This window comes from Giraffa tippelskirchi, chromosome X (assembly GCF_054371585.1).
Source record: "Giraffa tippelskirchi isolate mGirTip1 chromosome X, T2T-mGirTip1v1.2.pri, whole genome shotgun sequence".
NCBI classification, from domain to species: Eukaryota; Metazoa; Chordata; class Mammalia; order Artiodactyla; family Giraffidae; genus Giraffa; species Giraffa tippelskirchi.
In genome coordinates, this window is record NC_137289.1 from 93393936 (window position 1) to 93619138 (window position 225203).

Consider the following 225203-nt stretch of genomic DNA (forward strand, 5'->3'; position numbering starts at 1 on the left):
TGAAGTCCAAGGGAATCTCAAGAGTCTTCTCCAACACCATAGTTCAAAAGCATCAATTCTTCGGCACTGAGCTTTCTTTATAGCCCAACTCTCACATCCATACGTGATTACTGGAAAAACCATAGCTTTAACTAGATGGACCTTTGTTGGTAAAGTAATGGGAGGGAATCCAGGGAAAGCAAAAAGGTTAGTACACAGAGATGGCCGGAAAGAGATGACCTTTGGCTTGATACCTTAGACTGAATCTGCGGTCCAGATAGAAAAGATGTTTCCTGAGTGACTGAGAGAGTTGAGGAAGAATCCCACTTGATGAAGGGATAGGAACCAAATAACTATCAAGTCAGTGGCACATCTTCTGTTGCTATTCCTGTGCATTACTCTGCCCTCCTTGGCATGTGTTCCTCCTGCAGTGGAAGCATGGAGTCTTACCCACTCGACCACCAGGGGAGCCCCTCCCACTTCTTGCTGTGTGTCAATTCCACTTATATTTCAGAAGAGTGCCTCTAAATCTTCTCATGAAGATCCATAGATAGTTGTTGTCTTTTATTTTTTAAAGTCACACTTCGTTCCCTGTAGCATTTTTCTCTTATAATCATTGCCTTGTTCTTTAAACTTTCTCCCACCTTGGTTCCTGTGATAATGATGCAGTTATCCACCATCCATGAATTCACTGAACACTGCTTCTTGGGCCAGGCACTATGCTAGATTCAATTTTTCCTACTTCTTTGAGACTTAGTTTCTTTGGATAGCTCCTCATTTCTTTTTTATTCTCTGACCTTCATTTTCCCTCTTCCATCTCAGCTGTCATCACAGTACAAGGGTCAGTCATGAATCCTCTGCTTTGATCACCGTGTCCTCTCCTTTGGCTCCATGAACCTTTCTCACAGCTTCAACCAGAACCACTAAGGACAGCTGTTTATCTGACTGCTATTGCTCAATCTTCAACTCTACCAAATATGTCCACTCCAGTAGTTAAATTTTAATTGTTCTCCTGGTCTCACCACATACTACACTGAACTCATCGCATTTCTCCTTCCTAGATGGTCTCCCTGTCCTGGCATCTTTGTTTTCATTGATGACACACAATTATCTCAGTTATACCATTGACATTTTGGGGCCATAGTAGAATGCTCTTCCCCCACCCAACCCACTCCTTGCTAGGCAGCTCTTAACTAGCTCTGATGTTGAAATGTTTCTGTTCTCTATCCTCTCCTTTTCATGCCCATACTCATCAACCTAATGTAGCTACATGGTTGTTATATCAGTCTTCTCACTAGAAATCTTATTTAAGATCTTTGCTCGCTTCCTCCCATGCATCCCATACACTGCAGGGTTTTGCCCTACATAGTAGTTAAGAACGTAGCCTTTGGGAGTAGTTTTCTAAATTAATTTTTATTGGAGTACCATTGCTTTACAATGTGTTAGTTTTTGCTGTGCAGCAAAGTGAATCAGCCATCAGTTCAGTTCAGTCGCTCAGTCGTGTCCGACTCTTTGCGACCCCATGAAATGCAGCACGCCAGGCCTCTCTGTCCATCACCAACTCCCGGAGTCTACCCAAACCCATGTCCATCGAGTCGGTGATGCCATCCAACCATCTCATCCTCTGTCGTCCCCTTCTCCTCCTGCCCCCAATCCTACCCAGCATTAGGGTCTTTTCCAATGAGTCAACCCTTCGCATGAGGTGCCCAAAGTATTGGAGTTTCAGCTTCAACATCAGACCTTCCAATGAACACCCATGATTGATCTCTTTTAGGATGGATTGATTGGATCTCTTTGCAGTCCAAGGGACTCTCAAGAGTCTTCTCCAACACCACAGTTCAAAAGCATCAATTCTTTGGCGCTCAGCTTTCTTCACCGTCCAACTCTCACATCCATACATGACCACTGGAAAAACCATAGCCTTGATTAGATGGACTTTTGTTGGCAAAGTAATGTCTCTGCTTTTAAATATGCTATCTAGGTATACGTATACATATATCCACTCTTTTAGATTTCCTTCCCATTTTGGTCACCATAGAGCAATGAGTAGAGTTTCCTGTGCTATACAGTAGTTTCTCATTAGTGTGTATATATCAACCTCAATCTCCCATTGGAGGTGGTTTTGTTACCATTAATCTCACAGCATCTTGTGACACTTCCTATTGTGGAACTCTTAAATAATTTCATTTTCTCCCAAGCTAGATCGTCAACTTTTGGAGTAATCCAAATGATGAACATTTTCATTTTCAAGTCTAGGACCACTTTCTTAAAGAACAAAAAAACAACATCAAAAACCAAGTGGAGGGAAGTAGTGGAGGGATGGATTGGGAGTTTGGGATTAGCAGATGTTAACTATTATCTGTAGAATGGATAAACAACTACTATGGATGAAGGTCCTACTGTATAGCACAGGGAACTATATTCAATAACCTGTAATAAACCATAATGGAGAAGAATATGAAAAAGAATATATATATATATATATGTGTGTGTGTGTGTGTGTGTGTGTGTGTGTATAACTGAATCACTTTGCTATACAAGAGAAATTAACACATTATAAATCAACTATAATTCAATAAAATAAATTTTTAAAAAACTGAGCAACAACTACATGCCAGGTACTTCCACAAAATTAACTTTGGTATAGCCCACAGCAGCTATCACAGGATGCTGACAAAAGTGAACAGTTACTTATTTGTTTAAAGAGCTCAGTCCTCCACTTTAGCCGTTTGATCTCCTGACTGTCGAATAGTCATGATCAATGAAAACTGATTTTTGCTTACGTTCCTCTCCATGCCTGGAAACTTTGATCATTCTTACTCCCCCCCACCTTACCCCAAAGCTTCAAATTCTGCCCTTCTTTCAAGACTGGCCTGATTTCTATCTCCTCCAGTAGGCAACTGGCCTCTGACCATTTGAACAAGTCAGGTCAGGGTTGCAAAGAACAAGTATGGATTTGAGAACCATCAGATCTGGATTTGACTTAAATTCTGCTATATATATTGCCTGTGTAGATCTCCATAAGCCGTATATGTCTTTAGTTTTATCCTCTGTAAAATGAGAATTATGCCTGCTTTTCAGTTATTTTGAGTACTCAGTGAAATAAAGTAAAATTTCTAGACTAGTGTTAACTCTTCTTAATCATGCAGAACCCTGAAGTGTTACTTTTCTTGTGTCTTATTTTTCTAAAATGGCACAAAATTCACTGCGGACAGACACCAAGACTTCTGCACCTGCTCCCTGTTAGCCTCAGGCAGCCAAATACTGCCTGATTGTAGATTTGAATACAACTGATTGTAGACTTAAACCATATCTACAAAACTCCTTCACATCTCCATCTTGATTAGTGTTTGAACGAATAGCTGGGAAGTATAACCTAGCCCTGTAACACTAATGGTGTTGGTTGGTGTTTCATTTTGTTTTTAAATTCCATCAGAACACTTTGTTCTTTGTGAAAATAAATCACAAGCCTGGACAAGCTTCCAAGAATAGAGAATACTGGTTGGATGGTTACAACTATTAATATGTATAGGGGGCTCTAGTACTCTAATGCCATATGAGCTGAGATGATGTAACAAAGTTTTAAGCTAGGCAGCTAGGCAACCCAACAACTCCAAAATGTCTTTAAGATCCTAGGCTGTATCTTCCTGCTCTGCCATCCTAAACATGTTAACTTTTTCATTATGCCAGTAACATGGCTTTCATACCTCTAAGTATGGTGACTGCTTTCTAGGTAGAAATAACGCAGAAGGGGAATGCCAAAAGGCCAGCTAAGTCTGTACTTTATCATTGGGAAAATAGTAACTTTCCCAGAAGTCTCACTCAATGGACTTCTACTTATATCTCATTTGCCAGAGCTCAATCAAATGGCCATCCTACCTTCTAGGAAGTATGCCCTATTCTTACTGGGCATATTGTCTCCCTGAAAAATTGAGGTTCTGACAGTAAGATCAAAAGATCAAAATAATGGCTATTCGGTAAGCAACTATCAGTATTTGCCACATCAAACTCATAATCTGTATAATTTAGAATATACCATAAACAAATGGGAGGGGGAAAGTTTAACAACATTTCCCCAAATAGCCCAAAAGTTTTTTCAGAGGGATAAAGAATGGAATGAGATCATTTGGGTAAAATCTCCCAGAGGAGTAAAAAAATTCCCAAGAAATTTCTGAAGAACTTCAGGAACAAAATTATTGCAGTTGTGATTCAAAGAAACAAACAAAAACATTAGAGATGTATCCCATCAGAGATGCATAATTTATGGATGGCCTTGACTAGAGCACAGAAGGCCTGGAACAGTTTTCATGGCCTTCTGTCTATCCCATAAGATCCTAGTGCTTATGTCTTCAGAAAGTCGGATACAGAGACTTCTGAGAACTCACTTAGATGGTGGTTTCCAAGAGGAACCACTCTTTCCTAAGCCACACATGGTGCAGTTTACTTCTAATATGGAAAATGATGGTTAGCCTCTAAAGTTGAGCATCCTCTGTAATCAGACAGATCATCCCTTTTGAAATTTCCAATCTAGAAAAATCCTATCTAAGGAGAGAAGACAAAGTTTGGGGGAAATTAATTTTTGTCTTAAATCCATATAGATTCTGGATTTATACATAAAAGTAAAGACAGTGATTGTACCATTCAAGATTCCACCAGAGAAACAGAATCAAGGAATTAGCTTAGGTGATTGGGGGCTGGCTAGGTAAGTCCAAAATCTGAAGTCTGTAGAGGGGGTTATCAGGATGGGCAAGCTGAAGCTCTGAGGCACAAGCTGATGCTGCTGTTTATGGGTAGGATTTCTTCACGGAAGCCCTAGCTCCTAAGGCCTTCAACTGCTTGAATTAGGTCCACCCAGATTATCTAGGATAATCTTCCTTACTGTAGACTTGAATCATATCTACAAATTGCCTTCACACCCCTATCTTGAATAGTGTTGAATGAATAGTTAGGAACTATAGCCTAGCCCTGTAACACTAATGGTGTTGGTTGGTGTTTATTTTGTGTTCAGATTCCATCAGAACACTTTGTTCTTTGTGATAATAAATCACAAACCTGGATGAGCTTCCAAGGAAAGAGAGAGCCAATATTATCAATCTGTGGCATCAGCATTAATACATATTTGGTCTATAAAGGTCATTAGCCATCAGGTAAAAGGAAACTTCATTGATTATAACTCACCCATTGGGTGTATGCTATTGCTTGACTCCACTAAATTGTTTTCAGCTTATTGGGCTTCCCTGATAGCTCAGTTGATAAAGAATCTGCCTGCAATGCAGGAGACCTGGGTTTGATCCCTGGGTTAGAAAGATCCCCTGGAGAAGGGAAGGCTACCCACTCCAGTATGTTGGCCTTGAGAATTCCATGGACTATCCATGAGGTCTCAAACAGTCGGACACGACTGAGCGACTTTCACTTTCTATTGGTAAGAAAACTAGTTCTCCAATTCAATTGCAGTTAACACCTAAAAAGGAAGAAAGTATTTCAAGGAATAGGTGTGTATTTCTTCATCTGTAAGTCATGCATCTATTTATTTGGCTGTGTTGCACAGCTTTTAGGATCTTAGTTTCCTGATCAGGGATTGAACCCAGGTCCCAGTAGTGAAAGCGCTGAGTCATAACCACTGCTGCTGCTGCTGCTAAGTCGCTTCAGTCGTGTCCGACTTTGTGCAACCCCATAGACAGCAGCCCACCAGGCTCCGCTGTTCCAGGCATTCTCCAGGCAAGAACACTGGAGTGGGTTGCCAGTTTCTTCTCCAATGCATGAAAGTGAAAAGTTAAAGTGAAGTCACTCAGTCGTGTCCGACTCTTCGAAACTCCATGGACTGCAGCCTACCAGGCTCCTCCGTCCATGGGATTTTCCAGGCAAGAGTACTGGAGTAGGTTGCCATTGCCTTCTCCTGCACTGCCAGGGAATTCCCATCATGCAACAAATGTTTAATGAATATTGGGCTAGATTAATTGACAATTTATACTCTCCCTTGAAATAAAAATGGTGGATGTTTTAAATAATGAAACCTATACGAAAGTAAAAAGCATTTTGTTTGAAGCGTATCTACTCTCTGTCAATAGTGTGGGAAAAGTTATTTTCTCTCTCAATCTCAGTCTGTGCACCTGTGAAGTGGGAATAATGATTGCTATCCAGAGGGTTCGGGGAAGGATTAGATGAGAAAATGTAAGTTGAAACACTTGAAACACAGTAGATTCTCCATACGTTGACTTTCTGTCTCCTTCCATGATAGCCTTCACAAGTGAAATCTTGTGAATTAAAAGTTCTCTCCAATGTTCTTTGCAGATTGTTTCTATTTGATAGCATTATTTTGGATATCAATATATAGCAAAGAATCAACCGAGGTTACCAGTGCTTGTGAATTTATCACACTGACTATACTCTTTCACTGTAGTTTCTTTTGTATTTACTTATGTGCATGTTTACATGTTATTGTTTCAACCACGAGTGCAGATAAAATTCTCCATGTGTTTATAATTGCTTTTTTGTTTGAAAAATCAACAATTTTTCAAATTTTATCTGAAAATGTTCCTGTGAGTCATAGTTGCGAAGTTCTGAACAAAGGTTAGGTGTCATCAGATTTCACAAGTCTGAAATAATTTTTGGCTGAGGAAAGGGAGCATATCTTAAATTCTTTTCCTTATCAGTCTTTCTCATGTGGCCTGGCAGATGCACAGGTTGTTTTGTCTTATTATCAATTGTTAATTGTGGCTCAGCTGGTAAAGAATCCACCTGCAATGCAGGAGACCTGGGTTCGACTCCCGGGGTTGGGAAGATCCCCGGGGGAAGGGAAAGGCTACCCACTCTAATATTCTGACCTGGAGAATTCTATGGACTATACAGTCCATGGGGTCACAAAGGGTCAGATACGACTGGGGGACTTTCACTTTCACACAAATAATACCATTTTTTTTTTCCCTGAGAAAAATGGAAATAAATCTAAAATCCTCTTTGATTCCTACTCCCCATTGATAACTACCATCATCAATTTGGTCTGTATTCTTCTAGACCATTTGTCTATGGATTTACACATATATTACAGTACACAGACAGATGAAATTATATGGAAAGCAGCTGTTTTACTTGTCTAAGGAAAATGGGGCCTATTATTGATTTTTATCATATAAAATTGGTGTGATGGGTAAGAGAGACTGGAAAGAAAAGAGGAGGATAGAAGGTCTTGCCAAGAGTGATAATTTAGTTCGCTGTATTTCTTTGGCCTTTTCACTTTCAGTCCCCCGAGCCCATTTCTGGCAAGCTACACACCATCATAATGTCTACACGATAGCATAGGCAGTATAAAGATCTTGCATCCAGTTTCATCAAGGAGTGGCTCAACAAAGACAGATACACAGTCCCCTAGGCCTTCTGAAAGTCTCTCTCCACTGAAGTCCAAGCATTAGTACTTCTAATTTACAAATTTAAAAAAAAAAAGAAAGAAAAAGAAAAATAGTGCAAGCTGAAGTCATCATGATGGCAAATTCTTTCTGTTTTCCAAGTGAAACAAAAATCTCTTTTTTAACCATTTCATTAATTTCTTTTAAATGATGAGGTAACTTCATGTTCCAGACAAGATGGCATAGGCTCATTTCTCCTCACTCCTCCCTGCTAAGTACAACTAAAATCCCTCAAAATAATATAAAAGTCCATCATAAAGAGAATCTGGTGCTGGAAAGAGGAATGTGGGCTGGCTAGATACCACAGGACTTGAGGAAACATAGAGGTGAGGTCCCTGGTTTTTCAATAGTCCAGATTGGGTGCCTGCAACCTAGAATCTCCAATCAGAGCAGACCGAAGCAAAGAAAAACAAAGAAAGTCAAAGAAAAATCTGTTCTTTCTGGCCAAAGTACCTGGAAAGGAGAGAAACCCAGTCCAGCAGGAGAGAAACCTTTTTGACAGCAACTGAGGACCGGCACTAGACTTCGGTCCTCCATTCTGTAGCTGTAGTCAGCTAGGGAAAACACTTTCCTATGCTTTCTTCTTCCTCAAAGAGCACAAACCGTGTGAGTGGGAGTCCCAGTAGCACCAAATAGTCTGGGACGCCCTCCCTACCCCCACTCCACCCCTCATGGAGAGCAAGCTGGAGCCACAGTGGCACGGGTGGGAGTAGGCGGGAGGGGAAGGTGGGGGTGGGGATGGTTCTGTGCTCTGCCAGCAAGAAATCCACACCACTGTGGCCCACCCTGCAACACCAGGTAGCCAGGGTTATCACTTTCAGCCCCAGCAAGCCTGGCATCTCCCAACCCCCTCCCCTAAACCTGGTGACTTGGGACAGCCAGGGAGGCACAGGATCTCCTGACCCCCATCAAGTGGCAGGTGGTGGGGAGTCACTTTCCTCTCCCACCAAGGTGTTGGCTGAGAGCACACAGGGGAGTTTGGATCTCTGTCACTCCTCTCCCACAAAGCATAAAGAGAGGATCCAGAGAGCCCCTCCTCCTGCCTGCTGTGTCAGTGGAGACCAAGTGAGAGGTCTAGACTTTTACCCTTGTCTGCCAGTGGCAACTATTGCCCTCATTCTCTCAATAAGAAAGTGAAGAGAGGATCTCAAAGAGGAGGGAGCTGGGGAGGGATTCTTTAAATCTGTATAGGAAGTCCTGGAAAGACACCTGACTGACCACAAGGAAAAACCAACTAAATCAACATGTCTGAAGGTCTGAGAACTGAACTACAGTGTGGAATACCTCTTCACTTGTCAAGGTGGTTTCAAATAGTACACAAAGCAGACAGGGATAGCACTGCAAAGGTTCTGAAAACAAAATTGTCATTGGAACCACAGCCCACAAAAGAAGGCTAGCACCTGTGCACTAAACCTAAATAGGATTACTGCCTGCTAAAATAGAAGATTTAAGTAGTATCCAGAGTCTCCTAATGTGCAAAATGTCCAAGAGACAATGGAAAAACACTCATCATACCAGGGTCTAGTAAAATCACACCTTGACTGGGAAAAAAGAATTAACGATACACCATTGAGATGAATCAGAGGTTATATTTATCTTGAATGAACTTTAGAGCAGCTGTCATAAAAAATGCTTCAGTGAGCAATTACAAATTCTCTTGAAATAAATGGAGAGGGAATTCCCTGGCAGTCCAGTGGTTAGGACTCCCTGCTCCCACTACCAAGGGCCTGGTTTCAATCCCTGGTCAGGGAACTAAGATTCCCACAAGCCATGTGGTGCAGCCAAAAAAAGACAAAGAAAAGAGACAAATGGAGAAATACATAAAATTTCACCAAAGAGATAGAAGTTTCAAAAAGAGAACCAAACAAAGTATAGAAGGAAAAAATACAATAATCAAAATAAAAACTCATTGGAGGGGCTCAATAGTAGCATGAAGATGACAGAATAGAATCAGTGATTCAGGACAGAACAATAATATTTCTCCAATCTGAATAAAAGAGAGAAAAGATGAGGGGTAAAACCTCCCCTGTTGTTGGACAGTAACAACAAAAGTGCTAATATTCATAAAACTGAGGTCATTGAAAGAGAGGTGAAAATGAATTCAAAGAAATAATGGCTGAAAATGTCCCAAATTTGGTGAAAGACATAAATTTACAAATTCAAGAAGCTCAGTGAAACCCAGATAGGAAAACTAAAAAATATCCACACTAAGACACATCATAAATAACTTCTGAAAACTAAAGATAAAGAAAAAAAATCTTGAAAGAAGCTAAAGAGAAAAAAAAATGCACTCTCTGCAGAATAACACTGATTTAGATGATGGCGAATTTCTCATCAAAAATTACGAAGGCTAGAAGGAAGTGACACATTTTTTAAATGATGGGAGAAAAGAATAGTCATATGTGGGAATTCTCTGGTAGTTCGGTGGTTAAGACTCCATGCTTTAACTGTTGAGGGAATGGGTTCAATTCCTTGTTGGGGAACTAAGATTCACAAGCCATACAGTACAGCAGAAAAAAAAAAAAAAATCAAACCTGAATTCCACGATCAGCAAAATATCCTTCAGGAATAAAGGGGAAATAAAGACATTCCTAGATAAGAGAAAACTTTTAACATTTTTTATTAACAGACTTACTATTAATGAATGGTAAAGGGAAACTCTCCAAACAGGATGGAAATGATAACAGAAGGAAGCTCAGAACTTTAGAAAGGAAGGGAAACAAGAAACCATCACAATATTGTAAAGTAATTATCCTCCAATTAAAAAAAATAAAAAAAATAAATGAAGGGTAACAATTAAATGTGTCAAATAAGGATAAATATAGTAGATTATCCTTCTCCTCATGAATTTTTTCAATCATGATGGATTGTTGAAACAAAATTATAACACCATCTGATGTTGGGTTTCGTGTATATAGAGAAATAGATAAGAAAACTGTATTTAAAAAGTGGGAGGGTAAAGGGACATAAATGAAAATAAGATTTCTACACTTTACTAGGATTGGTAAAATTATGGTCATAGAACACTATGATATTACATATATATTTTTTAATACCTAGAGCAAACATTAAGAAAACTATACAAGGAATTCCCTGGTGGTCCAGTGGTTAGGCCTCTGTGCTTCCACAGCTGGGGGCCTGGGTTCAATCCCTAGTCCAGGAACTAAGATCCTTCATGCCATAAAGCAGGGCAAAAAACAACTATATAAAAGGATATACTCAAAAAAACAATGTAAGTCAAAATGGAATTCTAAAAAATATTCAAGTAACCAACATTTAGGCAAGAAAAGGAAAACAGAGGAATGAGAAATTGAGGGTAAAACAGAAAGCAAATAAAAAAACATTAGACTTTAGCCCTAAGGTATCAATGACTATGTTAAAGGTAAATAGTATAAATACATGAATTAAAATATCTCTGTATTTTAATGGCATTTAACAGAATGGCTTTTAAAAATACCCTACTATATGTTGTCTACAAGAAACTCACTTCAAATATAATATGGGTAAGTAGAAAGTAAAATGATAGAAAAGGATATACTATTCAAACATTAATTTATAAAACTAGGAGGGGCTATATTAATATAAGATAAAGTAGACTGCAGAGCAAACAAAATTACAGGGACAAAGAGGTATATTACATAGTGATAAAAGAGTCAATTCACCAGGAAGACATAGCAATCCTAAATGTGTATGCACCAAACAACAGGGCTTCAAAACACATGAAGTAAACTCTAATAGAACTGGAAGGAGAAACAGACAAATCTATAACTATAGGTGGAAACTTCAATACCCATTCTCAGCAATAGAACTACTAGACATAAAATCAGCAAGATTATACAGCTCAACAACATCATAAAACAACAGGACCTAATTTATAGGACACTCCACCCAAAAACATCATAATTCACATTCTTTTCAAATACCATTCACCAAGATAGCTCATATTCTGAGTCATAAAACAAACTTCAACAAAATGTAAAAGAACTGATATCATACAGAGTATGTTCTCAGGCCATAATGGAATCAAATTAGAAATCAATAACAAACTCAACAGGAAAATCCCCAAAAACTAGGAAACTAAATAACACATTTTTCATTAATCCATAGGTCGAAAGGAAATCTCGAGGGAAATTTTAAAAAAATATACTGAACTGAATAAAACTGAAAATACAACACATCAAAATTTGTGGAATGTAGCTAAAATAGTGCTGGCATGGGAATTTAGAACTAAATGCTTACATTAGAAAAGAGGAAAGGTCTCAAATCAATCATGTAAGCTCCCATTGCAGACTAGAAAAAGAAGGACAAAAGAAAATGAACCCAAAGTGAGCAAGCAGAAGGAAGGAAATAACAAAGATAAGAACAGAAATCAATAAAATTTGAAAACAGGAAAACAATAGAGAAAATCAATTAAACAAAAATCTGTTTCTCTGAAAAGGTCAATAAAATTTATAAACCTATAGAATGGATTGACTAGGATAAAAAGAGAGAAGACATAAATCACTAATATCACAAATGAGCCAGAGAAATCTTTCCACAGATCCTGCAGCCAATTGAAAGGAAAATGAAGTTCTCAACCCAGTACCCAAAGTCTTTGGAAGAAAGATGCTATGGAAATGTTTGCCTGTAGCAAACATATAGTCAATCCGTGACCAAAATATTCATTTAAAAATGTCACTATTTGCTTTTTTCGCTCTCTCTTTTTTTTTTTTTTGGCCACATTGTGTGGTTTGTGAGATCTCAGTTCCCCAACCAGGGATTGAACCCAGGCCACAGCAGTGAAAGCCCAGAATCCTAACCACTAGGCCACCAGAGAACACTCCCAAAATGTCACTATTTGGAAAAGAAACTTGCAAATTATTGTATTTCTTTGACATTAGGAACATCCCCCCCCCAAAAAAAAAAGAGCTACCATATAATCCAGCAATTCCACTTCTGGGAATATATCCAAAGGAATGGAAATCAGGATCTTGTGAGATATCTGCACTCCCATGTTCAAGGCAGCAATATTCACAAGAGCCAAAGTATGGAGGCAACCTAAGTGTGTGTCAACAGATCAAGTAATGGATCAAGTAAATATGACATATATATATATATATATATATATATATATATATATATATACACAACATATATTCAAGGATGTCATTCAGTCTTAAAAAAAGAGAAAGAAATCCTACTATTTGTGACAACATTGATTAATCTGGAGGGCATTATGTTAAGTGAAATAAGTCAGAGAAAGACAAATACTGAATGGTATCACTTACATGTGAAATTAAAAAAAAAAGTTAAACTGATAGAAACAGAGAATAGAATAGTGGTTGCCAGGGACTGATGGGGTAGGAAAAACCGAGATGTTGGTTTAATGGTACAAACTTCCAGGGAATTCTTGGGTGGTCCAGTGGTTAAGACTCCGTGGTTCCACAACAGGGGGCACAGGTTTGATCCTTGGTCTGGGAACTAAGATCCCACATGCCACGTGGGCAAAAAAAAAAAAAAAAAAATACAGACTTTCAGCTATAAAATGAAGAAGGTCTGAGAATCTAATGTATAATATTGTGAGTATAATTGATAATACTATATTGTATAATTGAAATTGCTAAGAAAGTAGAACTTAAATGTTCTCACCAAAGAAAAAGAAAGGGAGAGCAAATATGTGAAATGATGAATGTGTTTTCTTTTTTTAACAAAAGGAATACTATGGGGAATTCCCTGGTATTCCAGTAACTAGGACTCTGAACTTCGACTGCAGGGTGACATGGGTTCAATCCCTGGTCAGGAAACTAAGATCCTGAATACCATGTGGTGTAAAAACAAATAAATATTTTTTTTAAAAAAGGAATACTATGAAAAACCCTATGTGTATAAATTCAAAAACTTAGATAAAATGGACTGATTCCTTGAAAAATACAAACTATCACAACTCAGAAAATATGAAATTTATAATCTGAATGGTCCAATAACTATTAAAGAAATTAGATTTGTAATTTAAAAGGTCTTGGGAAGAAAAGTTCCAGGTCCACATGGTTTCACTGGAAAATTCTACCAAACATTTAAAGAATTAACACCAATTTTCCACAGTCTTTTCCAGAATATCAAAGAGAAGGGAGCATTTCTGTGTAAGTGGTTTCCAAGACCATCCCTGTGCTCATGCGCAATGATTCACTAGGACCTCAGCATACAATCAGACTCAAGGCTATTATTTATTACAGTGAAAGAGAACAGAGCAGAATCTTCAAAGGAAAAAGGCACATGGGCAAAATCCAGAGAAAACCAGGTACAAGGTTCTAAGAGTCCTCTCCCAGTGGAGTCACACAGGATGTACTTACGTCCTCCAGCAGAGTTGTGACAGCACATATGAAATGCTGTCTATCAGGGAAGCTCATTAGAAACTTAGTTCCTAGGGCATTTATTGAGAGTTGATCATATAGGCACTTGCTGCTTAGCACTTACCAAAATTCCATACTCCCAGAAGGAAAGCAGATGATCAACATAAACCATATTGTTTGTACAGTTTAGGCAGAGTGGGATACTCTTATCAGTCCTTGGAATGGGAGGAACTCACCCTAAATCCAAGTTTCCAGATGCCATCAAAGGACCAACCTTGCAAACAAGCCTTTCAAAGGGTAACACTCAGCCTGCTATATTAACTCTTCCGCACAGCCTGGAAATCAGGAGACTTGAATTTTAGTCCCAGCATAAATCACATTTGTACAAACAGTTTAGGCATAGTGAGTCAATCTTATCAGTTCTGGGGATGGTGGAAATCCTCCTGAAATCCCAGTTCCCAGAGGCCCACCAAGGGCCTGCTATGTTAACTCTTTTCTGCACAACTTCTCAACTTATATTATGAGGCCAGTATTCACCTAATACAAAAACCAGACAAACACACTATGAAAAAATTCTCAAAACTTCTTTTAGGGACTTTGACACAGAAATCTGCAACAAATTATTAGTGATATAGAATCCAGAAAGGTATAAAAACAATTATACCATCATCAAGTAGGGTTTATTCCAGTTACGCAAGATCAGTTCAAAAATCAATATTCAATCAATGTAAACTACAATATCCACAGGCTATAGAAGAAAAATCATATGTTCATATCAAGTAATGTAGAAAAAGCATCTGACAAAATTCACCATTCATCCATGATAAAAACTCTCAGCAAATTAGGAATAGAAGAGTACCTGCTCAACTTGACAAAAAAAAAAATCTACAAAAACAAACACACTGCAACTAACAGTTTTCTTAATGGTGAAAGATGGAATGTTTCCCCCTAATATAGGGAACAAGGAAAGGATGTCTGCTCAGGCCACTCTGAAAGTTCTCATCTGCACAATAAGGCAAGAAAAGGAAATAAAAGGCATACTGATTGGAAAAGAAGAAATAAAACTGTCCATACTCATGGACAACATGATTGTGTATGGAGAAAATCCCAAAGAATCTACCCAAAAAACTGCTAAGACTAATAACTGGATTCAACAAAGTCAAAGGCTTTCCTCAGCTGCCGCTAAGGTACATGGTCCTTCCAAGGAAGCTAAAGCCCGTTGGGGTGAGACCCTCACTTCATTCGGGCGACTAGCAGCGTGCCCGGCAGCCCCCCCCCCCCGGCACCCGCCTGCACCATAGGCACCTTCTCGGAGCTGGCCTGCATCTACTCGGCCCTCATCCTGCAGGACATAGAGTGTAAGATCAATGCCCTCATTAAAGCAGCCAGTGTAAATGTTGAACCTTTCTGACCAGGCTTGTTTGCAAAGGCTTGGCCAAGGTCAACATCAGGAGCCTCATCTGCAACGTGAGGGCTGGAGGACCTGCCCCAGCAGCTGGTGCTGATTCCGCAGGAGGTCCTGTCCCCTCCACCAGTGCTGCCTCAGCTAAGAAGAAGAAAGTAAAAGCAAGGAAAGAAGTATCTGAAGAGTCTAATGATGACATGGGCTTTGGTCTTTTTGACTAAACCTTTTAAGTAACACATCGAATAAAAAGCTGAGCTCTTTGCTGCAAAAAAAAAAGTCAAAGAATACAAGACCAACACCCCAAATTAACTGCATTTCTATATATTAATAATGAATAAAGAAGCTGAAATGCTAAACACAATATTATTTACAGTCACTCCTAAGAAAAGGAAATACAGTATACACTTAACAAAACATGTACATGATCTGCATGCTGAAAATTCCGCAATGCGATGAAAGAAATCAAAGAATATCTAAATAAATGAAGAGATATATATTGAGTTTATGGGTTAGAAGACTCGGTATAGTATAGATTTCAATTTGCTCCAAATTGATCTATAATTTCAACACAATTCCTATCAAAATCCCAACAAGGTTCTTGTAGATAGAGACAGGCTCATTCCAAAATTTATATAAAAAGGCAAAAACCTTGAATGGTTAAAACAATTTTGAAGAAGAATAAAGAAATACATACCTACAGTAATCAAGACTGTTTGGTGTTGTACAGCAGAAACCAATTCAACATTGTAAAGCGATTATCTTCCAATTAAAAATAAATTTGAAGAAAGACTGGTAGTCACAGAGGGATAGACAGGTATAACAGTAAAACAGAATGGCGAACCTAGAAATAGCCCCCAAACAGCCCAATACAATATGCCCAACTGATTTTGACACAGGTGCAAAAGCAATTCAGTGGAGGAAAAAATAGTTGTTTTAACAAATTGTGTATCAGCCATCAGACATTCATAAGCACAAATATGAACCTCGACCTCAAGTTCACGTTTTATACAAAAATTAATTCAAATGAATCATGGCCTTATATGTATAATATAAAACTATAATACTTTTACAAGGAAATACAAGAAAAAATTTTGTGGGACCTAGGGCTAGGTGAAATTTTTCTCAGACATGACACCAATTCATGATACATAAATGCAAACATTGATAAGTTGGACTTCATCAAAATTAAAATTTTTTGACCTTCAAAATCTCTTAAGAGGATGAAAAGACCAGTTACAGACTGGGAAAAATATTTGCAGATCACTTATCTGATAGAGAACTTGTATATAGAATATATAAAGAATTCTCAAAATGTAATGGGCAGGGCTTCCCTGATAGCTCAGTAGTGAAGAATTCGCTTGCCAATGCAGGAAACATGGGTTTGATCTCTGGTCCAGGAAGATCCCACATGCCAGGGAGCAACTAAGCCCCTGTGCCACAACTATTGAGCCTGTGCTCTAGAGCCTAGGAGCCACAACTATTGAGCCCACGTGCCACAACTCCTGAAGTCTGCGTGCCCTGGAGCCCGTGTTCCACAACAAGAGAAGTCACCGCAGTGAGAAGCCCCTGATTGCCACAACTAGAGAAAAGACTGCATAGCAACAAAGACCCAGCAGAGCCAAAAATTAAAAAAAAAAAAAATTAATGTTGTGGTCAAAATACACGAGCAGACATTTCACCAAAGAGGATATACAAATGGCAAATAAGCATATAAAAAGATGTTTAACAACATCAGCTATTGGGGAAATGCAATTTAAAACAAAGAGGTATCACGACACATCTATTATAATGATGAAAATAAAAACATAGTCACAATACCAATTGCAGGCAAAGATGTAGAGAAACTGAATCTCTACATTGCTGGTGGGAATGTAAAATGGTATAGACAGTCTGGAAATTTTTGGCAGTTTCTTATAACACTAAACATACACATACCATCCAACCCAGCAATTGCACTCCTGGGCATTTGTCACAGAGAAGTTAATGTTTACACAAGAACCTCTACATGAATATTCATCGAAGTTTTATTCTTATACACCAAAATTGAAAACAACCCTAATACCCATCCACGGGTGAATAGTTAAACTGTAGTACATCCATAGCAATACTACCACTCAGCAATAAAAAGGAATGATCTGTTGATATGTGCAACTACTTGGATGAATAACAAGGAAAAGATGCTGAGTGAAGAAAAGCCAGTTTCAAAATGTATGATTCCATTCACATGTGATAAAATTGCACAGTTCTATACACACAGACACAGAAATGAGTGCATTTAAAACTGGTGAAATCTGAATAAGGACAGTGGCTTGTACCAATGTCAATATCTTGGTTATGTAAGATATTACCGTTGGGGAAAATTGAGTGAAGAGTACTTGAGACTGTTCTGTAATACTTTTTTGTTTTTTACAGACCCTGTGAATCTATAATTATTTCAAAATAAGTTAAGTATAATATTGAGGTAGGGCTTCCTTGGTAGCTCAGCTGGTAAAGAATCTGCCAACAATGTAGGAGACCTGGGTCCGATCAGTGAGTTGGGAAGATTCCGGGAGGAGGGCATGGCAAACCACTCCAGTATTCTTGCCTGGAGAATCCCTATGGACAGAGGAGCTTGGTGTGCTACAGTTCATGGGGTCGCAAAAAGTCGGACACGACTGAGTGACTAAGCATAGCACAGTCCAGCAATATTGAGGTAAATAAAAGGAGGATAATAAATAAATGAGGTAAGTCTGAAGGACCAAGAATATTTTAGAATTCACATATTTGCACATTACGGAATAGAACTACATCTTTAATATTGAAAACAGACAAAATACAAAAAGAGCCCACATTTTTGTTTAGCCTAGAAATGTGAATGAAAATGACAATTATGAGTCCACGGTAAAGAGTTTGCTGCTTAAACATCTGTATGAGTCAGTTTTCCACCAGAGATAGACACACAAAGATGCACACACACTCACACTTTTATTCATTCATTGATTAGAAGACATTGGCTTACAAATGTGGGGCAGGCTAAGCAAATCCAAAATCTATAGGGCACGCAATCAGAAAGGAATGACCAGGCCCATCAGATTATCCAGGATAATCTCCCTCACTTTATGTCAACTGATCAGGAGCTTTAATTACACAAAAATACCTTCACAGCAACACCTTGGTTAGTGTTTGACTGAATAACTGGGGGCTGTACCCTAACCAAGTTGACTCATCAAAAAGCCACACCTCATAAACCACTTGTGCCTGCAACTGAATAAATTTATTCTGTGAATAGCCACTTCGGCTTGAATATTATTATAGGTGTAAGTCAAGCGCAAATGGCTTAAATCAATAGTGACCGACGAGTTGCATACAGGAGGGTCCACTTATAGAACTTCAGAGTTGAAAGGGGCCATGAAAAGGTTAGGTAGTATTTCCACACAACCCAGGCACCTCCCCGTCGTCGGCGTCTCCGGCCCTCAGAAGTGCTGAGGCGCCTCCAGGCTGCAGCGCACCCAGCAGGAGCTGAGAGGAACCCACCTGGAGCCCCGCGCGGCGCGTGCGGGAGCCCTAAGTGGGCGGAGCCTCGAGGCGCGCGGCGGTGGCAAACTGTGCCCGGCCCGCCAGAAGAGCGCGCGGCGGTCGAGGCGGTCGGACATCACGGAGCCAGAGACGGGTAAGGCGAGCGCGGCCGGCGGTTGGCTGCGGGTGGGGGGGGGCGGTTGGAGTGGAACGCGGAGGTTGGGGAGACGGTGGAGAAGGAAGGAAGGGGAAGAGGCGGAGCGTGGGAGCGCACAGTGTCAGGAATACAATAGTGTTCCGCGCCGCTTCAGCCGCTGCCGCCGCCGCCTCCTTCGCTGCCGCCGCCGCCCAACCGCCTGCCCAGCGCTGAGGCCTGACGGGCCGGGCGGGCGGGCGAGGGCCGAGGGCGGGAGCTGAGGCGCGGGGGCCGGCCCCGGCGGATCCGGCGGCGGGGCGGAGGGCGGGGGGTAAGGGAGGAGATTAGGGGGCAGGTGCGAGGGAGGGGAGAGAAGAAAGCGAGCGGTTCAGGGGGCGGTTACCACCTCTACCGGACTCGCCCGGCACGTTGCCGGGCCCTAGTGTGGAGCCGGGAAGGAGCAGCGGTCGCGCTGCGCCAAGGTAGGCGCCGCTGACGCTGGACGCTGGGTGAGCGGGTTTGGGGGGCGTCGCGCCGGGTGGGTAGCGGGAGTGGCGGCCTCAGGGAGTGGAAACGGGCGCCACGGAGCGCAACGTCCCAGCCCAACCTCGCCGCGCTCCTGGTCGGTCCGTCTCCACACGGCGGTGGCCTCCAGCGTCCCCAGAGCCTTGGGGCCGAGAGCGTGTGTGGGCTGAGGTAAAGTGCCTGGTGGCTCCACGGCCGGCTCCGGGCAGCTCTGGGTGGCCGGCCCGTGGGCGTGGGTGGTGGGGGCGGCCGGCCGTGTTCGGCTGCGGCTACACTCGGGCAGAAATTGAGCGCCATAACTGTTGCGGCCGTTTCCTCCGGTGCCCCCTCCTGGCGCCCCCTCCCTCCCGGTTCACTGCCTGCTCTCGGGGCTCCCGGGGTCCGACCCGCGGCGGGAGGACCCGCTTAGCGGGCCGCCTGGGGCCGGATGCTCCGGGGAGCGGGGGCGTACCCTGACTGTTTCGCTGTTGAGGGGCGGGAAGAACCGAGTCCCAGAGACTGGGGGCCGGGCTGTGCGGGCGGCGGCGTGGTCCCGCCGTTGGTGAGCCCCGGCGTCCCGCGGGCTGACGAACTTTCCCTCCCTCTCGCGTTATTGTTCCAGAGCTGCGGGTCCCGGGCCGCCGCGACCGACGAGTGCCAGGCGGTCCGGGGGGCGGGGGTGGGAAAAAAAGAGAGGGCTTTCCGAATCTTATGGGAAAATTTTCCCACCGCTGGGCACGGCAAAGTTAACTTTTCTCCAGCGATTGAGTTGGTTTTATTCCCCACGCCGTGGGGATATCAATTAAAAAAAAAAAGCCTGCTTCCAATCTTTTCCTCACGCTTTTCGGAGCTACTGCTTTGGTGAAGTCCGGCTTTAAACTGCACGCGGTAACCAACCTGCGTTTATTATTTGTGAGGGGGGAAAGCGGGGGAGGGACCTCGAGTGTGGCACCATAATGGTGATATGTGAAGGCATGTTTAAAAGTTGGTATCATTGTGTAGCCCTGGGACATATGCAGCTCCTAAGCATTTGGCAAGAAACTTGTTTGGCCGCTCTTCTGACTTTCTGAGATGCAAGGAAATCCATGCTCTCAGATGTTTGTGGGGTTGTTTTTGATGTGAGATCCGTTGATCTGTGAAGCTGAGGATAAGATCCCCGTGTCCGCCCCCCCCCCCGCCGCCCGCCCCCCCCCCCCGCCGCGCGCGCCTGACTGTGTAAGAAATCAAAACCGTGTTGATGGTGATTCCAGTGGCCTGGAGGGGAAGGCGACCTCATTCTCTGATAAAGATAACTGTCTGCTTCTCTCTAAACTGGCAAAGTAATGGAAAATAATTTAGGTAAAGACTGGTTGCACAACATCTTGGCTTAGTTTAAGCAACCCAGAATCCACTTTCCCAGAGTAGTTCTCTTAAATACCTTCCCTGCAGCCATTTCTTGTCAGCCTTGGGGGTGAAGGAGTGAAAGGAGTCGGCCTGAACAAAGCATTGTATTTTTATTTAATACTTTCATAACATCTGTAAACAATGGGAATGTGGATCCTAGGCCTCCGTACCCCTTCAATAGTGTAGTTCTCATGCTTTTATAGCATCATGTGGATAAGTGAAAATAGATGTAGTTTTTTTTTTTTTTTTTCCCCTCTTCTGTTTAGCCTAGGAGTAAGGATTCCACCTGCTAAAGCAGGAGACTTGGGTTTGCTCCCTGCATCGGGAAGATCCCCTGGAGGAGGGCATGGCAACCCACTCCAGTATTCTTGCCTGGAGAATCCCATGGACAAGAGGAGCCTGGCGGTCTACAGTCCATAGGGTCGCAAAGAGTCTGACTTGACTTAGAAGGCAGGCATTCTGTCTACCTTTATAACATGTCATTTTCTTTTTCATCTAAAGTGAGCTCTAAATTTAAATACTTGAACTGTGAGAGGGTAAAAACTCTCTCCAAGGGTGAAAGAATTACATGAGATCTTCTCAATGTTAGCTACCATCACTGACACTTTTTCTTCAACTGTGCTCTTCTCTAGTTTTGTTTGCTAGAGAAGTGCTTGTAATCTAGTCTTGGTGCCTTGACAAAGTTTCTTGCATTCTTCGTCCAGTTATTTCTGAAATATTCAGGGGTTCTGGTCTGGTTCTAGAACCTACACTTTCGTTCTCCCACTTTTCTGAGTTGTGTTGCTGTGAGTTGATGAATCTTATTCACAGGTAGGGGAGAGTGAAGAAGGGCCTCCCGATCCTTCCTGAAGTGTTTGTGATCAGCTGGCCACCAGGAGTGACTTGGAAGCAGCCTGAGGGGCACCTGTGACCCACCTTCTGGCCTGTAGATAAGGTTCCCAGGAGCAGGACAGATGATGGTGCATGGCTCTCATAGTTGAGTTGTATGGGTTAGCGAAAGTTAAACTATTTAAGAACAAAGGATGTTGAAGGCTGTAGGTTGAATATGATCTCCTTTGGTAATGCTTGTCTTTTTCCTCCTTAGTGTTCCACCAACTCTAACAACCCATTTCTCCCCTAAGCTACACAAAGCCATTTCTTATTTCTGCATACTACTTTGAGGTATGGTTGGAACTAAGCAAGTATTTGGGGGGAGGCAAGAGGCAGAAGGCATTGGGTGTTTTTGAAGACATGGCATTACAGAGGGCTCTAATAAGCCTTGATCAGGGATACAGAGGATGAACATTGTGTAGGACATAATGCATCTACCTCCTCATACAGCTTACACAAAACAGGAACTGAGGAAGGTAGAGATCATATGCTGGTTTACATTAAGAAAATCTCATCAGGGGATGACTTACTATGACCTTTATTTATCTCACCTTATAGGTGAGGGTTGAGTGTTGGGTGACACCCATGTGTCTGAAATGGTTAATATGGGGATACTTGAATGTTTTACAAATTTCTACCTGTTGTCCCACTTACAGAGGCTAGGAAAGCTGAAGCATTCTGGTTTGGGGAGTGGGGAAAGTCTAGGACGAGTAGGTAGAAGTGATGAATGAATAAAAGGATGCTAGCAAGTGGTCATTACAGACCAAGTAACTTCTGCTTTGAGTTTTCTGTTTTCTGGAATCTTTGTGACTCCCCCAGGGTTATTTTTTCTTCCTCCCTGTAGGTCTCTCCATAGACAATAGCAGCAAAGCTCTTACCATCAGATCTGTCTCTGTGCTTCTCTTGTGTGGGTGGAACAGTGAGCAAGAAAGTGTCCTGAGGAGAATTTGCCTGGCCCCATAACTGAGCTTGGGGAAAGGAAAGTAAGGACTCAGAGGGTAGCTGACTGAAGAAAGTAGGGTTCCTGGTGTGGGGAATAGTACTGGAGCTTTGTCCAATAGGAGATACCTATGCGTTCATTAGTACTCTTCAAGCAATGAATAATCTCTGTCTCAACCCAGAAGTGGTGGCTGAGCCCTGTTGCCCATGGGGTTTTTTTGTCCTTTGATATTGGCTGTTAGGCAAGGAAACCCAACTCTGGAGTGTGTTTTTTGGAACAGGTGACAAGGTAATATGGTACCAGCATGGCCAGTACCTTGTGTGTTCAATCTCCTGGGAAAATCTTTTTTTTTAATTTCAAATTTTCAGAACTTTTTGTTTTGATATAATATTATAATTACAAAAAAGTTGCAAAAATAGTACAAAGAACTCCTGTATTCCCTTTACTCAAACTTACCATTTACTAACAGTTTGCTCCCATTTGCTTATCATTTGCTCTTTCTGTTTTCTTTTATGACGCATTTGAAAGTAACCATTGAGATATTTGTCAAAGGCATCCGCTCATGAGGGTGGCTCGAGTGCAGCTGCTGGGTATAGCAGAGTATTGGTGAGTGGTCTACCTAAAGTTGTAAAATACACATTTGTAAATAACATGGAATCTCTGGTGCTAGATATAGAAATCATTATCAATTGTAAAAGTGGTTAATATAAACTCCCTTTTTGTTGTCATTTTTGTCAAGTTTGTTTTTAGCTATGCCAAACTTTAATATTGTTATGAAAATTCATTCCACCCCTCCCCAACTTTGTATTATATATTCTCCAACATTTTAGTTTATTTAGCAAACCTGTTTGCTAGGGGTATAAGAAGTGAAAGATATTCATCCCCTTGAAAGCTCAACATCCAGTGGAAAGGTAAGGAAATCTACCATCTCAATAAAGGGGAAGAGTATTCTGCTGAAGGAATTTACACGGCTGATTGGAACATCAGGCTGGTTAAGGATTTGAAGAGTTAAATACCTGGGAGTTGTTTGGGAAGTATGTAAATGTGAAGATTCATTTTTTTCTGATACTTGCTGCTCTTAGTTGACAAGGTTCATGAGTTAGAGAAACCTTTGGTGTCATATACAGCACAGGCTGTAGGGTCATGCCAACTTGGATTTTAATCCATCACTTGATTTTGACTAGTTACTTAACTTCACTGTGCCTCAGTTTCTTCATCTGCCAAAACACACTTTTCAGGTAATAATTGCTCTATAAACATTCATCTTCCCTTCCAGAATTACATTATGGGGGGAATAGCATGAAAGGGATTAGGTATTAAGGTGAAATCCAAGGAGGTGTTTCTATTTTTCTACAAATAAATATCTAATTACTAATTGTACTAAATTGCAATGAAGATTACTATGAGATAATAGCAATAACAGCAGTGATGATTTGTTAACTATTTCTTGTATACTAAGCGTTGTGCTAAGTGGTTATCACAGGGTATCTTTCTGAGATATGAGGCTCAAAGAGGTGAAGCAAAGGTAACTTGCCTAAGGTCAAACAGCAAGTAAGAGGTAGAATGCTTTGGAGAGGGAGATGGAGACCAGCATGGTGCCTTGGATCCTGAAGGCTTAGCAGGAAAAAGCAGGGTAAAAGAGAGAAGGGATTGCCTGGCAGAGGGAACAGCAGGTGTTGTAAGGGCACTGAGGTGGGAGAGAGGTGGAAAGGATCCAAAGAGGTTTGGCTAGGACCTAGAGAAAGAGATGAGATAAGCAGGGGAAGATTGACAGGGTCTTAGGGGACCTCGTTAAGGAGCTTGTGTTTTACTCCAACGAGTGTTGGAGGCTGCTAGAAGGTGTTTCTGCGTGTGTGTGAATCCAGAAAGGCATCTCCTGAGGCCTAAACAAAAGTGGCTTAAGAGAGTCATTTCCCTTTTAGTGTCCCACTTAGTGTTCCAATAGAGGCAATGTTTCTGGCCCAAATGTGTAGATCTTAAAACAGTTTTTCCTGCCCATCATTAACAAGGCTAAAAAGAGTTGCTGTGATGCTGGAAGAAGCTGGTCCTGTGGAATGCTTCTAGAAGGAGGTTTAATTGGGTTCGTATTACCTGATGCTTTTTAGGCTGCATTGAGGGAGCTCTTTCAGCTTTCACCAAGCCCTGTCAAATGGGGAAACAAGTAGAATTGAAAGAAAAAGTAATTCCTGGAAACCTGAGTTTGTGTTAGAAATGGAACTGTTGACTATAAGACTTTGGTGTAAATATATCATGATAAAGATGCTTCAATGACTAAATGGAAATTTTTTGTATTGTGTGTGTGTGTGCACATGCGTTTTACTGTGTGCCATCTGTGATGGCAGACAGCGCATTTGTGAGAATCCAGGAGGACTCAGGAATTTTTTCGATACTTATATATTTATTCTCATCCAGGTACTGCAGGTTTTTCTGTTTGGAACTATTATGTGCAGAGTAAACTTCATGGGGGAAGATCAGTGTTTTGTTCCCCTTTCCATATGTATTGGACCACAGACATATTTACTTTGGAGTAGCCTATGTCAGTTAACTTTTTTTTTTTGGGGGGGTGGTTAGCTGGCAACTGCATGATCTAGGATGGCCTTGCTCATACATATGGTAGTTGCCAGGCTGGTTGGTCTAGGAGGCCCTAAGCTGGGATGGCTCATCGTCACTCCAAGTGGTCCCTCATCCAGCTGGCTAGTTTGGACTTGTTAACATCGTAGTCTCAAAGGCACAAAGAGTAGCAGATGAGAGCAAGCACCAAGGCAAAAGCACTTCTCAAGTGTCTGCTTGTGTCACATTTGATATTGTCCCATCAACCAAACCACAGAAGTTCCTTGGCCAAGCCCAGAGTCATTGTGGGAGGGGACCCTCCAAGGCGTGGACACAAGGAGATGTGAGAAAATTGGGGACCATTACTGCAGTAATGCATATTAATTATTAATGAATATAATCTCTTTTCCTTTGATAAATCATTTTAAACACTTACTTATAAATGTAGTGTATTCTTTTTTTTTTTTTTTTTTTGCCACACCAAACAGCACTGTGGGATCTTAGTTCCCCAACCAGGGATCAAACCTGTGCCCCTGGCATTAGAAGCACAGAGTCTTAACCACTGAACCACGAGAGAAGTCCCAAATGTAGTGTATTTTTGAGACTAAATAATATGATTGTGCCATCTCTCTTTTATCAAGTTTGAAGCTGAGTGATGGTTTTTCTGGAAAGAAGCCAAAGGGTGACAGTGTGGCTCAAGATATATTCTCATGAGTGGCTTGGTTGCTCACTGATCTTATATGGCTGTTATCAAAGGAGCCCCTGGGTCTTCTCAACCTCCAGTTCAAGCTTTAGCACAAAAACTGTAATGTGCTAGACTGCACTAGGTTTTGAGGTCAAGCAGAAAGATAGTTAATTGGGAATCCTTCACTACCTGAAAGATGAGAGAAACATTTGCAGCCTTTCTTCATAACCTTTATGTCAGTTACAGTTTTACTTAAGAGAAGAAATCCGTATTTGGGCATTATAATAAGGACAAAGAATTCTCTTAGGTATGTTTTATTTGGTCAAAATTTTAAAATCTCTGTGTGGTTGCAGTGAAGAATCCACCATTGTGCTATAGAGTTAGTGGCCAGTGATTAGTAATTTGGTGCATCAGCCTTTGGCCTTTGCTTGTGAAGATTTTAGAAGTAACACCTTTTACATACCTGAAATAGGTTTTGCAACCAGCTTGTGGCCTGAAATATATTACATGAAAATTCAACTGGATCCTAGTAAGCATGTGGGGAAAACTGAGTAGAAGGCTTATTTTGTACATCTTAGAGCTCCAGAAAATTGCCTGATGATAGAATCTCAGTTTCTTTTTTTCCTCTTAAGATAAAAATTAAAAATGAAAAATCCCTGATACTTTAAAAGCCAGTGACTTGGAAATAGCCATCAAAATTATAAATGCACATATCATTTGACCCAGCAAACACTTGCAGAAATGAATTCAACAAATGTTTGCATATTACTTGGAGTGTTGCTTATAATAGCAAAAGAGTGGTTATAGCCTAAGGATCAATCAAAGCTTGATTTATACAGTAGAATATTACATTGATATTGCATGATCTTCAAGATGTACAAAATGAAAAATAAAGCAAGAAATAGAGCACTGTATATTGTATACTACCATTTGTGTATAATAGTGGGGCAGTAATACATGCATTTTTGCTTATATAAGCATAAAATATTCCTAGAAGGATATTCAAGACACTAAGCTTTGGGGCACACATGGCCGGGGTAGAGGGAGGGAAGGAGACTTCATTGCATAAACTTTTATGTATACTTTTGGAATTTTAATCCATGTGAATATATTACCCAATTTTAAAAATTAAGGACATTTATCTAAAAAGAAATGGTGTATGGTTATGGTGATATGAACTTCCATTGACCTGGTCAGAACTATCCTTGTTAAAAAATATATCCAGCCAGTTTTGTTTCCTAGAAATGCCTCAGAATAGCATACTTCTGAATTTTTAACTATAGGCCTACCTTTTCCAGAATGTCATATAAGTGGAATAGATGCAATATGTAGCCTTTTTTGGTCTTCTTTTACTTGATTCACCTAATAATACTTGTTCTTTTTTATCATTGAATTGCATTCCATTGTATGGATGTACTACAATTTGTTCATTCACCTGTTTGAGGACACAGCTTGGTTGCTTCCAGGCAATTATGAATAAATCTGAATAAATATTTTGTGTGGACATAAGTTTTCAGTTCACTTGGGTAAATACCTAGGAGTGGGATTGCAGAGTTTTTATAAGAAACTGCCAAACTATCTTCCAAAATGTTTCTCTCATTTTGCATTCCCACCAGCCATGAAAATGAGTGTATGTCAAAGTTCATCTTCTTGTGTATGGATGTCCAGTAGTTCCAGAACCATTTGTTGGAAAGACTGTTTCTACATTGAATTGATTTTGTACTTCTGTCAAAAATATGCTTGTGTGGTCTATTTCTGAGATCTCTATTCTGATGAATTGATCTGTGTGTCTATCACTTTTCCATTACCACACTGTCTTGACTACACTAGCTTTATAGGATTCTTGAAATCAGGTAATATGAATACTGTTATTTTGTCTTCTTTATCAGAGTTGCAGTGGTGAGGGAGGACATCCTTAATTTGATCCAATCTTGGAAAGTATTCCATCTCTCACTAATAAGTATGATGTTAGCTGCAGGGTTTTTTTTAACCCTCTTGTGCTGAAAAGGGCTTTCCAGGTGGTACTAGTGGTAAAGAACCCACCTGCCAATGCAGAGATGGAAGAGATGTGAGTTCAGTCCCTAGGTCGGGAAGGTCCCCAGGAGGAGGGCATGGCAACCCACTCCAGTGTTGTCTGGAGAATCACATGGACAGAGGAGCCTGGCAGGCTACAGTCCTTGGGGTCACAAAGAGTTGGACATGACTGAAGAGACTTAGCATGCACACACACTGAAAAGATTTAATATAGCAGGCCTAAGGCTGCTATCTTTAGAAGGCCTGTTTGAAAGATTGACCCTTGGTTGTTATCTGGGAAATTGGCTTTTCAAACAGTTTTTTAAGTAATATTAAAAAAAATTTATTTGGTTGTACCAGGTCCTGGTTGTGGCATGCACAGTCTTTGATCTTTGTTGCAGTGTGTGAATTCTTCAGTTGCAGCATGTGGGATCTAGTTCCCTGACCAGGGATCAAACCCAGGCCCCCTGCATTGGCAGTGTGGAGTCTGAGCCACTGGACCACTAGGGAAGTCCCTCATTTTTGAAACATTTTGAAAAGAAGATATTATATTCTACATTCATTTATTCCTTTCCCAGTGCTTTTCATTTCTTTATGCTAATCCAAGTACCTACCTTATTCATAATCTTCCTGCCTGAAGAATTTTCCTTTAACATTAACTTTTATGCCATATATACTGTCAGTAAATATTTTGTTTCTGTTTGAAAATGTCTTTTTTCCCCTCACTTTTGAAGGACATTTTCATGGAATGTGGAATTTTCATGGAATGTTGACACTTTTTTCCTCTCTCCACTGTTGCCTTGCTTGCATGGTTTCTGATAAGTCTGCTGTAATTGTTATCTTGTTCCTCCATAGTTAATTTGTCCTTTTGCCTCTGGTTCCCGTCAATCACTTTGTATTTGCTTAGGTGTGGCTTTCTTTTTTTTCATATTTATGCTGCTTGGTATTCTCTGAGCTTCTTGTATCTGTGGTTTGTTGTCTGTCACTAATTTTGAAAGTTCTCAGCCATTATTTCTTCAAATAATTATTGTGCCCAGTTCTCTCTTTTTTCTTCCTTCTGGGGTTCCAATTACGTTATTCTGTTTGATATTGCCCCACAGTTCTTGAATGCCGTGTTCTATTTTTTTCTCTTTTGTCTCTTTTCATTTTTATTTTTATTGACCTGATCAGTAAACTTGATCTTTATGTTCACTTATTCTTTCTTTGTCTGTGTCAGTTCTGCTGTTGAGCATGGTGTGTTTTTACTGTTTTTTTATTGAGCATTTCCAGTTGATTCTTCATCACAGTTAACACCTCTTTGGTGAAATTATCCATCTGCTCTTGCATATTGTCTTAGAGTCTTTAGCATAGTAGAGTCTTTAGCATAGTAATCATAATTCTTTTAGATTTTATTTCTGATAGCCCCAACTTCTGTGTCATACTGAGTCTGGATCTGATGATTGTTTTGGCATTTGGAATATCTTCCTGCCTTTTATTATACCTCATAAATATGCTGAAAGCTGAACATGGGCAGGAGAACACAAGTTTCCTTCTGCTAGGCCTTTAGTGTGGGGATTTAAATTAATCTAGTCAGGAGTTGGCCTATGTTCCATGTTTGTTTTTGCTATGGGTACCAGAGATTTCTGACTCTTCTAGTGATACCTTATTTTTGACTCCTGCTTAGCTTTGGATTTTTCCTTTGTGCTGTTTCCCAAGAGCTATCTCTTATAGCCCTCCCAGTAGTATTCCACCATTGCTAACCCTGTAGCTGGTTTGCCAGGTGGTGGTTGGTGGGGGAGGGGGAGTTCTCTGATGATTTGATTAACTCTCAGGCAGGTGCTGGAACTGCCTTTAGTGTGTCTTGAGTGTGTCCTTCACAAGATTGCCTGTCTTCCAGGGGTGGAGCTTCTTTTTCTTTTACCTCTGTTCCTTCTCCAAGCTGCAATGAGTATCCGCCAGTATCCTCAAGCCAGAGATTATAAGTCCACCCCTCAAACCTCTGCAAATTAAGCTTTTTGTTCTGTGTGATAGATAAAGGAAAGGGGTCTGGGTGGATTTCACAGTGAGTGCTGTTTTCCTTAGCCAACCAGCACCTTGGTGGAAGCTTTAACATTTTCCCTAATCCTCCCTGTAGGAACCTTGTGGTATTCCTTTTGGTAAAACTTGAGGATGGGAAACCCCACGCCCACAATGTGGAGCCCAGAAACTTCATACTCTCATGATATTTACATACTCTTGTCTCTAGTAATTTGTCAGAATCTCTAGTTTAATCTTCCTACCGGCTTACACGTTCGGATCGTGTGTCTACCTGCAGGCACCAGTCTCTTCAGATAGTGGGATGGTGGTTTGCCCTGTGACTTCATTTCTCTGATAGGGCCATTGGACATACCAAGAAGAGTCATTGATTTTCAGTGGATCTAGCTTCTTTCTTGTTGCAAAGGTGGAAATGATGGCCTCCCAATACTTTACATGACTGAACTGACACTTAAGTCCTCAAAGTAAGTTTTACTCTACATAAATGTCTAGTGTGCAGCCCATAGAAACTTAGTGCAGGTTAGTTTTTTCCTCTTATTTTTATTTTTCTCATACCCTTGAATTTTATAGTTGTATGGTTAGGGAGCCAGGAATAATTGATTCTGGTTTGGCTTCTGCCTATTTTAGACTTTAAAAACCTCTATACCACTGGCAGTATGTTAAATGTTTGTCTCGCTCTCTTTCAAAATTCTGTGTATGCCTTTGTAATTATTGAGTATGTTGTTAGCACTCAATAATAATTTGCTTCATTCAAAATTAGAGCATGGTTTAGTCTTTCTAGATTATAGGGTTTGTTGGTGACCATGTGTTTGTCATTTTTATTCTCCACATTTCCAGGTGCAGTTCAATTCAGCTAATATTTGAGTGCCCACTGTGTTATGAGTGAGACACTAAGTGTTAAGTAGAATAGAAGCCTAACCTGGTAAATAGAGTAACCAAGGGGTGCCTGAAGGCAATGGAAGCCCCATGGATGGAAGTATATTGCAACTTGGGAATCATCTCCATTCTAATTGAAAAGGATTTTTAAAATTCTTTTTAAATCTTTGTTTTTAATTATACTAGTGATGCATGTATGCATTCTAGTAAAAACTGAAAAGTTGTAGAAAGAGCCGTGGTTATCCATGACATCCTCATGACACTCTCATTCCATCACGTTCTCCTTCCCAGAGTTAATTTTGGTTACATACTTTTGTTTTAGTCTGCAAATTGCTATATTCAATATATCATCTAATAAGTTTACTGAAATACTTTTAATATTTTTTGGCTGTGCCACATAGCATGTGGGATCTTAGTTCCTCAACCAGGGATCGAACCCATGCCCCCTGCAATGGAAGCACAGAGTCTTAACTTGGACTTCCTTCAGGGAAGTCCCATGAAATACTTTCATTTTTAAGGAAATAAGCACCCAAATTCATTTAACTTTTAAGGAATGTTTATTAGAGGTAACTGTCATCATTCCGATTGGATGTGTGGCCTAATCATGGTCCTTTGATTCACATTATAATTTAACTCTTCTAATTTTTAAACCTGAAAACTAGTGTTGGTGATAGGTTGAAGGCTGTAGAAGGCTATTGTGAGTAAATGAGAAATATAGAAATTAGTACTGACCAAAAAGATGATGACCTGTTGCCTTTTTCTTTATCATACGGTATATATGACTTTTTTGGGGATGTGTATAGTTGTGTGGATTTTGACACATATTTATAGATCAGTGTAACCACTGCCAAAATCAAGGTACAAAACAATTCCATCACTTCAGGAAATTCCTTTGTGCTACCTCTTTCAGTCACATTCTATTCCCACCCCAACTCCTGGCAGCTACTGATCTGTGCTCTGTCATACTCTAGTTTTGTCACTCTGATGACATATAAATGGAGTCAGACTATATGTAATCTTTTGAGTCTTATTTTTTTTTCACTCAGCATAATGCTTTTGAGATTCATCCAAGTTGTGTGTTTCAAATGGCTTGTTCATTTTTGTTATCAAGTAATCTATTATATGAATGTACTACATTTTGATTGTTTCCAGTTTTGGGTGATTATAAGTAGAGCTGCTATAAAAGTTCATATGCAAGTGTTTGTGTGCACATAAATTTGCATTTTTTTCTAGGGCAAATACCTGAGGGTGAGATTGCTAGAATTACACTGCCATTCGTGGTAAAGCTAGTTAGCTAAAGTTTGAATGCTAGAATGGATAGACTAGCAAAGAACCAAGTTGTTTAAATCTTGCTTTTGCCTTTTTCTAGCTATGCAACCTCGAGTGAGTTTAACCTCTTTGTGCCACAGTTTCTTTATTTGTATAGTTTTAATTGAGTTAATTTTTTTTTTCTGGCCACACCACATGGCTTGTGGGATCTTAGTTCCTTGACCAGGGATCGAACCCACTCTCTGCATTGGAAGGTGGAGTCTTAACAACTGGGCTGATGGGGAACTCCCCAGTTTCCTTGTTTGTAAAATGAAGTTAATATGGGCTTTCCAAGTGGCACTAGTGGTAAAGAACACACCTGCCAATGCAGGAGACACAAGAGACACTGGTTCGATCCATGGGTTAGGAAGATCCCCTGGAGGAGGACATGAAAACCCACTCCAGTATTCTTGCTGAGAGAATCCCATGGACAGAGGAACCTGACAGGCTACAGTCCATGGGGTCACAGAGTCGGACACAACTGAAGTGATTTAGCATGCACGGGATTATTGTGTGGAATTAATGGCATATTAATAAAATGCTGATCAATGTCTGGCAGACAAATACATTATTATCATCTCATGTTTAATAGAACCCTTACTTGTCAGAAACATTTACCTTTAGTCTGTTAAAATGGAGAAATTAAATAATACATAGGTGTGACGGGAGAAGGCAGTGGCACCCCACTCCAGTACTCTTGCCTGGAAAATCCCATAGACGGAGAAGCCTGGTAGGCTGCAGCCCATGGGGTCGCTAAGAGTCGGACACGACTGAGTGACTTCACTTTCACTTTTCCCTTTCTTGCATTGGAGAAGGAAATGGCAACCCACTGCAGTGTTCTTGCCTGGGGAATCCCAGGGACGGAGGAGCCTGGTGGGTTGCCGTCTATGGGGTCGTACAGAGTCAGACATGACTGAAGCGATTTAGCAGCAGCATAGGTGTGGCGTGTTTGGTAGGCAAGTCTTCAAAGCATGTTGTCTATGAGTGAAATCTTAAAAGTTGTCCTTAGTGGTGAAAAAGTTTAGGAACAGTGCTGCGATGAACATTGGGGTACACGCGTCTCTTTCAATTCTGGTTTCCTCGGTGTATATGCCCAGCAGTGGGATTGCTGGGTCATATGGCAGTTCTATTCCCAGTTTTTTAAGGAATCTCCACACTGTTCTCCATAGTGGCTGTACTAGTTTGCATTCCCACCAACAGTGTAAGAGGGTTCCCTTTTCTCCACACCCTCTCCAGCATTTATTGCTTGTAGACTTTTGGATAGCAGCCATTCTGACTGGTGTGAAATGATACCTCATTGTGGTTTTGATTTGCATTTCTCTAATAATGAGTGATGTTGAGCATCTTTTCATGTGTTTGTTAGCCATCTGTATGTCTTCTTTGGAGAAATGTCTGTTTAGTTCTTTGGCCCATTTTTTGATTGGGTCATTTATTTTTCGGGAATTCAGCTGCAGAAGTTGCTTGTATATTTTTGAGATTGAAAGAGACGCGTGTACCCCAATGTTCATCGCAGCACTGTTTACAATAGCCAGGACATGGAAGCAACCTAGATGTCCATCAGCAGATGAATGGATAAGGAAGCTGTGGTACATATACACAATGGAATATTACTCAGCCATTAAAAAAAATACATTTGAACCGGTTCTACTGAGATGGATGAAACTGGAGCCCATTATACAGAGTGAAGTAAGCCAGAAAGAAAAACAACAATACAGTATACTAATGCATATATATGGAATCTGAAAGATGGTAACGATAACCCTATATGCGGGACAGAATGAGAGACACAGATGCATGGAACAATTTTATGGACTCTGAGGGAGAAGGTGAGGGTGGGCCGTTCTGGGAGAATGGCATTGAGACATGTGTATTGTCATATGTGAAACAGAGCACCATTCCATGTTCGATGCATGTGACAAGGGCTCGGGGCCGGGGCAGTGGGATGATCCAGAGGGATGGGAGGGGGAGGGAGGTGGGTGGGGGGTTCGGGAAGGGGAACACATGTAAACCCATGGCTGATTCTTGTCAATGTATGGCAAAAACTATTACAATATTGTAAAGTAATTAGCCCCCAAGTAAAATAAATAAATTTATAAAAAAAAAAAAAAAAAAAAAGTTTAGGAACATATAGATGTATGGGAGTCCTATATAATATCTGAAGCTTGGACCCACTTTTGGACCACCCAGATGCCCACTTTTGATGGTTTTCCTTGTCCTCCAATGTTAAAGAATCAGTTCACATGTAAAGTTAAAAAATAGAAAATAAACTAATTAAAAGAAAAGAATCAGTTCACCAAAAATTTAGTATATTGCTATATTTTATAAAGAAGCTCCAAAAAGCTCAGAATCTGGTAGTTCAGAATCAACTAACACTCTTTGAGTGCTTGCTGTATACCAAGCCCACATCTAGACACTCCTCAAGTGTATAAACCTGAGTATCTTCCCCACACGGCTCCTGCCTTGGGTCGATCCTGAGCTAGGGGTTTCTCCAGATTGTTCGAGCTGACTTGGGATGGGGGAGGGGCGAGGGAATGAGACCTCACGCGTCCCGGGAGCCTGGGAGAAATGTTGGGAGAACGTCTCTCTGCCTGGCCCTCGATGGGCTCAGGCTTGTTGTCATTAGTTCCCCCCCAAACCCCCGGCCCCCAGAGAGGGAGACGCAGAGATGGGACTGGAGAAACCGTGGGGCCCCAGCAACCCCGGCCGGCTGAGACGACGGTTGTCCCCCCTTGTCGCGTGGGCTCTGAGCGTGACTTCCCTCTGGGAAGTCGATAATTAATGGATGGGACTGTGATTCTGTTCCATTCACTCTCAGAGTCCATGAAACGGGCTAGTGATTCAGACGGAAAGATTAGTTGGGGGACTACTTGCTGGATTTTTGCAATAAGGCGCTAAAAGCAGAGCCCACCTCGTTCCGTGGGGGATACTGGGGCACGGGAACTTGGGGCTGTATTTACACACACACAGTGTGCTCGGATGCCTGCTGCAAGAAGTCAAGCCTGTTCCTTGCAAATGCAACAAGTAATCCAAATTTGTACTAACCTACGTCAGAGAGCAAGTGTAGAACACTGCACGTGGCCTTTGCTTTTGCCCTGGACGCGATTGTGGAGGATACAGCATGTACTTTGCTATGCTCCGCTATCACGTCTGGGGCTGCTGGCCCTCTGCAAAAGTGCACGGGTTTCTCATGCTGGGCGCTGTGTGGACTGGGTTGCTGTTTAGTCGCTCAGTGGCGTCCGACTCTTTGTGACCCCATGGACTGTAGCACGCCAGGCTCCTCTGTCCATGGGATTCTCTAAGCAAGAATACTGTCGTGGGTGGCCATTCCCTTCTCCAGGGGATCTTCCCGACCCAGGGATGGAACCTGCGTCTCCTGTATTGGCAGTTGGATTCCTTACTGCTCAGCCACCTGGAAAGCCCCTGGACTTGGGTTAAATTCCTCTTTTTCTTCTTTGCCTCCTCTAATCCCCTCCTTGGCACCCACCTTTCCCCTTCTCACCCTGCTCTTTGCCCTCCTGTCTCTCCCTTTGTCTGGGACCATCTTCCAGAACTCTTTTTCTCCACCCTACTCACCTCACCTACAATGAACAGTTTGGGCTTGGGATTAGTTATAACCTGAGAAACCTCTAATGATTATGATCCTGGTGTTCCTTAGCCTAGCTAGGATATCCGTTACAATTCAGGTCGTGTGACAGCTTTTCGTAATGTGGAAGCAGCCCTCTAAATAGACTCACCTAGGTAAGATTTACGGAGAAGGCAATGGCACCCCACTCCAGTATTCTTTTGCCTGGAAAATCCCATGGACAGAGGGGCCTGGCAGGCTTCAGTCCATGGGGTCACTAAGAGTCAGACGCGACTGAGCGACTTCACTTTCACTTTTCCCTTTCGTGCACTGGAGAAGGAAATGGCAACCCACTCCAGTGTTCTTGCCTGGAGAATCCCAGGGATGGCGGAGCCTGGTGGGCTGCCATCTGTGGGGTCGCACAGAGTCAGACACGACTGAAGCAACTTAGCAGCAGCAGCAGCATCTTCCCCACAAAATAATTTGGGTAATCACTAAATGTTATTTTTATACTTTTTAAAAAATCTAACTGTTAAGGACACTGATAAGGCATGATTTCTTGGAACCTCCATGATATGAACCATTTATGATTTCTCAGATCCTGAAATAAAACACATCTTTTTAAAGGAAGTCTCCCCAGTTTTGAAGAGCACATTGAGGAGAGAATTGGCAAAAAACTCAGCATGCCCACTCAGATCTCTCCCTAGAATACTATGTCATTAGAAAATGCAGTGGAGGTCCCTTTCTTGCATAACTGCTGTATACTATGGTCTGGCTCAGTCTGAGCAAGCAGCAAAGGCAGAGGAGATATGTTTTCCCTTGAAGAACTTTTTCCTATCCTGTGATGTACTCACAAAGGGCCACCCATTCACCGACCACATAGTAGGTGAAGCCCTGTATATGCAAAAAGGAACCTAAATATCCTTTCTTTTCCTGTCTATTAGTTGAGTTGTTTGTAATGTTTTCACATGATACAATCCATCAACTGGGGACAGTTCTTCACCTGGAATTTCAGAGCAACTAGGTGGAACAGTCTGGGAAGTCATTTCTGAATTGTTTCCTCACTGCCTCCCCTCTACCAATACCATCAACACTCCAGCACTCCAGTTTACCTGGAGCCTTTCCTTACAACTGCATCATCCTGTCCTCTTGGCCCTGCCAGTCAATCCTGCCTGGGCCAACTCCAAATTCTTGGAAATTCTAGCTTATCAGAAGATTCCCCACTTGCCCAAAGCCCACTCATTTGGATGTAATCCTCTACACCATATTCTCTCATTTTAAGTCTTGTCTTTTATATTCACTTTGGCACCTAATGCCATTCTTCCTTACTCTGTGACTTATTTCATATACACATGACCTGAAGGTTTACAACTAGACTGCCACTCCCATGGTGCTAGGAAGCCTTCAAATTCTCTACATTTTCTCTCTCAGAAATACCTGAAACAGAATTGTTGCCTGCTGATTTTTTTTATTTTCTGTTGAAGTATAATTGATTTACAATGTTGTGTTAGTTTTAGGTGTACAGCAGAGTTATTCCGATACATATATGTGTGTGTATATAAGTGGCACTAATGGTAAAGAACCCGCCTGCCAATGCAGGAGACATAAGAGACATGCGTTCAGTCCCTGGTGGCTCAGACAGTAAAGAATCTGCCTGCAATGCGAGAGACCCAGGTTGGATCCCTGGGTTGGGAAGATCCCCTGGAGAAGGGAATGACAACCCACTGCAGTATTCTTGCCTGGAGAATTCCATGGACAGAGGAGCCTGATGGGCTACAGTCCATGGGATCACAAAGATTCGGACATGACTGAGTGACTAACAGACACACACACACACATATTCTTTTTCAGATTATTTTCCCTTATAAATTACTACAAAATATTTAGTATAGTTCTCTGTGCTATACAGTAGGTCCTTTTTGGTTATCTATTTTCTGCCTGCTGTTTAATTAACAAACCAAATATCACTTCTCATTTTGTGTTAAAAAAATTACACATAGCATATTTTAATGGCCACATAAGTCCTGTAGAAAGCAGTAATTTTGGGGAAAGAAATACACATTTTGCAGACTGTCAAAAGAAAACTGGTATTTGCCTATGCTGCCAATGTGAAAAGTGTAGCTATGCAGTCTGCCTGGGCAGAGCATGGCTTCACAGTGTGGATTATAGTCAAAACTGCAGGCAGCTTTCCCCTGGCTCCATCATGGTTTCCAGCCTTATCCAAGACCCCTTGCCTACTTATAATATTAAGGAGCACTAGGATTTTTTCTTTTCAAATACAGACAAAACTTTGACTGTAAACAGTTGTATCCTACTTGTCACACATGAAACTTGCATCTTACACAGAAGAGAGGGATATGTGTGTGTGTGATGAGTCTAAATTTAGCTCTCTCTAGGATAACCTTATGGAGAAGGCAGTGGCACCCCACTCCAGTACTCTTGCCTGGAAAATCCCATGGACGGAGGAGCCTGGTAGGCTACAGTCCATGGAGTCGCTAAGAGTTGGACACGACTGAGCGACTTCACTTTCACTTTTCCCTTTCATGCACTGGAGAAGGAAATGGCAACCCACTCCAGTATTCTTGCCTGGAGAATCCCGGGGACAGCGGAGCCTGGTAGGCTGCCGTCTATGGGGTCGCACAGGGTCGGACACGACTGAAGCGACTTAGCAGCAGTAGCAGCAGGATAACCTTATATGCAGAGTACATCATGAGAAACACTGGGCTGGATGAAGCACAAGTTGGAATCAGGATTGCCGGGAGAAATATCAATAACCTCAGATATCCAGATAACACCACCCTTATGGCAGAAAGCGGAAAAGAACTAAAGAGCCTCTTGATGAATGTGAAAGAGGAGAGTGAAAAAGTTGGCTTAAAAATCAACATACAGAAAACAAAATCATGGCATCTGGTCCCATCAATTCATGGCAAATAGATGGAGAAACAATGGAAACAGTGTCAGACTTTATTTTGGGCGGGCTCCAAAATCACTGCAGAAGATGAGTGCAACCATGAAATTAACAGGTGCTTACTCCTTGGAAGAAAAGTTATGACCAACCTAGACAGCATATTAAAAATCAGAGACATTACTTTGGCAACAAAGATCCATCCAGTGAAGACTACGGTTTTTCCAGTATGGATGTGAGAGTTGGACTGTAAAGAAAGCTGAGCACCGAAGAATTGATGCTTTTGAACTGTGTTGTTGGAGAAGACTCTTGCAAGTCCCTTGGACTGCAAGGAAATCCAACCAGTCCATCCTAAAGGAAATCAATCCTGAATATTCATTGGAAGGACTGATGTTGAAGCTGAAAGTCCAATACTTTGGCCACCTGATGTGAAGAGCTGACTCACTGGAAACAACCCTGATGCTGGGAAAGATTGGGGGCAGGAGGAGAAGGGGATGACAGAGGATGAGATGGTTGGGTGGCATCACCAACTCAATGGACATGGGTTTGAGTAAACTCCGGGAGTTGGTGATGGACCAGGAGGCCTGGCGTGCTGCAGTCCATGGGGTCATAAAGAGTCAGACACGACTGAGCGACTGAACTGACTAACTGAGGATAACCAGTTAAATCCAGAATAAACATTGCCTTATACTTGTAAATAAGCCTACCTGTAAAAACTCCAATTATGCCCTTTAACCCCTTGAGCAGAATCCATGTAAGCACTTGTCTTTAGGGAAACCATCTCTAGACTGATTTCTTGCCATGATCCCTATACCACTCCAGGTCCAACTCAACTTCCTTTCAAACAGCTGTTCATAAAGATGCAGGTTCTTAAAGCCTCTTCCATATACCACATACCCACTTCTGCCACTAGGCCACCATGCACCTCTCACTGCTCACTGCATAATAGGTATGTCTGTACTCCTGAGAGCCTAGCAGTTAAAGTCCCCCACAGCCAAGTATAACCTTTCCCATCATCCTTACCACTTATGTCTCAAATCCTCTCCTCTACCCATTGTACCCAAGTGTACATTCACTAGAGTCTAAACATACCATGAGTCATCCTGCCACTCTGTCTGTACTGACTCTGCCTGAAGTTCTGCACATTCCTCTGTGTTTGTTCTATCTGCATGTTTCTCAGGATCCACTCATAAGCTCATATTTTTTTCACCTCAATGGTTCGTACCATCTCTCAAGGCCCAAGATCTATGTGCTCAACACTTATATTCCCAAATGGGATAGTGTGATAGAGTGCTTAGTGCCCACCCAATCTTACATCTCTGTATATATACCACTTTACAGTGTGACTTTGCGGCTCCTCCCATCAGGATGTGGAATCTGTTTCTCTACTCCTTGAATCTGGGCTGTTCTTGTAACTTGCTTTGGCCAATATACGCAGCATGAGTAACTCTGGGTGACTTCTGAGCCTAGATCTCAAGAAGTCTTGTAGCTTTCATCTTCTCCCTGGGAACTCTGAAGCAACCATGTGAAGAAGCCCCAACTAGTCTGCTGGAGGAAGAGAGATGGTGTGGAGAGGCCAGTCAACAGCCAACCATCAGACATGTGGGTGAGGCCATCTTTATTCAGCCCTAGTCATATTGCCAGATGACTAACCTCATGAGGGACTCTAGGAAGGACTAGCAGAAGAACCACTCAGCTGATTCTAGCCCAGATTGCTGACCCAGAGAATTATGAGCAAATAAAATGGTTGTTATTTTAAGCCACTAAGTTTCAGGGTGAATTGTTTCACACAGCAATAAATAACTGAAAGGGCAGATTTTGTTCTGCTGTACTCCTGGCTTCTAGAGAGCATGTCCATGATATGTTTTCAGTAAGAGATTGTGGATCACTGTCATCATGGTGTCATTCCTCTCTTTACTTAGTAAGCAACCAAGCTTCCCAGTCCTCATTTCTCTCCCTGGCTCTCAAACAGTTCAAAGCTTGAGTTCAACACTGTTTTCCAGAATGACACCTTGTAGTTCTTTTTTGCTGCACTGGACCAACATCCATTCACTTGCTCCCTTCACACCCCTGTGACAGGTTGTATCTCTCAGATCTACCCTGCCTCCCTCACTACTTACCTCATTCAGTAACTCTGAGGGGCCAACCCATGGACTGCCTCGGTGCCATAAAGCTGTTCTCAACTTTCCAGCTTTCCATCATCACTCTGAACCCTCACTACCTGATTCACATGTGCTTATAGTTAGGAGAGACCCAAGAGATTGTCTAGGACAACCCCTTCTAGTTATGAATGAGGAAAGAAGGTCTCAGATAAGAAATAATAATAATAAATGGCTTATTCAAGGTCACATGGTGGCAGTCTCAATACCAGAACCCACATGTCATGTAGATTATCACCTAGTAGATTGCTTATTTATGCTTGGTTCCTGTGTGTGCACCTGTCCCCTGTGATTTAGACTGTGGAAGTCCTTTGGAGACAGACATAATATCTTTAACTTCTGCTTTTTTACACTGTCCTGCTATCCCCAAAGACTAACTAGTAACTACTGGACACATCAGTAGTCAATAAATACTTATTGATTAATTGGCATTTAAGAGAAAATTATGCTTGGAACTGTTTTGTATTTTGTTTCTGATGGTAATTACAACCATAGGTATTTGTCAAAATTTGAACTGTATATTAAAAAGGGTAAATTATACTGTGTATAAATTTTTCAATTAAGGTATAATTCAAAGCAATTATGCTGAAGAGATCTATTTATTTGATAAAAGTAGCTAAAGGTATAGGTAATGTATTACTATGAGAAAAAAAATTTGTACATAATAGGCACTCAGTAATGTCAGTTTCCTTCCTGTACACAAATGCTTCATGATTACCTGTCAAGACTGTGAAAGAAAGCATTCCTGTCCTAGGAGATGCCTGTATCTCAGATGACTTCTAAGATCTTGTGATTGATTTGAAAGGTAAATAAATTATTATTTTGGAATGCATGTGTAAAGTAAAATACAGAAGTGCTACCACACTATTCTAAAGGTGAGCCCCCTAGAACCTTAATTTTATTTCCAAAGATTTAGACTCACATATAAAACTATTAACCCTCTGTTAATAGAGATTATTCTAAAACTTAAAAAGTAATACAAAAGAATGATCAAATGTCCTTTCAGTGTCATCCTGGAGCATTGTCTGAGAGGCCCACCCAGAGATTATTTAGTTCTCTAGGGAGTTACATCTTTGCTTGGCTTATTACTAATGATTAGGATCTAGACCTTTTGAAGAGACATGTTAACTTACAGATTTTTGTCTGGTAGAGATGAAAAAAAATTCTGTTCAGTAGAAGAAATAATCCCAAAGACTGTGGATTAACTGCCCTATAGTGCATTAACCACCTTTCTATCTAATTTAGCTACCTTATTTTAGCATTTTTACTTTCAGTATCTATATATACTTAGTCTCTCAAACATTCTTTGAATCAGCCTTGCATAATTCTGGGTCCCTCACTAATAAATTAGTCTTTGACATGTTCGTTCTGTATTTGTATGTGAGTCATGTTTTTAATTTTGAAAAGTACATTTTGACACTCCAAACATCTTACAATGTTATATGTGGACCATGCCCCATCCTATACAAAGTCACTGAAATCTACTACTGATTGCTGGTTTTAATGCTGTATGAGCACCTTGAGATACATTTTTGATCATGCTGGTACCTAAAGAGGTCTTCTCAGGAAAAAAACTAAATACCTCTGCAAGTGCTCAAGAAAACTGCAGAAAGACTTTCTGGAACTACTCCCACAAAATTCGAAACTGATGTTCTTTCCTATCATGTTACTGTTCTCTATAAACCCAGAGGATGGCATTAAGAACCTTTGTTTTACAGATCCAAAGCAAACAGACTCACACTGGGCCCTTCTTTCCTGTCAAATACTAATCGTATAATCTGCTTTTGCTAGTAATGGCCATAAAATAACTATATCGGGGCACTAAAAATTGATAAACTAGCAGCTGCCTCAAAAATCTAATAGCTTTGGCAAAATATACTTCAGCTTGTTGTGATAGAGCCTTCTTTTCCCTAACAGGTTTTATTTTAACATTTTCTTTTTCACACCACTGAATAGCATAATCAAATTAACAAATTCAGCAAATGCTCAGTGAGTTCCAGGTACTAGGCACTACTCAGCGCTGACTGCCCTCACCCTCTTCCCTAAGCAGACTCAGCTAGTACTCAGTATCAATCATTGATTTTCAGTTGTCCAGGATGAAAATGGAGACTAGAACCCAAATGTAGGGTTACAGTCTGCCCTGTCATCACTCAAGAGATTTAAAATGGAGTCAAGCAAAAGAATGGATCTCTTTCACTTTAAAACAATTTAATGATCTACAATACCACTGAATATTAAATGCATACAGATTTGAAACATCCTGAGAAACAGGAAGGGTGGGTTAAAACATGGTTCACAAACAAACTGGTATTTATAAATATTCTGAAATCAGCTTAACAACTTTATTGAAAGAGGTATGAAACAGATATCTTCCAATAAATAAATAAACTCAGAAATAATACAAATTTGCCCTTTCTTACAAAGGCCAAAGTGCCAAGTTTCCATGCAGTGTAGGGAATCCTCTGCAAAAGAAGTCTGAATCAAAATTCTAAAACACCAGAGAGGAGGGGGTGAAGTGGGTTGAGGATATGGAACAGGAGTAGGAGAAATTTTTTCAACCTACTTTTTCTCTGGTGATTATTAAAACAAAATTCTGTAATAGTTCACAATAAAATGCTTTTGAAGAATAATCATTTTGGCCCAGCTTTTGCCTTGGGATGTAGGGAGCTGGAAGTAGTGTTGCTCTTACCCTTACAATTTAGCCAAACTAAATTAAAATTCATGACCTTTATTGAGTCCATCAGAGAGTAGTATTTTACACAAGTATTTGTTGAGAAGAATATTTGTTCAAGTATTTCTGCTCATTTTTAAATTTAGTAGTTTTCTTACTGTTGTGTTTTGAGAGTTTCAGGGGTTTTGTTGTTCCGTTTTGTTTTGTTTACCTGCACTGTGCAGCATGTGGGATCTTAGTTCCCTGACCAGGAATCAAACCCACACCCCCTGCATTGGAAGCGTAGAGTCTTAACCGTTGGATGCCAGGGAAGTCATGTTCATGTTTTGTTAGATTTACACCTGAATGTTTCATTTCTTTGAAGCTGTTGTAAATGATATATTTTTAAAGATTCAGTTTCTAGTTGTTTATTGCCACCATATACAAATATGATTGATTTCTGTATTGACCTTATATCCTGCTTCCTTGCTAAGCTGTTAGTTATAGGACTTAAAAAAGTAAATTCTCTGATATATTCTAAGAAAACAATCATGTTGTTTAGAGTAGGGATACTTTCATTTTCTTTCAATCTGTATACCTTTTATATATTTTTTGTCTCTTATTGCACAGGCCAAGACTTCTAGTATGAGCTTTAATAGGAGTGATGAAAGAGCACATCTTTTTCTTGTTTCACCTTTAAGTTCTTTATCAAGTTGAGGAAGTTCCCTTCTTTTGCTAGTATGCTAAGAGTTTCTATTACAAATGCATTTTGAATTGTCAAATGCTTTTGTCCTCATCAACTGATATGATCATTTGGGTTTTCTTTTTTAGACTCAATATGCTGATTACACTGATTAACTTTCAAATATTGAACCTGCCTTGCATTCCTGGGAGAAACCCCATTTGGTTGTATGTGTGTGTTCAGTCACTCAGTTGTGTCCAACTCTGTGACCCCATGGAGTATAGCCCACCAGGCTCCTCTGTCCATGGAACTTTTCAGGCAAGAATACTGTAGTGGGTTGCCATTTCTTCTTCCAGGGGATCTTCCCAACCCAGGAATCGACCTGCATCTCTTTGCATCTCCTGCATTGACAGGCAGATTCTTTAACACTAGTGCCACCTAGGAAGCAAGGTGTTAGTTGTTTTTGTTTTTTTGCTGTTAGATTTGGTAATATTTTGTTGAGGGTATTTTCTGTTATATTCCTGAGGTATATTGGTCTATAGTTTTCTTTTTCGTATTATGTTTTTCTGGGTTTAGTATCAGGACTTTATAAAGCGAGTTGGGAGAAATTCTATCCTCTCCTGTTTTCTAGAAGAGCTCTTACAAAATTGGTGTTATCTTTTCTTTAAATGTTAGTTCAAATTTGCCAGCAAAACTATCTGGGCCTGGGCATTTCTTTCTAAAAAGATTTTTAGCTATGAATTTAATTTCCTTAATAGATGGAACATTATTCAGGTTACCTATTTCATCTTCAGTGAGTTTTAGTAATTTGTGGTTTTTTGAGCAGTGTACTTCATTTAAGTTGTCTAACTTACATGCATAGAGGTATTCATCATAGTATCCCCCTATTATCTTTTTATGTCTGTGGGGTCTATAGTGATAATCTCTTTTGTTCTGCATATTGGGTAATTTGTTCTTTTTTTTTTCTTTCTCAGATAAAGTAGAGGTTTATCAATTTTATTGGCCTTTTGAAAGTACCAGCTTTTGTTTTCATTTATCTTTCTCTTGTTTTTCTGTTTTCAGCTTCATTGATTTCTGCTTTATCTTGTTTATTTCCTTTTTCTGCTTACTTTGAGTTTCTTTTGCTTTTTTTTAAGTTTCCTAAGGTGGAAGTATAGATTATAGTTGACCCTTGAACAACAGGGATTTGAACTGCATAGGCCCACTTATATGTGGATTTTTTTTCAGTAGTAAATACTACAGTACTACATGATTAGTTGAATCCACAGATGTGGAACTGCCAATACAGAGGAACCGACGTTATGGAAGAACCATGGATAGGGAGGGCTGACAATAAGTTAGATAAGGATTTTCAACTGTGCAGAGGTTTGCCACCCCTGGCCCCTGCGTTGTTCAAGGGTCAACTGTATTTATATGAGAACTTTTTTTTTTATCTAAATGATTATTTATTGCTGTGAGTTTCCAAGTCAACAAATTGAGTTATGTTGTATTTTCATTTTTCTTTAATTAAAATATTTTCTAATTTCCCTTAAAAGTTTATCTTTGATTAATGAATTATTTAGGTGCATGCTATCCAATAGTTAAGTGTTTGGAGCTTTTCCTCTTATCTCTCTGTTGTTGATTTCTATTTTATTTCCTTTATAGTCGGGGAACATATTCTTTATGATTTCAATTCTTTTATATTTGAGGTTTGTTTTGTGACCCAGGATGTAGTCTCTCTTGTTGAAAGAATATATATTCTGCTATTGTTGGATAGAGTGTTCTGTACCTATTGGCTAATTCCGCTTTGTTGATAATGGTGTTCAGTTCGTGCTGATTTTCTGTCTACTAGTTCTATATATTAATTAGAGAGGAATATTGAAACCTCCAACTATAATTGTGGATTTTTCTGCTTCTGATTTTAGATCTAAGAGTTTTGCTTCACCTATTTGAAGCACTGTTGTTAGGTGTTTACAAATTTAGGATTGTTAAGTCTTTGAGGTGAATTAAATAACCCTTTTAGCATTATGATACTCCCTTTATATCCCACTTTATCTTTTAGTTTAATATACATTTATTCTATTATTATATATAGTTGAACAACCACTACACACAAAATTGTATGGTTTGAGTTGTTTTTTTTTTTTTTTTGAGTGGGAAGGAATTTGGGTCTCAGAAGTTTTTGTGAGCCTGCTACATGTTTTCTGGCAGTCATTTAAGTGGGTTTTTTAAAAGCCCCATGAAGAAAATATGATAAAAGTTGGTTCAAGAAAACCAGCAATTGGATTTCAAAATTAAACTACCTGTTAAGATAGTAAACCAAGAATTGGAAAGAACTGGGGCAATTCCTCTTCCATGTTTCCTATATACCCAAATCCACCCTTGGAAACAGAAGCCTAGTCTAATGGGAAGACATGATGCAAGCAGAATGTGGTGGTATGCCCAACCACAACTGGTGGCCTGGCAAGTTTGTGGAATGATGAGGCTCTTGAGGGTGGTTTGAGCAGGGATGAGAAAGATAGCTGTAGGCAACACATAAAATTGGAAACCAACTGAAATTGTGTTGACACCAACTACATGACTTTTCTCAGTAGCCTTATGGGAATGGATAAAGTGACTTGACCCATAATAACACTGATTAGACTTTGCAATGTTATTTTTAAGTAAAACCAACCCTATTTACCCCCTAAGGTGGCTTAGAGATTTCATAATGGTCACCAAGTAATACTGCAGATAAAACATTTAAAGTTTTGGTCCAAGCTTTTTCTGTCCTCCTGCACTTGAAAGGTATTTGATGAACACCAATTTCCCAATCCTAGCGTCACTAGGGAGAAGGCAATGGCAACCCACTCCAGTATTCTTGCCTGGAGAATCCCAGGGACAGGGGACCTTGGTGGGCTGCCGTCTATGGGGTCGCACAGAGTCGGACATGACTGAAGCGACTTAGCAGCAGCAGCAGCACCACTAGTTTACAAATCTTAGGGCTAATTAACTCCCTTCTCATTTACCTAATGTGCAGTTTCCATCTGTTTCAGTAACCAGTGTAAATAGCATGATTATTTTGCATGAAGTTCAATATTCTATAGATCCCAGTTTTGTAATTGAACCAGGAACTTCCCACTTTTTATGTGAATTTCAGTGGTACAGTGGAGGCCAAAGCATTTTAATTTAGGTTAGCCAGGATGTTTCATTTGTAAAACCCTCTTGCAACAGGTTTATTCAATTCTCTTTAAAATGGTGGCATTCCTTTACTTTTCACCTTTCAGAAGCAGCAATTACATAAATTGAATATTAGATTAAGTCTAAAAATGTGGGCCCTGTCAACTTTCATTGTTTTTCTGTATATGATCATGGTAAAGGATTAAGACATCCTTCACATTGCCAAGGAAAATCCAATTTAAAAAGTTTGTCCTTGCCAAACTCCATAAAATAGCCACTTTAGAGTAAACCAGCAGAGCATTGCATCACCCCCAAAAAGCTGTAGGTTTCATCATATGCACCAATAAATCTGCATGGCTAGTTTCTGCACTCTTCTTTTACAGAATCTATTTTACACAGATTGTACCAAAGAGCATTTTAAACACAGACATATCAACTCTCTCATAAAGCAAAAACAAAGGCATTCCCCATATTAGAAACAAGATACACCATCACTTAGTCTTCAAACATTACTGCACTTTAATTTTCATAATTTGACAATGCATTCAGTGAAACAATCTGCAGAAAACTAGTTTTAACATAAAATTAAAAAAGCGCTTTTAAGCAGACATTTATTAGGTAAGAATTTTACAGACATTACTTACATTAATGGTAATGGTAGAACTGGAGAGTATTGTACCTTTATCCCTGTAATTTTCTTTGCTCTGAATTCTTTCTTTTGATTAGCATTTGTATCATATCTTTTTTCATCTTTTACCTCTCATCTACCCATATCATTATATTTAAAATTATTTTCTTATAGTCTGTATAGTGAGGTTGTGTTTTTTTAATTTGTTCCGACAGTCTCTGTCTTCTAATTGTATGTTTAGACTGTTACACTTAATGTTATTGATATGCTTAGTTTAAACCTACCATTTTATTATTTTTTGTGTTACCTCTGTTATTATTTCCTCTCTTTTCTACTTTCCTGCCTTTGGGGTTATTTGAACATTTTTAGTGCTCTATTTTAATTCATCTACTGTGGTTTTTGAGTGTATTGTTTGGCATATCTTTTGTGGTTGCTCTAGGGATCATAATATACAGCTTTGCACAGTCTACTTAGAATCTGTACTTTACCACTTCAAGAGGAATGCAGAAACCTTACACCCTGTAGGTTCCTTTATCCTCTCCCCTTTATATTATATTTGTCTTACGTATTGCATCTACACATTTGAAAATCCCTTCACACATTCTTATTATTTTTGCTATCAGCTGCCAAACACATTTTAAATAATTCAAGAGAAGAACAGCCTATCTACCCAAATTTTACTATTTATATTGCCATTTCTTCATTCCTAATGTGCTAAATTTCTTTCTGTTGTAATTTCCCAACTGACTGAAAAGCTTCCTATAAAAAATCTTTTAAAGTAGATTGCTGCTATAAATTCTCATTCCTGAAGGATATTTTTGCTAGATACAGAATTGTATGTTGACAGTTCTTTTTTCCCCACACTTCAAACATGTTGTGTCATTTCCTTCTGACTTACATGGTTTCTGGTAAAAGAAATCCACTGTAATTCGAATTTTTATACCCTGATGTGTTTTTCCTCTGGCTGCTTTCAAGATTTTTTTCTTTATATTGATGTTCAGCAGTGTGATTTGGATATGTCTGAAAACAGGTTTCTTTGGGTTTATTCTGTTTGCAGGCTGTGGCTCCAGAATAGATTGGAATAATAATGACAGAATAATGAAAGTATATTTGCTTCATAGGGACGTTCACACAGTAGAAAAGAAATTTTTCTGTATATCCCAGATAGAATTTAACATTAGTGAATTATAGTTGTAACTCCTGCTCCCTTTCAGTGATGTGGAAGATTATTGCAAATGGACTAGAATGGAGAGAATTGAGCTTCAGAGAGAGTTTTGTACTTTTACACACCTAGTAAGTTTGCAGGTCTCTAATTTAGTGTTCAAGTTCTGCTTACATTGCTATAATATGTTCTTATGCACTTACAGAATTTATCCCTCCTCCAAAGCTGAAATTTTAATATAAGTTTATGATGAGATGCTGGTTTGAAATGTCTACTTTTTTAAAAAGTCAGGGAAGGTCTGAAATTTTAAATTCCTTCAGGGAGACATCAAGTCTTGGTTTGAGCAAAGACTGATACACTCTAGTGTGCCAGCTAAATCTGACCCACTACCTGTTTTGTACAGCCCATAAGCTAAGAATGGGTTTTTCTGTTTTTCAGTGGTTAAAAAAAATTAAAAGAAGAATATTTGATGATGTGTGACAATTATATGAAATTCAGATTTCAATGTCTGTAAGTGAAGTTTTATTGGAACACAGCCATGTTCATTTATTTACATAAATGTCTGTGGTTTCTCTTATACTGTAATGGCAGAGTTGAATAGTTAAGACAGAGGCTGCTGCTGCTAAGTCGCTTCACTCGTGTCCGACTCTGTGCGACCCCATAGACGGCAGCCCACCAGGCTCCCCCGTCCCTGGGATTCTCCAGGCAAGAACACTGGAGTGGGTTGCCATTTCCTGCTCCAGTGCAGGAAAGTGAAAAGTGAGAGTGAAGTCGCTCAGTCGTGTCCGACTCTTCGCGACCCCATGGACTGCAGCCTACCAGGCTCCTCTGTCCATGGGATTCTCCAGGCAAGAGTATTGGAGTGGGTTGCTATTGCCTTCTCCAAGACAGGCTGAGTGGCCTGCAAAGCCAAAAATATATACTGTCAGGCCCTTCATAGAAAAAGCTTGCTTACTCCTTATTTAGAACAATGTCCAGTGAATTGAGTTAGGATGTCATTGATCTGAACTGTGTGAAAAGGGTAGCTGGAATTCAAACTTTGCTCTTTGAATAAGTGTCTTAGGTATAAGAAAAGTAGAAGATAAGAATTATTAACTGATTGCAGTACTAGTCTATTGACATGTATTAAATGTTTTCAGTTCTGCAATATTCTGTTCTTTTAAAAGTAGCCCTTCAGAAAATCCTACCATTTGCAGCACCATGAACAAACCTGGAAGGCATTATGCTCAGCGAAATAAGCCAGACAGAGAAAGACAAATACTGCATGGTATCACTTACATGTGGAATTAAAAAGGCAGGGGGTCAAACTCATAGAAACAGAGTAGAATGGTGGTTGCCAGGGGCTAAGAGGTGGGGGAGATGGGGAGAGGTTGGTAAAAGGGTACAAACTTTCAGTTATAAGATGAATAAGTTCTGGGGATGTAATGTACAGCATGGTCACTATAGTTATCGATACTCTATTTTATACTCGAAAGTTGTTAAGAGAGTGCTAGCTACCATGGTCTCAGTGGTAAAGAATTAGCCTGCAATTCAGGAGATGTAAAAGACACTGGTTCAGTCCCTGGGTTGGGACGATCCCCTGGAGGAGGAAATGGCAACCCACTCCAGTATTCTTGCCTGGGAAATCCCACTGACAGAGGAGCCTGGTGGGCTACAATCCATGGAGTTGTGAAAGAGTTGAAGGCCACTTAGTGACTAAACAAGAGAGTAGATCTTAAATGTTCTCACCACAAAAAGGTAAAAAGGTAACTGTGAAGTGTTAACTTGATGGTGGGAATCCTTTCACAGTGTATAGGTATATCAAATCAAATCATCACATCATACACTTTAAATATATTATAATTGTATTTGTTGGTTATACCTCAGTAAAACTGAGGGAGAAATTAAATAAATAAAGGGCAAAAAAGTAAAATTAGCCTTTTAGATCAGGAGAAATTGATTAGAAGAAAAGCCAGAACTGTTTCTACCTGGTTGAAGATGATTGTCAGTTGGAGGTATTTGAGGCCCAAGTGTGGGGGACTTTGGGAGGTTTCGTTGGCTGGAAGAGATAAAAGTCATTATTTAAGTTTTGTTTTCCTGCTTCTCTGTTGGGCTTTTGTGAGTCTTTTTCTTTAGGACTAATGAGAGGAAGTGGCTGATCACTTTTAAATGAAGAGGAAAACCCAACTCAGACCAGGAATCATTGCCACTCAACCCAACTCCTATAGGTGGGCCTTTCCTCTGGGCTTACTGACCTGCCTTGCCAGCTGGCACCAGAAATCCATTGAGATGTCCATGGCCTCTTTCTCCTATAACCTCTTCCCTCCATCTCAAGGACCAAATGAACCACATCTGAATTATGCACGCATTTAAGGACTTTTTTAAGTCTAAGTGAACTTCTGTTGCCCATTAAAATTTAAACTTCTCAAGTGGGTGGCCTATCATAGAGTTCCTAGCAACAACCAATTTTAAATGCACAATGCACATTAATTTTTAGGGTAAGAATATTATCTTGATTTGGAAGCTTACCTTTTAGGTGACAGGAAAACAAATCTCTCTGGACTATGCATGCATATGTATTTTCTGTGTATATGTGTTCTATAATTATATATCCACTCTTGGATGTATTACTATCATGAAATATAGCTGTTCTGAATGTCCTTGGCCACACCATTCTGGAGGTGAAAGCAGGGTTTGAATAACAGTCCCTTAGACTTTTGCTATCTCTGTTATAGTTCTGCAGCTTCCAGGGAAGTCTTCAAACATACCCAGTTTACCTTGGAGGTATCTGGTATTTTCCTGAATAGGTATTCTAGAGCTCCAAGTGTCATCTCCCTCCTCTCCTCTTTCCTCTTAGCACCTTTGGTGACCTCTGGGGCAGAGTCCTTGATGGGCTTTTAGTGTTTTCAGCCGCTATAGGTTCTCCTGTGTTTGTACAGCCTCCAGTGCTGGAAACACCACTGACATGCCTGACTCTGTCCATGTGGGTGACCCATACAGTACCCAGTTAAGGGTACTGGTGTCTGTGCTATGACTCTTGACTCTCTCATCCTCCTGCTGCAACTGGAGTTTCTGGGGCTGTGCGGGCTGCATGTCAGCTTCTTTAGATTTCTGTGGTAAGTCCATCTCTTACTGGATTCTGAACCAAGTCCTTGAAAGCTAAGCTTTTACATAAACCTGAATAACACACTTCCCTTCCGTTTTCTGAGTCATTCCTCTCTCATACCTTGGGATATTGCCTCTAGATCCAGTTGATGAGCTACCATCTTCCTTGGGAACCCCTTCTTTACTAGGGGATTCTTGGTCCCTCAAGAAACTAGATTCTTAGTAAGATAGACTGCACACCTGACAGGTCAGAATCCACTGGTGTGTTAATCACCTTCTGCTCAAGTTAGGCCCCTCTGTAAGTCTATGTGTAGGTACTGATAATATATGCCCTGTGGTACATATCCTTGAAGAGATTTTAAAAGTGGACAGCTGCTAGTAGGAAGCCCAGAGCTTAATTTCTACTTTTACCTAAACTAGGCCATCTCTTGCATTCATCTGAGATGTTAGCATTAGTTTGGCCTTCTCCCTGCCCAAACATTCTGCCATGTACCACCTGCTGCCCATTTCAGGCGTGAGTCGTTGACCTACCTATCCAGTGTTGCTGTTTCGTAGAAGTTGACTGTCATTCTTCCCAAATCTTCATCTACTTTTGTATCCTATTCCAAGAATTGTTATCGTCTTTTTTTCTAGTTTCTTGAGGCAAGTGCTTTGATTATTGACTTGAGACTCTTCTTTCCTAATGTATTTAGTACTACAAATTTCCCTCTTAACACCACTTTAGCTGTGCCCCACAAATTTTGATATGTTCTATTTTTATTTTTATTTAGTTAAGTGTATTTTAAAAATTTCCCTTGAGATTTCCTCCTTGACCCATGGCTTATTTAGAAGTATGTTATTTACTGAGGTTTTCCTGATGTCTTTCTGCTATTGATTTCTGATTTGATTCCATTGTAGTCAAAAATGCACTCCACATGATATCAATCCTATTAAATTTGTTTAAGCTTGTTTAATGGCCCAAGATATGATCTATCTTGGTATATTAACTATGGGTGCTTGAAAAGAATGTAATCTGCTGTTTTGGATGCAATGTTCTACAGATGTGAGTTAAATCCTGTTGGTTGACAGTGTTTGTTGAGTTCTTCTATCAGTATATCCTTGCTGATTTTCTGTCTACTGGTTCCGTCAATTGTTGAGAGAAAAATGTTGAAATCTCCACCTATGACTGGATTTATCTGTCTCTCCTTCCAAGTCAATCAGTTTTTGTTTCACATATTTTGCAGTTCGGTTTTTTTAGAGCATACACATTTAGGATTGCTATGTCTTAGTAGATTGACCCTTCAATCATTATTTAATGTTCTTCTCCATCTGTGGTGATTTTCTTTTTATTGATATTAATATAGCCATGCCTGCTTTCTTTTGTGTAATATTTATATTTTATGTCCTCCATTTTTTTCACTTTCAACCTATTTATATCCTTATATCTGAAGTGAGTTGTGACAGACAACATATAGATAGATATATTTTTTAACCCACTCTGCCAGTCTCTCTCTGTCTTCTAATAGGCTTCTTTGGACCATTTATATTTGCTGGTCATTCAGAGACCAATGAAATGTCTTATCTATAGAATGTATTTTCTAGATTTGTGGCTAACTTCTTCATGAGTTACTCTTAAATATATATTATAATGAAAAGCTCACTAGATGAGGAGCCAAATGTCTTGGGACATGGGCCTTCCTTTGCCATACAGCAATTCTGTGACCTTAGACAAATGATATTAAGCAGATCCATCTAAAAATGCTCACCGAGTTTCTGTTGGATGCTAAGTACTGGGTTATGTACTAGAAACATAAAGATGAGATGGGGAGGGAAGTGGGAGGGAACACATGTAAACCCATGGCTGATTCATGTCAATGTATGGCAAAAACTACTACAATATTGTAAAGTAATTAACCCCCAACTAAAATAAATAAATTTATTAAAAAAAAAAAAACATAAAGATAAGACTTGACACACTCCACCTTCCTGGAATTTATAATAGAGTCCTCGGGGAGGCATGTACAAATGATCAAATGATCACAGGGAATGAATATTATGGTAAAGTTTAGTATGGGCGTTTTAAAGCTTGGTAGTGGGAGGGGAGATTAGGTAAGGCTTCCAGCAGAGATGATGACTGTGCTCAATTGACTGGTAGAGACTGACAAGGTAAAATGGAGCAGAGGAAGAAAATTTAGAACATTTCTGAGTTTTTGTTTTCTTGTGTTCAAGGAGATTGGCAGTCCAATCAAAAAAAAAATTCAGCTCCTCACCCCCTGAAAACACATTTAATATTGTATAATCTTGATATCCTCAGGCCTTGGTGTTCTGTGGCTCTGTTTGTACCCAAATTGCATGGTTCTTGGTTCTGCTGGCTCCTGCTGGACTTTCAGGCTCCAGCAAAGTGTTTGTGGGATATCTTACATGTCTTCATAAGTCAATATCAATTAAAGTCATTCTTCTTCTATGCAAAATATTTGTACAGTAGATGCTTAGGATAGATGGCAGGGAAAGGGGCGAAACATAGTCTTTAAAAAACTATTAATTTATATTTGATATTTTTCACATTTCTCATTCCTATATTCACCCTAATGGTGTCTTTGTATAAAAGTAAGTTTTATAGTATTTGTTTCCCTCTTCCTACATGATGTTTGTATTCGTTCAGTTCAGTTCAGTCGCTCAGTCGTGTCCGACTCTTTGCGACCCCGTGAATCGCAGCACGCCAGGCCTCTCTGTCCATCACCAACTCCCGGAGTCCACCCAAACCCATGTCCATCGAGTCGGTGATGCCATCCAACCATCTCATCCTCCGTCGTCCCCTCCTCCTCCGGCCCCCAGTCCTACCCAGCATTAGGGTCTTTTCCAATGAGTCAACCCTTCACATGAGGTGGCCAAAGTATTGGAGTTTCAGCTTCAACATCAGTCCTTCCAATGAACACCCAGGATTGATTTACTTTAGGATGGATTGATTGGATCTCCTTGCAGTCCAAGGGACTCTCAAGAGTCTTCTCCAACACCACAGTTCAAAAGCATCAATTCTTCGGTGCTCAGCTTTCTTCATGGTCCAACTCTCACATCCATACATGACCACTGGAAAAACCATAGCCTTGACTAGACGGACTTTTGTTGGCAAAGTAATGTCTCTGCTTTTCAATATGCTCTCTAGGTTGGCCATAACCTTCCTTCCAAGGAGTAAGCGTCTTTTAATTTCATGGCTGCAGTCACCATCAGCAGTGATTCTGGAGCCCCCAAAAATAAAGTCTGACACTGTTTCCCCTGTTTCCCCATTTATTTCCCATGGAGTGATGGGACCAGATGCCATGATCTTAGTTTTCTGAACGTTGAGCTTTAAGCCAACTTTTTCACTCTCCTCTTTCACTTTCATCAAGAGGCTCTTTAGTTCTTCACTTTCTGCCATAAGGGTTGTGTCATCTGCATATCTGAGGTTATTGATATTTCTCCCGGCAATCTTGATTCCAGCTTGTGTTTCTTCCAGCCCAGCGTTTCTCATGATGTACTCTGCATATAAGTTAAATAAGCAGGGTGACAATCTACAGCCTTGACGTACTCCTTTTCCTATTTGGAACCAGTCTGTTGTTCCATGTCCGGTTCTAACTGTTGCTTCCTGACCTGCATACAGGTTTCTCAAGAGACAGGTCAGATGGTCTGGTATTCCCATCTCTTTCAGAATTTTCCACAGTTTATTGTGATCCACACAGTCAAAGGCTTTGGCATAGTCAATAAAGCAGAAATAGATGTTTTTCTGGAACTCTCTTGCTTTTTTGATGATCCAGCGGATATTGGCAATTTGATCTCTGGTTCCTCTGCCTTTTCTAAAACCAGCTTGAACATCTGGAAGTTCACGGTTCACGTATTGCTGAAGCCTGGCTTGCAGAATTTTGAGCATTACTTTACTAGCATGTGAGATGAGTGCAATTGTGCGGTAGTTTGAGCATTCTTTGGCATTGCCTTTCTTTGGGATTGGAGCGAAAACTGACCTTTTCCAGTCCTGTGGCCACTGCTGAGTTTTCCAAATTTGCTGGCATATTGAGTGCAGCACTTTCACAGCATCACCTTTGAGGATTTGAAATAGCTCAACTGGAATTCCATCACCTCCACTAGCTTTGTTCGTAGTGATGCTTTCTAAGGCCCACTTGACTTCACATTCCAGGATGTCTGGCTCTAGGTGAGTGATCGCACCATCGTGATTATCTGGGTCGTGAAGATCTTTTTTGTACAGTTCTTCTGTGTATTCTTGCCACCTCTTCTTAATATCTTCTGCTTCTGTTAGGTCCATACCGTTTCTGTCCTTTATCGAGCCTATCTTTGCATGAAATGTTCCTTTGGTATCTCTAATTTTCTTGAAGAGATCTCTAGTCTTTCCCAATCTGTTGTTTTTCTCTATTTCTTTGCATTGATCGCTGAGGAAGGCTTTCTTATCTCTCCTTGCTATTCTTTGGAACTCTGCATTCAGATGGGAATATCTTTCCTTTTCTCCTTTGCTTTTCACTTCTCTTCTTTTCCCAGCTATTTGTAAGGCCTCCTCAGACAGCCATTTTGCTTTTTTGCATTTCTTTTCCATGGGGATTTTCTTGATCCCTGTCTCCTGTACAATGTCACGAACCTCTGTCCATAGTTCATCAGGCACTCTGTCTATCAGGTCTAGTCCCTTAAATCTGTTTGTCACTTCCACTGTATACTCATAAGGGATTTGATCTAGGTCATACCTGAATGGTCTAGTGGTTTTCCCTACTTTCTTCAATTTAAGTCTGAATTTGACAATAAGTAGTTTATGATCTGAGCCACAGTCTGCTCCTGGTCTTGTTTTTGCTGACTGTATAGAGCTTCTCCATCTTTGGCTGCAAAGAATATAATCAATCTGATTTCGGTGTTGACCATCTGGTGATGTCCACGTGTAGAGTCTTCTCTTGTGTTGTTGGAATAGGGTGTTTGCTATTACCAGTGCGTTCTCGTGGCAAAACTCTATTAGCCTTTGCCCTGCTTCATTCTGTACTCCAAGGCCAAACTTGCCTGTTATGCCAGGTGTTTCTTGACTTCCTACTTTTGCATTCTAGTCCCCTATAATGAAAAGGACATCCTTTTTGGGTGTTAGTTCTAGAAGATCATGTAGGTTGTATTTGTTAGTAAGAATTAAATAAATTTTTTTACAAGTTCTTTAACTAGCTTAATCATTCTTAACTCCCTTCTTGAGAATTTCCATAGTTTTTCTAATAATTGATGAATATATGGTAATACAAAATACAGGAACTACGGGGTAACCTCCTTATGATGTTCATCAGTGGTCATGCCTTTTAGAAGAGTATCTGGCTTGGGAAAACATGGAGAATAATAGAGTTGGAAAGCAAGACTTTAGAGTAGCTGGTAAAGCATTATGATTATTGATTCTGCAAAAGAGAAGATTGAGGGTACTCCTTCAGTACTTGGGGACAATTTAAACAAAATTTGGTAGTGGCCAATTATAATATGAGTACTAAAAATAATATAAGAACTTTATTGCTATGATGGGTTTAAGAAAAGAAGGAAGTATTTCTAACAACTGTTGAGATGGATTCCAAAAGTATATAGTAGAATTTCCTAGCTGGGCCTGAGAGAAAAATTTCAGTCTCCCTTTTAGGAGTTCAGGTAAATGTAGAGAACTTAAGAGGCAGTGGGGCAGGATTAGAAAGGGGCATTCTTACATCATCATCCAGCCTTCCCATAGAAGTAGCATGAACTAATGCAGAGATATGGTTTTGGAAATCAGTCTATGGGTAAAAACCTCAGGTCCCTAATCCCTCACTGAGGCTCTTTTGTATAAATGGATAATATCACGTGACAGGTATGATTAAATGAATTAAAGTATATGAAGTATTTACCACAGCAAAGGGTACCCCCATAAGTATGATACCCAAACCTCCCTCTTTATATTCTGTCCCTAGCTTGGCTCCCCAAATTCACTGCTCATCCATTTCTTATACCACTCCATAATCTACATAGTAAATATTCTAGTCTATGCAGAATTACTTATTTCTTTGTCTGTTAGCTTGTTAATTTTATTTTGTTTTCAGCATCATGTGCCTTTCCATGCTATCATGTGTGTTATGCTCTTCACCTTGGAGAATTCACCTTGGTCCGGGGCTGGCCTTCCACTTGGTGGACTCCAAACTCCAATAAGGATGGACCCCTACTTAGGGATTGACTTAACGTCACTTAGCTCTTGAGATCTGATCTTTATAAGCCAAGATGGCAATTTATTGGTATACAGTGGAAATTTAACCGATTGCATGTTGGTATGGTAGTCACCTCACACAAGATTGCAAGAGCCAGTTGTGCACATCACTTTCAAACTCCATGATGAGTGACATCATCTTCATAGCTTGAAATTGACCATGGTGAGAGTATCTACATTTTAGAAATCAGTAAACTACAAATCAGAGCTTTCCCCCACCCCCCTGGAGAGCCTGTTAAACATTTATCAGCATACCACTGATACTATCTGTCTCTTTGGGCAGGTTTTATGGAAAGCCAAACCATCTTCACAAGATTTTTATGCATAAGTGTGGACTTGGACCAGGGACTTTAGTGATTCTCATATTTGATGTTATCAGCATGAGAGCTTTTCTCAGTCCTTTTCTGAAATTGTGGTGTTCCAGTTCTTCAGCCCAGAGGGGTGGGTACTTGGACATGAGCCCTGTCTTCTCTGAGCCATGCTTAGATGGGAACTTCTAACTGTGTGACTTTCCTGTTTGCAATCCTGATCTACTTTTTATTCTGTCTTTTTCCATCCTAAGTAGAGCATAAAATGTAAATTTTTTTTTGCCCCTAGCTGTAGTCAGTAATATTTCAATCCTGCTTCCCTGAAATGAAGTCAAACTCTTTTTTTTGCATCCAGGCCACTCTCTAATTTGTTGGGAATTTTAGGTGTTGAGCTTTTTGGTCACCTGTATAGGCAGTATGAGGGTTTGCCCCCATAGGTGTTCAGTCACATCCAAATGTGGGTTTTCTCAGAGTAAACACCTGCATTTTGCAATTACAGGTTCTTGAGATGTCTCATGCTGAGAGATCCCATGCTGTTTGGTTGGTCCACATCCTGATAATGGATCACTTCCAACATGGAATCTCCATGCTGTCTCTGGATAGATTTAGTCACTATCCTTGCATGCTCCTAGGAAATTCGGAGCTTTCCCTTCTTTTTCTGTTAGAAACCCTGTCACCCTGGTAATTTGTTTTCCTCTCCTTATCACTCCACCAGAGCCCTGAGCTCCTTGAAATTACAGGCATTGCAGTTTTATCTGTCCCTGTATCTGCAGTATTGAGCACGGTGTCAGGCCTGTGGGATCTTGTATGTAAATTTAGATTGTGGATAAATTAACAAATAACATTCTTTGAAATTAGAGGGAATGTGGAAGTTAAGTTAGCCTGTGGGAGTTTTTTAAATTAAGATTCTTTAAGTCCAAATTTTACATTGTGGGTTAAAAATCAATTCCAGACAGCCTTTTTGCCTCCTTTATAATATTTTTCAACTCTGATAATTGCTAAAGTATGTGAAATTGCCTTTGGGAAAATTCCCTATACAGGAAGGAACATGTAAAAGAATGTCACTCTTGGGTCTCCAGCTTTGTCCTACAATTATGTGGGCAAATAAACTAATCCTACTACTTAAAGGATAGTTTCCTCTCTGTGGATAGACAAGGGCTGACTTCTTTGATGCTGATTCATGAAATTCTGCCTGTTTAAAAGGATGCTTGTGTTCTCCCTGCATTTATTTTGTGGGCTCGCTTTACTCACTGCAATTTTGACTTTACGTGTTCCTAGTCACTGCCAATGAAGATTCAGGTTAAGTACCAAGTGTTATTGATAGGCAGACAAGAATTCAAAGGAAGGGAAGTTTACATGCTAAAGAAGGATAAAGGGGGCAAACGGAGTCATGGTGGTGGTAGTGAGCAAAGAGAGAAAGCCTTAATTATACGTACATATAGCATAAGCAACAGTCTAAAATATAAGTGAAAGTAGAATGTACCTGAAGAGAAAGTGAATAGGTCATAGGTGCACAACTCTATTCATAATCTCAAAGTGAACACATCCATTTAACCAGTGCCCAGGTCAAGAAACAGAACATCACCAGCACCTCAGAGGGCCCTTCCTGACAGTGACTTACCCCTTCCCTCTACCCTGAAGGTTACCAAGTTAGCGCTATCTTGAATTCCATCAATATGAATTAATGCCGTCTTTTCACTTTGTGTAGATGGAAAATATATATGTAATATATCATACAGTTTTTAAGAATCTGTACTGTGATGAACACGTCTCATCTGAACATTCTCACATGTCTTTTGAGGAACAAATGTGTGCATTTCTGTCGGATATATAACTAAGAGTTGAAGTCATAGGGTATGCTTATGATAAGCTGTAGTAGAAATTGTCAGACAGCTTTCCAAAGCATTTATACTAATTTCCATTCTTGCCAGCAGCATACAAAAGGCATCATTTGTTCACATCTTCACTTGTGTTATTAATTTTTTGAATTGTAGCCATTCTAATGGACAGTAGCGGTATCTCATTGTGGCTTTATTACTTTTTTTTTAATATACTTCAAAGGAATCCATTTTTTATTTTATTTTTAAACTTTTTATTTTGTATTGGGGTATAGCTGAATAACAATATTGTGATAGTTTCAGATGAACAGCAGAGAGACTCAGCCATACATATACTATTTCTTTTTTAATTGAGATATAATTTACATACAATAAACTGCAAAGATTTTAAGTGTATAGTTTGATTCTTAACAAGTATATATACTCATGTAACTCACACCCCAGTCAAGGTATAGATGATTTTCTGTCACCCAGAAAGAACCTTTTCATTTGACCCTCTCCAACCAGCAGCCATGATGCCAATTTTTGTCACCATAGATTAGTTTTGCCTATTATTGAACTTTATGTAAATAAAATCATACGGTGTGTAAGCTCACATTTGGCTTATTAATATTTTGTTCAACATAATGTTTTTGAGATTTCATCCATGATGTTGTACGTATCAGTCATATGTCCTGTTTTCATTGTATGAATGTACCAAAATTTGTTTATCTGTTCTATTAATGGACATTTTGGGGTTTTTTTAAGTCTTTTGTTGCTGTTTGTTCAGTTGCTAAGTTGTATTCAACTCTGTGACTCTGTGGACTTCAGCACACCAGGCTTTCCCAATCCTTCACAGTCTCCTGGAGTTTGGTCAGACTCATGTCCATTGAGTTGGTGATGCTATCTAACTAACTCATCCTCTGCCACCCGCTTCTCCTTTTGCCTTCAATCTTTCCCATCATCAGGGTCTTTTCCATTGAGTCGACTCTTGGCATCAGGTTGCCAAAGAATTGGAACTTCAGTCTTTCCAATGAATATTAAGGGTTGATTTCCTTTAGAATTGACTAGTTTGACCTTCTTGCAGTCCAAGGGACTCTCAAGAGTTTTCTTCAGCACCACAATTCAAAATAATCAATTCTTTGGCACTCAGCCATCTTTTTTAAGGTCTTACTATGGTTTTAATTTGTATTTCCCTGATGCCTAATACTGTTGAAAATCTTTTCATAATTTATTGCCATTTGATAGTCTCTTGTGAAGAGCCTATTCAAGACTGTTGTCATTTTTCTTTTGAGTTGTTTGTCTTCTTATTAGTTTATTGGAGTTCATTATGTAGCCTGGATATGAGTCTATTCTATTCTGAGAGAGTCTTTTCACACTCTTGAGAGAATTGATGCTTTTGAACAGTGGTGTTGGAGAAGACTCTTGAGAGTCCCTTGGACTGAAAGGAGGTCAAACCAGCCAATCCTAAAGGAAATAGTCCTGAATATTCATTGGAAGGATTGATGCTGAAGCGGAAGCTCCAATACTTTGGCCACATGATGCGGAGAACTGACTCATTGGAAAAGACCCTGATGCTGGGAAAGATTGAAGGGAGGAGGGGAAGGGGACGACAGAGGATGAGATGGTTGGATGGCATCACCTACTGGATGGATGTAAATTTGAGCAAGCTCCGGGAGTTGGTGATGGACAGGGAAGCCTGGCTTGCTGCAGTCCATGGAGTCGCAGAGTTGGACAAGACTGAGTGACTGAACTGATTGATTTATACATTTATACAGGAATGTTCATAACAGCTTTATTTGCAGTAACCAAAAACTGAAAACAATCCAAATGTCCTTCAGTAGATGAATAGTTAAACTGGTATATCCAGGTAATGGAATAAAAAGAATGAACTGTTGATACATGGAACAGCTTGGATGGATCTCAGGAGCATTATGCTGAATGGAAAAAGTCAATTTCAAAAGTTTATATACTGAATAATTTCTTTTATATAACAGTCTTTAAATGACTATATTGAGGTATAATTTTCATACAACACAATTCACATATTTTAAACATGCAATTTAATACTTTTTAATAAATTTACCAAGTCATGTAACCATCTACATAATTCAATTTTAGAATATTTCCATCACTGCAATAAAATTCTTTGTGCCCATTTACCCATCACTCAGTTTCCCTCCCCTGAGCCCTTGTTGTTCTTGTTTAGTTGCTACGTCATGTCCAACTCTTTTGAAATCCCATGGACTGAAACCCACCAGGCCCCTCTGTCCATAGGATTTTCCAGGCAGGAATACTGAAGTGGGTTGCCATTTCCTTCTCTAGGAAATCTTCCCAACCAGAAATTGAACCTGCATCTCCTGCATTGGCAGGTGGGTTCTTTACCCCTGGGCCACCAGGGAAAGCCCTAGGCAACCACTAATCTACTTTCTGTCTCTACAGGTTTGCCTTTTGTGGGCATTTTGTATAAATAGGTTCATACACTATATGCTCTTTTGTGTCTGGCTTCTTTCATGTGTCTCAATGCTTTTGAGATTCATCCATGAATATTCCATGTATCAGTAATTCATTCCTTTTTATTGTTGGATGGTATTATATTATATGGATATACCACATTATGATTATTCTCTGTGCATGGACATTTTGGGTGTTTCCAGTTTGGGATTCTCATGAGTAATGCTCCTATGAACATCTATGTACATGTCCTCATGTGGGTATATGTTTTCATTTCTATTGAGCAGATTCCTAGAAGTAGAATTGCTGGTTTGTGTGGTAAATTTATGCTTAACTTCTTAAAGAAACTGCCAAACTGTTTTCCAAGGTGGCTGAACCAAGTTATAGACCCACCAATTCCTGGAGAATGTTCCATATTCACTTGAAAAGCATGTTATTTTGTAAATGGGAGGTGTGTTTTGTAAATGCCAACTAGGTCAATTTTGTGGTAATGTTGTGTAAGTTTTCTATATTCTTGCTTGATTTTCTTTCTAGTTCTGTTGCCTTATCTAGTTGTTCTGTTAGCAAAAGTGGGATGTTGAACTCTCTGTTAGTGTGAATTCTCTGTTTCTTCAGTTCTTTGTCTTTAGTTTTCAGCAGTTTGATTATGATGTGTCTGAGTGTAGATTTCTTTGTATTTATTATGTTTGATATTCTCTCAGCTTGTTGGCAGTTTTCAGCCATTTTTTTCTTCAGATATTTTTCTACAACACACTCTTTTTCTTCTCTGTATTGGATTCCAGTTACACAAATGTTAGATCATTTATTGCTATACTACAGGTCTCTGACACTTTGATTCCCCCCCATCCTCGCCACGCAGTCTTTTTTCTTTCTGTTATTTAAATTGACTAGTTAGTCTGTTTTCAGTTTCACTGCCTCTTGCATTCTGCTATTGCATTCTTCCAGTCAGTTTTTTATTTCAGTTATTTTATTTTCCATTTCTAAAGTTTTAATTTGGTTATCCTTTATATCTTCTCTGTACTTTGCCAGTAACTTTCTGTTTACCTTTATTTCAAGAGTGTTTAAGTCTGGTGATTGCTCATGTGAGCATTTTTATAATAGCTGCTTTTACCTACTTGTTAGATAATTTCAACATTTGGGTCATCTTACTTTTGGCATCTGTTGATTGTCTTTTCACATGTTAGTTGGCATTTTTGTTTCTTGCATTTTATCCTGGACATTCTGAATATTATTAGACTCTGGATCTTGTTTCAGTCTAATGGAGAATGTTGATTATTTGTTCAGCCGTCAATTGACCTGGTTAGGTTCAGACTGCAAGTTTCAGCTCACTTTCTGTAATGGGCTGTAGTTCCAGTATGAGTTCAGTATTCAGTGCCTTTGCAGTGCTATTTAGATCTGTCCCATGTGTGATGCTCAGTGGTAAGTCTGAGACCTGAGTGTCTCTTAGCTCAGTTCTCAAAGTCTTTGACACGCTAATTAGGATCAAATCCACACATACACAGATGGGGTGGTGATCACAGTTGTTCATAAGCAGGTTTATGGGTTAGCTTTCCTGAGGTCTTCCCTATGCATTATTACCTTACCATGGTACTTTCTGGTTTTCTAGAGGTTTCCTTTTCAGTCCTCTATAGTCAGGAACCACCCACTTTCACAATGTACTGCCTCCAGGGCATAAGGGACAGGCAGACAGAAAGAAAGTAAGAAAAAACAGTGGGACTTGGTTTTGCCCTTTTGGAGCTAAGCTATAAGCTCCACCAAATGGAATGGAACGTTCTTTTCCTCAAGAGTTTTAACTCTTACAGTCTCACTATGCCAGTCAATTTTGTTGCTATTGGCACAACCTCCACCATGAGATTTTCTGGACACGAGAGAAAAGAGGAAAAGGAGAGAAAACCCCAGGGGATTTCCCCCCAGTATCTCTGAGTTTTAAAAGTTCCCTTTTCCAAAAACAGCTCCTTGAGCCAGAATATGTGTTCTAAACATAGTGCTCACTTTCAGGTTTTGGTATGTTTTCAGGCCAGGGAATACTGGAGGGAAAAAAGGAGTGAAGTTCAGTTGTACTGGGCACTCTGATACTCTTTCCTGATTCACCTGCTGATAATATACTTTAAGGAATTCTGTAACAGCTGCCCAAGCATTCTGTGCAGATTTTATATTTGCTTTCAGTGGACAGAAAGGTGAATATGGTGATTCCATCTTACTTGCAACCAGAAGTCTTAACTGATATTTTAAATGATGTTTTCAGTTGGCTTCCTCAACTCCCCAAAGTATTTATATCTCTGAAATAATAGTTTCAAACATGCAGTGTTCGGTGTAGTTAAGTGGACAAAAGTTTCTAAGTGTAAGCAGAGAAGCTGCACTATTGGAAGAATCATCACCTCCTGAAAAAGCCACTTTTCTGCAAGGCATATATGGTAATCTCATCCGGAAGCACAGTTCTTTGTCCTCATGCAGCATATCATTGACCTCCATGTTTTCCTTGGCCTTGCCTCTTTGTCACATTCTCTTACTTCTGACTTGCTGTTTTTCAGTAACCTTTGCCCCTCAGGACTTCATTCATCAACTCCTTTCTCCTCCTACTCCCTCCCACATTTGTCTCTAGTTTTCCCACACTCTCTAATTCCGAACATTTCATTTTATCACCAGAACCTGTCTTCCAAGGATAAATACACTGCTCTTGGGATGTAAGTGCCTGCACTTGAAGGGTGAAGAAGCTAGGCTGGGGAGATGGAAGATGAGTAAGCAGCTTTTGCTTATAGATTAGGGCCAGACCTGAGTCCCTGTAAGGCATTGTGATGGTCTAGCCAGCTGCTCTTTCAGCATATTAAGGCTTTTCCTCTCATATAGTATTTCTGATGAGAGTGGGTCTAGGTCAGGTGGAGCTCCAGCACAGCCAGAAATATTGGTCCAAAAAGAAGGTATTGCTCAAGCCACACTAACCTCATTAACTTGGGAATAAATCAGAGCCTTCTGAACTATTTTGTTTTGCTGTTAATTGTGAGATTTAATAGGAAGAAACTATTAAATAAGTTACTTTCATGCAAGCATTTCCTATTGTTTGTTATGGTAGTACAGAATTACTGCAGGAAGGAAATCCTAAAAGGGCAAAAACACACGGGCAAAGCACAAGTTTTTACATTGCAGCACACTTTCAATATTTTTATGGTGGAAACATAACATTCCTTAAAAACCACAGTGGGATAAATGACCCAATCAAAAAATGGGCCAAAGAACTAAACAGACAGTTCTCCAAAGAAGACATACAGATGGCTAACAAACACATGAAAAGATGCTCAACATCACTCATTATCAGAGAAATCCAAATCAAAACCACAATGAGGTACCATCTCACACCAGTCAGAATGGCTGCTATCCAAAAATCTACAAACAATAAATGCTGGAGAGGGTATGGAGAAAAGGGAACCCTCTTACACTGTTGGTGGGAATGCAAACTAGTACAGCCACTATGGAAAACAGTGTGGAGATTCCTTAAAAAACTGGGAATAGAACTGCCATATGACCCAGCAATCCCACTGCTGGGCATACACACCAAGGAAACCAGAATTGAAAGAGACACATGTACCCCAATGTTCATCACAGCACTGTTTGTAATAGCCAGGACATGGAAGCAACCTAGATGTCCATCAACAGACAAATGGATAAGAAATCTGTGGTACATATACACAAAGGAATATTACTCAGCCATTAAAAAGAGTACATTTGACTCATTTCTAATGAGGTGGATGAAATTGGAGCCTATTATACAGAGGGAAATAAGCCAGAAAGAAAAACACCAATAAAGTATATATGGAATTTAGAAAGATGGTAATGATAACCCTATATGCGAGACAGCAAAAGAGACACAGATGTATAGAACAGTCTTTTGGACTCTGTGGGAGAAGGCGAGGGTGGGATGATCTGAGAGAATAGCATTGAAACATGTATATTATCATATGTGAAATAGATCGCCAGTCCAGGTTCAATGCATGAGACAGGGTGCTCAGGGCTGGTGCACTGGGATGACCCAGAGGGATGGGATGGGGAGGGAGGTGGGAGGGGGGTTCAGGTTGGGGAACACATGTAAACCCATGGCTGATTCATGTCAATGTATGGCAAAAACCACTACAATATTGTAAAGTAATAAGCCTCCAATTAAAATAAATAAATTTAAAAAATAAATAAAACTAAAAAAAAAAAGACCCAAAGAAATGGCAAAACCTACATACTTTATATCAGGTTGAACATAAAGAGGCAAACGTGGAAGAGTACTAAAATTTACGGAGAGGCTAAAAGAAGATAATAAGTAGTTTAGCATGATCTGTTCATACAGAATTCTCACAGCTTTGACTAGGTAGAAGAATGTTTATTTCTGCTCTTCAAGGAGCGCATCTTTCACAGAGGAGTTTTTATCTCCTGCTTTCTGGAATAAAAGGGGAGATTGGAATGCCAAAAGAAAAAAAAGAAACCCACAGTGGGCTTCCCAGATGTCTCTTCAGATCCATCAGGTTCCAGGCATGCAAAGACTGCTCAACTCATAACCTTCTAGGCCTGTATTAACTATATATATTAACTATATGTAGATAAAACTTGTAGGTACACAAAAGATATGGTACCTTTTGGAAAGAAAATCAGCAGGTATAGCATGTTGTCTCATTTACTCCCACTGAAATTCATTATCTTCTTGTCTGAGAACAGGGCAGCAGCAGGGAGCTGCCTGAGTTCTAACCCACTGTTTTTATGCCAGACTGGCCCTCCTTACACAAGGACAGGTCAATGATACTCTTTTCCACTGATTAAATTTTTATTTTTTCAGGTCAATGATAACTGTTTTTCACTGCTAAGATTTTTATTATTTTTCTTTTGGTAGTAGCCAAAGCAACTAGTTAAAAAGAAAACACACTCATTATTCTAACTCTTTCATTTTACACAGTAATGCTCATTTCAGTGGCATGTTTCTGTGGAGATCTCTTTCACTGTTGGAGCAATTTGACTTTGGTACTAGAAAAATAGTAAGTCACAGAAACAGTGATTAAATAGGCAATAGTTAATTATCTACATAAAGTCAACCAAGGCATGAGAATTAAAGTGAGCTTTATTTAAGGCCAGTATAGTTCCTGAACATCCCCTGCCTCCCCCAGACCTGTAATAATTTTCAGGCCCAATTAAGTGAATTATTCCTCATTGATTGTGAAATATTCCCAGGTAAAACCATTAAAAGCTATATTAATTTTGGATTGTTGCATTATTTTTTAAAGCTTGTCTTAGGATAACTGTTGAATTTTCCAGAGTCTGTGAGCTCTAAACTGAGATTTTTACTTAACCTTGATGGAACCTGAGAACTAGAAGGACTTTGGGGATCATCAAATCCAGGTACCTTCCCAGTGCAAGAATCCTCTCCACAATATTCTGTCAGACAGTTGTTTGACTCTTTACCACTTTTCTCCCCAAAGAATATATATATATTTTCCTCCATACATTTTTGATGCTATTGACTTATCTTTCCACGATAGGTCATTTTTTTAAATTCCCAAGCCGAGATCTGTCTTCTAGGGTCTCTAACCATTATGCCTAGCTTCTCCATTACCGCACAAAGCAAATCTCCTTCACCCAACATAGTTAAATCCATCTATTTTCCTACTTTCCCTTTCTCCCATCTGTGATCCCAGGCTAAAAAAAGTTAGTGGTTCTTTCAACAGCTTATGTCAAGGGTTTTTGACGCAATGGAAAATTTAAAGAATAATATAATGAACCAACCAAAATTATCAACAATTAAGATTTTATCAGGCTTCCCCGATAGCTCAGCTGGTAAAGAACCTGCCTGCAATGCAGGAGACCCCAGTTCGATTCCTGTGTAGGGAAGATCCACTGGAGAAGGGATAGGCTACCCACTCCAGTATTCTTGGGTTTCCCTGGTGATTCAGCTGGTAAAGAATCCGCCTGCAATGCGGGAGACCTGGGTTCAATCCCTGGGTTGGGAAGATCCCCTGGAGAAGGGAACGGCTACCTACTCCAGTATTCTGGCCTGGAAAATTCCATGGACTGTATAGTCCATGGGGTTGCAAAGAGTCGGAAACAACTGAGCAGCTTTCACTTCACTTCATGATTTTATATTTTTCTTAAGTAAAAGAATTAAAGCATTACAGAAATGGTTATTCCCCTTTTGATCACCTCTTCTAGTGTCTTCATCCTCCCTCTCAGTGTCATGCATACATAGATATATATAAACAACATATAGACTTGTTTTAATTTACACAAATGGTGTTATTATGGATGTGCCTGTATATTTTGTCCATACAGCAAATGTCTTAGATCTTTTCATATGTTTTGTATTAATCTTCCCATACTGTGTATTGTATTAGTCATTATATACATAAAACATAAAATATTTGACTGTCTGCCATCTGGGCATATGGTCGGTAGTCCTGCCTCTTTTGAAAGTAGATGATGTGGCTATGTGACTTTCTTTCATCAATGAAATGTCAGTAAAAGTAACGGGTGCATTTCCAAATGGAAGTTTTAAGAGCCAGTATGAGATTACCATATTTCATTCCCCTGGCAAATAGAGATGGGGTCTCCCTGTCAGCCTGGGTCTGAGAAAGTCTTGAACCTTCCTGCCAATTCACTTTTTAAACATGTAGTGTAAGGAATAAATAGACTTGCTTGTATTAAGCCACTGAGATTTTAGGTTCCTTTCATTAATTTGGCAAACTTATCCCATCTTGATTTATAATTATACCTACATCACTGTTTTTAGCAGCTGCAAAGGATACTTTGCAGTTTGAATAGACCTTATTCTATCTAGCCATTCCCCTATTGACAGAAGAAGCCTAAAGATTTACTGAATTTTGCTGTTATAAACAATTCTGTATTGGTAATTGTATAAATTTGTGAGAGTTTCTCCAGAATATATCATCTAGAAATAGAATTAGCTGGGTCACAGGGTATGGATATTTTCAGTTTTACAGGATTCTGTCTTTGCTATCTAAAGTGTCTATATCAATTTACATTCTCACCTTTTCAACTGTCATTTGTGTGACATGATTCCCAAACCTTTTTCCTAATCTTGGTTCCCTTCTCTGGATTCACTTTTGTTGGTTATTGTTTCTTTGTGATACTCAGACTGAAACTTGCTTGTCCTGTTGTTGTCCAACTGAGGTAGATGATATATTTTTGAATCCAGCCCAAGTTGAGTAGCTGCATCACCCTGGGGTATTTGCTGATATAGAAAACTGAACATCTATCATCCTGTATTTAGAATATATCCTGTATTTAAGAGTTTTATAACTTTCAGTGGCTTTACATATGTTCTAGTTCAATTTCATCCTGTTTTTGCTTATTATGTTAGCTTTTGACTTCCCCTTTCCTCTGATGTTACCCCTCCTATGACAGTAATCCTAGATTCATCTACATTACTGATCAAAGATTGGATCAACCAGGACCAAGGGCATAGCTCTGTGTCCCACCATGAGACACGTTTCAGGTTTGCCTGTCTGCAGGATTCTTCATCTTATTAACTGAAAAATCCTGATGGCCTTTGTCAGCTGTGCCACATATACTCTACCTAAAAAGAATTATCCCAATAAATGAATTGAGTAACTAGAACAGAAAGAAGTCTGGGGTAAGTTGGATGTGTCATGATTTTAGAGAGTCTGTGCTGGGTGTTAGTGATTATTTTTTTTCTTTTTCAAGTACTTATCCAACTAGTGCTTTATTAATCTGGTATAGAATTTAGTTTGGAGTGAGATTCAAGTTTTTTATTAGTAATAATTATACCCTTTGAAAATAAGGGAGATTTTTGCCTCTCTCCAGTCTGTTCAGAGGTCTGGTTTCTGTGAGTTTTCATAGATGAAAGGAAGTGATTCTGCTGTTGTAGTTGCAAATAGTTTTTTTATCCCTGGGGAGAGGAACAGGGAGGTTTTTAGGATTATGAGCAGCCGGAATGCCTGTGCTCTCTTCCCCAGCCAATGTCTTTTCTTCCAGCACCAGAACCAAACCTTTTCATGGTTTAGGAACTAAAAGGATTCCCTTGGCCAGTAGCTGACGTTAGGCTTGTTGGTGGTCTTTCTCTTGTTCTTTGGGACCAACTGCATGCCTAATTCTTGTTCCTATTTTTGTATTAGGTTTCTTAGTTACATGTGTCAGCATCCCAACTCAGATTAGCCCAACAAAGGAAAAGAAAGTTTACTGGTTTATGAATAACCCCATGGATGGATGGCTGCCTTTAGGAATGGCTGCATTCTCTCACTCATCACATCCCTGATCCTCCTCCTCTCACATTTGCTTTCCTCCTAGTTTCACTCACTCTCAGGCAGGCTGTCTGCAGCAGATGCGGTACTTCTTTTCCAATACTTCTGTCAAAACCCTTGAATGACTTGTTGATCTAGCCTGGTTCATGTGCCTTAGACCCAAGAGGTATGTATGTGTTGGGAAGCGAGGCAGAGGTTGCCCTTACCCAGACTGCATGAACTGAGAGTGAGCCCTCATTCATTCCTCTTTAATTTTCACACATTTGCTGAGTGCCCACTATGTGATAGATGTCATATTAGGCTAAGGGGTTATTATAGTGAAGAATATAGTCAAAGTCTCTGCCTTCATTTTTTCAAAAGATATTTTCTGATTTATTTGGTTGTGCTGGGTCTTAGTTGTGGCAGGCAGGATCTTTAGTTGTGGTGGGTGAACTTTTGTGGCATGTAGGATCTAATTCCCTAACCAGGGATCAAGCCACTGGGCCACCAGGGAAGCTCCATCTCTGCCTTCTTGAAGTGTATGTGTTTTTTTTTTTTAAATGGACTTTAATCTGCTCACAGTAATAAAGGACAATTTACTGGTGCTGGAAAGCAAATGACAGGGGTTCTGACCTACTCTGGTGCAGGTAAGGGAAGGCTACCCTGAGGAAGTGCTTCATGGATTGAAATCTGACATTAGTAGGAGTTAGCTGTGTGCAGTAGGTAGGAATATTGATGACAAGCAATTGGTGGATGAAGGTGGAATGTAAAGGGCCTTGGAGGTGGAAAAGAGCACATTCCAGGCACTGAAAGAAGGGCAGGATGTTTGGATCATAGAGACTGAGGGGCAAAGAGGCACATGTGGGGCTGGAGAAGTAGGTTGGTGCCACTTCTCACAAGGCCTCAGGGGTTGGAAAGAGGTTTGGAAACCATACAAATAGCTCTAGTCCATGTGGGTAACTCACTTCCTTCAGCTGAGTCTAGATAATTAACTAGCCAGGATTACCCACCTGGTTGGGATTTAAATCTAGGCACACCACAGTATCTGTCACATGTCTAGACCTGGCTCAGGCATTGCCTCTCCCGGGAAGCAGTCCTTCCTGCCAGTGGGAAAGGGTAGGTGTTCCTCCATTCATGCTGCTCAGAAGACTCTAATGGTTTTATACCCCATCCACACCTAGGCAGGACATGTTGGTGCTAACCCAGGCTAATGATTGGCACTTGTGTGAAAAAGTGTTGTCATAGCAGGCCTGATTTGGAAGTGTCCCTTTGCTGGCATCTGGAACTTGATTTTCAGGAGGATTCGCACCAGTACCATTCCCAGAACTGAGAAGGGTGGCCCAGTGTGCCTGAACTGTTTATACAAACAATGTGGTTTCTGCTGAACACCTGCTTTCCTTTTTGAGGTCTAGAATTTTTATATTTGCCAATCAGAGGGTACCTATGTGGTCAACCTCCAATCAAAATTATGGGCACTGCGTCCTTAATGAGCATCCTTAGTGGACAACATTTCATGTGTGTTGTCACAGCTTGTTACTAGGGAAATTAAATGTATCCTATGTGACACCACTGGGAGAGTACTCTCGAAAGTTTGTGCCTGGTCTCCCTGTATTTCAGTCCATGTGTCTTTTCCCTCCACTGATTTTGCTTTGTATCTCTTCACTGTAATAACTCATAGGTGATGGATGAGTGGTTATATACTGAGCTCTGTGAATCTTCCTAGTGCATCACAGAACTTGGAGTGGTCTTGGGAACCCCTGACACAGCACTCCTGCAAAACCATTGTTAAGCGTTTTTCAACACTTATTTTCGAAGGAGTGAATGAGTCTGATGAGGAGCTAGGGCAGAGAAAGAGGCTCTCTGGTGGTGGCACTGACTCTACTCTCCTTTTGTTGGTCCTAAACTTGTACTTTCCACTCTACTGAACTTTAGGCCTGTGGAGGCCTGCAAGGGAACCTGTGACTGGGGGTCAATGGAAAGGTTTTACACTAAGGAGTCATGATCAGATTTACATTTGGGGAAGAATAAATGCCCAAGAATTGTCAGAATTTGTAAGGAGAGTTTGCTTTACCAGAATAAAACTTATTACAAAGCCAGTGTCATAAAAGTAGTGTTATAATGGACTAAACATTTGATGTAACAGCCAGATTTCCTGAATTCCAGCCCAAGTTCCTTCATCAAATCTTTATTGAGTTCTTTGATGAACTCTGTAAGAGTGAACATGTGAAACTCGGTTCCTTCTCTGGTTTACTTCTGAGACAGATGATGCAAAAGCAAACATCATTTATACTGTCTGCAGTGGGACCCTCTGAACTTCTTTTTAGGTGGTTGGGATGCTGTCAACTGTCAAAGTAGGAATGTAGGGTTCTGAATTCAGAACGTGGGGGAAACAGTAAGTAAATAATGAACATTTACTCCCTCCTGTGAATTGCTGGTATTTCACATCACTGCATGCTAATAGCTTAGGAGTAATTTTGGCACTTTTGAGTTTTACAGTTTTTCAATTGGTAAAAAATATTCCTATTTTCACAATCTGCCACCATTGTTTTATCTTTCTTTGCATGTCAGGGCTGATGTTTCCTAAGGGGAAACTTAATTAGACAATGCGATAATCTTCTTGGGGAAATAGAGAAAGTTGGTTATTTAAAACACTAGATGAAAGATCTTATTTTCTTCAAAAACCTTTGAAAGAATAAAACATCCTGTACTGAGGGAACAGAGGTGGGATGATGGAGTTCTGCTGTCCCTGTTTTGCATTTCTGTCAGTAAACTTGAAAGCACAGGATCTTCTGACCATTGAAGCTGAAATTATGTATTCACTGTTTCTCATGAAATAACATTTACCATTAAAAAGAGATTGCATTTATATTTGTCTTGGGTAAATTTCTATGCAGAAAATTCAGAAGTTCAAGACCCACAATAGTTCACAAAAGCATCACATTGATTACATGTCCCATGTATTGGCTGATTCCTGAAATAGTGTCTCAGAAGGATTAAAATTGAGCCTCTGTTCTGAGCACGTGGTGTTGACTGTGGCTTGGGAATGTGCCAGTTAGTCGCAGCACCTGCGCCTCCTCACAGGGTCTTGCTGCTGCTGTCCAGGAAGATGGAGGAAAACTGCCTCAGCATTCCAGCCACAGATGCAAGGCTAGAAATCCTGTCTGTGAGGCTTCTTCTCCTGCTCTGACTGACAGGAGATCCAGAAACAATAGTCTAGCCAGCTGGCTGCAATGCTGGAGCAGGAAGAGCAGCAAAAATGAGAATAAAATCATCTCCCCCACCCCACCCCCAAGCCCACACTGATAATAATGATTAGACACCTTTTTGTTGACAACCTCATCTTACATTAAACAACATTTAGGAATCTTGGATGTGATGGCCTATTTGCAGTGTGTAAATAGAACATGGGAAGAGGATGCTCAGATCTGACCTAGAAATTTGAGATGTAGGTGGAGGGACCTAACACCCCACTGGGGACTCACAGGCCAATTACCTTGAGTCTGGTAATTGGAATACAACTCCTAAAGGAAACTAGGTGTTTTGAACTAAGAAATAATATATGTATGGGTAAGGCTTCTTGCATTCTTTGTTTATTATAAGTCCTCAAAAGTTCATAGAAATTAAGGTTTTTCAGAGTGTGTGAGGACTTTGGAGACAAAGGAAGAGAAGCAAAGGATAGAGGCTTTTCTTTTTCTGTTAGTGAGCAAAATCCTGCAGTATTAGATTGAACGATATGAAATTGCTGATACTCAAACATTTTTACCTTCAACAATGGCAATTTCATATGATTTAACTTGATATGTCTAAACTAATTTCACCACACAAATGCTTTGAAACTATTCTCGGCTTGTTTTATTGGGCATAACTTCATCAGAGAAGGAAGGAGCTCATAAATTCTTACAAAGTCATTTATAATAATTTATGACATAATCATCACTTATCAAATGTGTTTTTAGCAGTTCTACTGAAGTATAACTGATATATAAAAACCATACACTCCATTGTATACAATTTGATGAGTTTGGACTCTGCATATATCTGTGAAACCATCACTACAATCAAGGTAATAAACATATCCATCACCTTCAGAAGTTTCCTTATGCCTCTTTTTTGTGATAACACTTAACATGAGATTTACCCTAGTAGATCTCTGGAACTTAATTCATCTTGCAGTTTTGAAATGTTACACTGATTGAACAATAATTCTCCATTTTCCCTTTCTCACAGTCCTTGGCAGCCACCATTCTACTGTCTGATTCTGTGAGTTTGACTATTTTAGATACCTCATATAAATGAAATCATACAGTATTTTTCCTGGCTTATTTCACTTAGCATAATGTCCTCCAGGTTCATTCATGTTGTCATAAATGAAAGGATTCCCTTCTCTTTTTTTAAGGCCAAGTAATATTCCATTGTGTGTATATACCACATTTTCTTTATCCATTCATCTGTCAAATGGACATTTGGATTTTTTCTATATCTTGACTGCTGTGAATAATGCTGCAGTGAATATGGGAGAGCCAATATCTCTTTGAGATTCTAACTTCAGTTATTTTGGATATATGTGGCTAACAGGTATGTGTGTGTGTGTGTGTGTGTGTGTGTGTGTGTGTGTGTGTGTGTTTATATATATATAAAGGTGCTCAACATCACTAATCATCAGAGAAATGCAAATCAAAACCACAATATCACCTCACACCTATTAGGATGGCCATTATATATAAAATAGCTAAGTGTTGGTGAAGATGTAGAGCAACCCACTCCAGTGTTCTTGCCTGGAGAATCCTAGGGACGGCGGAGCCTGGTGAGCTGCCGTCTATGGGGTCACACAGAGTCGGACACGACTGAAGTGACTTAGCATAGCATAGCATAGCATACTCCCACACTATTGGTGGGAATGTAAAATGGTGCAGCCACTATGAAAAACAGTATGCAGATTCTTTAAAAATCAAGAATAACAGCTACCATGTGATCCAGAAATCTCACTTCTGAAAATAGTGTTTGTTTTTAACTTAGATATTCTTGAGAGAGAATCCCAAAGAAATCCAGAACCCCAAGGCCTGCTGTCTTAAATACAATGGCATTGTGATCAGTGGTCTAGATAGACTGGGGTAGCCTGGAATTTTTAGTTCATTTCTGGCTCAGTACCTGATTCGCTAGGCTTTCTTAGGCAGTCATTAGGCCTGACTATAAATCAGTTGTTATTCTGACATTTCACAACTTCATTCTCAAAATGCATATTGGAGACACTCCCTTGTTCATAATGTTTTTGAGGCTCTCCTTTTCGGAATTACCTTTGGAGCCATTTAGTAAACCACATGCAGAATTGATTATTCACTTCATTCATTCAATAAGTGTTTATTTGAGTTTTTTTCAAATTTATTTATTTTTATATTGAAGGATAATTGCTTTACAGAATTTTGTTTTCTGTCAAACCTCAACATGAATCAGCCATAGGTATACATACATATATCCCCTCCCTTTTGAACCTCCCTCCCATCTCCCTCCCCATCCCACTCCTCTAGGTTGATACAGATCCCCTGTTTGAGTTTCCTGAGCCATGCAGCAAATTCCCATTGGCTATCTATTTTACATATGGTGATGTAAGTTGCCATGTTATTCTTCCCATACATCTCACCCTCTCCTCCCCTCTCCCATTTACAAAGTTGGGCACTATATCAGATACAGAGGCAGATGACATGGACATAGAAGGTAGTCCAGGGAAGGAGTGTGAACAGATGCAATGTGTGCAGGAAAGCCCCAGGACATGTGAGTGGGGAGCAATGAGTGGCGCATCTTCCCTAGAGAACAGACTGTGCAAGGAAAATAACACTGACCAGTCCAGGTTCGATGCATGAGACAAGTGCTCAGGGCTGGTGCAATGGGATGTCCCAGAGGGATGGGATGGGGAGGGAGGTGGGAGGGGGGTTCAGGATGAGGAACACATGTAAACCCATGGCTTATTCATATCAATGTATGGCAAAAACCACTACAATATTGTAAAGTAATTAGCCTCCAACTAAAATAAATTAATTAATTAAAAAAAATAACACTGGAAAAGTGACCCACGGCCACATTGTGGAGTGCCTTGGATACTAAGCCTGGGAGTCTGAAATGTGTGCTGTGAGCGGTAGGGAGCCATTGAAGGTTTTGTGCTTTTTGAGTTTTTAACTGCCACTAATGACAGTAGAATTGGAATTGTAATTCAGTCTTGCAATTTACTCTTTTTTTTAAGGTTAATATTGCTTTTTTAAAATTTATTTATTTTAGTTGGGGGCTAATTACTTTACAATATTGTAGTGGTTTTTGCCATACATTGACATGAATCAGCTATGGGTTTACATGTGTTCCCCATCCTGAACCCCCCTCCCACCTCCCTCCCCATCCCATCCCTCTGGGTCATCCCATTGCCCCAGCCCTGAGCATTGTCTCATGCATCGAACCTGGAATGGTGTTCTGTTTCACATATGATAATATACATGTTTCAATGCCATTCTCTCAGAATGTCCCACCCTCACCTTCTCCCTCAGAGTCCATAAGACTGTTCTATGCATCTGTGTCTCTTATTCTGTCTCACATGTAGGGTTATCGTTACCATCTTTCAAATTCCATATATATGCATTAGTATACTGTATTGGTGTTTTTCTTTCTGGCTTACTTCACTCTGTATAATGGGCTCCAGTTTCATCCATCTCAATAGAACTGATTCAAATGTATTCTTTTTAATGGCTGAGTAATATTCCATTGTGTATATGTACCACAGCTTCCTTATCCTTTCGTCTGCTGATGGACATCTAGGTTGCTTCCATGTCCTGGCTATTATAAACAGTGCTGTGATGAACATTGGGGTACACGTGTCTCTTTCAATTCTGGTTTCCTCGGCGTGTATGCCCAGCAGTGGGATTGCTGGGTCATATGGCAGTTCTATTCCCAGTTTTTTAAGGAATCTCCATGCTGTTCAGTCTTGCAATTTATTTTCCCAGCTTGTTACTGACTTAAACTGGTTTTACATACCTCTGTCACATGCCCATTTGAATAGACTTTGAATAACATTTGATTGTTTCCAAAAGTGAAATTCACTCTCAAAGGAAGAAAAATTGCTTCCATTGACCTTATTCAAAGAAATATGATATGCCAAAGGGACAGAAAGCAAATTCAAATAAAAAATGTCCTAAGTGTTTTGAAGAATTGTGTTTGCTTCAGAGGGTCTCTTGTAAGTCAGCCTATAATTGAATGTGTGAATTCTGGTATATTTGGGTTTTTTTTAAAATTACTTCATAGTTACATATGCTATGCTATGCTATGCTAAGTCGCTTCAGTCGTGTCCGACTCTGTGCGACCCCATAGACGGCAGCTCACCAGGCTCCGCCGTCCCTAGGATTCTCCAGGCAAGAATACTGGAGTGGGTTGCCATTTCCTTCTCCAGTGCATGAAAGGGAAAAGTGAAAGTGAAAGTGAAGTCGTGTCCGACTCTTAGCGACGCCATGGACTGTAGCCTACCAGGCTCCTCTGTCCATGGGATTTTCCAGGCAAGAGTACTGGAGTGGGGTGCCATTGCCTTCTCCGTCATAGTTACATACATCTGTGTAATTAACCTTTTGAGTTGGTATCTGCCCTGTCTTTACTGGAGTACACTGAAGGGTAACAGTGTGCACATAGAGGATAGGGATTATAAATAAATAAATAGGGGTTCTAATAGCAATGCTGAGTTCTCTTTAGGTGAGATATTAGGGGTGTTGGCCATGTTAACTACTTAAGTGCTTATTGTAGGTACCACTGCCTCTGGTCTGAAGAGGTACCTGCCTTGGCATCAGGTAGGATAAGAGACTTACATATAGAGTGACATTTGCTATTTGTGTGGCCATTATTACAAATTTCTTCTTTGGGGTCAGATGGTTGACTCCCTCTGTGATCTTGGCATTAGCTAGAATACCCTTCTAGAGTACTCTTCTCTAGTGGAGCCCAGCAGTAGTGCCTGCTTTGGAGAAGTATTTACTGTCTAAAGTGTCAGTATAGTAGGGTTGTGGTATGTAATGAAATTTCCATTCTATATTTAATCATTAAAAACTGACTTCTAAATTCTATCAGTTAACTCTTGCTGTATACCTTGCCACTTCAAAAGTTAGTGGCTCAAAATAGTAATAATTATTTATTCTGTGAGTTGGCCATTTGAGCTGGGTTCAGCTGACCAGTTCTGTTCTTAGCTGGTCTCCTTTATACCTGTGGTCAACTATAGGTCAGCAGGGAGCTCTGATTCTCAGGTTGGCTGTGACTGTCAACTGGGACAATGGTAGAGGGTAAGAGTATTGGGCTATACATCTCTTAACCTACAGCAGTCTACCCAAGCTTGTTTTCATAATAGCTGGGCAGGTTTCTAAGACTGAATAGAAGCAGCAAGGCCTCTTGAGGCTTAGAATTGGGATAGCATCACCTCTGCTGCATTTTGTTGGCCTAGGAGAGTCACAAAGCCAGTCCAGATTCAAGGAATGGAAGGGAGCTTCAAAATCACCTTGAAAGAGCATAGATGAAGAAGGTGGAGAATTGAGACCATTTGTGCTATCAAACAAATGCAGATTACTCTTCTTAAAGGCTTCAGTTACTTCTGTAACATTTAAAAACGCATGTGTTCTGTATATGTGTATTCACAGGATTAAAGACTGATCAGAAACAAATAAGAAAGTATTAAATTTTTCACAAGTCAGGGCCGTGATGATAGTCCTTGTGTGAAGTTGGCTTTTGGGGGGTACTTGAATGCTCTGAATGTGCCTCACATTTTAAATCAAAGCTCCTCCATCCATGGGATTTTCCAGGCAAGAATACTGGAGTGGGTTGCCATTTCCTTCTCCATGGGATCTTCCCAACCCAGGGATTGAATCCAGGTCTCCCGCATTGCAGGCAGACTCTTTACCGTCTGAGCCACCAGGGAATTCCTTTAACTCTGGATCCTTGCTACTAAGTGATATGACGAGCATGAATGGGGATTTAAAAATGTAGCCACAGATTCTTTGACATTACTCTTATCAGGAGGTAGAGCCTATGTATCCTTCCAGTTAAATCTGGGTGGGCTTGTGAATGCTTCAACCAGTATGATAGAGTATGTGATTCTGAGGCTAAGTTATAAAAAGCATGTAGCTGCTGCTTTGTTCATTAGAACATTTATGCCGGGACTCCTGAGCTGCCATGTAAGAAGTCTGTTTATCCTGAGGCTACTATGCTGCAGAGGCCTTGTGTAGACACTTCAGAGGTAGCCTCTGCTAAGCCCAGTCATCTCTGTCAAAGGGGCTAGCTCAGTGAAGAATCCTCTAGATGATTGCAGCTGTTTTGAGTCTTTCCAGATGTGGTCCCAGACATCATAGAGTAGAAAAACAGCATCCCTGCTGTGTGTCACCTGAATTCCTGATTCACAGAGTTTGTAAGATGATAAAATGATGGTTCTTTATGCCACTGTGTTTTATAGTGGTTACATAGCAGTAGATAACTGGAACAGAGGAAGTGAATGGCCATGGCTGTATTCCAGTAAAACTTGTTTCATGAACACTGAAATAAGAATTTTTCATGTCATAAAATATTCTTTTTTTTTTCAACAATTAAAAAATGTAAGGGCCATTCTTACCTTATGGACTATACCAAAAATCAGCAGTAAGCTAGATACAGCCTACAGGCCAGAGTCTACTGACCCTTGCTCTAAAAGATTATGTTGTACTTGTAACATTTAAACCTAAGGGCTTTCGTCAAGATGGCTCTGCTTTCATGCTTCACACTCATTTCTCCTGTCTAAATAAAGTGATAATAGATAAAATAAAAAATTAGAAAGACACAATCTGTGATGAAGAAAAGATAAATCTCTGGACCAGAAACATGTCAAATAGTAAGTGAAGATTATTAGTCATGAGCTTCTAGTTACTGACCTACTAGACTTTAGATCCAGAAGAAGGTAGAGATGATTGGGAACTGTTTTTCTGTAGATAATGGAAATCAAAACACTCTGTGATTGGAGGAAATGATCCCTGGCTGTGCAAAGTCAAGGGTTGCTCATGTACAGAGACGGAAAAAGATGTTACTTCCCTTTGTAGTGGCAGACAGACAAGCAGAGAGAAACTGTTTGGTGTGTGTGTGTGTGTGTGTGTGTATGTGTGTGTGGGGTATGTGTGTGTGTGTGTGTGTGTGTGTGTGTGTGTAAAGTTTACTGTCTGAAGCTGTACGTGTGTGTGTGTGTGTGTGTGTAAAGTTTACTGTCTGAAGCTGTACTTTTATTCCTATTGTTGGGATGGGACTGAGAATGCTGGGAGGAAGCAACTCTCAATGGAGGTCAATGAAGAAAGAGGGAAATGAACTTTCTCCAAAGTTAGTTTACAAACTAAAACTTCAGAGTGAGAACAGTTGTCCAAATTAGCCACCGGCAAATACATTTACTCCCAATGAGGATCATTTTAGAGTGATTTTAAAGTTTATTTTAAAAGAGCTAAAGAAACTATAACTTCCATTATAAATTTCTTTAAAAATCTAGCCATACTTGGTAGGAACTCTTATTCTAGTTGGAGATTTTTAAACATGTATCAGTGACTACAAAATAGCTTATGTAAGTGATGGTGCTGTACACAGCCCACTCTGAGAGCATACTGCTTTGGCAGCAATTGTCAAGGGGGTGAGTCAGACAAGGAAGGCTTTTTAGAAGAGGTGACATGTTTGCTAAGCCTTATGAGAATGAGTTTATGTGTTTGCAAAGTGAGGAAGTTAGAAGAGAGCCTTCCAGGTAGAAGAGATAGTATGATTATATAAAGCAAAGGGGTGAGATGCAACGTGAGTGTGGAAACTACAGAGGTTCAGCATTCTTCGAGCATAAAACTGGAGCATAGTGTGTTGAGGGATAAAGCTGCAGAAGTAGGTGTAGCTCAACTTTGGAGGATCTTGTTGGCCTTGATGGGGACCTTAATAAAGATCTAGGAGCAAAGGGAAGCCATTAAAGTTTCAACAATGAGGGGGCATGGTCCAGTTTGTGTTTCAAGTAAGTCTCTGGCATTTGGGTAGAGGGTGAATTGAGGACAACAAGATCAGGAGCCCCAAGACAAGTTAGGAAGCTGCTGTTGCAGTTTTAGGAGATGGTTAAGTCCCAAGCTAGGAAAATGAAGGCTAAAATGGGATAGGAATATTAATTTAGAAGATTATTTCAGAGGTTAACTTGGGAGGGTTTGATGAGGATGTTCTAGGATGAGAGAAAAGAAGAGTTAAGGAATTTTTTCTAGATTTTGTAGCTACATGGAGGGTGCCAACTGAAACCACGAGAAAGGAGAAAACTAGTAGAGAAAAGATAATGGTGTTGGTGTTGATCATCTTTCAGGTTGATGTGTCTGGTTGGTGGTGTTTGGGGATATGTGTAGGAGGATGGTGGTGGTCGATTTTTTTTCTTTTTATATCTTTTCCTTTCCTTCCTCTGTCCTTCTATGCCTCTTTCTATTCTGGGAGCCATAACATGGGTTTAGTGTAGTAGGGCACTTTGGGGAGACACCACCACTTACAAGATGGTTAGAGGAAGAAAATGATATGAGGGGGTGATACAGGGAACCCAGAAAAAAGCCTTTGGAAACCAAGGAAGCTGTTTCAAGAGGGAGAGTGGGAGGGAGGGACTGAACGATCATATGTCAGATGCAATATACAGATACTTAAGAGATGAAGGTTGAAACTGCACAAACTGGTGACTTTTTCAAGAACTCTATAGAAGCCAATTGAGGAGTGACTGAGAGCCAAGAAGGGAAGACAGACCATAGACTACATTTTGAGAAGTTTCCAAAAGAAGGGAAAGAGATTAGGTATTAAATAGAGAAAAATGAGGGCGTCCTGGGTAAAGAATGCTGGTAAAGAATCCACCTGCAGTGCAGGAGACCCCGGTTCAATTCCTGGGTTGGGAAGTTCCCTTGGAGAAGGGATAGGCTACCCACTCCAGTATTCTTGGTCTTCCTTGGTGGCTCATACAGTAAAAAATCTGCCTGCAATGCAGGAGACTTGGGTTTAATCTTTTGGTTGGTAAGATCCCCAGGAGGAGGGCATGGCAACCCACTCCAGTATTCTTGCTTGGAGAATACCCACAGACAGAGGAGCCTGGCAGGCTACAGTCCATGGGGTAGCAAACAGTCAGATACAACTGAGCAACTAAGCACAGCACACAGAGAAAAATGATGTAAGGCAAGAGATAATTTGGGAATAAAGGTAGGGAGAGATTGGAATCTGTTAACAGAAACAAGTCTTAGTATAAAGACAAACTTTTTTTTCTATTTATAGAAAGTTATTCTTTGTTTAGAGCTGTCTAAAAATGAAAATGGATTGTCTTATTAGATAGTTGCTCCCTGTCACTGGTGTGGTCAAATAGAGGTTAGATTTAGATGTGTGGAAAGATATACTGGTGAGTGTCTTTGGGTGTTTTAGTCTCTGTTCAATTCTCGACACTTTGCCCAAAGTTGTTTTAAGCATTATAAACTGACGAGTTATTCTGTGGACTTGTGTTGCCTGGCAGCTCTCCATAGATTGATCAAATCAATGGACCAAGTTAACTTACATACCTTTGATCTTGAAGGATGAAATTAAACTGCAGATTCTCAGATAAGAAAATATTGAGGTTCAGTGTCCAGGAAAGTTCATCACTATGACAGTCAATCATGGTCTGAGTTCACAGGTATTTTTGACAAAGTAGTCACTTTCCACACACAACAGCAAACCTTTATTTCAGAGTTTTGAGAGTTTTATTTTTTATCTGTCCATCATTTTTGTAAAACATTGTTGCTTGTAATAATTAAAATTGCACTGAGATGGAGAGAGAAGAAAAACCTGTTTCCTTTTCTCTTTCTGTGATTCATATTCCTATATGAATGCTTTTAGTTTACATAGAGGTGTTTTTTTTTTAAAGGGCCAAGAGCAGATAGTTTCCATCTATGCTCTCTAGTCCTCATCTTAGATCTTTTTAGTGGTTCTTTTGGGTCGTGTTTAAAACAGTTCAGGGGTAAATTTTGCTGTTAGTCTCAAATGACTACTTATCTGTATCCAAATCTGGCTTCCTGGGGTACTGAAGCATGAACAGCATAAATTACTGAGCTCAACTAATTCTCAGAAAGCCACATTTTAGTCAGTACTTTCCAGCTTTCTCACTCACTTCTTTTACAGAACTAACAAGTGGTATAACTAATTACTTAGACTTTTATTCCTTCTCAAGTTGTACCTTTTAAATTCTGTTAACCTTTTGAAAATGTTAATATGTAGTAAAACAACAAATTAATACAGAGAAACTGGAAAATGCAAGTATTGGGGAAAAAACAACTCCCTGGACCCAAGAATAAGCACCAGGTGTGGTGGATATTTATCTTTTAAGGAAAAATAGATACATCCTTGTTACCAGCTGACTTTCCTTCTTATGGCCCTCAGATAGGGGATCAGCCTCCCAGTTACTTCTAGGCCTATAAGTTTTATCTGTTTCTTTGTTTCCTTGTTCTGAGAGAATGCAGTAAGTGAAAATCTCTCAGGTTGATTTTCCTTTCTTAATATTCTCCCATCATGTTAGGGACATGAATAAAATGCCCCTTTAATCATATACTTACGTTTTTAACAGTCACATTTTTTATTTTGAAATAAGAGATTTTGAGATAATATGTCTAAATTTAGAGAGGAATTGCAAAAATAATACAGAGAGCAAATTTCCTGTTCCAAACAAAATGGAGTAGACACATTTCACACTATTCGAACTAAATGCAACAATACAGGTAGTTTAAAAGTAAATGGGTGGAAAAAGACATACCATGCACATGCCAAACAAAAGAAAACTGGGTGGCTATACTAATATCAGATAAATTAGACATCAGAGCCAAAGAAAACTACTAAAGACAAAAGGAGCACCACATAATGATTCAGAGGGTCATTCCACCCAGAAGACAGGACAATCTTAAATGTGTATGCACCAAACAACAGAACTTCAAAGTACATGAAGCATAACTCAAGATAACTGAGAAATATTAATAGATATAAATCAACAGTTATAGTTAGGAACTTCAGTATCATTATATACTTACTTTTCAAGTGCACATGTAATATTCACCAAGATAAACTATATCCCAGGTCATGAAAACAACAAATATGAAGGAATTAAAATCATACAGAGTATATTATCTGACCATAATGGAATCACACTAGAAATGAAAAACAGACTATAGGAAAGTCTTCAAACACTTGGAAACTAAACAACACACGTATTAATCCATGGGTCGAGGAGGAAGTCTCCAAGGGAAATAGAATGCATTGACCTGAATGAAAATGAAAAGGCTGCATATCAAAACTTGTAGCTTGTAACAAAATCAATGCTGAGTCGGAAATTTATAGCACTAAGTGCTTATATGAGGAGTAGATGAAAAGTCACAAATGAATAAGCTTCCATCTTGAGAACATAGAAAAAAGAAGAGCAAAATAAACTGAGAGTAAGCTGGAGGAAGGAAATAATAAAGAATAGTTAATTGAAAACAAAAACAATAGAGAACAACAATGAATCCAAAAGTTGCCTCTTTGAAAAGAAATTCTGACTTAATTGGTAATGAGTGCAGTTTGGGCAGTGGAATTTTTACAGTCTCCCCAGATGATTTTTAATCCCAGAAAATGTTTAATAGGGATTGAGAATCTCTGCTGGGGAGGCCAGATAATTTTCTCAGGGTTTAACCTGTGTTGGCATCTATGGCCCAGCCACTTTTCATTTCTCCTGAGAAAAATTTGTAGCCATTTCATTTTCTCTCACTTTTTGTTGTCCTCAAAGTCAGTGCTGATCCATTCCCTTGTATGTCAACTTCCCTGTCTGACTACTCTTTGGCCTTTAGTATATCTCTGATCAGAGGTGAACGTTTAACTGTAACCCCCCTTCACTTCACACCCACACCACCTTGATTGATTTGGGATTAACCCCAAAAGCCCCTGTGATTGGTTTGTCATACATCATTGGTCACTAGCTTTAGGCTGTGATCACCCAAGCCATAGTAACAGTGTGTCTAGCGCACCTGGTCTTGTGACCTGTCTCTGAGGGAGCCAAAAGACTTGGTTTTTCCATTCTGGTGGCCAGTGCAGTGCCTGCTCTCTATTAATACAGTACTAACAGTTGATGTGCAGTGGATTTGCTCTTGCTCAGTAAGTTTGGGGTTGTTTGTTTGACCTTACATGTGAGACCTGTTATTCTTTCTAAAATCTGGGATAAAGGTATTTTTCCTCCTAATAAATTCTGAAGATCATTTTAAATCAGGTAGATGTTATTGTAAATGTATTAGGAGTACATGTGACTAAATTTAAATGTGGAAGCAACCCATAGCAGGAGGTAAGACATAATGGAAATCATTATTTTTTAAAGTTGTTTTGAGTTTCTATCTAGAGAAAGAATTATGTATTTCATAGTAAAAGCTGTTGTTGATTTATGTAATTCTTAAGAGGTCTTATTTGCAAATGGTATTTTATCTTAAAAGGGTTTATGCTTTGTACATATATCTCTATTCTTAAGATGCCAAACCTACTTATTTATCTGGGTAGTTGAAATTGTTGAACATATGTTATAAATTAAAAAGAAAATGTGGGGAACTCCCTGGTAGTCCAGTGGTTAGGACTCTGCACTGTCACTGCCATGACCCAGGTTCAGTTCCTGGTCGGGGAACTAAGATCCCGCAAGCCATGAGGTGAGGTAAAAAAAAAAAAAAATAGAAAAGAAGGAAAATGTACTACTAATTTTTAAAAAGTTATTTAGAAGTGAGGCCTTTTTGCTTAAAAGACACAAAACAGATTTTAATTTAGAAAGGGTCTAGGACCATGAGAATAGGCCACCCAATCTAAAAACTTTCCAGTGAGGTCTGTATTAGCCAGTGGTAGCCAGTGGGCTGAGAGATTGGGAAGGAGGGAGTGTTGTTAGGATAGTGATAATTCAGTTGTATGCTTCCAATTTTTAATATTCTGTCATTAAAAGAAAGGTTTCTTGTTGTTTAGATCAGAGGTTGATAAGGTGTGACCTGTGAGCCAAATCTAGCCTGCCACTTGTTTCTGTATGGCCTGCAAGCTAGAATGGCTTTTAACATTTTTAGTTATATGTTTAGTGAAATGTTCAGTGAATTTGAAAAATGAATAGTATTTCATTATATGTGAAAATTATATGAAATTTGAATTTTAGTATGATAAAGTTTTATTAGAACAGAGCCACGATCATTTGTTTATGTACTGTCTGTGGTTGCCTTCATACTACAATAGCAGATTTGAGTAATTGCCACAGAGACCATATGGCCTACAAAGCCAAACATATTTGCTATCTGGTTCTTTACAGAAAAAAGTTTGCTGGACCCTGGTTTAAACTCCCTTCCCAATGTGGCCTTCCCATGCAAGATGATTTCTACCCAGGAGGTTTGAAATTTGTTAACATGTCTGTTAACATTAAAGTGGGTAAGCCTGTTTCCTGGCAACAGGGATAACTGTGGTTGACATAGAAATACTTTACTGAGTGACAGGCACCTATCTAGGTAAATATGTATTTTCTTCTTTTTTCTTTAATGGTTTTTGAGAGCTCCAGACTACTCATCTGATCACAGGGGACTCATGAGTCACACGATGTGTCTTTTAATTTTTAAAAACAAGCTTTAAAATGACTGAGATGAAGGCAGGCTTATTTTTAGAAACTACAGAAAAGTTCACCTACTTCAACTTCTGGTATCTTTTTTAGAGACAAAGGAGAAGCAGTAAAATATGTAGGATATGTTCTTTTTCTTCTGATTATTTTTTGTTTACTCTGTTCAGTATTTATGGTTTTAGTTACTGGACTACTCAAGAAATACATTTATAATGTTTATGACTTCTGTTTAAGGGATAGTTTGGGAGGTTCTTTGCCCACATGGGCAGGAATTGATCCTTAAGGATGAAAGAAGTGTGCTACTCTGGTCTGACTAGTGGCCTAACTCAAACGTCTCTCTCCATTAATGGCTCCGAAGGGTATTCCTGAAAGTCTAAGGGAGCTGGACTTTCAGATGCTCTTTTACTTAAGGATTACTTACAAATACCATCATGGATTTATCTTCCCTGATTTTTATCTCAGTCCTTCTTGAACCTGTTTACATTTTCATTCTGTTCCACTTCTTGAGCTGATGAGTTCTCTAAGTTCCCTAAGCATTGCTCAAAGTCCTGCTTTCTTTTTGATAAAATTGCCTATAGGTTACAGGGAGTGCCCCTTTGTTACTTTAACTTTGTGATTGGGTGAATAAAGTCAACAATTTCCACACTCTTCTTCATTCTTATCGATCTGTTTCATTCTTGTAGAGCAAGATTTCTCAGCCTTGACAGTATTGACATTTTGGGCCAGATAAATATGTGCATTGCAGGATATGTAGCAGCCCCCTTGGTGTCTATCCCCTAGATGTCAGTAGCAACGCCCCTTGCCAGTTGCAACAACCAAAGATGTCTCCAGATAGTGCCACATTGTCCCAAGGGAACAAAATTGCCTTCAGTTGGAAACCACTGCTTTAGATATTTGTCTTTGTCTTTTCTAAACTGTAAGGTTTGGTGCTTTGGAGACTAATTTTATAAATACGGAGGCTTCTATATCCAATTGATTATATTGTGCTTTTCTGGATTTTTTCCAGCTCTGGTTGATGTCCATCTTGAACAACAATGACAATCACTTTCATAGTTTCAGTTTTTCAGGTCAGCTGCACCGTTTGTGAGTGACATGGGGAACAAATACCTTGAAATCTTAGAAGTTTTTTCTAATTATAAACGTCCTGTGTGTACTGTAAAAAATGTGGAGAATGGAAAAAATTGGAAAGAATGTTTGTCACTCAGAAAACTTCAGTGTTATTGATGCAACTAATGTCAGTAAATTGGTTTGTGGCCTTCTTATTTTCTATATATTTTATTTCATAGATGCAATCTTGCTATGAAACTAATTTTATACTGTTTTTTCCACTTAACATTTTAACATACACATTTTTTGTATATCATGTTTAAATAATTGAATGAAATACCATAATATTAATATACTTTATTCCCTTTTTGTTTGATAGCTAGATTTCATTTATTTTTATTAGGGAGCTTTAATGAACGTTTTGTTCATAAATCATTTTCTGTGTTTTGGATTATTTTTCAGACATGGATGTTGGAAGTAGAATTCCTGGATCAAAGGGTGTGGATATGTTTAGCCCCATAGATAGCACTCAATTGTGGCTCTTTGCACTGACCATGCATTTCTTAAGTATGTCTGGTGGGCATATAGAAGGAAAGGAAAGGGGTATGTTTGAGTTAATCACTTTTCCTGCCCCCTGCTCTTCTGTGGAACATTAATGGGGAGTCAAGTAGCCACCAAACCACAGACTTAGATTCTCAGCGCCAAGTAATCCTACCTGGGTTGACTTCTGACAGTGCTCCTTTAAGAAGGAGTTTCACCCAAGGAAGGCATTTACTTTATACAATTGTATTTTGCCTGGCTTACAGCACTTAAGATAAATCAGAATCCTGTTAATCATTTTGAGTGAGATTATAGTAGGAATAAGATCTGAAAACTGCCTTCAAATTACTGTTCTCAAGGGTCCAAGGTGAGGGCTGGTACATATTGCATTTCTGCCAAAACAAAGGAATACTCATTGTGGGAGGTAAGGAAGAAAATAATGCCTTTGTAAAGTCTGCACTGTGAATAGAAGACTAGAATATAAACAGCTGAATAACGTATCCAGATGTAAGACAATGAGGTGCTTTGCACAGTACTTATTTATGGATTTACTTAGCAAGAAATTTTATTCTAAAGTACTTTTTAAAGTGTGCCTCCAAGTGAAGTTTCACATGTTGTTTTAGGGATGGTCAGAAGCAGAATCTGAGACTGTATTTGAATGTACATGATTTGTTGAGGGAGTGCTCTCAGGAGAAACTAATGAGGGAGCAAGGACAAGAAGGTAGGGAAGAGGAAGGAGCTAAAGTGAAGATATGGTCTTAGGAAAGTCTAGCCTTAGCCAGTTATGGTTAGGGGCAGGTGTAGAGCAATTACTGGCTGCTGGCTGCCCCTGGGAGGGAAACAGAGTATAATTTCCCTGGCGGGACTCCAGCCCTTGGGTAAGGGGACAGCTGTGAGCCATTAGCAGCCAATAGGCAGTAGCTGGGAGATGGGTATGCTAGCTAGTAAAGGAGATCTGGGTGGGGCATCTTTTACTCTTTCTCATGTTTACATTGTGCAGTACACTGTGCTGAGACCTGGGGGTAAAAGATGAATTTGACATAGTTACTGCTTTGAAGATGGTTGTGGTCTTGTGGGAGGGCTGACCATGTAAAGAATATTTACAGTGCAAATGAAGAGCATTTTATGTGGACTGAAGTATGTATAGAGAGAACCTCACTGAGGAGATCCAACAAATGAGTCAGACCAGGTTGAGAGAAAATGGGATGGTCCAGGTAAATAGGCAGGGTACTATAGGCAGAGGGAAGAGCCCTGTCCAAAGGCTGGCAAGTATGAAACAGGATTATACATTCATGGAATCACATGGGGCATAGCATGTGCAGGAGGTAGGGGAGCAGCAGCTGATGAGATCTGACAAATTGAAGCTGGAATGCTGTGGACCTCGAAGGCCGTGCTCAGGAAGCTTGGGCTTAGAAGGGGCAGCATTCCTGCTGTTAACTCCCTAGCCTGCCTCAGGTCTCAGGGTCAACTTGGAGTGTGCATTCTCCATATACCTGCCAGCTGTGCTCTGCCCTCTGGTGGCCATGAAGCTCCAAGTATGTTATTTAAACATTTCTGGTGGCTCAGGCAGTAAAGAGTCTGCCTTCAATGCCAGAGACCAGGTTCAATCCCTGGCAGGAAGATCCCCTAGAGAAGGAAATGGCAACCCCTTCCAGTATTCTTGCCTGGGAAATTCCATGGACAGAGGAACCTGGTGGGCCTCAGTCCATGGGGTTGCAAAGAGTCAGACACGACTGAGTGACTAACACTTTGACTTTGAGCCCCAATTTCCTCATCTGTAAAATGGTGGTAATGATATTTATAGAACTGTTGTTGTTCTATAAAGTTGATTAAAAGTAATAAAGACAGATCTAAAGGTCCGTCATGGAATTATTATGCTGATATTTACTGTTCTTTGTCATTTTTCTGTAGTAATTAAAACAGCAGTGATCACTGAAATAGATCAGTGGACTTTAACAGCCCAGACCCCCAAATTTGCTTGCTTTGTTTTCTTTAAGTTATAAGCAACCCAGTTTCCAGGACTGGTGTTATTGGTGTTAATCTGTTTCCTAGGCTCTTTATTGATAATACAAGATTTTTTGGTTTCCATCTATAACAAAAAAGGATTGTTACTGTATTAATTTAGAAAGTACCATATTTGGGAATTCCCTGGTGGTCCAGGGGTTAGGACTTGGCACTTTCACTGCTAGGGTGTGAATTCAGTCCTCATGCATGTCTCATAATTTTTTGTTGAAAACTGGGTGTTTTAGATAATATAACAATTCAGTACCGGCACCCTGCTGCCTGCCCTCAGGGCTCTTTATTATTTGCTTATTTACTCTTTTAGTGACTGGCTGCATTATTTTACTGAAGTCTTTTTGCTCTCCCCATTTGCCTGAAAGTGTGTGTAGTCTCTCTCTGTCTCTCGCTCTCTCTCTCTCACACACACACACACAAGGATGCTTAAACCACTGGAAGTTTTATTTAAAGACGTTAGTTTTCCCAATATAGGAGCTTTCTGTAACATTCCTTGGCACTGAAATACTGGATTTCATTTGTCTGGGCTTCGCTGGTGGATCAGAAAGTAAAGAATCCACCTGCAATGCAGGAGACCTGGGTTTGATTCCTGGGTTGGGAAGATCCTCTGGAGAAGGAAATGGCAACCCACTCCAGTATTCTTGCCTGGAGAATCCCATGGACAGAGGAGCCTGGCAGGCTACTGTCCATGGGGTTACAAAGAGTTGAATACAACTGAGCAATTAACACTTTGACTTTTCTTAGCATTCCTTGCAATAGATGTAACTTTAAGTTAGGCTAGTTGTTTGTCAGTTGGGAACCAGGGAGAAAGCGCAAAAAGGGGGAAAAGGGCAGGCAGAAAAGCAAAGGGTTGTGCTTTCAACCGTTTTTCCTTTTTGTACTTCTTTTTCTTGGGGATAGTCTTGATCACTGCCTCCTGTACAGTGTCACGAACCTCCGTCCATAGTTCTTCAGGCACTCTTATCAGATCTAATTCCTTGAATCTATTTCTCACTTCCACTGTATAATCATAAGGGATTTGATTTAGGTCATACCTGAATGGTCTAGTGGTTTTCCCTATTTTCTTCAACTTAAGTCTGAATTTGGCAATAAGGAGTTCATGATCTGAGCCACAGTCAGCTCCCGGTCTTGTTTTTGCTGACTGTATAGAGCTTCTCCATCTTTGGCTGCAAAGATGATTATATTATCAATCTGATTTCAGTATTGACCATCTGGTGATGTCCATGTGTAGAGTCTTCTCTGTGTTGTTGGAAGAGGGTGTTTGCTATGACCAGTGCACTCTCTTGGCAAAACTCTATTAGCCTTTGCCCTGCTTCATTCTGTACTCCAGCGACAAACTTGCCTGTTACTCCGGGTATTTCTTGACTTCCTACTTTTGCATTCCAGTCCCCTATAATGAAAAGGACATCTTTTCTGGGTGTTAGTTCTAAAAGGTCTTGTAGGTCTTCATAGAACTGTTCAACCTCAGCTTCTTTAGCATTACTGGCTGGGGCATAGACTTGGATTACTGTGATATTGAATGGATTGCCTTGGAAACAAACAGAGATCATTCTGTCATTTTTGAGATTGCATCCAAGTACTGCATTTCGGACTCTTTTGTTGACTATGACAACTACTCCATTTCTTCTAAGGGAGTCTTGCCCACAGTAGTAGATATAATGGTCATCTGAGTTAAATTCACCCACTCCAGTCCATTTTAGTTTGCTGTTTCCTAAAATGTCGACATTCACTCTTTCCATTTCCTGTTTGACCACTTCCAATTTGCCTTGATTCACGGACCTAACGTTCCAGGTTCCTATGCAATATTGCTCTTTACAGCATCGGACCTTGCATCTATCACCAACCACATCCACAACTGGGTGTTGGTTTTGCTTTGGCTCCATCTCTTCATTCTTTCTGGAGTTATTTCTCCACTGATTTCCAGTAACATATTGGACACCTGCCGACCTGGGGAGTTCATCTTTCAGTGTCCTATCTTTTTGTGTTTTCATACTGTTCATGGGGTTCTCAAGGCAAGAATACTGAAGTGGTTTGCCATGCCCTTCTCCAGTGGACCACGTTTTGTCAGAACTCTCCACCATGACCCGTCCGTCTTGGGTGGCCCTACACAGCATGGCTCATAGTTTCATTGAGTTAGACAAGGCTGTGGTCCATGTGATCAGATTGGTTAGTTTTTTCTGATTGTGGATTTCAGTCTGTGTGCCCTCTGAAAGAGAAGGATAAGAGGCTTATGGAAGCTTCCTGATGGGAGAGACTGACTGAGGGGGAAACTAGGTCTTGTTCTGATGGGTGGGGCCATGCTCAGTAAATCTTTAATCCAATTTTCTGTTGATGGGCAGGGCTGTGTTCCCTCCCTGTTATTTCAAAATGGCAAAATGGTTGTCTGAGGAGGCCTTACAAATAGCTGAGAAAATAAGCAAAAGGCAAAGGAGAAAAGGAAAGATATACCCATTTGAATGCAGAGATCAAAAGAATAGCAGGGAGAGATAAGATAGCCTTCTTTGGTGATCAATGCAAAGAAATAGAAGAAAACAATAGAATGGGAAAGACCAGAGATCTCTTCAAGAAAATTAGAGATACCAAGGGAACATTTCATGGGAAGATGGGCACAATAAAGGACATAAATGGTATGGACCTAACACAAGCAGAAGATATTACGAAGAAGTGGCAAGAATACACAGAAGAACTGTACAAAAAAGATCTTCATAACCCGGATAATCACAATGGTGTGATCACTCACCTAGAGCCAGACATCCTGGAATGCGAAGTCAAGTGGGCCTTAGGAAGCACCACTACGAACAAAGCTAGTGGAGATGATGGAATTCCAGTTGAGCTATTTCATATCCTAAAAGATGACGCTGTGAAAGTAAGTAAGTGTTAGTCACTCAGTCGTGCCCGACTCTTTGCGACCCCATGGACTGCAGCCCACCAGGCTCCTCTGTCCCTGAGATCTTCCAGGCAAGGATACGGGAGTGGGTCGCCATTTCCTTCTCCAGGGGATCTTCCCAACCCAGAGATTGAACCCAGGTCTCCTGCACTACAGGCAGATTCTTTACTGACTGAGCTACAAGGGAAAAATGCCGCACTCAGTAAGCCAGCAAATTTGGAAAACTCAGCAGTGGCCACAGGACTGGAAAAGGCTAGTTTTCATTCCAATCCCAAAGCAAGGCAATGCCAAAGAATGCTCAAACTACTCCACAGTTGCACTCATTTCGCATGCTAGCAAAGTGATGCTCAAAATTCTCCAAGCCAGGCTTCAACAGTACGTGAACCGAAAACTTTCAGGTGTTCAAGCATTTAGAAAAGGCAGAGGAACCGGAGACGACATTGCCAGCATCCGTTGGATCATCAAAAAAGCAAGAGAGTTCCAGAAAAACATCTGCTTTATTGACTATGCCAAAGCTTTTGACTGTGTTGATCACAACAAACTCTGGAAAATTCTTAAAGGGAATACCAGACCACCTGACCTGCCTCCTGAGAAATCTCTGTGCAGGTCAGGAAGCAACAGTTGGAACTGGACATGGAACAACAGACTGGTTCTAAATCGGGAAAGGAGTACGTCAAGGCTGTCTATTGTCACCCTGCTTGTTTAATTTATATGCAGAATACATCGTGAGAAACACTGGGCTGCATGAAGCACAAGCTGGAATCAAGGTTGCCGGGAGAAATATCAGTAACTTCAGATATGTAGATGACACCACTCTTACGGCAGAAAGCAAAGAACTAAAGAGCCTCTTGATGAAAGTGAAAGAGGAGAGTGAAAAAGTTGGCTTAAAGCTCAACATTCAGAAAACTAAGATCATAGCATCTGGTTCCGTGACTTCATTGCAAATAGATGGGGAAACAATGGATACTATGACAGACTTTATTTTTCTTGGCTCCAAAATCACTGCAGATGGTGACTGCAGCCATGAAATTAAAAGACACTTGCTCCTTGGAAGAAAAGCTATGACCAGCCTAGACAGCATATTAAAAAGCAGAGGCAGTACTTTGCCAACAAAGGTCTGTCTAGTCAAAGCTATAGTTTTTCCAGTAGTCATGTATTGATGTGAGAGTTGGACTATAAAGAAAGCTGAGCACCAAAGAATTGATGCTTTTGAACTGTGGTGTTGGAGAAGACTCTTGAGAGTCCCTTGGACTGCAAGGAGATCCAACCAGTCCATCCTAAAGGAAATCAGTCCTAAATATTCATTGGAAGGACTGATGCTGAAGCTGAAGCTCCAATACTTTGACTATCTGATGCAAAGAACCAACTCATTTGAAAAGGCCCAAATGCTGGGAAAGATTGAAGGTGGGAGGAGAAGGAGACAACAGAGGATGAGATGGTTGGATGCCATCACCGACTCAATGGACATGAGTTTGCGTAAACTTTGAGAGTTGGTGATGGACAGGGAGGCCTGGCGTGCTGCAGTCCGTGGGGTTGCAAAGAGTCAAGCATGACTGAGCGACTGAACTGAACTGAACTGTGCTTTCAAAGATGGGACGTGCCTCACTTCTTTCTTCAGCCAGCCTTGTCTCATGCCTTTCAGCCTTGGCCTTTGATAGCTCTACCTTTGTAACTGCTTTTCCTTTCTTTCTCAGATATCTCTTATTGGGGATCCCTGACTGATAATGACCCTGTGGCTGCCCCTCTTTGGGTGGTTGAGGCTCTTGCCAGTCCTATACCATTCATCCTCTGCAGCTTAGATTTCCTCCTAAAGCTCGTATGTGGCCTCACCCAGTCTTTGACACACTGTGTATTGGGGAGAATTTGATAGAATTCTTCTCCCACCACTCTAGGTCATTTGAGAATATTCTTAACAAAAATAATTTGATTTGTGTAATTCACCTGCTGCTGCTTCTTGAGCAGTGTTGACTGCCCTATGGGATGGATGTGTGTGTTGAGTATTTATTCAGTGTTGCCTTCTCTTTCCCAGGATGCTCCAGGATGAAACGCCATAGAAGTATCAGCAGCAGTGACAGTTCAGAGGACAGTGAGTAGAACCAGCCAATAGCTGGTAACTCTGTATCTATAATCCTTGAGAGTTTCTTTGACTTGAGAACACGCTGTTTCATGCTTCTTTCAATGGGTTAAAAAATAATGTTTCTAAGAAGGAAAGCTTGGGGTACCATTTTTCTTACTTGTTTAAATTCCTTTGGACATAGGTAAGTTAGATGAGAGAAATTGGTTTTGTGTGGCATATAGCATTTTGTTTTGCACTTTTTATTTACCCAGGCAACAAAAGCCATATCTACAAATGGGACAGTGCTTTTCTAGAAAGAAAAGGGTGAGAGCATAAATTGTAGACCCTACAGTTTTATTTTAGCTGAGGTACTAAGTGTTTGGATGAGTCATCATTTGTAAAAGACAACAACTTTATTAACAGTAGCATTTGGGAAAATGCTGAAGGATAGGCAGATTACTTGCTCCACATTTTTCATTTTTTCAGTTCCTTTTGCAGATACTTCTTCTCCAGATGGAACATAAATTGTCTTGTTGTAAATTATAATGAAGTATGATTATACCAAATTGAATCTCCTCAGTATTAGCATTGTTGAAGCTTTTGCACCCTGGGATGTCACCTATAAATGTCATTAGACTCCTTTATGAGGCTTTTGTGGTTGCAATTTAACTATTTTCTTCAGTGATATGAGGTCACTGTGCTCTTCTCCATCATATATTTCACATATTGTTGGATGACATTTAGTTATAATATCAGGTAATAAGTCTCAGTATTTTTTCTAATTATCTTTTACAGATCCTTCCACTTCCTCTACTTTTGCCTCATTGTACAGGAGCAAGTCAAAAATGCCAAATGAACGCAAGAAGCCTGCCGAGGTGAGATCAGATATTAAATTTTTAGACTTAAAAAGTTAGACAGCTACCTTCTGCCTACATATCTACAATACCCAGATCTTAAAGATGTGAGGAGTAAACTATGTTCCAGTCGATAGGCTTGTATTTCTAATGAAAACAAGTCTATCTACTTCTTTTTTCAAGAAAGATTCCATTTTATTTTTCTTTAGGAAAACAGTAATCTACACTCTGCTTTCATTTTGGTAATGACACCTAAGTGCCTGGCTTTAGAATATAAATCCTCCCCTAGCCAAGAAGTCAGAGTAAGCCAGAGAATTGGGATGGAGAATTGGGATGCACCAAAAGTGCCAGTGATCTGGCCTATGATAGGAAAGAGCTAAGTTGGTAAGTGGAAGGCAATGCAGAAAGGGTAGACAAGGAAGTCATTGATAGAGAAGGAAAAGACTGGGTTGGAGATCTTTGGGGCTATGGTAAATGTTCACAGCCTTCAGGGCACTACCACCAAGCCAGGAAAAATGGCCCAGTCCTTGTGAGGCTGGTCATCTTCTTCCTCAAGGGCAGCAAAGTGCCAGAGTTGCGCTTGGATTTGGGAATAGTTGAGTGGATCTTACAGACTTTCCTCTGTGATAATTAAATGATGAGAAACTGATCTTGCCTATCTTCACTTCTATAAGTAGTCTTCCTAGGCTGCAAAGGAAAAGAGAATGTATTAGTTAACTATTGCAGCATTATATGTTATCACAAAGTTAGTGGCTTAAAGCAGCACACATTTATTATCAGTTTCTGTGGGTCAGGAGTCTGGCTGCAGCATGACTAGATTCTCTCTGTTCAAGGTCTTTCAAGGCTGCAGTCAGTATGCTGGCTGGGCTATGTTCTCATCTGGAAGTTTGACTAGGGAAGAATTTGTTTCCAAGTTCATTCAAGTTACTGGCAGAATTCATCTTCTGGCTAGAGTATTAAGAGGACCCTGTTTGTTGTCGTTGTTGGCTTTTGGTAGAGGACCACCCTCCACTCCTAGGTTGCTTGTAGTTCTTTGCCATGTGGCCTTCTCCATGGGTCCTCTCAAAACACAGTAGCTTACTTTGAAATCCAGTGAGGGAAGAGTCTTTTACTCCAGTCTGACTGAGCCTTATATAACATTATCATGAGAATGATGTCCCATCATGTTTGCCATTTTCTGTTGATTGGAAACAAAGCCAGGTTCCATTTGACCTCATGGAAGTGTGGTAGGGGGCAGGCATTGCTTTCGGGTGTCAGAGCATTTCTCCCTTTCTCAGAGGTCACTTTTCCATCTTTTGCCAAGGATCTTTCTGGGCACAGGAGACTGTCAGTGTGTATTTATATGTGTCTGTGTCATACAGAAAAACTTAGGAAAAAATACACATAAACAGGAGCAAAACAAATTTTCCATCTATCCAGAGGAGGCTTTGACTGCAGAATTGATGAGAAAGAAACCTTGCTACTTTCCCATTTAGGACAGCCAGTCCTAGAACGTAAAGTGACTCAAGAGCTTTGGGTCGCAAGGCCTGCTGCCTCCAAGTTAGAATATCATTCTTTTGCAAAAGATAGAAGACCTGGGCTACTGGAAGCAAATTTTTTTCATTTATATGCCCCATTCTGTTACAAAAGAAAGAACCTGATATTGTAGAGCAAAACCAGCCTTTGGCATTAGAAGAGATTGATTCCATGTTTCGCTGGTTTATTTCATCTCTCTGAGGTAATTTGTTTTGTTGTTATAACATGGACATTATCACATCTACCTCTTATAGGTTCCATTTATTGAAATTTTATGTGCTAGAGCTTTATATTAGATTGTCTGATTGTTTCCCGAAAGTAAGAAATTATAAAAATATTCTTAGATGCTTCCATCATTTAAAATTTTTATTTAATAACTTATTTATATCTGTATGAATTCATGTATATTTATTTTATACTTTGGGTTATAATCCAATACTACATAATATATCGTGTTGCCAAAATTAGTCTGTAATCAGTGAAATTATCTCTTAATTTTTCTCTTTTCAATTTCTATTGATTTCTGCTCTTATATTTATTATTTTCTTCCTTCTTGCTTTAGTTTTATTTTACACTTTTTTCTAGACTCTTGATGTTGATGCCTAGGCTTTGAAAGTTTTCCTTGTTTCTAATATAATAATTTTAGAGCTGTAAATTTCCCTTTAAATACTGCTTAGCTTCACCCTATTAATTTTGGTATGTTTATTTTTGTTTTCATCCATTTCAGTATTTTTATTTTCCTTGAGACTTCCTCTTTGATATGTGTGTGATTTAGAAAAGTGTTGCTTAGTTTTCAAGCATTTGGAGACTTTTCTTGCTATCTTTCTGTTACTGATTTCTAGTTTGAGTTCACTTTTGTCACAGAACATAATCTGTATGGTTTTAGTTCTTTTACAGGTGTGAAGGTTTGTTTTCTGGCACAAGATATGGTTTATCTTGATGAATATTTCATGGGCACTTGAAAACAATGTGTATTATGCTGCTGTTGGGTACTATTGGTTGATGGTACTCTTCTATATCCTGACTGATTTTCTGCCTAGTAGTATTATCAGTTGTTTAGAGAGGGCTGTAGCAGTCTCCAACTGTAATCAGGATTTGCCTCTTTCTCCTTTCATTTCTATCAGATTTACTTTGTGTATTTTTAAGTTCTATTGTTAACTACATACATATTTAGGATTACTGTACCTTCTTGGTGAATTTAGCATCATGTAATGTCCCTCTTTGTCTTTGGTAATTTTGTTTTTCCTGAAGTCTATACTATCTAATACCAATATTGTTTCTGGCTTTCTTTTGATTCATGTTTACATGGTATATGGTATATTTTTCCATCCTTTTGCTTTTAATTTATGCATATGATTTTTATTTGAAATGAGTTTCTTATATAGTTGGGTCATTTTTTTACTCTTTAAATCTCTGTCTCTTTATTGGCATATTTAAAACATTTATATTTAATGTAATTTTTATTATGATTTGGTTTAAGTCCACCATTTTACTGTTCTTCTATTTATTTTCTCTGGGTTTTTTTTCCTCTTTTATTTTCTGTCTTGTGGATTACTTGAATATTTTTTAGAATTCCATGTTGATTTTTTTTTCTTTTTTTTGGCTGTGGCATGCAGCTTACAGGATCTTAGTTCCCCAACCAGGGATTGAACCTGAGCCCTCAGCAGTGAAACCAAAGAGTCCCAACCACTGGACCACCAGGGAATTTCCCCCATATTGATTTTTCTGTAGTGGCTTTAGGATTTAAAGACAAATATATCTTTGTGTAGATTTTTAGTGGTTGCTCTTGAGAAGCAACCTTTTAAAGAGAGGACCATCTTCCAAAATGACTTATCAGTCTACTGTTCTCTACATTTTATACATACTATTTTGAGTGAAGTAAAGGAAGGCTACCACCACTTAGGTTTGTTTATCCACCCCCACTTTTATCATATAATTATTTAAATATTTTCTCCACATACATTGAGAACTACATTAGACAATGTTAGAATATTTGCCTCAACCATAAAATATTATTATAAAATTCAAGAGGAAAGGAGTAGTCTATTTTATTTGCCCATATTTTTATTCTCTTGTTCTTTCTTTATTGCTGATATTCCAACTTACTCCTTTTGTTTCCTTTCTCTATGAAGAACTCCATTTAGCTATTCTTTTAGGGGAAGTCTGCTAGTGATAAATTCTCTTAATTTTCATTCATTTGAGAATGTCTTGGTTTTGCCTGAAGGATATTTTTGCTTGATACAGAATTCTGGTTTGACAAAATATTTTTTTTCAGCACTTGAAAAATGTGCTAGTTCCTTCTTGCCTCCATGGTTTCTAATGAGAAGTCTGTTCTCATTCAAATGGTTGCTCTCCTGTAGGTAATCAGTCATTTCTTTTCCAGTTGCCTTCAAGATTTTTCTTCATCTTTACTTTTCCAAAGAAAACTTTACAACTCCATACTTGGGCATAGATTTCTTTGGATTTATCCTGTTTGAGATTTGATTCTAAGTTATATTTTATAATCTAAGTTTATATCTTCTGCCGAGTTTGTGAAATTTTCAACCATTATTTCTTCAGCTATTTTTCAGCTTCACCTTTTTTTCTCATCTTCTTTTGAGACTTCAGTTGCTTGAATGTTAGATCTTTCGTTATTTTCCCACAGATCCTTGAGACTCATTTTTCCAGTATATATTCTTTCTGTTGGTTAGATTAATTTCTTTTGTTCCCTGATTCTTTTTTTTGGTAGGTAAAAAAGTTTTATTTACTTACTTAAATTTCTCCTAAAATATAAAAACCTGAATGGTTTCCTGAATTGCAGCTTTAGGCAGTAAATAAAGGTCAATGCAAAGAACAGTAAGCCCCAACTTTCTGTAGCAGCTTTTTATTTTTCCCTGAAAAAGAGAGTCCATTTTCCTAAAGAGACGTTCATTCAGATGAGACATATACAAGGTTTTTTTGCTAAAGTGCTAAAAATCATATAATTCCTGTAACTCTAGGTGTCTAGGTGAGAATTACAACAGGAAGAAAGCATTAACTTAAATACCCAAGATCACTGCAAATCCTGCAAAGTCCCTGGTGTCTGTGATAGGAGAAGAATCTGACATGTACATACTTGAACTAAAATCTAGGCCACAGTACTCTGAAACTTCATTTACTGGTCTCTAATTCATTAATATACTGTAAGACTTACTCAAATCTAATTATGTGGTAACAAGACCTGAGAGTGTTTTGTAAAAGTTTGTTTTAGAAATCCCTAGATAAACTTAATTTGCTAATTTTCTATTCTGTTTTCTATATTTTTCTTTGTTTCATTGGTCTCCTTTGCTTTCCACAAATTCCCAAGGACAGTCCCTAAAAAAATTATTAGTCCTGTTATTTGGTTGGAGGTGAACTTTTCCCAACAGTCTTCAGGTCTGTGGATGTCCAGAGTATAAATCTGGTGAGCCACATGGGCTTCTATAGCAGCCAGGGCAGTATAGTAGGGTGCAGTCTGACCGCTCTTCACTCCCACCAGGCTCAGTGCCCCCAGCAGGCCACACTGAAACCACTGAGCCACTTCTTGGTGTCTTCACAGAACTTCAGTGCCGTGGACTAAAGCCCGATCAAAGCATCATCTCTCTTATTCTGATGGGCATAGATAGTATTGTATATTAGAGTCCACATAATTCCAGAAAAATAAAGAGGAAGGCAAACAGATGGATCACAGGAGCCCTTGATAGCAGACAACCCAAGTAATGCTCCCCAATTAAATGCCAATCCCAAGGCTAACTGAGGCAAGTATGTAATTCCTTTCTTTAGCGGGTAGGTGATGACAAGAAGTAGGGATGCTGCTCCAAGAGCTGTAGTAATTCAGACACAGAAGAATGCCCAGGGCCAAGGTCAGCTGTTCCCCAAGAAAAACAAAGAATCAAAAAGTTGAAATATCTCCAGCAGCTCTTGGGCGACTTGCTGTTCTTGTAACCTTTTTATCATAGTCCTGGTCCCACATGTCGTTAATAGTACAGCCTGCTTCACACATCAGAACAGCTCCACTGCCAAGGAGGGATAACATGTACCAGTCTGGGAGACAACCTGGGTCCACTGCCAGACCAGTGCTCCAAGTACATGGTAAATAGAGCAGCCAGGTTCCTAGGGCCTTGTCTAACCACATGAGGCACAGGTAGGTCTGCAGAGGACAGGGCACCGAGTTCATGATCATGGCTGCCAACAGGCTCAGTGGACGCCCGCTTGGCGCCTGACTAGCTGAGGGCTGCCAGTTCGCAGCGTGGAGCCTGTGGGCCATGCATACCAGGGCCAGGGAGCAGCTGCCCGAGCCCCACAGCCACACATGCGCCCTGGCCCTCAGGCCCCACGCCGCCTACTCCCAGCATGGTGCTCCCATCCCCTGATTCTTTATTCTTTTAATTCCATTATTCTATTGAGCCTATAGTATGTATTTATGTCAATTATTATGTTCAGTTCAGTCGCTCAGTTGTGTCTGACTCTCTGAGACCCCATGCACTGCAGCCACGCCAGGTTTCCCTGTCCATCACCAACTCCTGAAGCCTACTTAAACTCATGTCCATTGCATTGGTGATGCCATCTAGCCATCTCATCCTCTGCTGTCCCCTTCTCCTCCCGCCTTCAATATTTCGCAGTATCAGAGTCTTTTCCAATGAGTCGGTTCTTCACATTAGATGGCCAAAATAACTGGATTTTCAGCTTCATCATCAGTCCTTCCAGTGAATATTCAGGACTGATTTCCTTTAGGATGGACTGGTTGGATCTCCTTGCAGTCCATGGAACTCTCAAGAGTCATATCCAACACCACAGTTCAAAAGCATCAACTCTTCGGTGCTCAGCTTTCTTTATAGTCCAACTCTCACATTCATACAAGACTACTGGAAAAACCATAGCTTTGACTAGATGGACCTTTGTTGGCAAAGTACTGTCTCTGCTTTTTAATATGCTGTCTAGGTTGGCCATAGCTTTTCTTCCAAGGAGCAAGAGTCTTTTAATTTCATGGCTGCAGTCATCATCTGCAGTGATTTTGGAGCCCCCAAAAATAAAGTCTGACACTGTTTCCATTGTTTCCCCATCTATTTGCCATGGAGTGATGGGAGCGGATGCCGTGGTCTTAGTTTTCTGAATGTTGAGCTTTGAGGCAACTTTTTCACTCTCCTCTTTCACTTTCATCAAGAGGCTCTTTAGTTCTTTGCTTTCTGCCATAAGGGTGGTGTCATCTGCGTATCTGAGGTTATTGATATTTTTCCTGGCAATCTTGATTCCAGCTTGTGCTTCATCCAGCCTGGCATTTCTCATGATGTACTCTGCATATAAGTTAAATAAGCAGGGTGACAGTATACAGCCTTGACGTACTCCTTTCCCGATTCGGAACCAGTCTGTTGTTCATGTCCAGTTCTAACTGTTGCTTCTTGACCTGCATAGAGATTTCTCAGGAGGCAGGTCAGGTGGTCTGGTATTCCCTTTTCTTTAAGAATTTTCCAGTTTGTTGTGATCCACACAATCAAAGGCTTTGACATAGTCAATAAAGCAGAAATATATGTTTTTCTGGAACTCTCTTACTTTTTCGATGATCCAGCGGATGTCGGCAATTTGATCTCTGGTTCCTCTGCCTTTTCTAAATCCAGCTTGAACATCTGGAAGTTCACGGTTCACGTACTGTTGAAGCCTGGCTTGGAGAACTTTGAGCATTACTTTGCTAGCATGTGAGATGAGTGTAATTGTGCAGTACTTTGAACATTCTTTGGCATTGCCTGTCTTTGGGATTGGAATGAAAACTGACCTTTTCCAGGCCTGTGGCCACTGCTGAGTTTTCCAGATTTGCTGGCATAATGAGTGCAGCACTTTCACAGCATCATCTTCTAGGATTTGAAATAGCTGAACTGTAATTCCATCAACTCCACTAGCTTTGTTTGTATTGATGCTTCCTCAGGCCCACTTGACTTTGCATCCCAGGATGTCTGGCTCTAGGTGAGTGATCACACCATCGTGATTATCTGGGTCATTAAGATCTGTTTTGTATAGTTCTTCTGTGTATTCTTGCCACTTCTTAATCTCTTCTGCTTCTGTTAGGTCCATACCATTTCTGTCCTTTATTGAGCCCATCTTTGCATGAAATGTTCCCTCGGTATCTAATTTTCTTGAAGAGATCTCTAGTCTTTACCATTCTATTGTTTTCCTCTATTTCTTTGCATTGATCACTGAGGAAGGCTTTCTTGTCTCTCCGTGCTATTCTTTGGAACTCTGCATTCAAATGGGTATATCTTTCCTTTTCTCCTTTGCCTTTTGCTTCTCTTCTTTTCTCAGCTATTTGTAAGCCCTCCTCAGACAACCATTTTTCCTTTTTGCTTTTCTTTTTCTTAGGGATGGTCTTGATCACTGCCTCCTATACAATGTCACGAACCTCTGTCCGAAGTTCTTCAGGCTCTCTCTCTATCAGATCTAATCCCTTGAATCTATTTGTCACTTCCACTGTAAGGGATTTGATTTAGGACATACCTGAATGGTCTAATGGTTTTCCCTACTTTCTTCAATTTAAATCTGAATTTGGAAATAAGGAGTTCATGATTATTGTATTATTTCATTTCAAATTTTCCGTTTGGTTATTCTTTATATCCTCTTATTTCTTTGCTGAAACTTTCTTTTTTTTTCCCAAATATGTTTGTAATTTCTCATTGAAGCATTTTTGTGATGGCTGCTTGAAAATCGTTGTCAGATAATTTAAACATTTGTGTCATCTCGTTGTTGGTGTCTATTTATTAGTCTCTTCTCATTCCTGGTTATTAGTATTCTGAGAAATTTTCTGTTGCATCCTGGGCTAGGTTTTTGTGGGGCGGGGGTGGGGAGTTATTATGTTAACAGACACCAAGTCTTTTTTAAATTTTATTTTTTTGTTTATTTCATTTTTGTCCATGCTGGGTCTTCATTGTTGCACAGGCTTTTTTCTAGTTGTGGAGAGCAGGGGCTACTCTTTAGTTGCAGTGTGTGGGCTTCTCATTTCAGTGACTTCTCTTACTTCGGAACATGGGCTCTAGAGCAAGTGGGCTTCAGTAGTTGTGGCTCCTGGGCTCTAGAGCACAGGCTCGGTAGTTATGGTGCACTGGCTTAGTTGCTTTGAAGCATGTGGGATCCTCCCGGATCAAGGATGAAACCCGTGTCTCCGGCATTGGCAGTTTGTTTCTTTACCACTGAACCACCAAGGAAGCCCAGACACTAAGTCTTATTTAAATCTGTTTTGGCAGGCCTCCATAATAACCAGACCAGTGGGGAAGGGGCGTGCTGACTTTTTAACACCAGTTGCAGATTTCCCTACACTCTTCATCCTAGTTCTGTTATCTCTCTAGGCAGGTAGTTCTGTTCTCTCTCTGGGAATGGGGAAGGATAACTCATTACTACTTGGCAGGGGTGGAAATCCGCACTTTGTTGCCTCCAATTATAGCAGGGAGTGGTGTGGTAACAGGTACTGTATTACTGATTTACAGTGGCGACAGTGTAGGCTACCTACCCAGTCTCTACTCATATCACATTGAGGAGGAGGAGGAATGCCTTGTTATTGCTGGGTGAGAGTGGATGTCAAAGCCTTTCAGATGATGTCATTAGTACCATAGGGATTGTTCTTTTTAAAAAAACATTTTTATCATCTTTTTTGAAATAGTCTTAGCATATAACTCATCTACTTAAAGTGTATAATTCAGGGGGTTTTAGTATGTTCACAGAGTTGTGTGGGTAACCATTACCACAATCTAAATTTAGATCATTTTCATCACCCCAGAAAGAAATACCCTATCCATTAGCAGTTAACTCCCCAGACCCCACTCCCAGCCACTGGGAACCACTAATCTAATTTCTGTTTCTATGGTTTTGCCTATTCTGGACATTCCATATAAATGGAATCATATAATATATGGCCTTTTGTGACTGGCTTCTTTCACTTAACATAACATTTTCAAGATTCATCCATGTTGTAGCATGTATCAATACTTCATTTCCATTTTATGACCAGATGATATTCCATTATGTGCATATATCACATTTTAAAAATCCATTCTTTAGTTGATAGAAATTTGGGTTGTCTCCATTTTTGGAATATTATGAGTAATGATGCTGTGAGCATTCATATTATGTTTTTAGGTGGACATATGTTTTCAAAAACACCTAGATGTAGGATTGCTGAGTCCTTTGGTAACTCTCTTTAATAACCACTTGAGGGAATGCCAGACTGTCTTCCAAAGGGGCTTCATCAATTTATATTCCCACCAGCAGTGTATAGGTGTTTGAAATTACTTCTTATTATGGGTACCAGAGACTTGGAGTTCCTCTGGTGACCTTGTTTTTGTCTCCTCTCTTGACCTTTTCCTTTATGCTTGTCCTCAGAGATTTTGTCTTCTGCTGCTCTTCTAGTATAGCTACTGTTATCATTGGAGGCTTTAGTGTGGTAGTAAGGGTATTTAATATTTAACATTTAGGATATTTAAGAGGGATAGTGTTCTCTATTCTTCTGATTACGTCTCAGTCTTAGGAGTGTGTAGTAGTCCTGTGTTGGGGAGCAAGGTTGGGGAGTGGCCTTCAGGGATAGATCATTTTGCCCCTGCCCACTATTATCCTGTCTGCCAGTAGCAGGTATCCTCTGGTATTCTCAGTCTGTGTCCTTGAGATTCTCTCTCTTGAGATTAAGGCTTTTTTCTCCCTTGAGTAACACAGGGAAGCTGAAGCTGGGTACTTTTCCCTTCCCATAGCACTAGTCAAATTATTTCAGTGCCCTCACTTGAAATCCTTCCTCTGTAGATGAAGCCTTTTGTTCAGTACGAGAGCCAGAACACTGAACACCAGCAACCCAGACAGTACCCCTGGGTGAGCTTTTTCTCCAGGCTCTCTCCCTAACTTCCCTGTGAGAGCCCTCCTAGGTTTCTAGAGAAAAAGCTTACAAGAAGGTGGGAACTCCCTACGACTACAGCCCCCAGAAACTTCATATTCTCATAGTAGTCCCCACTTGGCCCCCAGAGAGTCATCAGAATTTCTAATTTAATGTTCCTACTGTGACCTCTGCCCCAAGTAAGTAAATGCTTCTGTCCTATGTCTCCCTGCAGGCATGCTTGTTTCTCTTTGAGTCTGACCATTTGTCCTGTGACTCATTTCTCTAATGGTTTCACAAAAAATCATTAATTTGCTGCCTCTCCTGCCTTTTTCTTCTTGTAAGAATGGGAATTTCTTTTTCCTGACTCTCTACAGGTCCAAGATGAAACCTCATGTGTTTTTTTTTTAAAACTGGGAGTTAATCATTGAAATGCAGTATAAATGATCTTTTTCTCTGAGGCTTAATTGGCTGCACAGATAGACAAATATTTTCTTTGATGTTTAGTGCTTTGCTGAGATTCCTGTGTGTGCCTCCCCCTGATTTATCCTCTAGAGAAGCATTTCCTAGGGGTGTGTGAATTCCACATATGTTCAGGGGCTTTGGTACCTTCTGAAAATTGTATGCAGACTTTTAAGGATATATTTTTATGTATTTTTTTTCTGAGCTAGTAGCCTTCTGATTCTCAAGTGGGCCCCTATTCTTCAAGAGGTTTTTATTTTTTTATTTTTTTTTGACGAGGTTTTTAAAAAGCTAATTGCTGAAGAAAAAGTTCATAGTACTAGGTGACCAATTTGAATATGTTAAAAAAGCTTTCATTCTTTCTCAAAGCCTGGATATTTTCACCTAATATTAGTCTAACTGGTCTATAAAACATATCAACCTATCTTAAAAGATTGACTGTGTGTCTCCTCTAGGCCTAGAGTCTCATTTGTTATATCTGAGACTTTCATAGCAGCAGGGTGAAAACTCAAATATTTCAGGTCAACAGAATACACTGCATACTCTCAAATAGAGCCTATTCATATCATTTTACCTGTATCTCTAACAAACTTGATTATTTGGTTTTATGACCCACAGCAGATAAAAAGTACTAAGCTTGCAAATGCACACTTATTGCACCAAAAGAGACATTGAGGAATGGGAGGAAAACCTTCAAAGCAAACTTCAGTTGTCATCTCTTATGCTAAAATTGCTCAGATCTTCATGTCAGACTCAGTTGCTCCCACTCCTCCATTACCAGGATATATCAATATCCTGGTAAATACCCCTGTGTGAGGGTAAGGAGAATTATCAAACCTACCTAAGCAGCCTAAAAGTACATTACTTTTTGGGAATCAGTGTTTCAGTTGATGTCAGCCCATAGCCATCAGAAATGTCCCATTTACTCTTTATAAGAAACCTAAGAATTATTTTAAACTATCTGAAAGATATGTCCATGATTTTTAAAGCTTTAAACTGAGAAATAAGTTTCGCTTCACTGGAAAAACCACTGTGGGACATAATATCTTGACTACATTGGCTATTTTTGTTTATAGAAATTCTTTGCTAGGCTTCTTCTGCTTTGAATGGTTTATTCTTTTTAGATAACCTGAAAAGTCTCTTTTTGCCTTAAGATTTATAATTCTAAAAAAATCACTTACAGTTTATTCCTTTTGATTAGATATAGTTACCGTGTTTGCAGGTGTTTTTGTTTTTTGTTTTTTTTTAAAGCTTTTGGGGTGACACATCTGTTTGTCATCAGTTATCTATAGTTTTAGATTTAGTGACTATGAATCAAAACTGATCAATCTCTCTGCTTCATTATACATGGACCAGACAGTGTTCCCCTTTGTGTCATATAGGAGGTAAATGTTTTGGCTTTTCCTCTAAAAAATGTCACAGAAATGTTCAGACTAACTGTGCTTTAAGAAACTGCCCACTGAGAGATGTTAATGAGAACAGTAAAAGCCAAAGCTGTCCATGAAGGGCATTTTCATTTTGTGGCTCTGGCAGGTTAAGCATTGATATTCTAATTGAATTCATAGTGAGGCCTCCTTTGTTTCTGCAAGCATCTGAGAGGCCAGGATGGGCATGCACTGTTGGACTTGGCATAGCTTCTGGGCTGTATGTTAGGCTGTGAATTCCCTCTTTGACCATAAATGAGCAGATATCTGGTAAGTACAAAGTCTTTTTGTTTCAGGAACTTTTGGGGAAACTACCAGTGCATATAAAATAGGCACACAATTAAGAACTTGTAAAACTTCTAAACTTCATTACCTAGGTCAGTGTCAACATCCAGATCCCTCATTCACAATCTTTAATTTAGCCGCAAATAGCCATGTTTCATTTTGTGAAGTTTCTGCATTACCTCGTGACCTAAAGAATGTTGGTTGAAGTTCTCGATGGGGCTCTTGCTTGGGAACACTGTCTTTGGTAGTCAGACCATGCATGTTTTAGTTGAACCATGAACTACCGTCTCCTTTTACCTATCAACAATTAATTTATGGACTGGAAAAGAGAACTTTCTGCTTTTAGAACTAAAGCTGAGACTATGTTGATGATAGTAAAATAACCGCAGCTGGAGTTTATTTAGCAATTACCATGAGCCCAATACCATGCTAAAGATCTTTACATAAATTCACCTATTTAATCCCTACAACTACCCCAGTGAGGTTAAGTGTTCTTATTCTTGTTTTACAGATAAGTAAACTGAGACATAGACAATTTAGACAATAGACATAGACAATTTCCCCAAACTAGTAAGTGGTAAAACTAGTAGACCAATCCCAGCAGTCTGTCCCTAGACCCATATTCCTTTCTTTATAAAGATTTTTAATTTATTTTTAACCATTTGAAACATTTGTTTGGTTCAAATATCAAACTATGAAACAAAATACATTCAGAGAGATCCAGCTTTTGTCTCTCTTGTCTCTATTTTCTCCCCTTTTCTCAGCGTTAAATGGTTTTCTTCGTAAGTTCTTGGCTTATCTTTTTATTGTTTCTTTATGAAAATATATACAAATATGAATGTATGTGTGTACTACTATATGTGTATAAAACTGATACCTCTACCAGGATACACTACAACTATTTTGTTTGCCCATGTTTTTTTTTTTAAAAACCTTGAAAAATACCTTTTCCTACCAGAAGCAAATTCATGAGACCAGTCTGGTAAATATATTTTGTATCACTTTGCAGATATCTTCCTGAGTACTGAACTTGCATTCCTATCCCCTCTTCAGCATTTTATGTTCTGCCTCATACTTGAAATGTTTGACTTCTACAGCAAGATAAGGCAGACTCTTGCACTCTGCCTTGAGTAAAAATGCTTCTCTGGAAACCTTGAATCTGGTGCTATTTAATCTGGCTAGCTTGTAAAATTGAAATCAAGCTTACCATGTAAGTCTTTTTTTCTAAACGTGGAAGAGAAAATTACAGTAGTCATTGGATTTAGCTTTCATTTGCTTAAGAAAAATAGGTATGAATTGATTGGTATTTCTTCAGTCCCAGGTTCCCCAGACTTCACAGAGTTCCTGTTCCCTGGAGGTTTGCTATTTCTGAAGCAATGGACAAGAGCCAAATTTCATTGGCCTCTGCTTTTTCTCTTTGTCTAGAGTCTTCAAGTTTCTCTTCTGTTTGGTAAATGTGTGTATTAGTTTCCTGGGGCTGCTGTAACAAATTACCACGAACTGGGTGGCTTAAAACAACAGGAATTTATTTTCTCAAAATTCTAAAGGCCAGAAGTCCAAAATCAACCAGATTGCACCCTCCAGAAACTTTAGGGAGATTCTGTTCTTTGCTCTTCCAGGTTCTGATAGCTGTCAGCACTTATTGACTTTCGGATTAATGAATCATTCCAGTCTCTACCTCCATGGTTATATTCCCTTCTCTTCTGTCTCAAATTTGCCTCTGCCTTTCTCTTATAAAGATATTTGTTACTGGATTTAAGGCCCACCTGGATTTTCCAGGATGATCCTTTCATCTCAGAATCCTTAAATTATTTTTATCTGCAAAGATCTCATTTCTAAAGTAAGGTAACATTGACAGATTCCAGAAATTAGGATATGGACATGTTTTTGGAGTTGGGGTGGACACCATTCAGCCCACTTCTTTGTCTCTAGGCTACTTAGAAAATGCTACAGAACAGATTTTCGTAAGCAGTTATATCAAGTATGAAGACATGGTATATGGTATGTGATTGTTACTAAGCCCAAAGCATGACTTTGCAGTCAGTTGATTTATTTTGAGAAATACATCATATGGAAAATAATGAAATATTTTAGGAGGTTGAAAAATACTTGGTTGTAGTAGTCTTTCCAGACCTAAGGTAGGATTTCCCATACAACCCTGTTTCTCAGAGGCAGTAGTTGAGCACAATTGTAAATTGCCACCACTTCTTAACCACTGTCTCATTAAAGGCACTCTGGTAATTTATAGAGATGGTTCAGAGTGTTCAGCAAAATGGTGATTCAGTTTCTCCCACTGGCCACCCAGAACACTGAGCTCTGTGCAAAATATGTTAATAGATATGTCTGTGATCCTCTCTTACTTCCTTATATAAAGCATTATGTAATAAACCTCCCATTTTTGTTTCCTATAGACTTAGCTTTCTCCCCACACAGTACCCAATTAATTGGCTGGGATTCTTCATAGGAAGGTCATTTTATTACCACTTCATCACCAGCATGTTCAACGTTGGTTTTCTGTTCAGGTCATATTATTAATTCTAAATTTTCCCTAAATGAAACCAATAGGCATTTGCAGAGTTGTCCCTGCAAAGTAGCAAAAGGAATGAGTCCTTATTCATTTAAATGACATTATTTGATTATATGATTGTTCAGTCCTGTACTTTGTGAAATGTCCGTTTAAACAGACTACACCAACTGAGAATTAATTGCTTTATTGTATCATACTCTATGCTTCAGCTTTCTTGGTAATGATGACCCTGTATGCAAGACAGCAAAAGAGACACAGATATAAAGAACAGGCTTTTGGACTCTGTGGGAGAAGGTGAGGGTGGGATGATTTGAGAGAATAGCATTGAAACATGTGTATTACCATATATGAAATCAATGACCAATCCCAGTTCAGTGTATGAAACAGGGCACTCAAAGCCGGTGCACTGGGACAACCCTGAGGGATGGGATGGGGAGGGAGGTGGGAGCGGGGTTCGGGATGGAGGACACATGCACACCCATGGCTGATTCATGTCAATGTATGGCACAAACCACCACAGTATTGCAGAGTAATTAGCCTCCAATTAAAATAAATAAATAAATTTTTTAAAATGTCTTGAACTTGAGAGGTCAGAGAAAGCAACCCAATAGTGTTAAATTCACAGAATGTTCTCCATTTATTGGATAAATCAAATAAAAAAAAAAAGAAAAAAAAGAATTCAGCAAGGTGGCAGGATATGAAGTTAACATGTAAAATCAATAGCTTTTATAATCAAGTGGAGGATGCCTAGGGCACATTGTAATGTAGGAAGTTTAAAAAGTACTCAAAAAAGAGTGGGATGTGTCAAAAGTGCATAGGTGCAAGCCAGCCTGAAAGAGCTCCCAGTGACCAAAGGTAGAACAATTTGAGCATCAAAATAATTAACAGTAATACTGAATTATAACCCAAAAAATAAAATAGATCCATAAGGGTCTGGGGGCTTCCCTCATAGCTCAGTTGGTAAAAGAATCTGCCTGCAATGCAGCAGACCTGGGTTTGGTCCCTGGGTTGGCAAGGTTCCCTGGAAGAGGGCATGGCAACCCACTCCATCTTGCCTGGAGACTCCCATGGACAGAGAAGCCTGGCAGGCTACAGTCCATGGGGTCGCAAGAGTCGGAGACGACTTAGCGACTAAAACAACAAATCACCACGTGAGGCTCTAATGATATAAATAAGTAATTGAATGAATGAACAAAAAAATAAATTAGGGAGAAGGGGCAGGTCTTTTTTTTTCTTTTACAGAGGAATTCCAATTCATAAATGTAGAGCTGGTAGAACTGAAGAAGATAACAAATCACCATTAGAATACTGTAGTAATAACTTTTGCAGGGAAGAAATCTATCTGTCAATGCTAAAATTAGTCCGTGACAGTTTGAGGAGAAACAAGGATGTTTTTTGTAATCTCAGAGTACTTCCTCTAAGATATTTATTAAGTAGAAAGGAAAATATAGTAACCTAACAGCTGAGAAAACCAGCAGGACACACTATCTTAACCAACTGATCAATAAAGTATGTGACCAGTACTCTTCAGAAGTGTCAAGGTCTGGAAAGAAAAGGAGAAACTATCACAAATTGGAGGATACTAAGGAGACATGACAACTACTGCAAAGTGTGATTCTGGATTGAATTCTGGAACAGAAAGACACTGGGGGAAAATTAGTTTTAGATGAATTATAGTATTGTAACAATGTTAATTTCCTGGTTTAGGTAATTGTACTCTGGTTATATGAGATGTTAACATTAGAGGGAAATATAAGAAGGATATATGAGATCTCTGTATTATTTTTGTAACTTCTTTATAATACTAAAATTATGTCTAAGTAAATAATCTTAAAATACGGTGATAGCTAAATGATTGTAAGTTATCATAGTATACTTGTTGATTAATTTGAGAGAGTTAAGGATTTTTGTTTTACATAGACGTTTTAAGAGTAACCTGAATGTTGATTTAAATTCAAGGAGCCCAAGAAAATTCAGGAAGAACCCCATTACTCTTTATTAAATCCAGAACAAGTTGACTTTCCTGTCAATTCTTCAGACCCTTTCCAAATAGAAGTTGACCTGACCATTTAGGAAGTTAGAGATGTCTCTCTTGTTGGAGTGCAGAGGGGGTGGGGATGGTCTTTTTAAAAGGAGAACATTAAGTGGTGTTAATTCCATAGTGATGGTCTTCTCAAGGTGTGTGCAATGTCTTACCAGGTATTCCGGAAGGACCTTATCAGTGCCATGAAGATTCCAGACTCTCACCATATTAACCCTGACAGCTATTACCTCTTCACGGATACATGGAAGGAAGAATGGGAAAAGGGAGTCCAAGTACCAGCCAATCCAGACACTCTTCCACAGCCTTCTGTCAGGTATTTTCACGGTTGTATCTTTGATTTATGGGATGAATGCTCTTACAGTTGTCTGTGACCTGCTTGAGGGGAGACTTGGAGTGGTTAACTATACATTTATAATGCTAAGTCACATACATGTTTAGCAATTCACTCAGACCAATGGCAGATTATACCAGACTAAGATAGGTCAGTAATCAGTCAGACTCTTTATTTAGGGATATAATATGTACCTATTCACAGGATAAAACTGTTTGAAGTCCAATCTGAAATTATGATAAGGTTTTGGAGACCAAGATTTCCCAGTCTGACTCAACAATCAGTAGCATTTATTAGCCTTTGAAGAGAAACAGAGCACTAATTACATAACTTCATAATAACCCTATTAATATATAACGCCATGAGAAGTTGCTTCATTTTAATAGGTGCCTCATAGTGATAGCATCTGTAAACAGAGGGCCAAAACATACAGAGTTTGTAAAAAGCATAAACCCAAATGAAAGGGGATAACTGGAATAATTGGGTTGACCATAAGCACACATCCTTCCTTTGCAAAAACTTGAGAAGAAGTTTAAGTAGGAGAATATTTTTTGCCAAGAGGACGTAGTAAGTTTAGCTCTTCAAGAGTGATGACTAGTTTTGGAAGCCATTTTTTCTTACTGGTCTTTGTGTTCCTTGTGTTTTGCATGAATACCAGCATGAAATAAAATGCTTGGTATAAGTTTAAATGAATGAGTGAGGGAAGGAAGGAAAAGGAAGGAATAGCATCAAATAAAGGGGCTGGTGGGACCTTCTGGTTACTATGAGAAATTGTATATCTCATTTTACAGCTATCTATTTCTAGTACATATTAGGTTCTTAAAGGTCAGAGACCACATTCTTGAATTTTTGGCCCTTAGCATCAGGTTCTTAGAGAAGGAAATGGCAACCCACTCCAGTATTCTTGCCTGGAGAATCCCGGGGACAGAGGAGCCTGGTGGGCTGCCGTCTATGGGGTCACACAGAGTCGGACATGACTGAAGCAATTTAGCAGCAGCAGCAGGTTCTTAGGTCTTAGTCATGTTTCAGAAATGCTTGTCAAATCACTTCTAAAACCCAGGCCCAGGCTGTCCCACCCACAGAGAGACTGTCTATTCTCTGTTAAGAAAAACTTCAGTCTTGCCCAACACACATACTTACCCTCACTAGCTCGTCATCATTGCCACTGTCCTCCTAGAAATCACAACAGTATCATGAATGAACATAAGAGTCAGACATTTTCATATCTTTACTGTCAGTATTTTTATATACTGTTGCAGTAACAGCGAGGAGCCTAGACTACCACCTTAAACCAGTAATAATCATGCATCCCTCTCCTTCCCATCTGTGGTAGTATCAGAGACTTTCACCACTCCTTAGAGGTGATGAGGACACCTTCTCCCCCTGCCACATGGTAACAGTGAAGACCATATAGGGAGCAGTAGTAAGGTTATCTTACCAATCCCAGCAAGAGAGATTATCAGTGGAGGCCTGGTGAGAAGCCAGAACTCTCAGGCTCCCCCAGTAGTAACAAAGAGTTACTGCCCCTGAATGTCAACATAGGCCAAATGGTGAACCAGGACTTTTATAATCACCTAACAGTGATGAGGTGATATCCTCCCCAACCAGATCTCCAGCCAGAGCAGTGTCAGAGGAAGCCAGTAAAAATAAAAGGTTTAAAGAAGATCCAGAGTCTTGTAGCATAATACCCAGTGTCCAGGTTCCGGTGGGAAAAAATCACTCATATCAAGAACTCAAAAGATCTCAACTTGATCAAAGATAATCAGTAGCTGCCAGTACCAACGTGACAGGGGTAGTAGAATTGTCTAACAAAGATTTAAAAGCAGCCATCATAAAAATGCTTCAGTGAGCAATTATGAACACACTTAAAGCAAAAGAAACAGTAGTATATCCTCCCTCTTTCATACCTGATATTGGCCATTTTTACCTCCTTTTTTACTTGCTATAGGTTGGTCATTTTTATTGACCGTTTCACAAAGACATCTTTTTATCATGAATTAATAAACATATTCATTGTCTTGAAACCAAACAGGCCCAAGTTGCTTTCTGTTCATCTGAGTCAGCTCTCTATAAACTCATTTCTCTCAAATTTGCTGTGTAATAAAAACCAAGATATTTCATTTCTTCTTTGCAATTAACAAGAGATGGCAAAGGGCTCAACCCTCTGAATCAAAGGGTTCTTAATTCAGAGTCAGAAAGTACTTCTTCTTGGGCAGAAGGTTCATAGGCTCTTGCGTTTTCAGTCAGTTCGATATCTAACTCATCATTACTGTCTATACTATAATCAATTTCTTCAAGGAATCGAGGTTCATCTTCATCCAAAACAGAAGTGGTGGGACTAGTTACTTTGCAGCTCCATTCAATCAAGCCATTTTCAAAGTCAAGCAGACTGGAAGGCAGATTATATTCCAATGGGGATATCAGTCTTTTCAAACGTGATAGGCCAACACAAAATTTTGCTCCCATCTCTTCCAATTCTCAGGTACCAATCTGTAAACCCTTATACGTTCCCTGATCACAGCCACACAAAGTACTCTCCACGGTATAGCTTCTTTGTGCTTCTATCTTTCTCCAAACTACAACACGTGCTGTAGATTCTTTAGATTTTTCTACTGCAAAGCTATATAGCTGCTCATGCAAAATGCTGGGCAGTATGGCTCAGAATCTTAGGTAATGTTCTGTATCCCACATCTTCCACAACATCACGTGAAGCTGCATTGTCATTCATATGCCACACTGTGTGTTTGGTGCTGCAGCCATACATAAATAACATTCTTCTTTCAGGAGTGGCCATGATAATCACAATAAACCAGTGGTAAACGCTTCACTGCAGCCAGGTATTATAGCAGACCCTTGACATAATAAATTGTAGGATGTAAATCTGAATTTGGACTCTGTTTCATTATCTTTTCTGTTTTTAACTTATTTCTGCTCTTATCTCTACTACTTCAATTATTTTACTTGCTTTGGATTTATTTTGCTCTTCTTCTAGTTTCTTGAACTGGGGAGCATAACTTATTGATTTGAGACATTTTCTCTTTGCAATATGAGCATTTAATGTTATAAATTTCCCTCACATCACTGCTTTAGCTATGTCACAAGAATTTTGATGTGTTATATTTTCATTTTCATTCACATTAGTGTATTTTTTCCTTTGAGACTTCTTTTTTTCACCTTTTTCCCCTTGAGACTTCTTTTATTTAAAAGTGTTGTTTTTACTTTATTTGAATATTTTCTTATCTTTCTATTACTGATTTCTAGTTTTGATTCCATTGTATTAGAGAACACTCTGTATAATACCAATTTGTTTAAATTTGTTGAGTTTTATTTTATGGCCCAGGATATGGTCTATCGTGGTATATGTTCCATGGGTGCTTGAAAATAATGCCTGTGCTGCTGCTGTTGGGTGAAGTATTCTATAAATGTCAGTTCAATCCTGTTAGTTGATAGTGTTGAGTTCTTCTGTCTCCTGGATGATTTTCTGTCTGTTCTATCACAGAGGTAGAAGTCTCCAGCCATAATCGGGAAGTTCTTTTTTCTCCTTTCATCTCAATCAGTTTTTGTTTCAAATATTTTGCAGCACTGTTGTTTGGTGCACATACATTTATGATTGCTATGATTTACTGGTGGATTTATCCTTTTTTAATATGTAATATTCCTCCCCATCTCTGGTAATTTTCTCTGCTGTGAAAGCTACTTAATCTGATATTAATGTTGTCACTCTTGCTTTCTTTTAAGTAATGTTTGTATTTATATCTTTCTCCTTTATTTTACTTTTGACTTATTTATATGCTTCTATCTTAAGTGTTTTTGATAGCATATATTTGAATCATGTTTTTTAATCCTTTTTGCCAACCTCTGACTTAATGTGTTTAGACCATTTACATTTAATGTAATTAATGATATGTTAGGGCTTAAGTCTGCCGTTTTATTTTATTGTGTGTGTATATGAGTGTTCTCTGTTTTTTATTTTTCTCTTTTGTTTTTCCTGCCTTCCTAGGGTTATCCAAACAAATTACCACAACTTACTCAATGTGAAATAATCAGTTGAATAGCCCCATAACTATTAATGAAATTGAATTTGTAATTAAAAACTCTCCATAAAAATACCTCCAGGCCCAGATGGTTTCACTGGGAAATTCTACCAAACATTTAAAGAAATAAAAACTGATAATACTGAAAGAGAAATTTGAATCAAACTCAATGTAGTTATAGAATAAATAGTTGAACATGGGAATGTGGATGCACTGTTGCAGTTTGAGAGGCTCTAGATATGCAGCTAGAGGAACTTAATGAAGTAAACATACAGACATGAAGAAAGTGATTGTGATGAAAAGAATGAAGATGTTTCAGATAAAATGATGCCGGAATAAAACTGCACATTAAAGGAACTCTTAAAAAATTTTACAGCAGTGAAAGCACAAGGAACAAAATGTTGGAAACTAATCCAAATTCATACAGTAGTGTGACAACTTGCCAGGACATAGAAGAGTTGCTTATTTTGTTTCATAAGTTTTGTAAATTAAGAGTTAAGCACTGTACTCTTGATAAGTTTTACAAAGAGATAAAAGAGTTTAAATTCTCAGTGTTTCAAATGACAGGGTATTAAATGCATATTGGCTTTAATATTTTTTATTTCCCTATGTAGTATAGCCAACAATAAGAGAGTAAAATGTTTTGACAAAATTTTTAAAGGTCAGTGAACAATCATAATTTCCCCAGTGATTATTAAGATTGCTTTTCACAGTTTCAGTTGGCACAGTCATTTTTACAGTACAATACCACTGTGCAAAGTGAGGACTACCTGCTTTAGTGACAGCAGATCATTGGGTTTTTTGGAAGTGGCCAGTGGAGCAAGAGGATACAAGAGAACTTCTAGAGGTGATGGTTATATTTATTATTTTGGCTGTAGTTCTGTTTGCACAAATTTATATGTGTGTCAGAACTTGTTAATTTGTACATTTTAAATATATGTAGCTTGATACGTCATTTATACCTCAATAATGTTAATAAAAGTATCATCCATATATATAATTATAAATAATATGCAATCATCACAAATAGAGGAGTGTGTAGATGGTAAGAAAATGTGGCAGTGGGCACAAGACAGCACAGCAGTATGTGATTAGAAAAGAAAAGGAAGAAAGACAACAAATGTGACTATAAGCTACTTAAGAGCAGAACCCTTACTGCCAGATAGTAGGTTTTCAGTATACATTTATCATTGTAAAGAGAATAGGATGAAGGAAGCAAAGAGGAAAGTGGGTGGGAAAGAAAATTAGTAAACAACCAAAAGATATTATAGTTGACCCTTGAACAACGTGAGCTTGAACTGTGCAGGTCCAGTTATATGTGGATTTTTTCAATAGTAAATACTATAGTAATAGACAGCCTGCAGTTGTTTGAATCCACAGATCCAGAACCACAGATATGGAGGGCCAACTGTAAATTATATGTGAATTTTTGACTGTATGAGGTGTCAGTGCCCCTTACCCCTGTCTTGTTCAAGGGTCAACTGTACATTCCTACCAGCATTTTGTGAGGATTCCATTTTCTCCACATCCTAACCAACACTTCTGTTTTTTTTAATTATAGCCATCCTAGTGGGTATGAAGTACATCTCATTGTGATTTTGCATTTGCTTGTTGGCTAATGATGTTGAGCATGTTTTCTTTGTTATTATTTATTTATTTGCTTATTTTTGGCTAATTTGGGTCTTAGTTGTGACACCTGGTCTCTCTAGTTCTGTGGTACAGGCTCAGTAGTTACCCCTGGGCATGTGGGATCTTAGTTCCCAGACCAGGGATTGAACCCACATCCCCTGCATTAGAAGGTGGATTCCTAATCACTGGACCACTAGAGAAGTCCTAACATCTTTTCTTTATGTGCTTATTAGCCGGTTGTATGTTCTTGGAAGAGAGCTTTTGTACTTTATTACAAAGAGAAGAAGCTTTTACGTGGTTAGCAAATACAATGGGTTTTTTTTTTCCTTTCCTGTGAAACATTACTGTTCAAACTGTAAAGTGAAACATCTCAGTTCACCTCTTTATTTTTTTGAGTAACTCAACTTTATTCCTTAAAAGTCACATCAATATTACAGTGAAAAAAATCAGAATATATCAAAAGATGCACACACCCCTACTATATTAAATGAATATTTGAGTCCTAGTGTATCTTTCTTGAAACTATTATTCCTGAACATAATGGCTGATTCAAATGATACTTCCTATGAATAACAAACAAAGAAAGATTTTTGCAAAATCACATTATTATCAGTTCATCTCTTTATGTTCTGTCACATTCACTTTGGAACGGCTGCCTTTGGCTGCTGAAAATCTAACCTTTTAGTGAAAAGGGTGACAAAGTCCCCTGACCAGCAGTTGTAGAATGTTCCATTTTTGCTTGGTGCATCCATGCATACCTCCTATGTATATGTCTTCTTTGGGGAAATTATTCACATCTTTTGCCCATTAGAAAAATGTGCTATTTGTCTTTTTATTGTTAAATTGTAAAAGTTCTTTACATAGTCTAGATACAGGTTTTTTACCAGATACATGATTTGCGAATAATTTCTCCTATTCTCTGGGTTGTCTTTTCACTTCATTGGTGGTGTCCTTTGAGGCACAGAAGTTTTTAATTTTGATGAAGTTCAGTGTATCTATTTTTTTCTTTTGGTGGGTTGTCCTTTTGGTGTCATATCTAAGAAATCATTACCTAAACCAAGATGCAGTTTTATACCTAGAATTCTTCTCAGAATTCCATAGTTTTATGAAAACTCTTATATTTGGGTCTTTGATCCATTTCAATTGATTTTTGTGTATGGTGTGAGGTATTAAAGGTCTGACTTCATCCTTTTGCATGTGGATATCCAAGTGTCCCGACACCACTTGTTGAGCAGCTTCCTTTTTGAAAGTGATGGACGCTGTATCCCAACCTCAACCATCTTGGTTCCACCAGGCTGCTAAGAAAGAAAGCATGGTTCTTGAATCACCAAGAAATCCAAGTTCCATTTTTTTAAATCCCCTTTCACAAATCTACCAAACTGATTTTTTTAGTTTTTCCTATTTTGAACTGAGATGCTAGTTTCTCTACTGTACACTTTACTCTGTCCAAAGATGCTACCATTTTCCACTATATAGGCAAATATCAGATATGTTCCTTTTTATTGCTTAGTTTTATAACTTTTTATGTTAGTGTTTCTTTTTGTATGTTTTTGTTGTTTTTTTCATAGATTACAAATTTCCTAACAGTTAAGGAGGTGCCTGTTAACAGTGTGGTTATTTACACTATTGAGAGAATACTTGGTTTTTGAGATTAAGAGATGTAGCTTTATTCTCAAAATAAATAGAAGTATTTTCTTCTGACACAACTGCCAAATCTAAACAAATGTAAATGTTTCATAACAAGCCCTTGCTATGATTGCTTTTAAATTTAAAACTAATATTTTTAACGATTATGTATTACTTTCGTATACAAAGAAATATTCACGGGATGGTTTATGCACATAAAACTCAAAACCTGCACCTCAGGAATCAGTGCTAGATTCATCTTTGGAATAGTGATTTTGAAAGTGAAGTTGCTCAGTCGTGTCCGACTCTTTGTGACCCATGGACTGTAGCCTACCAGGCTCCTCTGTCCATGGGATTTTCCAGGCAAGAATACTGGAGTGGGTTGCCATTTCTTTCTCCAGGAGATCTTCCCCGCCCGGGGATCAAACCTGGGTCTCCTGCATTGCAGACAGACGCTTTACCGTCTGAGCCACCAGGGAAGTAGTGATTTTAGTTTTGACCAAACATTATTACATTAAATTAATATTGTTACATTTAAACAAATAAAAAGTAATGTTCACTAATAGTTATTTAATTGTAAAAATTCTTCCTGCCTCCCAAACTTAAAAATTAATCTGTGTGCTTTAAAAGCATGAGAACATTTCTTGATTTTGTGCTAAATGTTTTTGATAAAGAATGTTGCAGCAGTTCACAATAACATAAAAAGTATCAGAATGTAAAAATAAAAATCTTTTAATATATTATTTTGAGTTGACTCCTCCATGTTAGTTTTAGTAAAATTTAAACCTCGTTGGTTGGTTATTTTCTACTGATGGATATCTCTGGAGAGAATATCCCAAAATATAAATCTGTTAGAGAAATTTAAGGATGAAACTAATGTAATGCAATAGTTACTTAAGTGGAAACAAACATGAAAATACTGGGAAATAATTTTTACCATTATGTATGTATTAGTCATGATATGCCAAATGCTATAACAAACATCTCCAAGAATCTCAACATCTTAACACAATGAAGGTTTTATTTTTTGCACATGTCTCCATCCAGTGTGGGTTTGGGATGTGAATCATCTCTGCCTCTCATAGCCATTCATAGACTCGGGCTCTTTTTTGGAGTGGCTCCTCTATCTGCTAGGTTTTTTCCCACTCTTTTCCACCCCCAAACTTCTAAATCCAGTTTGCAGGAAAAGAAAAGACAGCATGGAGGGTGATGCAGGTAGATTTGGAGGGGGTCTAGACGTTGAAGAGATACCAAAGGAACATTTCATGCAAAGATAGGCTCGATAAAGGACAGAAATGGTATGGACCTAACAGAAGCAGACGATATTAAGAAGAGGTGGCAAGAATACACAGAAGAACTGTACAAAAAAGATCTTCACAACCCAGATAATCACGATGGTGTGATCACTCACCTAGAGCCAGACATCCTGGAATGTGAAGTCAACTGGGCCTTAGAAAGCATCACTACGAAGAAAGCTAGTGGAGGTGATGGAATTCCAGTTGAGCTATTTCAAATCCTCAAAGGTGATGCTGTGAAAGTGCTGCACTCAATATGCCAGCAAATTTGGAAAACTCAGCAGTGGCCACAGGACTGGAAAAGGTCAGTTTTCGTTCCAATCCCAAAGAAAGGCAATGCCAAAGAATGCTCAAACTACCGCACAATTGCACTCATCTCACATGCTAGTAAAGTAATGCTCAAAATTCTCCAAGCCAGGCTTCAGCAATACATGAACCGTGAACTTCCAGATGTTCAAGCTGGTTTTAGAAAAGGCAGAGGAACCAGAGATCAAATTGCCAATATCCACTGGATCATCGAAAAAGCAAGAGAGTTCCAGAAAAACATCTATTTCTGCTTTATTGACTATGCCAAAGCCTTTGACTGTGTGGATCACAATAAACTGTGGAAAATTCTGAAAGAGATGGGAATACCAGACCATCTGACCTGCCTCCTGAGAAACCTGTATGCAGGTCAGGAAGCAACAATTAGAACTGGACATGGAACAACAGACTGGTTCCAAATAGGAAAAGGAGTACGTCAAGGCTGTATATCGTCACCCTGCTTATTTAACTTATATGCAGAGTACATCATGAGAAACGCTGGGCTGGAAGAAACACAAGCTGGAATCAAGATTGCCGGGAGAAATATCAATAACCTCAGATATGCGGATGACACCACTCTTATGGCAGAAAGTGAAGAAGAACTAAAGAGCCTCTTGATGAAGGTGAAGGAGGAGAGTGAAAAAGTTGGCTTAAAGTTCAACGTTCAGAAAACTAAGATCATGGCATCTGGTCCCATCACTCCATGGGAAATAGATGGGGAAACAGTGTCAGACTTTACGTTTTTGGGCTCCAGAATCACTGCTGATGGTGACTGCAGCCATGAAATTAGAAGACGCTTACTCCTTGGAAGGAAGGTTATGGCCAACCTAGATAGCATGTTTAAAAGCAGAGGCATTACTTTGCCAACAAAAGTCCGTGTAGTCAAGGCTATGGTTTTTCCAGTGGTCATGTATGGATGTGAGAGTTGGACGATGAAGAAAGCTGAGCGCCGCAGAACTGATGCTTTTGAACTGTGGTGTTGGAGAAGACTCTTGAGAGTCCCTTGGACTGCAAGGAGATCCAATCAATCCATCCTAAAAGAGATCAATCCTGGGTGTTCATTGGAAGGTCTGATGTTGAAGCTGAAACTCCAATACTTTGGCCACCTCATGTGAAGGGTTGACTCATTGGAAAAGACCCTAATGCTGGGTAGGATTGGGGGCGGGAGGAGAAGGGGACGACAGAGGATGAGATGGTTGGATGGCATCACCGACTCGATGAACATGGGTTTGTGTAGACTCCGGGAGTTGGTGATGGACAGAGAGGCCTGCCGTGCTGCAATTCATGGGGTCGCAGAGAGTCGGACACGACTGAGCGACTGAACTGAACTGAACTGAGACATTGAAGTAGATGATCCACACATATGCCATTACCCAGAATTCATTCATATGGCCCACCTAACTGCAAAGGGTACTGGGGAATTCAGCCTTGCTATGTGCCTAGATGGAAAAGGAAACAGGGTTTGGTGAACATATTAGCATTTCTCTCTTACATTTTGGTAGTGGCATTATGAACTCAAAGCTACATGAGCACAGGAACCTTACTGATTTTATTCACCACTGTGACCCTGTAGTTGATGCTATGATGTGTACTGCCCAGGTTCCCATTTAGTATTAGGACCTGTCCACTTGATCAGGATAGCCTGACTTCTTACATGGCAGCTCTGGGCTCCAAGAGTGAATATTCTTAGAGATAAGAAGTAGAAGGTGCCATTCTCAAGGCCTGGGCTCAGAAAATGGCACAGTATTACTTCTACCATATTTTATTAGAGCAGTCTCAGACTGAAGAGGAGGGAAATAGACCGTACCTCTTGACAGGACTATCAAAGGATTTGTGACTTCAATTTGGATCTTCAATCCATCACAATAGTAATGTTTGTAGTGTTTGTATTTGAGTTACTTGTCTTATTGCCTACAGCCAGATTAAGTCAATCAGCTAGAGAAACTTAAATACTAATAAAACTAAACACACTTGCTTTTTATTTATTACCTAAGTCACAAGATTGTCAAAATAATTCAGAATTGTGTTTTCTAATGGACTTACAGAAGAAATTTTGGATGTATATGAATTAATTGACATGTTTCTTGGGTCCTAGAATTACTCTTATTCATTACTGTAGTAACTGAAAAGGAATGGAAAAAGATACAGCAGAGTAGGTGGAGCAAATCCTTTTAGAATTTTTGTTCTGGCTTTCAGGTAAAATTTTCCTCTCTGTTCCATTGTTGTTTCTGCAGTTCTCTTGTCCTTTAGGGTAGTGTAGTATGTATATGTGGTGATTGAGGTAAGGGGTACAGAGAATTATGAAACAGAGCCATCTTGCACTGCAAGTTTCAGCTGTTTAGATAAGCCTGTTCATTATTACCACAGGAATTTTTTGTAGTTAAGTTCAACAAATAAAAATGATGGTAACACCATTACATGTTTTTTAGGTAGACTGGATGATTTTGATGCTCATCAGTGATAAGCTTCAGATAGTTTTTGTTTTGTTTTTCATTTGTTTATTTAAATCAGTTTCTTTCACAGTAAGAGTCCTATGGAAGGAAAACAATGCTTCATGTTTGTTTGAAAGGAAGCATGCATTATAAGTTATATTACACATAAATGGTTAATGTTGTATGTGTGTGCTTGTGTGCCCATGCTCACTCGCTCAGTCATGTCCGACTGTTTGTGGCCCCATGGCCTGTAGCCGCCAGGCTCCTCTGCCCTTGGAATTTTCCAGGCAAGAATACTGGCGTAGGATGCCATTTCCTCCTCCAGGGGATCTTCCTGACCCAAGGGTGGAACCCTCATCTCTTGTGGCTCCTTCATTGGCAGGCAGATTCTTCACCAATAGCACCACCTGGGAAGCCTTAGATGAATTATTAATTGACATACTGTAAAAACAAAAATCATCAGAACACAAATATTAACTGTATGTGTGTGCTTATACAACATGTACATATGTATGTACAAATAAATGGGAACATTCTGTAGCTTGCTTTTTTCACTTAACAAATATACTTCTGAGTCATTAGTGATGCTGAAAGAGAGGATGATTAGATATCCAGAGAGGCCCCTATTTCTCCTTGGAATGTAAATGTTTGATTAACTAGGTTACAGACAGCAGTACTTTCTTCACTAAACTCTAGACTCAAATAGGTAAACACCAGTGCAGCATTTCCACTTGGATGTCCAATAGACATCTCAGACTTAAAGTGTCCCAAACTGAATTACTGATGTTCTTCCCAGACTAGTTCCACCTGTAATTTTATACATTTAACTGATAGCAGATTCATTCCTCCTATTCAGTCTTTCAGACCAAAATTCATAGAATCATCTCTGATTCTTCATTGCCTCATACCCTTTATTCAATATCAAAGGAGATCCCCTTGGTTCTACTTTCAAGATATATCAGATTTCATATATATAAGTCAAAGGAAGAATGGCCCCTAGTGATAAATGGGAGCACAAGCCTGCCTCCCACTCCACTGTTGTATTTCACCACCATGCTTCTTTCACCTCCCCCTACTCTCCTTGACCCACTCTTCAGCTCTTTTTCCTTTCCGTTTTAGGCAGCAGCAGTCTACCATTTTGCTTTCAGTTATGAGAATCAATAAAGAGCACTTTTATATACACATCTATCATATTTAAAGTTTAAAACAGTCTTTTGGTGGTTTTTCCAGTTACTATTGCTGTATAAATTGTTTTTTCAGTTACTGTTGCTCCCCAGCTTGTTGTCAGGCAACCACGTTTTTATACTTATAGGTTCTGTGGGTCAGGAATTCAGACAGGGCACCGTTGGGATGGTTAGTCTCTGCTATATGATGTCTAGGGCCTCAATGAGGAAGACTGGAAGTTTGGGGCGACTCAGCGGCTGGGGGCTGGAATCATCTAAAGGTTTTTTTCACTAACATGTGTGCTCCCTGGGCTAGGATGATGTAAATATTGCACGTGGCCTCTCTGTTTGATTTGGTTTCCTCATAGCATGACAACCTCAGTGTAGGCAGACTCTTCACAGGCCTTAGGCACAGGGGTCCATATGCATGTGTTCCAGCAAACAGGGTGAAAGCTGTTTTCCCTTCTATGACCCAGCCTTGCAATTTGCATAGCATCACTTCTGCTGTATTCCATTGGTGGAAACAGTCACATCCCCTCCCTGATTCAAGAGGAGGGTAAATAGACTTCACCACTTGATGGGGGAGGGGCAGAGTCACATTGTAGAAGAGCATGTGGAATTTTTAAAATACCATCTGTCATAGAGGTTATAATTGTCCTTTGTTTCATAGAAGAGGCAGGGAGTCTTGCAGAGAAGCAAGAGTGGCAAGATTAACAAGGGGCATCTTGGGAAACTATTCCTAGGGATATTATTATAAGGGGCTTCTATTTAGTTAGCTTTTAAGACATTTACTCAAGCCTTTTAAAAGTCCATGATGTTATGGTATTTGTGCAATTTTTGTACTATTCACAAATGATTCTGATCCACTCGTTGGGAAATGAAGTCTCTTTAATAATAGTCTCTCCCTGTTAAATATTTAGATCAACTGAAGACTCACTGAGGACTCTGTGCATAAGACACTGGAAGAGGCTGTAGGTCGACTTAGAGTGGTTCCAGCTTCCTTTTAATGCCTCCTTAGTGTCACAGCAGTGTTCACATGGGCCAGAGGTTAGCTGACATACCCTGAGGAGCAGGTGGAGAGGCCTTATTTCTGTGAGGCTAAGCAGGTGTGGTTGTGGGTCCTTTCACCAAAATTGGTCATCCAGGAAGTTATTACACATTCATTTACATTCAAACATCCAAATTTAAAACTGCACTTACTACATCACAGTAACAAAATTGCTCATACCTCTAGGCTTGTGTGCTTTTGCTATTTTGTTCAGTGATCTGATGACCATTCAGAGAATGTCCCTCTACCTAGTGTATGGTGGCCAGAGAAGAAAATCACCAAGGAATGATCCTGGGATTTCCACCAGCTATAGCAATATAATGTGTACTCGAAGATCTTAAAGCTGCTTTTTACAAAACCCAAAGTAGTCTTTTTTCACTTATTGTCATAGACCTTCCCTCTATCATAAGAATTTCTCCTTGTGAGTATCCTTTGGCATTACTGTTTCAGCCTATAATTTTTTTTATTGTCATAGGCTTAGTCCTTAGATTCAGACATACTAAAAGATGAATGAGATAATATCATCATCATGTTACAAATTTTGCATTGAAATATACACACAGAAAGATAACTAATGCATAACTGTATAACTCAGTTTTCATGATACACTTGTTTAACCTCCACCCAGATCAAGAAATAGAGCATTATCAACACCCAAGAAGCCCTCCTTCTCCTCCCCACTGACTTCATTCACCATAGGTGACAGTTTTGCCAGTTTTTAACCTTCATACTGAGACTGGATTGTTTTGTTCATCATTATGGTTGTGAGATTCATCCATGCTGTTGCATGTAGCATTTCACTAGGTTTCATTTCTGTGTCATATTCCATTGTGTGAATATACCACACTTTATTTATCCATTCTGCTTTTGATAGATATTTGGGTGGCTCTCAGTTTTTAGCTATTATGAAAAATGCTAATATGGACATATTTGTTCATCTTTTAGTATATATATATATATATATATATATATATATATATATATGTGTGTATGTGTACTTTTTAAAGTATATTCCTAGGAGTGGGTTTGCTAGGTCATAGGGTATGCATATGTTCAGCCATAATATCTGCTGCCAGATAGTTTGCCAAAATGATTGTACCAGTTCACACTCCCAGCAGCAGTGGTCTGTTTGCTCCATTTCCTTACAGGCACTTAGTATCTTCAATTTTTGGTCAGTCTTTTCAAGTTTAGCCATTCTGGTAGGTAATGGTGATTATGATTTCAATCTGCATTTCTGTATTAACTGATGAAGTTGAGAACCTTTTGAGATTTTTGCCATCTGGACAGCCTTATTTGTGAAGTATCTATTCACATTTTTTGCCCAGTTTTTAATTGACTTATCTGTCATTTTCTAATTGATTTGTAAAAGTTTATTATACACTGTTGATAAACAGTATTTCCAATCTCTTCCTTTATGGCTAATGACTTTGTGTCTTACTTAAAATATCTTTGTCTGTCCCAAGGTCATAAAGATACTCCTTTTTATTTTCTTCCAGAAGCTTAATAAATATATTAGTTTAAATCAAGAACATCTATAGGTCTACCTTGTTCCACAGGGAATTTGAGGCAATTAAGATGAAAAGATAAGCAAAATATTCTTCCTTTTAGAAAAAGATGAATCTCGAAAAAAAATAAATATTCTATAATTACCTCATAAAACATGCACCAAAAAGCACAGCATATTTAATCTCATAGACTATGGAGAATTCATACGCATGTCTTGGCCTTTTCAGTTGGGTTCATTTCAGTGGGAAGCAGGCCTCTGATAGCATTTCCCAAATTTTTAGCTTCCATTAATTATTTTAGAGTTTTACTTTTTCCTCAATATTTTATTGCTTTTGGCTTTAAAAGCTCCATATGGTTTTTAAAAAATTAAAATATGCAAATGCATGTAGTTATTTTATTCAACATGCATTATTTGGAATCATAAGTTTCTAGAAGAATGCTTAGGAAATATTCACTCTATATTTACAGAGTGGACTGTGCCTCTGTATATTAGGTTGGTACAAAAGTAATTGCATTTTCAAACCGTGAATTTTAAGTCATTATAACTAGGTTCAAACACATCTTTATTAATCAAAATAGGAACCATTACAGTCAACACATTTTTGCTAACGAGAAATAAGTTTGTTTATTCCTGTAGTGCAAAACTCCATGCTTAAGGATTCGATGAACTCTTAGAAAGCGTTTTCTGCCTTCTGCTGGTTGTGGAAGTGTTTTCCCTGAGAAAAGTTGTCAAGATGCTTGAAGAAGTGGTAGTCGGTTGGTGAGAGGTCAGGAGAATATGGCAGATGAGGCAAAACTTGATAGCCCAATTTGTTCAACTTTTGAAGCATTGGTGGTGTGATGTGAAATTGGGCAGGCATTGTCGTGGAGAAGAATTGGGCCCTTTCTGTTGATCAATAACAGCTGCAGGTGTTGCAGTTTTCAGTGATCTCATCAATTTGCTAAGCATACTTTTCAGATGTGATAGTTTTGCTGGGATTCAGAAAGCTGCGATCAGACCAGCAGCAGACCACCAAGCAGTGACCATGACCTTTTTTTGGTGCAAGTTTGGCTTTGGGAAGTGCTTTGGAGCTTCTTCTCAGTCCAACCACTGAGCTGGTCATCACTGGTTGTCATAAAAAATCCACTTTTCATCACACATCACAATCTGATCAGGAAATAGTTTGTTGTTGTTGTGTAGAATAAGACAAGAAGACACTTCAAAACAACGATTTTTTTTTTTATTTTCACTCAGCTCATGAGGCACCCACTTAATGAGCTTTTTCACCTTTCCAATTTGCTTCAAATGTTGAACGACTGTAGAATGGTCAATACTGAGTTCTTCAGCAACTTCTCATATAGTTGTAAGAGGACCGATTTCAATGATGCTCTCAATTGGTTGTTGTTACTTCCAATGGCCAGCCACTACGCTCCTCATCTTCAAGGGTCTTGTCTCCTTTGCAAAACTTCTTGAACCACCACTGCACTGTATGTTCGTTAGCAGTTCCTGAGCCAAATGCATTACTGATGTTGTGAGTTGTCTCCCCTGCTTTACAATTCATTTTGAACTTGAATAAAAAAATTGTTCGAATTTACTTTTTGTCTAACATCATTTCTATAGTCTAAAATAAATATAAAATAAACAGCAAGTAATAAGTCGCTAACAAAAAACATAAACCAAGAAATGTGCATTAAAATGATATGTAGCATAGCCATGTTTATTTAAGGATATATTCTAATATCAAATGGCAAAATTCAACGATGCAAAAGCACAATTATCTTTGCACCAACCTAATATAGTTATGTGCATTCATATGAATACATTTATGTTTATGAATCGTTCTACATACATAGTAACTCTAAAGTAGGGAAACTGGCTCCAGAAGCCTTCCAGAGAAACAGTTTTCACTATTTTATATATGTATATATATTTCTTTCTTTTTTAGATGGCTTACCCTGTTCTTTAAAATTTCCAGGGAATAATTATTCAGATTCCCTCTTGTATATGTGTTCTGATACTTTATGTAGCATCTAAAACATTGATTATGGAGCCAGTCATTGGTGTGAGAATTTCTGTTTCTTCCCTTATTTGGTTTCCTTGCCTTAGGATCTTAAGTGTCAGGAGAGGTTAGGGGAAATATGGGTTGACTCAGGCCTGCTAGATAATTTGATGGAAGAATGGGAATCTTTCACCCCATTGTCTTATCCTGGCCCAGACTTACAGTCACTATCATTTATGGTTGAAAAATGCCTTAAGTTTGTATAAATCTATAGCTTCTTGGCTTTAACTCATCTGTATAAATAGTGAAAATAAGAGATATAAAAATAACAATGGGATTATTAATCATCCAGTTTTTACTGTACACTGTGCTAAGCACTTTATGTATTTTATTTCATATAATCAGAGAAGGCAATGGCACCCCACTCCAGTACTCTTGCCTGGAAAATCCCGTGGACAGAAGAGCCTGGTAGGCTGCAGTCCATGGGGTCTCGAAGAGTTGGACACGACTGAGCGACTTCACTTCACTTTCACTAATCATCATAATAACCCTATAAGTTTGATACTATTATAATTTATGATTATCATCCTTATATTAGCTAAGAAAACTGGACTTTATAGAAATTAAGTAATTGCCCAAGATCACCATGCGAGTGAGTGAAAGTAAAACACAGATTGTGTGAGTCTATAGCCTATACTCTTTACTACCATCCAGTATGGCCTCAATGATAGAAAATCATGAGTTTAGCTAAAACTTACCTTTGGTGTGGAATCTGACTGTGCCTTTGTACAGGTATCACTCCTGCTGTTTCCCCTTCTAAATAAACGTGGTGGCCATTGCACCAAGAATGCACAATGCAGCAACATTTTATTAGAATGAGTGGTAGTAGGGACTTAGGAGCCACAGGGTAAATGAAGCATTTCATTAAAAGTCAGAGTATTCACAGCAAATGACAAAACTGGATTTGTAGAACCATATGCCTTCTAGAAAGGGGTCTTATGCCTTTCAGTTAGCAGAGCAGGAGATTTCCCCAGGGTGGGGAGGGAGAACATTTAGCTCCACTATATGGCCTGAGTGCTGTTGAGCCATCCAGTCAGTGCATGAAATCTGTCATTCATAGATTGTTATCAGTGTTTTTTTTTTTTTTTTTTTTTTTTTTTGCTTTGCTAGAGTTATAGCTGACAGGAAAAAGGAGGTCCTATTTGTCCGGCCTCGGAAATATATCCAGTGCTCCAACCCAGAGACCACAGAGCCTGGCTACATCAACATCATGGAGCTGGCGGCATCTGTGTGCCGCTATGACCTAGACGACATGGACATCTTCTGGCTCCAGGAACTCAATGAAGACCTCACAGCAATGGGTAAGTTGTTTCCTCACATGTAACTTGTTCCTTGACTGGATTTGTTATTTTTTTTAAGTTGTCAGGACCATTTAACTTGCTTTCATTCTGTGGCTTCCTTTCTTTTCTGGGCTCTTCATTTATTTTCCACTTGAGTCTAAATGAGGCATTTCCTGAAGTGCATAAATATATTGAAGTAGAGCAGTGGTATTTAAATCTGACCTTTTCTTTCCTTGTTTATGGTAAATATCATGGATCAGGGATGGCATGTAGGTTTCATGAGGCTCTTTCCCAGTTCTGAGTATGAGAATGGTCCTGGCTGATTGGACTTCTGGTTGAGAAGGATTCTGAGACTGGTTCTTCACTCAGCCCTGGAAAGTACTGTGATCAGTGAGCAGGGCCAAGGGTAGTGGCGCCTCTAACATTGCCACCTAATGGCAAGAAGCTCTAACTTTAGCATTAGGCAGCACCACTGCAACTGACAGGTTGATATGACCAAGGATGCCTTAATGAAGGACTTAGAATTTTGCTGCCTGGAGGAAGAATGGCAGGCCTAAGGCAAAACATCCCCAAAGCAGTTCTTAGCTACCTCCAGTGAGTTCTAAAGTTGTCATGCAACTGTCAAAAAATAGAATAAAATGAAGCAAAAACAAGCAAACAAAAAATTTGGAAGTAAACATAGTAGTAATTTTAAAGTAAATGTATGCTGTACAGTACCATACCAGCAATGTTTGGAAATTCTGGGCTGAAAGGAAGCTCACCTTATACTTACACACAGTTCTTTTTGACCTGTCTTCCATCTAAACAATGTTTAGGTCCAAGCGGTCCTGTGAAACTGAGTGGTTCTTAACTCTCTGTATGAGATACAGTGAAGGATACATTTGCTTTTGTTTGAATCACATTTGTTCATTGTTAGTACGGGATCAGTGGTTTTCCTTTTCTTCCCTCTTTTTTCTTTCTTTTGAGGTTGGTATCTGAATGTATGTGAATAAAAAATTAAAATTATATTAAATTCAGCTTGACATGATAGTGATAGTTATTCTGCCAGTAACCAATACTTACTTCTTGCTTTTTAAAACTTTTTGTTTAGTGTCTTCTCTTGTTCTACCTTCTAAGAGGAAAGAGAGGAGTCAAAAAAAATTTAGGGTGGGAACCACAAAGAAAAGCAAATAAAAAACTGACAGGGAAAATGAGTGTATGAGGGTATAATCAAGTGAATTGATGGCTCAATGTGCAATTGTAATTATGAACCATATAGCATTCATATATACTGAAGGCATTATAGTGCTGCCTTCAACATGACACTGCCTTATAACAAAGTCCCTTTGGTATCTCACATTAGTTCTCTTTGGATGAGTTTTTTAAAAAAGATTTTTGAGTCTGAAGAAAAGCTGCAGATTTAATACAGTATACATACCCCTCATGCATTTTGTTTCCCCTCATGTTAGCATCTCACTTTACTATGGTACATTTGTCAGAGCTAAGAAACCAGCGCAGGTACAGTGCTATTACCTAAATTCTAGACTTCATTGGGTTTTCACCAGTTTTTTCACTAATGACCTTTTTCTGTTCCAGGATCCCATCCATGATACCACATTGCATTTAGGCTTGGATGAGTTTTTAAAAGAGGATAGCTTTATCTCAAGCCTTCCTTTAGAGTGATATTGTAGTAAGGTTTTAAGAACTTAAAGTTTTAAAAATAATATTAACTTCAGCATATTTTTTATTCAGATTAAGGAATTCTAAAAATTGAGAGCTTACTTCATACTATACTATACATACTATACATACTGTACTATACATTGCACTATACTAAGCAATGTATGAACATGATCTCATCTCTGCCTCATAAGAAATCAGAGTTTGGTATTATTGTCCTTGTTTTTATAGATAAGGAAGCTAAGTCCTAAAGAGGGCAAATAACTTGTCAAAGCTTCAGTTCAGTTCATCGCTCAGTCATGTCTGACTCTTTGCAACCCCATGGACTGCAAAGCTTATGTAACCAATATGAGGTCAAGTGGGAATTTGAATCCAAGTGTTTTTTTTAACCACTATAGTTCTTCACTTCATGGGAAAAGATGTGTAATTTGTCTTGGCTGGGAAAATTAAACATACTACCTGAGTAGTTTTTGGTTTCATAAGTAGCTACAGCATTGAAAAGGTAGTTTATGTGAAATTCTAAAGTTCCTTAGGGTCTTATATTACAAATTGAGTGAAATATTTGGGTAAATTTGTTTTGGATCATTTTGAGAATTATTCCCGAGTTTATAAGCTGTTAGGGTAAATACATGTGTGCTCTCACAAAATCATCAGTCCCCCTAAAAAGAAAAATGTTAGTTGTTACCAATAGCCATCATATGAATCTTTTAGTTGGGTTATTATGTATAGAAGACTGAGAAAAATTAAAAGTATAGAAGGAAAAGGAATCAAGAGGCAAAAAAAGGTAATTTCAGAATTTCCAATTAGATTTGTGAATGCTAATAAGTTTATTTTATATTATAGTTTGTCATTAGAAAATATTATTGGATTTTCTAAAAATCAGATTTGAAATACAAATATTTCATATGTATAGTCACATATACAGTACCTAGGATTTTCTTTTATGACTTAATACCTTTTTGTATGAAAATTTCCATTAAATGTGCTCATTGGAACTAGTTTGCTGAGAATGAATTGTTATTTATATCCAAATAGTTATATGATTCTAATTATTATACTATAAATTAAAGTCTTCAAAATTACAAAGTTCAGTGAAAGTCCTCCCTCAGTGGGATTAAGAGAAAACAGATTCAGGGGAGTTCCCTGGTGGCCTAGTGGTTAGGATTCCAGGCTTTTACTACCATTGCCCAGGTTCAGTCCCTGGTTGGGGAACTGAGATCCTGCAAGTTGTGTGGTGCAGCCAAAAAAAAGAGAGAGAGAGAAAACAAATTTAGGAGGAGACTGGCTAGGATTTGGACAGAAAATTGAAAGGGTCAGTGTATATAACTTACAAGGAATATGGTGAAATGTATTTCTCCTTTCATGTGTAAAACACTAATTTTAGAACAGCTCTAGTAAAAGATTCTTTAAAATCTGGTTTTAAAATCAGGGAAGAGATGATTTTATCCTTTAGAATCCCCACACCCTTGCACCGGGCTCACAGTAGGTGATTTGGGAATGACAGCTGACTGATGGGTTGATTGATTGTTTGTATTTCTGTGCAGGTTATGGGCCAGTTGATGAGAATCTTATGGAAAAGACAGTAGAAGTCCTGGAACGCCATTGCCATGAAAATATGAACCATGCTATTGAGACAGAGGAAGGGCTAGGCATAGAGTATGATGAAGATGTGATCTGTGATGTGTGCCGGTCTCCAGACAGTGAAGAAGGGAATGATATGGTGTTCTGTGATAAGTGTAACATCTGTGTGCATCAGGTTAGTGAGAGTGGAGACCGCCACCTCCCCACGGTCAGCCTTTCTGAAGCTCAGTAATGATCTCCAGCACCCATATCTGGGTAGCAACTTGCATTTAATGGTGAAAATAACAACTTGACCTGGCTGTTCTCCAGTAGTTCCTTTGGAAATAATACTTCTTATGATCCCTAAGTTGACTTATTAACTTTAATCCAGGAGGCTAACCCTGGTCTTTATTGTGTATCATCATGCCCAAGCCATTGAGATTGCCTTGTTCAATACTTTTACAGTCCCCTGGGGAGTCTCCTTGCTAACTGCCTAGGAGTCTCTCCTCTGCCTGGGAGTCCCTTTTATATCATCAGGTTACACCATGGTCAGTAACCTTGGTGAGTTTACACTTCCTGTATCTGGAAGTGCGGACTTCTCATCCTGGCACCCAAAGCTCTCCTCCATCTCCCAAATATACCACTCCCAGGAAACTTGGTCCACTCTACTTTTAAACATAGTAGAATTTTAGGATTGTAAAAAACTGACCCACTCCTTAATTTTAAAAATAATACCAAGAGAGATGAAGTGACTTTACCCCACCTCTTACAGCCTTCTCCCACTTCTGGCTAACAAAACTTTACGTATCTTTCAAGATCTAGTTCAAATACTTTCTTGAAGTCCCTTACCCCAAGTGATTTTTCACCCTTTTGAACATGTGTGTTTCATTCATTTCATTAATTTATCTAGCAAATAGGTATGCAACACCATCCACGTACCAGGACTCTGCTGCATGCTGAAGACACAGTGACGAAGAGGCAGACATGGTCTTTGCCCCCAGAGAAATCAGAGTCTGGTGTAGGCTCTACGAGGAAACTGCCCATTGAGCATAGTATGCCAAGCGTTTTTGTAGATAGAAGTCCATGCTGCTATAGAAGTGCATGGGAGGGATAGAGATTGGGGATAACGTCCAGGAGGTGGCACCCAAGCTGAATCTTAACAGCTAAAGGGAAATGCCAGAAACAACCAGTAGCATGTGTTCAGGCAGAGAGGAGAACATGTTCAGGTGGGGTAGTAAGAGTAGGCAAAGTATGTCAGAGGCAACTCTGAGCAGTTCAGAACTGTGGAGAGTGACGGGGTCAAGTAGGGAAGGCATGGAGAGTGAGACTAGAGAGGGATACATGGAACATGTGAAACCTAAGGAACTTTGGTTTTGTCCTGTCAACCCTGAAGGATATGATTTGTAATTCAGAAATGTCATTCTTGCTACAAAATTACTAAAATGATTTAAGTAATACAAGAGGTAGAAACCAGGATTTAAGACTTGAATTCTCTGGGCCACCTAATCTAACCCTTTGTATTAAAAGGTATTCAGAATTATTCTGTAATCAGTTGGATCTCTTTCTTCCTTTTACATTCATCCTTTTGGAGTGAATTTTGAAAATTTATCTTCACTCTACCAGTTATTAGCATTTATGTCCCACCCTTAGTGAGAGAGAAAATCTTTATCACTTAAGTATGGACTTAAATATATAAATATCTGACAACACAGGTCCACAGCCCTTCTTTGCATTTCCAGAATTTTAAAGCTGTGAAAACTATAAGTTTTTACATAAGTTTGACACCAAATGATTTGAGGGAAGATGCAGGACTTACCAGTGTGAGGCTCTTTGTAGTCTTTAGTCCATTTTGTGAAAAGACTCATATTTTGTTAGAGAACTATTAATGTATTGTATTTGATTATATGGTACTGCCCTGGTCCCATAGGGGGTTATAATATGCCATGTATATACTGTATTACTTTCCTGAGATATGCACAGTTCTAAATTTCCTGATGTTTCTTACCCTAGAGTTTTCAGATAAATGATTGTGGATCTTTAGTAGATTTGAAGGTAATAGTACCAAGATCATCTGTATACTTTTTCTATATTTTTCCTTCACAGTTAGGACAAAATATTAATGAATTATTTCCAGGTTCTTTGGCTAACAAAATGTAGCATAATAATTCTCCTTAAAGGTATTTTGCTTTGAAAACATACCCAGTAATGATTATAAATGGTCCCTTTCCTCACGTAGAAAGAAATGACAATAACACCTGACCAGGCCTTGCAGAATGTAAGCTGGTATGTATTAAAGCTGAATGTTGGTGCCACACCAAGTTTCATATAAGACAGTTCTTCTGAAGTGAGTATGTTCACTTGAATTCTAAAGAGATACTTAGGTTAGAGCTCCCTCTGTTGACTGAAAAGTGACTTTAAATGATTTGGAAGATTTGGTGTACTTAACACAATTGGGGACATGTTGACAATTGTTTTTATTAAACATAATTTTTCTTCTTTACTGCCACCATATTATATCAAATATTTGTTTCTTTGTGACTACAGTACACTTATGGTCAGTGCTTTAGAAGAGAATTTTATTTTACATCAGTAGATTTTGGATTTTAAAAAGAACTTAAATTTTTTTCATTAAAATGTGTGAAAATTGGGACCATTCCAAGTCCCTTAATGTGTTCCATTTTCTGCTTCTTAGCCCAAATATTTAACGCTCAAACTGAGGCCTAAATTAATTTACCTGAAGGTACACGCTCATAGTTTTTATACCTGTCATATATATAATGTTTGGCACTAAATTTATTAACCCCCTGAAGTTATATGTGAAACATATGTTCGTGCATGTGGGCAGTTTTTTTAAAATAAGAGTCCAGCCTTCATCATTTTGTGGTCTAGGAAAAGTTGAGAGCCACTACAGTGAATTATAAGCTTCTGTGATCTTATGACTAGGAATAAGTCTACATAAGAGCTCAGTAAATGATTTTCTACCCAATAAAATGGCCGTATAATAAAGGGTATTCCTAGAACCAGCTACTGGTTTTTCTTCTGCTGGTCTGAAAGAGGCTCTATTTTAGGGACGAAGCTTGCTTTCATTTCTTTGCAGACTTTCTGAATTTCAGAAAAGGAAAAAGCTTTGAAGGTTAGGGACCGTATAAAATGATGTCCTGCTTTTGTGAGAGCAGCCTAGTTAGAATCCAGCTTCAGTTCTTGAGTGAAATGTATTTGTTCTACCAAACCACCTAGCTCAGCATAGAGAGCCATCCAGATAAATAGATGATAAAGAACCTACCCCAGTGACCTTACAATATCACTGAGGAGATGAAACGTAACAGTTAAAGTAGAGAAGAATACATGATATTGACCAAGTACCTGATGGGGGAAAACACATGATATTGACCAAGTACCTGATGGGGGAAAACACGTTGAGTGGAGGTTTGGAGTCAGGAAGTGGAGAAGACACAGGGGTTATAGTGATCTGAGAATCGAGATGAAGAACAGTGCATTGAAGGGCCAGATAGTAAATACTTTAAAGACCACATATAGTCCCTGTTACATATTATCATTTTTTTAACATTCCTTTAAGAATATGGAAACCATTCTTACTTAGCTTGTTGGCCTTATGAAATGGGCCTTAAGTAGTTTGCCAACCCCTGGTTTTAGATGAGGTTGGGGGTGGGAGCAGAAGGAGATTTTAGAGGCTTTATTGCTGTGCATTGGTATGAAGATTATAGCAGCCAAATGGAAGAAGGATTGAAGGTATGAAGGAAAAAGAAGAGAATTTAGAAATAAATCAGTCCAGGCATGATATGAATAAGGACTTGGATGGAGTAGTTGTGGTGGAGATGGAGAAGAAGGTCAGAGTCTAGTGACCACTCTGAAGGGAGTATTAGCAAGCCCAGGGGACAATAGATGAAGGAAAGTGGGTAATAGGGATCAAGGAATTTGGATCTGGAAGCTGCAAAATATGGTGGTGATATGGATAGAGTTTGGAAAGAGGGCTAAGCTAGTTGGGGGCTAACATGTTAATGACTGTTGGAACTTGAATCTGAGCTGTGGGTGAACTCTCTGGGGCAGGCACAGACTTTGAATCTGCAATGGTGAATCAGTAATTGGTGAAGGTATGCTAGGCCACCTGGGGAGCCAAGTGGCCCTCAGCTATAGTCTCTAATGGTGAGGATAGAGCAGTAAGGGCGAAGGATGGGTGAGATTAGAGGTAGTGAAAAGGAAATCTAACATATTACCCAATCTAATCTCCCTCCCCCCATAGTAGTTTGTTTATTTACCCATCTTTATTCTGTAAGGAATTGAAGTGGCTTCAAGAACTCATTATGGAGTATTGTAATTAGTCTAATATTATGTTCAGTTTAGGATCCATTAAGTCCCTTTTTCTTCAACCAAAGCAAGTAATTGCTACAATTTGTTGAGAGTGTTTTTTTATGCACCAGGCACTATCAGGCTGTTTAACATTAGCTCATTTGCTCTTCAGAAGTGTCATTCTGCTTATTCCCTAACACTTTTTCCTTGATCACAACAGTGCATGACATACAGACATTGTTCAGTAAGTATATGACTGACTAATTATAATACATAAGCATTGAGAAAGCTTTAGAAAATGGAGGCAAAAAAGAAAAAAAAATATGTAATCACAAAACTCATAACAGTTGGGCTAACCTTTGTGTGTATATCCTTCTAGTCTTATTCTGGTGCCCTTAAAGTCAATTCTCATAGAGAGACATGCTGATCTTAGAACAGATGCTAGAAGTTGCTTTTCATTTTGAGTATTTTAAAATTACTAAATCCTGGATATGAGCTTGTTTGACCTTTTCTCCTAAAAGTGGAGGGTACTCTGTGACTGTGTACCAGAGCAGACATTGACCCAGTAAGTAGATGCTAACCATTCCCCGCTCTCCTTCCCGTGCCTCCAGGCCTGCTACGGCATCCTCAAGGTCCCAGAAGGCAGCTGGCTGTGTCGCTCCTGTGTCCTGGGCATTCATCCACAATGTCTGTTATGTCCAAAGAAAGGTGGAGCCATGAAGACCACCAAAACAGGGACTAAATGGGCTCATGTCAGCTGTGCCCTATGGATTCCAGAGGTAAGAATTCATCCAGGTCTGTGAGCCATTTGTTCTCCCACAATATTCAAACTGACTCAGGCTTCATAGAGATGCTTCATGCCTGCCCGTGTTTCTGAGTTGATAATGGTTCTCCTTGACCTCTGTCACATCCTTGGATGCATGTGAGCCCATGCTAATTAATTTATAGGTGGTACTACCAGTGGTATTGGATAAATTTGGATGAGAGAAGAGGGTATGAGCAGCAGAGTTTTTTTTAAAGGTAAAACCTACCTTAAATACCACCAGGGCTATTCCCTGGTGGCTCAGATGGTAAAGAATATGCCTGCAATGCAGAAGACCAGGGTTTGATTCCCTGGGTCAGAAAGATCCCGTGGAGAAAGAGAATAGCTACCCACTCCAGTATTCTTGCCTGGAGAATTTCATGAACATAGGAGCCTGGCAGGCTATAGTCCATGGGATCACCAAGAGTCAGACACAACTGAGTGACTAACACTTTCACATTTCACTTTTGCCAGTGGTATTGGATAAATTTGGATGAGAGAACAGGGGATAAGTAGCAGATGTTTTTAAGGTAAAACCTACCTTAAAAGTACCATATCTTGGATTTCCCTGGTGATCCAGTGATTAAGAGTCTGCCTGCCTTGGGTTCAATCAGAGGACATGGGTTCAATCCCTGGTCCAGGAAGATTCCACATGCATGGGCAACTAGGCCCATGTACCACAGCTACTGAACCCACATGCTCTAGAGCCTGCGAGCTGCAGCTTCTGGACTGAAAATCCTAGGTACATACTACAGTATTCTTATGGATATGTGTGTTGAGTCTGACTTTTTTCGACCCCATGGACTGTAGCCCGCCAGGCTCCTCTGTCCATGGGGTTTCCCAGGCAAGAATACTGGAACTGGTTGCCATTTCCTACTCCAGGGGATCTTCCTGACCTAGAGACCGAACCTGCATTGGCAGGCGGATTCTTTACCACTGCGCCACCTGGGAAGCCCTCTTATGGATACAGAAGTCAGTATTTTCTCTTTAATTTGAGTAGTGGTTTTGTTTTTCTTACTAAGAACATCCAGCTAATAGACATGTGAAATGAACTCTGAGGTTTCTGGCCAGAGAATCACTAATTTCCAGTAGCAAATTCCCTAGCTAATAAAGCAGATTCTTTCAAAATATTAAAAGTCTGAAAAAAATGTTAAAAGTCTGGACTATGACTCAGGAAGAGTTTTTTTTTAAAGAAGCTTTCTCACCATTGACCTTCTTTTATGGTTTCTAGTACCTGATTTCTAATACCTTTGGGCCTGTTCAAGATGTCCCTGATCTTTCTACTGTTGCTTTCTTGATGTTGGTGGACTTGTACTCGTTTAACTGTCCTTGTTCAATGGTCCTTCACTTTTTAAAGTTGTTTCTTAAAAACACATTATATACTTTTAAAGAAAAGGAAAAACACTTTTTATCAGCAGTTGCTTGACACCCCTTATTTTCACTCGCGCACATACACACACACACACACACACACACACACACACAAATTTCCATCTTTTTTTGAAAAGCATTTCTTTCAGCACTCTCTCAAAGACTCATTTCACTTTAAAGCTACTTTGGGTACATCGTTAGGACTCTGCTTCTACTGCAGCAGGCACAGTTCAATCCCTGATCAGGAAACTAAGATCCTATACACAGTTCAGTTCAGTCGCTCAGTCGTGTCCGACTCTTTGCGACCCCATGAACCGCAGCACGCCAGGCCTCCCTGTCCATCACCAACTCCCGGAGTCCACCCAAACCCATGTCCATCGAGTCGGTGATGCCATCCAGCCATCTCATCCTCTGTCGCCCCCTTCTCCTCCTGCCCTCAATGTTTCCCAGCATCAGGGTCTTTTCCAGTGAGTCAGCTCTTCGCATCAGGTGGCCAAAGTATTGGAGTTTCAGTTTCAACGTCAGTCCTTCCAATGAACACCCAGGACTGATCTCCTTTAGGATGGACTGGTTGGATCTCCTCACAGTCCAAGAGACTCTCAAGAGTCTTCTCCAGCACCACAGTTCAAAAGCATCAATTCTTCGGCGCTCAGGTTTCTTTATAGTCCAACTCTCACATCCATACATGACCACTAGAAAAACCATAGCCTTGACTAGACGGACCTTTGTTGGCAAAGTAATGTCTCTGCTTTTAAATATGCTATCTAGGTTGGTCATAACTTTCCTTCCAAGGAGTAAGTGTATTTTAATTTCATGGCTGCAGTCACCATCTGCAGTGATTTTGGAGCCCAGAAAAATAAAGTCAGCCACTGTTTCCACTGTTTCCCCATCTATCTACCATGAAGTGATGGGACCAGATGCCATGATCTTAGTTTTCTGAATGTTAAGCTTTAAGCTTTTTCACTCTCCTGTTTCACTTTCATCAAGAGGCTCTTTATTTCTTCTTCACTTTCTGCCATAAGGGTGGTGTCATTTGCATATCCCTGCACACATGGCATGGCCAAAAAAAAAAAAAAAGAAAAATAAATAAAGCATGCAAGCTACTTTGGCTGGGAGAATAGACTAAGCTGGTAATAGTTACGTGATTTTAAAGACTGGTTTCAAAATGTTAGCATCCTCATCTTTTCTACTTATGTGCTGCAGATTGCTACTACTTTCCAATAATATTATGTCACTGCCTCTGTTTTTCATCGTTCATTAGTTAAATGAAAAAAACAAGGCATGTGGCACCATCCGAAACATGTAAGAGGTGCTAGATTTTGTGAATCTTTATTCCTTTCCTCAGTAGCTTTCTTTGGTTCCTAAGTAAAGTGTAGATATCTTTGATTCATTAAGGTAACCATGCCTAGTCTCTACTTCTGCCCTCTCCTCCTATATATGAATTGTTTATATTACTGGAAATGATTGAAAGCCTGAGCAGTGGCTAGAGGCAGGTTTCATTTATTCTTAGTTCCATAATAACCTTAAGAGACATGGCTCACCTCATTGTTTTGATGTTCTGAGCTGCGAGTAATACCATTCATGGTTTGTGAAAGGTACTTCTGGAATGCCTTGGTGCCTTCTGCCTTATGGTGGTGTTTTATTTGTAGGTAAGCATTGCTTGTCCAGAGAGAATGGAACCAATCACAAAGATCTCCCATATTCCGCCCAGTCGGTGGGCCTTAGTCTGCAGCCTGTGCAAGTTGAAGACAGGTGCTTGTATTCAGGTAAGTCCAATGAGAAGTGGTGGAGTGGGTTAATACCAAATTAGCCAAACTTACCCTCTCAGTGAGAGCATCCTGCTAACTGAAAGGTTACTCAGGAAGCCACCTCCCACTCACTTCTGGAGCTCTGCTACTGTACAGACCATTTCTGGAACCGTTTTTTGGATGTTGCCTCTGGACCCTTCAGCTTATTCTTTTCAGTAGCCATAGTGGTGGTTAATTTCCATCTTTTGCTGTCAGATCTGATGAATTAGGTCAGTTCTGAAGCTAGATGATCCTGGGTGGAAACAAGCCATAACTTCTAACAACCAGGCCCGTGTTCTTGTGTGGCTCACCCATGGAGGATGGACGACTTGGGTTCCAGGGCAGTTTGACAGATTCTGTTGTTGGACTAAGTGCAACTCACTTGATAGGGAAAGATGCATCTAAATGGGTAAATTATGGTTTGATAGACTTGAAAGTCATTCTCAAAGGCACAGTTGTTGCATATTGTAGTGCAGGTAGAGTTTTCTGAGACATCTGAGGCATAGAAATTTAGCTGCTTGAAGTAGAAGTTGTAGCTGGAGCACCCAAAAGCAGCATTTTGGGGGGATGGGGAGAATGGGCTGGGAGAGGCCAGTCACACCCAGAAAAGGCAGAAATATTGATCCTTCATAATCTAGTTTTCCAGAATGTCATCTCACCTTTTATTCCAAATGTAATAAGGTGGCTTTCCTGGCAAGAAGGGAGGAAGGGCTGACCTTCCACTCCCCCAGACCTCTTGCATAGGAGCTACAGGCTGGTTGCAGTTAGGTTTCAAGTTCACCTTCTTCACAGAAAGGGAGCCATATGATGTCATAGCTTAGGGACAGTGTCTCTAGGTGTTTCATGAGGTTTCTTGCTATCTGACTCATCTTATAGATTTCTTGCTTTAAACCTGGACCCCAAAAGCCCTTTTAGTTTTTAAACTCATTTAAAAAGGACTGCATACTTTGTCTTGCTTTTTAAAAAAAAAAAAATTTTTCCGGCTGATTTTATTTTAACTATAGCACTTTAGCAAATATAAGGAGGAAATTGTTTAAGGAAAACTATTCCGATGGGGTCTATCTACTGCATTAACACATTGCCTTTTTATGCTTTTCTAAGTTCCCTCCTGATTGCTCCCCTCATGTGAGCTTCTTGAGGGCCAAGGTTATGCATCATTGTTTCCCTAGCACAAAGGAGAGTGCCTGCCCAGTGTCATCCCATTGAATAACTATAACTGCATTTAATTGTATCATAGATTAAATGTAATATGCATTCTCTCCAGTAAAAAAAAAATTCCATGTTTTCATAATTACCATATAGTCATTTTATAATAGCACATTGAATTTATATCCATTCATTTACTTACTGTCCTTATTGTTCTCCCTGCATTTTCCCCCATATTTGCTGCTTTAAAGGATGATTTTTTACAGCAGTTAGTAATTGGCAGCATGACTGTGATGAGAGAGAAAAACACACCATATTACCACATTCTGCCTTCTATTGTAGTTACTTACCTACAAGTCTTAGCTTCCCTAGGGGGCTGCAAGCTCAGACTGTTTCATCCTTAGATCCTCCAAACCCCTGACATGGCAGATTGACAATAAATATTAGATCGATAGGTGGATGATGGATGAATAGATGGATGGAAGAAACATTCTGGAGTGGGTTTTTCATTTGCACTGAAGTAGGTTTTGTTTTTCTTACTTAGAGTTTAGATTCTGCATTTTGTAAAAGTCTTTCCAAATTAAGACAATTTTTTTTACAGAGTAAATTAGAGATTTAATGACATTCCAATGAAGTTTTAGTTTTTCTCAATCTTAACAGATCTAACACCTTTTTATAATAGATAATTTGTAATGCATCTATACTACCTTTACTTTTGTAATATCTCTGCTTAGTATACTATGAGTTTACTAAATGAAAATAGTGGCTTAAAATATGGTTGTCAAAATACAGATATATAATAGCTAATTTTCAGCTTTCTTGTTGAGGTAATAAAAGAAAATACATTCATCATTTTACTTGTTTCAACATTCCCCATCCAGTTCCTCTGTTGCATGTAGTTTTATGAACCAGCATTAAGTTCTAAGCAAAGGATAATCTGGCTTCAAAATTCTGACTCTGATGTTTCCAGCAAGTAGTGTTAAGCAATGAGAAGATTCAATAACACTTTTCGTCACTCCAGGTCCTTTGTTCTGGTGGACTTCTCTGAATGGCCCAAACTAGAAATGGTTTTGTGTGTGTGTGACTGTCTCCATTTTCTACATAATGACCCTCCTTGGGAATTCAGCCATCATTATCTTATCATGCCTTGATCCCAGACTCCACACCCCATGTATTTCTTTCTGACTAATCTGTCTTATTTGGACCTTTGCTATACCACCTCAACTGTCTCCCAAATGCTGGTCAGCATCCAAAGCCACTGGAGAAATACCAGCTACGTAGGATGCATAGCTCAACTTTTCTTCTTCCTTGGTTTAAGATCCACTGAATGTATACTTTCAGTAATGTCCTTTGATTGTTAGGTAACTATCTGCCAGCCTCTCCATTACAGTTATCATGCATTCTTTTTTTTTTTAATAAATTTATTTATTTTAGTTGGGGGCTAATTACTTTACAATATTGTAGTGGTTTTTGCCATACATTGACATGAATCAGCCATGGGTTTACATGTGTTCCCCATCCTGAACCCCCCTCCCACCTCCCTCCCCATCCCATCCCTCTGGGTCATCCCATTGCCCCAGCCCTGAGCATTTGTCTCATGCATTGAACCTGGAATGGTGTTCTGTTTCACATATGATAATATACATGTTTCAATGCTATTGTCCCAGAACGTCCCACCCTCACCTTCTCCCTCAGAGTTCATAAGACTGTTCTATGCATCTGTGTCTCGCATATAGGGTTATCGTTACCATCTTTGAAATTCCATATATATGCATTAGTATACTGTATTGGTGCTTTTCTTTCTGGCTTACTTCACTCTGTATAATGGGCTCCAGTTTCATCCATCTCAATAGAACCTATTCAAATGTATTTTTTTGAATGGCTGAGTAATAATTCCATTGTGTATATGTACCACAGCTTCCTTATCCTTTCGTCTGCTGATGGACATCTAGGTTGCTTCCATGTCCTGGCTATTGTAAACAGTGCTGCGATGAACATTGGGGTACACGCGTCTCTTTCAATTTTGGTTTCCTCGCTGTGTATGCCCAGCAGTGGGATTGCTGGGTCATATGGCAGTTCTATTCCCAGTTTTTTAAGCAATCTCCACACTAGCTATACCAACAACTGGTGGCAGTAGCTTGGGTAAGAGATTTCAGCAACTCTTTGGTGTAAATAATGTTGACTTTCTTGTTACCTCGCTGTGGTCAGTATCAGGTGGAGAATTTCTTCTGTGAGGTACCTGCCATGCTTCAATTATCATTGTGTTAATACATGGATCAATGAGGTAGAGATGTATGCTGCTGTGGTGGTTATAAAAGTCTCTGAAAATTTTTATTATTAGGAATTTCACTTATTCAACAAATATTTGAGTGCCTAATTGTGTGTCAGGCATTGTTCTAGGCACTTTGGATTTATCAATGGACCAAAAAAGAATTTTGCACCAGGGAACTTATATTTTGATTTGAGAGAAATCAGTGATAACCAGTAGATACTAAATAGCACATTATAAGACAGTATGTGCTATGGAAAGGGAAAATGTGCCAAAATATGAAGTATAGAAAGAAGATGGGGATTGTCAGGCAGGGGGCATACACTGCAAGTTTAAATAAAGTGGTCAGAGTAAGACTCACCATAGTTGTGACATTTGAGCAAAGACTCAAAGGTGAGAGAAGACACTGCATATATTTGGGGTAAAAGTGTTCCCAGCAGAGGGACAGAAGTGTGTTTAGCCTGTCTGAGTGATAGGAAAGAGGCCAGTGAGACTGTAATGGAATGTGTGGGAAGAGAAGATCAGAGAGGTTACACAGGGACCTGATTGGTTAAGGCAAGGGTTGGCAACTTTTTTCTGTATAGGGCCAGATAGTAAATATTTAAGCTTTTCAGGCCATATACTCTGTGTCACAATTAGTCATCTCTGCCTTTATAGCACAAAGGCAGCCATAGACAGTACTTAAACAAATGAGCATGGCTATATACCAATAAAACTTTATTTATGGACTCTAAAATTTGAAAGTAATTTTATGTCATAAAATATTCTTTTTCTTTTGATTGTTTTCCACTATTTAAAAACATAAAAACCATCTTTAGTTCCTATTCTTATTTCTTGGGCCACATAACAACAGGCAGCTGGCTGCATTTGGTCTGTGGGCCATGTGTGCAAGCCCATGGTGAAGGGTTCCCAGGGCCCTTATAAGGTCTTTTATTTGAGAACTTTCCTGGCTGTCCAGTGGTTAAGACTCGGAGCTTCCAAGGCAAAGGGCATGGGTTTGGTCCCTTTTCGGAGGAACTAAGATGCCACATGCCACACAGTGCTGCCAAAAGATTAAAAAAAAAAAAAAAAAGATCTTTTGTTTTTGCTCAGCATTTAAAGGGGGAGCCTTGGCAGGTTTTGAGCAGATGAGTGACATAATTTGATTTATATTTTTAAGGGATCACTATGGAATGATGTCTAAGATTTGCTTCAGAACAGTCTGGAGGGCAGGGTACTACAGAGGTAAAAAATGAAACAAGATAGGTCATACATTAATTATCGAAGCTGGATAATGAGTATATAATGAGTGTTCTCTATGCTGTTATGTAGATTTTTCCATAGTAAAATGTTACAAACAAAAACAGGCACTCTGGCTGCTTATTTGGAGTAGACTGTGAGTAGGGAAGGTTAGGAACAAGAAAAGCAATTCGGAAGCTTTTACAGTAATCCTTGAGAGATGGCTGGGGTGGTTTTGTCTGGAGTGATAGCCCTGTGGAGGTGGTGAAAAGTGATTGGGTTCTGGATGAATGTTGAAAATAGAGCCAACAGGATTAGCTACAAATAGGATGCGAGGTGAGAGAGAAAGATAGGGGTTGGGGATGTTTCCAGATTTTGGCCCAAACAGGGAGAAGGGTAAAGTATCCATAAACTGAATGGAATAATCTCCAGTTAGAAGAGATGTGGAGGGAAGGATCAACATGAGTTCAGTTTTAGATATTTAAGTTTGAGATGTCTATCAGATATCGTAGTGGAAATATCAAACTGACGGTTGTCTGTGGGAGTTTGTGAGGAAGTTTTGGACTGAAGACATAAATTTGGGAGTCATTGTCATGTAGATATCTTTGGCCTGAACTGGGTAAGATCACTGAGTGAGTGTGTGTAGATAGAGAGGAGAACAGTACCAAGCACTAGGCATTGAAGCATTCCAGTGTTAAGTAGTCGGAGGAATAGGGAGAGAGAAGAGGAGACTGAGAAGTCATCAGGGAGACAGGAAGAAACCAAGAGAGTGTAGTAGCCTAGAAACCAAGGAAAGAAGGCATTTCAAGGAGAAGGAAATGATCAGTGATGTAAAAACACTGCTGAAGTAAGATGAGGACTACAAATTGATCCCTGAATTTAGCAATGTGATTATTAGTAATCTGGATGAGCAATTTAGGTGGAGTGGTGATGGCAAAAGCTACATTGCCAAAGGTCAGGGCAAAGATATAGAGTAGGAAGTCTAGAAAAGTGGGGAAAAGAAGTTCACTCTTTAAGATGGAAGAAATAACAAGTATGTACAGGCAGCCCTCTGTTTCCGCAGGTTCCACATCCACAGGTTCAACCAATGGCAAATTGAAAATATTCAGAAAAAATTCCAGGAAGTTCCAAAAAAGGAAATTTGAATTTGCCTTGTGCAGACAACTATTACATAGCATTTGCACTGTATTAGCTTTTATAATGATTGAAAGTATAGGAAGATGTGCATAGGTTACATGTAAATACTATGCCATTTTACCAATATATAAGGGATTAAGCATCCGTGGATTTTGGTACCCACAGGAAGTCTAGAACCAGTTCCCTGTGGATACTGAGAAACTACTGTATGTTTGCTTGTTAACATGTAGAACATAACGGTGTGCATGCAAAGAGAGTGACCCAGTGGAGAGGAAAAACTATTGGATAGAGGTTTTTCAATAGGTGAGAGAGGGGCGGCTTCAGGTAAGAGCACAGGTTGTTCTTCCCGGGTAACAGACTCAAAGGCAGAGTGTGTAGGCGCAGTGTTAAGTAGGTGTGCTGCTGGGAATCTGCATAGTGCTCTTTTGATTGTTGTAATTTCCTCAGTGAGGCAGGAAACAGAATCATCTGCTGAGAGTTAGGATGTGGGTGAAGCCTCCAGTCTGGGGAGAGAAGAGGTGTGAAACAGTGTTTTGGTTTGGGAAAGTGCAGTTTAAGTACCAGGCTGCATTAAAGATCTTCCCCCGAGGTGAGGGAGAGTGAACTTCAGGTGACCTTGTGAAGTGTGTTTGTGTTTTTCTCCACCTATGTTCTGCTTATACCAATATACTGTATTTGGTTACTGCTTTTGATCCCCATACAGGAAACAAGATTCTAAATTACTTACCAGTTTGGAATTAACTTAATGGTGGCTTAAAAGGGAAATGGGGTTTTGGTCTCTTCCCACAGTAAAACTAGATGTCAGCTATGGAAAACAAAACCCACTCTATTAGTATAAGCAGAAGATGGGTGGGGGTCAAGTTTTATTAGCATCATTGTTTTTCAGAGGTTTATTTAAGGGTATTTGTGATTAGTCACACATCTCAAGTACTTTGATTTATAAACTCTTTATGGGGATTTCTTAACTGTGAATTGTATTTATTCTTCCAATCTTCCAGCAGTGGGGAATACCTACATCTCTCCCATTCTTTGGATTTGGAAACATCCATTCAGCAAGGATAGAATCTTACACTGGTGGTTTTGGTGTCTAGACTAGCCACTATCTACAGCCTCCATATCTGGGAGCTAGAACCTTTCTTCTGAGGATGAAAGTTTCTGGTAATCCTGGAACAGATCCTAAAGACTGGGTTCAAAACATATGCCCCAGACAGCTCCGAATTTTGCCTAGACCGTGAACATACAGTCCAACTGCCACCTTTCCAGAATTCCTTTAGGGTCCTTATGTATCTTATCTTCAAGCCCCATTCAGCCTAAATGTAGATGTTTTAGGCCTTCCCTGAGGAAAAATCAAAGAAAGAACAGTGGTTAAAATATGAAATTTGAGGCCAGATTCCTGGGGTCCAAATCCTGGTTCCATCTCTTGTTTGTTACGTAGTCTTGAGGAAGTTACCTACCAGATCTGTTCCTCAGTTTCCACATCTATAAATGGAGATGATAAAATAGTACCTACTTAAGGAGGTGAAGAACTTAACACAGTGCCTAACAGATACTGAATACTCAGTAAATATTTGTGGTACTAGTAGTTGTACTTGTTATTATTGTTCATATTATTTCCTGGCATCAATCTGACTTTGTTGATGTGAAGTCCTGGCATTCATCCAGCCAAACTGAATAGAATCATTAAACATTTGGTGCTGGTGTAGGTGCCCCTTTTGACAGTAGAGGAATGTGGGCATGTCTGGAGTTAGCATGTGTGTATATTTAAGTCAGAATAAATTGGTGGGCAAGCAGGAGTTTACTGTTAGGCTTACAGTAAATAGCTGTTGACTATGAGGGAAGTGAACTTTTTTAAAACAAGTGAAAATCTTTGACAAGTGGGGAAATGAAAGTATGTCTACTCAGTGACTATTAAAGGTGGTACTAGTAGAAAAGGAAATTAAATATTAAGATTAAAGGGCGCCAAAAAATAAGAAGGAAAGCACCTTAATATTTTTTTCATATATTCCAAATTTTATTTGTGAGTACAAATTGTTCCTGTTCTAAGATATTTCTGGTCCTTGCCTTCAGGCATGTATAGTCTATTAAGGGAGACCAGATACAAACATGAGAAAAGTTAAATAACACTCAAGTGATATCACCCATCAGACCTTGCAGACCCTTAGGGATGAGAGATCAGAAGGACTGGTGGCCACTGTTGGTGCTAGAGTTTAAGTACATAACAGCTAAATAAGTTTTGTAGGCTCACTTTAAACCATTTATGACATGGTGTCAGGGACCAGACTTTGAGAAAATTGCTCTGATATCACCCATTTGTTCACAGATTATTGGGTATTAAGGGCAACCAAATAGACACTGCCCTGCAGCAGGATAAGAACTGCTGAGGACAAATGCACCAGGCCCATGGTGTTCAGCACAGATGTTATCTGCTTTTGAGGAGTACACACTGTTTTCTTTTAGGGCAGGTAATAAAATATTTCTTTAAAGAGACAAGAAACAATTTAATTCCTAAATCATTCTCTGGTGTTCTTTTTCAAAGATTTTTATTCTAACCACCCTATCTGATTAAACTGTCATCCCACAAGAAACTCCAACTCCCCTTATAAATGTGAACATGTAAGGATAGCATTTTCCCTCTAATGAAAGTATTTCAAAAACTCATTTCTCTTCTATTATTTCTGAAAAATAAGTAGAAAATTATCTCTTTTTAACCCCTTTAAAAGTAAACCACAGTGAGATATTACTTCATACTCATTAGGGTGGTAATAATCAAAAAAGCAGACAATAACAATTATTGTCAAGAAGGTGGAGAAATTAGAACTCTAATGTGTTGCTGGTGGGAATGTAAAATGCATAATTACTGTGGAAAACAGTTTGGCAATTCTTCTAAAAGTTTGACATAGAGTTACAGTATGTCTTGGTAATTCCACTTCTAAGTATATATCTACAAGTTAGAGGTCCCCAAGACCACCCTCAAACTCAATAATTCATTAGAAGGACTCGCAGAACTCAAGAAACAATTATACTCATGGTCATAGTTTGTTACAGTGAAAGAACACAGATTAAAATCAGCAAAAGTAAGAGGTACATAGGGCAGGGTCCAGAAGAGACCAGGCACAGAGCTTCCAGTTTCCTCTCTAAGTGGAATCTTGTGGACAATGCTTATTTTTCTCAGCATTGGTGTATGATAATACACACAGAGTATTGCCAACCAGCAAAACCACCCAAGCCTTAGTGTTCAGAGATTTTATTAGGAGTTGGTCACGTAGACATGACTGACCACCTGCATAGCTGGACTTAGTCTCTAGCCTCTCCAGTCCCTCCAAAGGTCAGGCTTCCACCATAAATCACATTGTTAGCAGAGACTATCTGACATGGCCCAAGGCCTCCAGGTAAATAAAGACACTCTTATCAGACAGGACATTCTGAAGGTGAAGAGGTTACCTCTCAGGAGCTAGAGGCAAAGGGCCAAAGTTTTCTTTGGCAAAGTTAATCCTTTATTGCACGTTACCAAAGAGAAATGAAAACATATGTCCACACAAAAACTGGTACACAAATCTTCATAGCAGCATTATTTCTTAATAGCTAAAAAGTAAAAATAGTCTAAATGTCCATCAACTGAAGAATGGATAAACAAATGTGGTATATCCAATATAATGGAATATTATTTGGCCATATTTTAAAAAGGATGAAATTCTAATACATGCTGCAACATGGATGAACCTTGAAAACATGCTAAGAAAGAAACCAGATATAAACTGCCACCTATGATTCCACTTACATGAAATGCCCAGACTAGGCATTTCTGTAGAGACACAAGGTAGATTGGTGGTTGCTCAGGGCTGGGATTGGGAACAGGGAGTGGCAAATAGAAATGAGATTTCTTTTGGGGGTGATGAAAATGTACTGGAATTACATAGTGGTGATGGTTGTACAACTCTGTAAATACACTAAAAACATTGAAATGTATACTTAAAATTGATGAGTTTTGTGGTATGTAAATTATATCTCAGTAAAGCTGTTCTTTTTAAATGGGTATTAAAACACCACCAGCCATCACCTTAAGTGATTACAGTAGAAATGAGATATATACAAAAGCATTTTGTTTAATAGAATGTGCCAAATACATATTTTTGGGAAAAAGTAAAAAGTTATTTGATTGGTTAGCATTTCTCCTTGATCACCAAGATATGTGGACTTCCAGCTTTGAGTATGACCTTAGAATGTCCTTTTTTGAAACTAGATGGATTTTATGGCAGTTTCCTAGGGACATTTCATTTTTCATCTAAGTACCCAATTCTTGTTCATGTTATTGTCTTTTATTTTGAGTAATTTATATTTATGTCTCTACATTTTATAAATTTGATCTAAGAGGGATGATCTGTTTTTACCTTCCCATTAGTAGTAGTTTTATGTCACACACTCATCTCCTTGAACAGAAAACATTCGTTTTGCTTTCCCTTCCCATATTTTTGTCTATTAAACAGCAGAAGAGCACTATGCCCAACATTTTTAACCTTTTCCTATGGAGTGCCTTTTGCTACTTGTTTTTTTAAATGACCAGCTAGTTTCTTAGCCAAGGGATAACAGAAGGTATCCAGATAAAAGTATAGTTTGGGCTTTTCATCATCCTCGTTTTCATGAGGCTTTTCAAGTCATAGAATTTTTAAGGATACAAATTTCAATATAACGGAACAAACTCTTCCAATTGAGCTAAGTTGGGGTAGGCTGTTTTAGGAATGCAGTAAGTGGCTAGAGTACCACTTAACTGAAAAGTAGAAGGAGTTGAGGGTAAGGGGCAGTTTAGGTAGAAAATCAGGTAGTTTACAGGAAGTGCAAGTAACAATGGGCTTCCCTGGTTGCTCAGACAATAAAGAATCCACCTGCAATGCAGGAGACGTGGGTTCAATCCCTGAGTCGGGAAGATCCCCTAGAGAAGAAAATGGCAACATACTCCAATATTCTTTCCTGGAGAATTCCATGGACAGAGGAGCCTGGTGGGCTACAGTCCATGGGGTCGCAAAGAGTCAGACATGACTAAGCAACTAACACTTTCACTACTTTCACAAGTAATAACACGTGTGAGGTTGGACAAGATGATCTTTGAATTGTTGTCCATCCATGGAATTCTTTATCCTGTGAAATTAGATTAAGTGGAATCCGCTCCCGTTAAAGCTTTGGTGGTTGCCAGTATTTTCTTTTTTTTTAATTGGAGGATAATTGCTTTACAATGTTGTGTTGGTTTCTGCTATACAACAACACGAATCAACCATAAGTGTGTGTATGTGTATACACACACACACACACATACACACACATATATATATCCCCTCACTCTTGAGCCTCCCTCCCAGCCCCCCATTGTACCCCTCTAGGTCGTCACAGAGTGCTGGGCTGGGCTCCCTGTGTTATAAAGCAGCTTCCCACTAGCTATCTATTTTACACATGGTAGTGTATATATGTCAGTGCTACTATCTCAATTCCTCACACCTTCTCCTTCCCTCACTGTGCCCACAAGACAGTCCTTCCCTGAAGATAGATTCATCAGTACCATTTTTCTAGATTCCATATATATGCATTAACACACGATATTTGTTTTTCTCTTTCTGACTGACTTCACTCTGTATAACAGGCTATAAGTTCATCCACCTCATTTCAACTGACTCAAATTCGTTCATTTTTATGGCTGATATTCCATTGTGTATATGTACCACAACTTCTTTATCCATTCATCTGTTGATAGTCATCTAGGTTGCTTCCATGTCCTAGCTGTTATAGAGTGCTGCAATGAATATTGGGGGTACATGTGTCTTGAATTACAGTTTTCTCTCAGGGTATATGCCCAGTAATGGGATTACTGAGTTATATGTTACTGAGTTATATGGTAGCTTTATTCCTAGTTTTTAAAGACATCTCCATACTGTCCTCCTTAGTGGTTTTTATCAATTTACATTCTCATCAGCAGTGCAAGAGAGTTCCCTTTTCTCTACATCCTCTCCAGCATTTATAGTTTGTAGATTTTTGTGATGATGGCCATTCTGACCAGCATGAGGTGATAACTCACTATTATTTTGGTTTGCATTTCTCTAATAACGAGTGATGTTGAATATCTTTTCATGTGTTGCCAGTATTCTCTTAAGTGTTGAATTTCTCAATCTTTAAGGAGACCTGCCAGGTTTTGCATTTTTTTAGTCTTTATTCGTATCCAAGGTCATTCTCTATGTTTTGTTATCAAAAACCCAACATACAGATAATTGAGCAGTCTGCCCTCCAGATGCATGCTTCCAAAAGATTTGAGACTTGGCTTTAATCATGGGAATTCCTACTATATCTTTTGAAACAAATCCTCCATTGCTTTTCTTCTTTTATTTGCATAAAAATATAAACACATGTGCATGTTAAATCTTTGGAAGGAAAACTGTAACATAGCCATAACAAATGGTAATTGAAACTAACTGAAGCACAAGAGTCTAGCAGTCATGGGCTAGGTTCTCTTGGCCTCCCTGTGAATCCTCAGTGCATGTCCCATAGTGATACCTAAGAAATGTGTTACATCTATGAATGGAAGAATATTGTAAACTTAATTCCAGATTGTCTGTAACCATACTGTCCAGTAGAACTTTCTATGATGTGATGGAAATTTGTGCTGTCCAGTATGGTTGAAATGTGGCTAGTGTGACTAAGGAATTGAATTTTGTTTGTATGTAATTTTAATTTTATTGTATATGTAATTTAAGATAGCCAGTTGGCTGCCTTAGCTACCATGTTGGACAGCATAGCTCTATAAGACCCAATTTCAAGAAGTTAGGTTACTTAAATATTGGAGTTCCTGTGACTTTTTTAGAACCAGTAGCTGTTTTGGCAGTAATATTGATTCTGTTTTTCTTTTGTTTGTTCAGAAGCATTTCTTGAGCACTTGCTAGTTCAATAGTTGATGACAATGCAAAGATGAATGACACACCTTCTGTCTTTAAGAGCCATGGCCAGGAATTTTACATTTATTATGCTCTAAGTATAGTTTAAAAGGACCATTATAGAAGCATATAATAAGATGATTTTGGGGTCACAGAAAAGATACAGCATGACTCTTTATAGGGGCCAAAGAAGAATTCTCAGAAAAACTTAATGCTTGAGCTAAAATTTAAAGAAGAGTTTGAAAAAAAAATGTTTTGCCTCTGTTTTTACTGTTTTGTGTAAGAGCAGATTTCCAGGCTTACTTGTAAGGTATCTGTCATAGTCAGTTTAAGACCAACTTTCCCCCTGTCTTTCCTTTGCTTCCTATGAGCTCTCAATTTAGGCCCAGGCACATAGAGCTTCTTCTTTCCCCACACAGCCCTGCTGCCTTAACACATTTTTTCTCCCCACAGTGCTCGGTGCGAAGTTGCATCACTGCCTTCCATGTCACCTGTGCCTTTGAGCACAGCCTAGAAATGAAGACCATCCTAGATAAGGGGGATGAAGTAAAGTTCAAGTCATACTGCCTCAAGCACAGCCAAAGCAGGCAAAGTCTCAGGGAGTCTGAGTACCCCCTACACAGGGCTTCAGAGCAGAGCCAGGCCAAGAGTGAGAAGACCAGCCTGCGGGCACAGAAGCTTCGGGAGCTGGAGGAGGAGTTCTATTCCATGGTCAATGTGGAAGATGTGGCCACAGAGCTGGGGCTGCCCATGCTAATTGTGGACTTCATCTATAACTACTGGAAGCTAAAGCGGAAGAGTAACTTCAATAAGCCATTATTTCCTCCAAAAGAGGAAGAAGAAAACGTCCTGGTACAGCCGAGAGAAGAGAGTATTCACACTCGCATGAGAATGTTTATGCACCTACGGCAAGACCTAGAGAGGGTAAGGTGACCAATTATGACCTAATGTATAGTCTTTGGTCTGCATAGGAATGGAGGCCACATTTCCAGATTTAAAAAAAAAAACACAACTCATTTACATTTGTAGTGTAGGCTTCTGTGCCCTTGCTTATCTTCTGATTTCATTGTGGCCCCAAATGTTGGGCTTAGTTGAAATTCTGCTAGAAACATCAGAGAATAGAAGAGTCTATCCTCACTTAGATGCTTTATGAACCTTAAATATGAAATAAATTTTTCATTTGGTTTACCTTTTTTTCACTGTTGAACCTATGTTGGCTCAGCTATATTTTACTGACACACTTATGAGACTGCAGGCTGAAGAAAGAATGAATTTTGCTTAGGAAAGCACCAGATCAGAGTTTCTTAAACTTGGCACTATTGACATTTGGGACTGGATGGTTCTTTGTTGTGGGGGACACTGTAAAATGTTTAGCAGCATCCCTGGCCTCTACCCACTAGATGGCTAGTAGCAAACCCCCCACATGCCCAGTTGTGATAACCAAAAATGTTCCCAAATTACCAGATGCCCTCTAGGGGTGAAAAATTACTCCTGGTTGAGAGCCTCTGTGCCAGATGATTCAGTGTAACTCATGAGATTCACACACACACACACACACACACACACACTCACACTAAATTAGGTACTGTAGGAATTTAAAGATAAGTTAGGTCCTGTGTTTACCCTCGAGAATCTTATAATCAAGTGTAATGGTGGCTTGTTTTTTTCTCTGCTACCAGAATTTGGAGAGGAACTAATAGATTTTTTGTTGTTCAGTCACTCAGTCATGTCCGACTCTTTGCGACCCCATGGACTGCAGAACGCCAGGCTTCCCAGTCCTTCACCATCTCCCAGAGTTTGCTCAAACTCATGTCCTTTGAGTCAATGATGCCATCCAAACATCTCATCCTCTGCTGCCCCTTCTACTCCTGCCTTCAATCTTTCCCAGCATCAGGGTCTTTTCCAGGAGTCCGCTCTTCACATCAGGTGGCCAGAGTATTGGAGCTTCAGCTTCAATACTGAATATGGTTGGGTTGATTTTACTCACTTTTAAAAATTTAACTCACACATATATAGCACTTACTATGTGGCACCGCTCTTCTAAGCATTTTGTAAATATTAACTCATAATCCTGACATGCATATGAAGAAGGTACAGACAGTTATCCCTATTTTCAGATGAACAAACTGGGACACAGAAAGTTTGAGTAACTTGTCCAGATGGGAGAGCATGAGAGAGTGAGGATTTCACCCTTGTGGCTACGGAAACTTGGCTGATCTGAAAGTGTGAGCAAAAAAAGCTACTTCCAGTCTTCCCAGCAGACTTTTATCCTGCTGGCCCAACACTCATTAGAATACTGGATCCAGCATTGCCACCATTTACTCAGGGATCTAAAGGGAAAGCTAAACTGTTAAGTCATCATTCAGTTCTCCCAGCCTGTCTGCACAGATAAATACCAAGCCCATGACACCAAAGGGAGAGTAGACTTGAGAAGGTAGCTTTGGAGCTTTTGCTTGTGCTGCTGATTGATATGGGAACCATGATCCCACCATTGATCATGCCATGTGAATACCTATGTAGTGGCTCTCTTTATGCAGTTTTTAGGTTCTGTCTTCTCTCCTCAGCCCCCCACCCCATGTGACTTAAAATTAAGTTGTCTTAATTTTAGCTAAACAATTTTCAGTTGTCAGGTTTGTGTAACATGACAAAACTCTTATTTGCTGGGGGTTGGGCTTACAGGTCCGAAACCTGTGCTACATGATAAGCAGACGAGAAAAGATGAAACTGTCACAGAACAAATTACAAGAACAGATCTTCGGTTTGCAAGTCAAGCTTGCCAATGAGGAAATTGCTGCAGGTAAGCTGTATAAATTTTATATCAATGGTTTCACTTAAAAATCTTTTAAATTCATTTGTTCTAGTCCAACCATGATGTAACATGGCCCATTTCACTGTTGACTCATGAGGCAAGATATCCCAGGGTAGGGTTGGTGGAGTTGCAGGTTTAGGACAGATAACTTACGTCCCAGACAGATATTAGAGGCTGTTAGTTGGAGCCATGAAATGATTCTAAAATCATTGGATTCATTTAGAAATCAGTAGGATACGATCTAATCCTAGTTTCCGGAAAACATTTAATTCCAGGGTTACTCGTCCTAACAATCTGTTATATTAATGACAAATCCTTAGCCAGAATTTAGTAGGAGATCTGGATTCTTATCTTTTTACTTATTCACTGATGTTTGTTGAGCACCTCCTATGAACTAGGAGATGAGGTAGAAGACAGAGCAGTCAGCAAGTCAGAATTCCTTCCTTCAGAGAACTCTGCCCACTTGGTGAGAGAAACACGTGAGCATAATTACAGTACTCTAAGCATAGGAGCTTGGCTGGAATGATGACAGTCATATTTAGAGATATTTGTAACCTCCCTGTGCCTCATTTAACACAGAGGTCAATGGCAGAGCCTGGGCAATTAGGGGTCACTGGGCAATGTGTGCAGAATCCAGCTTCTGCCAAGGGCCAGCTATAGAGCAAGAGAGACACCCAGAAATAAGTTGTCAGGTAGGTGTCAAAGTCTTATGGAAAGTTGTGAGGATCATAGGCCACGGCAGAATGGTGTAGCAGGAGACAGCAGGGCTGCTCAGCCATAAGAGTACCGTGATAGACAAGACAAGGAGAACCAAAGGACAGCAGGAAGAACCTCCATGGTGCCAAGGAAATTGGCCCCTAGACCATGTGGCTTCTGATTAGTGGGACCCCTCCCCATAACTGCTTGTGGCAGCAACAGATGGCAGGCCCTGGTAGAGGTGGCGACTGAGTGTTCAGTTTGGACCCTTAGGGAACAAATGTCCATTGAGGCACCTAATAGTTGTTTTCTCTGTATGTCATCTTTGTGAGGCTACAGTGAGATGGTAATGGGCAAAGGTCAAGTCCTTATACAAAAATAAATTGTTTGATACTAGTGCCCTTTTGATTTCAGAACACTCAGAATAATAGAGGAAGACTTGTCCTAAATATGATTATAGGGTTGATATAACCAGGTAATTGATTGCCAGTACTCCCAAGGCCAAGCCCATAACAGCAGAAACATCATGATTGGCAGAAGCATCATGATTCTTTTCTGGGGGCCTTGCCACTACAAAACCTGCCCCACACCTCCATGGTGGTCATTCATAGTGAAGAAATTATTTTAGGTTAAGGACATAAAATATATGGGAACCACCAAAACCTGTACTACATTCTTGTGAGTTTGTATTTGACTTGCTTTAGGAAGACTGGAGGGTGTGATCTGAAATGTCTATGTTCAAAGTGAAAGAAAGGGAAAGTGTTGGTCGCTCAGTCGTGTCTGACTCTTTGCGACCCAATGGACTATATGTAGCCTGCCAAGCTCCTCCATCCATGGGATTTCCCAGGCAATAGTACCAGAGTGGGTTGCCATTCCCTTCTCCAGGGGATCCTCCTGACCCAGGGATCGAACCTGGGTCTATCACATTGCAGGCAGATTCTTTATCACCTGAGCCACCAGGGAAGCCCAACTGTTTGAGGCAAGTTCTGAATGCTATGCGGTACCCACTCATGCACATGTACAGACATACAAATAGGAAGACCCTATTCTAAACCATTGCTAGTGACATTATTTTCAGAAATAGAAGGAGCAGAAAGGATGTATGAGGCATCACACTAGTCTTTGTGATTATTTTTACAGACTAGGAGAACAGAGGTGAAGAGGTTGGGAGTCACACAGCAAAAAGTGGCAGTGCTAAGTTTTCCACCTGTAGCAATCCCTACCCTAACCTCTAGTTCAGCTAACTTCAGCTACTATATACATATATCAAACACAGGTATTTGCTCAGTATTTGGAAGAGTGGGTGCGTGAACTCTGCTGTAAGAATGTACACCTTTATTTGTTTATTTTTTTATTGAAATATAGTTGCTTTACAAAATTATATTAGTTTCAGGTGTACAGCATAGTAATTCAGTATTTTTACAGATTGTACTCCATTAAAAGTTACTACAAGATAATGGCTATAATTCCCTGTGCTATACAATACATCCTTATTGTTTATTTTATACATACTAGTTTGTATCTCTCAATCCCATACCCTAATTTTTCCCTCCCCCTTTCCCTCTCTCCTTTGCTAACCACTAGTTTGTTTTCTATATCTGTGAGTCTGTTGGTTTTGCATATATAATCATTTGTATTCTTTTTTTATTATTTTTTTAGATTCCACATATAAGTGATGTCATAAAGTATTTGTCTTTTGCTGCTGACTTACTTCACTTAGCATATTCTCTAGGTTAATCCATGTTGCTGCACATGGCAGAATTTCATTCTTTTTATGGTTGAGTAATATTCCATTGTATATATATATGTATCACCTCTTCTTCATCCATTCTTCTGTTCATGAGCACTTCAGTTGCTTCCATATGTTGGCTATTGTAAATAGTGCTGCTGTGAAAATTAGGGTGCACATACCTTTTCGAAATAGTGTTTTTGTTTTCTTCCAGGTATATACCCAGGAGTGAAATTGCTGGGTCCTATGGTAGTTCTATTTTTAGCTTTTTGAGGAACCTCCCTACTGTTTTCCATAGTGGCTGCACAAATTTACACTCCCACCAACAGTGTACAAGTGTTCTTTTTTCTCCACATCCTCTCCAACATTTATTATTTGCAAACTTTTTGATGATAGCCATTTTGACAGGTGTGAGGTGATACCTCATTCTGGCTTTGATTTGCATTTCTCTAATAGTTAGCAATGTTGAGCATCTTTTCATGTGCCTGTTGGCCATCTATATGTCTTCCAAAAATGTTCAGGTCTTTTGCACATTTTTTAATTGGGTTGCTTATTTTTATAATATCAAGTTGTATAAACTGTTTTATGTATTTTGGATATTAACCCATCATTGGTTGTACCATTTGCAAAAATTTTCTCCCATTCTGTAGGTTGTCTTTTCATTTTGTCAGTGGTTTCCTTTGCATGCAAAAGCTTTTAGGTTTAATTGGGTCGCATTTGTTTATTTTTGATTTTATTTCTTTGGTCTTAGGAGACAGATCCAAAAAAAAAAAAATGCTGTGATTTATGTCAAAAAGTGTTCCGTTTTCTTCTAGGAATTTTATGGTTTCAGGTATAACATTTTAGGTCTTCAATCCATTTTGAGTTTATTTTCGTAAATGGTGTGAGGAAGTGTTCTAATCTCATTGTTTTACATGAAGCTGACCAGTTTTCCCAGCACCACTTGTTAAAGAGACTGTCTTTTCTCCATTGTATATTCTTGCCTCCTTTGTTGTAGATTAACTGGCCACAGGTGTGTGGGTTTATTTCTGAACTCTCTAGTCTGTTCCATCAATCTATATGTTTTTGCACGAGTACCATGCTGTTTCGATTACTGTAGCTTTATAGTATAATCTGAAGTCTGGGCACATGATACCTCCAGCTTTGTTCTTTTATTTCAAGGTTGCTTTGGCAGTTCAGGGTCTTTTGTGGTTCCATATGAATTTTAGGATTATTTATTGTAGTTCTGTAAAAAATGTAGTATTTTGATAGAGATTGCATCAAGTCTGTAGATTGCTTTGGTATTATGGCCATTTTAACAATGTTAATTCTTATAATCCAAGACTTGTTTTGTGGCTTCACATATGATATATCCTGGAAAACATCCCATGTGCACTTGAAAAGAATGTATATTCTGCTGTTTTGGGATGTAATATCCTATAGATATCTATTAAGTCCAACTTGTCTATTGTGTCATTTAAGATCACTGTTACCTGTTAATGCTCTGTCTGGGTGATCTGTCCATTAATGTCAGTGGGGTGTTGAAGTCTCCTACTATTACTGTATTATTGTCAATTTCTCTTTCATCTCTGTTAGTATTTGCTGTTTATATTTGTTGTTCCTTTATTTGGGTATATGTGCTAACAAGTGTAATACCTTCCTCTTGTATTCCTCCCTTTATCATTATTTAATGCCCTTCTTTGTCTTTGTTATAGACTTTGTTTTAAAATATACTTTGTCTAATTATGAGTATTGCTGACCCCACTTTCTTGTTATTTCCATTTGCATGAAAACATATGCTGTTATTTAAATTGGTTGTTAAAATGAATCTTTTTTTTTTTTTTTAATCTCAGGACTTCCTGTGACAAATGCACAAGAAAATTCAGTGTTTTACCCACCACCAAGAATTACCTTAAAGTTAAAAATGCCCAAATCAGCCACAGAAGATGGCAGTAACAGCTCTACAGAGCCTTATCATGGACCTCTCTCTCCTGATGACAGCTCCCCTGTTTGCAATATGAGGAGCATGCAGGTGTCTCAAGATTCACTGGAAATGAGAATGAAGTCATACCCAAAGCATCCACAAGAGAGCCAGACTGACTGTTTACTGACCAGTCTCAGCGATGACAGAAGTGAAGCAGAGGATCCTAGTCCTGCTTGCAAACCTCCATCTCCTGAGTTCTATCATGGGCAGTCTCTGGGAAAGCCTCTGGTCCTTCAGGCTGCCCTGCATGGACAGTCTTCCATTGGGAATGGGAAAAATCAGCCTAACCCCAAGTTTGCCAAATCCAATGGCCTAGAGGGCACCTGGTCTGGGGATGTCACCCAAAAAGACAGCTCAGGTGAGATGTTCTCTGACCAGGAGCCCATGCTCAGCTCCCACTTGGGTAGTCAGGGCAGCCTTAGAAAATCTGTGGAGCACTTCAGCAAGTCCTTTAAGGAGGCCAGTAAGTGGGTGAAGACCACAGAGAACCTCCAGTGCCATGTGAAGACCACCAAGAATACTAACCCCAAAGAGCAGCTCTGGGGCAGGCAGCTTGTCAGGCGGTCTGCAGGGAGAGCTCCATATCAGGAGAATGATGGGTATTGCCCAGATGTGGAGCTGAGTGATTCAGAAGCAGAAAGTGATGGAAATGAAGAAAAAGTCAGGGTAAAGAGAGAGAGCTCAGACAGGGAAACTCCTCCCCGTGATTCCAAACGGGATTGCCATGGTAAAAGCAAGACATATCCTCTTTCCCACAGTTCAATGCAGAGGTGATTACAAATTCCAAGAAAACCTCCATCTTTGCCTTTGCCTCATATATTGGGGAAAACTCATACACCAAAATGACTCTAGTATATGTTGGGAGGAATTGTAATAAAATGGATAAAATTTTTCCACCCTAAATTGGCTTGCAGTTTGATACCAGTTTGAACTCGTATCAAGTCTAGTTTTTACAAGCACATTATAGGGATTACATATTGTCCAAAAGTTTGGGTGGTTGTGTTTTTTTTGCCAGAGGCTAGTGAGAACAGCTGGGACCAGAGTAATTTGCTCAGTAAATACTTTGGGGCAGCATTCCAATTATATTAACACATTGATACACATACATATTAAGAGTCCATGCATTATTAATGGATGTGCAAGAGACCATGATTATCAGACACTAAAACTACTTATCTTTCAAAGCTACAGCATGTGACTCCCAGACCTGGTGTCTGTAGGAAGTTTCTAACTCCACTGGTACCTGGAAACACTCTTCAGGGAGAGACCAGGAACCAATATCTCAGATACTGTCAAACTCACTACCCTCTTCCTTTGCTCTGCACAAGGTTGAGTTCCTTTCACAGTATCTTAACTTACCAAGTCAATACACCTAATGCTTGTAAGTGTTCAGTGCCTGTTCCTAGATTTGCTTGTTGGGGACACACTCGTAACTGTTTCACCCAGCTAACAAGCATAAAAGGCTAACTTGTGGATAGTGTTTACAAAAGTACTACTTGCAAGGAAAATGCTCTGATTCTCTCAGTTTAGGCACTTGTGAAGGATCCCAGAGCCTTTCCCAAAGTGAGAACATTTCTGAGGGATTTGTATCAGGTCAGGGTTTTTGTGTTAACTGTTTTCAAATAAGTTTGACTTAAATAAGTTTGGCTGACAGTTTTTGTATACCTGCTTTAATGTTTATAAAAATTTTATTGAGGTATAATTAAAAGATAATAAAGTGCAGAGAAATTAGATATTCTTATCTGCTTTAATTTTGGAACAGATTTTTATTGTCAAACAGAATTTGAAAGCATGTGTTTAACACATGGATATAACTTAGCTTTGTACCAACTATGAAACCAAGGCAATTTCCAAAACGAAAAGGCTGGAGCTGTTTTTCAGAAGTTGCTCATACTCTGTTCCCAAACTATCAGCCTTGATTAATTCTGTGGAGGAAGAGAATAGTTACGTTTGTGGAGGATAAAACATACCTTCTTCCCGTTTAAAGAAGAGGAAAGAAAATGTTACAGTTTTTAAAATGTGAAGCCAACTATATATAATTCTCTGCTCACTTTTCTTAGCCTTAAATTAATGTTCTCTTTCTTCTATTTTGGGAACATGTAGTGAGACTTTTCAGACAATGAGGCCATTTTAGATTTTTAAAGTTGCTTCCTGGTGAAACATCCCAGCTGCAATAAAGGCAGGGGCCCTTCTTCTCTCCATATATATGGGAAACTCAGTAGTTTTCCTCTTGCCCACTTTTGTTTCTGTAGCATTCTTTGGTTTTATTTCTTCCGCCTTTTCTGAAAACTTCTTTATTTTGCCTCTCCTTTGGCTACACCTTCAAAATGTTTCCTTTGTGCCTGTGTACATGTGTGAACATGCCATAGCATGTGTGATCGGTGTCCTGTATTTTGTTTGAATACAAAGGAAAAGGCTGTGGATTATCCAGATGAGGAAGAGAATTTCTCCAATTTATGCACTAGGTTTCTGTACTTTTTCTTTGCATTTCCTGGGTTAGATAATAATTTGACACCTTCATGGTAATAACATTCTAGTGGAGCTATGTTCTAAACTCCTCTGTTAAAGGCCAGTACAGTAACCTGTGTCCTTTCATGCCTTTCAATTCTGAGTGAGTGGGAAGAAAAGCAAACATTGAAAAAAGTGCTTCAGCCAAATTCCATATATGTAATGCCATTGGGATAGTATTGACAAAAATAATTTCAGTCAGGGAAATATAGTTGTAATATTTTTACAGAATTTTCCTAAGTAAATGAAGGAGCCTTCAGCTGTATACATTTCAACTGCCCCAAAATGTATTTGCTACATTTTGCTGTTGTTTGAAGTATTACCTCTTAACCTTATTAAACCTTTTTCATTTTGTCTTATATAGTCCAGTTTTCAAAGACAAACTGTCTTTTTTCAAATGTCACCTTTTTACCAATACTTTTTCATTAAATTATGAAAACTGCTAACTGCTGTCAGTGTGGTAATTTTTTATTTGGGCATGTGGATTTTAGAAAAACTTACATATGTGCCAAAATCTTATTCATTAAACAAAACAGATGGTAAGGGGAAAGGAAGAAGAAGGAGCAATTGAATGTTTAGAAGCACAAATTCATGATTAGTGTCAATACCAGGGACCAAAGAGAACTCTGGGGAATTGGACTCTACCTGGAAATCACAATTTCATTGGGCTGATAAGACAGAACCATAGGATCAACAGAAATCACTAGGGAAATGGATCCTATCTAAAGTCACAAAGCTCAGAGGGCTTAGATCAAGCCTCACTTTTAAATATACATTCTTTACAATATTCATTCTATTTGGAGTCATGTGAGTATATTAATGTAATAAAGGTTATGTAGTGTCATGGGATTTTGAGGGCATTATAAACATTATGTTTGCAAAATGTATTTGGTAAAGGTCACTGGGTAAATCATTAGTGAAGATAGTTAAAAGATAACTATCTTTTATAGTTTCTCTCCCCCTTCTCATTTCCCCTCCTTCTCCCCCTCTTCCCCTGCATTTTCTCCAGCACCACATTCATAGATAACTCTTTTGATTCAGTAAATTTCTAGGTAAAATATTGTGGTACCAAAACTACGAATACCACTGTTTTAGCCAACAAAAGCTTTGGGTTTATGCTGATGTCTGTATTTCTAATAAGAGATGAACCTTTGTTTTTACGTTGAAGAAACTTTCAAATTCACAGAATAAACTAGAGGATATACCAGTCCTGGGGCTTTTCCCCTCCAGGACTTTACAGTCCTCAGTATGCTTGCTGACCCTTAAGAATGGAAGAAAAATACATGATAGGATTAAAACCTAATTCACCACTGAATAATTTTCATGTAATATTTTCAAAAATGTATCTTACTTATAACAAATATTCATTCGATTTTCACAACCTTAATTCACATTTTTTAAATTTTATTAAAAGCATCAATTACATATTGATTTTTTAAAATAACTTTTAATAAAGGCCTACCCTGAGACTGTCTCTGCTACACATGGAGCTCTGTAGTACTCAGTTCACCACTGTTGAGGGAGGCTTCTGTGAATTTAGTTAATTTTACTTCATGGATTGGAACGAATTGCATGACCTACCATGAGGATAGTTATCCTTGAAGTGAGCCAATATGAAGTGGGTGGTCACACCCGAGACCGGTGCCTTCTGCCTTGTCCAGTCACTGATGAGTTCTTTGACTTGACACTCCCTGTCCCTGAATACATTATCTTGATAAACAGAACACCCATCATTTTTCCTCTTGTTAAAGTGAGTTTGGGTGTGAGCATTCCAACTTCAAGTCCTGGACACCCCCAAGCATTAATTTCTATTCCCCTAACTATTCTTCCCACCCTACCTTCTCAGTTTCATTTTATTTTAACCAATTGTCAGGTTATAAACAAACTAAAAAGATGGAATTGGGCTGATTAAGCTGTACTTATTATAGCGAGTTTCTACTCAGCTTCTCCCTGAAGAAAGCAACCTGAGAGGGGGTTTCTCATGAATTCTGTACCACTTGATTCTTGCCATATGGACAGATGATTGGACTAGTCATCTAACACAAAGGCAAACAGTTCAGAGGCTCACATTCAAAGAACAAGATAATTAACACAAATCTGGACTCGACAGGCCTCGTGGCAGAGCTAGGACCTGGTGAACTTGACTTCTCCATAGGTAGTCTAACCTGTAATTGGCTAAATAGCGGCCCCCTAAGGATGTCCACCTTCTAATTCCTGGAATCTGTGAATGCGTTACCTTGCATGATAAAAAGTATTCTGCATGCATGCTAAGTCGCTTCAGTCGTGTCTGACTCTGCAACTCTATGGACTATAGTTCACCAGGCTCCTCTGTCCATGGGATTCTCTAGGCAAGAATACTGGAGTGGGTTGCCATGCCCTCCTCCAGGCGATCTTCCTGACCCAGGGATCGAACCCACATTTCTTACAAGTCTCCTGCTTTGGCAGGCAGGTTCTTTACTACTAGTGCTACCTGGGAAGCCGAAAAGGATTTTGCTGGTGTGATTAAGGTTAAGGACCTGAGATGTGGAAATTACCCTTGGTTGTCCAGGTGAACCCAACCAGTATAATCATAAGGGTACTTTTAAGAGGGAGGCAAGGGGATTAGCATTAGTAGAAGGAGGAGTCTGATAATGGAAGCAAGAGGTTGGAGTGATGCTAAGAAGGGCCATGAGCCAAGGAATGCAAGTGACCTATACAAACTGAAGAAGGAAAGGAAATGAATTCTCCCCTGAAGTCTCCAGAAGGCACCCAGCCCTGTCTACACCATGATTTTAGACTTCCAAAACTATAGGAGAATAAATTTGTGCTGTTTTAAGCTGTTAAATTTGTAGTAATTTATTAACAACAGAAATAGGAAACTAATACACTAGGCATAGAGCAAGTGCCTCTTATCCTTCAGGAGTGCATTCCTCCTCACCAAAGGGCCCGCCTGGGCTGCAGCTGACCACTCTAGGTTGGTCTTGTTTTTTCAATCTTAGCTGAAACACTTTCTGGAAATGTAAAAAATACATGTGTTTTTTTTTTTTCAGTCAATAAAATCCTTCCTATTAGAAATTAGTTTTCTATTTCCTTCTCCCCCACACTTACTTTTTCCAAGGTAGCCTTTGGTACTTCTTAGGTAGCCTTGGGTAATCATCCATGGGCCTGCTTGATCCAGTGTGGCTGGATCTGGCACTGCCTAAGGACTTGCCATAGGTTTGGATGTCCATGTTGTCTGAAAAACTGTCCTGGGGAAGTGGAAACAATTCACTGCTATTCCTGGGGGAGGGCTGGGCAGGTAGGTGTAGAAGGCAGGTGGGGCACATGAGGAACGATGCTCTAATTATCACAGCCTCCTATAAGGAGATGGGTAGCCTGGAGAATTAAGAGTTCTTGAAGGTCCCAGGGACCTGAGCAGAGTTTGAGGATTAAAGAATGCAACTCTATACTGCCCACAAGAAACACTTTTAAGTATAAAGACATGAATAAGTTAAAAGTAAGAAGATGGAAAAAGATGCCATGTTCACACTAACCAAAAGAAAGCTGGAATGGCTATATTAGTATCACATGAGGGCAAATTCATCAAGAGGACATAAAAACCTTAAATGTTTATGCAACTAATAACATAACTTCAGAATACATTAAGGAAAAGTGATTCGAACTTCAGGGAGAAATGGACAAACCTGCAATTACAGTTTATGTCTAATTAATAGAACAAGTACACAAAAACAGGATATAGAAGATTTGAACAAAACTATTAACTACCTAGGTTTAATTGATACCAGTCCACCCCACAGTAGGAAAATATACATTTTTTTTTCAAATGCAAGTGGAACATTCACCAAGATGGACCATATTCTGGGCCATTAAACAAGTCAATAAATTTAAAATGATTCAAAAACAAAGTATGTTTTCTCTGACCACAATGGAATAAAGTTAAAAATCAATAATGAAAACATCTCTGGAAAATCTAAGTATTGGAAACTAAACACACCTCTGAATAACACCTGAGTCAAAGAAGAACTGAAAAGGGAAATTAGAAAGTATTTTGAACTGAATGAAAAAGAAAACATACAATTTGTGGGATGGTTCTAAAGCAGTGTTTGGAGAAGTTCTATATATAGTACCAAATGCCTATATTAGAAAAGGAGGGTCTCAAATCAGTGACCTCACCTTCCATCTTAAGAAATCCTAAGAAGAGGAAATTAGATCCAAAGTAGAAGAAATAATAAAGATCAGAGCTGAAATCAGTGAAATAGGAAAGAAAATGAATAGAGAAAATTATTGAAATCAAAAGTTCAATCTTTGACAAGATAAAGTGATAAACCTGTAGTGAAACTGATGAGAAAAAAATAAAAGGCAAATTATCAATATTAGAATTGAGAAAAATGACATTGCTACAGATTCTACAGATATTAAAAGACTAATAAAGGAGTATAGAGAACCAGAGATCAAATTGCCAACATCCGCTGGATCATTGAAAAAGCAAGAGAGTACCAGAAAAACATCTATTTCTGCTTTATTGACTATCCCAAAGCCTTTGACTGTGTGGATCACAATAAACTATGGAAAATTCTTAAAGAGATGGGAATACCAGACCATCTGACCTGTCTCTTGAGAAACCTGTATGCAGGTCAGGAAGCAAAAGTTAGAACTGGACATGGAACAACAGGCTGGTTCCAAACAGGAAAAGGAGTATGTCAAGGCTGTATATTGTCACCCTGCTTATTTAACTTATATGCAGAGTACATCATGAGAAACGCTGGGCTGGAAGAAACACAAGCTGGAATCAAGATTTCCAGGAGAAATAGCAATAACCTCAGATATGCAGATGACACCACCCTTATGGCAGAAAGCGAAGAAGAACTAAAGAGCCTCTTGATGAAAGTAAAAGAGGAGAGTGAAAAAGTTGGCTTAAAGCTCAACATTCAGAAAACTAAGATCATGGCATCCGGTCCCATCACTTCATGGGAAATAGATGGGGAAACAGGGGAAACAGTGTCAGACTTTATTTTTGGGGGCTTCAAAATCACTGCTGATGGTGATTGCAGCCATGAAATTAAAAGACACTTACTCCTTGGAAGGAAGGTTATGACCAACCTAGATAGCATATTTAAAAGCAGAGACATTACTTTGCCAACAAAGGTCCATCTAGTCAAGGCTATGGTTTTTCCAGTGGTCATGTATGGATGTGAGAGTCGGACAGTGAAGAAAGCTGAGCACTGAAGAATTGATGCTTTTGAACTGTGGTGTTGGAGAAGACTCTTGAGAGTCCCTTGGACTGCAAGAAGATCCAACCAATCCATCCTAAAGGAGATCAGTCCTGGGTGTTCATTGGAAGGACTGATGTTGTAGCTGAAACTCCAATACTTTGGCCACCTCATGCGAAGAGTTGACTCATTGGAAAAGACCCTGATGCTAGGAAGGATTGGGGCAGGAGGAGAAGGGGACGACAGAGGATAAGATGGCTAGATGGCATCACTGACTCGATGGACACAGGTTTGGGCAGACTCCGGGAGTTGGTGATGGACAGAGAGGCCTGGCGTGCTGCGATTCATGGGGTCGCAAAGAGTCGGACACGACTGAGTGACTGAACTGAACTGATGAACAACCTGATGCCAGTAAACTCAGCAACGAAGACAAAAGACACAAACTACTAAAGCATATTCAAGAAGAAATACATAACCTAAAAAGCCCTTTATTATTAAGTAAATTGAATTTGCAGTTAAAAATTTGCTTCTGAGGAAAACTCCAGGCCCAAAAGACTTTGCTGGTAAATTCTAACAAATATTTTAGGAACAAATAATATCAATTCTACACAACTCTTCCAAAAAAAATTAATACAAGAGAATAGTTCTCAACTCATTCTATGAGCCATCATTAACCTAATACAGAAAACAAAGACATAAGAAAACTGCAGATCAGGAGTTCCCTGGCTGTCCAGTAGTTAGGATTCAGCACTCTTACTGCCATGGCCCCAGGTTCAATCATTGGCCAGGAAGCTAAGATCCCACAAATAGTGTGCCACGGCCAAAACAACATAAAACAAACAAAATAATGCAGGTCAACATCCTTTATTTAAAGTAGATGCAAAAAAGTTCTTAAAACATTAGCAAATTGAATTCCAACAATATGTTGAAAGGATAATATGTCATGACTATCTTGGTCCACTTGGGCTGCTATAACAAAAAAACCTATAGACTATAGACTGGGTGGATTAAACAGGAATTTATTTCTTACAATCTAGAAGCTAGAAAGTTTATGATCAAGTTGCCATCAGATTCATGTCTGGTGAGAGCCCATTTCCTGGCTTGTAGACAACTGCTTTCTCACTGTGTGCTCATATGGCCTTTCCTTGGCGCCTATTCATGGAGAAAGACATCTCTTTCTCTTATAAGGGCACTAATCCCATCATGAGGTTCCCACCCTTCTGACCTAATCTAAACCTAGTTTTTTCCCAAAGACTCCACCTCCAAATACTAAATCATTGTGGGCTAAGGCTTCGACAAATGAATTCGGGGATGCACAAACATTTCAGTCTACAATGGCGAAGTGAGATTTATTCCAGAAGTGCAAGATCGAGTTAACATTCAAAAAATAATGTAATTTGCTGTATCACAAAGATACATAAAAAGCATTTAACAAACTTCAATATTCACTGCTGATAATGCTTAGCAAACTAAGGATAGAAGGGAACTTTCTGAACCTAATAAAGCACATGTATGAAAAACCTACAGCTAACATCATATTTAATAGTGAAAGACTTCATGTTTAACCTCTACGGTCAGGAATAAGACAAGAGTATCTGTACTCACTACAGACAGTAAGAATTCAACACTATACTGGAATTTCTAGTCAGTGAATTAAGGCAAGAAAAAGAAATAAAAGGCATCATTATTAGAAAGGAAGAACTGTTACTTTATTCTCAGGTGACATGATTTTCTATGTAGAAAATCAGATGGAATTCACACACACACACAAAAAAAAACTACCAGAACTAGTAAGTGAGTCTAGCAAGGTTGCGGGATAAAAGGTCAATATACAAAAATCTATTATACATATATATTAACAAGGAACAATCAGAAGTTGAAATTTTAAAAATAATACCATTTATGAAAGAGAAAAACAAATATCATATATTAACACATATGTATGGATCTGGACTTCCCTGGTAGTTCAGCTGGTAAGGAATCCACCTGCAATGCAGGAAACCCTGGTTCGATTCCTGGGTTGGGAAGATCCTCTAGAGGAGGACATGGCAACCCACTCTAGTATTCTTGCCTGGAGAATCGCCATGGACAGAGGAGCCTGGCTACAGTTCATGGGGTCACAAAGAGTCGGACATGACTGAGAGATTAAGCACAGCACATGTATGGAATCTAGATGTGGGTTCGATCCCTGGGTCCGGAATATCCCCTGGAGGAGGAAATGGCAACCCACTCTAGTATTCTTACCTGGAAAATTCCATGGACAGAGGAGCCTGGTGGGTTCAGTACACGGGGTCGCAAAGAGTCAGACATGACTGAGCAACTGAGTGCACATACACATGGAAAAATGGTACCAATGAACATATTTGCAGGGCAGGAATAGAGGCACAGACATAGAGAACAGATTGTGGACACAGTGGGGGATGGAAAGGGGGATGAATTGATATATAAACACTACCATGTGTAAAATAGATAGCTAGTGGGAAGCTGCTGTATAGTACAGGGAGCTCAGCTTAGTGCTCTGTGATGACCTAGATGGGTGGCACGGGAGGGTGGGAAGGAGGCTCAAGAGGGAGGGGATATGTGTATACGTACAGCTGATTCACATTGTTGTACAGCAGAAACTAACATAACATTGTAAAGCAATTATATTCCAATTAAAAAACGAATGTAACATAAAATAATAAAAATAATACCATTTATGACAGCATCCAAAAATGTGAAATTCTTGTGTATAAATCTGACAAAAGATGTGAAAGACCTTTACAATCATTAAAACATTACTGAGGTGGGAAGTTGCTATACAACACAGGGAGCTCAGCCTGGTGCTCCCTAGAGGGGTAGGATGGAAGGGTGAGGGTGGTTCAAGATGGAGGGGATATATACATATAGATACATACATACATACATACACACATACATACACTTATGGCTGAATTGTATTCTATGGCAGAAACCAACACAACATTGTAAAACAATTATCCTCCAATTAAATTTTTTTTAAAACATTACTGAGAAAAATAGACCTAAATAAATGGAGAAAGACACCATGTTGATGGATCAGAAGGCTCAATACTATTATGATTTCATTCATCCCCAAGTTGATCTACAGATTCAATACAATTCCAATCAAAATCACACCAGGAAAGCAGGCATAGAAGGAACATACCTCAACATAATAAAAGCCATGTATGACGAACCCACAGCAAACATCATCCTCAATGGCGAAAAATTTAAACCATTTCCTCTAAAATCAGGAACAAGACAAGGGTGCCCACTCTCACCACTACTATTCAACATAGTTTTGGAAGTCCTAGCCACAACAATCAGAGAAGAAAAAAAAAATAAAAGGAATCCAGATTGGAAAAGAAGAAGTAAAACCCTCACTGTTTGCAGATGAAATGATACTCTACATAGAAAACCCTAAAGATACCACCATAAAATTACTAGAGCTAATCAATGAGTATAGTAAAGTTGCAGGATATAAAATTAATACACAGAAATCCCTTGCATTCCTATACACTAACAATGAGAAAACAGAAAGAGAAATTAAGGAAACAATCTCATTCACCATTGCAATGAAAAGAACAAAAATACTTAGGAATAAATTTACCTAAAGAAACAAAAGATCTATATATAGAAAACTATAAAATGCTGATGAAAGAAATCAAACATGACACAAATAGATGAATAAATATATCATGCTTGTGTACTGGAAGAATCAATATAGTGAAAATGAGTACAGTACCCAAAGCAACCTATAGATTCAATGTAATCCCTATCAAGCTACCAATGGTATTCTTCACAGAAATAGAACAAATAATTTCACAGTTTGTATGGAAACAAAAAAATCTAGAATAGCCAAAGCAATCTTAAGAAAGAAGAATGGAACAGGAGGAATCACCTGCCTGACTTCAGACTATACTACAAAGCTACAGTCATCAAGACAGTATGGTACTGGCACAAAGACAGAAATATAGATCAATGGAACAAAATAGAAAGCCCAGAGATAAATTCACACACCTATGGACATCTTATCTTTGACAAAGGAGGCAAGAATATACAATGGAGAAAAGACAATCTCTTTAACAAGTGGTGCTGGGAAAACTGGTCAACCACGTGTAAAAGAATGAAACTAGAACACTTTCTAACACCATACACAAAAATAAACTCAAAATGGATTAAAGATCTAAATGTAAGACCAGAAACTATAAAACTGTTAGAGGAAAATATAGGCAGAACACTCTATGACAAATAGCAGCAAGATCCTCATGACCCACCTCCTAGAGAAATGGAAATAAAAACAAAAATAAACAAATAGGACCTAATTAAACTTAAAATCTTTTGCACAACGAAGGAAACTATAAGCAAGGTGAAAAGACAGCCTTCAGAATGGGAGAAAATAACAGCAACTGAAACAACTGACAATTAATCTCAAAAATATACAAGCAGCTCATGCAGCTCAATACCAGAAAAATGAACAATCCAATCAAAAAGTGGGCCAAAGAACTAAACAGACATCTCTAAAGAAGACATACAGATGGCTAATAAACACATGCAAAAGATGCTCAAAATCACTCATTATTAGAGAAATGCAAATCAAAACCACAATGAGGTATCATCTCACACCAGTCAGAATGGCTATCATCAAAAAGTTCACAAACAATAAATGCTGGAGGGTGTGGAGAAAAGGGAACCCTCTTACACTGTTGGTGGGAATGCAAACTAGTACAAGCACTATGGAGAACAATATGGAGATTCCTTAAAAACTGGAAATAGAACTGCCATTATGACCCAGCAATCCCACTGCTGGGCATACACACCAAGGAAACCAGAACTGAAAGAGACATATGTACCCCAATGTTCATTTCAGCACTGTTTACAATAGCTAGGACATGGAAGCAACCTAGATATCCATCATCAGATGAATGGATAAGGAAGTTGTGGTTCATATACACAATGGAATATTACTCAGCTATAAAAATGAACACATTTGAGTCAGTTCTAATGAGGTGGATGAAACTGGAGCCTATTATACAGAGTGAAGTAAGTCAAAAAGAGAAACACCAATATAGTATATTAACACATATATATGGAATTTAGAAAGACAGTAACAACAATCATATATGCAATGCAGCAAAGGACACACAGATGTAAAGAACAGAATTTTAGACTATGTGGGAGAAGGCGAAGGTGGTATGATTTGAGAGAATGGCACTGAAACATGTATATTACCATATGTGAAATAGATAACCAGTGTAAGTTCAATGCATGAAGCAGGACACTCAAAGCTGGTGCTCTGGGACAACCCAGAGGGATAGGGTGAGGAGGGAGGTGGGAGGGGGTTCAGGATGGGGGACACATGTGCACCCATGGCTGATTCATGTCAATGTATGGCAAAAACCACTACAATATTGTAAAGTAATTATCCTCCATTTAAAATAAATAAATAAATTTTTAAAACTCACACCAGGATTTTGGAGAAAGGGGAGAATTGATAAACTTGTTTTATAATTTACATGAAATTGCAAATGACCTAGGATAGGCAAAACTACTTAGAACAAAAAGAATGAAGTTAGAGGACTGACACTACCTGATTTCAAGTCTTAATTATAAAGCTACAATATGGTGAATGACAGGGAAGCCTGGCATGCTTCCATGGGGTCACAGAACTGAACAACAAATCAAAACAATGTGGTTTTGGTGTAAAGATAGACATATAGCTCAGGGAAACAGAATAAATTTATAAGTAGACTCATATATGTGGGCAACTGATTTTCAACAAAGGTGTGGAGCAATTTAGTGAAAAGAGGAGTGTCTTCAACAATCCTCTTCCCCAGAAGTGTGCTAGACACTCTGGAGTCTGAGTGCCACAACTAGATAGTAGCCTTCACCACCACAATTGGAAAAATCCCGAGTGCAGCAATGAAGACTCCGTACAGCCACACACACAAAAAAAGTGTGCTGGAAAAATTAGATATCCATATGTAAAAAGTAAAACAGCTCCTATGAATACCTCACACCATACATAAAATTAATTTCAGAATGAGTCAAACAGCCAGATCTAAAACTATAAAACTTCTAGACAAAAATAGAGAAGAAAACCTTTAGGATCTTGGTTAGGTAAAAATGTCTTAGATATGACACCAAAAGTGCTTTCCTTAAAAGAACATACTTATATTACACTTCATTAAAATTAAAACTACTTTTTGAAAGACACTGTTATAAGGATGAAAAATGAAGTCAGACTGGGGAAAAAAAGGCTTGAAAATCATTTATCTGATAAAGGAGTGGTATCCAGAATGTGTCAAGAATCCTTACAACTTAATACCAGGAAAATAATCTAACTGTGGACTTCCCTGGTGGCGCAGTGGGTAAGAATCCTCCTGCCAATGCAGGGGACACAGGTTTGATCCCTTGTCTGAGAAGATTCCACATGCCACAGAACAACTACGCTCCTCTGATGCAACTACTGAGACCACATGCTACAACTGCTGAAGCCCAAGCTCCTAGAGCCTGTGCTCCACAAAAAGAGAAGCCACCACAATGAGAAGCCTGTGCACCGCAATGAAGAGTACCCACCACTCACCACAACTAGAGAATGCCCTCACAAAGCAACAAAGACCTGGAACAGCCAAAAAAGGAAAAGAAAATAACCTAATTAAAAAATGAGCAAGGAGACTTCCATGGCAGTTCTAGTGGTTAAGATTTTGCCTTTCCAGTGAAGGGTGTGCATGCTTGATCGCTGGTCAGAGAGCTGAACCCCACATGCCTTGTGGCCAAAAAACCAGAACATAGAAAACAACAGAAACAATACTGTAACAAATTCAATAAAGACTTACAAAAATTTAAAAAATGAACAGGAATTTGCTATATGATGTAGGGAACTCAAACCCAGTGCTCAGTGACAACCTAGAGGGGTGGGATACGGTGGGATGTGGGAGGAAGGTCCAAGAGGGAGGGGATATATATATATACCTATGGCTGATTCATGTTGATGTATGGCAGAAACTAACACAATATTGTAAAGCAATTATCCCTCAATTAAAAATAAATTTTAAAAAGTGAGCAAGCCACCTCAACAGGCACTTTAGTGAGGACAATAAATGGCAAATGCTCACATGATAAGATGCTCAACCCCATTAGTCATTAGGGAAATGAAAATTAAAACCACAATGAGATACCATTACACCTCTAATAGTGGCTAAAATTGAAAAGACTCACCATACCCCGTGAACCGAAACTCTCATACAATGGGAGAAGGGAATGTAAAATGGCACTGCCACTTTGGAAAACAGTTTGGAAGCTTGTTACAAAGTTAAATGTACACTTACCATAAGATTCAGACATTCTGCTCATAAATATTTACTGAAGAGAAATTGAAAGCAAATGTTCATATACAAATTAGTACACAAATGTTCATAGTAGCTTTGTTTATGATTGCCCAAACTAGAAACAACACAAATGTCCATCAACACTTAAATGGATAAACAATTGTAGTATTTACATACAGTGAAATATCTCTTAGTAACAAAATGAAATGAACTACACACACAGCAGGGTAGATATTTTGATTCTCAAAATAATTATACTGAGTAAAAGAAGCCAGACAAAACAGAAAACATACTGTATAATTCCATATATATATAAACCTAGAAAATGAAAACCAATCTAGAGTAACAGTGGATCAGTGGTCAGCTGGGAGTTAGGAGCACAGAGAGGCAGGACAGAGAGATAATAAAGGGGCAAGAAGAAACTCTGGAGAGTGATGAATATATTCATTATCTTGATGGTGGTAATCTCAATTATCTATATATCTGTTTATCACTTTCTCTTTCTTGTGTTTGTCAAAATGTGGTTTCTTTATCAATACATTCTTCCTTCTCCTTCAAAAAGCAACATAAATAGCCTTTAAAAATTAAAATTTCACATTTGTCTGTGCGTGCTGTCACTCAGTTGTATCCAACACTTTGCAACCCCAGGGGCTGTAGCCCACCAGGCTCCTCTGCCCATGGAATTTTCAGGGTAAGAATACTGGAGTGGGTTGCCATTTCCTACTGCAGAGGATCTTCCTGACCCAGGGATTGAACCTGAATCTCTTGCGTCTCCTGCATTGACAGGCAGATTCTTAACCACTGCACCACCCGGAAAGCCTTGTCTGAAGCTGGGTCCTCTTTAATTTTTTTTGTCCCCCTCTCTCTGTTTTACCTCTTTAAGAAACTTTTAAAGATTAACTGATCAAAAAACATTCAGTTGTTATGTGTACACTTTTCTAGTCCAAATTAAGCCATCAAAATGTCTAAAGACAAGAAAAGAAACAACCTAGATGTCCATTAGCAGACGAATGGATAAGGAAGCTGTGGTACATATACACAATGGAATATTACTCAGCCATTAAAAAAATACATTTGAATAGGTTCTATTGAGATGGATGAAACTGGAGCCCATTATACAGAGTGAAGTAAGCCAGAAAGAAAAACACCAATACAGTATACTAATGCATATATATGGAATTTGAAAGATGGTAACGATAACCCTATATGCAAGACAGAATAAGAGACACAGATGCATAGAACAGTCTTATGGACTCTGAGAGAGAAGGTGAGGGTGGGACGTTCTGGGAGAATAGCATTGAAACATGTATATTATCATATGTGAAACAGTTATTAATGATGGTTCTTTTTGTCGACACTGAAAAGTGTACTTACATAATAGCCTTTGTATTCTAATTATGAGAAAAGAACTTAATTCCAAGATGAAGGAGAGCTTTTGATACAACTGAGAGTCTTTATAAATTAGTTTACCATTTAAAAATAATGTCACCACAATATTTTGGTTTGTACAAAACCAGGGTTAAATTATTTAAACTTTCTAAATTTCTTACACTGGTTTTATGAGTTAAGTAAGTTACCATTGTCTCCATAATTTTATGAGAAAATATATATACAAACAATTAAACGACAATAACAAATGTCTTTTTAAAGAGTTTAATTTTATGAAATTCTCAAGTTGCTACAAATCACAAAAATTTAACATATTAGCTAAAATTGAAATTTCCACATCCTGACTACCTTTAAGGCCTTAGATAAAAGGTTAAGTTAATTAATAAATAATCTTTGGCTATCTGGACAGTTTCTGTGTAAGAAACAGATACAAAACACTGGTCATTGAACACAATTTTTTATTCTTATCTCCTGGAATGGCACTGTCATTATCTTCCATAAATTCAGGAAAAGTGAAGAGAACTAATGAGATTCCAAAACCAAAATATTTAAAGCTCTCAGAAACTCCTTGAATGGCCGTGGCCTAAAGTCTTGACATTATACATACATATATAGTATAATAGTTTGTGCCTCTTTATCCCCTACCCCTGTCCTTACCCCTTTCCCCTTCCCTCTCCCCACTGATAACCACTAGCTTGTTCTCTATATCTGACTCTGCTTCTTTTTGTTACTAGTTTGTTGTGTTTTTTAGATTCCATCTATAAGTGAGATCCCACAGTATCTGTCTTTCTCTGTCTGGCTTATTTCACTTCACATCAACTAAAGCCTCTCCTCTTCCCCAACCAAAAAAAAAAAAAGACGTTTTGCAAGAGTTGGCCTCCAGCCTGCCAACTCTTCTCCACTAGGAAAACTGAAGATTTGTTTAACCGCTTTGAACTTTCCTTTTGAACCTGTTTGTGTTTAATCAGACCCTCGACCCAATCTCTCATCGAGGCATTTCAGTAACTTTTTTCTGTTAAGTCAGAGATAACCTTCAGCTATCCGTCCAAACTCCAACGCTTGGGTTCACTGGGCCCCAAGCCTCTGCCCCACCTCCCTGCTCCGGGTGGCTCTGCCGGATTCTTGCAGCGGAAGAGTAGAGGACGGCGTGGAGGGAGCCGATCCCCACCCCCACCCGCAGCCCCGGCCAGGCGACTCTCCACCTGACCTCCAGCCGCCTGCTAGTCATGAGCCTGGTGAGTTCCCCGGGTTGGGCCGGCCTCCCAGTCCCTTCCCTGGAGCGGGGCCATCTGGCGACAGCAACCCCCACCCACAAACCCGCGCGGCCGGAAGAAGACCGATCGCCTCTGCCACCTCGGGGACCCGCGCCTCGTGCACGCCCCACGGGGCCGACGGGGGCTGGGAACTAGGCAGGCGCAACCTTCAGCGTTCCCGCGGTCACGTGAGGCCGCAGCCGCGCCGCCAGCGGGTGTCAGGCCCCCTCGCCCGCACAGATGGCCCTGCGCAGCGCGGCCATTCGTGACGTCGTGTCCCCGCCAGGCGGGCTACCCATTCACGGCCATGGCCTCCTCTCACGCCCTGCTCTCAGAAGCCCTAGCTGAAAGGGGTCATTGGCAGAACCATCACCCACCTTGCGCCACGGAGCGTGGGGTTGAAAGTTGTGATTGCAAAAGTCCCGCGTCTGATCTTGGGCCTTATCTCAAATTGATAGCAGGAAGGCCTTTGGAGCCTCTGCCAATTTTGAACAACCAGGGAGATGCTAAGGCGCTGGCAGGCCGTATGTGAGGACGATTTGAGCTGTATGTTTCTTAAAAAAAAAAACTTTATAGAAGGAAATATTAAACCGAAGATTACTTTTCTTTTTTTCCCCTGTCATTAATTTGCCCATCTGTGTGTGGAACCACTGACTTCAAATCAGATAGCTGTCAGGGAAGAGGATAAAGATGCAGGCAATTTTGATTATCATTAGGACAGAGTTTGGGAAAGAGAGAAGGCTCTGGAAAGTTGTCTGTCTTTCCTCTCCCACATGAGTTGCTTAAGTAAGGACTTTTTTCTTTTCTGATAATTTTTCTTTTTCTTCTACCAGTTCACCAGTCACAGCCTCTGGCCTAAAAGTCCCAGCATAGAATGTTCCTGCCTGCGGAGTTCAAGAATCCTTGCCAAACTGGCAGGGTGCCTTCCTAGGTAGCAAGGAATAGCTGAGGGCCTGTCATTTCCTACAAGGGTACTCCAGAGAGGTCCTTTCTCCCCCTTTTCTGGTGTCTGAATTTGAAAATGAATGTTATAGAGAAAAGACTGGTGGTTACCAAGGGGGACGGTTTGGGGGAGGGATGAAGTGGGACATTGGGGTTAGCAGATGTAAGTTTTTATATATAGAATGGATAGACAAGGTACAGCACAGAGAACTATATTCAATATCCTAAGATTAACCATAATGGAAAATAATATATTAAAAAAAGAATGTACATATATATGTATAACTGAATCACTTTTCTGTACAGCAGTAATTAACACAACGTTGTAAGTCAACTATATTTCCATTAAAAAAAGAAAATGGATGTTAGTTCTAATTTAGTATATTTAGTGCATTTCTAAAAATGCAGAGAAGGAAGATTGGCCTTTGGGCAGTGAGAGAAGGCAATCGACACCATGGGCGGATCTGAAAGGCAGCAGAAGAAGGTGACCTGCAGACACCCAATGAGGGAACTGTCTGCCCCCTGACCGGCCTTGGGGGCTTGGGTGCTGGTATAAAAGCAGCCTTGCCTTGTCAGACCAGCCAGCTCTCTCTGGGGATCAGCTAGCACCAAGGTGTGGATGTTGGAGTGTTGTTTTTGTTCTCTTTTTTACAGAAACCTTGAAAAAAAAAAAACACTGGTAAGTTGATTGCAGATGTCTTGTGTTATGGCTTCTTTCTTCTTTTTTATGCATCTCCTCCTGCCACATTGCATATTTTGTTCTGACCTGGAGAAAGTGTGTCCAGCCTTTCCAGTTCTGATTTTAAAAACAGCCTCTATCGGGATCTTAACAGAGTCTTAAGTCAAGTGTTTTGCTGAATTTACTCTATGCGATGACATATCTCTGTTGCCTTCAGTAGGTCTCCCCCATGACAATGTCTTCCATTAAGATTGAGTGTGTTTTGCGGGAGAACTGCCGCTGCGGTGAGTCTCCAGTGTGGGAGGAGGCGTCCAACTCTCTGCTCTTTGTAGATATTCCTGCCAAAAAGGTTTGCCGGTGGGATTCTCTCAGCAAGCAAGTGCAGCGAGTGACCTTGGGTAAGGATGAAGGATGGGCCTGGATCTGCCCAGACAGCCATTTCTTCCTTGGGGAGGGGCGGTCACCTAGTGTGTCTTTCCTCCTGGACTTGATTGTTAAAGCTTATGCTTGAAAACTATTGGATTGTCATCCTTTCAGGATCCCCCACTTTGACCCAAGAGTGAAATCTGGATAGTCAATACTTTTTTCTTCCCCTCTGGGTGCTGTGCCACATTCCCTATTTTGTTTGGGATGGTGAGTCACCAGTCCAAGAAAGTAGGATCTTTTCTTAATACCTTCAGACATCAGCATTAAAAGTTGGAGACCTGGTTTGTGGCACAGCAAATGTTATCTACCTTGGGTCAGTCCAAAGACTTAGTTTGCAAACAAATAAATAAACAACAGATATATCCTCTCTTTGAATGTGCAAAGAAGAGCTTTTGGACTTAGAAAGGATAAACCAGGACTTTCTGTTCGCTGTTCTAAATGGGATTCACAAGGGAGTTACAAGTGCCTGTTGATGACCCTGTGATTTCCCAAGGAGGGGTTTATCACCTTCTATGGCCCAAGGGTATGGGCTTCAGTAGTGATGAAGTTTCTTCTTTTCCTTATTGTGCTGCTGGGAAAGAGATACCAGGGTCCTGTGACCTTAGGACACTCTTTCAACTCAGAACTGGGGACTTTTTTTCTTTTTAATGAGAGGGAACAGTTTTTAATACACTCAGGGACATGACTGTAGCTAAAGGCAAAAATGACTATGACCTGCTATGATCAGAGTGGGAGGAGGGACCCCACGATCTTCTCTAGTCTCCCTTTCCTAGGGTGCACATGTTAGGAATATATGTGAACTGTGAAAGTCGCTCAGTCGTGTCCAACTCTTTGCAACCCCATAGACTATACAGTCCATGGAATTCTCCAGGCCAGGATATTGGAAGGGGTAGCCTTTCCCTTCTCCAGGGGATCTTCCCAACTCAGGGATCGAACCTAAGTCTCCCGCATTGCAGGTGGATTCTTTACCAGCTGAGCCACAAGGGAAGCCCAAAAATCATGGAGTGGGTAGCCTATCCCTTCTCCAGCAGATCTTCCCAATCCAGGAGTTGAAGGTCTCCTGCATTGCAGGCGGATTCTTTACTAACTGAGCTATCAGAGAAGCCCAGGGATATATTCCTACCCCGAAGCTGCAAAACAAAGACAAAAACCCAAACCCTCTGAAGGGCTTAAAAGCTAACTGGGTAGCTCAACTGGTAAAGAATCCTCCTGCAATGCCGGAAACCCGGGCTCGATTCCTGGGTTGGGACTGAGCGGACTGAGCGACTAAGCACAGAATACAGCACAGGCCACAGGTTGGGATCCCTGATGAGGATGTGACACTCCTAATAGTGTCCTGCACATTCCCTGGGAGTCTTCCCAGGTGGAATGTGTGTGCGAGTGCTCAGTCGTGCCTGACTCTTGGCCACCCCATGGTCTTGGCCACCCCATGGACTGTAGCCTGCCAGGTTCCTCTGTCCATGGGATTCTCCAGACAAGAACACTGGAGTGACTTCCGTTTCCTCTGCCAGGGGATCTTCCCAACATAGGGATCAAACCCGAGTCTGTTGCATCTCTTGCATTAGCAGGCAGATTATTTACCACTAGCGCCACCAGGTGGTAAAGAATCCGCTAGCACCACCAGATGGTAAAGAATCCTAGCGCCACCAGGTGGTAAAGAATCCGCTGCCAATGCAGAAGATGTAAGAGATGCAGGTTTGATCCCTGGGTTGGGAAGATCCCCCGGTGGAGGAAATGGCAAACCAGTCCAATATTCTTGCCTGGAGAATCCGGTGGACAGAAGAGCCTGGTAGGCTACAGTCCATGGGGTCGAAAAGAGTCGGACATCACTGAGCACGCGCACACTCATTCCCTGGGACAATCCACGGCTGGAATCCACTTCGCAGGGCTTTTAGCTTAGAGCCGCTCCCAAACACCCAGCTGCTCCCAAGCACTGTCTTGTACAGAATAGCTGCTTGCAAAATGTTTTCACCATAAATTCTGTCAATTTGTTTCCCTTGAGCAGTCACCACAGTAATCAATCTATACACACACAAAAAATGTTTCCGTGGAAAAATATTAAACCCAGGAAACCTAAAATTTAAATACACAAAATAGAATACTATAAGGACGATGTGATTTTTAAATCACTGCATCTACATTTCTTTTTTTATTCTACTATGCTTACTACCAAAAAGGATTTGAAAAGAAATTTTCAATTAAAAGTATACAAAATATGTCCCTTAAAAAAGATAAGTCCTAATTAAAAAGAAAAACAAGATAAGCCCTTTTTTGGAAAGAGAGATGACACAAAACCCTGTTGCTAGAACAAAACACAATTTTTGTCTCTGAATTTACTGAAGATCAGGCAAATTGAGTATCACTTCTTCTGTGTCAACTGTCCTGGTACACACACACACACACACACACACACACACACACACACACACACATCCTTAGGAACCTGGTACACACACACACACACACACACATCCTTAGGAACCTCTCCTCTGAACTTGCTTTGGTGCCTGCCCCAGTGTATGGTAACTGCTGTGGTTGGACTTCTCTGCTTCGCCCACTAGGCTGGGAGCTTCTTCAGGCATTGGGTTTCATCCATTTTTCCATCCCTGCTGCCCAGAAAAGCACACAGAGTTCATGCTCAACGAATATACTCGGTTATGTAGCCTTCACTGTTCAACAGAAAGGAGGGAGCACTCCTATTGTCAAAGAGCTGCACACTCCTAGAGTTTCAGGGTAGCGTGATGGCTGCAGTGTGACTGCTGGCTACCTTCTGACTGCTGCTTTTGCCTCTGCAGATGCCCCTGTCAGCTCTGTGGCCCTTCGCCAGTCAGGAGGCTATGTTGCCACAGTTGGAACAAAGTTCTGTGCTTTGAACTGGGAAGATCAGTCAGCAGTTGTCTTGGCCACAGTAGATAAAGAGAAGAAAAACAATCGATTCAATGACGGGAAGGTGGATCCCGCTGGGAGATACTTTGCCGGTATGGTTTATTTTTAGCACCTACTTACGGAGATTTGGAGCTTCCCAGGTGACTCAGTGGTAAAGAACCCCCCTGCCAAAGCAGGTGATGCAAGAGATGAGGGTTCGATCCCTGGGTTGGGAAGATCTCCTGGAGGAGAGCGTGGCAACCCACTCCAGTATTCTTGCCTGGGAAATCCCATGGACAAAAGAGACTGGTGGGTTACAGTCCAAGGGGTAGCAAAGAGTCAGACATGACTGAGTGACTTAAAAAAAAAAGAAAAATATGACTTATGAAAGTCTCACAGCTGCAATGGTAAAAGAAGTATCCATAATGGGTCTTGGGTTCTTCTTTTCTTATTACTTAAGTCACTTGTATAAAAAAAAAAAATCCCATGAGAAAAACTTCATAGATATTCCTTTCAATTGCTGTCTGAGGCAAACTAAAATGGTATTTTTGTAGCTTAAATAAGTTTTAAGACAAGGTTATATTGTGATTGCTGTTTAAATTGGAAATAATTTCAAACTTACAGGAACAAAAAGTAAGAACAGCACAAACAACACCCGTATAGCCTTTACCTAGACTCACCTATTATCAGCATTTTGTTCTGTCTGTTCTTAGTACATATAAACATTTTTCTCCAGGATCATTTGAAAGTAAGTAGTATATATCATGTACCTTTATTTCTAAAATACTTCCCTGTGAATTTCCCAAGAAAAAAATGACATATTCTTACATAACCATAGTACAGTAATCAATTCAAAGAAGTTTAACATTATACAACAATTTTATCTGATGTACTGCCTATATTCCAGTTCTGTCAATTCACCAAATTCATCAGCCTTTTTACATATATATTATTTATATATAATATAGTTTTATTATTAAATATATAATATATTATATAAAATGTGTACTATATTTATCATTAAATTTATATATTTTATATATTTAAATATATAATATAATGTTTATATAGTTTCTATAAACATTTTATATGAAAATATTTTAAATAGTAGTATTTTTCATTCTAGTACAGAATCCAGTCTAGGATTATGTACTGCATTTAGTTGTCATTTCTCTTTCATCTTTTTTCATCTAGAACAGAACATAGCCTTTCTTTGTTTTTTATGACATTGCCATTTTTGAAGACTACAGTCCTATCCAACTCGCCTCTTTTTTGATAGAACATTCCTCGTGTTGTTGCATTTGTCTAATGCTTCCTTGTGATTAGATTGATGCTGTATATACATTCATGGCTGGAATCACTGCATAGTTCTGTCCTTCTCAGGGTTCGCATCTGGGTACTGTCTGTCCCTCATCAGTGATGTTAGTTTTGATCCCCCAGTTGAGGTCTTAGATTTCTCTACTGCAAGTTACTATTTTTAATTGAGATTTATAAGCAGCTTGTGGGGTTTGTTAGTGATATATTACTGTGTAACAAATTACCCTGAAATTTAGTAATTAAAATAACAAACATCTATTATCTTCTGAAGGTCAAAAACCTGAGTCTGGCTTAGCTGGATGGTTCAAGGCTATGTCATGACATTGCAGTCACGTTGTTGTTTGAGGCTATAGCCTTGGAGGAAACTAGAGTCTCTGAAGGGGTCTGGAGGATCTGCTTTAAAGCTCACTCACATGGCAGTTGGCAAGAGGTTTCAGTCTCTTACTATGTGGGCCTCTCCATAGGATTGCCCAGGACCTGGCTTCCCTAGATCTGGTGATGAGAAGGAGGGAGAGTGAGAAAGAGAGAAAACACCCAATATGGAAGCTACAGTCCCATTATAAGCAATCTCAGAAATAACATAGCATCACTTCTGCCGGGTACTATTGGCCACATAATTATGGAGGGGACTAGACAAGGGTGTGAATACTGGGAGGCAGGGATCATTAAGGGCCATCCTAGAGACTGGCTACAACATGAGGAGACACTTTAAGTCCTCATCAAAATTTCTCCCTTAGATTTTACATTACTTGATGATTTGTACTTGATGATTTGAAGCCATCGTTAAGAGGATGGCTGCAGAGTGACTTATACACAGCTTAAAATGAATTTTAAGTCTATGTTGAAATTAATAATGCATTTCATATTTAGTTCTCATTTTCATCCCAGCATAACAACCGTATAGTTAGCCAAGTGTTAGGTGCTCAGTTGTGTCCAACTCCTTGCTAACCCATGAACTGTAGCCCACCAGGCTCCTCCGTCCATGGGATTCTCCAGGAAAGAATACTAGAGTGGGTAGCTATTTCCTCTTCCAGGAGATCTTCCCGACCCAGGGATTGAACCCAGGTTTCCTGCATTGCAGGCAGATTCTTTATGTCTAAGCTACTAGGGAAGCCCAATAATTAGCCAAAGTTGATTCTAAATGCCTGCTGTTTCCACTCCCCACTCAGCCCCTCACATCATCAGCCATGCCGTCCTGGCTCCATTCACTTTCAACATTGAAGGTAGGTAAGATCTGAGCAGGTAGTGTGAATAGTTTCCCATCTACCTGGACTTGATACAACGACAGATTTAGTCCAAGACAGGTTGAAAGATTAAAGCTGAGAATCCATTGGAAGCCCTTCTGCCAGTAATTTCTGTGGGATGAAGAAATATGATCAGATACCCTGCCTCTTGTTGAAATTGATTTTCTCTTTCCCTCTTGGCTAGAGTGTACAGCTCTGTGGCACCTAGTGAGACAAAATTATAATGTCCTCAGGGGCCTGATTTCTTAGCCCGGTGTCCCCAGTCTCTAGTTCTTAACCTTTGCCCTCTGGAGACCCCATAAAGTTGTAGGCATCAGTGTGAGTGTACACACTGATCATGTGCATCTGTCAGTAGCCTCTGAGAACCTTTTTCTACAGAGAGTTCATAGCTTTCGGCAGGTGTTGAGAACCGTCCCTGGCCCAGAAAAGGGTGAGATCGTCTGATAATCTGGATGGGGTCTCTTAGTGGTGGGTAGTACCCTGAAGGTGTCCCAACACCCATGTTCTCACCTGTCAGGGCTCACTACTAGACAGTGATGCATAAACTAGGGCTGTAGGCTGTTCTTTCCCATTAAAGAAGAGCCCTTTCCAAGCAGTGGGGGATTCGCTTTCATGTTCCAGACATCTCTTTCTGTGAGGCAGGTAGTGGGGGAAAGAGATGAGTTGGGGAGGGGGCACAGTGGAATAGTAACGAAACAAGCCCAACTGTCTTATAGCAAGAAAATAGAGAGGAAGGATTTACCCTGTCCAGCTTCCTATTCAGGCTTCCCAGTTTCAGTCCATTTTGCTCTAAGTCACTCTTCTTTCAGATGGAGTATGTCACAGTAAATGAGCTTTCCAATTTCTACATTATGTAAAATTCTACTCTGTCCCCCGAGATCACACTCAAATCTAAGTGAATTGTCCATGGGCACTTGAGTTAATGGAGTGTTCTCTATAAATGTCACTTAGGTCCAGTTGGATGATGGTGTTCAGTTCTTCTATTTCTTTGCTGATTTTCTATCTACATGGATCTATTATTGAGAAAGGGATGCTGACATCTCCAGCCAGATTTATGGATTTGTCTGTTTCTCCCTTCAGTTCTGGCTTTTCCTTTGCGTATTTTGAAGCTCTGTTGTTAAGCACATGAACATTTAGGATTATTATGTCAGCTTAGTAAAGTGACCATTTTCACAATATATAGTACTCCTATTTATCACTGATAACTTCCTTTGCTCTAAGTATATTTTATCTGATATTAACATAGGCTCTACAGTTTTTTTAATTAATATTTGCATCATATATATCTTAGGCTTCCCAAGTGGTGCTAGTGTTAAAGAATCCTCCTGCCGATGCTGGAGATGCAAGAGATGCAGGTTCGATCCCTGGGTGGGGAAATCCCCTGGAGTTGGAAATGGCAACCCACTCCAGTATTCTTGCCTGGAGAAGCCCATGGACAGAGGAGCCTGGCGGGCTAAGTCTATGGGGTCACAAAGAGTCAGACACAGCTGAGCGACTAAACACACAAGCACACGCTTTGACTTAGAGCTACCATTTTATTATTTTCTCTTCTTTCCCGCTGTATTTCTTTGTTATTCTGTTTCCCTTTTCCTGCCTTCTTTTGGGTAATTTGAGTATTTTATAGAATTCAATTTATTTATTGTGATTTTCATCATATCTTTCTGTGTAATTTTTAAGGGCTCCTGAAGGGGTTGCTGCTGCTGCTGCTAAGTCGCTTCAGTCGTGTTCGACTCTGTGCGACCCCATAGACGGCAGCCCACCAGGCTCTGCCGTCCCTGGGATTCTCCAGGCAAGAATACTGGAGTGGGTTGCCATTTCCTTCTCCAGTGCATGAAAGGGAAAAGTGAAAGTGAAGTTGCTCAGTTGTGTCCGACTCTTAGTGACCCCGTGGACTATAGCCTACCAGGCTCCTCCATCCATGGGATTTTCCAGGCAAGAACACTGGAGTGGGGTGCCATTGCCTTCTCCCCTGAAGGGGTTGCAAATATATAATTTTTCAGTCTATCTAGAAACAATATTTTACCACTTCAGTTGATAATCACCCATTTATGTTATAGTTGTCTTTATATACATAGATTAAAAATCCCATCAGAAAATGTAATTTTTGCTTTCTATTATATTTACTCATACATTTACTATTTCTATAGCTCTTTCTTCATTCCTGATGTTCCTTTTGGTGTTTTTTCTTTTGATATTTCCTTTCTACCTGAAAAACTTCCTTTAGCAATTCCTTTAGAGCAAGTCTGCTGGCTATGAATTCTCTTAGTTTTACTTCACAAGAGAATGTCTTTATTTCTTTTCTGTTCTTCAAGGGTATTTTCACTTAATATAGAATCCTACCTAGGTTGACAAATTAAATATACATCACTTCCTTCTGAACTCCAGTTTCTCATGAAAAATCAACAGTCATTGAAATCATTATTCTCCTATATGTAGTATGTCATTTTTCTTTTATTAATCTTAAGGATTTCTATTTAACCTAAGTTTTTGGAAATTTGATTACGATATGTCTAGGTATAGGTTTCTTTGGACTGATCCTGTTGAGGTTTACTCAGCTTCTCAAAGGGCTTCCCAGGCTGGTGCAAGTGGTAAAGAACCCTCCTGCCAATGCAAGAGACCTAAGAGACGTGGGTTCGATCCCTGGGTTTGGAAGATCCCTTGGAGGTAGTTCATAGTTCAGTCACTCAGTTGTGTCCAACTCTTTGCAACCCCATGGACTGCAGCACTCCAGGCTTCCCTGTCCTTCATCATCTCCCGGAGCTTGCTCAAACTCATGTCCATTGAGTCAGTCATGCCATCCAACCACCTTCTCCTCTGTCGTCCCCTTCTCCTCCCACCTTCAATCTTTCCCAGCATCAGGGTCTTTTCCAATGAGTCAGTCCTTGGCATCAGGTGGCCAAAATATTGGAGTTTCAGCTTCAGCATCAGTCCTTCCAATGAATATTCAGGACTGATTTCCTTTAGGATTGACTGGTTGGATCTCCTTGAAGTCCAAGGGACTCTCAAGAGTCTTCTCCAACACCATGGTTCAAAAGCATCAATTCCTTGGAGGAGGAAATCAATCAGACCCCTTGGAGGAGGGCATGGCAACCCACTCCAGTATTCTTGCCTGGAGAATCCCATGGACAGAGGAGCCTGGCGGGCTACAGTCCATAGGGTTGCAATGAGTCAGACAAAACTGAAGTGACTGAGCACACGTGCACCCACCAGTTCCAACCTGCTTTCTATCAGGTGGCATTAAGTGTGCCACTCAGTGGTCAGTCTGAGAATTAGAAAGGGTTCCATCCATTAGCTCCATTCTCCAAGTCTTTTAGTATGCTAATTAGAATCAGATCCATGCATGGACAAGCAGATCACAAACAACTTTATGAGATTGCATTCCTGAGCATCATCCCTCTTCACTAGCTTCTAGTACTTTCCAGTTTCCTGGAGCTCTCCTTTTCATTCCTCCAGCCAGAAACCACCCACTTCTATGATTATTCTGCCTCCAGGGCCAAGTGGTAGGCAGAGAGAGAGAGAGAACATGAAAGCAACAGCATCTGAGCTGCCCTTTTGTCCCTGAAGTTTCACTAAATGGAGAGGAATGGCACCTTTGATTCCTGTAGTTTCCCATTGCTAACGGCTCTCTGCCTTTGCTGCAAAATTGCCTGGGGGCTGGTGCATGAGAAAATGGAAAAAAGGGAGTGGAATATAAGCAGGGGATTTCTTCCACTCTCTCTCTCTCTGAGCCGCAGGAGTGTTTTCTGCTCCTTGTGCCAGATTTGGAGGTTTCTTTTGGACCTCATTCTGCCTGTACCACAGCACTCACTTCCATGTTTCAGGCTGGGTTGAGTTCAGGCTGGGACATGTGCTGTGCTGTGTTTAGTCACTCACTGGAGGATAAAATGGAGAACTTGAGAACTCGCCACTGGGTAGGTGATACTTCAAATTCTGTGTTCTTCTCTGAGCCAACTTACATCACAGAGTTCTCAAATAGCTACGCTGTGTGTTTTGTCCAGTTTGCTTAGGGCTTCCCTGGTGGCTCAGATGGTAAAGACTCTGTCAGCAATGCAGGAGACCCGGGTTCAACCCTGGGTCGGGAAGATCCCCCAGAGGAGGAAATGGCAACCCACTCCAATATTCTTGCCTGGAAAATCCCATGGATGGAGGAGCTTGGTGGGCTACAGTCCATGGGTTCGCAAAGACTCGGACATGACTGAGCAACTAACACTAGAGTTTGCTCAGTGGGAGAAAATGAGGTTGGTGCAGATGTCTGGAACTAGAACCTCTCCAGGTAGTTTTAATTAGCATGGCAAGCAAGGTAGTTGCCATTGGAAAAAACAAAGCATAGGACCCAGATTGGGACTGTATTATCATTTCCTTGATTTCATCATGGGGAAGGAGCCCTGGTGAGAGAAGATGACACCGTGCACAGGCAGGATGCTGTGTGGCTGAGCTCCATGCTCTTTGGGTTTTGTAGGTACCATGGCTGAGGAAACAGCTCCGGCAGTTTTGGAGCGCCGCCAAGGGTCCCTGTACTCCCTCTTTCCTGACCACCATGTGGAAAAGTACTTTGACCAGGTGGACATCTCCAATGGTTTGGATTGGTCTCTGGACCACAAAATCTTCTATTACATAGATAGCCTGTCCTACTCAGTGGATGCCTTTGACTATGACCTGCAGACGGCAAAGATCTGTATGTGCCTTTTCATTATTTTTCGTGGTATCTTTTTCATATGCATATGACTAGTCAGCTGCTGCTCCCTTAATCCATTTGAAAAGGTCCTTACTTTTCAGAGAACTGCCAAATGCTATAATTCCAATATTGTAATGATTACACAGACTTGACTATGCTGCCAGTCAAGCCATGGCTGTCAGCAGGAGATGTGGGTTCTATCCCTGGGTCTCAGCCGTGGCTCTCATGGCTTTAGCTCTCAACTCAGTATGGCCACAATTGGCATAAGATGGCTAGGTCCTCAATCTTTTTTCTTGCAACCATCACTAGAAAGAGGCTCACTGTAAAACGGATCCTGTTCTGCTGGCCAGTGTTTAAAGTCTAATATACAGCCGAATTGGACAAAAGAACAGAAAATTAGAGTTTGGGGTTGCTATTTCTTATTTGTACTTTAGTTAACTAAAGGCAAATACTCGAAGACAAATTAACAACCATTCAAAATTGGAAAAATAAAAAAGGCAGTTACAGATTGTTCAACTCTACCACTGGGCTCTAAATGAGCCATAGTTGGAAGCTTGGAGGGAAGGAATTATTGGGAGGAATCTAAAAGGGCGTGCTTGAAACTTTCATGAAAGGTGCCAGACCACAAGAGCAAAACCAACCATAAAAATGTCTTGAAAAATATCCTAAGAGTCTCATGCAGATTTAATCAGAAAATTTCCAGCACAGATGTTTTGCTTTCAAATAGGTAGTGCCCTATTTCATGACTGTTTTTACCCATTTTACTTACACACGGTTTCAACATTCCTTCCGTTATACCTCAATCTGATTACTGTAATGACTTGGATTGTATAGTGTAAAGTTCCTATGAATTTTGATATTTGTTTTATTTTGTATATTATGATTTTCTTTAAGGCCAGCCAGCTGGTTTCAAAATACCCCCTCTTTTCAGAAACAAGCCCTTCTAATATTTAGTTTCAATAAGGTGATTTTGGAGCATTTAATCGGGCAGAAACAGAGCCTATACATCTTGCCAGTTTTTGTGCATGAACTATTCACAAATCGGACCCAGGCCCTCGGCTGTGAGAGCAGGGAGTCCTAACCACTGGACTGCCAGGGAATTCCACAAAGCAGGCAATTTTGGAAGTAAAATGGCAAAGGTTTAACCACAGACTGAAGTGTATCTGAGGTGGGCAGGCAGGGCTTCAGTTCAGGTCAGCCTCAAAAAGGTCTTTTGGTATTTTATTAAGAATTCTGCTTTCCTTTTTCTCTTCTCATCTGAAAGCTTAAGAGAGCTGTGTCTGTTTATGCAGACTGAAGGGAGCAAATCCACCCCAAAACCTGCAGTAAAAAATCCTTTGTTGAGGCGTGCTCACTCGTGTTTCTAAACTTTTTTAGAGTTAGGAATCCTCCTGAATCATCCTGCCTGTGGCACCCACTTGTCAGACCCTGGATAAGCAGAAGTAATCAGTATTTATAATCAACTTGATTGCTCATTGTTTGATGCTCACTAGTGAGTGACCTGTGGGGTGCGTGTGTGTGTGAGTGTGGTTTGGTGCTGTTTTGGTTTGTTTTCTTTTTTACCATAGCCAACCGCAGAAGTGTTTACAAGCTGGAGAAGGAAGAACAAATCCCAGATGGAATGTGTATTGATGTTGAGGGGAAGCTCTGGGTGGCCTGTTATAATGGAGGAAGAGTGATCCGTTTGGATCCTGGGACAGGTAGGCCCACAGCAAAATGATAAATTCCTGCCATGTCTAGAAAACACCAGATACTAGGGGCCAGAGAAGCTTCCTTACTAATGAAGTTATAGAGAAATACATTCAAAGGTCTCAGTTGGATGATTTTGGAAATAAAGGCCAAAGATAAAGCCTAAAATGTTATGGTCAGAACTCCTTTACCTGTAGAGGTAAGTCTTTTTGCTCAGAAGAAATTGTCAAGGAAGGTAGCTGAAACTCCTGGGAGAATTGACCTTAAAATCTTCTTTGAACTTTCCTATTGTTCCACAAGGGGTCCCAAAAGGTTGTGTAGTTGGAGATTTGCTAGAGCTAGACTTTGAATGAAATATTTGGTGATCTAGGGAAAAGACTCCAAACTGTGAAGTTGCCTGTTGATAAAACAACCTCATGCTGCTTCGGAGGGAAGGATTACTCTGAAATGTACGTGACCTGTGCCCGGGATGGGTTGGACTCCAAAGGTCTTCTGCAGCAACCTGAGGCTGGTGGAATTTTCAAGGTGATCTGGCTATCTCTTTTATTTTGAGGGTGAGGTGGGAGATCTTCAGTTAAGTAACTCAGTGATTAGTGCTTTTTCATACTTTCCAAACACAATTCTACTTGGCATTTTAAGCTCATCATGCTAGACTTAAAAACATTTTATTTAGATTTTCTAGACCTTAAGTTAGGCTTTCCTGGTGGCTCACTGGTAAAGCATCTGCCTGAAATGCAAGAGACATGGGTTCAAGATGCTGGTTAGATCCCTGAGTCGGGAAGATCCCCTGGAGAAGGAAATGGCAACCTATTCCAGTATTCTTGCCTAGGAAATCCCATGGACAGAGGAGTCTGGCAGGCTACAGTCCATGGCGTTGACAGAATCGGATACAACTTAGAGACTAAACCACCACCACCACAGACCTTAAGTTATCTGAAGTCCAGGACAATGTGTTTAGCTTACTTTGGACAGTACTTTAAAATATTTTTTGCTTCAGTAGTGTTTGTCTAAATTCTATAAATCAGTAGAATAGGCTTGGAAAATCATTATTTAAAACACGCTGATAAGATTAGTTGATTGCTTTGATGTTACAAGAGTATTTTCAGGTTCTTAACTTTTTGACAGTGAAGTAAACACTGGTAAAAATTATAGACCTCTTGAGTTGAAAAGAAATGTAGAATTCCCTTGCTAAACAGATGGGAAGAAGATAGTAATAAATTCAGTTTTCAATCCTAGTTGTAAATGGTTGCTAGTTGAATTATTATCATGTGAATAATTGGTTGGACCATAAATACCTAATCAAATAATTATTTTTTTATTATAGGAAATAAAACAAGGATAATAGTTGGCTAAATATACTATTGTGAATCATAAAAATGCTTTTGGAGAATACTTGTGAATTACCTTGTATCAGAGCTTCTCTCTTTTCTTTTTTTAACAGATAACTGGCCTAGGAGTCAAAGGAATTCCTCCCTATCCTTACACAGGATGAGTGATATCCTCTTCCTAGTGGAGGAGACTTAGAAGACAATTAGAAAATTCTGGAGCTGAAATTTCCATCTAGTTACCAAATATATGAAGTAATGACATTAACAGGATTAAATTTTTATTTACAATTTTTAAAAGGTAGAGCATTTTTAACAAAGGGTGACAGATGGTCTTGATAACCTACTATAAGGCCTTCTGCAAAGGTACTATAGAAATATAGGGGTGTTTAATTATCAACGAAGCCTCTTGATTCTTTGCAAATTGCTGGTGGAGTTGGGGGAGAGGGAAGAGACTGTATCGGTTCTTTACTCTGCATTCCATACTTACTATACCTAAAGCTTCAAAACACTAATAAATAGTAGTCTGGCAATGACTTATTGTGATTATGTTCCTTTTTATTTTCATCATAATCATATAAAAATGCTGCAAAATTTTTTAAATGCTGCAAAGCCAGCCTATCTTCATATTACTCTTCCTATATGTTATTTTACAACCTAAAACATTGCTAGAGGATAAGAATCAAACATTTTGGCAAAATGCATGGTTCCAACTGCCACCTAGGTATAGATGTAAAAGTAATGTATCACTTTGGAAAGAACACTTTTTAAAAAAAATAGCTTTATTGAGTTATAATTGACCTATACATATTACATATTTAAAGTGTACAGTTTGATAAGTTCGACATATATGTGTGTGTGTGTGTGTGTGTGTATGTGTGTGTGTATATTCATGGAACCAACACCTCAAGTAAGATAATGAATCTATCCACTACCCCAAGACCTTCCCTGTGTCCCTTTGTGTCTTTCCTTTGGTCCTTCTGTATGCTTGCCCCCATCCCGAGGAAACCACTGATCTGATTTCTGTCACTATAAATTAGCCTTAAAATTGAATACTGTGATTTCTCAACTTCCTTTTTTTTTCAAAATTGCTTTAGCTCTTTTAGTTCCTTTGGCCTTTCATATAAATTTTAGAATCAGCTTGACTATATCTACAGAAAAATCCTGGAGCAATTTTAATTGAAATTGCTTTAAATCTGTAGAACAATTTGAAGAGAAATAGCATTTTTACTATTTTGATTCTTCCAATCCATGAACATGGCATGTCTTTCCAATTATTTAATCTTGTCTAACTTCTTTCATCAGCATTTTGTAGTTTACAGCATACAAATCTTATACCTATTTTGTTAGATTTATATCCAAGTATTTCATTTTCTGGAGCTATCATAAGTATCATTATTATTTAAATTTTTTGTTTCTAATTGTTCATTGCTCACTTATGGAATTATGATTGGTGTTTGTAAGTTGACCCTGCATCTGATGACTTTACTAAACTCACTTATTAGTTCTTTATTAGTTCCTTGAGTATCTCTATAGGTTTTCTGAGGCTCTTTGAATATATAATCATGTCTTCTGTGAGTAGGCAGTCTTATTTTGTCCTTTATAATATGTACATTTTAACTTCTTTTTCTTGCCTTATTGCACTGACTACAACTGCTGGTATTATTTTGAATAACAATAGTAAGAGTGGATATCATTGCCTTATTCCCAATCTTAGGAAAAAAGCATGCAATCTTTGTTCATTAAATATGATGTTAACTGTAGTAATTTTTGTAGATGCCCTTTCTCAGGTTGAGGAATTTCTGTTCTAGTTTAGTTTGCTGAGAGTTATTATTATTATTATTATGGATGGATTTTATCAATTTTTTCTGCATTTGTTGATATGATCATATGGCTTTTCGTTTTTAGACATTTCTGTGATAGATTTTTATTCCTGGGATAAACCCTGCCCTGGATGGTGGTGTATTATTCTTTTTATATATTACTGGATTTAACCTTCTAAAATTTTGTTGAGGATTTTTGCATCTGTGTTCATCAGGAATATTTGTCTAGTTTTCTTTATTTTTACTCTCTTTGTCTGGTGTTGATATCAAGATAATACTAGCCTTAGAAAATGAGTTAGAAAGTAGTCTCTCCTCTTCTATTCTCTGGAAAAGATGGTGTTTATCTATGGTTATTTATTCTATAAATACTTAGCAAAATGCACCAGTGAAGCCATTTGGACCTGGAGATTTCTTTTTCAGAAGGTTTTTCAAACTTTCCTACGTAATTATAAGGCTACTCAGGTTATCTATTTAATCTTGGTGAGGTTTGCTAGTTTCTGGCTTTCAAGGAACTGTTCATTTTCATATAAATTGTCAAATTTTTGTGTGTTGTTCATAGTGTTTCCATATATTTTAATAATGTCTATAAGGTTTGTAATAACATCCCCCTTTTCCTCTGATACTGATTATTTGTGTCTTCTCTTTATTCTTTGTCTTTCCAGAAGTTTATCCATGTATTGATCTTTTAAAAGAACCAATTTTTTATTTCACTGGTTTATCCTGTCTTCATTATTTTATTCCTTCTGCTTTATTTCTATTTATGTTTATTTGTATATATGTTTATTTCTTTTTCTAGCTTCTTAAATTAGAATCTTAGATTATGAACTTGAGACATTTCTTCTTTTCTAAAATAAGCATTTAATGCTATAATTTTTCCCTCAGCACTGCTTTATCTGCAGCCCACAAAGATTTATATGTTGTATTTCCATTTGTTAAGTTCAAAATACTTTCTAATTTCCTTGGAGACTTTCTTTAAGAGTGCTGCTTAATTTCTAAATGATTGGAGAGTTTTATTGTTACCTTTTGGCAGTGACGTCAGGTTTAATTTCATTACAGTCAGAAAACATACGTTCTATAATTTCAGGTCTTGAAATTCATTGAAGTTTGATTTGGGACCTAGATAAGTATTGCTATCTTGCTAAGACATCTTGCCAAGTATTATATGTGCATTGAGGAAAATGTATATTCTGCTGTTGTGAGTGGAGTGTTCTACAGATGTCAGTTAGATTCAGTTGATGGTGTTGTTCAGTTTTATATCCCTCCTGAGCTTCTATCTTCTAATTCTGTTAATGTGAAAGGAGTGTTGAAATCTCCAACTACAATTTTGGATTTGTTTCTCTATTCAGTTCTGACAGTTTTGGGCTTGTGTATTTTGGAACTCTGTTGTTAGGTGCATATATCTTTAGAATTGTATGTCTTCTTGGTGAATTGACTCTTCAATATGTAAGGTCTTTCTTTATCCCTGGTAATTTTCGGCTCCAAAGTCTACGTTGTCAGTTTCTCTTGGTTCATATTTGCATGGTATATCTTTTTCCAAACTTTTACTTTTCAAGTACCTATATCATATTTGAAATGAGTTTCTTCTAGATAGCATATAATTGAGTATTTTAAAAAATGAAGAATAATTGATTTATAAAATTGTGTTAGTTTCAGGTATAAGTTGAGTCATTTTTTTAAATCTTCTAATAATCTCATATTTTAATTGATGTGTTTAAACTATTTACACTTGGTATAGTTTCTGATATGTTTGGATTTAGTCTGTCATTTTATTATGTGCTTTCTCCCTCTCTCTTTTTTCCCATTTAACTTTCCTCTGTTTGCTCCTCCTGCCTTCTTTTGGGTTATCTGAACTTATTCTTGTGTCTATCATGATTTTGACGATATCTGTTTACATTAATTTTATGACTACTTTGGGGATTATAAAATACATAGTTAATTCTTCATAGTCTATTTAGAATCAATGTTTTGTCACTTTAATTGGAATGTATAAACTTTACCACCATAGACATCCCTTTACCCTTCTTCCTTCATGTTATAAGTGTATTGTATACTATATCTGTATACATACTATATCTACATACCATATTTATATCATCAGTGTTAAATTTTTTGCTTTCAACTATCAAGCATATTCTATTCTTTTTTTTTTTTTTTTTTGGCCATGCCATGTGGCTTGTGAGATCACAGTTCCCCAATCAAGAACTGAACTCAGGCCACGGTGATGAAAGCCCAGAATCCTAACCACTGGGTTACCAGGAAACTCTCAAGCATGTTTGAAAGACCTCAAGAGAAGAATGCTATATTTACCAAGATACTTACCATTTTTGTTGTTCTTTGTTTCTGATATTCCAAGTTTCCTCCCTATATTCTTTTTATTGTCTGAAGAACTTCCTTTAGCAATTCTTTTAGAGTAGATATGCTGGCTATGAATTCTCTTAATTTTTCTTTTTAGGAGAATGTCTTTATTTCACCTTCAATCCTGAAGGCTATTTGCACTGGATATGGACTTCATGGTTGATAGTTCTTTTCTTTCAGCCTTCTAGCAGTTGAAAAATGTGCCATCTCCTTCTGGTTTTCATGGTTTCTGATGAGAAATCTGCAGTTGTTGAAATCATTGTTCCACTACATGCAAAGAGTCATTTTTCCCTCACTGATTTCAAGATTATTCATTCTGTCTTTAGTTTTGAGCAATTTGATTATGTGTCTGAAGATGAATCCTTCGGGTTTATCCTGTTTGAGGTTTGCTCAGCATCCTAAATCTATAGGTTTATGTCTTTTACCTAACTTGAGAAGTTTGGGGGATCCATTGTTTCTTAAAATATTTTTTTCTGCCTCATATTCCTCTTTCTGGGATTTCAATTACCTGAATATTAGACTTTTTGTTGTTTTACCACAAGTTCCTGAAGTGCAGTGAATTTTTTTCAATATTTTTTCTTTCTTGTTCAGGTTGGATAATTTTTACTGATCTAGCTTCAAATTCACTAGCTTTTTTTCTCTGTTATCTCTATTCTGCTGTTGAGTCCATCCAGTGATATTTTTGTTCTTGCTGTTGCTTTATTTTTCAGTTCTAAAATATCCATTTGGTTAATTTTTAAAATTAACTTATTTACTTTAATTGGAGGCTAATTACTTTACAATATTGTGGTGGTTTGTGCCATACATTGACATGAATCAGCCATGGGTGTACATGTGTCCCCCATCCTGAACGCCCCTCCCACCTCTCTCCCCATCCCATCCCTCAGGGTTGTCCCAATGCACTGGCTTTTAGTGCCCTGTTTCATGCATCGAACTTGGACTGGTGATCTATTTCACATATGGTAATATACATGTTTCAATGCTATTCCCTCAAATCATCCCACCCTCACCTTCTCCCACAGAGTCCAAAAGTCTGTTCTTTATATCTGTGTCTCTTTTACTGTCTCACATATAGGGTCATCGTTACCATCTTTCTAAATTCCATATATATGTGTTAGTATACTGTATTGGTGTTTTTCCTTCTGGCTTACTTCACTCTGTATAATAGGCTCCAGTTTCATCCACCTCATTAGAACTGATTCAAATGCGTTCTTTCTAATAGTTGAGTAATATTCCATTGGGTAAATGAACCACAGCTTTCTTATCCATTCATCTGCTGAAGGACATCTAGGTTGCTTCCATGTCCTAGCTATTGTAAATAGTGCTGCGATGAACACTGGGATACACGTGTCTCTTTTAATTCTGGTTTCTTCAGTGTGCATGCCAAGCAGTGGGATGGCTGGGTCATATGGCAGTTCTATTTCCAGTTTTTTAAGGAATCTCCACACTGTTCTCCATAGTGACTGTACTAGTTTGCATTCCCACCAACAGTGTAAGAGGGTTCACTTTTCTCCACACCTTCTCCAGCATTTATTGTTGTAGACTTTTTGATAGCCATTCTGACGGGCATGAGATGGTACCTCACTGTGGTTTTGATTTGCATTTCTCTGATAACGAGTGATGTTGAGCATCTTTTCATGTGTTTGTTAGCCATCTGTATGTCTTCTTTGGAGAAATGTCTGTTTAGTTCTTTGGCCCATTTTTTATTGGGTCATTTATTTTTCTGGAATTGAGCTGCATGAGCTGCTTGTATGTTTTTGAGATTAATTCTTTGTCAGTTGCTTGGTTTGCTATTATTTTCTCCCATTCTGAAGGCTGTCTTTTCACCATGCTTACAGTTTCCTTCGTTGTGCAAAAGCTTTTAAGTTTAATTAGGTCCTATTTGTTTATTTTTGCTTTTATTTCCATTACTCTGGGAGGTGGGTCATAGAGGATCCTGCTGTGATTTATGTCAGAGAGTGTTTTGCCTATGTTTTCCTCTAGGAGTTTTATAGTTTCTGGTCTTATATTTAGATCTTTAATCCATTTTGAGTTTATTTTTGTGTATGGTGTTAGAAAGTGTTCTAGTTTCATTCTTTTACACGTGGTTGACCAGTTTTCCCAGCACCACTTGTTAAAGAGATTGTCTTTTCTCCATTTTATATTCTTGCCTCTTTTGTCAACGATAAGATGTCCCAAGGTGCGTGAATTTATCTCTGGGCTTTCTATTTTGTTCCATTGATCTATTTTTCTGTCTTTGTGCCAGTACCATACTGTCTTGATGACTGTGGCTTTGTAGTAGAGCCTGAGGTCAGGCAGGTTGATTCCTCCAGTTCCATTCTTCTTTCTCAAGATTGCTTTGGCTATTCGAGATTTTTTGTATTTCCATACAAATTGTGAAATTATTTGTTCTAGTTCTGTGAAAAATACCATTGGTAGCTTGATAGGGATTGCATTGAATCTATTTGTATCTATTGAATCTATTTGCAATCTATTTGGGTAGTATACTCATTTTCAGTATATTGATTCTTCTGAACCATGAACATGGTATATTTCTCCATCTATTTGTGTCATCTTTGATTTCTTTCATCAGTGTTTTATAGTTTTCTATATATAGTTTTTTTGTTTCTTTAGGTAGATTTATTCCTAAGTATTTTATTCTTTTTGTCACAATGGTGAAAGGAATTGTTTCCTTAATTTCTCTTTCTGTTTTCTCATTGTTAGTGTATAAGAATGCAAGGGATTTCTGTGTGTTAATTTTATATCCTGCAGCTTTACTATATTCATTGATTAGCTCTAGCAATTTTCTGGTGGTGTCTTTGGGGTTTTCTATGTAGAGGATCATGTCATCTGCAAACAGTGAGAGTTTTACTTCTTCTTTTCCAATCTGGATTCCTTTTATTTCTTTTTCTTCTGATTGCTGTGGCTAAAACTTCCAAAACTATGTTGAATAGTAGTGGCGAGAGTGGGCACCCTTGTCTTGTTCCTGACTTTAGGGGAAATGCTTTCAATTTTTCACCCTTGAGGATAACGTTTATTGTGGGTTTATCATATATAGCTTTTATTATGTTGAGGGTTCCTTCTATGCCTGCTTTCTGGAGGTTTTTTTTTTTTTTAATAGTTTTTGCCATACATTGACATGAATCAGCCATGGGTTTACATGTGTTCCCCTTCCTGGACCCCCCACCCACCTCCCTCCCCATCCCATCCCTCTGGGTCATCCCATTGCCCCGGCCCTGAGCATTTGTCTCATGCATTGAACATGGAATGGTGTTCTGTTTCACATATGATAATATACATGTTTCAATGGAGGTTTTTTTTTTAATCATAAATGCATGTTGAATTTTGTCAAAGGCTTTCTCTGCATCTATTGAGAGAATCATATGGTTTTTATCTTTCAATCTGTTAATGTGGTGTATCACATTGATTGATTTGAAAATATTGAAGAATCTTTGCATCCCTGGTATAAAGCCCACTTGGTCATGATGTATGATCTTTTTAATATGTTGTTGGATTCTGTTTGCTAGAATTTTGTTGATTTTTGCATCTATGTTCATCAGTGATATTGGCCTGTAGTTTTATTTTTTTGTGGCATCTTTGTTGGTTTTGGTATTAGCATGATGGTGGCCTCATAGAATGAGTTTGGAAGTTTACCTTCCTCTGCAATTTTCCGGAAGGGTTTGAGTAGGATAGGTGTTAGCTCTTCTCTAAATTCTTGGTAGAATTCAGCTATGAAGCCATCTGGTCCTGGGCTTTGTTTGTTGGAAGATTTCTGATTACAGTTTTGATTTCTGTGCTTGTGGTGGGTCTGTTAAGATTTTCTATTTCTTCCTGGTTCAGTTTTGGAAAGTTATACTTTTCTAAGAATTTGTCCATTTCTTCCAAGTTGTTCATTTTATTGGCATATAGTTGCTGATAGTAGTCTCTTATGATCCTTTGTATTTCTGTGTTGTCGTGATTTCTCCATTTTCGTTTCTAATTTTATTGATTTGATTCTTCCCCCTTTTTTTCTTGATGAGTCTGGATAATGGTTTGTCTATTTTATTTATCTTCTCAAAGAACCAGCTTTTAGTTTTGTTGATTTTTGCTATAGTCTCCTTTGTTTCTTTTTCATTTATTTCTGCCTTAATTTTTGTGATTTCTTTCCTTCTATTAACCCTGGGGTTCTTCTTCTTTTTCTAGTTGCTTTATGTATAAAGTTAGATTATTTATTTGATTTTTCTCTTGTTTCTTGAGGTAAGCTTGTATTGCTATGAACCTTCCCCTTAGCGTGCTTTTACTGAATTTCATAGGTACAAACATATGGAGGCTAAACAACATGCTTCTGAATAACCAATAAATAACAGGAGAAATAAAAAATTCATGGAGACAAATGAAAATGGTTAATTTTATGTCTTTTTTCTATTCCAATACTTTCCATTTTCATATTTGTTTTGAGAATTTTCACGATTGCTCATTCAATCATTTTTATAAAGTGCTTGGCAGATAATTCCAACATCTGCATTATCTCATTCTTGGGACCTGTTGATTGTCATTCCCCACCTGAATCAAATATTTCATTGTTCTTTATATGCTGAGTAATTTTGGATTGTATCCAGGACATTTTGAATATTACATTATGAGACTCTAGGTCTTGTTTAAATCCTATAAAGACTGTTAATTGCTGTTGTTGTTTTAGTCACTAAGTTGTGTCCAATGCTTTGTGACACCATGGACTGTAGCCCACCAGGCTCCTCTGTCATGGGATTTCTCAGGCAAGAAGACTGGAGTGGGTTGCCATTTCCTTCTCCAGAATATCTTCCCAACCCAGAAATCAAACCCGTGTCTCCTGCATTGGCAGGCAGATTTTTTACCATTGAGCCACCAGGGAAGCCAGAAGAATGTTTATACATTTGTTTTAACAGACAACCTGCATGGTTAAGCTCAGTCCACATTCCATCCTATCTTCTGCGAGTGTGGTTCCAGTGTCAGTACAGTTTTCACAAGCTTTTCAGTGTTATTCAGGTCTGCCTCATGTGTGTACTCCCCATTGGTGAGTCTGGGACCAGGGAGGAGGTACAGCATTAGCTCAGTTCTTGAAGTCTTTGGATATTTAATCAAGATTCAATCCATGCACATGCAGGTCAATTGCTGGGGAAAGCAACTCCATAAAGTTGTTTACGAATACCTGGGCTCAAGTTCTATCTGACTTTTCACTGGAGATCTCTCGCAAGCATGGTGAATCTGAAGCCTCAGCCAGCCTTCTGCCCCAGTCTTCACTGCAGTCCTCTAGTTGTCTGATCTCTGCTTGGTCCTGTCCTACCTCCATTTCTCAAGGGAGTTCAGAGAGCAATGAGGCTGGGGTGAGGAGACTCCCAGCACTCCAAGAATGGTATGGAAAGCCTTATTGTAGACCATCAGGAGACCAGGGATGATCTGAAGCACAAAATAGGGCACATTCTCCTTCCCCCAATTCAGCTGGCTCACCTCTTAACCCATTCACTTCCAAATAGTGACAGCAGTGAAATGGCTGAGGAGGCATGTCATTCACGGTAGGTCAGAGAGTGGTGAAATATCGGAGGAGCTCCAGGGACCAAGGTGGCTTGTCTAAGGACTCTGAGGAGCAAATCTAGAATTTCAGGTGATCCCAAGCCTCCAGAGTGACTCTCCTCTCTCCAAGACCGCTAGACCCAGAAACTCAACCTAGTGGGACCCAGGCTCTAGACACTTCCCCTGGTGGTGGAAGTCTTTCCCATGACAAACAACCCCCTTGCACTATCTGAGTCTTTTCTGGCTAGCTGCCCAGGTGGTCATCTAGTCAACCAAACTTCTAAACTAACATCTACCTGGCAGTGAATCAAGACATCTGTTTAACCCACAAATGCACAGTTCAGATCAACCCCTGAATCAAAACATCTTGTCAAACCCCAAAGCAGGTCATCTGGTCACCTTGACTTATCAAAGGGAAATCTTTTACCATCCCTGAGAGTACCTGCATATTTCTTGCTGGGCATGCCAAGAATGCAAGGCCCTAGTCGCTCTTAACACAGTTTATTTTTCAGAGTTGTGTTTGCAGCAAGCTCCCTTGAGAAATGAGTTAATATTTCCTTCCAGACAAAAAGAAGGCTTGTTGCTGCTTTTTGGAGCAATTAATACCCCATATTCAGTGTTCTTCTCCACTATGTGCACAGGCATGTATCTAGGCCCAGCTGGATTACCCGCTTGGAGAACCAGTTCAAACACTATGCTAGCTCTTTGGCTACTGCTTTTGCTGTGAATAGTAAAGTCCTTTATCTCTGACCCAGGAGTCTCATGTCTTCTGCCTGCATCCATGAAACAGGATAGCATGTTAGCTTGCAAGTAGGGTAAAATCTCAGTGTGAAAGTGTTAGTCGCTGTCAGTCATGTTCAACTCTATTGTGACCCCATGGACTGTAGCCTGCCAGGCTCCTCTGTCCATGGAATTCTCCAGGCAAGAATACTGGAGTGGGTTGCCAGTCCCTTCTCCAGGGGATCTTCCTGACCCAGGGATAGAACCCGGATCTCCCACATTGGAGGCAAATTCTTTACCATCTGAGCCACCCTTTACAGTTCTGGACATTGACTTGCACCCATCAGACACTGAGTCTGGGGTCCTCAGACCAGGCGGTAACACCAGCTCCTCATACCAGGCACTAGATCCTGTCTCCCTCCTGCCAGATACCAACTCCCAACCTCTGCTGCCAACTACTACCACCCCAATTCCCCCTCCAGAAGCTAATTCCACACAATAGTTCCAGAATCTACCTCCTACTTTATGCTTCAGAGACTAGATTCCAGTCTCTCCCTACAGAGACCAAGTTCTGACCTCTCCTGCCAGAAATCAAGTCAGGCTCTCTGCCTCCCATCCTGTGCCATGATCAATAAGTTCCCCAATTTCTCTTCCAGAGGCCAAATCTCCACTCCCCATCCAAATGCTAAGTCCCAATTTCAGCTCCAGGATCTAAGTCCTTGTTCTTAGTCATGAGATGAAGGCTCCAAGTTTCAGTGAAGAGGCTAAGTCCCAACTTTCACAAGTGATCACCGAAGCTGTCTAACCACCTGATCTTAACCAAGCATTTCATGGTACCATTTTTCAGGCAGAGGAGAAAGGAATGGGGAGAGACTAGCAAAGGTAGACCTTGGAGTCTTCCAGAGAAGGTGCAGAGTCCCTTCAGGACTGATCCTAGAAAAACCAGGAATAATAAGAGACTCTGAGCAGGCCCTTCCTACCTTATGTGGCTGGTTGGTCTGTTGATAATGACCCAGGCACCTAGAAGCCCCCTTTATTGGGTAGAGGAAGTTGGAGAGCAGTAGCACAACATCAGGGGCCAACACCAAGAGTACCGAGGCCTTTTAGGATGGACTCACTGGGAAAAAGGGATAAACCCAAATATAAGCACATGTTCTCCCAACGGAGTTGGCTAGACACACAACCTGCACCTGGACACTTAGTGGCCTCATTTCTTATGTAGGGGAGAAAAGAATTCATGAAAATATCACAAGTCAACTCTGGGGTTCTCCCTGGTGGGTGCAGTGAGTGGCTTTTCAGGAGGGGCAATGTAGGAACTGGATGGATCTGAGACCCCAAGCAGCCCCCCTCTCTGCATCCAGCTAGTCTTCCAATATCTACCAGTGATCTGTGCTCCAGTTTATCATGTGAAGGAGAAAAGGAATCCCATGCAATGACCCCAGGAGCCAATGTGAAGTATAAAGAAATCTTTCAGGGGAAACTTCTGTGGAACAGGGGCCATTTGAAACCTCATCTAAGCTGCACCCTCTCCAGCCTGCTCACCACCTAACACTGTCACTCTCTCATGCTGTAGTCTGGAAAGTTGACTGACTTGCTCAGCTCCCCTGGACCTCCACACAGGGTGCAGAGGCCTTTTAGGAGGTCCCCTCCAGATATCTAGCGCTAGGAAAAGCCTCAGATCGAGCTCCTCACACCTCAGGAGGCTTAACTCTTCCACATCAACCCTGTTGCTTCCCAGCCCCAGTTCTCAGAGGTGAGGTCAGAGAGTAGTAGGACAGGCTTCCTGGTCCTTTGATGGCTTCCACACAGGATAAGCTTGTGGGGCCCTGCGTTCCTACCTTTGCAATCAGTAGGACCAGTGCCAGGAGCCCTGGGGGCCTCTTCAGGAGAAGAAGAGGCCTTTTTGAAGAAAGCTCTGACATTCAGGGCTGGTCCCTACCTCCAGACCAAACTCCTCCTCAAACTGCAGCAAGTTAACCAGGTTACTGCAACCCAGTGACATCTTGGTTTTGGTTATCAGCTAGGAGAAGTCAGTTAGCATTTGAAAAGACTTGAGCCCTTGAGAGTCCCTGCAGTGAAGGAAGAAGCATATCAGGTGGAATTTCAGCAGACCTCAGGGCCATCTGAAACCCAACACTATGCTCCCTGACCTGTAAATAGCTAGCTGCCTAGCATAGTTCTGGTTGTCCTCTGACCTCCAATCTTAACCTGAGGAGGTCTAAGAGGAGCAGGACTAGTACCAGGAGGCCCCAAGAGCCTGTGCAAGGGTTGCAGAGACTGTGGGGGATGTCTGTGGGAAGTCCATGGAAGTCAAAACAGAGGACTCAGAGACCTTTTAGAAAAGGCCTACTGTGGAAGTGGGGGGATCCCAATCCCCAAGACGTGCTCCCCCAATCCCAGTTGTAGCAAGCTATCTAACCAACCTCAAGTAAGGAGCTTCTTGCCCCTCTTTCTCACTCATACCTAACCCTGACCCCAAAATCGAACAATTAAATATTGACCTCAACCTAAACTTACTCCCAAACACTAATTCAGACCATGAACTCAACTTTCACATTAATCACAACCCTAAAGTCAAAGCTATGGTTTTTCCAGTAGTCATGTATGGATGTGAGATTTGGACCATAAAGAAGGTTGAGCGCCAAAGAATTGATGCTTTTGAACTGTGGTGTTGGAGAAGACTCTTGAGCATCCCTTGGACTGCAAGGAGATCAAACCAGTCAATCCTAAAGAAATCAATCCTGACTAGTCATTGGAAGGACTGATGCCAAAGCTGAAGCTCCAATGCTCTGGTTACCTGATGCGAAGAGCTGACTCATTAGAAAAGGCCCTGATGCTGGGAAAGATTGAGGGCAGGAGAAGAGGACGAGAGAGGGCAAGATGGTTGGATGGCATCACTATCTCAATGGACATGAGTTTGAGCAAGCTTCAGGAGATGGTGAAGGACAGGGAAGCCTGGTGGGCTACAGTCCATGGGATCTCAAAGAGTCGGACACAACTGAGCAACTGAACAGCAACAAAACCTAGTTTTAAACTTGAGTATAAACCCTGACCCTAAAACTAACCATAAACTAGATCCTAAACATTACCTGATCATGACCCTGACTCTAACTAACCCTTAACCTAATCCTAAACTTGATTTTTACCCTAACCCTATCCCTAATCATGAACCTGATCCTGACTGAAACCTAACTAGAACACTAACCCTAACTGAGAACCTGACATAACTTTACATCTAACTCTAATCTTGACCCTGAAGTTAATACTAAACCCTAATTCTGACCCTGACAATGAGCTTGACTCATTCTGATAGTGATTCTGAAACTGACTCTCACTCTAACTCTGACCATGAACCTGACACTAATCATGAAATTAACTGTTTCCCTGATCCTGTACCTTACCCTGATCCTAAACCTAGCCATAACGTTGATACTAACTATCTCTAAACCTGATCCTACGCTTATTTTGTAAGAAAAGGTGTTATTCTGATCTTGTTTTTACATATACTGTTAATAATAAAAAGATTTTCTCTAATTAGTCATAAGAAGTTACTTTTAAGAAAAATGTGTTATTTTAATGCTGTTTTCACTGACCTTGTCCTCACAATTACTGCTAAGTTTCATCGAAGTTTACTCTAAATCACAGTAAGTAGCTACTTTGGAGAAGAATGTGTGATTCTGGGCACATTTTTACTTATACTACTTAGATTAATCTAAATTTGCTTTAACTTTCAAGAATTGGTTTTCTTGGCAAAGAATATGAGATTCTGAGCTTGTTTTAAAACATACTGCTTCTTTTCATCTAAGTTTGCCCTAATCTGCACTGGGGAGTTACTTCTAAGAAGAATGTGTGATTCTAAGCTTGTTTTCATTTATATTGCTTAATTCCATTTAAGTTGCACTAAATCACCACATGCATAATTTTTTAGAATTATGTGTGATTCTGTGCTTACTTAGAGCTTCACTAGTGGTTCAGACGGTAAAGTGTCTGCCTACAATGCGGGAGACCGGGGTTCAATCCCTGGGTCGGGAAGATCTCTTGGAGAAGGAAATGGCAACCCACTCCAGTATTCTTGCCAGGAAAATCCCATGGAAGGAGGAACCTGGTAGGCTACAGTCCATGGGGTCGCAAAGAGTCGGACACGACTGTGCTTACTTAAACAAATACAGCTTAGTTTCATCTTCATTTACTCTATCCATAAAAGTAGTACTTTTAAGAAAAATTTCTGACTCTGAATATGTTTTAAAATAAATCTCTTGGGAGTTCCCTGGAGGTCCAGTGGTTAGGACTCTGCACTTTCACTGCTGAGGGCCCAGGTTCAATCTCTGGTCGGGGAACTAGATCCGACAAGCCAGGTAGCATGGCCATAAGAAAATAATAAAATAAAATAAAGCTCTTAGTTTCACTTAGATTTACTTTAACTCACTGTAAAGAGTTTATTTACAGGAAATATGTGATTCTAAATTATTTACATATAAACTGCTAGTTTCATTAGATTTCATTCTAACTGATATTGAGAAGTTACTTTGAAGAAGAATGCAGATTCTGAGCTTGCTTTCTTTCTTTTCTTTTCTTTTTTTTTAGAGGCTGATCTTCTTTAAAAAAATATTTATTTATTTATTCATTTGGCTGTGTCAGGTCTTGGTCGGGGCACATAGGGTCTTTGCTGGGGGCTCTTGGTTGCGGCTCCCAGGCTTCTCTCTAGTTGTAACAAGTGGGCTCTAAAGCGCAGCCTCAGTGGCTGTGGCTCAAGGGCTTAGTTGCCCCACAGCATGTGGGATCTTAGTTCTCTAACCAGGGACTGAACTCGAGTCCTCTGCATTGGCAGGCAGATTCTTAACCACTGGACCACCAGGGAAGTCCCTGAGCTTGTTTTCATGTAAGTACTTACTTCCATTTAGGTTTATTGAAACCCAATTAAGACTCTTTTAAAGGGCCCAAGTTATTTGAAAGTAAATTATTTGGTTTTGTCTAGATTTCTTCTAAGTCACATAGAGCAGTTATATCGGAGAAGAATATATGATTCTGGTTCTGCTTCCATCAAATATAGACAGGGACCAGATTTTTACTCCCACACGAAACAATCAAAGGAACCTGACAGAATGAATGAAACAATAGGGGGCTTCTTTGACATGTTCAGTTCAGTTCAGTTCAGTCGCTCAGTCGTGTCCGACTCTTTGCGACCTATGAATTGCAGCACGCCAGGCCTCCCTGTCCATCACCAACTCCCGGAGTCTACCCAAACCCATGTCCATCGAGTCAGTGATGCCATCCAACCATTTCATACTCTGTCGTACCCTTCTCCTCCTGCCCCCAATCCTACCCAGCATTAGGGTCTTTTCCAATGAGTCAACTCTTCGCATGAGGTGGCCAAAGTATTGGAGTTTCAGCTTCAACACCAGTCCTTCCAATGAACACCCAGGATTGATCTCCTTTAGGATGGATTGGAGTCTTCTCCAACACCACAGTTCAAAAGCATCAATTCTTCGGCGCTCAGCTTTCTTCACCGTCCAACTCTCACATCCATACATGACCACTGAAAAAACCAGAGTCTTGACTAGATGGACTTTTGTTGACAAAGTAATGTCTCTGCTTTTCAATATGTTATCTAGGTTGGCCAAAAACTTCCTTCCAAGGGGTAAGCATCTTTTAATTTCATGGCCGCAATCACCATCAGCAGTGATTTTGGAGCCCCCAAAAATAAAGTCTGACACTGTTTCCACTGTTTCCCCATCTATTTCCCATGAAATAGTGATGGGACCAGATGCCATGATCTTAGTTTTCTGAATGTTGAGCTTTAAGCCAACTTTTTCACTCTCCTCTTTCACTTTCATCAAGAGGCTCTTTAGTTCTTCTTCACTTTCTGTCATAAGGGTGGTGTCATCTGCATATCTGACGTTATTGATATTTCTCCCTGCAATCTTGATTCCAGCTTGTGTTTCTTCCAGCCCAGTGTTTCTCATGATGTACTCTGTATATAAGTTAAATAAGCAGGGTGACAATATACAGCCTTGACGGACTCCTTTTCCTATTTGGAACCAGTCTGTTGTTCCATGTCCAGTTCTAACTGTTGCTTCCTGACCTGCGTACAGGTTTCTCAAGAGACAGGTCAGATGATCTGGCATTCCCATCTCTTTCAGAATTTTCCACATTTTACTGTGATCCACACAGTCAAAGGCTTTGACATAGTCAATAAAGCAGAAATAGATGTTTTTTCTGGAACTCTCTTGCTTTTTCGATGACCCAGCAGATATTGGCAATTTGATCTCTGGTTCCTCTGCCTTTTCTAAAACCAGCTTGAACATCTGGAAGTTCACGGTTCACGTATTGCTGAAGCCTGGCTTGGAGAATTTTGAGCATTATTTTACTTTGACATGTACACATTGCTATATTCATTGCTTATTTATTTATTTATTTTTGGCTATGCTGGGCCACAGGACTGCAAAAGGTCAGTTTTCATTCCAATCCCAAAAAAAGGCAATGCCAAAGAATGTTCAAACTACTGCACAATTGCATTCATCTCACACACTAGCCAAGTAATGCTCAAAATTCTCCAGGCCAGGACTCAACAGTACATGAACTGTGAATTTCCAGATGTTCAAGCTGGATTTAGAAAAGACAGAGGAACCAGAGATCAAATTGCCAACATCTGTTGGCTCATAGAAAAAGCAAGAGAATGCCAGAAAAACATCTACTTCTGATTTATTGATTACATCAAAGCCTTTGTGTGGATCACAACAAACTGGAAAATTCTTCAAGACATGAGAATCCCAGACCACCTGACCTGCCTCCTGAGAAATCTGTATGCAGGTCAAAAAGCAACAGTTAGAAAAAGACTGGGGAAAATGGACTGGTTCCAAATTGGGAAAGGAGTATGTTAAGGCTGTATGTTGTCACCCTGCTCATTTAACTTATATGCAGGGTACATCATGCAAAATGCCGGCCTGGATGAAGCACAAGCTGGAATCAAGGTTGCCAGGAGAAATATCAATAACCTCAGATATGCAGATAACCCCACCCTTATGACAGAAAGTGAGAAAGAACTAAAGAGCTTCTTGATGAAAGTGAGAGAGGATAGTGAAAAAGTTGGCTTAAAATTCAACAGTCAAAAAACTAAGATCATGGCATCTGGTCCCATCACTTCATGGGAAATAGATGGGGAAACAATGGAAACAGAGAGTTTATTTTTTGGGGGGGGGGCTGCAAAATCACTGCAGATGGTGACAGGAGCCATGAAATTAAAAGACACTTGCACCTTGGAAGAACAGCTATGACCAACCTAGACAGCATATTAAAAAGCAGAGACATTACTTTGTCAACAAAGGTCCGTCTAGTCAAGGCTATGGTTTTTCCAGTGGTCATGTATGGATGTCAGAGTTGGACTGTGAAGAAAGCTGAGCACCGAAGAATTGATGCTTTTGAACTGTGGTGTTGGGGAAGACTATTGAGAGTCCCTTGGACTGCAAGGAGATCCAACCAGTCCATCCTAAAGGAAATCAGTCCTGAATATTCATTGGAAGGACTGATGCTGAAGCTGAAACTCCAATATTTTGGCCACCTGATGCCAAGAACTGACTCATTGGAAAAGACCCTGATGCTGGGAAAGATTGAAGGCAGGAGGAGAAGGGGATGACAGAGGATGAGATGGTTGGATGGCATCACCAACTCGATGGACATGAGTTTGAGCAAACTCCAGGAGTTGGTGATGGACAGGGAAGTCTGGCATGCTGCAGTCCATGGGTTGCAAAGAGTCAGACATGACTGAGCAACTGAACTGAACTGAACTGGGTCTTCATTGTGGCATGCAGGTTTTCTCTAGTTGCAGAGAGATGGGGGGATATGCTTTAGTTGTGGTGCATGGGCTTCTCCATTGTGGTGGCTTCTTTCATTGCTGAGCACAGGCTCTACGCACACAGGCTTCAGGAGCTGCACACAGGGTCAGTAGTTGTGACTAGCTGGCTCTAGAGTGTGTGGACTTCAGTAATTGTGGCCCAGAGGCTCATGAGTTGTGGCTCTTGTGTCCTAGAGCACAGGCTCAACAGTTGTGGTGCATGGGCTTAGTCGCTCCACAGCATGTGGAATCTTCCCGGATCAGGGATCGAATTCATGTCCCCTGAATTGGCAGGTGGAGTCTTATCCACTGTGCCCCCAGGGAATTCCTGAAGCAGGAAGCAGCAGGTTTTAAGCACTGAACAGCAGGCAACCAAGGACTGAGAGATGGGAAACAAATGAAGTGAGTACTTAGGATTCCCCCAGACTGCCTTGAAAAAGTGTTCAGGCCATGGCACAGGGTGGAGGAAGTGAGGCGGAGCCCAACTGACTCCCTGAGTTGAGGATTTGGAGTCTCCTGGCCAATTGAAGCAACTAGACATGATAGAACAAAGTACCAAAGAGTGAAAAGAAATGTGCAGAGAATGTGACAGTTAATTTTTTATGTGTCCACTTGAGTAGATCACAGTATCCAGAGGTGTGATCAAACATTATTCTAGATTGTTTCCTATTGTTTTAGACTATTCCTGCTGGTTCTGTTTCTCTGGGTGAATGCTGACTAATACAGAGAACCCTGGAGAACTGAAAATAGTACCCCTGAGTATTCAGAAGAGTACTAATCAGTGCACGCATGTGAGAAGAACACCTGAGGCCACAGAAAGAACCATCTGAAATGATTAGAGGGAACAGTGCCTGGGACTCACACAGGAACAAGAGTAGGTCCTGCTCCCACCAGTCAGACTGGGAAAAACAGCTAATTCATCAAACACTGGGTAAAGTCCTGAGGAAGGTCTTGCCTCAGAATAACTGTCTCAGGAGAAAAATCAATCCTAGACTGAGCATTGGTCAGGACCCCATCTAACAAATCCTAGGGGCAAGAATTGAAAGGATAGAAATATTTCTAAGAAACTTAACTACATTCCAGAACAAAGTTCAAGAAGATTTATAGTAATACAAAAGTATCCAGCATCCAACAAGATGAAACTCACAGTATCTGACATCCAATCAAAGCTTACCAGAAAAGGCAGGAAAATATAAAAACAGTAATCAATCAAAACCAACCCAGATTTGGCACAGATATTAAAATTAGCAGAGAAAGACATTAAAAGTTACTGTAATGGTATTCTACAAACTCAAAAACTCAATGAGAGACATGGAAAATATAAAAATGACCCACTGGAGCTACATCTTTAAAGTAATGAATTGAAAAAAAAAAGATAGCCTAGAATTCTATACCTGGCAAAAAAAAATAGCTTCAAAATTGAGGGTTAAATCATCTAGTTTGAGAGCAAACAGGGCTCAGTATTTGTACGTCTCCCATGACCACAGAGGACAAAGAATTATTTTTAAATGGGTGCACAAATACTACTGATGGTTACTCCCCCTGGTTCAGCACAGAAAAAAAGGCAAAAATACCCAGATTGTAGTTCCTCCCTGAAAAGGGATAGACTGCAAATCTAATGACCTGACTTTCCCACCTGCTGCCCAAAGATCAGTTCAGTTCAGTTCAGTTCAGTCACTCTGTCGTGTCCAACTCTGCAACCTCATGGACTGCAGCACACTAGGCTTCCCTGTCCATCACCAACTCCTGGAGTTTGCTCAAACTCATGTCCATCGAGTCGGTGATGCCATCCAACCATCTCATCCTCTGTCATCCCCTTCTCCTCCTGCCTTCAATCTTTCCCAGCATCAGGGTCTTTTCCAATGAGTCAGTTCTTGGCATCAGGTGGCCAAAATATTGGAGTTTCAGCTTCAACATCAGTCCTTCCAATGGATATTCAGGACTGATTTCCTTTAGGATGGACTGGTTGGATCTCCTTGCAGTCCAAGGGACACTCAATAGTGTTCCCCAACACCACAGTTCAAAAGCATCAATTCTTCGGTCCTCAGCTTTCTTTATAGCCCAAGTCTCACATCCATACATGACCACTGGGAAAACCATAACTTTCACTAGACGGACCTTTGTTGGCAAAGTAATGTCTCTGCTTTTTAATATGCTGTCTAGGTTGGTCATAACTTTCCCCCCAAGGAGTAAGCGTCTTTTCATTTCATGGCTGCAGTCACCATCTGCAGTGATTTTGGAGCCCAGAAAAATAAAGTCAGCCACTGTTTCCACTGTTTACCCATCTATCTGCCATGAAGTGATGGGACTGGATGCCATGATCTTAGTTTTCTGAATGTTGAGCTTTAAGCCAACTTTTTCACTCTCCTCTTTCACTTTCATCAAGAGGCTCTCTAGTTCTTTCTCGCTTTCTGTCATAAGGGTGGGGTCATCTGCATATCTGAGGTTATTGATATTTCTCCTGGAAATCTTGATTTCAGCTTGTGCTTCATCCAGCCTGGCCTTTCGCATGATGAACTCTGCATATAAGTTAAATAAGCAGGGTGACAATATACAGCCTTGACATACTCCTTTCCCAATTTGGAACCAGTCCATTGTTCCATGTCCAATTCTAACTGTTGCTTTTTGACCTGCATACAGATTTCTCAGGAGGCAGGTAAGGTGGTCTGGGATTCTCATGTCTTGAAGAATTTTCCAGTTTGTTGTGATGTGCACAGTCAAAGGCTTTGGTGTAGTCAATAAATCAGAAGTAGATGTTTTTCTGGCATTCTCTTGCTTTTTCTATGAGCCAATGAATGTTGGCAATTTGATCTCTGGTTCCTCTGCCTTTTCTAAATCCAGCTTGAACATCTGGAAGTCTATGGTTCACAAACTGTTGAAGCCTGGTCTGGAGAATTTTGAGCATTACTTGGCTAGTGTGTAAGATGAGTGCAATTGTGTGGTAGTTTGAACATTCTTTGACATTACCCTTTTTTGGGATTGAAATGAAAACTGACCTTTTCCAGTCTTGTGGCCACCGCTGAGTTTTCCAGATTTGCTGGCATATCGAGTGCAGCACTTTCACAGCATCATCCTTTTGGATTTGAAATAGCTCAACTGCAATTTCATCATCTCCACTAGCTTTGTTCGTAGTGATGCTTCCTAAGGCCCACTTCACTTTGCATTCCAGGATTTCTGGCTCTAGGTGAGTGATCACACCATCATGGTTATCTGGGTCATTAAGATCTGTTTTGTATAGTTCTTCTGTGTACTCTTGCCACCTCTTCTTAATATCTTCTGCTTCTGTTAGGTCCATACTACTTCTGTCCTTTATTGTGCCCATCTTTGCATGAAATGTTCCCTTGATATCTCTAAGTTTCTTGACGAGATCTCTAGGTCTTTCCCATTCTATTGTTTTCCTCTATTTCTTTGCATTGATCACAGAGGAAGGCTTTCTTGTCTCTCTGTGCTATTCTTTGGAACTCTGCATTCAAATGGGTATATCTTTCCTTTTCTCCTTTGCCTTTCACTCCTCGTCTTTTTCCAGCTATTTGTAAGGCCTCCTCAGACAACGATTTTGCCTTTTTGCATTTCTTTTTCTTGGGGATGGTTTGATCACTGCCTCCTGTACAATGTCATGAACCTCCATCCATCGTTCTTCAGGCACTCTATCAGATCTAATCCCTTGAATCTATTTGTCACTTCCACTGTAAATCGTAATGGATTTCATTTAGGTCATACCTGAATGGTTTAGTGGCTTTCCCTACTTTCTTCAATTTAAGTCTTAATTTGCCAATAAGGAGTTCATGATCTGAGCCATAGTCAGCTCCCCGTCTTGTTTTTGCTGACTGTATAGATCTTCTCCATCTGTGACTGCAAAGAATATAATCAATCTGATTTCAGTATTGACCATCTGTTGATGTCCACGTATAGAGTCTTCTCTTGTGTTGTTGGAAGAGGGTGTTTGCTATGACCAGTGCATTCTCTTGACAAGTCTCTGTTAGCCTTTGCCCTGCTTCATTTTGTACTCCAAGGACAAACTTTCCTGTTACTCCAGGTATCTCTTGACTTCCTACTTTTGCATTTCAGTCCTCTATAATGGAAAGGACATCTGTTTTGGGTGTTAGTTCTAGAAGGTCTTGTAGGTCTTCATAGAACTGTTCAAATTCAGCTTCTTCAGCTTTACTGGTTGGGGCATAGACTTATATTGAATGGTTTGCCTTGGAAACAAACAGAGATCATTCTGTTATTTTTGAGATTGCATCCAAGTACTGCATTTCCGACTCTTTTGCTGACTATGAGGGTTACTCCATTTCTTCTAAGGGATTCTTGCCCATGGTAGTAGATATAATGTTAACCTTCAAATTAACCTGCTTGGACTTCCCTGATGGTCTAGTGGTTAAGAATCCACCTGCGATTGCAGGGGACAAAGGTTTGATTCCTGTGGGGTTGGGTAAAATTCCACATGCCATAGGGGAACTAAGCCTGTGTGCCACAATTACTGAGCCTGCACTCTAGAGCCCACTCACAGCAAACAAGACTCAGTGCAGCAAACAGACAAGAAATCAAACAAATTAGCTTGCCACTGGGAGCTGAAAGGGCAGGCAAGTAGTAGTCTTTCGGGAGACTGAACAGGCATGTGAGGATCTGCCTTGCTTCTGCAGCACTGAAAGGACTAGGTACACTCTAGTCTCCTGGGGCCTCACTAAGAACAAAGATGGTGGTTTGGACATGCACAAAGGCTTGAGAGGCACTCCGAATCTTTGGCTGGGTTGTTGGGTGAGGTTCATCTCTACACAAGTCAAGTCTGTTAAGACTGGGAGAAGCAGCTGCTTTATCTAATGCACAGAAGCCAACAGAGGGAGTCAAGGAAAATGAAGAAACAGAAATGTTTTTGTTCCAAACAAAAGAGGAAAATACATCTCCAGGAACTGCCCCCTAATGAAATGAAGATAAGTGACTCCCCTGGCAGGGAATTCAAAATAACAGTCATAAAGATTTCCACTGAGGTCAGGAGAGGAACGCATGAACCAAGTAGGAATTTCAAAAAAGAGAAAATATTTTTTAAAATACCAGACAGAAGTCATAGGGCTGAAGAATACAATAACTGAATTGAAAAATTCAGTAGAGGGACTCAACATCAGACTAAGAGGGAAGTTTATGGTGTAAATGCCTATATTAAAAACAAGATCTCAACTAAATGACCTAACTTTATATCTCAAGAAACTAGGGAAAAAAAACAAAAACTAAACTCAAAGTTATCAGAAGGAAGACAATAATAGAGATCAGAGTAGAAATAAATCAAATAGAGAATAGAAACACAGTAGAAAAATAAAAAAACTAAGTGCATTTGCGGGGATAGGGTATCAACAAACCCTTAACTAGACTGACTAAGGAAAAGAGAAGACTCAAATAAAGTCAGAAATGAAAGAGGAAGACTTCCCTGGTGGTCCAGTGGCTAAGACTCCAAGCTCCCAATGCAGGGGGCCTAGGTTCAATCCCTGGTCAGGGAACTAGGATCCCACATGCCTCTCGGCATGGAAAAACAAACAAACAAAAAACACCAGCAGTGTTTCTTTACACCAACAATGATCTATTTGAAAAAGATATCAAGGAAACAATCTCATCTATAATAGCAACAAAAAGAATAGAATACTTAGAAATAAATTTAACCAAGGAGGTAAAAGAGTTGTACACTGAAAAGTATAAAACATTGATGAAATAAACTAAAGAAGCCACAAATAAATGGAAAGCTATCCTGTGTTCATTGACTGGAAGAATCAATATTGTGCTATATGGATTCAGATTCAATACAATCCCTATCAAAATTCCAATGACATTTTTCACAGAAATAGAAAAAAACAATTCTAAAATTCGAATAGCCAAAAACAATCTTGAAAAAAGAAAAATACAGTGGTTAACAAGGGTCATGAGGTTGGGGAAATAGGAAGATGCTGGTCAAAGTGGAGAAAGTTGCAGTTTTGTAGGATAGGTTTTAGAGATCTAATGTACTGCATGATTATAGTTAATAATACAGTATTGTATACTAGAAATTTGCTATTAATAAAAGGGTAGATTTTAGGGACTCTCTCTCACACACACACACATATAAATAAATAAATAAATAAATAAATATATATATATATATACACACACACACACACACACACACACAATGGATAGTACTCAGCCATATAAAAGAATGAAATGATGCCTTTTGCAGCAACATGGATGGACTTAGAGATTATTATACTAAGTGAAGTAAATCAGACAAAGACAAATGCCATATGATACCACTTATATGTGAAATCTAAAATATGACACAAACGAACTTATATACCAAGCAGAAACAGACTCAAGAGACATAGAGAACAGACTTGTGGTTGCCAAGGGGAAGTGAGGGAGGCATGGATTGAGAGTTTACAGTTAGCAGATGTAAATTATAATATATAGAATGAATAAACAAGGTCCTATTGTAGAGCACAGGGAACTATATGCATGATAAACAACAATGGAAAAGAATATAAAAAATGTATATATATATGTATGTATGTATAACTGAATCAGTTTGCGGTACAGCAGAAATTAGCAGAACATTGTAAATCAACTACGCTATAATAAAATATATTTAAAAGAAATCCAAGGATCAACATCAGAAAATTTTTAATATAATATCAAGTTAAACAAGAAAATAACATGTAATAATTAATAGATGTCTAAAAAGTAACTGCTAAAATTTAAAACAAAATCCTAATAAATGTATCTTACAGTGTAAAGTAAGTCACTCCCTATCCACACTGTCCCCCCATCCTGCAAGTCCTGAATCCATAGGAGTTACCCCAGTGTATTACTGTCCCTATTCCCCCAAATTGTGTATAGTCTTATACTATGGACATGCTGAGCATTTTCCACAGTAATCTAAGATATTATACATTTTACATACTATTTGTACCATATATTATCTCCATTTTACAGATCAGGAAACTGAGGCTCAGAAGGAATAAGGAATTTGGCCAAGGTCAAACTATGTTGGTGTGAGATAATAGAAAATAAATACATCGGTCTCTGCCCCTGGTTCCTGGCACAGAGCTCTTAAAACTCTTGTAATTTCCTGTGTGATAAGAGCACCAGCAGCATCTTTTATTCCACTGAAGTGACTCTAGGTGGATCTGGATGGCTCCTGGATGGGGGCTGGTCACTGGAAAGACCACACCATAGTTAGAAGCTTGAAATTTTCAGACTCACCTCTCCATCCTCCAGAGAGGGGAGGGGGCTGGAAATGAAGTTAATAATTGATCATGCCTACGTGAGGAAGCCTCCATAAAATCCCAATAGTGTGGAGTCCCAAGAGCTGCAGGATGGGTGGACCATCCACATAACAGGAGGGTGATGTACCCCAACACCACAGGGACAGAAGCTCCTGCACTTGGTACCCTCCCAGATCTCACGCTACGTATGTCTTCATCTGACTGTTCATCTGTGTCCTTTATCATGTCCTTTAATGAACTGGTAAACATAAGTATTTCCTTGAGTTCTATGAGTTGCTCTAGCAAATTAATCTAACTTGAAGAGGGAGTCATGGGAACCTCCGATTTGCAACCAAATCAGACAGAATTTGTGGGTAACCTGGGGACCTACTACTTGTAATTGGCATCTGTAGCAGGGTGTGGGAAAATCTTGTGGGATTGAGCCCTTAACCTCTTGGATCTGATGCGCTCTCCAGGTAGTGTTAGAATTGAGTTAAATTGTAGGATACCAGCTGGTGTTGCAGAGAATTTCGCTTGATGTGGGAAAAACCTGCACACATTTGGTGACCAGAGTGCCAGAAGGAAAGTGTTAGTAAGGGACAGACAGGGAAGGGAGAGAGTAGGATTTTATTTTTCCTATACAGAAGCGAGAGGGCTGGATGATTTTTCTACACAATTGGTAAGTGGTTAAGAGCTAAGTGGGCTTCCCTTGTGGCTCAGCTGGTAAAGAACCCACCTGCAATGCAGGAGACCTGCGTTCGATCCCTGGGTTGGGAAGATCCCCTGGAGAAGGGAAAGGCTACACACTGCAGTATCCTGGCCCGGAGAATTCCAGCCCAGAGAATTCCATGGACTGTATAGTTCATGGGGTTGCAAAGAGTCAGACAAGACTGAGCGACTTTCACTTTTAAGAGCTAAGTACCAAATGCAGGTGGGTCTTAATCTAAAGAGTAACTATTATCTAAGAAAAATTCTATCCAGTATCTCCCTGAAGATTCCATATCTTTCTGAAGACAGCTCTATTTCCCACAGGGTCCTCCAAAATCCCCAAACACCCATGACACACAGCCCCAAACACTGACCCTCAAAGAATCCAATGAAGGAGAAAACAAAACCCCATCAGAGTGTTACTCGTCACTGCCCCCCGCCTCATAAACTCTATCAGCACAGCCCCCCTCCCAGTGATTGAGTCACATGCCAGCAACCCTGCAGGTCTCCAATCACTAATTACCTCAGGACTCAAAATTTTGGAATCGCATCCCTGACACCACCAGCAGCTGATCACAGACCTTCCAAAACTGCCAATAGCCAAATCACAGGGACTATCAGAATATACAGAACCATCTCTCAGTCCTGGAGGGACTGACCCAGTCAGGGTCAAGATTCTTCTGTAAAGGGTCTGAGACTTTACTCTCTTATAGGATAGCAAATTTTAGAGATGCTGACAGAAGACACGAGATTCCTGGGGCAGAGACAAAGGAAGTTTATTACTCACCGTGGGTGCGGCACTCATATCATATCAGCTCCTCATGTCCTCTAAGTCCCACAGAGGTGACACAGAGGGGCCCGGTGGATGTAGCACACACAGTGGGTTTACATCACAGCCATGAAAAGCTGAACTTGAGAATCCAGCCAGCTCTTTGTCCCAGAGGGAGACATTACTTCATCCCTCAAGATTCCTCACTGTCAACATAGCCCTGAGAAATGGCTAAGGTAGTAAGTGGTCAGAGCCCATTCTTCGACAACCACGAAGTAGTCTAAGGCAAGGCTATTACACTGCAACCCACACAGAGGAGTTTAGACTGACTTTTGCATGTTTGGTGTCACCAGCAATAATGACAGAGTCCAGAATCAAACCCCAATCCCAGTGGAGAGATGATATGCACCCCTGTCTTTCCTCCATATACAAACACATAACCCAAAGGGACATGGTTCAAGTCAGTTCAGAATTTGTTGTTAGATCTTATTGGGAACACCACGACATGGATTTGGTTAAGTCTCACACTTGGTAACATCAATCACTAAATGTGGCATAATCCAAGACCTCTCAGGTATCAGGAGAAGATGAATTTGTATCAGTCAGATCTAAACAAAATCATGCTGGCCCCTGTGCTTGTACAGTGGTGAAGGAGTCTGTGTTCAGGAGGTGACATTGATGGCCTCCGGCACAGCAGAATAGTTTAAGACCAGTCATGTTCAAATGAGATTTTCTGTTTTTGTCATCCCAAGGAAGGGATGACAAACCTGGTAGCAGGTCAGGTTGCCAGCTGTCTGCCTGACTCTGGGAAACTATTCGATTGCTTTGCCAGGTTGTAGTGCTCAATGTAGGAGACAAAGAATACTAACTGGCTCCCATCTCACACCTCTCAGGGTCTAAGATTTTCCTTCCCCAAGTACATTCCTTCCATAGCCATGAAATTGGTGTGTCCCATCCCAGCGCCTATAACTTCACTTTTATTCAATCATCTCCTGTTTGCACACAGACCTTTCATCCAGACACTGGGTCAGATGCAAGAGGATAAAAGGCATTTTTATAAAATTTATAGATTATTTAAATGTCATCTATCTTGGCCCCTGTGGGCCACTGGAGGGAAGTTCAGTGAGCAGTGTCTCCAATTAAGTAGTCATCATTCTCATGATCTACAACCATGTCCATTCAACAAGAAAATCCAGGCGACTGAACCAGAATGAAGTTCAAATCCCCTAGACCCATTCTGGGCTGAGTTGTCACCCCTTTTGTCCTAACCGTTACCCAGCAGGTACCCAATAGGCGATGATCCCTTTCAGGTGACAGTCACATTCAGTGAGCAAATTGACTTACTTAAGTGTGTGGACCAGGAAGAGGTGACAGAGGTAGCATCTGAAATCCTTCTGTCCA

At 39.7% G+C, this 225203-nt stretch overlaps 2 protein-coding genes, 1 non-coding gene and 2 pseudogenes across 14 annotated transcripts; 4 read left to right on the forward strand and 1 right to left on the reverse strand.

Moving 5' to 3' along the window:
* Window positions 1-14634: 14634 nt before the first annotated feature.
* LOC145535693 (large ribosomal subunit protein P1 pseudogene) lies at window positions 14635-15337 on the forward strand (annotated as a pseudogene).
* Window positions 15338-18714: 3377 nt separating this feature from the next.
* Window positions 18715-166984, forward strand: JADE3 (jade family PHD finger 3). 4 transcript variants are annotated; one of them, XM_081567097.1, is made up of 12 exons: window positions 18715-18765; window positions 22973-23050; window positions 96006-96062; window positions 96828-96907; window positions 114135-114292; window positions 132496-132686; window positions 135869-136080; window positions 140804-140971; window positions 144015-144131; window positions 157287-157757; window positions 159513-159630; window positions 163900-166984. In XM_081567097.1, exons 3-12 carry the CDS (start codon window positions 96017-96019, stop codon window positions 164802-164804), a joined length of 2466 nt encoding a protein of 821 aa, XP_081423223.1. In that variant the 5' UTR covers window positions 18715-18765; window positions 22973-23050; window positions 96006-96016; the 3' UTR covers window positions 164805-166984. The 4 variants fall into 4 exon arrangements, with proteins under 4 accessions (XP_081423223.1, XP_081423220.1, XP_081423222.1 ...); XM_081567094.1 differs by lacking the exon at window positions 22973-23050; XM_081567096.1 differs by lacking the exons at window positions 18715-18765; window positions 22973-23050 and adding an exon at window positions 19118-19256.
* Window positions 86458-86529, forward strand: TRNAD-GUC (transfer RNA aspartic acid (anticodon GUC)). The gene has a single exon. It is a non-coding gene; the product is annotated as a tRNA-Asp (tRNA).
* On the reverse strand, window positions 101655-111092 carry LOC145536484 (4-hydroxybenzoate polyprenyltransferase, mitochondrial pseudogene; annotated as a pseudogene).
* Window positions 166985-181563: 14579 nt separating the features above from the next.
* Window positions 181564-197398, forward strand: RGN (regucalcin). Of its 9 annotated transcripts, none has more exons than XM_081567103.1 (8): window positions 181564-181682; window positions 183297-183321; window positions 183539-183719; window positions 186543-186725; window positions 193633-193848; window positions 195417-195548; window positions 195908-196062; window positions 196979-197398. In XM_081567103.1, exons 3-8 carry the CDS (start codon window positions 183551-183553, stop codon window positions 197027-197029), a joined length of 906 nt encoding a protein of 301 aa, XP_081423229.1. In that variant the 5' UTR covers window positions 181564-181682; window positions 183297-183321; window positions 183539-183550; the 3' UTR covers window positions 197030-197398. The 9 variants fall into 9 exon arrangements, with proteins under 9 accessions (XP_081423229.1, XP_081423232.1, XP_081423227.1 ...); XM_081567106.1 differs by having other exon boundaries at window positions 183542-183719; XM_081567101.1 differs by having other exon boundaries at window positions 181564-183321; window positions 183542-183719.
* Window positions 197399-225203: the final 27805 nt, after the last annotated feature.

Excerpts from the sequence above, each read along its gene's own strand:
- JADE3 (XM_081567097.1), top strand. The coding sequence starts at position 96,017 with ATGAAACGCCATAGAAGTATCAGCAGCAGTGACAGTTCAGAGGACA. Across the intron at positions 132,687-135,868 it reads TGAAGACCTCACAGCAATGG|GTTATGGGCCAGTTGATGAG; the intron begins GTAAGTTGTTTC and ends ATTTCTGTGCAG. Across the intron at positions 140,972-144,014 it reads GTGCCCTATGGATTCCAGAG|GTAAGCATTGCTTGTCCAGA; the intron begins GTAAGAATTCAT and ends TTTTATTTGTAG.
- RGN (XM_081567101.1), top strand. The coding sequence starts at position 183,262 with ATGTTGGAGTGTTGTTTTTGTTCTCTTTTTTACAGAAACCTTGAAAAA. Across the intron at positions 183,322-183,541 it reads TTGAAAAAAAAAAAACACTG|GTCTCCCCCATGACAATGTC; the intron begins GTAAGTTGATTG and ends TGCCTTCAGTAG. Across the intron at positions 195,549-195,907 it reads CCGTTTGGATCCTGGGACAG|GGAAAAGACTCCAAACTGTG; the intron begins GTAGGCCCACAG and ends TTGGTGATCTAG.